General features: G+C 38.2%; 8 protein-coding genes across 11 annotated transcripts; 5 read left to right on the forward strand and 3 right to left on the reverse strand.

Annotated features, from left to right (window-relative positions):
* The first annotated feature begins 6,512 nt into the window (after positions 1 to 6,512).
* Positions 6,513 to 48,236, forward strand: LOC127974533 (rho guanine nucleotide exchange factor 2). The gene is made up of 21 exons (XM_052577878.1): positions 6,513 to 6,756; positions 15,689 to 15,848; positions 23,882 to 23,949; positions 24,296 to 24,359; positions 24,625 to 24,757; positions 25,769 to 25,878; positions 25,960 to 26,103; positions 28,525 to 28,775; positions 30,168 to 30,293; positions 35,399 to 35,516; positions 36,015 to 36,266; positions 36,361 to 36,437; positions 38,932 to 39,104; positions 39,218 to 39,285; positions 39,376 to 39,564; positions 39,647 to 39,751; positions 41,609 to 41,664; positions 41,766 to 41,807; positions 42,006 to 42,056; positions 42,141 to 42,492; positions 45,674 to 48,236. The coding sequence occupies exons 1-21, from the start codon at positions 6,691 to 6,693 to the stop codon at positions 45,724 to 45,726; spliced, it is 2,658 nt and encodes an 885-aa protein (XP_052433838.1). The 5' UTR covers positions 6,513 to 6,690; the 3' UTR covers positions 45,727 to 48,236.
* Positions 48,237 to 52,284: 4,048 nt separating this feature from the next.
* LOC127974552 (phosphomevalonate kinase) lies at positions 52,285 to 55,441 on the reverse strand. Its single transcript, XM_052577914.1, has 5 exons — positions 55,081 to 55,441; positions 54,938 to 55,001; positions 53,592 to 53,744; positions 53,151 to 53,280; positions 52,285 to 52,824 (listed from the first exon to the last, which is right to left on the reverse strand). The coding sequence occupies exons 1-5, from the start codon at positions 55,191 to 55,193 to the stop codon at positions 52,649 to 52,651; spliced, it is 636 nt and encodes a 211-aa protein (XP_052433874.1). The 5' UTR covers positions 55,194 to 55,441; the 3' UTR covers positions 52,285 to 52,648.
* A 26-nt stretch (positions 55,442 to 55,467) lies between these two features.
* eaf1 (ELL associated factor 1) lies at positions 55,468 to 62,120 on the forward strand. Of its 2 annotated transcripts, XM_052577913.1 has the most exons (7): positions 55,468 to 55,496; positions 56,057 to 56,187; positions 56,545 to 56,639; positions 56,723 to 56,859; positions 58,634 to 58,800; positions 60,182 to 60,373; positions 61,439 to 62,120. In XM_052577913.1, the coding sequence occupies exons 2-7, from the start codon at positions 56,085 to 56,087 to the stop codon at positions 61,486 to 61,488; spliced, it is 744 nt and encodes a 247-aa protein (XP_052433873.1). In that variant the 5' UTR covers positions 55,468 to 55,496; positions 56,057 to 56,084; the 3' UTR covers positions 61,489 to 62,120. The 2 variants fall into 2 exon arrangements, with proteins under 2 accessions (XP_052433873.1, XP_052433872.1); XM_052577912.1 differs by lacking the exon at positions 55,468 to 55,496 and having other exon boundaries at positions 55,851 to 56,187.
* A 4,012-nt stretch (positions 62,121 to 66,132) lies between these two features.
* LOC127974532 (protein PTHB1) lies at positions 66,133 to 172,119 on the forward strand. 2 transcript variants are annotated; one of them, XM_052577876.1, is made up of 23 exons: positions 66,133 to 66,278; positions 68,591 to 68,703; positions 70,456 to 70,606; positions 72,676 to 72,740; positions 73,174 to 73,287; positions 75,092 to 75,266; positions 76,592 to 76,676; positions 76,761 to 76,940; positions 81,892 to 82,025; positions 84,905 to 85,086; positions 85,597 to 85,673; positions 85,922 to 85,975; positions 86,105 to 86,207; positions 97,550 to 97,654; positions 101,886 to 101,900; positions 103,078 to 103,218; positions 106,148 to 106,243; positions 107,858 to 108,030; positions 108,753 to 108,905; positions 120,911 to 121,093; positions 127,225 to 127,450; positions 131,732 to 131,851; positions 170,806 to 172,119. In XM_052577876.1, exons 2-23 carry the CDS (start codon positions 68,592 to 68,594, stop codon positions 171,072 to 171,074), a joined length of 2,913 nt encoding a protein of 970 aa, XP_052433836.1. In that variant the 5' UTR covers positions 66,133 to 66,278; position 68,591; the 3' UTR covers positions 171,075 to 172,119. The 2 variants fall into 2 exon arrangements, with proteins under 2 accessions (XP_052433836.1, XP_052433837.1); XM_052577877.1 differs by lacking the exon at positions 101,886 to 101,900.
* A 3,846-nt stretch (positions 172,120 to 175,965) lies between these two features.
* LOC127974535 (BMP-binding endothelial regulator protein-like) lies at positions 175,966 to 190,619 on the forward strand. The gene is made up of 14 exons (XM_052577882.1): positions 175,966 to 176,635; positions 177,483 to 177,568; positions 178,533 to 178,632; positions 179,128 to 179,210; positions 179,493 to 179,583; positions 179,891 to 179,973; positions 182,732 to 182,831; positions 184,243 to 184,487; positions 184,594 to 184,698; positions 184,970 to 185,015; positions 185,290 to 185,616; positions 187,428 to 187,764; positions 188,034 to 188,164; positions 189,122 to 190,619. Exons 1-14 carry the CDS (start codon positions 176,545 to 176,547, stop codon positions 189,301 to 189,303), a joined length of 2,007 nt encoding a protein of 668 aa, XP_052433842.1. The 5' UTR covers positions 175,966 to 176,544; the 3' UTR covers positions 189,304 to 190,619.
* Positions 190,620 to 192,991: 2,372 nt separating this feature from the next.
* Positions 192,992 to 200,475, reverse strand: LOC127974548 (cytosolic 5'-nucleotidase 3). 2 transcript variants are annotated; one of them, XM_052577909.1, is made up of 9 exons: positions 200,186 to 200,475; positions 195,443 to 195,541; positions 195,146 to 195,215; positions 194,764 to 194,810; positions 194,597 to 194,682; positions 194,424 to 194,513; positions 194,088 to 194,250; positions 193,794 to 193,994; positions 192,992 to 193,711 (listed from the first exon to the last, which is right to left on the reverse strand). In XM_052577909.1, exons 1-9 carry the CDS (start codon positions 200,321 to 200,323, stop codon positions 193,610 to 193,612), a joined length of 996 nt encoding a protein of 331 aa, XP_052433869.1. In that variant the 5' UTR covers positions 200,324 to 200,475; the 3' UTR covers positions 192,992 to 193,609. The 2 variants fall into 2 exon arrangements, with proteins under 2 accessions (XP_052433869.1, XP_052433868.1); XM_052577908.1 differs by lacking the exon at positions 200,186 to 200,475 and adding an exon at positions 196,435 to 196,487.
* An 891-nt stretch (positions 200,476 to 201,366) lies between these two features.
* Positions 201,367 to 208,074, forward strand: sri (sorcin). Its single transcript, XM_052577916.1, has 8 exons — positions 201,367 to 201,715; positions 205,076 to 205,144; positions 205,342 to 205,411; positions 205,513 to 205,556; positions 205,704 to 205,851; positions 206,552 to 206,665; positions 206,886 to 206,944; positions 207,249 to 208,074. The coding sequence occupies exons 1-8, from the start codon at positions 201,677 to 201,679 to the stop codon at positions 207,273 to 207,275; spliced, it is 570 nt and encodes a 189-aa protein (XP_052433876.1). The 5' UTR covers positions 201,367 to 201,676; the 3' UTR covers positions 207,276 to 208,074.
* Positions 208,075 to 248,012: 39,938 nt separating this feature from the next.
* On the reverse strand, positions 248,013 to 274,112 carry foxo6a (forkhead box O6 a). The gene is made up of 2 exons (XM_052577844.1): positions 273,454 to 274,112; positions 248,013 to 250,592 (listed from the first exon to the last, which is right to left on the reverse strand). Exons 1-2 carry the CDS (start codon positions 273,880 to 273,882, stop codon positions 249,159 to 249,161), a joined length of 1,863 nt encoding a protein of 620 aa, XP_052433804.1. The 5' UTR covers positions 273,883 to 274,112; the 3' UTR covers positions 248,013 to 249,158.
* Positions 274,113 to 284,189: the final 10,077 nt, after the last annotated feature.

A 284,189-nucleotide genomic window follows, 5' to 3' on the forward strand; every position in this document is an offset into this window, starting at 1 on the left:
CAGCTCCTTCAGCTGCCTCGCCGCATGCAACAGTGCCTACGGGCGCGAATTTCCAACCTCCACTGCTTTCTACTTTACCTTCGGCTGCAAAGACTAGCGCGAGGCTGCCTCCGCTAGCCGCTCAAGCTCAGCCTCCTTACTTTTACCCCTCCACTTTTTCTTTTCCCCACCAATGGCCAGCAGCCCCAGTTGCAGACACCCAAGCTGGGAATCCTCAGCTAGCAACACAAGCAGGCTGGCCTCCTTCCTCCTTCCCCAAGCACCGGGGTTCAATCCATGCGTGAGGATGCCTCCGCAAACGGGTGCAACCCCTCCCTCATTTCCGCCTTTCTCCTTCTATCCTTTTCCCTACGGGCCGACCCCAGCTCCAGGGGATAATCCGTGCGTGAGGATGCCTCCGCAAACGGTTATGGCCCCTCCTCATCTTCCTTCCAACTCCTCTACCCAAGCTAAACCGCAGTATACTCTATTCACAGCGACCCCTCTACATACTCCACCTAATGCCGCCGCTATGGAACCACCCCCGTGCCTAGTTCCATCAAATCACAGATTCTCGCAGGTGCGGATGTTGATCTCTCCTCTCTTCTCTCTCTGCTCCCTCCAGCTGATTCCTACCGACAAATAGATTGCGGAGATTTCTCAGTAACTTTAAAAAATTCGACTCCCAGTTCATCCCGCCCCCTTTCTTTTTCCGAATTCACGATCGCATTTAGCCGCTATACGGAGGTAATCTGCTCTGCTTTTCCCTATAGACGGCGCGAGCTCAATGACTATCTGGCTATAGTCGCGGAACTCGCGCTGTCTTATGGCGGAACCCATTTTTATACTTACCACAAGCTATTTTCAGCCAAATGTGCAGTACGCGTAGCCCAGTGGAATCAATGCCCCTATTGGGGCGCCCTGGATGCTGATCTTCACAGCCGCGTATTTTTTAGCTGTCGCAACATATCATGCACAGTCTGCAGGTCAGTTGCTCACTCGACCATCTCATGCCCTCAAATCAATCCAGCTATTATTCCTTAATAAATAAATAAATAAATACAGTATTATAAAATATGTTATATAGATATAAATAAATAAATAATTATAAAAAAAAAAAAAAAAATTAATCGAGTTACAAAATGTGTTTTTGCTTAATTATACTGATGTGCGCATGCACAGTAAATCCGATGGGTAGGATAAAATGTCAGGACCCCGGACCTTTATTTAGTCGGGTTGACGTACCTTTTCAGTTCTGTGTATGTGATGTGAAGCTAGTTTTACTTAAAGTCAAATGCTCATGAACTGACTGTCAGAGCAGTTCTGGAGATGTTGTTCATGTGTTCAAGTCCTTATTTAGTGAGACAGCAGACGCAGAAATTACCGTGAGCGTAATGTGCGCTTCAGTGTGTGTGTGAAAAAGGAAGTCGCGCTCCTGCTCCATTCATTAACAGAGACGCACAGAACATGCAGGATTTACATTTAAACACTGTTCCGTCTTAATATTTAGAGCTATTAATTCGTGAATCGGATGTAAGTGCAATTACTTATTTTGATTAATTCATTCAAAAAAAAATAAAAATAAAAAAAAAATCATTGCGAAAGAACCTGACGTGAGATTTAGAATAAATTAAAAGAAGCTTCGAAGCAGAGGAATTTGCCTACATCATTTTTTGTAATCGCGTTACTCGAGGAATCGTTTCAGCCCTAATCTTAAGCAGCTCAAAAGGGGCCTCTCACATAATCCGATAGATGCCCTCGGTTGTTGTTCATCAGACATTAAAAAAAAAAAAAAAAAAAAAAAAAAAAAAAAAAACTATTCCTCCTTAAATCATGTTGTGTACTTGATTAATAGAAGCCTCTCAGTTATCGTTTCTTCGGCCAAAGTAAGGGCCCTCCAGCCATCGTTACAATCTCCTTGCCTATTTCAGCATCGGACAGGGCTCTCCCTTCCGGTGCAGCTGGGCAGTGGCTCCCTTCGGTCGCAGTGTGAGCCTTTCATCTGTCATTGAGTTGCGCTGCGCGCTCAGCGGCAGATGGGGGTATCCCTCCCGGTGCAGCAGAGCCACAGGCCCCCTTCGGTCGTTGTGACAGCCCTCCATCCGATGCATCAAATTAAGCCGCTTATACAGTCGCAAGGGGGACTCTCCCTTCCGGTGCAGCAGAGCCGCAGCTCCCTTCGGAAGCAGCGAGAGTCCCTCCATCAGTCGCGTTTTCTTGCCTACTCCGTATCGGACGGGGCTCCCCTACCGGTGCAGCAGACCCACGGCTCCCTTCGGTCGCAGGGTGAACCCCCCGTCTGAGTTATGTTGCATGCTCAAGGGCGGACTGGGATCTCCCTCCCGGGGGAACACAGCCGCTGGCTCCCTTCGGTCGCAGCAGGAGCCCTCCATCCGATGCATCAAACCGTTCCTCGAATCTTCTTGCCTATTCTGCATCTGATGGGGCTCTCCCTTCCGGTGCAGCAGACCCACGGCTCCCTTCGGTCGCAGGGTGAACCCCCCGTCTGAGTTATGTTGCATGCTCAAGGGCGGATAGGGTTCTCCCTCCCGGGGGAATAGAGCTGCTGGCTCCCTTCGGTCGCAGTGAGAGCCCTCCATCAGACGCATCAAGCCATGCCTCGCATCGCAAGGGGGACTCGCCTTTCCGGTGCAGCAGAGCCGCAGCTCCCTTCGGACGCAGCAAAAGTCCCTCCAACAGTCGTATTCTAGTTAGCGTCAATCAGGGCTCTCCCCTCCGGGGCAGCACTCCTGCTGCAGAGTTGCGAACCCCCTACGGAGGCTGGGAGAACCCTCAGAGGCAAAAAACCGTGCCTCCATAAACCCGCAATGGGGGACTCCCCCTTCCGGTGCAGCAGAGCCGCAGCTCCCTTCGGATGCAGCGGGAGTCCCTCCAACAGTCGCGTCTCTTTGCCTTCTCAGCATCGGACTAGGGCTCCTCTTCCGGTGCAGCAGACCCACAGCTCCCTTCGGTCGCAGTGTGAACCCCCCATCTGAGTTATGTTGCATGCTCCACGATGGCTAGGGATCTCCCTCCCGATGGGGTACAGCCGCTGGCTCCCTTCGGTTGCATTAGGAGCCCTTCATCCGACGCGCCAAACCGCGGCTCGAATCTCATTGCCTATTTAGCATCTGACGGGGCTCTCCCTTCTGGTGCAGCAGACCCACGGCTCCCTTCGGTCGCAGTGTGAACCCCCCGTCCGAGTTATGTTGCATACTCTATGGCGGCCAGGGATCTCCCTCCCGATGGGATACAGTCACTGGCTCCCTTCAGTCGCAGTGAGAGCCCTCCATCAGATGCAACAAACCGCGCCTCGTACTCAGCCGCAAGAGGGACTCTCCCTTCCGGTGCAGCAGAGCCGCAGCTCCCTTCGGAGGCAGCAAGAGTCCCTCATTTCTTGATATCTGGCATTGTGCTCCTCCCATAAGCGGCATGGAGGGCTCGCTGGTAAGACGTTGCGAGCCGCAGCTCTCGTCGAACACTGCACGGGCTCTCCCGGTCGCTCTGCATTTTCTTCCCAACACGCATATTTTGGGGGGCAACTAAATTTTATCTCTCTGGCTGCTGTCCTATGGCTTTAAGCTTCTTTTGGGGAGTTATTTGGGTTCGGGCTATGCTCCGGGCCCGGACCCCTCCCCCAGGACAGCACGCCAAAATATGCCTACTATTTGCCTTCAGATTAGATGTAAGGGTGAACTCGTGAAATGTGGTTTTATTAACAAAGTTCGGGAGAAGCACGATCAGATAATCATCCAATTTGGTACAGGTGCATCTCGTTTAGCTAATCATCTTATAGCACGCACGCGTATATATATCCAGTCTTCCTACCTCCTGTCCCACGACAGTTTTTCGGCAACCATCCTCCACCCCAACTCCTCACTTCTAATCTATTTATCCCAAATTGGGATAGGGGGAGTTATTTGGGTTCGGGCTATGCTCCGGGCCCGGACCCCTCCCCCAGGACAGCACGCCAAAATATGCCTACTATTTGCCTTCAGATTAGATGTAAGGGTGAACTCGTGAATAGGACAGTGGAGTATCTTGGAGCACATTGAGGAATACACAGTGAGTCATTAAGCATAGCATAGTCTGATAACACATGTATATACTTCAAAATTTTATTCTAAAATAATAGCATTATGACAAATACAAATACTTTTTGTAGTTAAAATGTATATGTATATACTCACCTAAAGGATTATTAGGAAGACCATACTAATACTGTGTTTGACCCCCTTTCGCCTTCAGAACTGCCTTAATTCTACGTGGCATTGATTCAAAAAGATGCTGAAAGCATTCTTTAGAAATGTTGGCCTATATTGATAGGGTAGCATCTTGCAGTTGATGGAGATTTGTGGGATGCACATCCAGGGCACGAAGCTCCCGTTCCACCACATACCAAAGATGCTCTATTGGGTTGAGATCTGGTGACTGTGGGGGCCATTTTAGTACAGTGAACTCATTGTCATGTTCAAGAAACCAATTTGAAATGATAAGAGCTTTGCGACATGTGCATTATCCTGCTGGAAGTAGCCATCGGAAGATGGGTACATGGTAGTCATAAAGGGATGGACATGGTCAGAAACAATGCTCAGGTAGGCCGTGGCATTTAAAAGATGCCCAATTGACACTAAGGGGCCTAAAGTGTGCCAAGAAAACATCCCCACACCATTACACCACCAGCAGCAGCCTGCACATTGGTAACAAGCATGATGGATCCATGTTCTCATTCGGTTTACGCCAAATTTTGACTCTAACATCTGAATGTCTCAACAGAAATCGAGACTCATCAGACCAGGCAACATTTTTCCAGTCTTCAACTGTCCAATTTTGGTGAGCTCGTGCAAATTGTAGCCTCCTTTTCCTAATTGTAGTGGAGATGAGTGGTACCCGGTGGGGTCTTCTGCTGTTGTAGCCCATCCGCCTCAAGGTTGTGCGTGTTGTGGCTCCACAAATGCTTTGCTGCATACCTCGTTTGTAACGAGTGGTTATTTCAGTCAAAGTTGCTCTTCTATCAGCTTGAATCAGTCAGCGCATTCTCCTCAAGTCATTTTCGCCCACAGGACTGCCACATACTGGATGTTTTTCCCTTTTCACACCATTCTTTGTAAACCCCAAAAATGGTTGTGCATGAAAATATGAAATACTCAGACCGGCCCGTCTGGCACCAACAACCATGCCATGCTCAAAATTGCTTAAATCACCTTTCTTTCCCATTTTGACATTCAGTTTGGAGTTCAGGAGATTGTCTTGACCAGAACCACACCCCTAAATGTATTGAAGCACCTGCCATGTGATTGGTTGATTAGATAATTGCATTAGGAACAGGTGTTCCTAATAATCCTTTAGGTGAGTGTATACTGTACCCTTATAGTTTAAGAGTAATGAAAGTAAGGTGAAAACAGGCAGATGTTTACAGGGTGGGTTTATGGTAAATGTGAGAGCAGAAAATGCTGACACATCTGTACACCACTGCAGACTGCTGCACACTTTCACATGTTCAGCGCTAATATAATAATATAAGGTACTGTGAGAAACATGGGTGAATACAGTCGAATCAATAATGACAAAATTACAAATAAAGGTACAAAAGGGAAAATGTAGTGTGATGAATGATGGGAATTATGGGAAGTGAAGGTGATCGTAGACTGCTTCGGACCATTTGTAACTAAAGCAGAAAGCAGTCGTTGATAAACGACAGAAGATGATACAGAAGACAACAGATCATTAAGAATAAAACTAAATAACCTATATATGCTATTAATTTCTTAACAAGTAGATCATGACTGCATACATGTAATCAAATTTACAAAGTTGTCTTTTAAAGCCTTTTACTACTTCCAGATTTCCAAGGGATATATTAGTCAGTTCACTGAAGTAAACCAAAGCAGGTAATTTACCAAACAGCGGATATTAAGACCAACATTATCAGCATTATATGTGCAATAAAACTACACAAATAACGGCTGAACAAATTTACCCAAGTTTATTACTTAAAATCTCATATATACCATGATTGTCACACAGTTACTCTTCTTACACCTGTAAGCCGTTTGCAATTTTTCATACATAGTTTAATTATTCACTAAACCTCTAGTGTCAACTTTTAGTGTTTAGGTACTTGCTTAACAGCTTGACTGTAAACGCTTTATACCAAACAAAGTGAAAATGTGTTAGGACTATTTGTATACCACAATTTTTTGTTTGAGATGGATCCAAATGTAGGTCGAATTACTAATAGACAGCGTTTTTACATGATTAAAAATATATTTTTTTAAGTCTCAGATATTTATCTAAAATATTTTTTTTAAATATTCAAACTACTTTTGAGTGTTTGTTCAGGATTTCCCTTCGCACGAGCGCGCACACACACCCATGTGGCGCGTCCTGCTGTAGTCTTTACTGTGGCAGCTGTGAAGGGCGGAGTCGATCATATGTTGCAAATTTGATTGGTCAAGCGGCTATCAGTCAGAGAAATACACGACTGCTATTGGTTGAAAGTCTGCAGGCTGTAGAGTTTCCTGTGAAAGAAGAAAAAAAAACCTTGTGTGTCTTATTAAACACAGTTCACGTGAGACTTAATGGAGCTTTAATGCACATGTATATTTTCCATATTGCTTCACGCACTGGATGCTTATTTTCAGAACAAGATTGAAACATCTGGATTTTATATAAACCGACTGCTGTTGGTAAAGTTTTCATTTTCTCGCGATGTCCCGTGTCTCGGACCCGTTACAGAAAGCACGCCAGGAAAAAATGAAAGACGTTAATGTTAAGGTGAGTAATAAATGAATTATAACGCATTTAACGCTCTATCTTATATCTGAATTACATTACTCTTTAAGTTTTCATTTAAAGAATGCATAAGCATTGTTGTTAAAGCACGAAGGATATATATAACAACATGGTAACATATTGTTGAATAGCTCTCTCCAGTGGTGTGTGCTGAAGGTTTTTTCTGCTGTGTGATGGAGGCTGCTGCTACTCTTCTTCTTTCTCATTTGATCTAATTAACAACATATGTTACAATAAGGTTCACATGTATTATTGTTCTTTTTATCTCTCTATGGGTGTTTCTATTATGTATGTGTATTCTTAAGATGTTAGTAACGTGAGTATTTAGTCCATTGTGCGGCAGTATGAACACGTTGTCTATGGCACTGAAGGGAACCAATGGGGGAGGGCCATACAAAGACTGCAGCATGTTACAGAGCATTCATTGCTGCACTTACTGGTGCTTCATTACGCACGCTTTCTGTAGTACGTACGTTCACAAAACACAAAAGTTACAACTTGAGCGTGTTTGACTGCAGCACGGTTACGCTTTATTGATTTTTTTATACCGTGTCGCACGCTCCCTCCATCTCCCGTACTCTATATATCGTGTCTTTGTTCTTATATGTGCTGTGTAAGGTCCTTACGCCATAAATTTGCTTGTGAACCAGTTTATATGATCTGTTTTCCCCCAAAGTTTTTGTATTATTTTAAACAAATGTTAAGTGACGCAATTACTTCCCTTTTTCTATAGCCTGTACAGGGATGATTCATTGTCATGTTGCGCATCGCTATAATATTTAATTTTGGTGTATTAAATTAGAATTCACCTCTTAAGATATGTGTATTGTATACGTGGTTTTGCCAAGACCTTATCTTGTAGATGCTTTGTGATGATTTTTGGACCTGGATCTGTGTTCCCTGTGATGCTGTGATACATTATCAGTAACAAGATGTAGCAGAGAATATGAGGCACATGCACATATGTTGCAGTTAAGCTGGGATTTTATCATTGAGAGTTCTTTTTTGAGCGATTAGCCGAAGTGGTGTAATCATCTGGGTGCATAATTCCCTGCAAGGACACTATGGAAGGTGCTTATGGTCAAGAAGTGAATGAATGGACTCCGACACAGTTAAAGATGACAATCAGTCGAGGTCAGTGTAATGCATCAGTAAATGGTCAAGGGCGAAAAAGGTGAAGAAGCAGTTTGGTCCCATTTGTAAGCAGGAGCTGAACTCTGCATATGGATTGGATTGCCGGATTGCTGCATTTGCCTTTGCTTTTGCCACTCTACCGTGGGAGTGTTCTTCTGATTGCTTTTGCTAGGCTTGACTTGCTCATGAATCGTAGGCTCACCTCCCAACACTGTCACCAACACCACTCTGATCTCATCAAAAATTCCAACCCAGGATCACTGGAAAAATGTGCTTCTACCCACATTAGTTTTTTTTTAGTGCAAAATTTAAAGAATGTACTTCTACATACAATTTACCTCAGTTTCCAGCTCGAATAAACAGCAAAATGCCAACAATGTTTATTCCTTTTAAAACTAATTTACTACAGGGACAGATAATCAATTACCAAAAAAAAAAAAAAAGACTCATGACCTCAAAATGCATTTACCACAACACATGATTTGTAAACTTATACATTTTAATGAAATGTAATATTCAAGATAAAATAATGATAATATACAAGAAGCAATGTGATATCATTTTGCAGAAATGTCACTGCAAGAATGTATTTTCAGTGAACCTGGTTAAGAAACTGATATTGTTGTACATGTCTAATCGGATACATATCTATGTGTGGGAAACTTAAAAACCATCACTTCCAGCATAAATGTATTTGTATGTCCATGAGTTCACCCTTGATGTAAATGCAGACATTATGAAATTTGCATTAGTGAAAATTCTCTGTGCTCACATATGACTTTTCATGCAGAGGTCGAAGCATACATGCTTACAATCTACAATCATGAAGAATGCATGCCTGTAAGCACTCACACAAAAATTTAAAGCATCTCTTGTTGGAGTAGGTAATTGTGAAATGTGTGGACATGGTCCCACCACTTCCTACCTTCTAGGTCGTAAAACAGTTCTCGTCTAAACAATGATTTGAGCTTCAGCTGATCATATTTGAAGTGATCCATGTATGTGCATTGATAAATGTTTATAGCCTATGTGAATAAAAGGCTATCAGATTCATCATGAAGTTCCAGGCAGGTCTTCTTGACTACATTACAGTTCCATTCCATATCATTTAAACAAATTATGACATTTTGCCAAATTATTTTGATTATTTAAAAGGTCCCTCCCTAAAATCTACAAAAGTACAAGAACCAAAATATTATAATAATAATAATACAAAAATATTATAATAATAAAAATAATAAAAAAAATTGTAACAAACCAAAGGATGAAAAATAAGTGTTGTAGATATACATTCCTTCACTAAACTATTTAAAACAAATGATGGTATGGAATCAGTTTTACAAAAAGAGTTGGGGACATGTCTCACCCGCATATGTTTTCTATGCCTTTTTTCCATGTTTGTTTCTGTTAAAGCTATTGTCTGGGTTTAATTTCCTGAGGGCATGGGGCATATGTTCTCCACTGAGGAATTGGAGACAGGGCCCAAGGCTCAGAACAAGAACAGGCCACACTTTATTCCTAGAGCATTTAACACACATTTGTGTTCAGTGTATCATGAGCTGACTGAGCTGACACACTGACCCATTTAACTGTCAGTTAAAGTGATCCGAATTGGATATAAAAATAACTAAATCCTCCTGATACAATGCGTCTGTGTCACTGAGCAGGAATAAGGGCACTTTTATGTCGGCGTTGAGTTGATATTAATTGAAACTATCAAATAAAATACAAACTTCTGTTTGTCATATAATTGCCAAGAGGTAAACAAAACATAGACGTTTAACAAATCTCATTATAACAAAGTCTGACAAAGAATTAAAAACCCTGAGATGTTTTTGACATGCAATATTAATATTAATATAAGCAACCCTGTTAAGTCCAAATCCATGTTTGCTTGTTTGATTCCTCATATGCTGCATTTTCAGTGTGCTTCAGTTCTGGAATATTGACATAAAGCTGTCAGAGATTTTTTTGTGTAAATGCAAACTTGTGCAACTACAGGTGCTGTTCATATTAGTGGAATATCATCTAAAAGTTGATTTCACTAATTCCATTCAATAAGTGTAACTTGTATATTATATTCATTCATCACACACAGACTGATATATTTCAAATGTTTATTCTTTTAATTTTGATGTTTATGACTGACAACTAAGGAAAATCCCAAATTCAGAATCTCAGAAAATTGGAATATTGTGAAAAGATTCAATATTGAAGACACCTGGTGCCACACTCTAATCAGCTAATTAACTCAAAACACCTGCAAAGACTTTTAAATGGTCTCTCAGTCTAGTTCTGTAGGATACACAATCATGGGGAAGACTGTTGAATTGAAAGTTGTCCAAAAGACGACCATTGGCACATTGCACAAGGAGGGCAAGACACAAAAGGTCATTGCAAAAACCGCTGGCTAGAACCACTACGCACAGACATAGCAAGAAATGGGTTTCAGCTGTCGCATTCCTTGTGTCAAGCCACTCTTGAACAACAGACAGCGTCAGAAAAAGGACTGGACTGCTGCTGAGTGGTCCAAAGTTATGCTCTCTAATGAAAGTACATTTTGCAATTCCTTTGGATATCAGTGTCCCAGAGTCTGAAGCAAGAGAGGAGATGCACACAATCCACGTTGCTTGAGGTCCAGTGTAAAGTTTCCACAGTAAGTGATGGTTTGCGGTGCCATGTCATCTGCTGGCGTTGGTCCACTGTGTTTTCTGAGGTCCAAGGTCCAGGAAGTTTTAGAGCACTTCATGCTTCCTGCTGCTGACCAACTTTATGAAGATGCAGATTTAATTTTCCAACAGGACTTGGCACCTGCTCACAGGGCCAAAGCTACCAGTACCTGGTTTAAGGACCATGGTATCCCTGTTCTTAATTGGCCAGCAAATTCACCTGACCTTAACCCCATAGAACATCTATGGGGTATTGTGAAGACGAAGATGCGATATCCCAGACCCAACAATCAGATCAACCTGGGCTCTCATAACACCGGAGCAGTGCCACAGACTGATCGACTCCATGCCACGCTGCATTGCTAATTTTAATTTTCTGAGATACTGAATTTGGTTTTGTTTCAGTTATAATCATCAAAAATAAAAGAAATAAACATTTGAAATATATCAGTCTGTGTGTAATGAATGAATATAATATACAAGTTTCACATTTTGAATGGAATTAGTGAAATAAATCAACTTTTTGATGATATTCTAATTATATGATCAGCACCTGTATGTACAACAGCACAACTGAGAGGTAAATGCTGATGCAGATCGAGCTCACTAGGTGGTACTGCGTATATGTCAATCTTGTACATTGGTGCTCATTTAGAGGTTGAATAATATACTTCACAAGCTGTGCGGACACGAAAGATAAGTAGAACGCGAGACTGTATCAGGACCTCCTGGACAAGACCACAGGAAACAGATGATTCTTCTGCACAATCTGACTTTGCTGCAGCCTGGAATTGAACTACTGGTTTCGTCTGGTCAGAGGAGAACTGGCCCCCCAACTGAGCCTGGTTTCTCCCAAGGTTTTTTTCTCCATTCTGTCACCGATGGAGTTTCGGTTCCTTGCCGCTGTCTCCTCTGGCTTGCTTAGTTGGGGTCACTTCATCTACAGCGATATCGTTGACTTGATTGCAAATAAATGCACAGACACTTTTAACTGAACAGAGATGACATCACTGAATTCAATGATGAACTGCCATTAACTATCATTTTGCATTATTGAGACACTGTTTTCCTAATTAATGTTGTTCCGTTGCTTTGACGCAATGTATTTTGTTTAAAGCACTATATAAAAAAAGGTGACTTGACTTGTATCTGACAAACTTAGTTCAATTCTTGGAGCTCTGTGCTATTGAGCTTATGCTCTGAATCATGTGTGTTAAATAAGGACGACTTACAAAATGTTGAGAGTTGAGAACCACTCACTTAGTAAGCTTATATTGAACACACACACAGTATGTGGTAAAATTCTACATTTACTGTATATTCAGTTACACACATGGTTTCATTTTGTCAGTGGATGCAAACATAACATTGTGAATGATATGCAGAATGCTGTTCACCTATCTATATTCCAGAACATTTTTACTCTGGAAATGCCTTATTTTGTTGATTCATTCTTCCTCCGCCAAACAGTTGTATCAAATTCATTACTACAATTTAGGGGTGGACCATCTTTCTAAAATATCATATTAAATAAATATTAAACAAATGTGCAGTGTCTTGTCAAAGCGACTTGAGATCTATTTTTTTACAACCCTTTTGTTGAGAACAGCCTCTGATGCATTTGCACATTGCATGATTTTAGATTTGAGTTTCTAAGATTTAAAACGCTGAGAAAATTCTTCAAAATATGTCTTTCTGAGCTTGCAAAGGGTGACTAAATGATTACTTAAAAAAAGGGGGTCATATAATGCGATTTCAAGTTTTACTTTTTCTTTTGAGTGTAACAAGCTGTTAGCCGTGAATAGATAAGATCCCTAAAGTTGCAAAGAACAGAGTCTCAAACCCAAAGAGATATTCTTTATAAAATTTAAGTCAACCAAACCCCCCTAAAACAGCTTTTTCTAACTGTATAAAAACATGGACGTAGTGTCCGTGACGTCACCCATAGGTTTCCAAATAGAGTTTTTGAAACCAAAAGTGGGCAGAGAGGGCCGTCTCCATCTTGGTAGCGCATAACCACGCGTCACTCTTGGGTAATCTAAAATAGGCAAAAAGGCGGGAGCTGGTTGCTGAAGCCACGCCGACCTAGAGCAACGGCGGTGAAAGCAGCAGCAATCCACCTGTCACTCTAGTGGCCACGCCCTTAATTATGCAGAACTTTAAGGCTAAATATAATTTAAACGGATGAGTAATAAAAAAATTCACCACCCTCACAGTTGTCATGAAGGGTAAAATTTGCTATATAGACCAAAATTATTTTTTGCACCAGGATGAAATTTTTTTTTTTCTGCTGTAAAGTTGGGCATTTTAACATGGGGAGTCTATGGGATTGACTTTTGCAGCCAGCCTCAAGCGGCCAGTCGATGAATTGCAGTTTTAGTCACTTCCTTGTTGGTTTCAAGAGAGGGAGCAGGAGATGTCCACACATGTCTACATCACTGTGTGGGCAGATTTGCAAACTCGAGTTTTGAGCAGTGTAGATCAGCGATTCTCAATTCCAGTCCTCAGGCCCTCCAAACACAAATGCAGATATGGTTTTATGTTTACGCGGACGGGATGAGATGCAACTCAACACGTTAAAAGACCGTATAAGTCATTATAATTCGGAATTATGTCCCCACTTGATGCAGCAAATGGCTCGTTTGTAATGGGTTTTATTGTTTTGTCTTGTCCCGCCGATGTTCTGACCGGGACACACCATCACAATATGGTGATGGGCATAACATTTCTGTCACACAGTTGGGGCATAGAGGAGAATAATAATTTACAGCATGTGGAAAATAATATGTTTTTTTTTTTTATCTTAAACCACATAAACACAATATACCAAATACACAGACTACATTTTTAGCAACATCATATGACCCCTTTAAAATCGTGTTGTCTGGGAAATTCACTTTCAGCAATTCAGAGTTGTAGGTGAATTTTTGTTTTTCTTTCTGGTTTGGTTTATTGTTGGTTTATCAATGCCAGAGTCTCTTGGCTCTTTGTTGCTTAACTGAAGGCTCCTGTCTCACTGTCTGTGTGTGTGTCAGGTATTATCTTACATTCATCTCATTGGGTGCCTTTGTTCCTTTCAGTCTGTTTTTCCCTTTGTTTCTCAGTCTGAATAGTGAAGTAACCCCCATATCTTTTCTACTACCTGTCCTCTATGAAATATTATCTTTAAATAACACAGGTTTTCATTTCACTTGCTGATATATGTTTACTTACTGCCTTTAAAGCTTATTACAGAGAGAAGGACAGTAAAATGACAACAGTGCAATCTACTTCGTACTATGCAAAAAAAAAACACATTTTATTAGTCAATGCATGGAGATAAATCTCACAGACCCCTGTTGTGTTGCTTGAGGTGCACACTCTTATGTTAAAAATGAGATACATTGGGTTTTAGTGGGTTTTTAAATTCCAAAGTATACTTGACATACAGGTGTGGCCAAAATGATTAAAACACTAGAATTGTGAGCAGCTAAAAATGATTTTAAATCAGTTGTTTCTATCTTTTCCAGTGTGACACACTACAGCAAAAGATAGAAATAACTGATTTAAAATCATTTTAGCTGGTGAAAATACTTGTGTTCTAATAACATTTGGCCACCTTTGTAGATTTTGTCATCAGCATGTACATGCTGTGCCCACTTCCAACTCTGTATGATCAGTTTGGACATGAGTCTTGAATATGTTTTGCACTAACTGATCAACTAGGGAAGCATTATAGCATATCATACAATGCGTTCATTATTATTTTCACGCTTTCTATTGAAAATAACAGTCTAAATATAGCCTGAACAATTCTCTTTAACATCCTCTTATATCAACATCATGTCTTGTGAAATTTCTCACACGTTTAAGGCGAAGAATATAAAAACAGCTCAGTGTATTTCCTGTTTGATGATGTCACATGCTAAACAACCATTTTGCAAACATATATTTTAAAATGCTTCATTTTTCCTTATCTGATATCATGTATTTGTGTATTAAATATTTGTGAATATCTTCTGATGGTGCATTATCTGTATAGGATAGGTTGTTGTCATAATTCTAAAAAAGAATAGTATATCTAATAATAATATCTAAAAAAAGTATCAAACTAAAAATAGCTGCAAAACACATCTTTTGGCGGAAACCACGTGACAGATACTGTCTTGCTTCATGTCACTCATATAACACCGAGGACTCGAGGACTCGTTTCCTTCAGATGCAGCTGTTGCTATCTTGCATCTCACTTATCAACTGTTTTGAAAATGACATCCGAGGATTAGCAGTGATATAATATTTTGTAGTGTTTGTCTTGTTGCCAAGATGATTGTTTTGTACATTTTAACATATTTTAACATTTAAAACAAATGAGATATTAAAACAAACTCAATTGTAATGTTCACATAGTTAGTTATTTGGGGAAAAGTGATTAAAAAAAGTGTTTTGACTGTACACTATCACTTAAAATGTTGTCTTTTTAAATTTGTTTGTTCATCTTGACCCATATACAAAAAATATTTAGTGGAAACTTTGAGTTGTGAGCTAATAAAATATTTCTACTCACATATTTTGTGTCCATCGATTTATAGTATTACATAGTAATAAGTAGGAGAATTTTATCATAGAATGAACCTCTTAAGGGTGATACAAGACCCCTTTGTTTTACGATGACAACTAGCTGGATGACTTACATTTTATAACCTAATACACAACCCCATCAAGTTAACATGGGGAAAAAAGAAGACAAATGCATACATAACCAAACAACACACCCAAGTCAAATCTAACAATACACGTGGGAAACAACATAATACAGTCAAGTCAGAATTCACTCAGTACTGCTTAAACCAAGTTTCTGTTCAACTTGAGTTGTGCATCCTTGTAAATCATCTTATACTTGTAATCCACTTATTGTTACTTTTTTATTAACTAGTTGACTTTTAATAATTTCTTGTTTACATCATTTGACGTGCAGTGTCTAAATAGAATTAACAGCAGTGAGAGTTCACTGATTTTTGGTCCCACACAACGTGACTTTCATTATGTAGTGAATGCTGTGATTGTAGTAAATGGTGATATGCTATGATGCGATTCTTGCTCAACACATCTTTTTTTAACTCTTCTGTGTGCAGAACAAAGAGAAGGAGCGGAAGGCACGGGAGAAAGAGACAAAGGAGCGTGAGTCGCGTTACAGCAACGGTCACCTGTTTACTTCTCTCAGTGTTTCTGCCACCACACTCTGCTCGGCATGCAACAAGAGCATCACTGCAAAAGAAGCCCTCAGCTGCCCCAGTGAGTAACTTGCATTATAAAACATGATGTTTAATAAGCCTATGTTAAACTCTGATATACTGTTGAACACAAACACTTGGGAGGAGGAAAAACCAGAAGATTGTACTGAATCAGACAAGGGTGCTGCAAGTTAAGAAAGTGGGGCTAGAAGCTAAAGAGCAAAAAAAAAAGTTTTAAGGTCAAGGGAAAGAGAGAGAGGAATGGGTAAGAGACACAAAGCTTCAGATCAAACAGGCTTGCCATATGAAAGCAATCAAATGGAAGCTTCTGAAAAATTGCAACAGACATAACCAGGGCCTTCGCAAGAGGGTGTGAGGTCCGCTGAATATGTTCTTACACATAAGAATGTTTCATTTCACATAGTACTCTCCATCTTGTTTCTTTGGCAGGTAATGCTAGTTCTCTAAGACCAGGCAGGAAACTTTGTGACATAGACACTGCTCAGAGTTTAATGATTGTATTATCAGCAAGTTTACCTGAAACAGTAAACGGTACATTTTATCGAGCAGTTAAAAGGTAAAAAAAGCAGTTCCTTATTGATATAAGATATTGAAAAAAGTATAAATTAAAATCAATTAATTAAATGTAGCAAACAGCTAAATTTGGGTCCAAACTTATGCTGGACACAAAAGAAGATATTTACTATTTTTGTCAATGCATTCATAGGAAATGGAGTCCAGAAGCTACAAGCTCTGAAAAGTACATACAGCAGGGCCTTGTGATTTTTCATAATGCAGGAAATGCTGAATAAATGTGGATTCCAGTGATACTGTTAAAATGGAATTTACTGTATAATGTGGAATGTCATAGAATTTGGCAAACTTTGAATTGATAAATCTAAAGGAAGGCTGTATATTTAATCAAATTGCAATATGGACTAGTGTCTGTGAATACTGAACTGCAAAATGACATCTGCATCTGCCACACATGAATTTTGTCTCTAGAGCTGCTTAGTCACTTCACCAGCATTTCACTATTTAATTTCATGAAACTGTCACACAAAAATTCAAAGGTCTTCATTACAAAATTTGGTTTAAAATGAAGTAAAATTTGGTTAACTCTTTATATATATATCCATCGTCGTGCACCTCGTTTTACACACCAGCACGCGTGTGACAGAATAGCAGACCCAAAAGTGAGTTTAGCTGCGTTTTTCTTTGTTTTTTTTTGTTTTGTTTTCCCCGCTCCCGGTATGAATATCCCAGCTGTTCAGGTCCAATGCCTGGAGCAGTTAGACAGTTCCCTGGAGGACCACACTAGGGACTTTATCGATCTGGCGTGCCTTAACAACTTCCCAGACCGCTCGCTTTGTACTTTTATTACACCGTACTTTATTACACCGGCCTGAGCGAAGGGTGTAAAATGGTTTTCCATTCATCGTCGGCCCTGCTGAAGAGGGTATTTCAAATCCGCTATTCTGTCACATGTGTGCTGGGGTGTAAAATGAGGCACACGATAATGGAGATAAGATATAAAGAGTTCTTTAATGATCACAGGAGAATAAGGGCACATCCAACACAAATCTTCCAACATTAGAACATAACATCAATACATCATTAATAGCGGACAATGAGGAACTAAACGAACAGGTTTTTTAAACACAAGGAAAATAATCAAGGGAATGGAAACAGGTGGGGAACAAAATGAGTAAAGGAACATGACCAAAGTAGGAAAACACAAAGGAACAGAAAGTCCATGACTGTGACAGGTATGCGCTATGTTTATGGAAAAACTGTACTTTCTATACTTTTATATTTTCTATACTTTCTAAAAAAAATCTAACTACAAGCAACAGCACAAATAAATAAAACAGAGTAAAGAGACAAATAAAATACACAGCGATTTTCAGTTTTTTTAGGTAGTTCTAGCATTAGTTTTTTGGTACAGAAATTGAATAAAGTAATTAAACGTAAAACAGAATTGCATATTCAACTGTATTGTTACAAAAGTTACAAAAGCGTTTCAATCAAGAACAGTGAATGATTTCTTTGATGTTGCTGTTCGATTAATATAAAGACTGTCACTTAAAGAGAATGCACTGATACAATGCAGTGATACAGTACGCCTAAGTTCAGCCGGCTATGTCTGCTATAGGATACTTACCAAGATGGCCATCTTGACAATTTTTGTGTGAATTTGTCCATTTAAACACAATACTTCAGAGAGAGCTTAATATTCATCCCACTGTATTTCCTTTAGCTATTAAATGTTTAAACTGGCAAAGCTTAAATGAGTTTGTTTGTTTGTTTTACGTGTCAGATTTAAATTGTACCATGGTCCCAGCGCGTGCTGAACCATGTGTGGAGAACCTAACCGTCCCACCCCTAGTTACCATGGTTACTCATTAGTTCCCCAGTTTGTAACACCAGTCAACCTTGCTTTCACTCACTATGTATCTGCCTGTGTTTCAGTTTTGGTTTGCCGTTTTCTGTAACGTTTACATTTAGTTTAGTGAAAATGGATACTGCAGCAAAATGCCCTGCTATGGCATTATGTGCATTATGGCCAACTTCTTGTTCTCCTCTGACCTCCCACACTCTGTTGTACCATCATACCGAGGTCCAGCCTAGTTATGCTATTTCTTGTTTTCATTCTCATTGTGTTTAGTACTTGTTTTATCTGCCATGATTTATTTGTTCCATTTTCATTCCACTCATCACTTACAATGGTTCTCACTAGTTCCCTTTTTTGTAACACCTGCTTTTCCAATCATTCTTGATTTACTCTGCCTGTGTTTCAGTTGTGGATTGTTGGATCTCGTTAACATTTGCATTTAGTTTGGTGATGTTATCCTTTTTTTAATAAAGTCTGTTTTACATTTATTCTTCCTCTTCGTAACCTGTATACGCCATGCTCAGCCAAAGTGTGACACACAAAAACCAGTGAGGTTTGATGTTGGTAAAACATAATCATGTTTCATTTGGGAATTGAATATAGATAAACTGATCAGTGATTTGATTTGTTCATTATATAATATGATCATTATATTTCAGGAGACAGCTCACGTGAGTTGAGTAAATAATTGATGAATTGTTTAACACAAACTGGTTGATATTGGTTTGAAAGAGACCTTGAAGGGTTGTATTTGTCCAGAGGGTTGGGAAAGGATCTCTTCATTAGTACGGCACAGAGAGCTTCAGTTTTTGCATTGAGCAGATGCATTTATTAAAATACAGGTGAATAATTGTAGTCGCAAGGAGTGAAGGATTGTGGGGGTTTGAATAAATCCTCACTGCTGATAACATGGTGGAGGTGAAATGGAGGAGGGGAACTGAGAGACTGACACTCACACTTATTGTGGACAATGAAGGTTTTGGATTGGTTTTATATCCCCTGTGTTGACAATCCAGATAATTTACCATGTTCATATTGGAGTGGTTTTATGCTAAATTTCATAAATGCTTGGTTGCTCTGGGTTATCTTTTTTCAATTTGCCAGAATTACATCAACCTACATTAAAAGGAAGACATAACTGTAGATAATATGTTGTTTAATCTGATGTAAGACCTTAGTGCATGAATGCAGACAGATAATACATAGATTTATTCTGCATGGCTTTCTTCTGAAGTCTGTTATTGTTGTACAGAATGGAGGTCTTTTGTTATCTTTATGTACAAAGCCCCCCTTTTGCCTTGTGCACAGCTGCTACCCAAAATCTTCCCTCCTGTGAAACACCCATAATCTGGAGTCTGAGCATCAGGGGATCGAGGCGTTAGAAAGATTAACACACAGTCTGTCACACACACACACAACACACGCACACACTCTCACACAAATGATAATCATAACTAGAACCAAATATATATATATATATATATATATATATATATATATATATATATATATATATATATATATATATATATATATATATATATTATCTGGGAAGATTTTGGGTAGCAGCTGTGCACAAGGCAAAAGGGGGGCTTTGTAATGTAGGTTAATTATGATTATTAATGATTATTTTAGGTTCAAGTGTCTGTAAGGATTTGGAAACCAGTAGAGTACGGGTGTTTCTAAACCATGCAGAGCCATCTGCTGTTCGAAACTGAGCTCAGAATCGATTCAAGAAAGAATTGCGATGCATTCAGAAAATCTCAGAATCGACGTGGAATCATTTCACGATTCGCAATGCATCGATTTATTTCCTCAGCCCTAATGGCTACCTTTTTCACAGAAATATAAAGAGGAGGGAAGACAAAGCCCAAATCCCTTAATCATCCATCACAATGAGAAAAACCAAAGAATATATTTCTGATGTGCAGCAAAAGATAATTGAGCTACACAAATTGGTGGAGTGGCTTTAAGAAAAGAGCTAGAGCAGTGAGAATTCCAATTTCCATCATCAGGACAATAATTAAGAATTTCCAATCAACAGAAAATGTTAGAAAACTGCCTGGAAGAGGACGTGTCTATATCATCCTAATGCATGGTGAGAAGGAGAGTTTGAGTGGCTAAAGACTCTCCAAAGATCACAGCTGGAGAATTGCAGAAAATATAAAAAAAAAAAACAACATCTACATTCACTTATCAGACATGACTGGAACTTCAAATAGGACTGGCTTCTATGGTGAGAAGAAACAAAAAAAATGAGCTTTTTAGCAGTAAACACTCAAGATGGGTTTGGTGAACAGAGATAAAAAGTACCCCATGTGTACAATGAAATATACAGCTGTATATTTTAATGTTGTGGGCCTGTATTGGAGGTCCTGGATATCTTGTTTAGACACATCGCATCATGGATTCTATCAAATACCAACAGATAAAAAAACAGTAAGTGACTGACTCTGTTAGAAATCTTATAATGGACCATGTTTGGATCTTCCAACTGTATAATAATCCAAACACAAACCTTAAAAACAACACAGTGGATCACTGAGCTCAAAACCAATCTTCTGCTATAGCCACTCCAGTCCTCTGACCTGCACCCAATAGAAAATGAGAGGAGTGACGTGAAGAGAAGAAGCACCAACATGGAGCTGGGTATCTAAAGGGTCTGGAGTGATTCTGGATGAAGGAATGGTCTCTGATCTCTTGTGAGGTGTTCTCTAACCTCATCAGGCATTACAGGAGAGAACTCAAGAGTTGTTAAACTCTTAAGATGGACTTTTCCAAAAGTATTGAATAAAAGGGTGCCACTAATTGTGGTCAATGTGTATTAGAGAAAAAACATTTATTTCATAATGATATTTCCCCTCATTTGAAATTCTTATTATCCAATGAAAGGATACATTTGTGTGATTTTTTTAAAGAAAAAATCAAAAGGATTAACAATGCAGATGAGTTTTCACAGCCTTGTTTGATCATATTTACCAAGGGGGCTGATATTTTTTGGCCATGACTGTATGTGTGTGTGTAAATATATATATATATATATATATATATATATATATATATATATATATATATATATACATATGCTTGTTTTATGGAATATGGGTTAATAGTCAAGACACGTTTAGTGCTGTACACTATACATATTATTTTAAAGCGGCTATATTAATAAATAGAATAAATAATAGTGTTATTGGTGTAAAATCAGTTAGTTACAAAATGCCTTACAAAAGTTAATAGTGTCATTTATTATCCAGCTTAATTTAGTTCAGATTTTGTTGTCAGTGAAGTTAAATTTATAATATAACTGACTATTAATTGTCTTTTCAAATCCAGCTAAGCAAGACATATTTGACAGTGGCAAAACCATTAGTTGACAGTAATGAAGAAAAAAGAAAGCAGGCTCATTCGGAAGCCAGTTCTCCCCTGGACAGCAGCAGTAGTCATAGCAAACTAGGCAGATATATCATCCAGGTTTATTAATCAGCAAATATTAGGCCAGTTATAAGATTATCAGCATGATAAAAGCCAATAAACCTCCAGTGATTTAGAAGAGTGCTAGGTCCTTTTTTGTCTGCTCCACAATCTGCTGACAATCTTGGCAATGAATAATGAACATTTGACTATTTTCAAATCCTTTGAGTTGCATAAAAAAGTTAAATGACATGTATTTCTTGTAGTGTTTTAAATGGTTAAATTTTCCTGTGGTTCAAAAAAACTGAGCATGCCGCTATAGAGACACCTAAGGTAATGGGATTCCCAGAGGATGCTTGAACTGAATGTCCACATTAAATGCAATGTAAGTCAGTTTGTAAATAAAAATTAATAATTTTGTAAAGTGAATGAGCTTGTTAAGTTTTAAGAACCTTCAGACAATACTGTTACTGGGTTTGGGTTTGGGTCTGGGTCTACTTCCTTTCACCTGGGAATACAATCTCTGCATGAGCATTATTCATTTATACTAAATGAAGTGTTTTGTTGATAATCGCTTCTCACATTAGAAGTCTGGGAAAATGGTAGGTGCATGTTTTGTTCCCAGATGCATGTTGCACTCTCAAACTTACAGCAGAATTATTTATATAATTAAATCACAGCCCAAATTAGCAATTTGGTAATCTTACTAAGCCATTACACAATTTTGTATTTCTTTTGATTAATCACGCAGCTTTGCTGTCTGGCCAGGTTTTGGTATTCATTTTAGTATTCATACATTTTGGTAAAGATCATGAGGATGATTTTATTCAGTAGACCTACAGAACACAGAGAGTGTATGTTAGCACTGCTTGGACATCAGACATACCAACCAGTTAGTCAAAAAGAACATACTAGTGTAACTGACCTATAGTGTGACTGACAAATCTCTACCACTAATAAATGGACTGACATCCTGTCTGCAATGTGTAAACACAGACAAGCGAAGTGATTTAAAAAAGGAAAAGATTCAGTGTTGCTGGATAAATATGAATACTTTAAATTCTGTTTGTTGTAATATATAATGTAATATTGTTGTAATCTTGACTAAAATGGCTACAAATTGGATTAATTCCTGACTCAAGTCAAGAGGGAGTTAAATAACATATTGATGCGACTGGAAGGTCAGATGGTTGTCTAGATAGCTCCAAACCACTTTAACTCTAGTCAAGGAGTGTGTGACCTTGTCAACTTTCAATAACACTGTCTGGCTAGAGCGACTGATTTTTATTTTCGTTTTAATGCTTTCTAGCTTTGTTTAAGTTCAGAATGAGTGGCTTGTTTCACAGAATATGTGACATTCACAGACCATTTTTTTTCCAGATTTTTTTGTAATATGTTTATTGCATGAATTGGGAATAGAAGCATTGTGGGGAAAAGGACATAAATAGGATTTGGTTAATATAATTTGTGTATGTACGTGAGAGTTTGTATGCCTGGTTTATACTGTATGTACACCATTTTGGTCGGTTTAGGGGTAGGGGATAGAAAAGGCAAGTATGTGTGTGTGTGTGTGTGTGTGTGTGTGATTATATGCATTTGCTTGTCCAGTGAATCTGATATAGAGTTCAGAGATGCTGCCCTTGAGCTGCTGTTGACCAGAACAAAGATATGTCTGTTCACAGGAGAGATGGCACTGACTCCCACTGACACCCAATGCATATACACACACATCCCAGAAGAGATAAGAAACCCTCTCTGTGCTGCATGTCCCTAATTAAACTCTCTGACATTTGTGTGCAGATAAAACGTCTGATCTCTATGAACGTGAGATCAGTATTTAAACTTGATTTAATAAGTCACCCATGTTTCACCCATGCATATCAGTGTGGCATTTGAATGAACTAATTTCATTTATTTAATATTTTTATTTTCATGTAGTAATTATTCCATTATTTCATTAATAAAACATAGTTAAGTGGAAAAGAGGCTTTGTTACACCAATCAAATATTCCCTGAAAACATCGGTGTAAGAATAAGAAATAATCTGACAAGTGGATCAGGACTCTGATGCAAGATTGTCTCAAGACTGATTTGAGTTTAAATTATTTTAACATAACTCATAACTATAGTTTTATTTTGTGGGAAAGGTAACAGGTAGTGATACAAATGACAAGAAACTATCTCAGTTATGTTAGAAATCAGTTGGAAATCATTAACTACAGTCAAAAAGATGAATCAAATACTATTAATCAGCGATGTTCTTTCTTGCTGCTTTGTCTTCGCAGCTTGCAGTGTGACCATTCACAACCGCTGTCGTGACACACTGGCCAACTGCGCCAAAATGAAACAGAAGGTAAGAGTCAATAGAGGGGGAATAATTAAACACTGAGCTCCTGACCAAATGTTTTCTGTTTGGCATGTAAAATTTAAAATTACAGATTCACGTTGGATAAAATGTAATGATAATTTTGTATCAAAGGAAACAGTGTGATCAGATATTCAATGAGCTAGTTTTTTTATGAAATCCAATAATACAGACTGATAAATGCCATCTAATTGTCTGTAATAACTAATAGTTAATGGAGTAGACATTCCATAACATACTGACACCTAGAGGTAGTAGAGAAAACCCTAGATAAAGGTGTGAATATTTAATTGCATTCATTCATATGAAATCATAACATATTAATGAATTGTAGCAACAGAGGCTGGCTCTGGTCAGGAACACCGCAACTTTACATAATGTGGCCCTACGCAGCAAAAGTGAGTTTCTCTTTCATATTTCACATCTTTTTATCTAATAATTCTAGCTTCTTTTTTAATTCTCATGACTGATTCCTCTCACCAATTCATAATAATAATAACACAGCTTATTTAAACCATTATCTTGTTAGTGAGCAGTTGCAGTTCAGGCTGTAGTGTCATTTGATGTGGAATTTTGATAGTTACAGTATGTTGCAGTGGTGGTTAAACAGTATCTTCCCATTAAAGAAAAGAATTTATTCAGGAACGTGTTTTCCTTTGCCAGATCCAATACTGAAGGAGAGGCCGAGTTCAGCCATTTACCCATCAGAGACACTGAGACAGTCTTTCCTCGGTTCCCGCAAAGGACTCTCCACACTGTCACTCAACAAGAGTGTTTCCACCAATAACATCGCAGGGTAAAGAATCTGATCACTGCTCACAGACAAGAACAAACTGTGTTAATTATGTTCACTTTTGTGTGTTGTATTAAGAGGAAAGATTAGTTCTCTATTAGTGTGTTTGAATGAAATATCATGTTAGTCATATTCATAAAGTGTATGTAATGACAGAGTGACGTCATGTGAGTTAACTTAAAGAATGAACCGATGAAATGTCGCTTAACAGAAAGTATTTGTGGCTCAACAGTGTTCGACAGCAGCATCTCTGTAGCAAACATGTAGGTTTTTATTTTTCAAAAACACCATTGTTACCACCTTGCACCCACTGAAATGTCACTTAGCTTTTCAGTTGCAATCAAATTTTTGACAAAAGATAGTACATCCAAAAATAATTCCGTCATTAATTACTCACCCACATGTCGTTCCAAACCCGTTAAGACCTTGGCTCATCTTCGGAACAAAAGTAAGCAACACAACTACCACGTTCAGTGCCCATTGCGATATCTTCAAATATACCACAAAGAATTTTAAGACTCCCTATGTGCTACCTTTCCTGTTTGGCCACGAATTTTCTGAAATATTATTGTTACATGAAAGTTATGTTTTTATAGCTACCGTATTTTTCGGACTATAAGTCGCACATGAGTTTAAGTCGCATCAGTCCAAAAATACGTCATGATGAGGAAAAAAAACATATTTAAGTTGCACTGGACTATAAGTCGCATTTATTTAGAACCAAGAACCAAGAGAAAACATTACCGTCTACAGCCTCAAGAGGGCGCTCTATGTTTTCAGTGTAGACTACAGGAGCATTGAGCAGCATAGAGCGCCCTCTGGCGGCTGTAGACAGTAATGTTTTCTCTTGGTTCATTTCTCTCGGTTCATGTCAAATTAATTTTGATAAATAAGTCGCACCTGACTATAAGTCGCAGGACCAGCCAAACTATGAAAAAAAGTGCGACTTATAGGCCGGAAAATACTGTACTCTACAAAGTCCTCATACTTGCTTGTTTTTGATTTTTCTAACAGAAGTCTAAATGATGTTTCTCCTGTCGGGCTGAGGAGGATTCTGTCTCATTCCACAGACTCTCTGAACTTCAGGAACAGAACCATGTCCATGGAATCCCTTAACGATGAAGGTACAACTTAAGACATTCACAAAACAGAATGAAAATGGTATGGCATATATAAAGTTTGCTGTTTTCACAAACATTCTACAGGAGAAATGTATTATGCATCAATGTTGGAGGAACTGGAGAAGGATGGGAAGGATTTTAAGGCAGATTCCTGGAGTCTGGCTGTGGACTCTTCTTATCTACAGTCTCAACGCAAAGACATCATCAAGAGACAAGACGTCATATATGGTGAGACTTCTTTTATTTTTCAGACCTTTTTAAAGTCATGGACCTTTAGACACATTTATACTGTCAGCTAGTTCTGGAATGGATCTTATGTTGTTATATGCATGCAAACCTCAAAAACACTTAAAAGAATAGATGTTGGATAACTGATTTGGGTAGCATATCTTAATGCAATCCACACCTGATTAAATCTTAAACACTTATATCTGATTCTCCTCTAACATTTCTCTGCATTTCACAACACATTTGATGATTGCATGGAAATTTCTACATGTGAATAATGAAGGGTGTATGCATGTGTCATAATGGGCAAGTGAGCAATAAGTGTGTGGGCGATTAATATTAGTTGATTTGATGTAGTTATTTATTACATCAATTTCATAAGGTTGCACAGTTGCACAACATGTGAAGTGATACTTTTAGAAGTTTTCATTTAGCAGACACTTTTATCAAAAGCGACTTACAACTGTGGAATACATAAAGAGATTCAACTTAAAGAGGCATATAGACACAGTAAGTGCTAGTCATACCAAGTTTCAAGCATTGTTCAAGTAATTAAAAGCTAGACAGAGATGAAGTCAAATAGTGAAAAAAGAGGTATGTCGCTTGAAACCTGTCAGGGAATCAGCATTCCGGATAGGGGTTGGAAGATTATTCCACCAGCCAGGAATGGTAAATGAAAATGTTCTGGAAAGTGATTTTATGCCTCTTTGTGATGGTAAAACAAGGAGTCGCTCACTAGTGGATCTCAGACTTCTGGAGGAAATGTAGATTCATAAGAGTGAGTGGAAGCAGGCAGGTGCTTAGTCTGAGGTTGTTCTATATGCAAGCACCAGTGTCTTGAACTGGCTGTAACTGTAAGCTCTTCTGGGCTCATTAAAGACCAGCTGTGCCGCTGCATTCTGAATCATTTGTAATGGTTTGACTGTGCATGATGGAAGTCCAGCCAGAAGAGCATTGCAGTAGTCCAGCCTAGAAATGACAAGGGCCTGGACAAGAAGTTGTGCAGCATGCTTGATTGGGAAGGGCCTGATCTTTTTGATGTTGTGCAATACAAACCAGTAAAATCTAGCAGTTTTGAAATATGGTCTTTGAGAGTCAGCTGGTAATCAAAAATTAAACCAACATTTCTGACCGAACTTGATGGGGTAATTGTTGATGAACCTAACTAGACAGTGAAGACATGCTGTTGATTTGGAGTGGCTGGAAGACAAGAAGCTCCGTCTTTGCCAATTTAAGCTGTAGGTGATGTTCTGTCATTCATGCCAAGATGTCCACCAGGCAGCCTGAGATCCGTTCAGCTGCTGGAATCCTTGTGATGCCCAGTGATGTGGTGGACAGGAGGATCTGATCATTCACTGTGTCAAAAGCAGCCGATAGGTCCAGCAAAATAAGAGCTGATGATTTGGAATCAGCTTTTGCAATCCGCAGGGCTTCAGTGACTGACAGTAGCGCAGTATCAGGTTTTAGGAAAATGTTGTCTGCAGTGTAAATTAAGTCAAGTTAATTGCCTGATTTGTGAGTGCTTGTAGTGTAAGGCCTTTGAAATCAAATGAAGCTAAAAAAAAAAAAAAAAAGTCTGAAAGAGAAGTTGTTAGACAGAGGAGCTGGGGTTGCTGAGTCTTCTGGACAAATCCAGGTCTCATTCAAGCCCAAAATGCTAAGAAAAAGCAGAAATTAAGAATCAAACTCCAGCCTGCTCTGCTGACTGATCCTTCTCCCAAAGTTTGAGAGTTAACAAGCAGTGAAAATTGGCTACGGTCACTGTGGTCACCTTGTTAAATTAGCACACTCAAAAGCCTTTGGCAGGGGAATTGCTCAATATAAGTAACAAAAGATCTTAGTCGACGGCTATTACTCTAATTACAAATTAAGTGCAATCAAACATACAAATTTCAACAAAAAATTGCAGTAGAAATAGCAAGAGAACAAAATAAACCTTCTTAGCAGCAAGTAACAATTTAAACAACAGATGTAAAAACAATGTATTAAGCAAACTAATGCCTGCTCTGCTGAATGATCGCCTCTCCTGATCTACTGGGCAAATAAGTTTTGGCTTTGGTGAGGTGTTAAGGTCTATTCACATTTAATGTAAAATAAAAATGCTGGAAGAATTGAATCAGAAAGGTGAGAGAACACTGTTGATTGCTCTCCATGTCAGTGTTTCCCAACCTTGGTCCTGGGTTTACCCAACTAAATACCATCTCTCTTATCTGACACATTCAAGATATTTAAGGTCTCTGTTTATAAGCTGAAGTAACAAGTTAAATCTTGTTAGACTAGAAAAAGACAAGACAAAAAACATATTCTCAAAATATTGGACCTGTGCATAATCCTTAGTGTAGATGCATCCTTAGTACTGTCAGGTATTTTGTACTGTAATGTCTTTGATTTTCGATAAATCAATGCATCTGTGTTTTTCAGAGCTGATTCAGACGGAGCTGAACCACATGCGTACGCTGCGGATCATGGAAGGGGTGTTTCGCAGAGGAATGCTGGAAGAGGTGTTGATGGAGTTGGGTGTAGTTCACGCCATCTTTCCCTGCTTAGATCAGCTGCTGTCTATTCACTCCAGTTTCCTGAGCCAACTGCTGCAGAGAAGAAACAATAGCCTGGCACCCAGCAGCACCCGCAACTTTACCATTCAAAAGCTGGGAGATATTCTGGTGGAGCAGGTGAACTTCTGACATATAGCTCACATAAGAATAGTTGGTACTTGCTATAATCAATTACAGTTATTAATGCAAAATTTCTAGCAACTAACCATAAACCAAACCCTTATCCTATAGTTGTTAATAATTATTTGTCCAAAAAAGCACATCGCTCCAGCACTTTTTGAGGATTGTCGAATAGAACTGTCAATGTTAAACTGACTAGTTCAAATTAAAGAACAGATGTCGTTAACCTGGAATTTCCTGCCAAATGCCAACCAACAATTCAAAATGTACAAACCCCGATACCAAAAAAGTTGGGACACTGTAAATACTGTATTGTGAATATAAACAGAATGCAATGATGTGGAAGTTTTAAATTTCAATATTTTTTTTCATAAAACAACATAGATGAATGTATCATTTTAAGTTTAAATAACTTGATTTTAAATTTCATGGCATCAACATATCTCAAAAAAGTTGGGACAAGGCCATGTTACCACTGTGTGGCATGCCCTCTTCTTTTATAACAGTCTATAAACGTCTGGGAACTGAGGAGACAAGTTGCTCAAGTTTAGGAATAGGAATGTTGTCCCATTCTTGTGTAATACAGGCATCTAGTTGCTCAACTGTCTTAGGTCTTCTTTGTCGCATCTTCCTCTTTATGATGCGTCAAATATTTTCTTTGGGTGAAAAATCTGGACTGCAGGCTGGCCATTTCTTCTAGGCAGCCATGATGTTTTAATTGATGCAGTATGTGGTCTGGCATTGTCATTTTGGAAAATGCAAGATTTTCCCCTAAAGAGACGACGTCTGGATAGGAGCATATGTTGTTCTAGAACTTGGATATACCTTTCAGCATTGATGGTGCTTATCCAAATGTGTAAGCTTCCCATGCCACATGCACTCATGCAACCCCATACCATCAGGGATGCAGGCTTCTGAACTGAGCACTGATAACAACTTGGGTTGTCCTTGTCGTCTTTAGTCCGGATGACATGACGTTTCAGTTTTCCAAAAAGAACTTCAAATTTTGATTCGTCTTACCACAGAACACTTTTCCACAGTCCATTTTAAATGAGCCTTGGCCCAGAAAAAAATGCCTGTGCTTCTGGATCATGTTTAGATATGGATTATTTTTTTACCTATAGAGTTTTAGCCAGCAACGAAGAATGGCACAGTGGATTGTGTTTACCATTTTCTGGAAGTATTCCTGAGCCCATGTTGTGATTTCCATTACAGTAGCATTCCTGTATGTGATGCAGTGCCCAAAGATCTGTTGTGAATAAAATATAAGTTTATGAGATTTGTAATTTATTCCATTCTTTTTTACTCACAATTTGTACAGTGTCACAACTTTTTTGGAATCGGGTTTGTAAATAAATATTGCAAACTTGTAGATTTTCTTTGATTCAGTTCTCAGGTCAGAATGCAGAGGAGATGAGGAAATGCTATGTTGAATTCTGCAGTCGACACCTGAAAGCTGTGAAACTCTATAAGGAGCTGTTGGCCCGTGATAAGAGGTTCCAGCAGTTCATACGGGTGAGGGTACAGCCAGAAAAAGACATGTTTAGCCCACTGATCTATAATAAAGAACTGGATTGCTCATGACGTCATTAAAGTGAAAGCGCCGCGCCGCCATATTGGTAATCCCTAGTGTGTGAAAACGTTCCATTGAATTAATAGGAATTTGTATGATTTTAATGAGAAAACATCACCTAACAAGTCAGCGTTTATAAATATGAAGTATCTCTGTACATTATTACAATGCAAACACCCTAGGCATGTAAACTGTTATTTTTTAAATGTCGGGAATTTTCCCTACTTTTTGAAAAGCTACGTTCATTACAGTAGTGAGCATCATGAACATGATAAACATCAGACGGACATGACCTCAACATATAAAACAAACGACAAAGTGTTCGTTCTGAAATCTGAATTTATTCAGAGAAATAACTGACTTCATACAGTACGGATTTAAAGACATAAAGCTTTATTTCCCAGATAGTAAGTTAAGCTTTTTAATTTCACTATAGAGCAATTTAAACAACATAATTGTATTATTCATTGTAATATATTAAAATTCATTTTTGATACTAATACGTTCATGTTTAATAATTCCTGAATAATTATGTACATAAACAAATAAGGTATATTTAGTGTTTGATCATTACCTGTGTCATCAGTGCCCAGCAGACACACCCACCTAAACCATTTAAATCTATGCTCATACTACCGCAAAAGACCATAAACACTGCAGATAACATCTGAAGTAAACATTAATTTATTACACATAACATAAAAACGAGTCCTGTTTGACCGATTTGCTTCAAATCGAGTTATTTTAGGACAGCAGTTTGAATGTAACTGTAATGGTGCTGCTGGTAGGGATTAGTAAGATGGTGGATTGAACACTTCCGGTGGCTTCACTGCCTGTTGGTAGTTTAGAATGCGATGAGCGATCCAGTCATATATAGATCAGTTGTTTAGCCGCGTTTCCACCACTGGAACTTTACCCAGGAATAAGGGACTTTGGGCTGGTACTCTGTGTGTTTCCACCATATGAACCAGGAGCTAAATAAAGTTCTGGGTAAAAAATGCCCCTCAGAAAGTTCTGGAACTTTCAGGGGCGGGACTTAGGTGATAAACATGCAGGATTGGTTGAGTTCACGCATCACTGTGATTTCATTTATTCGGATCATTTTCAAAATATTACTGTTAGGGCCATTTCATAGTCAATGCATCTGTACGCATACGCTTCCCCGAGGCTACGCATCGTTACGCTTCGGCCGCCATTATGCGTCGGTGCGTAGCCAAATGTGTCATCTTAGTTTTTGATACGCGACGCACCGATTCACGCAATACTATGAGTTGTCAGTGGGGGCGACATTGCAAGTATTGTACATTAATTAAAGTATATTGTGTTTACAGAAGAAGAAGGTTTGAATACAATGGCGGGCAAAGAGGAAAAATTCTGCGAACTTATACGTATTCATCCACATTTATACGATAGTTCATCAGCAACAGAATACACTCCTCTTCAGTTGCCATTGTGATCTGAATATCACGCGACCCGACTCTACTAATATCACCCGACTCTACTACCCCCTGTTGCGTGAGCGGTGTATTGCGTACACGCATCACCCGTGATGCTTGCGTTCACTGTTTAGATTATGAAAGGGAGCTCGTCGCTCGCGTTGCTTGCTCGCGTTTCTCGCGTTGACTATGAAACGGCCCTTATTGTTTCATGAAATTTATTTATAAAGACAGCGCCTATTTAAAAATGTGTTTCGTCGATTTCGGAGACTGTCTGTCATGATTCTGCCCTCGTGTCCTTGATTTTTCCTAGTCTTGAGGCAGGATCATGACAGACCCATGTTTTGTGTACAAGCACATGGCCTTGCCTTTGGGCCATGTGCTTGTGTTGTCTCGTTCCCTTGCCCCGCCCCCCTTGTTAACCTAGTCGTGTCTTGATTGTTCCCTCTATTTAGCTTTCCTAGTGTGCTCTGTCTTGCGTCGGTTCATTGAGATTTGCTCATCACTTGTGATTGTACCTGTTCCTGAAGAAGTGTTTTGTATTTCTGTGAGTGTTTGTTTATAGTTAGTGTTCCCGTGCTTTGAGTCTGTTTATCCCGTTAACTCAGTCCTGTTCAGTTATTTTGTATTTCCCTAGTCAGTGTTTTCCCCCTCGTGGGTTTTTGTTTTCCCTTTTTGTTAAATAAATCCTGTGTTTAGTCACTTCCTGTCTGCACCTGAGTTCCTCCCTTACCAAGATCCTGACAGAATGAACCGACCACCAAGGAACTCAGCAGGCAGGAGGGCCTCTGAGCTTCAGCGTCAGGCGGAGTTCCGGAGGCTGTGCTGGACGTCGTCCCCCACCGACAGGAAGGGGGTCACCCTCCCATACTCGCCTGAGGGGGAATGGGTCCTCCGTAATTATGCCCGGCTGTGGGAAAGCATCTCCCAGGAGGAGCCACAGAGGTCCCCTCCACCTACCCAGCTGCCAACGATCCCTGAGGGTCGTGTCCTGGCTGTGGCAACCCTGGGGGATCAGGCAAGCCCCTCCCAGAGTCCTGAGGTGCCCTCCACAGCCAGCAGTCTCCCCATGAAACGAGGGAGACGGTTTTCATGGGAGTCAACTTCTGAGTCTTCGGCGTCCGAGACTGCCCTGCCCGAGACCAAACTCCCCCAACCCGCCTCTGACCCAGCTGTGGCCTCTGCACCGCGCCCAAGGAGGAAGAGGAGGAAGAGGGGGCCTGCCGGTCCTGTGACCCTGTCTCCTCCCGTGCCAGCAGCGGAGAGCGCTGGCGTGCCCGTGCCAGCAGCGGAGAGCGCTGGCGTGCCCGTGCCAGCAGCGGAGAGCGCTGGCGTGCCCGTGCCAGCAGCGGAGAGCGATGGCGTGCCCGTGCCAGCAGCGGAGAGCGCTGGCGTGCCCGTGCCAGCAGCGGAGAGCGCTGGCGTGCCCGAGCCAGCAGCGGAGAGCGCTGGCGTGCCCGAGCCAGCAGCGGTGAGCGCTGGCGTGCCCGAGCCAGCAGCGGTGAGCGCTGGCGTGCCCGAGCCGGCAAAGAAGAGGGCAGTATGCAAGTCGGCAGTCGTGAGAGCGCAGGAGAGTGCCGCGGCCGACTCTGCAGCAAGGACTTTAGTACAGTGTGTCTCATCTCGTAAGGAGATGCCAATTGTCTTAGCGGCTAAAGCCTTTTCAGATTATTTGTCTAGTCTTGTCCGTATCCTAGAAGTCCCCGTCAGTCCTGTCTTGTCCCCAGACCCTGTCCCTAGAAGTCCCGAGTGTCCAGCCGTTGTCTCCCCGTGTCCTGTTGTCCCCCCGAGCCCCGTAGATGTCGTCTCCCCGTGTCCCGTCAGTGTTGCCCCGTGTCCTGCTGATGTAGTCATGTGTCCCGTTGATGTGGCCCCGTGTCCCGTTAATGTTGTCCCCCCGTGTCCAGTAGATGTTGTCCCCCCGTGTCCAGTAGATGTTGTCCCCCCGTGTCCAGCTGTCGTCTCCCCGCGTCCCGTAAGTCTTGCCCCGCGTCCCGTAGGTGTTGCCCCGCGTCCCTTGTCTGCTCCTGTCATGTCCCCTGTCAGTTGTCCCGAGACCCCTCCCCGCCCCTCACCACCCAGACCTGCCCGTACCCCCCGTCGTCAGCCTTCGTCCTGTCCTCCTAAAACTCCTGCACCACCCACCCACCCTGGTCTGTCCCCCATGAACTTTGTGGTCCCGCCTCCTCCCCTTCCCTGTTTGTTTTTTTTGATTTGTCACCCTAACCCTGCCGTCGTGTATTCATGTCTGCCTTTGTTGTTATTTGTCATGTCTTGTTGGTTTGTGTCGGTGTCCCAGTCTGTCATGTCAGTCATGTCCCGTGTTTGATGTTCCCTTGAGGAGCGTCTGGAAGCCGCTCCTTAAGGGAGGGGTTCTGTCATGATTCTGCCCTCGTGTCCTTGATTTTTCCTAGTCTTGAGGCAGGATCATGACAGACCCATGTTTTGTGTACAAGCACATGGCCTTGCCTTTGGGCCATGTGCTTGTGTTGTCTCGTTCCCTTGCCCCGCCCCCCTTGTTAACCTAGTCGTGTCTTGATTGTTCCCTCTATTTAGCTTTCCTAGTGTGCTCTGTCTTGCGTCGGTTCATTGAGATTTGCTCATCACTTGTGATTGTACCTGTTCCTGAAGAAGTGTTTTGTATTTCTGTGAGTGTTTGTTTATAGTTAGTGTTCCCGTGCTTTGAGTCTGTTTATCCCGTTAACTCAGTCCTGTTCAGTTATTTTGTATTTCCCTAGTCAGTGTTTTCCCCCTCGTGGGTTTTTGTTTTCCCTTTTTGTTAAATAAATCCTGTGTTTAGTCACTTCCTGTCTGCACCTGAGTTCCTCCCTTACCAAGATCCTGACACTGTCAGCTCCATGCGATCAGCGGTAGCTCAGTGATCATCTATCCGCCGAGAAGTAGCCTCACCTCGCTAGACCTTCTGATGTGTGCCGCTGGCTCTGATGTCTCTTTAGTGGTTAAACGTAAAATAGAATTCGTTTTGGGTAAATCTAACAGGTAATCTTTGGCCTGTATTGAATATGTCTATATGTTAAAATGAAAATAAAAAGAGGCAGCTGATATAATATTTCGTTTCATTGTAATGGCTGTAAATAAATACACATTTCCTTGAACTAAGTACATTTCTGCAGCTGTTATTATGTTCAAATGAAAACAAAAGGAGGCAGTGGTATTTGATATCCTATTTTGTTTTATTGCAAATATACAGAGAGGAAAATTGCTGTAGCCAAGATGAGCTGACTGAAATTATCAAGTATGCTGCTGTTTGCAGAATTACAGGATTTGCGTCATAGCGTACATCACACTCCAGAGTCGAATGCACAAAGTCTGAACTACCGATGATGCAAGTCCGAAATTTGCATTGTTTATATGAAGAAACACGCGCAGACCTACGTCACCAGACTATTTGCCTAATCTTCACGGTACTTTAGAAAGCAACAGGTATGGGGGGAAAATAGTTCCTGGGGAAAAAAGTTCCTGGTACAATTGTTCGGGGTAATTTCGGTGGAAACGCGGCACTTGTCAGCATAAGGTTTCAGTTATTTTTTTTTTATTGCTTAGAATGTTTTTAATAAAATATCGTTTTTTATATTTGTTTTACTGTCAAGCGGGTAAGCAGAGGTTCCTTACTGCGTCGCCATGGTGTCCAAGAGTGTATCTTACTCGTCACTCAACGCATCACTAAATATCCTGTACTTATCAAGCGCATACTAGACAACACAAAAGGTGAGACTATACTCTGACATGTACTCCAATATTACAGCCAGTCCTTGTTTGATCATGTAAAACTATATTCTGGCCAAACTGAATTCTTATTTTGTACTGCATGGTTTGTTTAATGTGCAATTATGGGCAGCTTTATCATACTTTTTTAATTATTATTATTATGAACTTAAACCACACCATGTTAACCCGTTTGGCCAGTTAATTCACCTTTCCCCACACTGTTGCCTCTGGCTTTCTTAGTTGGGTACACTTAATATTTAGCAATATTGTTGAATTGACTATGCAGATGATGCGGAACTGAATATTTGTAATAATTAATTAATTACATTTCATATCTTTATTATTATTTAATTATAACTAATCACACAGTAGAAACATGTACATTTACATGCACTCAAATAATCTGATGTTAATTGAATTGATGGCTCATTCAGGAGACTGAATATTTAGTCAATGTTAGCTATTAAAAGCTTTCATGACATTTGTCAACTTTCACAGGCAATGAAGAAGAGAGTAAATCTCTGGCTGACTCTCTGACGCTGATCCGGGAGCTGCTGTGTTCCGTGGACCAGCAGGTTCAAGAGTTAGAGCGAGCACAGCGTTTGCAGGAGATCCAGTCTCGTCTGGACCCACGAGCTGAAACGAAAATTAAGGGTGGAGGAGTGTTTGGTGGAGGAGAGCTGCTGCGCCGGAGACTCATTCATGAGGGAGCACTGCTCTGGAAGACTGCTCAAGGCTCCAGACTCAAAGGTGCCATTAGTGCTTATGTTTGTGAGTGAGTAAGTGAAATAGTTGGTATATTAGTAGATTTATCAGGACCTTTGTGTTTTTTTTCTCTGTACAGATGTGCATGTTTTGTTGATGACAGACATCCTGGTGTTCATGCAGGAAAAAGACCAGAAGTATATTTTTCCCTGTCTGGTGAGTCAAAGCGTTCTGTTTGCTGACAATCAGTGGATTCATCCTACATCAAAATCAAACTGCCTAGACTGGGAAAGTTATAGTTTGGGTGATAAAACAATAATACTAATTATCGAGATATAATTCTTCTTGATAAAATAATAACAAGATTTTGATAAATGTTCGCTATTATGTGTATTATATTATTAATGTATCATTAATACAACAATTAACATATTATACATATTAAAGGAGTAATGGAACATAATTAAAGTATTTTGTAACCTATAGAAGTTATTATCATTTATATTAAATGTATTTAGACATTACAGTACAAATAACTAGAAAACATGTGGATACATTTTTACCAGGTATTGAAGTTTAATGGAATGATGTTACTATGGAAGACCAATTTTTTATTTCAGTAAAAATCAAACTGAATAATTAAAATTCACCATATAAAAATGAGATTGATACAATTTTTCCAGATGATACTATTTGTAATAATGAACATTTACATCTGCATCCTAACTACTACTGCCATCAACTCAAACTATTGTCAAAAAAATTGTGCTGAACATTTAGATCATTGAAATCAGACAAAACAAACCTGTTTTATGATTTGAAAGCATATCAGTGCAGGAACTAAGAAATATTTTTTTTTTCTATTAAGAGGTTTATTTTGTTAAAGTACCCCTATTGTGGGTTATGAAAGGATCATAATTTGGTTTTGGGAGTCCCCAACAACAGGTTGACATGCATACAAGGTCAATAAATGCTTTCATTGTCTTATATTATGCATTTATTTTTACCTTATTTGCTCAATTACTCCAAAATGATTCGCTCAACAATTAATTTTTTTCCAAACCCTTTCCTTTCCCTCTCTTTTTTTTCGTGACACTACTCTGCAGTGATTAGTCAATTTCATTTTCATTTCATTTTGCCTCTAATGAAACCAGACGTGAAGCGAATATGCACATTGCTTCACATCGCTTCACTCACTCTAGAATACTTGCTGGATGTTTTTCGTGTCACTTGCGCAAATAAAAACAGCACGATCAACCATGGAGATAACTACAATCGCTGTTTTGTACCTGTTGTCAAAAAGTCCCAAATACAATGGAAAGCCAAACTAGTTCATAGCACCATCCAGAGGAGGATGAATAGCGTTAGGAACCTGTATTAATGTGTGTGTTACATTTTACTTCTATATATATATATATATATATACACTGATATTACTATTACTTTTATTACTGGTAGCAGCATCTCTGTAGCCATGCTAATAAAATACAACTGCCACTACAACTGATTTTTATAGTTTTCTGTGCTCCAGACCTATATAATAAGATGGCTACAATAATGCTCTCTTCTGTTGTCTGATTCAACTAGATGTGTGAAGAAGCACGTCGTTGATTGGCTTGCGTGAAAACGTGTCATGCGAATTTTCTGCTCCAGTTTAAAATTTAGTAAATTGCGCGGAAGATGTGATTGCGGCGAATATCGTGCTTTTTTCACTGGGGAAACAGCTATTTTACGCTCCAAAAGCATCACCTAGTGGCAAAGAATGTATTTGCATTTTCTTTTAGACCAGGGGTGGCGAACATCAGGTCTGGAGAGCCACAGCATTGCAGAGTTTTGCTTCAACCCTAATCAAACACACATGAACAAGCTGATCAAGGTCTGAAGGGTTACTAGAAAGCTACAGGCAGGTGAGTTTTAATTAGGGTTGGATGAACTCTGCTGGGCTGTGGCTGCGGCAGTTGTCCACCCCTGATTCAGACCAACGCAAAAATAGACTAATTTTCAGATTTTCCCTGTGGGAGGGAAATATGCTAATGTTTGCTTGGGATTCATTTAAAACATGACTCATTTAAATGATTAAGAGTCAACTATTACTTTTGAAAGACAATAACTTTGTACACGGTGTACTTTCAGATTTAAAACTTAGCAGGAAGTTTCCATTCACTTAGCTGTTAGCTTTTACACAATGCATGAAAGGCAATTTTCAAAAGTCCATAATGGGGCACTTAAAGGAAAAATGACAAACAATTCAAAAAGTTATGAAGTGTTTGTCATGTTCTGACAATAAAGAGTTAACAATCAATGGCCTGGTTTCTACAACTTTCACTTGGGAGCAAAAATCTGCCTTGTAACTTGAAAGAAATAAAAAGATTTGAAAAATATGATCAATATTGACTGATATAAAACAATTTATTATGATAAAAAATTTTGCCCTACTTTGGGCCAACTTTAAACCTTTTATTTTCCCACGGACAAAAATGTTTATACAAAGTAAAAATATTATTTATTATAATGACCAAAGGCCATACTCAGTCAATATATTTTCTTTAGACATGTGCCAAAATGTTACTTTATGTAATATAGTTTACCTTAAAGACAACTTTTAAAGACCTTAATGTTCAGTGTGATGTGTATTTAAAATATGCATCATATTTTTTTAGGAACTACTATGAACTCAGTATTTTCAGTGCATATCTTTCTCTTTTCACAGGACAAACCGGCAGTATTGTGCCTTCAGAATTTGATTGTGAGAGATATAGCCAATCAGCAGCGAGGAATGTTCCTCATCAGTCACTCCACACCTCCAGAGATGTACGAGCTCCACGCTGCCTCCAAAGACGAGAGAAACACTTGGATGAAACTGATTCAGCAGACAGTGAGCAAGTCAGAGTCGATTCACAATTCTTTGCCCCAACATCTCAATGCACCGCTAAAATATCTCTGCACAAGCAACACCAAACACTTCATCGCTTCATCTCTGTATTTCCCTTATGCAGCTGTCCATCAAGAGAGGATTTCCCTCTGATTGAAACTGAGGACAAAGCTTTGCTACGCAGACTCAGAGGTATGTATCAAAATCTGTTGTCAGTCAACATAGTTTTTTGTTGTGTTTTTTTTTTTTTTTCATTTTTGTTTCGTATCTTTCTCTCTCTAGCTGATATCCAGCAGAAGGATCGTGAAGTTTTGGAGCTGTTACAGGAGCGTGTGACATTGTTCTCTGATTTGGCCGAGGCCACAGGAGGTCAGAATGTTAACGTTCCCACAAACTGCAGAAATATATTCAGAGCAGATACGCCCTACGCTCCCCAGGCGGAAAAGCTGTTGAATGACGCCATTGTTGAGGGTAGGCAGAGAAGTGTACAGCATTACAAGAGAATACTTAAGAAGGAAATTAACACTGCTTTCTTATTTATTTCAAAATGAAGTGGACAGACTGAGTGAAGTGCTGTTGGGTTCCTGCATTGAGCAATCACAGTCCTTCAGATTGAACGGTGAATCGACAGAGGTACAATTCACCTCTAAAACAACAGGTAACATATTTGTCATGTGGCATACATTGTGATCTATGTTAAAATATTTGTATTTTTAATGATACAAAGTACACTATTATTTATATTATAAAATACAAAAAATAGTTAATATAAAAAATGTAATAAATTAAAAGTATATAAAAATATACAGATACTAACATTTAAGCATTAATGAAACCAGGTAAATAAAACTATATTAAGAGTAGTTTCAGAGACTCGTTATTAAATTTATTGTTCTTACAGCAGAGGTGATTAGTTCTTAAAGGGGTCAAATGATGCTTTTTTAAAGATCCATATTTTGTGTATTTGGTGTAACAGAATATGTTGACATGCTTTAATGTAAAAAAAACACATTATTTTTCAAATACTGTACATGATTGTTGGTCCTCTATGCCCCGCCTCTCACAAGCGAGTCGTTTTCTACACAGTCCCTCCTTCTGACATGCACAGTCTGCTCTGATTGGCCAACTGACCCAGTGCATTGTGATTTGCCCAGTGTTGGGAAAGTTCACTTTCTACACGAACTAGTTCAAAGTTCATTTCACACACACTGTGAAGACACACCTGAGGACCAGTTGGGGGTTCGGAGCCTTGCTCAATGGCACCTCAGTCGTGATATTGCTGGCCCGATATTCGAACCCACAACCCTAGGTTTAGGAGTCAAACTCTTTATCGACTAGGCCACGACTTACCCCAATAGCAAACACTTAAACTAATAACATACAGTAGCTGATTCAGAAGCCCAGATTGTCATAGTAAAGTCAGAATAACCTCCTCTCCTATGTTCATGAAACGGTCATCCATAAAATGTGTTGCTGTTCTGTTGTAAGTAAACTTAAAGATTCCTAAATGCATCTATTTTCAGAAGGCCAGATAAAGTGCTTTTGCTTTCACCTAGAAACACACAGTATCTCCCTGACATGACTGCTTCAACCCTAACTGTGGTTACTGAAATCATGGCTTCTTTCTTTGCGTGAACATTTGGGCAGCATTACGCAAATATTTCCACATAGATATGAAGATATGTGGGGGTGACTTAGGGGGGCCTGGCAGAGTCATAACTTTGTTAAAGAATATCTCTTTGGGTTTGAGACTTTAGTCTTTGCATCTTTACAGATCTTCTTCATGCACCAAGAGCTCGAAACACTCCAAAGAGAAAAGAAAAAATGTAAATCGCATCATATGACCCGTTTCAGGCTAAATCTAACATCTAACAAAAGTGTAGTGAAATTAAAACTAGAAAAAAAAACATCAACAACTATTTGCCACATTCTTTGAAAACAAATTTTGGTTGCATTTTATTTTACAGTATATGTACTTACCTAAGAAAGTACTGGTAACATGAATCAACTACATGGGGTAGGTTCAGGATTAGTACCTAGTTATTACCTAGTTATTGTAATTAATATAATAAGTACATAGAATGTACATGTGGAACAGGACTGTAAAATAAAGTGCTACCCAGATTTTATAAACTGTTGCTTAAAGTAAATAGTAAATATATCATGTTTTAAGAATATTCAGATAATTTATACTGGGAAATAATGCATACATGTATTAGGACTGATGATTTATTAAAAAGCAGTAAATAATTTATTGTGGGGGCTTCTGTACTTAATCCTGATTAATCCCACCTTTAAAATTTGTCATAAATATATGCGTCACATTTGTGACAGTAAAAGACAGTATTAACTGGGCATTGTAGTTTGTCATATACACTTATACATGAATATAAGCTTATATTGTATTATGTTGTCCCCATGGCGTTATGGTATTTTTAAAGGGATTGAATATAATAATGCTATGAAATAAAACTCCTACGTTTCCTCATCTCTCATATTTCTTTCCTTGAAATAGATAAAGGAACGATATCAGTTAACGGAACCCATGAAATAAACAGTCCATCTAACAAGGTAAAGGTCTGATATTACATACAAATGTTCCTCTGCTGACAGTACAATACATATTGGATTGAGGATTCATTATAATTATTATTATTTATTACATTTCACAGGACAGAAATGGGAACCAGCTGCAGGACAAGATGTTGAATGAGGTACACCTTAATTAAGGAATCTTTAAAAAAAAAGTATATATATATATATATATAAAAGATAAAGACAAAATAAAATTAAATTTAAATTTATGCATTTAGCAGACGCTTTTATTCAAAGCGACTTACAGTGCATTCAGGCTATCAATTTTTACCTATCATGTTTGACAAAGATAACTGTCTGAACTGTTTGTGTTGTAGGAGGTGTGCCAAAGACTTGTGAACCTCAGTACTCAGCTTCATGCACTACAGGTGAGATTTAGACAGAGAGGTGTGCTAAATGCTGTGATTTCAGACAAGCGTGTGCTAAGTGACTCGTTGTTGCTGTGTCTGTAGGCTGCAGTGATCAAGCAGGACTCAATCCTGGAGGTGTACATGCAGAAGGACTTGTGTCCCACCACAACAGTAGTGCCCGAGACAGGTGGTCCTGAGGAGACTCAAGGAGATCTGGCAGAATTACAGCACAGATACAACCTGCTGCAGGGAGAAGTGATTCGACTACAGGCTGCCCAGGACAAGACGGGCGATACAGCACCAATTCAGCTTGAAAAACAACTCCAAGAGCGGCGGCCTAAAGACACAGTGGACACGCGTGACACGTTGATCTCACAAGAAACAGTAGTTCAGGTGGATGGCTTGCAAGAAGATGGCAAGATGGCGATGTTTCCTCGAGCTGACAGTCCAAGAGGTGAGTCCTCTTAAAAATATTCTCAGTTGTGCAGCATTCCTTTCCCTTTTCCCCCTTTAACTGCTGTATCTCCTGCACACTATTTATTACTCTGGGAGCATGTAATGTCTTGCCTCTCTTTCTTGGTTTTAGTCCTTGTCTTTGTAGTGCAGGAGTTCTGTTAATGAAAGTGTTACTATTAAAAGTTATGAATGGCTAAATTTTATGCAAATTTTGGGATATCAAGAGGTGGATATTTTTTTTTAATGTGACAAGAAAACTTGCATAAAATAAACTCGACTTAGCCTCAAACGTGCAGCGTGTTGCATTCATATTCTGGGCTATTCTATTAAGTGTAGGGTAAATGTACACAAGATATTGGTTTCACTACAAAACATTATGTTAAAATAAAATATTAATCCCTCACACAAAAATATTAAATTTTATTTTAAATGATAAAAGTAATTGAATTAAGATCCTCATTAAATTCAAAAAGTCTGGCTGAGCTTAATGGGTACATGTTTATACTCATTAAGCACACCCCTTTTCCATCATGTTTTATTAAAAATTATTGTTTATTTTAAGGGGAAAAAAATTCAAGAATAATTGTAGAAATATATTTTTATAGTTGCAAAGTCAATCACAAAACAACAACACAAAAATCAAGCAACAAGGCATTCAGATTTACAGTCTGGAGAAGTCGATGCTAGTTGCTGAAAGATCAGCTGTTGACGGAATCCATAGAAAATCCATTAACTTAACTTAAAGTGACAAGCATCAGTTAATATTTAAAGTCTGTTTATAAAGTAGTTACATAGACGTTCAATGTGGAAGAGCTTAAAGAGCAACTGGAGCAGCAAAAATTTTCAATAAATTTCATGTAATATTTATTAAAATGACAGGATTTTGCTAAATTCATAGTCTAGGTCATGTATTAGGTTCATATATATTTTATTATTTTTAACAATATTTATGAAATTATACTTTTTTTTACTGATGCCACACTGAAGCTGTGTGATTTTCATAGTAGTGTACCCTTTAAGCTCACCTTAAAATAATATGAAATCTTTAAAATGTACAGCACTGTAAAATGACAGATCAGCAATTAAATGTAATGCCTGTGAAGTAATATGTTAGCGTAGCACACAATCTTATACAGCTAGTCAGCTAACTGTTTTTAACTGTGCTAAAACTATATTTTGGATCTAATGCAATTATTTCCCACATCCAAGTTCTTGGTTATAATATGCAATAGTCTGAACATTAATCTCTTAATTTTACACTAAGTAGTGAAACTTACCCAAAATAAAGGCTTAAATATAAAACAAAATGCAAATTTAAGTAGCTACTCTTTTGGTGAAAGTTTTTAGACACCTTTCAGTAGGCCGTCAGACAGTGTGAACACATGGAGATTCATATCTCAGTGTGCAATGATCTTATTGATTATAGGAGGTACATAGAAACAAACATATCAGCTGGTTAAGACAAGTAGGATAATAAATAATTAATAATTTATTTATAATCTGATCTCAAAAATGGAAGTGTGCTTAATGGGTACGTGAGATTATTATGTTTATTAATAATTATAATTATAATAATAATTATAATATGATTAATAAAGTTTTTAATATTAGCCGAAATAATGTTATCATTATTTATTATTATTATTGAATTTTGTCCTCCAGTGTCACGGTTTTAAAACATTAAGCCACATTAAGCGTTTTAGAATGTCCCAAAACCGTGCCTTGAACCAAACACTGACTGTATTTCTTTATACTTGATTCCAAGTTTAAAATAAAACTCTATGAACAGCAGCACCATTGTGGACATATGGAGCAATGAATCACTGCAAGCTGTAAAGTAAACAGAAAGTGTTTGTCCGAACTCAACTGGTTTTGCGAGAGAACACAAAAAACATTTTTTAAACATTTTTCCTCCCACCCCAAATTTTTCCCACCACCATGTCTGTAGTTGTCAGATTGAGTTCAAACTGCTGATAGACACAATAATCCACAAGTAATACACATGACTCCAGTCCATCAATTCACATTTTGTGAAGTGAAAAGCAGCGTGTTTGTAATAAACCAATCATTAAAGTGTTTTTAGCTTCAAAGCTGTTACTTCCAGTCGTTAATCCATAATGTTGATTTCTCCAGTGAAAAAGTCATCTTGTCTGAATCAGGTGAGAAATAAGAAAAGATCATTATTATGGATTATGGACAAGTGACGGTTTTACATTTAAGATACTTTAATGATTTGTTTCTTAAAAACAACACATTTTCAATTAATTTTTTTTTTCTATAATTTTATGATACTTTGTGGCAGTTTCCCAGTAAATAATTGGTTCCCTTTAACAAATAGGATGAAGTCTTTATTGCTTTAGATAATGTTTAGGGCTGCTCCGATCACGATCGGCCGATCGCTATGCGCATTTCGTCAGTAAAGCCGGTTTTCTAATCAGCTGTAAATTCCCTCAGGTGCATGATTTCACATAGAGCAGCTGTTACTACACAGAGCCGTTGTTAATTGAGAAGATGCACAAATCCACTTCTTTTTCAGCGTTTATTTGCGCATCTTCTCAGTTAACAACGGCTCTGTTTAGTAACGGCTGCTCTATGTGAAAACCGGCTTTACTGACGAGATGCGCATAACGATCGGCCGATCGTGATCGGAGCAGCCTTAGTAATGTTTTTTGTGATATTCCACATTTTTGCTCAAGCTTAATTCACAACTTTGGACATAAACATAGCAAATGAGAACTATAAACTTTAAAAATAAAATTGCTTAATTTTATCATATTGAACAAAATGTTTAAATAAGATTCATCCTAATATTTAACCATAAATTTTTTTCTATGTTCTCCATCATACAGTGGTCGCCGTGATTTTGCCAAATAAGACATGTTCCTGGATCAACATCTTTTGTTGGTCCTGGATAACTTTACTTTCCAAAACTATAGCCTAAACCCAATCCCAACCCCTAAACCTAAACCTACCCATAATTTATTCCTAAAATCAGTGGGAAATGATAGCTCATTAACTAGGGTATAGAGGCACCTAACCCTAATTGTAAGCCTAAAACAGATATTATCCCAGATGTTATCCCTCAATTCTGATTGGTTAATTAGAATGTTGTACTTGGTAAAATCACGGTCACAATCATAAAGCATCTAGAATCAGACTGGTTCTTTTTCTGGTTTCAGATCTGCAGGATATTCCAGAGGAGAGTGAGTGTGGGACTGAAGCTCACAGTTAACATCAGCTCAACTGGAAGATCGTACCTTAGGGGCCATTTACACAAAGTTTTCAGCCAAAAACTGGAAACTTTTTATGCATTTTGCCTGTTCGTTTACACGACAACAGCATTTAGGGACTGAAAATTCATTTAAAGTGCAAGTTTTTGAAAACGCCACTTTTATTGTTTCCGTGTAAATGCCCAATACGTGAACGGTGATATCATGCGCGTGCGTAGTATGTGTTAGGTATGTAGACATGCGTAGGACATGACGATTGTAAAGGCAAGCGTGTACAAACATACACAATAGTGGTGGAGAACATGGTACTGTTGTTGCCGTTTAAGAGTTCGTTAACGCTTCTTCAGCAAAATGTGGATTTACTTCAGCAATATTACAATCAACAGCGGAGATGCATCATTTACATCATATAATCTAACAAGGTAACAGCGCCAACTACTGGCCTGGCATACGTAATACAGTTTTTTTGGCCATTTCGTGGAGATGTGTAAATGCGAATCATTTTTAAAAAGTTTACATGTATACGTGAACATTTTAAAAAATGCAAAGGAAAAACTTTTCTGTTTTTGTCTACATCGTTGTCGTGTAAACGTAGCCTTAAGGGGGTCGCACACCGGACGAGAAGTGCCGCGTCGCGCCACGTCTTTAAAATTCGAACACATTATTCTCTATGAATGTACACACACCGGCGCCGCCATTCGGTGTCTGACCGCGGCGCCCAGCTACGACTCTACGAAATTTCTGCCGCGCCACAGAGCGCCATCTGCATAGTTTTATATAAAAAAATAACCAGATGTTAGAAACTGAAACTGAAACTATAATACAGTACATTTGTTTCATTGAAATAAAACATTACAAAGTGTTTGGTTACGTTTTCACTCAGGCTGCATAGTTGCCTAGACAACAGAAACAACAAAACAATAACAGACTTATTATAACACAGATTATTTTCATTAATTAACGTCCAAAACTCAGCTTTTATCAATTAAAATATATTTAAAATAATAATAATAGGTAAAGTTAAAACACCCGTCTTGTTGCGACATTGAGCTCGCGCATATAGGATGTGCGCGTCCGGTGTGCGATACCTCAAGTTGTCCTACATGTGGCGCGACGCGACGCAGCGCTTCTCGTCCGGTGTGCGACCACCTTTAACCTCCTCCAAAACTCTAGATCTCACCTCAGGAGTCAGCTATGACTCAAGGCCTGTTCACACCATGCCAAATATATGCTGGCTATGTGACAAATATTTGTTTTTGTTTTTTTATGAATACGGAATGTTATTCTCTATTCTAGCTGCACATAACGCTGGTGGTGCTCATGAACAGACTGTTTTATTAAACAACAGTGAATAGCAGAGGAAGAATTCTAAATCTCTTTATCGTCTTGTATATGGTGATGCTTGATAATCACCATAGTGAGGGCTATTTGAAAACATGTAAATACTGTTTTGATTCCTTTTCTTCTCTGTAAAAAACAGGTTTTTCAAAAGACACAACACTTTGTGTACTGGAGTAACCAGGGTAATTCAGTTTTTTCTATAAGCGCCACCTTCTCTCAGAGAGTGATTTAGCATTTTCGTTCAGCCTTTTTTACACATTGGTTTCAAACAACAGAATGCAAAAATTTGTCCAGTTTTGTGTTGGTGTGTACAGGCCTTTACTCTGTAGAATAATGTTGTTGCATTTTATATTAAACATAGAATAGAACAATTTAGTCTTTTTAATCAAGATTTTCAATGTTTTTGCAAACATTGTCTACATTATTTTACAGTGGTTATTTAAATGGTTAATGGTGTATTTTTTTAATGAAAGGACTAAATACTGAGTTGGAACTGAAGGAAACATTAGAAGATATTCTGTGTTCGTGCTGACTTCCAGTTTAATATATTGATTGTCAAATTTAGCTGTTTTGTCCATGTTTATATTATTGGAAGGATGTGTCATTGGATATGATTTTCTTCTGCTGAAAATCAGTGATATTATTGTAAAGATGAAATGTATGAACTGTAGCACATTGAATGCCCTGCTCATTTGGCAGCATCTTAAAAAAGACTTTGAATGCAGTTGTAACTACTGTTTGTCTCCTATAAATGATAATAAATGTTACGAACAGAGGAGGTTTTCTCTTGTACTAATAAAAAAAGTTATTGATATTGACAATGGAATGAATACAGTTTGCCTCCTATAAATGATAATAAATGTTATGAACAGTGGAGGTTTTCTCTTGTACTGATAAAAATTATTGACATTGACAATGGAATGAAGTAGGAAAAGATTGTAAATTATTTTCTGGCCAATTGAAATCACACTAAAGCTTTGTTTAATATCAAACTGTTGATATTGTCTATGTATAAATATTTGAATGTTCGAGGAGGAACAGCACCCTTTAAACATAGCTGTTAAATCAGTGTTTATATATTGCATTTTTTATTCATTTTTCATTGTACTGTGTGTTTAAATATATGGCTGTAATCATGTAATTTGTCATCTATATAAATGCATTGATAACTGCTTTATTGTATTTCTTTAACTACACAACACATTAACATCTGAACATTTTCCAGTTAAATGAAGCACAAATGTTCTGCCATCTCAGTATATATTTGGATTTCTGGATTTGATCTAGGCTTGTTTGACATGCCAAAAGCCTCATTTTAAAAATGAAGATGACAGAACAGAGAAGGCGGCTGTATTTGGAAAAGGATTAAAAAAAAAGAACTGTCTGGCTGTTTCAACTTCTCATTGCAGACGTTAATCTATGTAAGCAAAGGGAGATAGCACAATCCATCTTTAGTTTAATATGATTTCTGTAATATGATTAAATGACATTTTGTAAAAAAATATTGCACTGTCAGTTAAACTATTTAAAAGGAGATAAATGAAAAGATCATCACTTGAATTGAAGCTAAATGGGAGGCTGACTAATAATCAAGTTGATGTGGCCGAAGTTCTTAATTATTGCCTTGTTTACTTGGTAGTCACAATTACGCAATATTTCTCTACTAAGTATACAGACGTTTGTCTGGTTAATAAAGTGGAACATGCTCTTACTTTAAGGGCAGTCTCTGGATTAGATGTCAGAAAATGTCTTTTAAACCATTCAGTGTGAAGGAAATATTTGGTATGAATGTACAAGTAGTAATGCTTAAAGAGCTTAGTGAGTCACTGGTTAAAGGGATAGTTCACCCAAATAGCAAAATTATGTCATTAATAACTTACCCTCATGTCGTTCCAAACCCGTAAGACCTTAAGACCGTTAGTTTATCTTTGGAACACGGTTTAAGATATTTTAGATTTAGTCCGAGAGCTCCCAGTCCCTCCATTGAAGCTGTGTGTACGGTATACTGTCCATGTCCAGAAAGGTAAGAAAAACATCATCAAAGTAGTCCATGTGACATCAGAGGGTCAGTCAGAATTTTTTTTAAGCATCGAAAATACATTTTGGTCCAAAAATAGCAAAAACTACGACTTTATTCAGCATTGTCTTCTCTTCTGCGTCTGTTGTGAGAGAGTTAAAAAATAAACCGTTTGTGATATCCGGTTCACGAATGAATCATTCGATGTAACGGGATGTTTTTGAACCTGTTCACCTAATCGAACAGAATCGTTTTAAACGGTTCGCATCTCCAATACGCATTAATCCACAAATTACTTAAGCTGTTTACTTTTTTAATGTGGCTGGCACTCCCTCGGAGTTAAAAAAAAAGCGAATATAAGTATTTTTGATGCTTCAAAAAATTCTAACTGAACCTCTGATGTCACATGGACTACTCTGATTATGTTTTTCTTACCTTTCTGGAAATGGAAAGTATACCGTACACACAGCTTCAATGGAGGGACTGAGAGCTCTCGGACTAAATCTAAAATATCTTAAACTGTGTTCCGGAGATAAACGGAGGTCTTACGGGTTTGGAACAACATGAGGGTGAGTTATTAATTACATAATTTTGCTATTTTGGTGAACTATCCCTTTAATTCTATCACTATCATCATCAACCTTTCAGTTACTCAGGGGATGTTCCCATGTGCTTGGAAGTCATCTGTTATTGTGCCTATATTCGAAGGTGGCACTTTTATCTATATACATGGAAGCAGTGTGTCTCAAGTTGCAAATTAATTTACAGAATCCTTGGATCATTTCACAGCTAGGCTAGAACAATGCTGTTTACAGTTGAACGTCTCTAAAACAGTGTGTATGTTCTTCACCAAAACTAATAATTCAAGTGTAAGTACCAGATGTTTTTGTATCAGGGGAAAGACTACAAGTTGTATCTGAAAATAAGTACCTCAGTGTTTTGATTCCAGACTTTCATTAAAGACTTTGATTAAAAAAGTCTGTAACCAGGTCAGATTTAGTCTGTCAATTTATTAAATTTTTTATTTGTTATTATATGTTGTCTGAGGCTGCTTTGGTGTATGTGCATTCCATGATTATTTCTCATATCACTTATTGTTTAACTACTTAGCTAGTAGTTGCAAGCTAGTATATAATAACTACTCTGAAACCACTGGAGTCTTTGTATAAACAATCACTAAAAACTCTTGATAAGAAATCAGTTCAGTTTCATAATTGCTCACAAAAAATATATATAATTTGCTAAGCTGGGAAACCGGATCAAATATGTACATACAGGTGCTGGTCATATAATTAGAATATCATCTAAAAGTTTATATATTTCACTAATTCCATTCAAAAAGTTCAACTTGTATATTATATTCATTCATTACACACAGACGGATATATTTCAAATGTTTATTTCTTTTAATTTTGATGATTATAACCGACAACTAAGGAAAATCCCAAACACAGTATCTCAGAAAATTAGAATATTACTTAAGACCAATACAAAAAAAGGTTTTTAGAAATCTTGGCCAACTGAAAAGTTTGAACATGAAAAGTATGAGCATGTACAGCACTCAATACTTAGTTGGGGCTCCTTTTTCCCAAATTACTGCAGTAATGTGGCGTGGCATGGAGTCGATCAGTCTGTGGCACTGCTCCGGTGTTATGAGAGCCCAGGTTGCTCTGATAGTGGCCTTCAGCTCTTCTGCATTCTTGGGTCTGGCTCTGGCATATCGCATCTTCGTCTTCACAATATGGGGTTATGGTCAGGCGAGTTTGCTGGCCAATTAAGAACAGGGATGGTCCTTAAAACAGGTACTGTATGCAGGTGCCAAGTCCTGTTGGAAAATGAAATCTGCAACTCCATAAATATGGTCAGCAGCAGGAAGCATGAAATGCTATAAACTTCCTGGTATACGGCTGTGTTGACCTTGGACCTCAGAAAACACAGTGGACCAACACCAGCAGATGACATGGCACCCCAAACCATCACTGACTGTGGAAACTTTACACTGGACCTCAAGCAACGTGGATTGTGTGCCTCTCCTCTCTTCCTCAAGACTCTGGGACAGATTTCCAAATGAAATGCAAAATTTACTTTAATCAGAGAACATAACTTTGCACCACTCAGCATTAGTCCAGTCCTTTTTGTCTTTAGCCCAGGTGAGACGCTTCTGACGCTGTCTGTTGTTCAAGAGTGGCTTGACACAAGGAATGCGACAGCTGAAACCCATGTCTTGCATTAGTCTGTGCGTGGTGGTTCTTGAAGCACTGACTCCAGCTGCAGTCCACTCTTTGTGAATCTCCCCCACATTTTTGAATGGGTTTTGTTTCACAATCCTCTCAAAGCTAACCACCTTTGATGAGGGTGTTTAGTATTGAAACACCCCATGATTCAAAGGCATACTACTGATGATGTGTCCCAAAATGTACATCTTTCCCATATCTGAGGTACAGCTCCCAAGCCACTCTTAACATCAAGGCAAACCTCATGTGCATACCATCCATTGGCACAATGGACAGTTTAACATCACGTCCCGTGTTTTTTTTTTTTTTTATTCAGGGTGCGGTTATCCCTATTGCTTGTAAAAAAAAAATTCTACCACATCTTTTCCTTCCCTTCACCTCTCTATTATTGTGCTTGGACAAAGAGCTCTGTGAACAGCCATCCTTTTTTGCAAAGACCCTTTTGTGTCTTATCCTCCTTGTGCAAGGTGTCAGTGGTCTTCCCCATGATTCTGTATCCTACAGAACTAGACTGAGAGACCATTTAAAGGCCTTTGCAGGTGTTTTGAGTTAATTAGCTGATTAGAGTGTGGCACCAGGTGTCTTCAATATTGAACCTTTCCACAATATTCACATTTTCTGAGATACTGAATTTGGGATTTTCCTTAGTTGTCAGTTAAAATCATCAAAATTAAAAGAAATACACATTTGAATGAGTATAATACAAGGTTCACTTTTTGATGGGAATTAGTGAAATAAATCAACTTTTTGATGATATTCTAATTATATGACCAGCACCTGTATCTGTCTACTGTTTAAGACAATACATAGCCTGACTTCACCATTAAAACATTTTGTGAATATTAGAACAACTGCTCACCAGTTTACAAGGGGTGGGGAAAGAGGGGACTGTATTATTCCTCTCTTGCACATATTCAAACAAAGCACCTTGATGTACCGTCCCAGTTTTGGAAAAAACACACACAAACCATATGGACTACTTTTATGTGTTTTTAACAAGAACAGTCACAGTTCTTTCAGCAATTTGAGGATGAAATTGGAATTTGTTATTTGTATAATTAAATACATTAATATTGTACACAGAAAGCACCGAAAATAATGGTACTTTTTAATCATCATACATCAAAAATAAAGTATATACAAAATTATATATATGTTTATAACATATAGGCAACGAATGATCCTTTTTGTTACAAAAAGAGAATAACAAGAGACGTTTAGCAATGCCAAGAAGGTGAGTAAATTATGATGAGAGCCATCCATTGAAATACAGAAGATTTAGCAAGTTCTTCAATGAGCATGATAAATGAACTGATAGCAAAAAAGCTGCTTTTATTTTTCTGGTTTAATTTTATTCTGTGTGTTTGATTCCTCCTTCGGTGACTTGATCAAAGACAGTAGATCCTCCAGCTGTTTTTCCAGAACGTCTTCAGCTCCATCGTTCCTAATGATAAAGTCAAACTTCACACCCTCATCCAAACCACACTCGGACTCGGCGTCATCTATACCTGGACAGGCACATAATGACATGATCACATCATTACCACAATTCAATTCAAGTTTATTTGTACAGCGCTTTTTACGATACAAATCATTGCAAAGCAACTTTACAGAAAATTACGTTTCTACAATATTTAGTAGTAGCTTATCTGCGACGACTGTCAGTTTATGTGCATATGACAGAAATTTTCAGAAAAATTATTACAAGTCGTAGTCAAACGGTGAACACTATTAACAGCAATTATTATATGATGCAATCACACTTATAGCAAAATTGGGTAGTTCTGTATGTTGTTTCAGAGTTAACAACACTGTTTTTCTTCAGCATTTCTACCTGTGGTGTATCTCCAGCCTCTCTGTGATCTCGTCTGCTCAGAAGCCTCCACCCGAACACAGATACATCTCTCAGGAAACTCTTCATGGAACCATTGCACGTCTGACATCCTTCTGCAATCACTGATTATCTGAGCGAGGGATAGTATGTGATACATGTCAGCCATCATTTCTTTAAGTTATACCACTCTTTTATTTTTCAGGGTTGTAGCGAAGACGTTTGAGTTTTTCTGTGTATCTTATGACAGTTTTCCTCAAATGAAATGTTGAGAGAGCAGCTCTGGAGATGAAGTTCATGTCCTCATATACAGTAGTGAGTCAAGCTTGCTTTATTATGTGTAGTAGACTAAAGCTGCGCTCCTCATTCACACACTCTTTGATAATCTTAAGACTTGTAGACCACCTCCAGCTCGCAGGTTGTTGAGGGTGAGAGAGCTCATACCCAGATGGGCTGCGTGGCATGTTTGATGGCCAGTCTACAGAAGAAACCGGAGTCCTGGTGTCTCTTCATCTCACCCCAGCGGATCATGTCAGCACGATAACTCTCCTTATACTGACCAGAACCCAACAGCTCCTCGTAGTCAAGACTATGATCCTGATATTCAGAAATAAAGTTTTCACATAGAATTAGAACAATTTCCATTTCACAACACAAACAGAATGATATTTCAGAGAATTCACCTCAACATTTAAATGCATGTCACTCCCAAATGTTTGCTAAATATCTTCAAGGAACATGAGCTTTATTTAATATCCTAATGATTTTTGGCATAAAAAGAAAAATCTAACATTTTTACCCATTTCTTATTGTTGGCTATTGCTATTTATGACTTCTGTGTTCACACAGTATTATACAGTGATAAGAAAAAGTATGTGAGCCCATTGGAATTTGTTTTTCAGCATTAATTGGTCAAAAAATTTGATTAAAATCAGATGACATATTAAGACCATTTAATGCAGAAAACGAACCAATTCTAAACCTTTTCTTGCCACTGTATAATCTATATTATAGGAGTAACCGGTGTCAAACTGTATTAACCAGTAAATGTTAATAAGCTGGCTGAACGACATGCTTTATGTAAGGAATAAACATTTGAGAAAACTGTGTAAATCTAGCGTAAAACAAGGTCACATTATTCTCCTCACCCCTCAGCTATAGAAAAACATGAGACTTAAGCCACTATTTAAATAATCGTATTGGCATTATATATCAAAATAGTAAAATATGGTGTCATAAAAAAAATCTAGCACATGCCCTGACAAAACATCTTAGTTATGTATACAATGATAAACATATATATTTCAAAACATTATACACTATAAATATATTGTTCAAATATATTGTATAAATATATTGTTCAGACTTTGTGGAACATGATTTTTGTTAATGTGGTGGAACTATACAATACACCTGTGTAAGCTTGACAGGAAATGACTTCATACATTGACAGTAAAATGAAAAAAAAAAACAAAAATGCATTTGTTACAAATAATTGCAAAGTGGCTCAAAAAACGTACATATACATATATCACATATACATATATCATATATATATATATATATATATATATATATATATATATATATATATATATACAGAAAATCAGCAGATTTATGTGGGCTATTAAAGACAGAACTATCATAAATGATACAAAACATAAAACCCATTTGCAAACTTTTTATTTTGATGTTTTAATATGTAAAACTAAACTATTCCATTTAAACAAATCTGGCTATTATTTCAGAACGTATGTCAGGCTTTTCATGGTTAAAGATGTGTGCTGTACCTTAGCATACTGCTGTTTGAGAGGAGCAGACAGTCTGAGTATGCAGCACATCTCTGCTGTCAGTCTGTCATTCAGAAGAGCATGTATTTATTCATGAATTTCATCTATTCACTCAACAGTGTTAAATCAACTCGAGATCTCACCTTTTCTGTATTAAATCTGTCACATAGTCCTTCCCTGACTTTCGCTTCCCACTGAATAAAAGAATGATCCTCGGTTGTGTAGATGTCATGGTTGTGAACTGCTCTACATACATACTCGAAACTGACACATGTTTAGTATGAATAAAACAGGAACGGCTTTAGGTCTGTTTACCGTAATGAACCGAGATAACGCAGCATTGAAATAATACAAACACGCTTTGATCCTGCTGTCTTAGCTGTCCTTTAGAAGATATGTTTTTTAACTTTAAGTTATTAACACAGTATGTGATTTTAAATTTATCATTTAAAGAAAGTGTAAGTGGACGTGTGTCGAACGTCAAAACACGTAATGCTTGGTGTTTTGTGTATTTACGGTAATCGGACGAGTGTCACGCCATCAACTCACAGGGCTCTGGGTACGTGATAAACAATTTTACTTTTTTTGTCTTTTTTTTTTTTGTGAAGCTGAAGCGTTTTATTATTGAATATTATTTAGATATCACCAGTGATAAAAAAAAAAAAAAAAAAAAGATGGTAATACTATTTTGCTCACCTTTTTTCACTGATATCACTGAACCGGAAGTCAAACGACAGAAGCGTTTTTTTTGTTCTCTCTGAATTTCGTTCTTTTTTATCCCCTTACTTCTGTGAAGAAAACAAACTTGCAAATTATTTACATGCAGGTGTGCTAACACGCAATCGTACTGTATGATTTTTTTTTCTCATAATACGTTTATTTCAATCATTATTATTTATTTTTTTCATTGTCATTTTGAGCTTTCGCTAACTTTGAAATAAGAACAGCTCAGCTGATAATTTTTTTTCTGCATTATGTTTTAAATACTAATTGACTTCCAAACCATAATAACATAACATCTCTGGCAAAGGCGTTATTTTTGTTTTCGTGACCCGGAAGTTTTGGATCAATCTTTGTTTACATGAGACATTCACCGAACACTTTGTTATTTCGTGCAAGCCTGGTGAACTCGATGTGACGCGCAGTGATGAACGGCAGCTCGAACCCGCCTCTGGATAAAGAAGAGCATGTGTTAAAGCTCGGGGACAGTTTCGAGAAGAGGCCAAAATCATCTTTTCACACCATCAGATGTGAGTCCATCAAGAATGACGTAACTGAATAAACTGAATGGCATACAAACCCACCTCTAATCTTACCAGTATACGGAAACTGAAAATGATATACGTCCCTCAGACCTGACAGTAGATTTGGTGTTATAAATGTGTGGATTATGAAAATCATTGACCGTATTAACATTATGACTTGTTCCACACATACGGCGCCTTTAGACTCTTAACGAATGAATGAAAAAATGCATAAATAAATGCAATCAAATGGGCAAAAACACTGTTTATAACTTACATTGAGCCTGCAGTAAAAATATGCATGGGTTTATTATTATAAGTAAAGAATAAATTGCCATACCGTGTGTTCACTTTATTCCACAGATGATTTTAAACCAGCATCCATCGATACATCCTGTGAAGGAGAATTACAAGTAGGAAAAGGAGATGAGGTTACCATCACATTACCACACATACCAGTAAGAGTCTCTATCCATAAGATCTGTGGCTGATTCATGTATGAAACCCTCTCTACGGACCACTCACAGTCATTTCTCTTAAGGGCTCCACTCCACCAATGACAGTGTTTAAGGGCAACAAAAGGCCGTATCAGAAAGACTGTGTTCTTATCATCAACCACGACACGGGAGAGTTCATGCTGGAAAAGCTCAGCAGCAGCATACAAGTCAAGAAGACGAGGTGAGCAGCCAAATGAACTGTAAAGATTTGATTGTGAGGAGATGTCAGGTGAAGTGTCACCTAGTCACCAGGGCCCGTATTCATAAAGAATCTTAATGCAAAAAGTAGCTCCTAGTGACTAAATTCTTAGAAATGTGGGCGTTTACTCTTAATATTAAAAAGAAAAAATCCTAGTAAAGAAAAAAGTAATTCAGAAAGCATCTTAACCCTTAAAAGAGGTCTTAAGGTCAAACTGGTTAGGAGCACAGACGAGGACTTTTAAGAGGCTTAAGAGTTTCTTTAGCAGAGGAGAAAATGGCAGAAGAAATGTGTTGCAAACAATGGATGACAGGGAGTTAATTAGATGCTATAGATTAGATAGTGTCTATCACATTTTCTAACTGTTTTTAAATTCGTTTTAAGTAAATGTTTTAATCATTTTAAAAGTTTTAAAATTGCTTGTTTTATTTGTGTTATTATTTTTCTTCATTATTACTTTACTTTCTTTTATGTAAAGCACTTTGCATAACCATTGTGTGCGAAATGTGCTATATAAATAAACGCTCCTGCTTTTTGTCCCTTGCTGTGACACCCTGCCCGAATTATCCTTTAAGAATGGCCTTCTGTTCATCCACTAACTGGGCTAATAGTAAACACTGTTTGGCTTTCTCGTCCTTCTTGGTTTTGATCCCATGTTTGATGCATTAAAACCAACAAACCGCCACTTCAATCACTGTAATTGGAAAGAGTGAAACAATTTTTATCATTCTAAGCCAATCAAATACCTTATAGGAAATTAAAAGCATGGTAAATAAAAAAAATGATTTGTATACACACATATAATGTGTGTGTGGGTGTGTAAGAGAGAGAGAGAGAGAGAGAACGGTCAAATAGGAAAAATTACACATGTAAATTCAAAGTGAGAATTAGAATAGACCCTATACTTAAAATCACTCCTTTTTCCTTCTTGGACAACCAACCAATCACAGTCTTCAAAAGATTGTATCATACATAGCAACGGGGTCAACCCCGCCTCCTCACTAAGATGAAAGTTTTTGTCTTTTCCTTACTCAGAGTTGCTCTCAGATCGATCCCGAATCGCTCTTAAGCTAAGACTCCTACATAAAAGTTTTTAAGCTAAATTAATCTTAGAATCTTTATGAATATGGGCCCAGGTCTTTTTGACCGAAAATATATGGACATTGATTAGTCTCTCTCTCTTTTTTAAATTAATAATAGTGTTCCTGTAGTTCAGATGAACTAGTAAACTCATTATAATGATATGCTGCTTAAAACCGAGTGCTGAATCCAGTGTTTCTGAATTAAATCCAGTGTTCCTGAGGTTCAGGGTTAGTACCTAGTTATTACATTGTTATTGTAATTACTATAATAAGTACATAGTATGTACATGGGGAACAGGACTGTAAAATAAAGTGCTACCAAGAAAACTTTGCCATATGTGCTTATAAATGTTAGTGCATGCAATATTATTTATTCATTCAAAAGCTACATAAAAGCTGTAATAATATTCTACATGAGACATAGAATATTCCCATTAACATCACATGCCACCAGCATTACTGGTATTACGCAGAATATGGTTTGAAGACCACTGAGCTACTCAGTTTAATGTGAATGTGAGCGTGTGTGCAAACCGCTGATTTATAATCGATCATACATAGATCAGTGGTGTAAACAGACAGAAATCTCCCTGGTTCAGATTGTGCTGTATTTTGACTTTCACTGTCGGTGGTCAGTGTGTGTGATGCTGCAGATGTCTGTTTGTGTCGGTCAGAGCTGAGGGCAGCAGTAAGATCCAGGCTCGTATAGAGCAGCAGTCAGTGAGAGCCAACCAGCTGACGCCACAGTCCCGTCCCCCCATCAAGCCCGGAGCGGGGGCTAAGACCTCCCCATCCAAAGACAACCCTTCACCTGAGCCTCAGCTGGATGACATCAAACGAGGTCAGACCGCATGCTTGCGATTACACACTTATACTCAGTTATCAATGATAGACTACTGGACTGTTGTCTTTTTTATTAAACATTAAATACATATATTTAATGAAAATAACAATCAGCTGGACGTCTGTACGCACTGTGTGTACCAATGTCTTCTGTGGGAATGTTTAAACCGTTATTAGGGATGTCCTGTATTTCTGTCAACTGAACCAGCAATTCCAATCATTTGGGAATTTTATATCATTCTTTTGAGTCTGTTTGTTTTCTTCTCGGTGAATGTTTGCGAAAAGGTCTACATCGTGTGGCATTCGTTCAGAGCACTCTCAGAATCGTCTGAAGTCAGCATAACACCAAAGACCAAATAGCCCTGTTTTTCTCCTATGTGCTGAATGTCTCAACAATGTTGAAACCGTAAGCTACATTTGTTCTGCTTGATAGTTTGGTCTGAAGAATCAGTAACTGCGTAATTGACCACAGTTGAATTATTAACATGATGATATATTGATTTTTACATTTTGTAGTGATGTTTGTGATTAAAAAAAGCCTCTTATCTGTGTGTTTAAAAATGTTTTATGATATGATGAAACTTACAACAGCAGCAACAACAAAAGCTTATTTTAACAGGAAACTGAAGAAATTAAAACAGATAAAACAAAGCTTTTTGATAGAAAAAGGTAAAATTCAATTTAAGAATACAAATATGTGGATTCTGTAAAACTTAGTATTGAAGGACTTTGTTGCTAAAAAAAATATTAATTTGGCAATGTATACAAAGCTTTGAAAAGGGTTTTGAAAAGTTAGGTTATTTAGATCATTCAAAATACATACATAGTTTATCTTGATTCAAAAAATTGGATTCTACCCCATTACATTTTTGCGTTATTATCAAAAATATGAAATAACTTTTTTCTTTTTTAAAGAACTTTACCCAGTCCAGCTGTGGCTTGTGTGTGTATTCATGCATGAATTGTATGTAATATCACCAAGTTTTGTGTATCTGCAATTTAATGTGACTTTACACTGATATTTAAGATTTTGTAACAGCTTTTCAGCTTTGCTTTTTAACCAACAAAAATATTTTTTAATATTAATATAATTAATGTTTGGCACTTTTCCTTAAAAAAACAAACAAACAAACAAAACGGTGATACCATCTTTTAAATTCTTATGATTATGTTTTAGGGATTTGTGACCCTATCTATATATAGTTTTTAAATATGTTACTTATATGATTACTCTTCATTGTTTTACATGTTTTAAATTCAAAAAGTGATTTCCAGGGTTAAGTATTTGTGTGCCCTAGCAGGAGATAAAATTGTGCTGTGTTTGGTTCAGGTCTAAAATGTTTTTTGGGCTAAATCTCTCTGGTTTGCTCTTGTCTCAGAGCTGCGGGCCGAGGTGGATGTGATCGAGCAGATGAGCAGCAGCGGCAGCAGCAGTTCGTCGGACTCGGGCAGTGGTGATGACAGCTCCTGCAGTGACCGAGAACAGGACACCCATCTGTCCCCCAGCAGGAACAACATGGCCAACGGAATCAACCAATCACAAGGCAGCAATCAGCTGATGAACACACTCCGTAAGATCATTTTATTCACTGCTAACAAAAAATCAACAACAACAAAAAAAAAAATAAGACTAAAGCATGATGCAGTATGAAAAGGCAGTAGAAAAACACTGACAGATTTGGTGGTCAACATTTTTACATTTTAGGGTACATTTACATAACTATGTACTAAAAATGGACAAATTTTTTAGTTTTTCATATACAGACAACAATACTGTCAAAATGATCCCTATGAGGCATGTTTCCATAACAAATCATACTTAAATTGTGAATTAATAATATGCCTAATGGAAACGCGTCAATTTCGCAAAAACGCCCATATATCTTAAAAAAGTCTTTATGCTTTTTATGCTTTTCAGGCAATGCAAAAAAGGAATTATTTGCAAAACTGCAATGGAAACTTTTTATTTTTCACATTTACAGGTCACAAGGCATATGCAAAAATTCATATGATCATTCTTCAATGTAGTATAACCTAAGAAACTGTTCATACATGCATTTCATAATGCTGTTTTCATGTAAATGAACGGCCAATGACAAATATAATGTTTTCCATTTTTAGCTGACAATGGTGTCACATAAATGGTCCCTAAAGGCCCGTTCACACCAAGTACGATTACTATACAGATAACGATAAAGATATAGTTCTAAAAATCATTCTCAATATTAAAGAATAGCAGTCAATACCATAGTTGTAACGATAAAGGCACAGAGAAACAACATTTTTGGAACCACTTTCAGAACAATTTTATTTCAGCTGATAAACGATAACATCATTGACAGCCAATCAGAATCAATCCTGCTGTAACAAGCGCGAGAATTTAAAGCAGCAGACAATATCGTTCACTGGTGTGGATGCTAATAGTGTTATCTTTATAGTTATCATTCTTGGTGTGAATGGGGCTTAACACTTGGAGAGGTACTGTTAAAATAATCTTATTTCAACTTTTTTCATTATATGTAATTTAATGAAAAAAAGAAAACTGAGTTGCTGGGACATTAAAGTACCTGTATTTAAAGGAACACCTTACTCTGTTTTATATGGTAAACTGTTTTGTTGGTGTGTTTTTCCTTCAGGAAATGATCTTCAGCTAAGTGAATCTGGCAGTGACAGTGACATCGATTGACCTCCTAGCTGATGTTACAAACATAGATTGTGTTTCTCTGCGTTACGTGCTTTCATAGATGATATCGGTCTTTTTGCAGTGGTTTCATAGATATCAGTGCTTTTGCAGTTTTATCTTGAGCTTTTAATGGCTTCATGTTAACATGAAAGTGTTGACGAATGTAAAATAGTTTTAATAGATTTTATTTTTATTGCGAAAGGAAATGTCTGAACAGATAATGTTGTTTAAATCATTAAAACTGAATATTGTACCGATGGTTCAGTATTTTTATGAAGCTAAAAATCATCAGTCAACATGGCTTGTTAATTTCCCCTCCTGTTCAGTGTTGCATAAACCAAATTAATTGCGTGATCTTTATTCTGACTACTTTTCACATTGAAGTTCAGCCAAAATGTGTTACACAGTTTAGAATTCAGTGGCAACCGACAAGTACAAATGATTTTGTCACATTTTTTGTTCACATAAAACATGTTGAAATAATGTCAATATTCAGTGTCTCAAAATATGTGTATGTGGTTATCTATAGAAGTGTATACTGTTGGTTTAACCAAAAATAACTTGTTTTATTGCACTGTAAACAATATTAATGTTGTAAACACTGAACTTGTATTAAACCTGGAACAGTTGTTTCATTCTTCGTGGTTGTGTAATTCAGATCTGCATTATCATACAGAAAGGAAGAAGAAGAAAAGAAAACACATTTAAAGGCTTGCCTCAGTATGCCTTGTGTTATGTATGAGATTGTCATACAAATAATTTGATGAATTACATAAAGTCCTAGAGTGTTTTGCTTGACTGTTTCTCAAATCCAGAATTAGGAGTCAATATAATGTTTTATTAACTTCAATAATAAAAAAGAATAAGTAAAAAAAAAATGGCTTTCCCTGGGCCCATTTTTGTTTATGCTTATGAAATAACCTTTAATCAAACAAACATGAACAACTAAAGCCATATTTTGTGATAATCTTTGTCTATCAACATAAAAATAAAAAGTCAATCCAAAACATTCAGCTATAAGCTCAGTTTATAGTTATAAATGCAAAAAACAATAATAATAATAATAAACGGACAACATTTTCCATTTCTAATCCACCAAAGTCTATATCAGTGTTTAAAATGTACTATTCTTACCTTATTAGTTCTACAATATATTTTTAGGCAGCATCCATGCACATTTCACACAGTGCACTGAAATTTTGATTGGCAAAATGTTTTTAAAGAAACTGAGTCATATCCTTTCAGTAAATGGGGGGGGGGGGGGGGTTCCTGGTCATTTCAAGGGGGTCTCATGAAAACCAAAACCAAAAACAGTGGACACGGCTAATAAGTAAATATATTACTGCTACTAAACAACAAAAACAACACAGCATATCAACTAACTTAATTTGTTTTTAATTGATAAATCAATTGCAGTTTTCAAACAAAATGCTCAAACTTTAAAGAGTTAGTTCACCCAAAAATGAAAATTGTCATTAATAACTCACCCTCATGTCGTTCCAAACCCGTAAGACCTCCGTTTATCTTCAGAACACAGTTTAAGATATTTTAGATTTAGTCCGAGAGCTCCCAGTCCCTCCATTGAAGCTGTGTGTACGGTATACTGTTCATGTCCTGAAAGGTAAGAAAAACATCATCAAGGTAGTCCATGTGACATCAGAGGGTCCGTTAGAATTTGTTGAAGCATTTTGGTCCAAAAATAGCAAAAACTACAACTTTATTCAGCATTGTCTTCTCTTCCGGGATCTTCTTGAACCAGTTCACCAAATCGAACTGAATGAGTTTGAAACGGTTCTCGTCTCCAATAAGCATTAATAACCACAAATGACTTAAGCTGTTAACTTTTTTAATTTGGCTGACACTCCCTCTGAGTTAAAACAAACCAAATATCCCGGAGTACTTAATTTACTCAAATGGTACACTGACTGAACTGCTGTGAAGAGAGAACTGAAGATGAACACCGAGCCATATAACAAAGAAAGATTGACTCGTTCTCAAGTCAAGATCCGGTTGCATTGATTTTCGGATCACCAGAAACCGTTTCTCCCTGGCGCCGCAGGTGCCCGTCTGTAATATTAACTCCTTAACTGGGAATTACATTACAGTAGTTCCCTTATCGAGTCGGTCTCTCGACATTACGTATGGGGAAATCCATTTCCTCGAAATTATGAAGTCTGATTAAATAACTGTGCGCCCTCGCCCTCACCTGATTGGCTGACAGCCATAAATATAGGTGACGGCGGGCGCCAAAAACCTCAGAATCTTTTTTCTTCACTTGAGTCTGGTTTCGCCGTGGATTCACGCATACAGAGCGGAAAATTGTGGAAAATTATCCCCTCTCGCGTTCTGGTGATTTTACTCTTAAAATGTCTCTGCAGCATGTGTGGTGGACCCATTGATTTCCCGGATGCACACGAGCAGTGTGTGCTGTGCCTGGGTCGGGCTCACGCAGAGGCGGCATTCGAAGGATCGGGATGTCGTGCCTGTGAGGAGCTTCCCATCAAGATCCTTCGTGCAAGGCTGGCCGTTACCCGTAACAGTGGCCCTGTATCTCCTGCCTCTCCCCTGTCTGAAGCCACCCCCGCCTCGCTGGATGCCGAGATTATGGCGATCCTCACGGAGGCGGTGGCAGATATGGAATTGGAGTGGACAGCCCCCAAGGAGCTGCCGTCTAAGAGATGGATGGACGGTTCCTTCCTCGGCACGGGTCGCCAGGCTGAAGCCCCGCAGAGACCCGCGCCTTTCTTCTCTGAGGTCCATGAGGAACTCACCCGGTCATGGCGCTCCCCTTATTCAGCCCGAGCCCATGCACAGGGGACCCAGCTGCTGACGACGGTGGAAGGGGCAGAGAAATTAGGATACGCACGAACGCCTCCCGTCGAGGATGCTATCGCGGCCCACCTGGCGTCTTCTCCCGGCTGGAAAACCGCCTCTTTGCCTTCTGTCAAGCTACTGCTCACATCGCCGAAAAGGCGTACATATCTGCTGGACATGCAGCATCTGCTCTCCACACGATGGCAATCCTGCAGGTCTTCCAAACTCGGCTCCTTGGGTCCCTGGATGAGGGAACCCCGGACCCAGAGTCGCTCAGGAAGCTGCGCACGGCGGCGGATCTCGCTCTCGCGGCGTCGAAAAAGGTAGCGCAGGGAATCGGCCACAATATGAGCAGCCTTGTGGTCCTGCATCGCCATCTGTGGCTGACGCTGTCCGGCATGCGTGATGCCGAAAAGAGGCAGTTCCTGGATGCACCAGTGAGCCCCACCGGTCTTTTCACTATCTAATGTGGTCCCTTTATTATGCCCGCATTATAAGCCGGCAGTGTATTCCCAAGCACCAACATATTGCTGCATTTTCCCCATATCACACCAGTGTTGCTTATCTGGGTGCACTGGATTACGATGGTGTAAGAGCTGATTTGGCTTTGGTTCCGGTACCCGACCTAGAGCTAATGCGCTATAATAATGCGAACTAGGCCGGACAGTATTTCCCACATGGCGGGGGTTTTATTGTTCCCCATACGTAATGTCGAGAGACCGACTCGATAAGGGAACGTCTACGGTTACTCACGTAAACTTAGTTCCCTGAGAGGAGGGAACAAGACATTACGTAACCTGTCGTGTGGAAAACCTTCCAGCCTCATAACTCTTGTTCAGTCGAAGATTCTGAGGTTTTTGGAGCCCACCCTCACCTATATTGATGGCTGTCAGCCAATCAGGTGAGGGCGAGGGTGCCATTGGCTATTTGCAAGCAAAAGAGTTATTCAATCAGACTTCATAATTTAGAGGAAATGGATTTCCCCCCATACGTAATGTCTCGTTCCCTCCTCTCAGGGAACTAAGGTTACGTGAGTAACCGGAGACGTTTTGAACTTGAACATGCCCCTGGGCTCATAACACAAGCACAGAATCAGTTCAGAATCAATCACCGAAAAGAACCAGTTCGGTTCAGACGCACGATGGGTCAGTCTGCTTCACACTGAATCACACATGCGCAGTATCATCAGCTCCTCGGTTCTCGAATCAGACGTGTCTGACAGAAACGGTTCTCGTTTCAGTGTACGAATAAATGTCGAATAAATTATTATTTATTGTTCTGCGTAGTTTGAAGAGAAACATTGTTTAATCTTTATCCCATATATATATTAATCAGTAATCATGACCAACTGACCAACCAGCTAAAACCAGCTTAACCAGCCTGGCCAAGCTGGAGACCAGCTAAAACCAGCTATTTCCAGCTAAAACCAGCCAACCAGCTTACGCTGGTTTAAGCTGTTTTTTTTCAGCAGGGCAGGAAGAGGGTGGGGGGTCAAGGCGTTTTTGATTCGTCACCACGGAGATGTATAGTGCTCGCGCCATTTGACAGAATTCTTCTGGATTAGCTAATTCACTTATCACCATAAACAACAAATTGCATAAATGATTTTAGTAAGAGATTTATTTTACAGTGTAAACAGCTTCCCTGATTTTAGTTTGTGAAAGTAACGTACATGACTGCTAGCAATAACTCATACTCTTTGCTAGCTTTCTTTATATATTTTATTCCAAGTTTAAACAATAGTTTAGTTTTCATGCTACTAAATAACCGGTGTGACTTCACAAACTGACTTGCTCGCTGGGGAGTGAGGAAGGATCCGGGACTTTTATTTTGATAACACGCTGTGACGTCACTCGGTTCCGGCTTCAGCGTCGGCGTCAGCACCATGACAACAGCAGCAGGTCGAGTGTGAGAAGCTGGGATGTCTTGAGCTTTCTTGTTTTACCACACATTACTGGAGAAAATATCACTGCATCCAGGTAGAACATAATAACTTTATATATTTAACCTTTACCAATACCAACAGCGGCACTTTGTACGAAATATTAACGAGAGTGGGGCAGTTTGTGCAAGCAAGCGAAGAACAAACAAATCTGAGTAACGTTAGCGGATTTAGTAGATCATTCTGTCATTCACTGGAAATATTATTTATTTTCCCAATAACTGCTATGTTTGCACGAATGTAAAGTCTCTCGTGTCGGGTGAAGTCGACAGACTGTTAACAGGTTGCCCTGGATTCTCTGATCTTCAAGTGTGCTTGTGACGTTCCTGCACATTAAATACATGTTGCTTTTCTAGAGCCTCTTGAGTCTTGTTAAAAGTCATATTGTTCATATTTATATATTGGACTAATCCTTTATGGGGCTCCCATCATATGTTGTTTAAATAACGCTCTTGTGCTGAAACTTTGATATATGTCAATGCACCGAAATCTGTCCGTCTGTTTGGACTGGTCTACTTCCTCGCGTGTCCTGTTCTCTGTGTCTCTGGTGTGTGTGTGTGTGTGTGGATTAGCTCTGTTAAGCAGTCAGGAAAGCCGCTTGAGCTGCAGCCAGTGAAGTCTTCAGTCATGTGACCCATCGCTCATGTTCTACACTCAGTCATATGTCTGCAGACCCAGTGGCTCAGTCAGCATCAAACACCATGTGCACTTACAAACAAAGACAGAAAGATTTGATCTGGTCTTTATGCTTGCATTAAATACAGGAGTATAATGAGATCCAGCAGAACTTATTCTGCAGCGGTTGCTCTTCTATTTGAACATCTGTGTATTAAGTCCACACATATGTGAAATCATTATCTCGGCTGCATGTCCTGATCTTTGCCTTGCATGTCCTGAGCTTTGTGCACTTAAAAATGCACCTGATGGGAATTATTTATTTTAATAAAGTGTATTTATATAAGTATATAGGCCTATAAAAATAATGTTTAGTTCTAAATTTTCTATTCTTTTCTACTGCCTATGTTCAATTCAAGTTTAGTTTATTTGTGTAGCGCTTTTTACAATACAAATTATTACAAAGCAACTTTACAGAAAATTAAGTTTCTACAATATTTAGTAGTAGCAGCTTATAAGTGGTGACTGAAAAATTAATACAAGACGTAGTCAGCCAGACGATGAACATTATTAACAGCAATTATTATATGATGCAGTCACACTTGTAGCAATATTTGTTACATGTATTATGTAGATAACTGTAAATACCCCAAGAGTGAACTTGACAGTCTTGATTAATAACAAACCCTGATCAAAACCCTATTATCCGTTAGGATTTTTCTTTTTTTTAATAGTTGCTAATATTCTAAGGAGTAGCTGGTATGCTGAAATCTACCCAAGAACATGTTGCTAAAATATCCACAAACGCACAAAAGAGCCTTAAAGAATATCAAAAATGAGATGAGTTTTGTTTCTCTATCTCGAGAAATTTGTAGCATTACACCACATGCTCAACAATAGTGCAGTGAATGGGTGCCATCAGAATGAGAGTTCAGTTTCAGTTGAAATGCATCTTTTTGCTGAAGTCCTATATCCATATGCACAGAACAAGCACTGTTTACAAGTGAAAACAATCCAAAATGGTTGTAATCTGCAGGTAGACAACAGCAAGGAAACATTGTTATGGATTATATACTCGTATTTTGATCAAAAGCCATGGTTTAAAGTTAAAATGCCTTAATGATGGATTTTGTTTCTTAAAAACATGATGCTTTTCACTAGACTAGAGTCATGTGAATTACTTATGGATTATTGTGGTGTTTTTTTGTCAGCTTATTCTGATGGCACCCATTCGCTGCTGAGGATTGGTGAGCAAGTGATACAATATTAAATTCCTCCAAATTATGTTCAGTGAAACTTAAAGCATGGGAAGCCTGTATCATAACAGTCAAGTCAGGTGGTAGAAGTAAAAAATGTCTCAAAAATGAACAGGAACTTAAATGTGCAGTTCATGCCTGAAAGCATATTAATGTCACTGAAGCAGTTCTGCAAGAAAGATTGAGCTAAAATTGTTCCAAAGTGTGTAAAACCCATAAATGGGTTCCTACAGGAAATTGTTTTGGTTATGATTATTGATGCTGTTGGGTTATGCCCAGTTATTGATTCAGTCACTGTTTCACACAGGGGCACTAGATATAATTATTTCTTAAATGCTCTTTAAAGTGCTGACAAGCCGTGAAAAAATGCAGAAAATCAGACGCAGGTCAAACACTTCACAGCTCTCAAGGATTTGAAAGTGTTTGGCAGATGTTTGGTTCTAATATGTAATTAAATATCACTCTTGTGTCTTTACAGGATGTCTTTATTTAAGGCTCGTGATTGGTGGGCTTCAGTGCTGGGGGAGGGGGAGGAGTTTGACCAGGGATGTCTGTGTGTTGGGGATGTGGATAACAGCGCAAGTGGATATGGTGAGTTAAAGTACTTTAAGGACTAGTTCACTTCCAGAACAAAAATGTACAGATAATGTAAAGTGAAGTGAAAGTGAAGTGACATTCAGCCAAGTATGGTGACCCATACTCAGAATTTGTGCTCTGCATTTAACCCATCCGAAATGCACACACACACAGAGCAGTGAACACACACACACACACACACTGTGAGCACACACCCGGAGCAGTGGGCAGCCATTTATGCTGCGGCGCCCGGGGAGCAGTTGGGGTTCGATGCCTTGCTCAAGGGCACCTAAGTCGTGGTATTGAAGGTGGAGAGAGAACTGTACATGCACTCCCCCCACCCACAATTCCGTCCGGCCCAAGACTAGAACCCACAACCCTTCGATTGGGAGTCCAACCCTCTAACCATTAGGCCACCACTTCCCCTTGTCACCCAAGATGTTCATGTCTTTCTTTCTTCAGTTGTAAAGAAATTAGTTTTTTTTGAGCGAACCATTTCAGGATTTCTCTGTGGTGCCCCTGAGTCTGAACTTCCAAAATGCAGTGTAAATGCAGCTTCAAAGGGCTTTAAATGACCCCAGCCAAGGAAGAAGGGTCTTATCTAGTGAAATGATCGCTTATTTTATGTATTTAAAAAAAAAATGCTCATCTTTGTCTAGCTCTGTGTGAATTTTTATTTCTGGTACATGTTGAAAAAGTCCCATCTCATTTTCTCCTCCAACTTCAAAATCACCCTACGTCGCTTTTGTGCCGTGTTTTTTTTTTTTTTTGTAAAGGGCATTTGATCTTCTTAGCATATTCACTTTGTAAACACTGAGTCAGTACTTCTGCAGCGATGAAGGATGATTTTGAAGTTGGAGGAGAAAATGAGATGGGACTTTTTAGACCTACTCTAACTGCCATGAACTGTAAAAAAACAGAGTTCATGCAGAGCTAGACAAGGTTAAAAATGTATATAAACTGTACCCTATTTTTTTTTTTTAAAGAAAATAATTGATCGTTTCACTAGATAAGACCCTTCTTCCTCAGCTGGGATCATTTACAGCCATTTGAAGCTGCATTTAAACTGCATTTTGGAAGTTCAGACTCAGGGGCACCATAGAAGTCCATTATATATAGAGAAATCCTGAAATATTTTCCTCAAAAAACCTAATTATTTTACGACTGAAGAAAGAAAAACATGAACATCTTGGATGAGAAGGGGGTGACTACATTATATGTAAGTTTTTGTTCTTGAAGTGAACTACTCCTTTAATACACAGCCTTTTTAAGTAGTTTCCCAAAAGTTTTGTTGTTACCAACATAACTCATTGATTGGTTAACGTGATAAAAATGTCTTTCTTTTGTTCCATGTTAATAAACTATAGTAATATGACATTATTTGTGATCTTGAAGTGATTTATTTTGCAGAATTTATTACTTCAGCACTTAGGCATTACGTCATTAAAGCCTGTCCAATAATGTTTCATCAGCATGGTTCAAACTACAGAAATGTGCTACGAATTTGGGAAACAGTCATGAATTTTTGTCTACGGAGAGATTTTTGTTTTCGTTATGACTGGGAAGATTTTAAAACGAGCTGTTCTTTAATAAATTAGTACGACCTTATCTTCACACTGTGGAAATACAAGCGCAGTACTAAAAAGGGGCGGAGCTACATAAGGATGCTCAACTTTATTCATTATCTGTAAAGAAAAAAAGTCCAAATGTAAAGAATTAGATCAGTATACTGTTAACAGTCTGTCTCTGTCTCATTCTCTAAACCAGATAAGATTGTAGTGGGCAGTTTTATGGGGATGTTACGCATTTTCTCACCTCACCCTGCTAAAGCAGAGGAGCCGATGGAAGCTGACACCCAGCTGCTGGAGGTTCAGTTCCCCGACCCCATCATTCAAGTGGAGATGGGGAAGTTTGTCTCGTAAGTCTCACATGTGCTGTGTTTCAGCCGTTCACATCACTACCAACTCAAACACATCTCTACACAATCACAATCAGCTATTTTATCAAGCTGCCACATGTACCAATTATCAACACGAATCATATTTGTATGGCACTTTCCATGAATAGGATACAGCTGTTGTCCTTTTATTTGTTTTAAGCAATAAAGGCACAAATCCCATATTCTTTAGGAAACAAAAACAGACAAAAACTTTGGAAACCAAAATTTTTTTTTCCTCTAAATCCTCTGTTACCCTCCTCTTGCTTTAGTTGATGTATTTATTTAGTTTAGGCGTTTATTAAAAAAATGATTTTTCTAAGAGTTAACAATTTCACTGATACTTGGTTCAAAGTCGAAAAAGTGTATAAGCATAAAAAAAGTCCAATACTGCTTTAAGCTGTTGTAGCCCCCCCCCCCCAAAAAAAAGCAAAACGTTTGCTGTTTTATTTAATTGCAATTTTGTTTTTGTTTTCCTGAGCAAAAAATAAATATCATACATTTTCCCCTGATTTACAGAAGACACCCTGTAAAATGTCATTCAGTGTAACAATCTTGTCAGGCATATTTACTAGGGGTGCTCCGATCACGATCGGCCGATCGTTATGCACATCTCGTCAGTAAAGCCGGTTTTCTTATGAGCTGTTAATTCCATCAGGTGCATGATTTCACATAGAGCAGCTGCTACTACACAGAGCCGTTGTTAATGGAGAAGATGCACAAATCCACTTCATTTTCAGCGTTTTTTGGTGCATCTTCTCTATTAACAACGGCTCTGTGTAGTAACAGCTGCTCTATGTGAAATCATGCACCTGATGCAATTAACCGCTGATTAGAAAACCGGCTTTACTGACGAGATGCGCATTAACGATCGGCCGATCGTGATCGGAGCACCCCTAATATTTACAACAAAAATCAATTTATGACATATTAAAAGACTAATTACATTCACCCCAAATACTAATGAGTTGTAATTTTACATTTTTAACATTTGCCACTATCCTAGGTTTTGCCCATTTGTCAGTAAGACGAATTATTCTTTTAGATATTTTAAAATGTACACGTTAGAATAAGCATGTTGTTTGATTTTTTGCATAATTATTGTGTTACACCCAATGACAATGTAACATTATTTCAACCAAATCTTGACATTTTATTCTCCCAAAACTTATTTAAAACCTTAAAAGTAGACATTTTACTTACATTTAATGTTCTTTCTATGGACACAAAATCACGTTTGTACCTTTCATTTGATGCGGACATCTTAACGTCTTTGACCCACTTCACTGACCTTTTCTATTTTGTAAGTGCAGCCCAGGGCTTCTGTGGTCTTTATTATATGCATAATTCCAAACACAGATAGCCAGTTATATATCTACTACGTTTATTATAATTATAACTCTGTTAGGTTCTCTTATACTTTCTTTATATTACGTTTGCTGATTGTGACGTTATGAGCAACAAATGCAGTGAGACAGAAATACACTGTTACTTCTGATTCTGTCTGAAAAGTTTTTATCATTTGTAAATAATCGATAAGTTCATAAAAAGTCATTACTCAAATATTATCAAACAAGAATTATCTTCAGTGTAAGTTGTACTGTGTAGTTGCTGGTTAGGCCTTTAGACATCTGTTGCCAGGTTTAATACAAAATACTTTTAATATGATGGAATGAACTTTTTGAAAATCTACAGGAAGTTTTGGGGCTGTGTGTATCGAAGTACCATGCTAATAAAGCTGATATAGTAGCTTATACCACAGTACTTCTAGAATGTTGAGATATAGAAGTATACTTTTCATTTCTTTTTATTATTGCTCATTTATTTTGTTTCTAAAGGATCTGCCACGTGAAAGAGCGGTTCAAATAAGTAGTTTTTTTTCACCATCAGTCATTGAATATAATGCGCTTGCAGTGATGATCACAGCAGAGAGGTCTGATAAAAGACATTTATCGTTCTATTGACTCCTGGTCACCGTCTGATGCTTAACCTGAAAGCAGCATCTCACAATATTAAGAAGCTCCTTGTTCTTTCTTTGTCATGTGTTTTAGGTGTTCAGAGCTGCTCCATCTGGCAGTGCTTCACCCCAGGAAGCTGTCTGTCTATGCTGTGTCAGGTCGGTTTTCCACAGATTCTTCCTTTCAATCACTGCCATTAATCTATGCATATCAGTTTTTATTCTGAAAAACTGTTACCTCTTAAACAGAACTATACTCATGCACTGGTTATTTTTATTCTTTCTGTATTGGCTTTAGACTGATATTATAATTGTAGACCAGGGGTTCCCAAAGTAGGATCTGGCGTCAGCAACCCACAGCCATGGAGTACATACAGTAAATTCATTTTAAAGCCCTATGATTTCTACAATTTGCAGGAAACCATTCTTAAAAACTGAATTTATTGTATGTATTTATTGACAACCTGTCGAGAAGTGCAGTTAAACATAAAAAGTCAGTCTGAGCTAATAGTTATTGTCAATCTGTCATATGTTGTGCACCAAATGCACGTGCTCTTTCAGATGTGGTGTTTTCTGGTGTGGGTTTTCTCAGGTACTGCTGGGAATGTTGAACATGGTGACCAGTATCAGCTGCGACTGGTGTATGAACACAACCTGCAGAGAACAGCTTGCAACATGACGTATGGTCCCTTCGGGGGTGTCACAGGTAATTGTTATTATTAATATTCCACACATTAGGGCTGCACGATATTGGGAAAAAATGCAATATTTTATTTTTCTGCGATATATATTGCGATATGAAATCTAATCTAATTCTTTCTTACAAACAAAAATGGGGTGAGCACACTTACATTCTCATTTTAAATGATTTAAACATCGACACCATCGTGTCAATTGATTAATATGCACGAGGGAGAGAGAGCAAGATAGTGCTCATGTTGTTTGAAGACGGCTCTCTTTCACTCCTCTCTCTCTCTCTCTCTCTCTCTCTCTCTCGCTCTCTCTCTCTTTCACTCTATGATGCTTAAGCTGTGCAATTAATCCGCGAATCACATTCATTAAGGGCCGGGGAGCAGCTAGCCCGTACAGTTAATGAATAACGGATCAACTACGACAGCCTACATCACACATCCTGCGATGTGACTACCGTGGATTCGTAGATCGCGATATCGATGCTTAAACGACACATCGTGCAGCCCTACCACACTTAATATTAACATCTCATTCTAAATTTATCAGTGGGCAATAGGGTTGAATTTAGCTACATATTGTTTTCTTTCTGTGAGAAAAATTAGTGTGATGGAATAGTTTAGGTCTCTCAAAACCCTTTTCAGTCGCACTTTGCAGTATGGTGGCATTAGCTGATATTAATCAATAGAGTAACTAACAATGAGCAGTACAATTGTTACAGTATTTAATATTCTTTATTAACATCGGTTAATAAAAATACAACAGTTCAGTCATTCAAATAGAATGTTTCTCATGCGTTAATTCTCATTCACATCACTCTCAAAATAAATAGCTGAAACCTAACTTCAGTCTCAGTGAACATCTGCTTGTAAATTCTGGAAACTGAGATTTCTTCGGTTTGTGTGAAGAAAGCCGATTAAAGTCGACCCACTATAAATAAAATAGTAGCACATGTTCGTTTAATAGGATTTTAGACTTAGAGGAGGAGCAGTTCTCTTATCAAGCACACGAGGGCAGCACAGTCTCGATGATGGAGGTCATCAACCAGTCGTCTCATGTCATTTACACATGAGAGAAGACAAAACAGAAATATTGTAATAATAAATTGTGTTACCTAAAATGGTGGCTGCAGATATTGGTCTTTATTCCATTCAAGTAGATAGCAGCAATACTTGTAAAAATAAAAATATATGGATGATGTGTAAACTGACCTATATTAATGGGACTTCATACACAGCTAATCATCTTACCATCTTTATAACACACTGTAATTTGACTTCTAATACAGATGAGAGTGAATAATTATCATAACAGTTACATAAAAGCATAGATTAGTCTAAGTTAAATCCAAAAATGATACTGATTTCTTTTTGGCTAACTGCTAATTGGTCAAACTCTTAATATAGAGGCTAAGTTTGGCTAAGGCTTACATTTGACAAACTTGGTAGACAAATAAGCACTAGTTTTATGTTAGCTTGGGCCGTGGCTATTCTCTTGGATGTTTCTTTCCTATTATCACAAGGACAGATCTGACTCTGAATTCTGTTTTGAGCTTCTTCGAAGCCATTGCAAAATGCAGACAAACAAAACTAGCGCACATTCTGCATTAGTTCATTTGCTACATTATTCAGAACCATGAGCAACCTACTCTATATTAGTTAGGAGGAAGAAGTGTTTAATAATAAATATAACTATTTAACATTGGTGTGAAAATCTGTGCTATGCAATCTTATAGCTGCACAAAAAAAGCTGCATAATACTACTGAACATGTCCTTCTGTTCTGATGTCTCAACTGAATATTTCCTGTGCTGTTGTGCAGGTCATCATTTCATCTGTATCCAGTCCATGGATGGGATGCTGATGTTTTTTGAGCAGGAAACGTATGCTTTTGGTCGCTTCCTGCCTGGCTTCCTGTTGCCCGGCCCACTGAGCTACTGCATCCGCACGGACTCCTTCATCACGGTCTCCTCCACACGGCAGGTGGAGTGCTACAGGTGAGACCAATCACTCCCTGACCAACTGTCTATACGGTCACTGGCCATATCCTTCCATACGGACACTCATTCTAATTAAAAATACAGGATATGTGGGTATTCTCTACATTTACTTTTTTAGTATTCCATGGCCATATCTATAAATATGACTTTATGAGCCATATTACATTGGCTCTTGCATGTCAGACAAGTTTCAGATTACCGTATTTGATGTGGTCGTGCAGTGTTCTATATATGAAAAATGGTTAACTTAAATCTGTTTGTTATATCAAGTGATCGTGTTTCTTCAGACACATGGATTATGTTTACAATGTTCTCTTGAACAACAAAGTTTTGGGTGAATGGACTTTCACTAGAGGTACTGAAATCTCTCAGCTCTCCTTAAAGATATCTTCAGATGTGTGTTGAAGATGAATGAAAGGCATATGGGTTTGGAACGACATAAGGGTAAAATGATGATAGAATTTTCATATTAGGCAAACCTTTAAGAAGGCAATTTGATCTTTCTTCACAATCTGGCTAAAGCTGTTGAAAATGGAGATCTGAGCTGAGGTGAGACAGCAGAGCCTTTGGTTCTCATAATACTGCTCATGACCTGCTGATAGCTTTGGAGGACTGTCAGTGATTTCTGAATGCAGCGTTTGATCTGTTACAGACATGTGCGTACACACACACACACACACACACACACACACTCTAAACACCAGTACCGAACATGCTCTCAAAGCTGAATAATCACTGCTGTGTCTCATTGCTATAAACGTTTGCCCAAACCCACCCAACATTCCTAGAGGAATTCAGTAGACATTTCGGGTCATATTGCAAATTCAAAACAGGATTTTCTTGTTCTTTTGAAACAAAACACTTTCCAAGAATAGGGTATTAAACTGACCTAGAAACTCCATCGAGGAGGTCCATCATCGACTTCATGGAGTCAAACTAAATATTATATGAATGGTTTTGTTTTACGTTTGTTTTATATAAGGTTTTTCAACCTTTGCAACCCTTAAGCAAATCCTTGGACATGTCTGAATAAAAAAAAAAGTAATAATGGTTCAAAAATAAAGAATTAATTACAAAAACGTTTTATAATTTCAACAGATTGTGTCACTTTTGTATGATTTTATTTTATGTGATCTTTTCTTTAGAAAAAGTCAAGTTAAAGTAATGGGAAATGGTCGTGAAAAACTAAACTATGATTGCTTGTGGTACAAGAAACCTTCAGTGCATCAGTGTCATGATGAAGTGAATATCGACGCATTGAGCAATCCCCAATGTCTCCGTTTTTTGATAATTGGTGCAATTAACATCTCTTTTAAACGCAGGTACGAGACACTGGCTGTAGCCACAGATGCAGACACCAGACAAGACTCTGATCAGCAGAGCAAGAGCTCAGGGAAGAGACTGACGGTGCGTTTCCTGAAGATTGAGAGTGCTGCTGTTTCCAGTGGGGATATTCACTTTGGATATGACTGTGTGTATGTTTGTCCTCAGGCGGACTGGACGCTGGTGTTAGGAGAAGAGGCTTTAGATATCTGTGTTCCCAACACATCGTCAGCGATGTCCTCCATCTTTGTGCTGGGGGAGAGAAATTTCTTTTGTCTCAAGGATAATGGTCAGATCCGCTTCATGAAGAAACTGGAGTTCAACCCCAGTTGTTTCTTGCCCTACGGATCAGTGACCCATACTGCCTTTAACTCTTCATGCTGTGCTGTTTAGACTTCTGTAGCACATGGAAACCTCCTGTTTATGCTTAAAGCAAGAAAAACTATTTACCAATGGAGTAAGAAAAATGTATGCTTAATTTAAAGGGGGGGTGAAATGCTATTTCATGCATACTGAGTTTTTTACACTGTTAAAGAGTTGGATTCCCATGCTAAACATGGACAAAGTTAAAAAAATTAAGTTGTACTTTTGAAGGAGTATTTCTGTTCCAAAAATACTCCTTCCGGTTTGTCACAAGTTTCGGAAAGTTTTTTTCGAGTATGGCTCTGTGTGACGTTAGATGGAGCGGAATTTCCTTATATGGGTCTTAAGGGCATTTCTCCCGGAAGAGCGCGCGCTCCCGAATAGCAGAGCAATGAGAGGCTGTGCACAGACAATCACTGATCAGAGCGAGAGCGTCGCAAAATGTCACAAAAGGAGTGTGTTTTTGGTTGCCAGGGCAAGACAACCCTGCACAGATTACCAAAGAAAAAACAGCATTAAGGGACCAGTGGATGGAGTTTATTTTTACAGAGCATCAACAGAGTTGCGCAAGTGTTTGTGTTTGTTCCCTGCATTTCGAAAATGCTTGTTTTACAAACAAGGCCCAATTTGACGACGGATTTGCGTATTGTATATTTCTTAAGGATGTTGCAATCCCAACGAAAAAGGGTCACGATCGTGTGTTGGAACCGCAGGCGGTGAGTAAAACTGCTTAAAATATCTCTGTCTCCTTGTTAGTGCATCCGCCTCCCATCGGAGACCCGGGTTCGAGCCCCGCTCGGAGTGAGTCCTTGCTGCTGCTGCTCTCGTTCAGTTTCAGCCTCAGGATCTGATTCTGGATATATTTGATTCTGCATAAATAAACGGCTGAATCTGACTGTTATCCATGGTTTGTTTTGGGTGATGGTTTTTTCCTCAAGGTAATGTCAGCTTCCAAACGCTCTCTACGCAAAAGCCTACTCGCGCTCGTGATTCTTTAGCTCCGCCCACACGTCACGCCTCCAGTCGGTCGTGTTTTTCCGGGAAAAATCGGTACAGACCATCTTTCTCTTATGAATATAATAAAACTAAAGACTTTTTGGAGTTATGAAGGATGCAGTACTACTCTATAGGTACTCAAGATTAACAGGATATTGAGTGAAAACGAGCATTTCACCCCCCCTTTAAAGTGCCCCTATTAAAGGTTCATATTTTGGTTTTGGGAGTCCCCAACAACAGGTTGAGATGCATTCAAGGTAAAAAAAAAAAAAAACCTTTCATTGTCTTATAATATTCATTTATTTTGTACCTTTTTAGCTCAATGACTCCCAAACGATTCATTTTTCCAAACTCCTCCATTGTGTGACACTAGTCTGCTGTGATTGGTCGATTGATCTTATTTTCATTTAATTTTTCAGGTTTCGGGAGTGCACTGCCGCTTTGTTTACAGCTGGGGGAAACAGCTATTTTACCGCTCCAAAGCATTTGACATTTTATTTTATTCTACAATTAGCATTTTCATTCAGACAAGGGATGTCAATTTTACATTTTCAAATTTCAAGGGATTTCATTTAAATTAATGATCAATAAATTGTTTAATTGTTAACCTTAAAGCTGCAAAATGCGTTTATTGCAGTGGCACGCAGTCAACGGCATGACAGGATGTGCATAACCCACTCAAAAAAAAAAAAACCCTTCTCACCCGAATTAAAGGGGTTTTAGTCTGAATAAAATGCTAGTAGCAAGATTATAAAATGAATAGATGTGATTATTATGATCATTTGATAAAATGAAGGGAGCGTGCCGTAAGTTTGCGACCATTTTACTTTGTTGACTGTTTCAGTCCCATCACGGAGAACGCTGACCGCGACTCTTTAAATGGTATCGTGGTGCTCGTTGTTGTATTTTAAAACACAATTTAAATGTTTTCAACTGAAATTATGGCATTTAAAATAATATTATCCCAAACATAACCTGTGCGTGTGGCTGCGTTTCGCCGTCAGTAAACCGCTTCCATCGGCGCTTTTGCAAAACAAACTGTTGCTCACATAAAAGATTTTTATGTGAGAATTATAACCAGTACTTAATTTGATCCTGCTGGATTCTGTTCTGGAAAATGTCAGATTTGGAATTTTCGCATTCTAGTAGGCCTTTTTGTTTTAAAAAATCTGGCATCTACAGTGCATTAGATCGTGACGTGTGCATACGAGACGGAGCGAGCGCAAGTAGATGTATTTAAAGGTTATTGCTCACATCTCATTCGACACAAATCCAAATGTTTCCCTATTCGCAATGTATTTGAATCTTGAACTATTATTTAAAATGTAAACTAGGCTTTTACTTTACATGCATTCACATATAGATGGAAAATATCATCCTCTTCACATTAGCAAAAACATCCTTGGCATAACAGCAGAGTGGACCAGTTGTCCTGACATTTTATTCTAACTGTCAGATTTTCCTACCCGAGTTTACTCCTTTAATGAACAACAATATTTAATGTATCTGCATTACAGTAAGGGTAGGTTTAGGGTTGGGGTAGGTATAGACTTTAATAAAAACACAGTCTAATTGGTAGAAAATTATATTTATTGTTGGTTTCCTGTAGCTCTATCCCTTCTAGCTACAACCGTGAATATAACACATAATTACTGTATTTGCTGTACTGTAAGGGCAGGATTAGGGTTGTGGTAGGTGTAGACGTTAATAAACCATAACTTTACAGTAGCATTTTTCGTTGTCGAATTGTACTACCCACTGTTTTAGTGGGAGGTAGGAAAATCTGACAGCGTAGGACAAATCGACAGAACACTTGTCTACTACTGTCTATTTAAACTGACCAGTTTAACCTTTTATATGATTGATTGACTGTATTTTATTTTTGATAATGAACAGACTGTGTTGTAAGTTTGAATTTCTAGAACATGTGGGGTGTGCGCGCGCGAGGCATAAAAAATAAATAAAAAACCTTTAATTTTTACAGTAAGATATAATCCGCAAAAGTGTTTACTTTAATTTTTGCACACTCACGATAAAAAACTGAGGATTTGTGCTCTTTTTAAAATAAAGCAAACAAACAGAATGCGCGATGTCACCTTTTCCTTTCCGTGAACTTGTTTATAGCTTACTTTTAGCTTATTTATTTAATTCTGTTATATTTTGCATAATTTTTTTTAAATGAAAACAAATAATAATTTTTATTTTAGGCGTATTACTTACATAGGCTATAGATTTTCCTTTAAGCATCCCATTTTGTCCCAGGGCTTGAAAACCTGTGCCCAATGCTAGTTAGGTCCTTGCAGAAACTAAAAGCTTTGTTTATTAGAGGAATATTTGGTTAGCTGGTTACCATGCTTTTGGATGCCATTCGAGTCCAGCCTACACTTACGCAGTTTTGTTCTGCTTTGCGTGTTGGTCACAAATTTCCACAAATTCAATAACATTTAGGCATTGTTTCTTTTCCTTAATCCTCACCGACTAACTCCCTCTAATTTCGCAGGTTTATTTTATTGTCATTCACTTTCTATAACTGTTTTCACAGCCCTTACTGTGGTGAACATAAGGGAAGGGAAATTAAAGATTTTATGGAAATGAATTAAGAATCTCACAGCTGCTCGCACGTATTTTGTGCACAAGCTGCACGCAGCCCAAAATGAAATATCTAAATTGACCATCGTTATCGATTGCAACTCTTAACAATACAATTCATGTGACAAATCTTTTAAGCTTCAAAAAGTATGTCCATATGATGTCCATATGAATGATGCAAAAGAGAGATCAAAGCACTATATGATAAACAGATTTAATTTGGGCTTTTATCCCATGATTCTGAAAAAAACAAACAACTAACAATGAATGAAGGAGTCAAAAGACTTGTTTCTTTATTGGCTTAACCCACGTTTGTGAATGAATCTCTTGAATGAATGATTCAGTGATAAATGCTTTTTTTTCAGTCAGTTTAGTCAGTTGCCCATGGTGTTCATATCGTAAAAGTGATAGCAGAATCTTTCATCCATTAATATGAGCAGTGACAAAATAGAGGCTGCTCATGCTCCATTACGATAGAAACAGGCATAATATACATAACTGAATCTTTGTTATTTAGGGAAATGATCGCATTGGTATTTGAATTGAGATTGCAATCGTTTAACTCTTAATTGTGCAACTCTAATCAGCATATAAGTCAAATACGGACATCAGAAATGGTAAACAGAAGTACTTGCTTGACACAAGAACAAACTTCATTGGTTCTTTCCCATCAAGAACCAATTTTGACAAAACCTGAGAGATTGCTTTCTCTCCATTTAAAAAATCATTCCACCGAAAACTGTGATGCTTCAGAAAGTAATCCAAATGAATCAGACAGCTTCCGCAGAGACACCGATCCTGGAAGGACAGAAATCTCTCAGGTTGCATAAAAAAAAATCTTCATTTGTTTTCCGAAGATGAATTAAAAAGGTTTGGAATGATATGAGGGTGAGTAAATGATGGGTGAACCTTTATTTTTGGCTGAACTGTCCATAGGAAAGTTTTCCTAGATATTTTTACTGGAACAAAAGACAAAAATACCAATTAAGAAATTGTTTGAACTGTGTGCTGTAGAAACACACATACACACACACAATCATGAAGACCATCTCATGAGTTAAATTACTGTTGTCTTTGTCTGCTACATAGAGAGAGAGAGATAATTGGGTGTTTGGGCACAGAGCAGAGATGTGTATATATATATATGTGTGTGTGTGTGTGTGTGTGTGTGTTGGTGAGAGCGGTGTTGGTTTATAGGAAGGTGAGAGATGGACATCTTCTGGTGGTTTGGAAGTGGATGCAGTCTATGATTTAACCGCTGCATTGACTCTCCATGTGAGGCCCAGAGACCACAGACCATCTGAACACACTTCCTCCTTCAAACTCAGCTGTCTTCTCTCTGGCTTTGTCTTCAGTTTCCGAGGGTTCCACCAACATCCTGATGTGTAACCATAACAACATGCTGCTGGTGTACCAGGATGTGACGCTGAAGTGGGCGGCCCAGCTGTCCTGTGTGCCTGTGGCTGTACGTGTCGCTAACTTCCCGTAAGTGAGCGCTGCCCAAATGAATCTTTCCTTAACCTCCATACTTCATAGAAACACCGGACAACCCCGTTGGTCCAGTCTATCTCACGTTAGACTGAATGTGAGATGTTGTGTGTGGTATATGCTCTCGTTCTCTTTGAAGCATTCAGTGTTTGTGGGACTGTTAGTTTAGAGTGGTTCTCATATGCAGAGGTAACAGATACGTCTGTAGAGAGAGTGTTTAACTGCACTGGTCTTTCTGGCCGTCCTGCACGGGTCACTCACTCTACCATTGTCCGTCCTGTCTCTCTTCTGCTGGCCTCACATTAAAAGAGCGTCTGTCAGCACCACCTAAATGAGCTGCCGTGCTTGTCTCAGTTACCATCTCTAGCGCACACACACACACACACACACACACACATATAACCACTCACACCTTCACTTTTTCTAAATGTTATTATATTAAAGATAAAAAATAAAATGCAACTAACCATGCACTCATACATAGTGAGAATTGCCTAACAAATGAGCTTTTCAAGGCAGGAGATCTTTTAGTGTTAAACCTTTGAGTTAAATCCCATGTGTCCAATCAAACAAATGGTATTTTGGTGCAAATTCATCTGTCAGTAGAAGCAGTCCAAATTAGATACATGCCAGTATGCAACTTTTCCAAAACAAGTCTACTTGAAATTATGCTTGGCAGTTTGGAGAACTCTCAAAATGACTGAAACAAATCATTTCAAATAAATGGTAGTTCTACTAATATTCCTTATCCATCAGTTTGAGTCAATAAGCCATTATTTACTGTCAGGCTCTATTTTTATCTGTCAGGAAAATATTGTAATGCCTGGTTTTTTAATGTGACATATACACGATATTCACAAGAATATCGTTTCAGTCTGCTCTGTTCAGTTCCTCCTGATTTTTACTAATTTGCTGTAAAAAAAAATAGGGAAAACATAACAGATCCTGTATTCTCCCGTTTTAATGAACATATGCCTCGAATAAATTACTGGAATGCAGTGAGAATATCTAATTTTCTTCACAAATCCACAGTCATGTCTTTTTCCTGGCCTGTTTTTACATGAATGCTTTAAAACATAATTTTTTCATTTTCCCATATCAGCAGTTTTTATAGGAAAGCATGGAAATATGACTTGTTATCTGTCAAAATGATTAAAAGCGCTTTGAAATATCCATTAGTCTTCCAAATAATGAGGAGAACATTTTTCATCCGTGCAGCATTTCGTTTGAAATTTAAACACGTTGAAAAATAAATCTAAACTCATGTTGTGTCAGTCATGTTTACACACTGCCTCCAAAATTTTCATCTATCATAAAAAAAATTGGATCAGGTACAATTTTCTGCATAGCATGCATTTTGACAGGAAAGGATGGTGAATACGAAAATGAGGAAAAATGCATGTGAAAATTTCGGACTCGGTGTGCAAAGACCTTAAGATGTTTTTTTATTTTACATTTATTTTTTCATTAATTGCTGATGCAGACTTTTTACACCACAGACTAATCAAAATTAAGCATTGCTTGGTAATTAATTGACCTAAATTGGTATTATCTAATTGTATACATAGATTTAACAGCTGAATAATTTTTGGTTGATTATAGTCCATTACAAACATTACTTAAGTTATCTGACATTTTCTATTAAGATGAATTTGTTCTGACAGTTTAACTCTGGGTTCTTGTCATATTTTATTAGCATTTTCTAAACTATAGTAAATAAACTGATAATGTGAGAAATGTTGAAGGTGTCTGAATAAAATTTGGTTTGACACACACACACACACACACACACACACACACACACGCACACAAGCGCACACACACACACACACACACACACAAGCACACACACACACAAGCGCACACACACACACACACACACACACACACAGAGAGAGAGAGAGAGAGAGATACTATAAATGTAAATGTGATATAGATTTGCATATATTACTACAGTAATAATTAACACTTTGGGGTTATTCATGGACTGCTGAAAGTTATTTAGTAATACTTACTTTTACACTTTTTAAGTTTCCATTTGTTATTTTGATGGTTGAGGGGTGAGGAGGATGATGTCACCTTATTGGATCCAGTCTATATTCTTATATTGCATTAATAGATCAAAACTTTAATTTTGTTTGCACTATCTGAATGTACAGTTTAACTGAGGTTACTCCCATAATTCAAGTAACTATGGAGAAAATCTATTTAGAATGCAAGGAAAACTTTCCCATTAAGTTTTGCTTATATGTGTGTTCAGTATAAGGGAATTGAAAACAATTAATCTAACTATTTGTTGTGTCTAGGTGACACACTGTATTTAGAACCATTTTAAACTGCATGTTTCTGACATGAGAATTAAAATCTGACATGCACAAGGTCATAATTAACCAAAGCACAGGATCGCTGGGATAAATAAAAATAAATTAATTAAATCATGGAAAAACTAGTGATCAGCTTCTATAATATACACTTTCCTTTATAGAGTACTGTAAATTAAGCTTATATTATATTTATCATTAAAAAGTATTATAAAGCATTAAAAAGTTACATTGTCATCTTTAGAGAAGTACAATCTAATAGTAACAAAGCAACAGTAGAAAAAGTGGAAAGTAATCAGTCACACCGCACTGTTTAATAATATTCAATATATTGATTTCATATTGGGACTTTTTTTGTACAGTGTATCTAGAGTACAATAAATGGCCTTCAGTCTTTTCTTATCAAAGCATTATAATAAAAGCTTAAAATACCAGTTAACTAACCCTGATCAATCATAAAGTAAGACACCTTCAGTCGTCTAAGCAAAAAATAAAATACAAAAGACAGACAGAAAGAAAGACAGGCATGCATTGAAGTGTGTTCTGTGTTTTCAGGGATTTGAAAGGGCTGGTGGTGACTCTGAGCTCTGATGGTCATCTCCAGTGCTCTTACATGGGCACTGACCCCTCCTTCTTCACTGCACCTAAAGTGGATGCCCGAGAGGTCAACTATGATGAGGTCGACACAGAGATGAAAATGTTGCAGAAGGTTATTCGCGGGGCTACCAAAACCCAAGGTATGACCCAAAGAGTTTAGAAAACAAATACACTCTGTGTATGTTAATAGATGTTAACAGTTAAAAGCTTCTTGCAAAGCCCAGATTTATGCCAAATTGAATACCAGACCAGTACCTGATCTGTTTTTAAATGAACCAAGCCTTTGGGCTTTTAAACCGCTCCTTCCATTTAACATAATATTTTATCTAAATGTAGTAATGTTTTCCAATCAGTGTATCTTTACTGCTAATGTAACTATGTCTGAGAGTCTGAGAAAAAAAGATGTTGATGATCATTAGGTTGTAAATGTCAAATTTGTTCTGTGTGTGCATGCATATTTGTGTGAGCTTTGCATGGTTGATGCTAATTCCACTATAAGTAACATTGCAATTTAAGTTGCAGGACATTTCAGATTTAAAGAAATATGACTTCTATTTCTGAAAATACTTTAATAAAATCAAGTCTTTTTCTACAGCATAAAGTTCTGTTGCACAAAAATATTTGGCTGTTGGTGTGTGATCTTTCTCCAGACATTCTTCCGAGGGCAGAGACTGAGGAAGAGCTTACTCTGACCGCCATAGTCTCATCTAACCTGGACGAAGTCTCGGTACAAATACTAACACGCATGTTTATTTCATCAACATGAGAACATATAATGTAATTCTGTTGTTTCTATATTAAGCTCGTTATAATGACTGCAGGAAACAAAAACACTTTTAGTTAATTAAATGAGGCCATATCACAAATATAAAATACAAAATGATTGTATATAAAATTCACTTTAATGACTACAGACTAACTCAAACCCTAACTCTAAAACATGATGTGATTGTGTTGTGATGATTTCTCTCACAGTGCGCTGTCATATCTGAGATGAATGGGATGCCTGTCCCCTCTGTCACAGTCAAGGTGAGTGCAGCTCATTTAACACTGATGTCTATGAAGTATATTAGGTTTTTTTCTTGTGTAATAGAAGCCTGTAGTGCTTTTTAATGCTGAGGTGATACAGTGTGTCCTGAATGTGTGCTTTATTCTCAGGTTAAAATAAAGAGTCGTTCTGCAGTGCAGAGCCCAAAGATGACGGTGTGTGTTCAGCCTCCTCTAGCAGTAACACAGGACCAGTTTGTGTTGGACTCTATGGGTATGGCTGTCTTTCCTTTTTTGACATACTTTTGTCCCAATCATACCTAAGCGGTAATCTACCCACAAACATAACGTTTCTAGTGGTTTTCAACATTAGGGCTTTTCATGCTTAAAATTATATATATATATATAAAAAAGATATACCATAATTCCTCAAATAAAAAAACGGTAGTCAAATAAACATCAGGCCTCTTATAGTGGCCCGGGGGCATGGTCAACATTGACAAATAAAGGCCAGTCTTAAATAAAGGCCGGGTGAAAATTTGTGCAGCAGAGCCAGATACCGAACGTACACACCCACTGCCGGAGCGTTTCTTGTTCTCGAGTCAAGAACCGGTTGCATCGGTTTTCGGATCACTAGTACACTGAACTGAGAACTTTTTCTGTTGGACGTGTCCGATTCGAGAACCGAGGAGCTGATGATACTGCACATGTGTGATTAAGCGTGAAGCAGAATGACACGGAGTGCGTCTGAACCGAACTGGTTCTTTTGGTGATTGATTCTGAACTGATTCTGTGCTAATGTTATGATCTCTGTCCAGTGGAACGCTATCGCTTGTAATTTAAAACGGGTTATTTAAAACAATTACTTATCATACAAATGGAATTCGAAATAAAGGCCTGCTTTTAATAAAAGCCTGTTACCTTCTGCAGTTCAGGTAAATAAAGGCCCCGGCTTTTATTTGTGTAATTACCGTATTATACAGCATATTCCTGACTGTACCATTAAGTTTGTCTTGAATATACTTTTCAGAACATAACCGAGTTACCTGGTTGTTTTTCACTCTAGATAACATGTTTTCCATGTTACCTGGAGTGAAGAACACAGTAAACGATTGTTTCTGTATCAAGTGAATGAAAATTTAATAAACTCTGTCTCACTGAATGTTGATATCAAACAAACCAGAGACTGACCATTGGCCTCATCCAATTTTAAAATATGTGTTTTGTGGAGTGATTGATTGAAAGGTGAATGAACAGTCCTTTTGACATTGTCCAGGATGGATAGGAGATTACATTATAAAAAATCTCTCCAAGTTTTGTAAATAATCAGGGCCTGGGTTTTATTTTATGTTTTGATTTTGTTTGTGGGCGGCAGTCGTCTGTGAGGGGCTGCCGTGCTGTTATGTCTTTATTTTATTATTAAAGTCTTATTTGTTTGTCCGCCGGTTCCCACTTCCTTCTTCTCGTGATCATGGAGTTTTAACATTGTTACATTGGACTTCATAATCATCGGGAAGAAGGAGGCGGGAACCGGCGGACAATTAAATCACATTTTAATAATCAAAATAAAGACAAAACAAAATCAATTTTTTGCACAGTTGCTTGAGAAATACTATATTATATACTCAAAACACTTTTATCATAGTGCATAATTTGCAAATTATACATTTTTGTTTTTGCCTTACATAGCCACCCTCATATGTGCAGCTTTTCTGGCATCGTAAACTTACTCAGTAGCTCACCTGGTACACCTGGTACCGCAGTGTAATTGAGATGCATAGCGCTCATATACAGTATGTGGCCTAAGAAACACAATTCACAATAAAACAGCATAAAGACTTAAAGCTAAAATGGCATGTCACCTCAGCATATTTTTCTTTTTTATATATATTTTATTATGTATGCTTTTATTAGCACTGTCGGTTAGGTTCAGTGTTTTACTGTCTTTCTTTTGAGAAAACCAGAGTGATTTGTTTATCTGAGAGCTTTGTCAAATAATTTCTGCTTCTTGTATAACAGCTGCACTTGACTAAATGAACATTTACCAAACAAATATCACCCTTTAGTGTGGGATCTTACACATCATCTACCTGAGGCCATTTCCAGGGTGGGTCCATGATTACTGTCACTGCAGGACCAAAATCTGATTTTCTTGTGTGTGGCCCACAAAATATGTCTGAGAAATTGTTGGCCAACCAGAAGCCAGTGTTATATCACTTTAATGTTGAAGAGATGCCAAACCCTGACAAGCTCTTTACTTAGACATTCTACTGAAAGACCTCTGTCTCATGTTTCACCATACTTCCACATGTCATCCAGTCCAGCAATACAACTGCCTTAGCCATTAGAGCTTGGCAATGTGTAATGTATACTCACACATCACACACACACTCCCTATGAAACACAGTAGAGAAGAATCACTTGTTTCACTCATTCTTTTCTCACTGCTTTTGCTATGGTTTGACCCATTTAACTTACACACACACACTGAATACTTTGACAGACAAAGGGAGCTATCAGAACACATTGTGTCTGAAATAGGCAATACTATTTATCTGAAACTATAAGAGAAATGTACTTTATATTTTGTTATAGTCTCAGAGAGTCTAGCTGATTAAGTCAGCAATTCATAAAACTCTAAATTACCGACCCACTTCTTTAACCACTAAACCACATCTCAAGAAAATTAGTGGCATGTGTTTTGGGCATGAAATGATCAGGCCTTGTAAAATTTATTGCTGTTTCTTTGACATGATGTTGCCATGGAACTGCCACAAGGATTTCAGTTCTTCCTACTGAAGAAAAAGAAGAAGAAAGAAAATACTAATTCTACCACCATACTAAAGATGATGACAAAGATGGTGTTGTCAAAGAGAGTATTGGCCAAAATACTGTCCTCTACTTAGCCAATAGATAAACCGTCTTAAGGTTACGTATGTAACCCTATTTCTTAATATTGTCCGAATCGTGTGTGTAATCAGACCAATGGATGGGCGAGGCGTCACAGACGGGATGACGTGTGACCAGGAAGCTATAAAACTAGGTGAAGTGGAGACGGTGGCAGCATCTGGAGAATGAGGGAAGTGCTCGCAGGGATGCCAGAAGTATGGCAGGAGATGCAGCGTCTCGTTTCTCAGAGTTACATATATCCTACATAGAACTGAAAATAATTCAGACTTGAAGGCAGACTTGAAAATAAAAGAGACTTGACTTGACATAGCCACACCCAATAGGAAGGCCTTGGAGGCTCCCACATTTCAGGTGGTGTGAGCCTTGACCATTAAAGGTGAGGGGAGGCCAGAGGAATCATATGACATACAAATGGCATCAATTATCCACTGACTGAGGGTCTGCTTAGTGGCAGGCAGACCCCTCTTGGAAGGACCATAACCGACAAACAACTGGTCAGACTTCCTCCACATGGCAGTTCTGTGGACAAATGTGCAATTTAGCTTCTGCTGGTCAGGCTCCCGAAAAGAAAAGGACAGGAAGTCTGAAATACGATGGGCCATGGTACTGAGGAGGGCACTTTAGGGACGTATCCTGGCCTAGGGTACAAAAAATCTTTGGCCAAGCCGAGCGTAAAGTCTAAACAGGAGGGGGCCACTGACAAGGACTTTAAGATACGATGCCGCACCTGGAGACAGATTACCCGAGAGTGTCTGTTCAACCTGGGGCATTGCTCTATAACCACGCTCATTTAGTCCTGTGACATTGCTGTAATCAGTAGGAGAGGGACTAAAGAGGCAGGCTGAATATGGTTTTGATCACGATTTCGACACCTCAGTGTGGAGATTGGCAAAAAACGGCAAGCCTCGGCATGGTGGCTTAGACCTCAAAAAATGCTCATCTTACTTGCTTTTTGAGGGTTCAGTCATCTTCACAGCCGGCCATTCAAGATTTAACTTGGCCACCGGTCGAGTTATCACCTCCACAAGCTCCTCGAATTGTGCAAAACTGTGGTGGTTCATTGGCGCTCTCGCCATCGCCATCGCCCTCCTTGGAAACCGACAGATTAAGTGCCAAGGGACTGATGCTGCTGAACATACAAGTGCCACAGCAAAAAATATATATACTGACTAGGCTCAATATATATTTTAACTTGATTCATACTTGTTAATTGTGTATTATGTAGAAGATACAAATACTGTACTGTGGGTAAAGAGTCAACACAAGCTTCTTTTAAGTTGTCCTTGTTTAAATCAATAAATGTTGCAACATGGTTGCAGGGGGTTGCGCCCATTCAGGAAATATAATTGGTGAGGTCAGGCCCTGATGTTGGCGATGGGTCCTGGTTCACAGGTCACATTCCTGTTCATCTCAAATATGTTCAGTGGCCTTCAAGTCTGGCGTTTGTGCACGCTAGTCAAGTTCTTCCATAGTGTATCATTTTTATAGAGATCTCATTTTATGCACAGTGGTGCTGTCATAAAAAGTAAAAAATGGGCCCACCTCAAACTATTGACACAAAGTTGGAATCACACAATTCTCTAGAATGTGATTGTATGCTGTAGAATCAAGCATTGGTTTGTATTCACTGAAATTAAAGGGGCCTAGCCAAAGCTGTTAAAAGTGTCCTCTGATGTGATATCAAGTTTTTCTTTGTCTTTGGAGTGTTACAAGCTGTTCATGCATATATAAGATCCATAAAGTTGCAAAGACTAAAGTCTCAAACTGGCCAAATAGAGATCCTTTTCAGAATGATGGACTTTGTAAAAATCAACGCATTTCAGAAAGCTGGGACAGAGAGGAGCAACAGTAATATACGGTTTGTGGAAAATAAAAACAGTTTTTGAGTGTATGCACACTAACTGTTCAAAATCCCGCCACACCACAGACTACCACGCACACAATTTTACACTCAATTACTTTATATATGTCCCAAATTTATATTAATGTATGAATTGAGTTTCATAAGAATGCCTGTTTGAATTTTAACATTAAAGTTGTAGTCTGTAAATTAATCTCTTTGTTGCCATCTATGTTTGAAACCTGCAATTGCAATTACTTGCAGAATTATTTTCATTATGTGGGTTGTGCTCCGGCATGGCTCCAGTGCGGATGAATCTAATGTTTTGAGGTGAATGTGTGGCTGCCAGTCACCGCACCCATGTGGATATTTAATGTAATCTTTTAATCCAAAAAGCTAATTATTCTTTATTCGAACTGGTTTCTCTTTAAAACACAAATCCCGTGTAATCCCAGGCTGTCTGTATTCAGATGCACATTCCAGATGGTGTGAGAAAATGTTAAAGATCCACCACCTGCAGGATCCTCACATGTGATAGCCTAGTAGCCAGGACTCAATCTTTATGTTTACAGATGTAATGACTCAGGAGCATTTTTGGTGTGAATTGGCCTGAAAATTCTCAGAATAGTATGGTTTTGTGATTTTATTTCAATACAAGTTTGACAAATTTTCCATGGAGATCATGAAAGGAAGTAGGCACAACTTTGTTGCATTTGTAAGTTGTTGATGGAAATATCCTGGAGGAAGTGTTTTTAGGGGTTCCACCTAACAAACTCTTTTCAGTCAGTTCAGGAATGTAAATACAGGAGACCACAAGGGTTGCTGAAGCAGAGAATGTTTCCTACACTCCCCGTCTCTTTGCATTTACATCCATGTGCTTTTGTTGTGATGGGCAGGTCTTTGTCAGTCCCAGATGAGCCAACTCGTTTAGCTTAAGTTCTGTACTGTTTCCAAACCCTGCACAGTCAATATTTAAAGAAGGTTTAACCGTAAAGTAAGTGGTTTCCTTTTTGTGTTGTTGTTTTCTTCACAAATTACTGCTAGCTTTATTCCATAACTTATTGCAACCACAGAATACTCTAAATACAAAAATGCATAGCACTCACTAATAACGGGAGAAATACTTTAATATTTGAATATTTTTAAATACATTAATATTTTTTTCTCCCCTAGTCTGCCATATGCCCTCTTTTTTTGAGCAAGGCAAAAAATAAATTTTTTTGAGAGCAAGCATGTGATGCCATAAAATACTACTTTCGGAATTTTGATGAAGATGGAAGTTTATGAAGATGTATTAGCAATGTGTTAAATATTATTAGTCTTAAAATAGAAGAGAATGGGAGTGGGATATGGTATAAAGAGAATGGGCTATAATGCATAAATAACAGAATTGCCCAAAGTAACTGGTAAGCGTTGGCTTAATAAGCAGTGTTTGTTTCTTAGATCGCCAGAATATTACTGCATCTCTCTTTTTTTTTTTGAGTGGAGTTCAGTTTGGAAACTTATCAGCTGTGACTGACAGATCTCTAACCTCATCAGCTGTGATGGACAGTTCAGGTGGAGGTGAGACCTGAGAAGTGGATGGATGGAGAACATGTGTGACATCCCTCACTCCTATTGATCCCTTTTAACAGTACCTTTTCTAAAACATAATTCTTCTTGAATATGAATAGGCTATTAATTTTCCAACTTTTTTACATTTGAATCTGGACTACAGCATGCCCTAGATATTGTTTGAAACTGTTTTGATTCTTTATTGTTCGTTCACACTATACATTAAGGCTTCATTAGTTAACACTAGTTAATTCATTAATAACTGCCAGTGAAAAATTCTTCTGAACATTCATAAATCTTAGGTGTTCCAATATTTAATTACACATATTTAAAATCGAACATTGCAAGGTGTTATTTAATGAGCTAACATGAACTAAGACTTGTATTTTTTAACACAGATTAATAATTTATGTAGTTAATGTAGCTATTGTTCATTGTGAATGTTAATGCATTAATTAAGGTTAACTAATGATATATCATTGTAAAGTGATACCTATTGGTCTTTACATTTATATTTTTACATTTAATCAATTAGCAGACACATTTATCCAAAGCCACTTACAAATGAGAACAATAGAAGCAATCAGACCAACAAGAGAACAACAACAGTATAGAAGTGCCATGACAAATCTCAGTTAGTCTAGTACAGAACGCATAGCCAGTTCATTAGATGTTTTTTTGAAAATGAGTAAAGACTCAATTGTTCGAATTGAGATTGGGAGGTCATTCCACCAGCTGGGCATAGTCCAGGAAAAGGTCTGTGAGAGTGATTTTTAACTTCTTTGGGATGGCACCACAAGGCGTCGTTCACTTGCTGAGCGCAAACTTCTGGAGGGCACATAAGATTGAACTTATGAGTTTAGGTATGTTGGTGCCTTGCCAGTGGTCGTCTTGTAGGCAAGCATCAGTACCTTGAATTTGATGTGAGCGGCTACTGGTAGGAGAGGAGAAGGGAGAGGAGAGGAGTAACATGAGCTTTTTTTGGCTCATTGAAGACAACCCTCGCTGCTGCATTCTGGATTATTTGCAGAGGCTTGATATTACATACAGGAAGGCCCGCCAGGAGAGCATTACAATAGTCCTGTCTGGAGAGAACAAGAGCTTGGACAAGAAGTTGGGTGGCTTGCTCTGACAGGAAGGGTCTAGTCTTCCAAATGTTGTATAAGGCAAATCTGCAGGACCGGGTCGTTGTAGCAATATGGTCTGTGAAGCTTAACTGATGATCCATCACAACTCCTAGGATCCTTGCTGTCCTGGAAGGAGTTATGGTTGACGAACCCAGCTGTATAGAGAAGTTGTAACGAAACGATGGGTTAGCTGGAACCACCAGCAGGTCTGTCTTTGTAAGGTTGAGGTGATGGTCATTCATCCAGCTAGAAATGTCACTCAGACAGGCTGAAATGTGAGCAACTACCGTCGGGTCATCTGGTTGGAATGAGAAGTAGAGTGGGGTGTCATCAGCGTAGCAGTGATAAGAAAAGCTATGCTTCTGAACGACAGATCCTAATGACGTCCATAGACCAGTTTTTTTTGTTTTTTTTAATCTAGATGAGGGTGTTTGCGCACAGTTGATTGCATATAATGAGCTCAGACACGGGAAAGACTGTACCTCGCCTTAGTTTCATACGGATTACATAATCAGAGAATATTCGTTTTCGAATTTCGATTTGAATTTGTTCATTTAAAAGTACACACAAGCTTTCTATAGACATATTTCTCATGTCTCTGTGTCAAATATTTGCTGAGTTTGTGACTTGTAGAAAGTTGCTCATGGAGATATAGACGGCAGAAAGTGCACCCTGTTTGTTTTGTTTATTTTGCAAAAGCACAATGTTTCATTGTTATTATCAGTGTACACAAATAAAAGTAGGCTTTTTTAGATTCGATTGATTTTAGTCTTATCTCTATCTAAATATTTAAGTTTTCTCTTTGTATCAGGAAAAACTTGAAGTGAACGCATTGGCGCGTTAAATATGCTGCATTTAATTTTATCCTTCGATAGTAGATTTCCAATTCAATATTGATTAACTGTTTAAATTATTTACTGTATATAACACAAGTACATTATAAGTAACTTTAACTAAATTACCTAAAAATGATCATTAACCCTTACTTTACTTTTTCATTGGATAAGTAATTGAATTAGTTACTTAGTAACAAGTTAGACCCAACACTGCACATTGTAACAAAATGACAGTTGTGACAGTTGATCGGTGTGGAATTTGCCCCGCCCCTCTTGCACTCTGATTGGTTAGCTGACTAGAATGTGACCGTGATGAGAGCAGCGTTTTATCCAAAGTTGAACGTTCTTCAACTCTCTGCGCAAAAAAAAAAAAACACCCGAATGCTCAGCGCGAAAAAGGCGCTCAGCGCTTGGAACGCTCCTGGCATTTTAAAAAATGCAGTGCTTCCATTGAGAAGAACTGAAAAAATATGCTAGCCATGGGGAAAAATGCTTTGGTGGACCCAGGGCCTTATTGTCATGCTACGGTGGAATGAAGCACATGAGGAAGACTATGAGCAATGCAAATAGTGTTTAATTAATCCAATCAAGAGTAAATCCAGGACAGAACAAGTAGGTGACACACGTAGGGACGGTTAAGATCGGACAACAAACCGTAAACTTGAACACAACTTAAATAGGAGGGCTGATGAGGGTAATTAATGATACATCACAGCAGAACCAAAATGAGAATAATCAGACATGAGGGAAAATTAGGCCTATTAGATCACATTGGGAAGGAAACACAACAAAAACAGTCCAAAGGTGTGACAGTTGCAAATTACCATATTTAAATTGTAAAAATGTTAATAAATTGTAAAATAAAATAAAAAAAAAGTTTTATTTTTAAAAAAAGTATTTTTTAGACTCTAAAAAAGTTTTGTATTGTCACATATTTACCATTTAAATACTAATTTAAATGGTAAATATGTGACAATACAAGACTTTTTAGGACTATAGTTACCTTTGACAATTGCATCCAAGTTGTGAAGTTTCAGCTGGTTAGTGTGAACAGTTAGCATTGCCAATACCTTAATCCAGCCATTACACTGTTTTGTTTCAAAAATTATGTTTTTGAATTGCCTTTCTAATTAATGCAGAACTATTCAGAAGGTCTGAAAACGATTCGCGATGTACACCTCTTTGGTCAGTTTATGTTGTGATAATGCATTAAGACATAAACCTAACACTCAATTATGACCATGACCTCCGCTTACCAGATCAAAAGTGAGTGTAAGTGCTAAAAGGGCAGAACTCATACATGCCCTTAAGGTCAAAGACCCTTAGAAAACCCCCTATAATCCTCAAAACAGACACTCACAGTGCATCTAACTGCTTTTGTCAAAGGAATTCTTATCTAAGTGCTTTTGTGCTGTGTGTGTTCTGCATGCTGTGTTTCTAATGCATGTCATGAATTCCAGGGGTGGGCTACTGTCAGCGTAGGTCAAGAGAGGTCAGCACAAATGGCCTTAATTTAACCACCTAGATTTTACACAGTTTAAAAGAGGGGTGTCACACTTTCTGCCTGCTCAAACTGACGCCAACAGCGTGGCTGAGCTTGTGCGTCGTGCACAGGACAAGAGAGCCTGATGGTCTACTGTTTGCCCATGGCAGTGAGATGGAAAGGTTAAAAGCCTGCCCTCCCAGAGAGAGAGCTTTTAAAGCACATAGAAAGTGCTGTCGCCCGATGAGCTGATAGGAGTACAGACAGAGAGAGTGTGTGAGTGACAGTCAGATGTAGTGTGTGTGTGTATTGGGGGGCCAGACACTTAATCTAAGTGCTCGGCAATCAAGCATTACTGCGGGTCAGTCACCTGTGTGAATGCAGCTCACTGTGGACACCCAAAACACTAAACTTGACACAGATCAAGTTACTAAAGACAAAGATACTACACAAACCAAATGAAGAAGTGATAAAGCCACAGGCGCTGCATTAAGGAGCCTTGTTAACTATGGGAAAATCAGTCTAATGCACAGCCTTGAGTGGATTTTTGGTAAGGCTGCCTGATTAATCTAAATAAAATCAATATGGATCAGTGCTATTATCAAATCAGAAAGGCTGTGATTTGATTAAGTACATGCTGCATATTTGAGAGTGAAGTGCAGAAGTGTTTATTTACACATGAACTGCTCATGATCCGGTGTTTTCAGTGTCTCACAGCAGCTCTGTTCACAGTAAATTTCGGGTCCACACAAGCTCCATCTCTACATCTGCTCTGAGTTTGGGTCGCTTATAACATGCATTTGGAAAAGCAACGTGGGCCAACCATCTTCCACTTCAGCTTATAATGAGAAGCGCTTATAAACCAGCTGTTGTTAACGAAAGAAGACTTTAAGGTTTCCCTGTGGTTTTCCACTAATGTAAATGTTTTAAAGGTTTTGGAAAAAAAGGAATTAAAACATCCAGAAATATTAGTTTCATAATTTATTAAGTGTACTATAAAATACAAACTAAATTGTAATTATTATTCATCTTGAATAGTTTTTTATACAAATTTAACACTGAATATTACAACTATTATTATCTGGGTTTTTTTTTTTTTTAGAAAAAAAAAACCTAAATAAATTTAGCCATAATTCATACTTTTCAAAAAACTGCAGCAGGAGCAATAATAATGATATGAATGTTCAATAAATTAAAGTGTTCCTGTAGCTCAATTGGTAGAGCATTTCGTTATCAAGCGCAAGGTTGGGGGTTCGATTTCCCGGATACAAATGATAGGTAAAAATTGATAGCCTGAATGCACTTTAAGTCGCTTTGGATAAAAGCGTCTGCTAAATGCATAAATTTAATTTAATTTTTAATTTTAAAGATCTAAGCTTCGAAAGGCTCTTTGTTACAGTGATTATACCACAGACGATGAGTGCTCTTTAAGTATTGTAGTTCATTTGTGTTAAGTGTATTTTATTTACAGGTTGCAATGAAACAAGCTGTTTCATTAAAGAATTAATATAATGTGTAGAATTTTTTGAGTCATAACTATCTTCTACAGCAAACTTAATTGAAATTTAATTGAAAACCAGATAATTCTCATCAGCAAGGTGGAATGTATTTGTATTTAAATCCAAAATAAAAATTGAGAAATATCATGTATGAAAACAACTGAGTATGTTTTAGGATAATTTTTTTTTTTTTTCATTTTGTTACTTATTTGCGTGATTTTGATTTAGGTGTGAAATAATCCATTCTTCTGCCAATATAGTCCATTACAGGTCAGCTGTTCACAGTTGTTGTAATGGTTTGTACACCTCCTGGCATGCCTTAATACCAAATGACAGGTTATGTTTCTTGTTGTTGTTTGTTTGACAGGCAGTGGCTGCGAGTTAGTGCTGAGATTCTCAGCCTTTCTGAACGGCCACTATCCTCCAGCGGATTTGTGTGGAGATATCGCCGTGTCCTACAGCTCAGCTACAGGTATGAGCTCCTCATGAACACTCCCACGCTCTGTTTGTCTGACTCCATCTCTAAGCTCTGGAACACATTACCCTCTTTCCTCACTTCTTTAAGCCCTTTTACTCATTTCAAGATGTCTGGAGGTTTGCCAAAGCAGAAAAAGCAGCAGAAAGGCTGCGTTTGTCCTGGCGTTTCTCTTGGATGGTGTCTGTGTTGGCAGAGACTGCTGGAAAACTTCCTGAAAATATCCGGGAGTTTCCCTTTTCTCTGGCTCGCTTTTTCTTTCTGTCCTTCTGAAAATAGTGGGTCTGTTTTACACATTAGATGGCAGGTACATAGACCTGCACACACACACACACACACATATGCTTGTCTAGCTTTCTGAATCATTGGCTTCTATTGTTTTTAGATGAACTAATACGAATGAGTAAAGACTAACCCAAACCCTAACACTAAGAAACGTCTGAAAGTTTCCAAAGGGAGGTTTTGTCTAAACTTTAGCAACAAAGTCAATGCACTGTAAAATATACAGTACTATATACAATACTGTTGACACTGTGTGTGTTTAATGTTCATTATAATATTCAGCATAGTATAAAGCTAATTATAATGACTTTTTAAAAAATTAACATACACTTAAAGCTGGGGAAACCCCACTTACTCTGTTGGGTGTAATTTTGTTATTTTTTATTATTCTTTCTGTTCACCTCTTTCTCACACACCCACACACAGAGCACACTCTATGCTGGGAATTTGTTTCCACAGATGTGGGTCCGGATTCATGAAAATCTTATTAAAAATCAATAAGATAAATTCTGAGACGTTTGGAAGAATGTTTATAAGGGATCCTTGCAATTCCTGAAAAAAATTATTATAACATATTGGCATAGTTAAAAGCCTATTATTAACATATTGGCATAGTAAGCAGCAAATCAGGAGGTTGAGGCAAAAGTCGTAGTTACTAGTTTGTTAATAGTGAGAATTGGACCTTAAAATACAGTTTGTGAAGAAAATGATCAGCTCATTGAAAAATATCTTAAAGGCTTTATAGTATTTGCACAATGCACTCTAGTGTTATTACCGTATTTGCGCACTATATTTTGGACTATAAGTCACACTTTTTTTCATAGTTTGGCTGGTCCTGCGACTTACAGTCAGGTGCGACTTATTTATCAAAATTAATTTGACATGAACCGAGAGAAATGAACCAATAGAAAACATTACCGTCTACAGCCACGAGAGGGCGCTCTATGCTGCTCACTGCTCCTGTAGTCTACACTGAAGACATAGAGCGCCCTCTCGAGGCTGTAGACGGTAATGTTTTCTCTTGGTTCTAAATAAATGCGACTTATAGTCCAGTGCAACTTAAATATGTTTTTTTTCCTCATCATGACGTATTTTTGGACTGATGCGACTTATACTCAGGTGCGACTTATAGTATCGTTTGGGGATTTAAGACAAGATGTAGGATATTCTTAACTTTAAGAGGTTATTTATAATTATCTTTAAGAACATTCTCCTCAGAAATTCAAATTCCCGTTTTTTTGGGAACTCAAAATATTCTCAACATTTTTCTTCAGTCCCTCCAGAAAAACGCGATTATGCGATTGCGTGATTTAATGCATAATCAGCCAAGGGCCGCATATTTCTGCGGGAGTCGCATTTTTTCAAATACGCCACACTTTCGCCGCATACATTGCAGATTTCAGGAAGCAAAATATGCAGAGGTAGCATGATTTCATAATAATAATAATTTTCGTTGCAAAAAAGTCACATATATCTTAGCAGAAAGTTGAAAAATGTTGCGTTTACTTCACACAAGTAAATCACCATTATTTTCCAATGGGAACCTTATGAAGTGACATAATTGTGCGACGTGAACATCATCTATGAAGCCCGCGGTGAAACCAGGGTGAAGGACGCAATCACGCAAATCATTCTCATCTGCCAACAAAAATAAGCGCCAAAGACCGCGCGAAGCAGTTACCTGGTGTGTTACATGACATTGGGGGCAAATTATTTTGAGAGAGGGATGAGGATGAGGATGGCGAATGATAGGCCAGTGTTAAAGGCTACGCAGTTAGTTTTCAATTTCACAGTGGACTGTTGTAGTTTCATTCAGAAGTTGATGCACCTATACAGTTGTAAGATTGTACTTTTTTGTTACAGAATAGTACCAAAACCTTACAGTTGTAAGTATATTAGTAGTATGTAAAATAGTTTACTTTGCAGTAAGAGATTGCACTTTGCAGTTCCTGTAAAACAGCATTTGTATATTTGTGTATATTTTATTTGTATTCATTTTTACAGAAGTTGTTGAATATTCATTTTGTAAAGCTAGAGAACTTGTTTGACTCAATGTTTTGTAAGTTTGAGCCATGTGTTAATTAAGGTCTAAAATAAAACAGAATGAGAACTTAAATATTCTGTGATTTAGTATGCTTGCTTATCATAGGAAGTCATAAGAAATGACTCATTACAGTAAGGTAGTAGCCTAGTGAGAACAGGGTGTTGGGGGGGGGGGGGGGTCACCTTTTTTTCTCTTTTTTATCAAATCGCAGTTTTTGCAAGTTCCTGCAATTTCATCGCATAAGACTGCAAAAATATCCCGCATATTCCATCGCATTTTTTAAGAAAACCTGCCGCAAAATCAAGGATTTTTGCCCGCAACAATCACAAAAATAATCAGCGTTTTTTTGGAGGGACATATATAAGTAAATGTGTGTGTATTGAGCAGTGGAGTAGTTCTACACTGGAGATGGTTATGTGGAATGGGAAGAATGTGTGTGTGTGTGTGTGTGTGTGTGTGTGTGTTGCCCATGCAAGCCTTTAATTACTGTCCTAATCACTTGCTCCTTCCACACTTCAAAACCCACACGTGCACACAAAAGTTAATTGTAGCATTTTAATCCAGCTTTCATTTTGCTTTCATGTTCAGACCCTCACCGACAATAAACACATTTCCCCAAAATAGTCGAAATGTGTTTAAAGCACTCAAATCTGGATCGAGACATAGTGAGGATGTTTTCCGAACAGTGTGTTTCCATCCTCCAGAAGTAATATCATCCACAACATTTTGTTGCCTTACATATTTGATTGGATTTACTGTTCAGTTGCACTATTGTTAAACTAAAGTATAAGGTTGTGTGGAGTCGACCTGCTTGAAACCTGCGACTGCAGAAATCTCCAGTGAGCTTGCCGCAGTATCATTCAGTTGTTTTTAATATGTATTTCTTGTTAAGTACCAATGAAGTGTAGATTTCTAGCACAGAAGAGTGCTAAAAGTGCACCGACTCTCTCTGTGGCGTAGATGGAGCAGTATTTGTGTAGGAACAGCAGGAATAGCTCTTGAGAACATGTGGAATGCAGAGTGTGTTTTTGTGAGTGTGGTTTAGATGACTGATGTAGCCACCGCTTAAAGGGCCTTTTCTGGGCAGTAATAGCTGCTCCTCGCTTTAAGTAAACAGAGCCGTCGCTGCTGACATGGAAGATGAGGTTAGCTGGTTATGGTGAGTTTTTGTCCGAGGCTTGGTGGTGTTTACACAGAGATAACTTGAGCTTTACGCAAATGGAGCGGGAACTCTGAGGGGAGACTAATGCTACATTTAGACCTGGAAGCAGAGGTGTATCTCAAACACTTCCAGCTCATAGGTCATGTTTCATAAAGTGCGCTGCCGGTCAGAAGTATTCAGTTCAAAAGCTACCATTCACTTCAGTAAAAGCTTTTTGGTTGAACCTCACGAAAACAGGCCCAGGTCAGATTTCACTCTAAAACAAGAGAGAAAAAAAGAGGATATTTTTGAAATGTAATATTTTAAAATACAGTTTTTCTCTTTAAATAAAATGCAGGTTGTTATTTCTTCCTAGGAGGGCAAAGCTATATTTTCAGACATTAGGATACTGATGAATAGAACTTCCTTAAAGAACCTAGAACAAAATTGATTTGAAATAGAAATTTGAAGTAAACATCTTTACTGTCACTTTAGATCAATTTAATTTATCCTTGCTCAATAAATGTATTATTTTTATTCGATTCTTTCCCTATTTTGTAGATTTCTTTGTAGTAATTTTTTTTATTAACATTAAATGTGTACCTTTTAATGGATGTTTCTTTTGGTTTTGAATGTTTATATAATATAAAAGTAAGGTATCAGTTGTTTTTCTGCCTGCTCCTCTGAGGTATGAGTCTTGTGTTAGTGTGAATGTGTAACTCCGATATTCTGCTCTTCTTTCTTGCCGTCACCCATACCAGAGCTCAACCCTGCAGGTGAGTGACAGAAAGGTCCTAAGAACAGGATATATTTTCCTATCATCAGATACAGTGACTGCATATGTTCAGCTGTAGGCAAACATGTTCATATAAATATACACACAAAGCACAGGGCATTTCAAATAGACATTCACTGCAGTAGTTGATGTGTCCAGTAGGGGGTAGGGGTGATAGCATCATACAGGTGAATATATTCCCAGTCTGAAGTCATGTCCTTCTTTGCTCTAAAGCAGCAGTTGCAGTATTTTTTTTTGTCAGTCAAATCCCTTAGACATAAACTATGTATCTTCGGAGATTTTAAGTTGGTATTTCCATAATGTAACAACACATTCGTATGTTCAAAGTTTTCTGATGTCGGTTAATGGTCAAAACATGCAAGTAAATAGTTTTTATAGCATTGTTAATAATTGTTTTTATTGTAAAATTATTATTTTTTATATACTGTATAGAGATGAGTACATGACTTGGCGAGAAAATCATATGTTGTCAGATATTGCTATATGAAGTGCAATATAATAAACATTGTGATAGTGTCTCAGTCCACATTGCATTTACACTATTGTTTTTAAGAACCCAATTAAATTTAATAATAACAATACTTTCTTCATTTATTTTGAATCGAGCTGAAACACTGAAAACATCAGATCATGAGCTGCTCTCATGAACACAGTGATGCTCTTCACTTTGGCTCTACTGACTACATATTTAAATTGCAGTATTTATTCCATAATCTCACTATTTCTCAATTCTACTACTATTTTTATTATTTCTCAAACCCCGTTTGGGAAACCCTCCTCTCAAGTATGACATTAGCTCAGTGGCGTATGGCTCTACAGTTCAGGTTACCTTAACAGACATAACAGGAAAGCATTACTGAAACCTCAGATGCACTGATCTACTCAACAAATACTGATCCCATGTGTTTGTGAACAGTACATAAGTACTTGTCTGTTTTTCCAGCATCACTGATCTTACATTCTTTTCTTCAAACTCTTAGAGAGTCTCCTCTGCCTCATCATTTCTTATTTTTTAAGACTTGTTCAGCCGTGCTAATTTTGACTAAAATGATTGAAGACTAGTCTGTAGGTGAGGCTTTTTACAGTTCAGTGTGTGTTTGAGTGTTTCTTGTCTTTACCTGAATGATTTTGTAATGACTTGTCTTTGTGTTTGTCAGGAATCCCTCGAGTATCTCAGTGTAAATTCAACTTGCCTCTTCGGTTAGTGTGCTACCCCTCCTCAGCTATCAAAAATGCCAAGTACAAGATCACTGTGGACACCAACAAACCTCCTGTCAACCTCAATGAAGTCTTCCCAGGTACCACAGCCAAATCTTTTGTAACTCTTAATTTCAGTCCAGCCATCGCTGGAAATTATGGATGAATGATACAAAAACATATTGCATCATATGCAAGCCTCCCTGCCAAAAAAGTAACCATCAACCATAATCTTGTCTATTACCAACACTACTATGATAGTAATAATAGTTTAACTTAGGCAAATTCAAATTTTGCAAGATTCATTAGTTTGCCACTGTGGATGTACAACAGCAACAGTTGTAAAAGTTTGCAAACATTGGGTCTCACTTCAACAAATTACTAATTGCATTTAAAGAGCATTTGCCCATTGAATACTTGGACAACGGTTTCTGAATTCTAGTTAATACAGCCTAGGTGTCAGATTCACAAAACATTCCTAAGAATAATATTCTTTTTTACTGCCATTTGCTAACTTCCTTGTATTTCCAAAAGTTTTCTTAAAGGTGCTTTATGTAAGTTTTTGACTCTTCTAAAGCATAAAAATACCATAATATTCCATAATATTTGTAGATATTTAAGAAAGATGCCAAGTTAACATACTTGTTTATCTGAAAAACCATGCTTAAAGGTATAGTTCCCCCCAAAAATCTAAATTATGTCATTAATAACTCCCCTTATGTCTTTAAAACGATTCAGTTCGATTTGGTGAACTGGTTCAAAACAGATCCAGTTACATCGAATGATTCGTTCACGAACCGGATATTACTAAACTGCAGTGTTTTGAACGCGCTCACAACAGACACGGAAGAGAAGACAATTCTGAATAAAGTCGTAGTTTTTGCTATTTTTGGACCATAATGTATTTTGGATGCTAACTGAACCTCTGATGTCACTTGGATTACTTTGATGATGTTTTTCTTACCTTTCTGGAAATGGTCAGTATACCGTACACACAGCTTCAATGGAGGCACTGGGAGCTCTCGGACTAAATCTAAAATATTTTAAACTGTGTTCCGAAGATAAATGGAGGTCTTACTGGTTTGGAACGACATGAGGGTGAGTTATTAAGGATATAATTTACATTTTTGGGTCCTATCCCTTTAAGTCAGTTATCAAAAAATTTGCGTTCCAGGCCGGATTGTCTGTAGTTGTTATGGTTTGTTTGGTTTCGGCGTCCTGGGTTGCCAGAGTATTTCATTTAATTCATTGTCAAGTGCGCTCGTTCCTGTTTGCGTTGTCAATCTGGCAACCTGCGTATGTGTTTAGTCTGAGGAGGAGGACTGGGTGAAAAAAACTCTCTCCAATATTTTAAATTTGGGCTGCAATACCTAGTTCAACCACTCTGTGTCAATTCTACATACAGCACCTTTAAGAAAGTCCTTATCTTTTTTCTTAAGATTGTTCTAAACTCAACACATTAGAAGATTTTAGGAGTAGGGATAACCTCCAACTGTCTTTTTTGGGTTGGTGTCAAATATTCAGTACTATAACGTAACCCTAGCTACATATATTACATATTACTAAGGATGTGTAAGATTTCTATTAAATGACATACATGATCACTGATGTAAGCAATGATTGGTAATGATTGTGTGTGTGACAAGACTTGAATTACCAACTACAAAAACATAGGGAACCAAATTTATTTTTATTTTTTTTACATATAATTATGCCAATTTTTTTTTTTGTAAAACATTTAAGTGAAATACTAGGGCTACAATTTAACACATTGATTTTATACAACAGTTCAATAAATTAGAACTTGAGTTTTAGCTTGTTTTTGCAGATATTTCCTGCACATGTTGGCAAAATCGCTTCATGAGATATTACCTGCGCCACAGTGGAACTGTTGTGAATCATTGAACAACACACAGTGGTCATTCCTTTCTGAATGAGTCCGTGTTTTGAATGAAGCGAGTGAACCAATGTTTCAATGGCCCATTCATAAAGAGTGGCATTTACTTAATTTCTAAATGAATCAAATTAAACAAATGAATGGCTCAATGACTTAATAAGACAATTACTGCCGTACACTGGCATTTTTAGTTTTGTATTTAGAGTATCATTTCATTAAATATTAATTTAATATTAATAAAAAATCTGAAAATTAAGAAAACAAAATTGCTATTCATAAAATGTTAATAAAAGGATTAGTTCAACCACAAATTAAAAATGGGGAAAAAAATGTTTAACACAATAATGTCTTTAAATTATGTTTGGAGGTCATTTCCCAGCTAAATTAACTTTATTAATTAATTGCCACGTAGTGTAATGAATTAATTAGATTATTTATAAATAATATATATTTATAGGAATTTAAATTAACATAAATTTGGTTAATTCTGAAAAAATATGTAATATAAGTATAAATTAAATTAATTCCTAGATTTTCATGTTACTGGTGAGTAGTGGAGTCAGTGTTCTGTTATCTGGGTGAGTGCTGTAGACGGGGCTTGGAAAAGCATTTTTCTGAGATAATGTGAGGCCTGAGCTTTGGTCAGATAAGGAACAATCCGCTGTGCTCCGGCGTCCTGCGTGCTGATAAGCGACTATCTCTGTCTGACATCCGTTCAGCCACTCTGCATGAGAATCAGAAGCCATCAGGAGGGACAGACAGACGGCAGCATGAGACAGAGACGGCAACATGCGCCTGTGTTCTTGGGGGAAAGGACACTAAAAACTATTTTTTGGGGGGATATGTACTACCACTAGCATTGTATTTTGAAAATCATTCAGTAATCCCAAAGAGCAAGAAGTTTTGGTAGCAAAAACTATTATTGAGCAAATTGGCAAACTTAAACGCCTCTGTTTGTCATTGTGTTCACATGCTCGACTGCAAAAACAAAATAGAAACCCTTGACATTTTTCACGGAGCATGCACACAAATACGAACAGAAGCATTTGAAAGCATCTCTGTAATACTGCAGAAAGGCTGGTTTGGTTCCATTTTACTGGTGCTTTTGACTTCACTATGCTTTTGGGTTTCAGATTTCTCTGAGAAGTTGGAAAATAATGAGAGCAGTGCTTTGGGCTTCCAACTCATCACAGGCTCGAGGGTCATTGTCCTTGCCTCCAAAACATCCCGTGAGTTCTCCCACACCAGCACACACATGCCCAACCTATGTCAATGACTTTCTGCCATTTTAAGGTTTCTGAAAAAAAATACCTTTTTAAACTCCTCCTACAGTGTTCATTAAATCTTTACCTAATTTTAATGGATAATCTTATCCAAAATGTGTGTAACAGATGTTCTCATATATTCAATGAAAAAAATTAATATAGAGTTTTAAAATGTTTGAAACGTTCATTTTATGACAGTAAACTTAAACTGACTTGAATGACCTAAATGGGTGGTTGATTGCGATTTCACTTTTTTAGCGTTAGTGTGTAATGTTGCTGTTTGAGCATAAAGAATATCTGCAAAGTTACGTTGCTGAAAGTTCACTTTTAAAATTATGGCAGTTCAATGTGTACAAATCCAGCTGGTAGGGACTACAACGAGCTACTTCCTGGGTTTGTGATGTCATAAACCCTGATAAACCCCGCCCCCATGAACATGCAACAAAGGGTGCGGGGACATCTTGCTCTGTTTTAGAGAAGAGGAAGAGTTATTGCCATGCCATCAAAACTAGGAGTGCACAAAAAATCTGTTGTAATGTGTGTGTTAATGAATTCCAATCAGTCGTAAATGGGACGCGCGTGCACGCTCACTCTCAATTACCATAAATTCCGCCTATTAAATCCGACTGACAACTATATATGAGCATCATATTATAACACCAAACAAAGGATTTCAACATGTCTTCTCAAAAGCGACTCAAAAAGAAACATTTCTCAGCTGCAGAAATTGAAGTTTTATTATCAGAAGTTCATTCAAAAGGCCACATTTTATTTTCAAGCGTACTAGTGGCGTATCAGGTCCTAAAAAAGGAAGTTTGGCAGCATATTACAGATCCTATTACTGGCTCTCATAATAAAAGTTAAAAGAAAAACCGTATGTAATTAATATAATATTTTTTTCAAAATGCTGTGTAAATATGTACCCGATTAAGGTGAATTAAAATGCAGCCGTATTAATGAGCAAAACGTTCAGACGTTAAACGCACTATTTACGCGTGGCTGGGAGCAGGTGTAGATTTATTTCGTACCAACTAACATTTGGAAAATACGAACGTTTTAATGAATCCGAAAATTTACGCCAAAACCACTTTACACGCGATTTACACAAAAAAACATATAGAGAAATCTCAGAAAGAAAATCCATCCTTTGTACATCATTGATATTTATTCAAAATATGTTGAAGAATGACAGTGTTGACTGAAAATTAGTTCAATCTACGTCGATATTTTAGAATCAGGTACAGTATTAGGTGAAAGAGCCATCATGTTTGTGTATTTCCACAACAAAAGGGTCAGTCAAATCCTGTAATGAAAGTTGTGCTGCCAGTGTGGCTCGACATCTTGCGCTCTCTCTACCTTTCTTCTGTCTGTCTTTTGTGAACACACATAAATGCACACTTTCACCCCCCCCCCCCCCTACACACACACACACGCTTCACTAACTCTCGCATCCATCATGTGTGGAAGCCCTGTGATCTGTTTCAGGTTGTCATGAGCTAATTACAGGTGCTGCAGACGGAAGGCTGATAGCACTGCTCTGTCTCTCTCTTTATGTGAGTGTGTGTTGACTCTCTGCAGAGCGTTACAGGATCCAGAGCGAGAGCTTTGAGGATATCTGGCTGGTAGCCAAGGAGCTGGTGCATCGTTTCGACCAGCACTTTGCCTCCCTTGGAGTCAAAGACTTTCAGAACAGCTTCACTGGACCAATTCCACTGCCTGAGTACTTTGAGACAGTGGACCACCACTTTGAGGTGTGCAGTTTCTCACATGGTCACACATATTTAAATCAGATTCTTGGCTCTCTATACATATGGAAGCATAAGCCCCTTTCACACTGCACGTTGGACCTGGAAAATCGCCAGAACATTGCTGGATTGCCTTCTGTTTGAATGCAAACTCGTCCCGGGATTGATTCCGGGATCGATCCCGGATTGGGGACCTACTGTAGTAACATTGTCAGGTTCAGTCCCAGAACAATCGCTGTGTGAACAAAATCCAGAACTAATGGCGTGTTGTAGTGAAGAAGCACGTTATTGTGCAACTCTTTTACCATGTGTTTTTGATGGCAGATCAATGTCTGTGACGTAAAAATATGTGCAAACTGTAATGAAGCAGGGATCAGATAGTTCCTCACTATCCGAGCTGAAGCTGAGAATGTTCTCCAGTTCAAAGGAACTTTAACGTGCCTAGTGTTTTTGACTCGTTGATTATACGTCACATCCTGATGTCACGTGTCATTACAGGACCTTTATGGGTTGTGTGTGAACGCATGCACATATTCCGGGTAATCACGGGCAGTGTGAAAAGGGCAAAATCTAGCGACTCGGGAACAACTGCCAGGACACATTACCCATGTGTTCTCCAGAATCGCAGTGTGAAAGGGGCTATATAGTGGCATCCTAAATAAGTTCTGCATGACATCAAAACTTAACCCTCTGAGTAATGTTTTCTGATTTTGTGGGAATATTTGTAGCTTCGTGTGAATGTGCAGAAGTATCAGGATTTGCTGTCAGAGAGAGCCGTCCAGTTCAGGGCCATCCAGCGCCGTCTGCTGACCCGCTTTAAAGACAAAACCCCAGGGCCACTTCAAAACCTGGACACACTGATGGAGGGAACCTACCGCCAAGTAAGCACAATTACGTAAAGACTTTCTAGAGATGAAAGGGATAGTTCACACAATAATAAAATAAATTGCTATTAATTTACTCACCCTCAGGCCATTCAAGATGTAGGTGCCTTTTTAAAAAAAAAAAAAGTAGAACAGAAAAGAAGATTGTTAGCTGCAACTGTGGTCTTGCAAGCAAGTCTGCAGCTGCTCGTTTTTGAGAATAAAAAAAAGCATATTAATGACATAATTTTCATTTTTGGGCGAACTAACCCTTTAACATGGGTGCATTAAAAATATGCAACGCATACGCACTGCAGACGGAGTATGTGTGAAACAGGCGTAAGGTTGTTTGCACCTTGTGCAATGTGGAATTAGTTTACAGCTTTTTCAAGCAGTTTGTGATGTATTTAGGAAACAGGAGATGAGCCCCTTTTCTAATGCACCACTTAGCTTGATAAACCCCTTCTCAAAGACTTACTGTTTGTCAATTTAATTTGGGTAACACACATATTCTGAATGCCTTTGACAGAATTCGAATGAGCCATTTTAATCTAGATTAATCTAGATTAACTTCAGTATCACAGTGAGATTAATCTATATTAAAAAAATTAATCTATGCCCACCACTAGTTATAATATTTCACCAATACCAAATGGTATGGTATGGTATGGTATGATACCAAATTCATTTTCAACAATAGTGTACGTTCTGTGCCATTAGATTTGTTTCTGACTGATATTTAGAACAAGGCACTGAATGTCTGTTACCAGGTTCAGCATTGCACGGTTGCTTTGAAAATGTTCAGGATTCAGAGATGAATACACTGTGGAGTTGTTGACATGCTTTTCTGATGACATGTTCTTTGTTACACGTCATGTTCATGTCACTCATAGAAAGTAGATGCGTCTCCATCATAACACATTAACAGACTGTGGGTTGTCATCTGCCATTTGTCTGATGCTCTGGATGCTTGTGGGCAGATAAGATTTCACTTGCTCATTCCTTCTTAACCCCACTCTCATTCCTATGATCATTTATTTGTGGGGATAAATCTCTTTACTTCTAAATCCGGGATCAACAAGAATTCTCGAGGAAAAGAGTACCGACCGTCTGTGTTTCCCACAAATATTTTTCCTCGGAAGAGAGCTTTAAAAAGGCTACTGTGTGTGTGTGCGTTTCACTGTGAGCTGTGTGGCTCCCTGTAATTAGCAGTTGAAAGGTGAAGGTGGCTGGCCAGTGAATGACAGCTCACTGCGGGGCCCCTGCTCTCATAATGGAGGCCTCTCTCCAACAGCCTTGATTTATTTGAGCCCAAATGGAGTGCTAAACAGGGCTAAATGCTGCTCAACACTGATCCTCCTGTCTACATGAGCTCTGCCATTAATGGCCAATGGTCTGAGATCTGGAGGCATGTGCTTCCATGTACATGTGTCTGTTTGATGCCAGGTTCAAAAGGGACTCTCAGGTACTGCTTCTGTTTGTGTAACCTATGAAAGGCCTTAGGGAGTTCCTGTTTTTCTTCTCCTGCTCTTTTCCTTTTTTCCTCTCTTCATCAGCACATATACACCTCATTCATAGTCAAGGGCACAGGCACAAAGAAACATTGATGGAGGCTGCTCAGATTTGATCTGATTTCCAAGGGTTCGAAGCTCAAATCGTGGTGTGACTCCCAAAACATATCATAATCATGCAAATAAAAATTCTGGATTTATTTATTTTTTTGTTTTATCAAATTCAGTACAAAAATGTGTTTGAAGTCTAAGGCCCACTAAGAAGGATAACGGTGACTAAATTAGTATTCCAAAGCAACACAAGTATCAATCTGTTTATTACAAGCATGTGCTGCAGGTACAATATATCATCTGATGCTTTAAATCCTCAAGCTCAATGTTTTTATAGTTCAACAGCTGGAAAAATAATAGTTCTGAAATTGAATCAACCGATATTGTTACACTGTTACAATATTATTATAGTTGTTGTGTAGACATCCCTGTTGTATTAGAATTAGAGCATTTATTATTATAGTTATCATCCTTGGTGTAAACAGCTGATCATTTTTGGGTGGAAGTCTGTATACAGGGCCACAAATGCAGTCCCATAGGGAGCGATAGAGTTATCATCAAATGTCTGTATATTTACACCAGATTTGTTGTTATTCAGGTTGCTAGCCATAACAGGCTGAGCAGTGTGAGTTTGTATTATTTTGTGTAAAACACTAGATGTAAATACAGTTTTTGACAAGTTAATACATTAAAGAAACAATGCCTGAATAAGAAAATACTGTGCAGGAAATGCTTGATGTTAAAAAGAGTTCTTAATCTGCAGCAATCTGCGTTTATAAGATTTGGTCATATCACCCAGCCCCATATAACTTTAAAAGAAACTGCTCGGACTTTATAGTAATTGACCTGACTGAATAAGCTGCTAATCGGACAAGACAGTTGTGCTAATAATTGTTATAGCACCCCTTGTGGCACGGCTGAGAATGTGCTGCACACTTTTGAATTGTGTTCTGACAAATGTACAAACGATACAGTGTGTGAAATCAAGTTTGCATAGCTACTAGTGCAGTCTGACATAGAACATTCAAGCCTTGCATAATATTTGTAAAAGGTTTAAGAATTAAGCAGTCTACAAAAAGTCAAGTGTAGTTCAGGTTGTCTTCAGAAGACTTTCCTTTAAAGGTTTGACACCACACACACAGATGTTTTTCATCTCAGGTGTTTGCCCAAAGGCAGCCAATCTCAGTGGGGGAGCTACTGAAAATACATACAGGTGCATTCTCATTTGTGTTTCATTCTGCATGTGAGCGTTTGATCGTTAGCTATTAATTACATTGATTCAGAGGTGGACAGTACTTTTACCCCATATTTCTCATATTTATACCCTCTTCATGTTGGGGAACTTTTACATTATTAATTTTGAAGCATACTTTTTACTGCTCGACAAGCTACAAAATAAACAATAATGAGGTTTGAGACATGAGTAAATTTGTCTTTCAGTCTCAGCTCAAATGAGGCAGAAATGAAATGAACAGCATTACATGAGCAGGAGCGTGATATGGCTCTGTATTCCATTTGTTCATGTGTGAAAATGTCTTATGGGGCTAAAGTGTTGAGTAATATACATAAAATAGACATAATGGATAACAAAACAGCACGTTTGTGTGGTATACTTGAAAACATAGGGGAGGGATTTAGGCTGTACACTTAATTTGCATTTTATTTTTTAGATGGTTGCACATATTTTGATAATCCACTTCAGACGTTTTACTAACTATAAGTAACTTTGCAACTACATGTCAACTAACTCTCATTAGAGTATAAGGTAAGGGTTAGTGGAATAAAGGTGCGGTCACACTAGCCTTTGAACGTGCAAAATTATTTAGGACGCCACTGCAGATATGGGCGGGAGCAAGATATAACGGTTTCCCTTCAGTTATCACAACATGGATTAATCTGTGCATGTACTGTGTCTTTTGCGACGGCGTCAAAAGCTTCTTATTATATTGTACTCTCTCTCTCTCTCTATAAATATATACACACTTAACAATAAAAAATGATAGAACGTGTCCTCATTCAAATGTACCATCTGTTCCTGTTTCCATTGACACTGCGAACCATGCGGCTTCTTTTTTTTATTATCTTTTAAATATGTATTATATAAAACAGGATGCTGCGCTACGGCTAAAATTAGCACTTCCTGAATTTTTTTATTTCTGTACAGAGAGGTCACGCAGTGACGTATCGATCATCTATTGGTCACACGACTTCACGTGATGCCAATTCGCAGGTCAGAGTTCACCAAACTTGAACTTTCGAACGCAGCAAAATGCGAAAATTTTCGCATGAGCCTGAGTTTCCAATCTGACGCATTCGCATGTGTATGAATGGAAGTCAGTGGAACTAAAAGTGCAGTGTGACCGCCCCTTAAGTTGACATGCTCTTGCTAAGTTACATGAAGTAAGGAGAAAAGCTGTTGGGTGACCATCAAAATAAAGTGATACAGTACTACACATTAACATTCAGTTACTGATAGGTAGTAAAATGTCTAAAGTGGATTAGCAAAATAAAATGTTACCGAGATTGCTTTGTTTACATATTATAAATGCTTGTGTTGTTTCTGGTTGTGCTGTGCTGTGCTGTCTTTGATTCTGTGACCTTAGCCTTTTTCCAAGCATTTCTATGTGTACCCAGTGTGGACGTAACTTTATCTGGTAAGAGCTTTATTGACACCAACAGTTTGACTCACAAAGAAAATTCTAATGGAGAAGTGATAACATTATAGGGGCCAGGAGAGTTCAGCAGGTGGATGCAGACATAACCAGACAGGGTCAAGGTAGAATTGTGGTCAGACAGAGCAGAGATCGTAGTAACACAAATGATAATCTGAGTAAGTGAGAAAGGCGGGAATTAGAGTCAGGGTAGGTCAAAGCCAGGGGCCAGTATGCACTCTTAAAAATAAAGTTGTTTCACTAGGTCTAAATGGTTCCATTAAGAACCTTGAACATCTGAAGAACTTTTCTGTTTCACAAAAGGTTCTTTGTGGTGAAAGAAGCTTCTTAAGATTATTAAAAGAAAAGAAAGAGATGGTTCTTTTAAAGAACCTTTTGACCGAATGGTTATTTGTGGAACCAAAAATGGTTCTTCAATGGCATCGCTGCGAAGAACCTTTTAAGCTTCTTTAGTTTTAAGAATGTGGCCTGGCAGACAAGGCGGATTGATTCAGAAAGGAGCTGACTTGAAGCCCAGCTGAGTGGGCTAAGTAAAAGGAACTGGCAGAAACCAGAAAACCAACAAGAACAAGACTGATTCTCAGGACAAAACGGGGGAATAGGGTGAAATGGTGCAAGCACGAAGACAAACAACAATCTGGCACAAGACAGAAGGGCAATAAATAGAGCAAACCGCTAAAGTGAGGGGAAGAACAGGTGTTGAAGATTGTGCTGATAAGCTGCTGCCTTTAAAGTCTGCACGAAATGAAAATACACTGCATTTTTATTTAGTTTATTTTACTCTCACATATTAGCTCAGTGTGAAATGTATACTCTTGACTGTGTGGGAGGCGTTCAGTAGGACCACCTGTAGCCTTTGGCACACAGTCAGTCATGACAGCTGCTTGGGATTTTGGTTTTATTCACCATTAAGCAAGGCTCCGGTTTGGGTCGAAGCAGTTAGCAGAAGACTTGAGTGCCTGCCAGATTTTCAGTCCTCTAACAGGAGGTGCTGGCAAAGCAGAGCAGGCATTTATGCACCTCAGTTTTTTCAGTGGACTCTGTACTTTCACATTGTGTCTCAGGAAGTGCACTTGCATCTGGCAAGGTGCCAGTATAAATGTATTTCTGTGTTGTCAGGGTGACTTGGGGAAATTACTTTTTACTTAAATTGTTTGTGGGAGTTACTGTGGATAATAGTGAACAACATCTAGTTTACTGTTGCTTCGAGTTCATTGGTATCACTGATCAATTGTCCTGCCTGCACAATTTATTTTATCTTCTGATACACCTAAGCCAGTAAAAGCCAGTGAATCAGGGGCGGATGTTCAGCTTGTCAGACCTTTTAATTTAAATATGGCTGCTTCTAAACTTCTGTAAGGGTCTGAAGTGGACATTAGTCAATAGCTGGGTTTCCATCAACCTGCTTATATGCTTTTATTTTATTGAATATCGCATAAGAATTGAATGATTTCGAATAAAAATGCCTTTATTGGCTTCCTTGAGGTGCTTTTTGACTTGTGTGAAAAAGGGTTAATTGGAATAATGGGGGATGGAAATGCATTTTGTGAATAAATTCCTCCAAGCACATCAGAAAAGTAATATGACTGCGCTATGGGATGGTAAATCCTGACTAACCTGCGGAACGATTTCATTCCGCAGCATCTTAAATTTTATTATGGTGATTCGGAAATGCCAGAGCAAAGTTTGTCATCAAAGTATTTCTGTATAATTGCCTCTGTTTTGTGTTTATTTTGTAATTAAAGTTTCGTTTTGATTGTCCGCCGGTTCCCGCCTCCTCCTTCCCGTAGTTATGGAGTTTTTATTATTACAGATGTCTACTCAAAACAAACGACCATCAAATTACTTTCATAAAAACCAAAAATATTAAGTTAATGTGCTCCTGATCTTAAACTTAAAAGTAGAAGATAGCAGAATTCTTCAGGCTGAATCTAATCCCAAAATCAGAAGCTTTCTACAACATACGTGACCCCATTGTCTTTGGCTACTGTTGATTCTGACTTAAAAGCTTGTGTTATCTCACCTCCAAGCAGTTGTTTGACTTCTTTGAGCCAAGAAAAAAGGAAAAAAAAGAAAAGCAAATGCACAGTGTACAGAGGACACAAACAAACAATTTATCTTCATCTCTGCACAAAGCCAAACCTTTATGGGAACAATTGATTTATCTTTCACTTTCTATTTGCTGCTTGTATGTGACAGAGTTAAGACATAGAATAAGAATTATTTGTGCATTCTTTGATGCACTGAATCTGGATGTAGGATAAAATATAATTTGAGAGTATAGGTAACATATTTGCATATTTTAAAAGTCAAATGTGGTCTCTATGACAGGTGGTTGGAAGGAATAGGCAGAAAAAAATTTGTCTTGGGAATTAATCATGAATCAAATAAAATTAGACTAGATAAGATGTATTAGCAAATTAAATAGGTTCATTTTGATTTCATATTGACTTGGTTTCTTTTAAACACACACACACACAGACATACATATAGAATCTGATCATCAAAAAAATAATAATAATCTGAGAACAGCTTATACAACAGCAAATTGCACTGGTCTTCAAGATGAAACAGTATTAAACATATTGGGCCATTATAGCAACCCAGCATTGGGTAAAAAATAAAATAAAATAAAAATTACAGATAAAAAGTGCTTGTTTTTATTTTTATGTTTTACCCAGCTGGGTTGGTTTATTGTTTGCCACAATGATTGTTGATATATAAATAATGTGAACAAAGTACTAATGTGGAGACTTATTACTTTTTCTGGATTGACTGGCTGTAACTTCCAAACACATTGACTAGTCTTGAGGTATATATGACTGATGTACCAGCATTATAATCTCTAGCTATTTGACTTGAGAACTCGTTGCCCCAAGTTGCATTGAAAACTTAAACATATTGTCTTCACAGTCATAATTCTTTTAGCACTGATGAAAGCAAATATCTATACATTTTATGCAACTAATCTTTGCAGCTGCATTTTTATTTGTTATTGTAATTGTAAAGTATTGCAATAACAGTAATGTTTTCATGAAGTCTCTTGATTCAGCTCCAGTGTTTCCATTATTTCGTCCACAGCCTGCATATAGTTCATCTTTCTCCTGGTTTTATATTCGTGAGTATAAATGACAGGTTGTCATTACTTCAGGGGGGTCAGTGTATGGAGGTGGGCTGGTTTCTGCCTGGGAGGTGAGGTTTAACTGTTGATTATAGACTGTTGGATTGTGTCTGCTGAAATGACTAGAGAAAGCTCGCAATAATTAAAGGGCTGTTTGTAGACTCATGGCTTCTATATATGGAACCGCGAGTAACCTAGCCATGAATACACAAACAACCGTGCCATCTATCCCTGAAATCTTGCCCAAATGTTGGTCTTCTTTCTTCAATTGCTTGATAGAAGTTGAATAAGTTGAAGTACCTAATTCTAAATTTTATTGTTAAGGTTTTAATGTCACTTCCTTTTAACTACATACTCCGTTATGTGGTGGCAGGTTTTTTATGGCATTAAGACCAGTCAAGATCTCCTTTATCTGTTTTGGTATGAACCAAACATCATAGATGTTGCATGGCTGTGTGTGTACCAATCTATCTGCCTAAAACAAGTGAAAAAAACAACTATAAAAGGCATTGTATTTTTGTACAATAAGGGTCAAAAATCACACTGCAAGCCTGTCATGTTGTGCTGGAATGTGAAGGGTCCCAAAGCAGAGCCCTGGGGTACTCAAGAACTCATTAATTCAAACCATGAAAATGTGTTGTTTTCCGCTCGCACAGCATTAATGTTTTATTTATTTATTTTACCTTTAATTCCTTTTCACACACATTTAAATTACAAAATTATAGCTCAGCATTATAACTTATCTATCTATCTATCTATCTGTCTATCTGTCTATCTATCTATATATATATATATATATATATATATATATATATATATATATATATATATATATATATATATATATATATATATATATATATATATATGTTGTGACCTCAAATAATAGTGCATAATTTGTAACTAGCTTCATTTGTAAGCATAGGTTGCTGATGTGGGAAACTCGCTTGGTAGCTCACCTGGTACAATGTTGCACCTGAGTTCTTTGAAACAAAAGTCAAGCTAAAAGAGTTCAAAGACTCGTAGAAGCTGGCTCAAATGTGGAAAATGTATTTTTATCTCACCTTTGCTTTTTTTTAACACTATTGGTTAGGATTCAAGTAGGGTTTAGTGTAGGTGGTACTTTATATTCCACATGCATTAGATTTTTCAGTTTACAAAATACCTCAATCCATACATCAACAAATATTAAAGAATTTCCAGATTTATGTTTATCTGTTTCACAAAAAAAAAAAAAAAAAGGAGAATTGTTTTGCACCACTTGACCATTTCACTTTGAAGGTGTTGCAAAATGTGCAAGAAGCAACATTTGTCTGTTTTAATTAATTGAAATGTATTGTGTTTCAAATTGAATATGCAACTCATAAAGTGTTTTGAGCGGTTCGGTTCCCAATAAACAATTTCCAGCTGCCCTGAGTTTGAATAGCTTATTAAGTGCACATTTGAGACATTTTTGTGGACCGAAAGTTACAGCATTACAATGGGAAATGTATTAAAACCGTTTTTATCAGCTAGGCTAAGATTTCTTCCATTTCCTGACTAAAAGCTGTCTGGTTTATTCTTTACTAAATGGAAGTGTGGAGCATTCTACAGGAAGTCTCTCTCACGGCAGTGGTTTCACCCATGAAGAAGTGAGGGAAAATGTGGATAATGAACAATTTTCTCAGGAAGACAGAACACAAGAGACCATAGAGTGGCATATTTATCAGATCTGAGCCAGCTGATAAGTCATCTTAGTTGTCTCTATGGGTTGCCAGATACTATCATACCTTAGTCTTACTTAACTCTCTTCAGTGGACAAGTTTATAAACAAGAATTGTCTTTGCCAGCATGTCTTTATCCATCTCAATGCAATCTCTGCGCCATGACTAAAAACAACAATGGTAACTGTCTAGGATCGCTTGCTGGTACAGATGCATATCTCATTTTCATCAACCTCCCATATTTCCTTCCACACAGGAGCCATTCTTACACACACACACACACACACATTCAGTAACCAGCTATAGCATATTTTGGTTTAGTTTTAATATTAAAATTTTTGATTGTTTCATTTTGTTAAAAAGAAAAAAAAAATTCTAAGTAAAATTTAGTTTTATACCTACTTTTGGTTAATTATTTATGTTTGGTCATTCATTGGTATAAATGTGTTCAAATACACAGTGTCTTCATTGTGAAAATTTTAGATATGGCAGGTTGTTTATCGAAAAAAAAAATGGCTTCATGATTTTCAACATTGATATTAAGAAAAAAATTATTGAGAAGCAAATAAGCATATAAGATTTCTGAAGGATTATGTGACACTGAAGACTGGAATAATGGCAGCTGAAAATTCAGATTTGCCATCACAGATATAAAATATATACAATTTTTATTATATATTAGTTATAATAAAATTGTTGTAATATTTCATTATTAATTCATTGTGTTTAGAGTTTGAAATATAAATTCAAGTCTCAGTGATTCAATTCATGTCAGCTGTTGGTGTGTGTCATTTGCATAAAATCCCACTATATTAATGACAAAAGTCATATATTTCCCAATTTGTCATGAAAATAATGCCACTGTGCAAATTTTTTTTTTAATTTAATCTTGAAAAGTAGAATTTTAGATATTTGGATATTTACACTTTAAATCAGCAGTATTCATGGCATAATAATGTTTATGTTATGCTAATAATGTAAATATTCATCACATGCAAAATAATGACATTCTTAAGATTGCACCCGTGGAAAATTATGCTAAAGGATCGCACTTCCATTCAAACAGAGAGGCACTTGCCCTTTGAGATGTTAGAGACAACTTTAAAAAAAAAAAACATTCAAAAAATCTTTCTTTGAAAATTAATTATGCATGATTGTGGTTTTTCATTATAGTGTCAGTAATTATAAATCTAAATTTGGTAGCACCAGATGATTTACATCCAAAGGAAAAGGCATTGTGCTCTTTAAAAAAAAAAAAAAAATTTGTATCCTCCTTTTGTCATATCTTGTCCTGCCCAGGACACCAAAGTGGCTTTCGCTAGTGGCCTCTCAAAGCTGCACGATGCCCCTCATCTTCACCACTATCAGACAAATGGGCTCCATGGCTCCAGACCATGTTGCTGATGCTTTTTCAATAAATGTATTTTATTTTGGAACTCAAGTTTGATAATGACAGATTCAGTAGTCAAGTGCTGTATTTCAACAGCTCTGGTTCTTCTGAAGGTGTGAAAAAGACCACTGACTACTGACATCCCACGAAGAACTTATTTAAATTCTTTTTATTCTGACCGCACAGATATTTCTGTCTCTCCGTTTTTGGCTGCATCCCTCAGGGAATAAAGTATTTTCTTGCTTGTCTTTGGCATTGGCTGAGGTTTGTTTTAGGCTTGAAATGTTGTATTTCAAAATGGTTTGGGGTATTTTTAGAGTATATAATTTTCGTAGAATGTGTCCATGGGTAAGTGGTGACCACACTGATGGGTCTAACAGTCTGCAAGCTGTTTCATGTCTGTTCTTTTCTAACCAACAGCAAATTTTAGCTCTTCAAGATAGTGGTTTCTAATCTAACTCATCTTAAGTGATACTTAACATTGTACATAATGAAAACCCACTTCCTGTTTCTAAATTTGTTCAATTTCTGATTTTAATAAGGTTCCTAAATAAAAAGAGAAGGAAGTTTATATTATTGTCTTCCTGAGGCATATAGTGTGCCTAAATACATTCAGCCAAAACTCAGTTTTTGAATACACTGTTCTCCACTGAGCAAGTTCAAGATCTGCCTTACATCTTTTCTCAAGGGTGTTTTACCTATTCTGGACTTTCTCTTCTTTGTGTAGCTCTTAAATGTGCTTTTGTTTTTGCTCAGCTGGCATCAATCAACTCTTGTACTCTCACTCACAAAAGCTCCTTCACTGAAGGTCTATTTATATTGGCTGCTGAGACTTTTTTATCAATACACACTGATCTTTAATAGCAGATGTCTCTCTCAGACACTGTTTCAGTGTGTTTTTATGCTCTGTGGTTTCAGATCGACTCTACAGGTGTGGTGTGCTCTCAAAGAGCATAACTTTATCAGGCATGTATGATGGGCTATTTTTTATGTTTATGTTTTTTTGCTAACTTTCTTCCAACAGCCTCTCATGTCCCACTTTTCATTCAACTGTTTTGTTTTTACTAATGGTTAATTCTACCCCCAATCAAGACTTGCTTAATTTGCTCATGATGAGACCGCTTAGGGTGAATTTTACAGACTATATCCAGGACATATTTAGCTCCGCAATCTTTTTTTTTTTTCATTAAGACATTATGCATTATGACAACATTTTTGCATATTCTCATTCTCGTGACTTCTAAATAGTGCTCAATACTGCTACAATAATGATAATCTAATGAGAATTACCTCTGAGAATAAAGGCAATTTCAAAGTAAATTTTGCAAACTCTTTTTTTTTTTTATTAAAGATAGGAAATGGAGCATCGTGTACATACTCTAATTGTCATCAAAATAATACAGCAATGTATCTTAAAAGCCCTAAAAATAAGATTAATTTTATTTTTGCTAAATATATTTTTTATATATAGTTTTTTTTTTGTAAGATGTTAATCCTGAAGTTTGTAAAATTAGGACATCTGTGCAGTTATTTTGAGACCCTCTCTTTCTGTCTGTCTGTCTGTCTCTGTGTCAGGTTATAGCATTAGCAGATGCAGCAGAAGACAACCGGGAGCGTTTGATCCAAGCTTTTACACGTTTGCAGAGCGCCACTCACCTCCTCATCCTGCTGTTGTCACTGTGGCAAGGGCTCAGCTCAGAGCAGACTGCCATCCTGGAGGCCACACTCCTACCGCTGCTGCAGGACACACCACAGCTTGTGAGAGAACACACACACACACACACACTAGCCTTTGACATTAGACACCCCTTTGAATTAGCAGCCTGTGTCTGGCTGACCTGGAGAATCTGTCTCCAGGTGTTAGGTGACATGGGTGTTGAAGCACAAAAACCTGTAATACAAATGTGTCACATAAACACACAGTGAGCAATACTGTGACCCCATTACACATTTTACTCTACACAATTTTCTCCAACTTCGTTCCCCTCTGTGTTTTTAAGTTTCTAACATTTGAATACATTTAATTGAATTTGTTAATTTAAATACAATAAAATAACATTTTGAAACTTAAATACAATAAAATATAACTATTAGAATAAAAACTACTGCCAAAAATTTTTTTATGCATGTATATATATATATATATATATATATATATATATATATATATATATATATATATATAGAGAGAGAGAGAGAGAGAGAGAGAGAGAGAGAGAGAGAGAGAGAGAGAGAACCATACATGAATGTGCACAAATACATGAGTGTCACCCTGATGGAGCCAGGCTTGACTCAGCCCTGCTTAAAGCTTGTTTCTTTCAAGCAAAATTGTCTCTCTCAGCCAGTGGAATTCCTTCAGTGCTTTATCTTTCTTTCAAAGGCTCCAGTAATGTAGGATGTGTCTTCTGATATGGTGAAGACAGACTCCAGTAGCATTGCGTTGTTTGTGATATCAGAATATTTGTAAATGAATCCGTGCTGTGGACATACGTGATAGAAAAGATGTGCTAGTACTGTTTTATTTTTTAACTTGAGTCCACACCACTTTTAGTTATTGATATTGAAAGTTACTGATAGCTTGTAATAGCACATAAATCAGATAAGCACCTCTATCTATCTGTCATGCTTCATAATTTTATTTATATATGTAACACACCCACACACATACGCGCACACACACAATTTAGTTTTACACCAGACAATAAGGGATTGATATATAAATGTTGCTACACACATAATAGAAAGTGTTAAAAAAGTTAAACTGTGTTATGTGCACAGTCCACACACTGCAGTGCATTCACACTCTTTTATAAAAGTGATGAGGTTAACAGTGCTTTCAATTTACAAACATTTCAAATATGCTACTATATATATTACAACAATATTTGAGAGAAATTTTATGTACATAGAAAAAGTCTTAGATCTTTGAGCGCAGCTCATGAAAAATAGGGGAGAGGGAACAAAAGTGTTGTGTTTATAATTTTTTGAGTGTGTGTGTATACATACATATATATATATATATATATATATATATATATATATATATATATATATAACTCACAATTGCAAAGGAATGCAGAAACGTTCAAAAGAGGTTGGGCCACTTTTCCTAAAACAGTTATAACTTTTCAGCAGAATGGAAAAACAGAGGAAAAACTAAACTGAATGACACGTAGCACGTTAGTAACTAGTACATCCCAGTAACTGAGCAGATTGTGAAATACTCAGATCGGCCAGTCTGGCACCAACAACCATACCACGCTCAAAATTGCTTAAATCAGCTTTCTTTCCCATCCTGACATTCACTTTGGAGTTCAAGAGATTGTCTTGACCAGAACCACACCCCTAAATGCATGTGATTGGTGGATTAGATAATTGCATTAATGAGAAATTAAACAAGTGTTCCTAATAATCCTTTTGGTGAGTGTACATCACATTTAGAAATAATTATAATTTCTATATTTTTATAAAAGCTCCCAAACAAAAAACATATAATTATATTTTTATGACATAGGCTACGTGGCGTTAAACTCTCGAGATGAGACTTATGACGGATGCAATATGTCACTAGATAAATGCATGATTGTGATACAGAATAAGAAGCTGATGTCTGATTTCTTCAAGTGGTCTCATTTACCATGTTTACTATGGTAACGTTAATGCCTAGCGTGTATAATCTTTTGTATCACTTAAAAATATTTCTGCCTTTTATGGTGATTATTATTCACATCGGATCAAGTTATTTGAAACACTCTCTGCTGACTGGAAGTGAGTTTTGAGCTCAACTTATTTAAAAAAGTTTTTAATGCTGGTGTTATAGCTCTTAGCTTTATGAAATGATCCATGGCGCTGACACTCTCCAGCACGGAGAAACTCCGCTTTTATTCATAACGCTACTCTAGCCCCAGCTGGCCCGCTTTGGCCCAAGGTTTTCGTCAGGTCAAAAACCCGGACAGTTGGCCCAGAGGAAGCACTGTCGAGGCACAATCAAGCACCAGAAGTGACAGTTAAAATGCGACTGGCCCTGGCACACACTAGCACGCCTGTTTTTGGCCCGACAGTGGAAACACGGCACAAGTTTCCTAGTTTTGCCTGGCCTTGCCTCAGTGTTTTGATCATGGACTGTTTCCTTGACTCTGATTGTTTTCTACCTGCATTTACCTTTGCCTGTTCTATGGATTACTCTTTTGCCATTGCCTTGGCTGTGATTGTTTCCCGATGTTTGACCCTGCCTGTTTCAACCACATTCTTCTAATAAAGCCTGCAATTGGATCCCCACTCCATTGTCACCTCCATTGTTACAGTTATCCACAATTTGAAAGGGCAGAGAACTCAAAAATGGAGCATCTAAACCATCTCCCAGAGGCATAAACACACTTTTCTCCCAGTTGACCAAGTGGCCAGAGAAGGAGCCAAAGATATTAAATATTTCCATTAGACATGGCATGGCAGTGGAAGGATCTTTAAAAAAAATAATATTAAGTCATCTGCATACATAGACAGCTTAACCTCAACTTTGCCACAAAGCATACCTCAGATATCAGAATGGATATGTAAATAAATAGCCTGGGGTTCTAAGGTTAGGCTAAACATCAACAGGCTTAAACAGCATACCTGTCGCATTCCCCACTGTAAATTAATAAAAGTGGACTGATCTGAATTTGTAAGAATTGACGAGCCAAATCGCTCTAACACAGACAACATATAGCTCCATTCAATTGGTTCAAAAAATGTTCTCCGCATTTAGGGAGAGGATTGCTGCTTTAGATTTTTTGGACTGATTATTATATAAAATGTTTAATAGGCACCGTGAATTACAAAAGAAGAACCTCCCTGGAATGAAACCCGTTTGGTCGGAATGAATTCGTGAGTCTCTATGTTTATTTAAACAAATAGTCAAAATCTTCGCAATCACCTTCTGATCACAATTAAAAAGACTTATTGGTCTATAATTCGTGGGCACAGTATTATCTTTTTTTTTTCTCAAAAGACACACATATGCTTCATATTAAGAATCAGAGAACTTGTCCAACAGAGTAGAGTGATTTAACATACGAAGTAGCAGAGGGGCCAATACAGAAGCATTTGTTTTGTAGAATTCCACTCTATACCCTTCTGGACCTGTAGCTTTCCCCTTAGCAAGGGAGTTCATTGTTTCTAAAACTTCGCAAAGACTAAATGGTTCCTCCTGATTCCTTTTTAGCACTATTTGGAAAATTTACTTTATGGAGAAAGCTATGTCCCACCTTACTCATCTCTGAACAATTCAAAGAATATAGCTGCCTGTAAAAATTCTGCAAAACGGTCATTAATCTCTGTAGGATGCGTTACCAAATCCAAAATTTGTTACAAAATTGAACCTTTGGTAAGGATAAACTTAATCTCAGCAAAACCGGGCTATGATCCAAAATTAAAATGTTATATTTTGAATGGACAATCCTTTGAATAAGTTCAATAAGTCAATAATGAAGTAGTCGATACAAGAGTAGGATTTGTGAACATGAGAAAAAAAAGAGTAATCCCGACCACTGGGGTTCAATAGCCTCCACACATCCACAAAATTCATGGATTTAATTAGACTGTTTAAAACAGATTTATTAGTGGAAAGAACTTAAGATGAAAAGCGGTCAAGATAAGAATCAAAATAGCAATTAAAATCCCCTGTGATTATAACCAGTGTTAATGGGTTAGCATGCACATACGCAAAAATGCTTAACATATTTAAACATTCTCATTACTCAGTAATCCATTATACTGGGTGTTAGTTTTTTCTAGAGTAACCTAGGCTATACTCCGTTCGATGGTGCGTTTGATGAAGTCACTACATAAAATGTATCTTGCAAAGTGAAATGCATGCAATTACCAAACAACAGGCCTAAACACATTCTTTCTATGAGGGTTGTGCTTCTTTAAATAAAATTATTTTATAAACCTGTTTACAAAAAGCACTTATTCGTGTGTACACAGAACAAAGTTTGAGTTACAAGTAATATCTGAGGGAGTGCAGAGCCACTATATATAATGGAGAGCAAAAACTGCCTCAAATGAACTATGAATACGTGAATAAAGTTATTAAAGCTGCAATCCATTTGTTATTGGTTAAAATGAACGAAGACTATGCATGGGATGGGCATCTATGGTTTAAAATAAATATTGTTTTTTAATGATCGGTACTATAATTATTATTTTTTATATAAATATATTCATTTATTTTTCTTGTTCTGTTTCTGTTCTGCACACAATTTTAATGATTTGGAGTCAGGGGAAGTAAAATTCATTTTAGTGTTTACATTGTTTTTTTTGTTTTTTTGTTTTTTTTCTAACATTCATTTTATTTAGAACTATTCAGTATTTAAAATATTTCTGAAAGTGATAGTAAAATGCGACTTACACACCAATACAACTTTTTTTTTTCTTTTTTTTTTTTTTTGTCTTACCTGGTGCAGCTTTCTGGAAAATGTGGTAAATTTAATTATATTATGCTGTAGTATTAAAAATTACATATAGAATGGGGACCATTTGCATCAATAAAACATTCATATTGTGTTCATTCCTCCTAATCACATTGAACTTTAGCCTTAAATACTGTTATAATTATGGGGGAGTCCAGCAGGTTTAAATGTAACTCTGATGGCACAATACTGTACAAGTATTGCTGCACACAATTGTGATATTTGAGTCGTGCACAAGAATTTGCTCATCCCATCCGATTTAAGACCTAGTTGCCCCAGTCTCTGCTTACTCTACATACAAAAAATAGCTTGAATCAGCCTAACCACCCATCATGCCACTGTTCCCAACATTTTTTATGACAAAGCTACGCCACTGCACATAGCAACCAATGCCTTAGCAACTAACCATAACATTTTGGCAACCACATAGCAATGCCCTGGCATCCACAACATCCCTGTATTCTGTGCCATCAAGCAACACTGCCATCAGCTGTACAGTCACATATAGAAATATTCTTATATCTGGAGAGAGTCTGCTACTCAGGAACGTTAACGATATTTGGATCTCTAAACTCTCTGTAGATAATTCATAGAGAGTGTGATTCAGTATGCCAAAACATACAAGACTCATGTGTCTTGAGTGTCTTTTATTACTCAGGCTGGTGTAATCTGCTAATTTCCTCCATTGGAGACTTTTATCTGATTTATCAATGTCTTCCTCTTTCTGTCTCTCTGTTTCTTCTTTATCCTTTGTAGTCAGTGAAGGGCTCGCCCCTGTCATCAGCGTAACAAGGCTGATTACCTGCTATTAGATCTCATTAAAGGCTGTCTGTATGGCGACACAGTCGTCCCACATTCCACCTGCCTGTCAACACCCCAGCCCATCTCTCAGCCTCTCTAGCCTGCCTGACGGCAAAAGGGTGGGCGGGAGATGCTGCAGGCCAGACTTAAAGACGCACACGCAAATAAAAAACTCTGTTCACAGGGAGTAACTTTCCATTCATGAGGCATGTGGCAAAATGCACTTCACAACCCATGCAACAACAAAAAAAGAAAAAAGCATATACTCAAACAGAAATTCCATTTAAATGTTTATGGCTTGTTTGTATGTAGATAGAGTTTTAGATGTGGCTAGAAAAATAAAGTGTATAGTAGGGAGTGTTTGTGGCTAATTCAGTAAAAACTTCAGATGATTGCAAACAAAGGATTAGAAAGTATTTAAAATAAATAAGACAATATACTAAGGTAAATATAAATGAATAAAAATGAATTTTAAACATTTCTTGTTGCTTTGTACTCTAGCCAATAGTGTGAATTGTGAAAATCATAAACTTCACATCAACCACAACACAAAACTCTCAAGCAGGAACTTTGTTTATTCACTTTCAACTGGTGAATTCTTATATTTGCACGGCTCAGTTTGTATATGTTTTTCAGGGCTGGGAGGAAAGCGTGGATGCAGCCGTCTCCCACCTCTTAAAAACGTGTCTGTCACGCAGCCCCAAAGATCAGGCCATCAGCTTGAGCACCGGCCCATTAACCATCCCAAAAGACACATCACGCCTGAAGAAACACATCACGCTGCTCTGTGACCGCTTGGGCAAGGGTGGCCGTCTCTCTCTCAGCTCAGAAGCCAATGTCCCTACAACCGTCATGATGCCAGGTCAGAAATATCTTACTTTGGAAACATTCATGCATAGAGGGGTCATTTTGGGGGCTTTGTTGTAAAACTTAAACCATTATGTTTAAAAGTAATAGAGCAGAAGCTAATGGCATTATTTATAGCCCAATATAGAACCTTGGGGTACTCCATAGGGGATGCACACAGAGATAAAAGAAGAGTTCCCACTATTTAGCACCCATAGTTCTATATTTAAGACCACTTTAAAGCTTTGCTACTCATGCCATACCAAGGTATTAATAATACGTCCTATGTTGCAGCCGTACAGCTTGCCCTCTGACTCCCACAATTTTTGGATAACCGCTTTGATAAATAAGATTTTAACAAGGTTACAGCTCCCGATATGAAGATGTTAACAAGCTTTCATTCATCTTGTATGATAAATTACATTTGTATTATAAAAGAGCTGTCTGAATTATTATTATTATTCTATGGTGATTAACCAACTTTGATGTGTTTTTTATTTAAAAAAAAAAAAAAAAAAAATTATAATAATCAGCATATTCAAAATACTTTTTTTAATGTAACAGCTCACACTTTTATGTGCACACTCACATTCAGAGCTGCTGGATTGTGTGAATGTACTTAAGTTTATGTAGCTAAAAGACTCTCCAGATGTCCAGAACAAAATCTGAAGATTGGATAAAGACAAGTTTAAAATTACGGTTTCATTCTGTTGACATTAGAATCAACATCTTTTTTTCTTTTTCTTTTTTTTTTTTACAAAGGAGATATTGGATATCTCTTTTTGTATCACTCCTTAAATTAACAAATATTATCAACAGTCAATTTCACCATATAATAATAAAATAAACTCTTATATAATTCAGATTAATGATATATGAACAAACCTTCAGAATATATATTGGAACAAAACAGGACATTCTTGTGTACGTGGGTTCTACTGAAGTGGAGATTTCTGGCTCGGTGCATGAGAAAAACTCATTCAGAGCAAGCTGCCTTTAAAAAACATGTATTTTAATTGAAAACGACAGACACAAATTAATAATGTGTATTTAAATAATCAATTAATGTGTATTCTGGATGTTCTCCTTTCACTAGCCTGAAAGAAGTCATGCTATGGAAGCATAAAAAAAAAAAAAAACTTGACCAGTGCTGTGAAAAACAGCCTTTTACCAAAGTGTAAAAATGTAAAGTTCTTGTTTTGTCTTTCATTTTGGTAGTAAACTAAATATGAAGACTTCTAATGTTACTTAAATGCTATTGTAGTGAAATGCAGGGGCGATAAGGTTAGAAAGAATAGAACTTTACTTCAGAGGACACATAAAACGCCAGAGATCTCTGAGGAATGTGTGAATGATTAACTCGATGGGTTCTGTTATCAGACGCCTGTCCTCCCTGAAGTCTCAGACTGTCTCTCGCTCTCTCTCTCTCTGTTGTTTGGACACTGGGTGTGTAGATATTATCCTCCCCTCATATGGCAGAATGTCTGAGCACACAGCGTTTGGTCAGTTGCCAGTCGTGTGGAGGAGAATGAGTGACTAATCTCAGAGAATCCTGTTTAAATTGCTTTTGTCTGATGGAATATGGCTGCAGGACGCGTCGCTCCATTCCTTCAAGTTTAAAGTCAAGCTCTTGATACTCTCTCATACACACACTTGTGACCTGGCTGTTTTATCTGTCTGATTTGTGTCTTCCTGTCTGCCTTCTCCTCTGTGAGTCCCTCACCTGACCTTGTGTTGAAGTGATGACATCACACAGAAGGATTGCCCCACTCCCTGAGCACCTGCCTCTGAGCTAATGCATCAGCATTCGTAATTTTCATATCAGAGAGACCTTGTGTTTTTGTTTCATTGTTCTGTCTTTCTGTATTTGAGGTCTTCTTTTGAATGAACCACTGGAGGTCACGGTTCGTTCATGGAGGAGTCCGTGTTTGGCTCACTTGTTAAAGTCAAGCCATATTTTAAGGAAGGTTTATGGAATTTTTTTTTTTTCTTGACAAAATTAAAATGATAAATCAAATACTAGTAACACTTTATTTTAAGGTGTCCTTGTTACACATATTACATGTACTTACTATTATAATAACAATAAATGAAGCATAATTACATGCAAATAACCCTAAGCCAAACCCTATCTATATAGTAAGTACATTCAGGTAATTAATATTACTCAGTCCTTAAATGTATAATAACACTGTAACAAGGGCACCTTAAAATAAAGTGTAAACCAAAACCTCAAATTAAATACAGTTTGTGTTTTTGATATTTCATTTTGTTATCACTTCATTATACTCGTCCCTTAATTAAAACTGTATTTATAGGTTCAAATGATAATTTACACATTTTTAGCCATGCATCAATCAATAGCTATGAGCAGATCTTATGGGCAGACCAGCCAGTGCAATGGAGCAACAAATCATTAAGGCATGTTTAATAAGCGTTATTATAAACCTATTCATTGTAATGATTTTGTATCTCATATTGTACTTGCATCTCGTCTAATTGGTTGATTGAAATATTCCAGGCACATCAATCGCTAACGTTCTGTAAATATAATCCCTGGTAAAAATTCAAATTGATTTATATTTACTGCAATTCACTCAAAGATTTCAGCTGATTTCTTTTCTAAAGCAGTGACCAGCTGTAAATGCTGTTAATGTGAAGTGGAAACATCTAGAAGAAACAACATACGTAGTTGTTGATAGGAGGTGCTGAACTGCTGAGTGTTGCGGAAAGTAGCACATTAACATGGGTTTTACCTGCTTTCAACGCTCGCTACAATATCCTGACTATTTCTGGAGGAAATGTCATCACAAGAACTATTCAATGACAAACTCATTTCTAATCATCCTTTTCCCTGAACAGGTCTCCATTCTCAAATATAAAACCCAGTGGCACAAGTGAGAGGAGAGAATAAGGCAGGCCTAGGCTTTTTTTTATAGTGATTCTTTTAGCTAAAACAAGTCTACTTTTTATGTTTTTTGCTTCTCTCATGAACTAAAACAATACATGCAGCCACGGTTAGTTAGAAGCTGAGACCAGACACTACTGTGTTGCTTGTCAGCATATATCTGGTTTTGTTTTTGCAACATTTGAAAGCATTCTACTTGTTTAGTTGTCGGTGTAGTTACAGGTGTCGATCACACAAATACTGTACTGATCTGAAATATTACTCCTAAACGAACAGCCTGTAGAAGTCTATGTAAATATCAGAGGAGGATTATGATAAGCTTTTCTTTAGGAAAGTAAGCAGTCAAACTAGATTTGTCTATTTGTTAAAGAAGAGGAAAAGGATTGTGGGTAAGAAGGCTGGACCGAGAGACATAAGAGGCTGATTCATCAGTCCCCTTCTAAACTCCTAATTCTGGCTGATCCTCAGCAGAGAGTGTCAAATCCATCTGATGGAGTGCAGCAGGTGTACTCGGACCTGCCAGCAGTTTGGAGAAATGTTAAATATGTCAACAGTGTGTCAACTTTACACAAAGCACAAAGTATAATTTTACGTAACTGGTCAATGTGTAGAATGGAACCCTGTAAAGCCTGACTTGTGAAATAATAGTCCAAAAATCATTTTATTTTATTTTTTATTAATTTTAATAAAACCTTTAATTGAACCAACAATATTAAAAAAATGCATGTGTTTTATGTTACATATACATATATTATGTTACATATATACATATAAATTTGATAAATAGGGCGTTTATCGTATAGTGAGAATATGGAGCTCATAGTTGAAGAGGAAAAAAAACCACCTCAATTTTATTCAGAAGTCCAAACCGAGCAAAATAAACAATTTGGTGCATATATTGTTATTTATATGGCCAAAAGTAAGATGGATTTCTGATTGTTTGTAAAGTAAATGCGTGTAATGTAAGTCAATAAAAATTTTTAAACCGTATAGTAGACTGCTTGCATTAAATGCATATAAATATCAGTAGTTACTGTATATCTCTCAATAAAATGATCAGTTTATGAGTAGTTTTCCCATGTAATATGACTAGGAGATGTACAATACATGCTCCTCAAAAGTTTGATTTATCATATTTGATTCTTAGATTTAAAGAAAATCTTTTAAGATTTTAGAGCAAAAACACATACCACCACCTAAAGGTGGACAGTTTTAGAATTATACTAAACTTTTGTTCACTGAAACATTCAGCAAAGTTATGATCATGCTGATCATTTCAAATTCATGCATCAAACAGGATACAGTAGGCTTTATTGGGTGAAGTGGAGTACAGAGTTATACTCTAACCGGTTACTTATTATTAATGAATATTTGTGTGTTGTTTCGCAGCTGGATGTGAGTCCATTCCTGAGCCGATAGTTGAGCAGGAGGAGGAACCACTGCTGCAGCAGGACGCCACCAAGTACATTAAAAAGAAACAGCCATCCAAGAGAGTCAAGAGCAAGTCAGGTAAGACATCTGCAGAAAGCCTCACTACTGCACTGATTTAACAAGGATGCAAAGTGAAATGCTGCAAATTGACAGAAAATCTCTAGATAACCGAGTAGCTGTGTAAAGATTGCGAAGAGGTACATTGAGTGTCAGGTTTGGTGGTATGCGAGGACACACTGTTTTGTGTTTGTGTTCATACATGTTTAAGCAGGTCTGCAGCACATGCCTCAATTTGTATAATCCAGAACTGCAGACATAGTTAATGAGCTGAAAATCTGTGAAATATACACAGAGAAGAACAATAAACTCTCAAAAGGAACAATTGCCAAAATCCACAAACTCCGGTTTATGTAAAAATGAAAGAAGGAAAAGACATCATTCGAAACAAGTAGGCTGCATGTCCTCTGGTAAGCTTAAAAACAGAAATCTTATTAGTGTTAGAATGTGTGAAATGGATAGTAATTATTGACTAGTTCTTCATAATTACTTTGAGCTGTTTAAAGTGCTGATGGGCTTTACTAAGATGTTAATCCCATCAGCGTCCCAAAGAAACAGTGTTCTACATGTCTGACAGCATACAAATACCAACCGAATAAAACATTACCAGATTTACTTTCAATAATAGTTTTGAATAAAACAATACAATCTTTTAGTGGTACTCAATGGACATTTCATTTCACAAGAAGCAATGTAATATTGTTTCGTAGAAATGTCATCACAGGCATATTTTTGTGACGAGTCTGTGTTGTTAATTTTAGTTAACACAGTTACTGTAACGCATTTCCCAGATATTTAATATGTTTAGATTTCCTTGGATCCTCAGTAGTGCACCCCAAATATTGGAGAAAGCCTGAATGCTCATTAGTTGGTTGTTGTTTTGGTCTTTGAAGAGGAAGATCTGCTCAGACATGTACCTCAGTCGCCAGCTTTCTTCTGTCTGAGTTATTAAACGTACCATTTCCCCTAACAACACAGAAATATTTAGACAGAGGAAGCCATTAAACAGGAACAGTGAGGAAGGATATCTGATACAGTTGAAAGGATTCAAACATTGTGTGTGATGTTAATTGAAACAGAAGCCAGTCTTTCATGTGTCTCTCATCTCTTTTAAAACACATTCAGAGTTCACATGTCCTCTGTGTATCTCACATCAGATCAGCAGCTAGACTCTGAAGTAACACTATATATTTATCAACATGGATCGTTGGCTGTTAAACACCCTAAATTCAGATCCATGTAATTCTAGCAGTGGCTTAAGGGCCGGCAATACAGTCGAGGTAACCGCACTGGGGCCCTTCAATATTTTTTTAGTTTTATTGCAATAACAGATAAAACAGCATACATCGCTGTTTTATGCACAAACTTAACAAAATGTATTGTAATTATAGTTTTTTATTGTAATTCTTATACTTTGTGCATTCAGTTAACTCACTTTTTTGAAATTACAACACCCCTAGAGTTAAACAGTTGAGTTTTACCGTTTTCGAATCCATTCAGCCGATCTCCGGGTCTGGCGGTAGCACTTTAGCTTAGCTTAGCAAAGATCATTGAATCTGATTAGACTGGTAGCAACTCGCTCAAAAATGACCAAAGAAAAATAAAATAAAAAGTTGCTTGGCCGATATGAATAGGAACTATACTCTTATTCTGGCGTAATAATCAAGGAACTTTGCTGCTGGACAATGGGTGCAGCAGGCGCAATGATACTCTGCTATCGCTGCAACTACACAAACTAGCTGGGGACTATTTTCAGACACTGTGTAATATAATTGTGCCTGCTGCACCCATGGTTTTTTACATCAAAACCAAAAAATTAACAAATAACTGCGAAAAACATTGCCATACATCATGATTATTAGTAAATTCCCCCCTCCCTACCCAAGTCATTAACAGAGTTGTTTACCGTATATGAATTTCTCTTACAAACAAACTGTTATTGGTCACACTATAATCATATTTTCGACAGACATTTATTCCCTATCAGAGTGTGCAGTATTTTTCCATAACCAACTTCGGAGTGAAATGACTCCATGCCAGCAGTTGTCATGTCATTCTGTACTCAAATTTCAGGTGGTAGTCCAAAAGAGTCAAAAAATCTATGTTATAGTTTTTCTCTAGATGACTTTATTCAAACCACAAAAAGACAAACTGAATACTGAAAAATGCATCTTCCAACCTGGGTGAAGTCATTACGTACATAAGGAAGAGTTTGAGGTAATTTGTAATTTAATGGAATACTATGATTTTTGAATGGTCTCCAAAGTCCAAAGCTTCTTGTTCATCACAAAGATCATTAATTCTCCATCTGTGAACATGTCCCACTAGGCCATCAAAGCCTCACAATTTTGCCCTATAACAACAGAAATCCTAGATGGCAAAACCCTGGCCAAAATTGTACAGTGTGCACCAGGCTTTAATAGCGGACACTTAGATTACTCAGTGTATGGAGAGTTTATGATGAGAGCCAGTAATAAATGGCCTTTCACATGCTGACATGTGTCATGATTAAGGCTTGATTGGCTCTATATTTAGCAGATTGTCATATGGTTTCCATTACAATGCTGGTGCTCTATCAGATAGTGCTGAAACCTATAGATAGCAGAGATGAGAGGGAAGCTGATGCCCATATATGAGTTCCCACTAAACAGGCCTCATTAATCTCTCATTATGTTAATGTTCTCAGAGAAGCAGGGTAAATTTGCACAATTTACTCAAGACAAAATAGATTTACTCACGTGAAGCACACAAGAGACGATACTTCGTGTTAATTTCAATAGAGTTTAAAACTAAACTAACAAAAACATACTCTAACAAGCATAAAAACACAAGACATGCAAATCTTAGTTGAAAATGGTTTGTTTTTAATATTTTAGTCTGTCACATCTCAACTTGCACAATCTTGGTTGCATTTTTTTAAGCTTGCTGCAGTGTGTACACTGTACACTTTTTCAGTGACCTTCCTGAAGGGATTTTGTCTTTGTTAAAGTGTTGTGCCGTGAACCACACCAACCAGCAACAAAGTAAAACACAACATTACAAACTTTGTGATCGATGTGATCTAGTGTGATCGATTTTTCTTTTATGCCAAAAATCATTAGGATATTAAGTAAAGATCACATTCCATGAAGATATCTTCATGGATATCTTCCATGAATTTTACTTGAACAGACTTGACAAACTCACCAACAGAGGGTTACAAAAACAAAGCTAGGCATACGACTAAGGAAATATGAGTACTATATATACACTCATGGGCCAATGATTAAACAAGACACACCTGAAACTTATCATGAGAACATAACACATGAAGATAAAGAAAGACATGAAAATATCAACATTTTTGTTGTTGATCATATTTGTATGTTTTATTATGAGATTTCTCAAAGTTATGTTATGTTGATCTTGTCATGTGCTTCTTTATCTACATGTGTTATGTTCTCATGATTAGTTGTGATCAAATACTTATAGAAGTATGTTTCTTTCCTTCCATTCTCTTCATTTTTCTCAGTTTAATGCAGAAGTGTACATTACTGTGCATGTGCAACTTTGGGTGAGTGCCATCCACAGTCATGTGATGTGAGCCATGTATAAAGGTGTGCTCATGCCATATCGGAATTGCCATAATTAGGAGATTCCGACTCGTAAAAAGTGGTCACGTCCACGTAGAACTAGTAATTACAGCTTGTGGACTGGGAGTTTTCTGAGAGCTACGATTTGTACCAGTGACCGCTGTACCACCTGACCACCACAGGCTCTGTTTAGGCGTTGATAGTCTTGCCGTAGAAAAGTATAAGTCCGAGACCAAGGACATGAGAACGTAGAACGTCATGTGTTGTCATCTCGAAATTACGGTAATTACGATATGGTAGGAACGCAGAATAATGTCATCTGTGTTTTAACACAAACATTAAACAAAATTACTGAAAACATTTAAAATGATAAACTTAATACCAAATATGTAGCTAGCGAGAATTGATATATATGTGCCCTTTCATAATTTCTATCATATTTTCCCTTTCAAAACTAGTTTATACTTCTTTTAATTCTTCTTTCAGCTCTTTGCAAAATATTGCTGTTTCTTTGAGCTTCCTGCCCAACACAGAAACATTAAATCTCCTAATACTATGTATTTCATATCAATTTAAATATCAGCTATATGTGAAAATAAAAAAAAATTATCAACCAAGGTGATTGCAGATCACAGGCACAACACGTATGAAGAACAGAGAGCATCTGAGGCAACATTTGAGTTAATTTGCAGTTTTGCTTTGTTAATTCTATAATTTTTATTATACAGTATCAGAGTTTGAACCCAGACATTTTACTTTACAAAATTGCACCATAGGCTATCATGACTCCATCTTAGTGCCAGAACTGTCACTGATGGCGACTAGGTGCATAATGCCCCTGGTCCTGAATGCTTTCTAATTAATTGATTTACCAAATGCTCAAAGTGTAAAGACCTCCACACTCCCACATGCTCATGAATTCTCAATATTACTGGTGGCATTGTGGTTTTACTGCAGTAAGAAAGAAAAAAAACACACTTCTGATTAGGTTGTGAATCTGGCATTGAACAAAAGTGGCTTTTGTGTCGTTTTTAACAATATACCTTTAAGTTTGTTAAAAGGAAGCAGTGAACTGTAAACTATACTTTTCCAGATCCCAGCTGTCCAGTGGGCTGTAAACCGCACTGCATGTGCTATCAGAGCATCGATGACTAACGTATGTTCCTCATCACGGTCCCCAACAGCTCATTGAAACACTCTGCTCAGGCTGTGCACAATCTGTGTATGTTGTTGAAGTTCTTGGCCAGTGGCTAAAGTTTTTATTACGTGTGTCTGAGTTGATTTTGTTTAGGCCATATGGTAATCTCCTAGTTTAATCAGATAGTCAGTAGTTTTCCAGAAAAGAAGGATCCTAAAACAAAAATCTTCTTTCTCTCTTTCTCTCGTTCACATGTAGTTAGTTCCCTCCAATTACGCCGTAAAAACTGGGATATGTTCCATCCTAAATATTGAGGGATGGAAATTAGATACATTTCCAGGTAGCGCTTGTTAAAAAAGACAAGAAAATGCTAAGCAAAAATGTGTTGATGGCAAAGCTGTCGACAGATGTGTTTAATTGCATTAATTAATTAGCTCTGCTTCATGGCAACAGCACAGCAGGGAAAGTGTAAGGAGATTACACAAGCTGATCTGTTTGGAGTTAGTTGGCAGGACAGTCGGTGTGGTTTTAGTGGCGGGCGGCCAGCCATCACTGCGGACAGAGAACTCAGTAAGAAACCGCCCGCAAACACTCGCACATTCCACATCTCCCGCAAGCTCTGAAATGAGAATCTCCTCTAAATCACTGTCCACTCCCTGACTCCTACAAGAGATTCACAACCTCCTAAAAACTGACTCCTGCTCCTATGTATATACAGTATATGTTGGAGGCAATAGACTAATTCAACAAATCATCAAAGGACTTAATTATATATATTTTTTTTAATTTTAAATATATTTTTCGAGGGAAACCCATTCTTCCAAAAATATTATCCCATTTAAAGCCAGAAGTTGGAAATACCTTAACTAAGCTGCTGTGTTTATTTTCTAATGTTAGCATGGCCACACAAGCAAGCTAGTTTCAACATTAGTCACATGATGCACTGCAGATGTGAAAATCTGGTCTGGTGAGTTCCAACAGACACGTACACAATAAATACAGTATCACCATTTAAGTATATTTTAGTGTATATTTTTATTATTTATTAAGTGTCAGTTCACCCAAAAATATAAATATTTTACTTAACCTGTAAAGGCCCGTTCACACCAAGCACGATAACTAAAAAGATAACGATAAAGATATAGTTTTAAAAATCGTTCTCAAAATTAAAGAATAGCGGAATCCACACCACATCTATAACGATAAAGACAAAGAGAAACGATATCATTGGAATCACTTTCAGAACTATTTTTTTTTTTCTGATGAACGATAAAATCATTGCCAACCAATCAGAATCAATCCTGCTGTAATAAACTCGAGAATTTAAAGCAGCAGACCCACGTCCGCTTAGAATACACAGACAATAACATTCGCCATTGTGGATGCTAATAACGTTATCTTTAAAGTTATCGTGCTTGGTGTGAACGGGCCTTAAGATCTGTATGCATCCTCAGAACAAAAGCTAAGATTTTATTGTTTTTTATTAGATTTTTTAATTAAAATTCAGGTTTAATATTCTATCATATCCATCCATTATCTGTCCAAGTTTAGGCAATCAACATTTTCAGGCTTCAAAAAGTCCATAAAGACACGATAAAATGAAAACCAAGTCTGCTGAAGAGATGCAAATATTTTATATGATGAATAGATCCACATTTAGGCTTTTACATAGATATAATATTTATCACCACACATTCATGAAGAGTCAACATCAGTGTTTGGAAGCTCAAACGGGATGGCTTGACGTGTTTCTAGATGTAAACACAATTTAATTGTGTTTCGAAGATGATTGAAAGTCTTTTAGTAAAAGATGAAAAGTAAAAGGGTTTGCATAAAAGATTTCAGTTTTTTTTTTTACTTTGTACCATACAAATGCAATATGCACTTGTTTAGATAGCAGGAAGCCCCTGTTTTTACTTAAACAGAGCAGTGTTTTGAGAACGTCATAGATCCATATTGTTTAAACTCTTCAGGAAGTCAGCATAGCAATGGCTTACTTATAGTTGTCTCTACATATTAACGTGGCATTGAAGTATTTAAACACAAAACAAGTACACATTACATCCTTCAATTAAGAATGAGGCTCTGGATTAAACCTGTGAGTCCCTTCTCTTCGGATCTATGGCTGCTTTGTCTGTTAAATCCACTTGCTGCTCTGTCCTGCTGACCACTGCAGAAGCGGCGTGTGAGTCAGCACATCTGATTAACCCCTTCACCCTCACTGCAGGGGATTCGTGATTAACCATGACATTTGACATAGAACTCATAGAATTGTAAGATGTTTGTTTACACTGTGTAGGTATGGATATACTATATGCAGATTATCTCAGATGATTTTCTCCTCCTCCTGCATGAATGTCTGCATTTGACAGCTTTTTGTCTTTGTTCTCTCAGATGGTCACAGAAGCAACACACTTTTTGGTTGGCACTATGGTTTTCCCACTTGATAAAATAAGAAGCACTTGACAGCATTTAAAGATTTATAGATCTTATTTATTCTGATTAAGCATGTTCTTTGTTCAGATCAGTGAACAGATATATACTAAAAATCTGGCAATATGTTTGTATGTGAAACTTCTCGCATTGTCACAGCCAGACAGTATGTTTACAAGCTCTGAAGATTTAATTTACTGTTGTTAACTTTAGGGCTTTCTTTTTGTTTTTACTTTCTTTGGAACGTTTTAATTTAATTACAAATGATGAACTAAACATTCCCTGAAAACAGCAGGTACTTGAATAAAGAAAAAAATTAAATACAATAAAAAGAGTAGAAACAAAACACATACAGTGTTATGTGAAAATCAAACAATAGAATATGGAATCCTAACTAATCACTTCATTGTCATTCCGTAAAGATACATCAAGACAGCTGTCAACCGTTGTATGAAAATATCCTGTTTCAGTTCGAGTTGGGCAGTCATATATTGAATTTAGTAAACAGATTTAAGTACTGGAATATTTATGGTGGGTGTGGCTTCATCCAGTTTTCTGTTATGAGATCTATTCTGCATTTACTCTTATTAAGTACACAATAAAGCCCCTTTCACACTGCACGTCGGACCCGGCATATTGCTGGAACATTGCCGGGTCGCCTTCTGTGTGAAAGCAACCACGTCCCGGGATTGATTTTGGCATTGAACCCGTGTCGGGGACCTAGTAACTAGGGGTGTGACGGTTAGTATATAACCGGCGGTTATAGTTGAACACCAACTCTATAACCGCCAAAACCGTGTCATTAAAATATTTTTTACAAACATTTTTCATCAAAAATTATTTTCATTTTTTAGATAGGATCATAAGATGCGCAATATATCGGGAGACATGGTTTTTACCACTTAATGAAGTTTTGTAAATCGTCAGACATGATATTTACCACTTCATTAAATTTTGGTTTGTAGGAAACCTTTCTTAAAAACGAATTTCGTTTTGTACAAATTTTATCTTAATTTTAATAAATGTTTCATCAACCAATTGCATGTATTTTAATAAATAAAAAGCAAATATAGCAGACAATGATAACCGTGACATGGAAGCACCAGCGCGCCGCGTTCACTTGCATTGCACTGTGAAGTAGAGCGCATCTCATCGTAATGAAACTCAGCGTAGGCCTATGCCTCATACATTAGCATTTAATATCTTTGCTGCATCCTTTCTACAACAGACAATGGCTTTTTTTTGTGGCTCGCATCAGTAAATTATTGCATCGTCCATTGACCGCAAAACAATCAGCGGATGGCGGGCGGGTGCGGATTTGAAATTTTCTCAAAAAACTTTGGCGCGGATGATGAGTTTTGTGACAGATCTCCTTAATAAACGGAGGTCTGAAATCTCTGCCCCTATACCGATCAGAGCGCGCGCTGACACGGAGTTAACCCGCTATCTCCAAGAACAACCAATTGACTCTACGGCAGATCCACTAGCATGGTGGCGAGACAATGAAACACGCTATCTGACGGTTAGGTTATAAACCGCTGTATTTGCCGGAATGGCAGTGTGAAAGGGACTTAAGAGTACATGCAGAATGTATCTCTGGTTTTTACTGCACAAATCCTGGGGTATGCCTTCAAGCAAAACTTATGTTTGGTTTTGTTAACACTGTTGATTAAGTTTAGGGTAGGGTTTAATGTAGGTGATACTTTATTTTCAAATGTAATTAAGCATTAATATTTAGTGCCTCTTACTAAGCTGCCAGATACGTACAACTAACGTGGATTCACGTTCATCTATTTTGGATGAAAGTGAATACACTTACAGTGGCATTTACTGTACATGTCACATTGTCACAAAACGTCCAAGAAGCAATGTCATATTTTGCAGAAATGTCACCACATGCTTGTTACACGGGAGGTGGGGGGGTGGGGTGGGTTACTTGGACATCCATCAAAAAATGAATTTTTTCACTGTCGCCCTCTTTGATAAACTGCATTATTTTGATGGAGCGCTTCAGGATCAGATGGTGTGTTGGGTATTTTGGGCTGTTTAAGGTTGTCTGAGGTCAGGTCTCATGGTGATACTTCCTGAAGCTGTGACAGAAACACTGATCCAGGTTGAGCTCGCAGCCTATTTTTAGCCTCAGCTGTTGTAATTAACCTCACCTATTAACTGCAAACTATAAAATTGCTCTCTGATCAGCAGAAGGGCATCGTGCTGAAAGAATGACCTCACTGCTTTGCTGCGACATCCATCCGCCTCCAACAGTTGCTCAGGCCCTAATCCTGCTCCGATTGTACCTTCCAAGGATTAGAGAGCATTTTAATTTAGCCAATCAGTTCATCTTAAATCAACAAGGCTCTAAGTCCAGTCTGCCATGTCAAACACAAACAGCCACATGCCCTTGACCTCAAACACAAACATAAACCCTACTTGTGCAGCCACAGAGTGCAGTCATGAAGCTGGTGACACATTTCCTTTAAGTGGCGTGTAGTCTTTAAGTAGAACAATTCTAAGTATTATATTAACTGTTAGTTTTTAATTTGTTAAAAGACAGGGACTATTTTCTACTGTATTTCCTCAGTGGTTTTCTCACTTCCAACTGTGGAAAGAGCATTTTATCCATGTTAGTGCTCCCTGACAGTTTGGAAGAGAGTGATTTAATCACAGCTGGTTACATTTCACAGCCGAGGAGAGTGTAAAATCCCAACTATAATTAAGTGTGCAAAATTAACAGCCTGAGTAAGCCCTCGTTTCTTTTCTTTCCTTTTTTCACTTTCATCTGCATATCTCAATTCTTTTGGATCACTGCAGTTTGTATATGAAAGCACTTTTGACGATGCCTTGTCACAGCCACAAGTTTATAACCTCTAAATATAAAACCATGAATTAGAAATAATGAAATTATGAAATAAATGTTGTTAGACTAGTCTGTGTGTAACTGCCCTCTTTTCTATGTTAAAACTTAGTTAGATCACCAAAAATTAAATTTTTTATATATAAAAAAATAAAATAAATGTAGTTTCATAACAAGGTTCGGGAGAAGTACAAAATACCATACAAATATCATAAAGCAACATTAAGCGAATTCATTTTATGTGACAAAAAGACTCAAATTTAAACCATTAATCATTTAACAAAAATCATTCTCTACTGTATTTCAGTTAAATTATAATTTGTTATAAATTGTACAAAATCTTAGAGATTAATAATCTGAAAAGGACTACTATAAGTATATTCAATTTGATCTGCATACATACATCAATAATTATACAATAGCAAAACAAGCTGCGTCAAGACCAGGGGTGTCCAGTTTTTCTCCTAGAGTCCCACTGTCGTGAGTTTAGCTTTAGTTCTAATTAAACGCATCTGAACAAGCCAGTCAAGGTCTTCAAGTTTACTAACTTTCAAGCAACTCTGTTGTGACATATTAAAGCATTGGTCCTCCAGAAGCAAGATTGGACACCTCTAGTCAAGTATACAAAGATGTTGTCTTAGATTTGATATCATTGTTTGCAATAAACACAAGGACCAATGACAGTCCATGTCACTGATGTCAAACTTTACCAGCCATCTTTGAATCTAAGTTTTCCTTTTGACCAAATTCTTACTTGAGAACTCGAGGTAAAAAAAAAAAAAAAAAAAATGGCACAATTGTACTTTTTTTGGTGAAACGTTCCATTAATCATTTTTATTCTTCAGTCTGGACCTTGTAACACAGATGTTGAGAAGTGCCAGGACGTGGACGTGTCTTGTCTCATGTTCAGAGCTTGTAAGGATAATGAGAGTGGACTTTCCCAGGATTCAGTGCTGGAATGTTTCATTAGTGTGCTGTTAGCTGCTCCATGGGCTCTCGGGACACTACAACAATGTTTAGAATAAATGATTTCCCCATGTATACCTACAGGAAGACAGTGATTTATTCATATCCTGCTCTTGGTTGCTACCAGTAACATGGGCTCAAAGTAAAACATCAAGATCTCATACCTGTGGCCTCCCTCCCTCAGAGCACATTCAAATCTGTAGTCACAATCACTGCAGGCTCATTGTTGCATGTGGGGGGAAAAAGAGCTCATGTGTCTGGGTGGATGTACTCATCATGACTTGCACAATGTAGACAGAGGTTGTGGTTTTCGGCACTCACCCCAGACTTACAAAAATCTAAGGCCTTAAAATAGAGCTCTGTCAGACGTACTCAAAACCGATTCCATTCACCAAAGCCATACACATTTAAATGCCTGTTAATAAAGCGATCGCCACCATATCATGATAATGATTGTTGGAATCACTTTCGGAACGATGATTAACGATGAAAACATTGTAATTATATTGATAAAGTGTGTTAGCATTTAAAGTGACAAAGGACATAACTGCAGTCTGTTGGTGTCTACACTAATATATTTACCATTATTGTTATCGTTCCAGCCCAAAAATGTTTTAAAACTTATAATAATAATTAAACTAGGTTTCTGTTCACGTTTTCAACTGTAAATTCGGTGCATCTACATTGAATTTGAATTAAATTGAGGTTGACAAATAGGATGAACGATAATAATTAATATACTAATTTAATGCAAATAAGGCTTATGATTAACAACCACACATCCATGTTGCTGTGTTGTAAATATGAAGGCACAACATAATCACTAACTAATAATCACTCAGTAGAGCTCTGTAGAATTCTGCTTCTTGAATGTAGACTCGGTGTTCCCAGGAAGATAATCTCACACTCTTTCTCCCCGTCTCGAGTTTTCTTTTTCTACGCTACACTGAGCTGAGTTGTTTGTCTTCCCAGCGTTAATGTAGCTCATCTCCATCTGTTTGTGCGACAGGAAGTCCATTTTCACAAACACAGATTCAGACTGCTGTGAGGCTCGATAGGTGGCCACTACTATGATTTAGTTCGGTTCCAATATAAACAGTCTCGTTGTTAAAAAATACAGCTTTCTAGTCCGTTACAGCTTCAAAAAAAAAAAAAGTAGTGAAAATAATAAGAACAGAAAACAGAACATTTTGTGATCTCTGTCCTTCACTTGTCCATACATCATTTTAAGGCATTTTTGGAGAACTATTGTATGTATGCAGATGCTGTTCCAAAAAGTAGTTAGCAGAACATTGTTACTCTCTTTAAGATGATTCTAAAGCATTGCAAGTGTCCTTCAAAGGCTACAAATACTACGGCAAAGTGTGCTCTAAGTTAGGTTTTTATTTAATATTGAAAAAAGTGACAATAAATATTGGCAAAATTTCAATCAATGTTTCTTTGATATACTCTTTCGCACTTATAATAATTTTTAGGATTATTTAAGTACAACATGACTATTGAAACCAGCTTTGACTTGAATCTTCCATACGCTTGCAGTCACTTATAAGTTTCCATTTTGATGATATTTTCTTTTCACATCTGTGTTATGCTTACTTTGTAAAGCAATGTTTATGAGTGTGACACCGCGTTGTTTACAAGGGTAACCGCTGATTTTCAAGAAGTGGCACCTACCACCAGTGAGTGAATTTGCATTTTTAATTCAGCCCATCTGCCATTTTTTTTATATAGAACACGCGCAATCATTTATTAAGCTGCAATATGACACTTATTGTTTAAGAAAACTTTTTGGGTCAAAATACTGTTTTATCAGTCCAGAGTTTGCAGGTATGATGAAGGCAGCTACCTATACTTCCCTAAACAATGCTTGCTTCACAACCGCTGTGTGCTCTATCTGGCTATCTTTCTGAATATAAAACAGACTTCTCATATCCCTAGCACAGAACAAAGTCTAGTATTGCCTTTTTAATGCACAGCCAGAGCCTCCGCATATGATTGCAGAAACCAAATCCCCAATCGAGCCTCATTTTCACTCATGTTTAACCTGTCTCCCATATTCTTCTGCATTCTCCCTATACCTCTCTGCAGTTAGTGTGGTCATTCATCTACTTTTTGGCAGTGGAGATGTGTTTTCCACTGTAATCTGCTCTACTGAAGTGAGTTTGTATATGTACATATGTTTTTTGTGTTGTGAAGATAATAGTCTTTGAATACAAGCATTGTTCTGGATCAGTCATAGTGCTGCTTACTCAAGTGCTCCAGCCTTTTTACAGCAGCCAAGACATTAACCCGCTCTAAATCCACATGTTTTCATCCCTTCATCCTCTCATTTATACTGTAATTAGTGCTGGCTATCCCCTGGACAATGCACTCTTCTCTCTGAAAAATGTCTGTCACCATCCTGTCTTCATTCACCCCAGTGTGTACACTTGTTTGATCTGCGCCTTAATACAGAGACTAAACAGGAATATTTCTCTCTGATAAATGATGTCTTCAAATCCACAAAAATTCCACCCAAGTAGGTCTATAATAGCTGTAGAGAGTTATTTATTAGCATTCCTATTCATCTCAACAGCAGTTGCTCATCTACAACATTTACATGGCACTGATCTTGCTCGTACTTTACATTTATGCATTTGTCAAATTTATCCGGAGAAACGTTTGGTGTGACCTAAGTCTGTTTGTCAGTTAGTTGCGGTTCGTTTGGTTGGTATGACAGCATTCTTCTTACCTCATGGGCACACCAGCCAATCGCTTGAGGGATCTTGTGAACTCCAGTATGGTTGCTGTCAGTATGAACATGACCTTTCCTTAATTGTAAACCAGTGTTGGCATATACTTTGCATGTTTGCATGCTCCTGGTCACAATTTTGAGAGCTGTTTCTAAAGGCTGGAATACACTACACAGTTTTTACCTAGATTTTTGAGGCGATATACATAGCTGCCAAAGTCAGGGACTCTCTGCAGATTTGAGTTGACAGATTTCACAGTAAATCATATAGTGTATGATGGGAACAGACTCAACATTTTTCAGCTTCGAACTATGGGCCAGATTTACTTACAGATTGTACCAGAGTAAACAGAGTTTTGCCGTAACCTGCGCCAGCGCAAACCCTCTTCTGTCAGGAGAGACATGCAGTGACAAAGCAGTGATGAAAAGGTGTGGACACCGTTAATTTCGCCGCTGACGTACTGCTTATGCATTTGTAGGAGATTCCCTGTCAGACGCAGTGTTTATGGGAGAAGAGAATTTGAATGAATCACACAAGGTGATTTACTAAGATTTTCAGTAGTCCGTTTATTGGTGCTAATATTTAAAATATATAAATAAATGGTGGAAAAAACAGGTCTTAACCTATTTTGCACCTGTTTTTTTTTTTTTTTTTTTACATTCTATTTCTAATTTTAATTTCTAATTTGCACTACTCTTGGTAGATTGCATTGGTCATTATAGAAATGATCTGTTCTTTACTTTGCCCATCTTTAGTAAATGTGGCCCTACAGTTCCATCTAGTTGGAGAATATCAAACACGTTTGATATTTTGAGGCGATTTTCGAACACATTGTTTTAATTTGTCATGCATCTTGTGGCAACAAGGTGCACATTTCTTTTGAGAGTTTGTTGTGTTCGGAGCAAGCAAAACAAAAATATGCATTCTTAGCATCTGTTGTATAAAAGGCAAGTGCCTTTCTTGGTGTGTATACAGATTTGTTGGTGAATCAAACATGTCAAAAATATGAATGAAATGTTTGTCCTGAGTCGTTACCTAGTTACAGTGATAAACAGTGGAGCTGCATGAAAGTGATGTTCTGGCAACGCTGCCTGTCTTTTCAAGCCCAAAGTATGGATATGCATGTAACATGAATTTCTTTATCTGTATAATATTCATGTTACTGAATGTGTACAGCCCAATTTTTTAACCACACCTGCTATTATTTTGCAGTCAAAAAAGACAAACATTACAATCAACTTCTGGACACTGCAACAAGAATAAACGCCTGCACTGATGACTACTTGTTTGAGGGAGTTATGTGATAGCTGCAGCTTTAGTTTTTATTAGTCTTAACTTCCGGAGAGATATAACATAGACACTGGACAAAGATGAAACTTTGATGTGTTTGACTGCCTTTGTTCATGCAATTAAATGGATTATTGAATGGCTAGATGGTCTAATGTACACGTACCATAAGCACTCTAATCAACACCGAAGTAACACTTTAGGCGTCACTAGAGACAATAAGCAGTGGCACCAACAGCACCAGCCTGGGAATACTGTTCAAGCTTTACAGTTACTTGCAATCAATCAGTCAATAAATAAATTGAATAAACATAGCAACATGGAAGAAAGATCTGTCACTATCGTGACTTTAACCTCACCAATGCTGCATTCAATCATCCACTGATCCTGCATTCGAATTCTTAGCTCATAATTAGTACTAGATGAAATTTTGTGGACTGCTGGGGATGAAAAGCAATGTAAAATTTAATTAAAAGGAGCTGAGAATATTATGATTCCATGTGGTCCCACTCATAGCTCACTAAATTTATCAGCAGAAAAAAATCAGCGTTCTCTTTCTTTCTAAGGTTCCACACTGAAGTTATAAAAAATGTCCTTAAATGCACACACACACACACACACACACACTCAAGTCTTAACAATCCGCAGGCCCGCCGGCCACTGAAGCACTCAAGCATTCCATCCCAGACATAGAGCATCCTTTGTTTCCATGTTAGTGAATAAATGCATGTTAAATATTTACTTTACTCCAATGAGCACTGCAATCTGATCGAGGTTTATGCCCCACACATAACCTCAAATAGGCCTCGTTCAAATCAGCACATGCCAGTTGAGGCAAACTTTCGCATACTCATATTTCTTTTTTTTTTTTTTCCCTTTCTGGGATAGAGGAAGTCGAACATTCCTGTTTAATCCCAGCAATCCTTCTGTTTTTTTTTAAATCTTTTACAGAGTTTGTTTTGTACAACGTACCCTTGCAGGTCATTTATTATTGTTATTATTATTGGTGTTTAATGTAAAAAAAAAAACCTGCTTCTATAGCTAGGTAAATCTTCCCACACACCTCACTCCATCTTCCTTTGTTTAATCAAGAGTCTTTCCATCCTAGTTGTCTTCTTAGTGAAATGGTGTGGTGCTCTTCAGAGAGCATTTATTGTATATGTTGAAGTTAAAATAGTGTGTGAGAGATTCTGACCCTCTCACGCACACAATGTGTAAAGCTTTGTCACCACTGTCCTCTCGCATGTTATGTATAAACACAATGTCTCTCCCACAGATGCTAAGAAGAGAGCGAGTGTGTGTGTGTGTGTGTGTGTGTGTAGGTGTTCCTGTCTGCTCTCAGCAGGATTAACTCATATTTGCTACGTGTGGTTTTTGGAGGGCTCCTGAAAAGGCTAAGTAAACAGTCTATGATGAATGGTTTGGCTGTGTCCCCCTGTGCTGATGCACACAATCACCTCACTATCCCTCACTGGGTGTGGCCCACACAGCTGACCACAATGAGCTCTGTACGCCAGACAATGGTCCACGTGAAACCCAATCCGGGTAAGGAAGCATCTCTTCCACCCCCCCAAACACCCCCTTAACCCCAACTTTAGAAATAACCATAGATCTTTTCCTACTATAATCAAATATATTTTCTAGTTTTTTTACAGAGCCAGAGAGAGGAATATTTAGTTGTGTGATGGGAGATTTATCTTTTAAATCTGCACACTCAACTCAGAACACGTGTACATAATTTTTTTTTTGCAGAAGCTGCATCAAAGCAGCTTACGATTCAGTGAAAAAAAAAAAAAAAAAAAACTTTTTAGCAGAAGGTTTCCCATTAAATAGATTTTGGCAACCCTCAACAGTTTCATAATGAACCAGAAAGAAGAAGAATTTTTTTATTTTTTTATTTATATATTAGTGGTGGGCCGTTATCGGCGTTAACATGCTGCGTTAACGTGAGACTCTTATCGGCCGATAAAAAAAATATCGCCGTTAATCTATTTTCAAAGTTGGGTTGAGAGCTGGGTCTATACTAGTTATGATGACTTTCACCTTGATATTTTAGCGCGGCTGTATACCTATCCAAATTGCACTGTAGGGGGCGAGAACGAGTCTTTCGAACCTGTGTATGCCTACTGTGAAATTACCACATCAAACGTGATGTGCTAACATGGATGCAGCTAAGATGCCGCCGGGTTTGCTTCAGGGAATTTTTTTATTTTTTTTAAGCAGCTTCACAATGGAAACCTCGACAAGATGCACGCCTGTTTCACAAATAATCCATATGCAGTCCGTGTGCGTTTCGTATGTGGTGCAGAAGCAGCACGGACTCATACTCATTGTGCTTTCACACAGGACGCGTTTACAGTCCGCTATTTGGTACGTGAACGTTTGCTGCACTGCAGCAGACGCAACGCTCCTGGAATGCACTGACAGACCGCAACCGCATGAACGCTGGAATCTGTTAACATGGGTGCGTAAAAAAATATGAAACACATATGCACTGCAGACGGAGTATGTGTGAAACAGGCGTAAGGTTGTTTGCACCTTGTGCAATGTTGAATTAGTTTACAGCTTTCTCAAGCAGTTTGTGATGCATTTTGGAAACAGGCGATGAGCCCCTGGTCAAAATGCACCACCTGGTTTGAGAAACCCTTTCTCAAAGACTTACTTTTAGTCATTATTTTATTTGGGTAGCACACATATTCTGAATGTCTTTGGCAGAATTCAAATGAGCCATTTTAATCTAGATTAATCTAGATTAATCCAAGATTACAGTGAGATTAATCTAGATTAAAAAATATTAATCTATGCCCACCACTGATATATATATATATATATACACTTTTTATCATAACATTAAAGAGATAAAACAGTGTATCTTTACACAGTCACGTGGTATTTCGTAACTATTTTATGTTTTTGTGAAATGGTGGCTAATTCATATATGAGTATACATGATCTCATTTGGACGTTTTTGATTCACATCATACAAATTGTTTAAAAAAAACTGCTACCATGTAAATTAGTTAATCATGAGATCGGGTTTGGCGAAATCACAAAAGTTTGTGATTTATTTAAATATGTTAAGCAAGATTTATTAAATGGCAAATTTGCCTTAGAGCGCAATTAACCGTTGTAATGATAAAAACTTCCTATTCATCGGGAAGAAGGAGGGGGGAACCGGCGGACAATCAAAACATTTTAATAATTTAAAAATAAACACAAAACAGCGCACCAGCCCCTCACGGACGACTGGTGCAGACAAAATAAAAAGCAAACATAAAATATTGTCCAGGCCTGGTCCTCTCTCGTCCTTCACTATAGTCGCTCCAGTTTTATATCCTTCCATGTCCTACGTGGGACTCGATACCAGCGATCTCCAATCACTACACCTGGCCTCACTCCTCGTTCCCACGCCTCTCGGCCCCGCCCCACTCGCCACAACCATTTGCAGAGACCCGCCCTCCTTAGTTACTGTTGCTTTCCCCGAAAAACAATGCCACTCTCACACTAAAAATCATGTTCTCATGCAATGAAAAATACATCGCAGAGTAAAGAGGAAACTGACAACATGCAGACTGACAATAAAGAGCAGGTTACTTCTGATATGAACCAAGGTTTCAGGACTCTCAGCTTTCAATTTTTTTTCATTTTTAAAGAAATTCAAACAACATATAACATGGCTCTTCAATGTGTCATTTCCATAGCCAGATGATTTCCATAATGATCAGCACAATCTCCCAAGAGCAGCGCAAATAACGCCTGCTTTAAGACATGCTTTTTTTGGAGGTTAAATAATGGCGCAAATACAGTTTTTTTGACGAGCACATTGCGTCACATTGCGTGATTCATTTTAATACTCTTTCCTCCCACGTCTGAATGGGAAACTCCACTTTTTTTTCCATTATAATTTTTCACTGTGTGTCTTGACAGTCCCAGACTCCTGACAGTAATATTTTAATGCCAAAAAACAGTTTGCGCCGGTGCAAACTGTTAGTAAATCTGGCCTGTAGTCTTGCACTGCATATTTTAGAGTGAAGCGCAACACTGTTAATTTACACGCGAGTAGCTTATGATGCTGTGTTTTCAGCATTTTGGTTTACATTAAAGGCAGTGAACTCCCTCTTTGCATGAGCTGCAATTTTAACATATATTTGGGAATTTGGTAACTCTTGCAAGTGAGTGAAATGAGACACAATATTGTAATTTTAACCAATATAATATACAATTAATATTTAAATAATCATTCATATTATTTTCACTTAATTTCCTAAACGTGTTAAAAACCTAGGTTGAATTTGTCTGTACATATACCAGATCTTAGTATACTGCATACACACCTAGAATAAGAAAAGGGTGGTGTGTTAGTGGTGAGTGTGTGTGAATGTCTAGAAGAGCTAAATCTCAAAGCTTTGTTTGAATGTGTCAAATAGTTGAAACCCTTTATGTAAAGTTAAGAAGGAGCTAATTAATCAGAAGTTACTTGTTGTGGTTGCCGGTTGGGTTGTACTGTTTGATAGATGATGAATTTATGTCATTGGCAGTATTGTACAACAGGAACAACAGGTCTTCAGTTGAATTTTAGCAGGACCTGGTATCAGGGTTTCTACTCGTCCCTATTGTCTGTATTTTTAACGGTGGTAGAATAACATAATAGTGAACAAAACAAATTAGTTTTACAAAAAGTAGCAGCAAATCTCAAACATGCTGGCATAGGGCAGGTAATTTCCCAGAGCATGTTATGATTTAAATTGGGTATATTAAAGTGTGTGTGTTGTGAATGCTAATGGGAAATGTTAAATATTGTTATTTTCAGGTAAAGGACAACATATAGTTCTGTTTGTCTTTGGTTAATTACATGACTCTATATAAATTATAGTTTTTGATTTAGTGTTGCCTTTGCGTTTTACTAAAAACACATGTAGTTACTAATAGGTAGTTAAAAGAAACACCATTTGTCAGGGTTCGGGTAGAGGGATGAGGCAAGGACTCAGTACTGCAGAGAGAAGGGCTCTTTATTAATAATAAAACGAAATAAACAAACTAAAACTATCCCGTAAGGGAAACAAAAAGGAACTTGACTGGCAAGGCAGGACATGAGGAGCACAAACAAACATTCAACAATGAACTCTCATAAGACTGCAAACACAAGGAGTATAAATAGGGAGCTAATGAGGGTAACAAGGGAACACAAGTGGGGCAAATTAAATCAATAATAATGTAACAAGATGGGTGTGGTCAAGTCAATTGACATGAGAGCACATGGCACACAGGAACTAAGACAAAAACACACACACATGGCCAGCAAACCAATCACAAGCCACGTGCTTGAACAAGACACAAACGGACAAGTGAACTCAAGACCGCACGCTCCCAGAACAAGACAGAACATGGAGCACAAGTGTCCAGACCCCAACACGAAACCGAAACTCAGACATGAGTGCCAGGATCCGAACACCATGCTCCAACATGAAACAGGACATGCAGATGAGAGCGCATGGCTCGAGCAGTTTCGAAGCCGCGCGCTAACATGAAAACAACGACATGACACGAGTGTCAGAGCTCTGTCACAAAAAGATGAATAACACTAGACTGAAGTGAAAGATCCCTGACATTAGTCCTCCTGAAAAGGGACGCCACCTGGCAGAGAAATAAAAAAACAGAGACTAATAGGGGAGGGAGGGAGGGGGTATGGTAGCCAAGCCAGCCAACAGGAAAACCCAAGCATTTATTAAAGGGACCATGGAGGGGGCAGGAGTGCTGAACCAAGGAGGCTCAGGCAGTCCAGGAGTCCCGGAAGGGGGACAGGGCAGAGCCGGTGAACCAGCAAGGCTATGGCCTAACAGGAACCCCAGCAGACCACCAGGGTGGAACCGGCAATGCACTCATCAAGGGCGGTGTTGACAGGGCAAGGAGCTTAGGCAGAGCTAGCATCAGGGCAAGGAGCTTGGGTTGCGGCGCCGGGAGGGCAAGGAGCTTGGGAGTGTCTGGGACAGCCCCCAGGCCTGCAGCAGGCTCCTGGATGGCCTCTGGGCCATGTGGGATGGAGGTAGCCTTTCTCCTCCTCCTCCATTTCTGAGACCGGGGCATTGCAACGTCATTGACCACCGATGGGAGCACTGCAGCTTCATCAGCCATCTGTGGTGGTGCAGCAGCCTCTTCGGCCACCACTGCAGGTGCTACCGCCTCTTTGGCCACTCCTGCTGGTACTGCAGCCTCTTCAGGCACCGCTGGTGGCTCATCGGCCACCTCTAGAGGAGCTAAAGCCTCTTCAGAAAATTTTAGGGGCGGCGGGGCGGACCCATTTTTCCTCCTCCCTCTCCTCCATCTACGAGAGCCAGGTGCCACAGTCTCTTCCACCACCTCTAGAGGTTCTGCAGTGTCACCATTCACCTCTGAGGGCGCTTCAGCTTCTTTAGCCACCAGCAGGGATGCTGCAGCTTTGACGGGCACCACAGGCAGCACTGAAAAAGAGCGCATGGACGAGCGAACACGAGACCATACACTCCCACAACAAGACAGAACATGGAGCGTGAGTGTCCGGACCCCGACACAAGACTGAAACTCAGCAAGACATGAGTGCCGGGATCCGAACACCACGATCCAACATGAAACAGGATACGCAGACAAGAGCGCACTGCTCGAGCAGTGTCGAAGCTGAGTGCTAACATGAAAACAACGACATGACGAGAGTGTCAGGTCTCTGTCACAAAACCATGAATAACACTAGACTGAAGTGACAGAACCCTGACACCATTAGGCAACACTAAGGGGAAGTCGTGGCCTAATGGTTAGAGGGTTGGACTCCCAATCGAAGGGTTGTGGGTTCTAGTCTCGGGCCGGACGGAATTGTGGGTGGGGGTAGTGCATGAACAGCTCTCTCTCCACCCTCAATACCACGAGTGAGGTGCCCTTGAGCAAGGCATTGAACCCCCAACTGCTCCCCGGGCGCCGCAGCATAAATGGCTGCCCACTGCTCCGGGTGTGTGCTCACAGTGTGTGTGTGTATGTGTGTGTGTGTGTGTGTTCACTGCTCTGTGTGTGTGCATTTCGGATGGGTTAAATGCAGAGCACAAATTCTGAGTATGGGTCACCATACTTGGCTGAATGTCACTTCACTCACTTCACTTCACTAAAAACTTGTGTGAGTGCTAGAATTTAAAGTTGTGTTGTGTTTGTGAGTGGCTTATTCTGTTGTAAATATTTTTACAGTTTGATTTCTGAATGTAATGTACATGGAAAAGTGTGTTATGTTGCATAAGCATTAGGGGATTTGGTTGTCTTCTGGTTTCCCCTCTCTGCTTCCCGTTACTTATCCTTGTCCTGTTCAAGAGAGTGTTCGGATGAAAACTACATGGCAGAGGCTATTGAGTGTTGAGTAGAGGGATTCAGAGTGAAAATAAAAGGATCTACAGAAATGTCAGATGAAGGCAAGTCAGGCAGGAATTAAAAAAAAAGGTGACTGGTGGGTGTGAAGAGGTCTAAACTTTCCCCTTGAACTGAGGATCCGAGGAAGTGGAGGTACCAGTGAGAGCAGGAACAGATTGACAAAGTTGGACACACGAAGGGAAGTGACTGAAATAAGAAGCTCTTTGCATTTCTGGCCTGTGAATTGCAGAGGAATTGCAGTTTCTATATACTCTAAATATGAAAATTGAATGTGAAATTGTTTCGTAAAATCTTGAAAGACACCTCATAACATTTTAATACATCTAATGCTGTGTTTTTCTACAGAAATTGTGATCGAGGTTAGTGTGTGTATTCTATTGTGCAACATATATATTATATTTTGATTTACAAACACACATCTCATGATCTGGTGCTTTCAGTGTTTCAAAGTGGCTCAATTCACAGTTAAAACCTCAGTCTCTGCATGTGCTATGTGTTTAGCATGCAATGAATAGGCAACTTGCACCAGTTGTACTTCATTTTCACATTCACTCAATTTCCAATATTCTTGTAGATTTGCCCTCAGAGGGTACCAGACTGATGAAATTATCTTTAAAAAGAACAAAATAGAGTTAAATGCCTCTGGTCCCTCATAGATGTCCACCCGCCTTAGTCTTTCAGAATGCTGTGAGAAACACTGTAATATTATTATTAATGAAGCTTATTGTGTCTTGGCTGTATTTGGAGTGGACAACATTGTAATGGACTTGCCGTCAGCCTCAATTTATCCTTCCTCAGTGGATCCCCACACACAGACTACTTTGTCTTTGTTAGTCATGAATGAGACTCTAATGCTGCTAATGGTCCCATTTTGCAGAGATGTACAGGTAATAGAAACAGCTCCGTTGGACATGCAAACAAATGATTTCAAAAGTGAATAACTGGATGTGAAGATTAAATTTTAATTAGACAATTAAATTCAGTTAGTCATAGTTCAACTTCTAAAGCAGCTTCACAAACAACTTCGCCTTACAACTCCCAGTGAACAGTCCAATGGCAAAAGTGGGATAAGAAACTCCTAAAAAAATAAAAATAATACCCTGTATGGCCTGCATCTGTGGCCTGTTGTTTAAAGATGAATAGCAGAACTTTTCTTTCCATATTCTCTCTCTACATGCTTTGAACCTGTTTTGAAACTAAGTGTATTATTTATGAGTTTGTCTTCCATAAACTTCCGAATCAGCCTCACAATCCCTGCCTTATGTCCTTGGGTAACTTGCACACACACACACACACACACACACACACACATTATCCACTCAGAGCCTGTGGAGAAGAGAGGAAGGATAAGTTACATCCAAATATATGCTTTGCATATCTCCCATGACCAGTATGTATGTGTATATTTGAGGAAGTATGAGCTCGAGGGATCCATCAATACATCTCAACTGTAGTGGCTCTGAGTGTGAGTGGAGAAACACTTCCAGATGTGATCCAGATAAGGGTTTTAAGGCTGGAAGGGAGTTTGACCATTCGTCCAGAGCTCTGCTTATCGAAGTGATTTAAGAAATCTGTTTAACACAGATCTCATCCTCTATTGTCTGCTCCATACTCAATGGCCCTCACATAATCAGAGACAGAGAAATATCCTGCTGCAGATGTAGAAAAGCCATCCCACTCTACGCCAATGCCTCAGTTGTTTCCAAATGTGTCTGTAATGCTTGTAGTAGTAATGCGAGTTTTGTAGATTTTCCCAAGGTTTTGTAACAGTTTTGAATACTACAGGTTTTCTGAGCACTATGGCTGTTGTAAGTCATTGTGTCATTACCAGGATGATCCAAAACTATTTTTAATAACACTGATCGCACATGTAACCTCTTGTGGATTATTGATTTGATTTTTACTTTATTGTTTAAATATGAATGTAATTTTTTTGACTGTACATAATCAGTGATTTCACTCTTCTCTGTTTTTGGTGTTCTTGATAAACTGCAGATGTCTTATTCAGATGCAAACATGGCTTTTTCAACCACACACTCCATGTGACTTGTCTAAACTTTTCCAGCACCATCTATAGTCTGTTCTGTTGATGTACTGTGGTGTGTGGATGCCTTTGTGTTACGCACCAGATACCATATGATAAAAATAACTTAGAGAAAGTATGTTTTGTTTTGTTTTTCTCCACTGATGTCTGGAAGCACTACTGTGAAGGGTGTGATTTCAAAACATACTCGGTCAAATAACTAATGAATGAGGTGTGTGCGGTGGAAAACAGAAGACTCGCAACAATGTGGTCGACAGCTTGTGTGTGTGAGCGTGTGTTTTGTTGAGTATATCTGACTTTGTTGCTGTAAAGTATGAAAGTAGCATATTAGGTTGTGTTTTGTTTGTATTTGAGTGTTTGTAACTGCTGACAGAATTTTCATTTTTGTTCTTTTCTTTTTTTTTCTTCTTTAAATCGTAAAACCTATGGTCTTGCAAATTACTGTTTAAAATAAGCTGGGGAATGTAGGGTCAACACTAAAATTAATAGGATCCAGGACAAAATTCATTGTGACATCATTCTGTGGATGCGTCATCATTGAACCACCACCACACAGTAGCACATCATCACCTACTTGTACAGAAAGTAATTTTTAATTAAGTTTTTAACTGTTTTTAGGTTTTTAATTAGTTTCAGTGTGTGGTGCCACAAGCCGTACATTTTTTAAACCGCCATGTTAAGTTAAAATAGTTTGGTTCAAGGCGCGCATGAAGAACGTGCAAGAACGCGTCCTTAGTGGTTAATGTGGTTTTTCATGCATCTTTGGTATCTCTGAAAAGAGAAGACACATGTAGTTTTTTGACAGCATGCTCGGCATAGGTCGAAATAATGCACCGCAGACCCTGTGGATCAGACAGCCAGAGGATAGACCAGAGCGCTGTGCTAAAATAGTGCCCAGACTTCAGTCTCAGCAGAAAACACATGTGGAATATAAAATAGTTTTTGCAAAGACAAGTGGTTTTTTTTTTTTTTGTGGGTTGGTTGTTGATGGAGTGCTTATGTTGTTTGCAGATAGCAAAGCAGAGTCTAGTACTATACCATTATTTCTCTGGATTTGAGGCGTTCCTATTTTCTTCCCTCCATTGAACTGCCAGTCATAAACTGACAAATTTGGGATATACTTAATGTAAGGCCCTATGAAACCCTTTTTTTCTTTCCCAAATTGATTTTTATTTTTATTAAACCGAGTTTCCACGTTTTAATTGGTCACATAAAATTTCAATGATGGTAATCAAATGAATGCATAAAACTTTAATCATCCAGTTCATCTTTTAAGATGGAATTAGTTTGACTTTCTACACCCTTTTTTTGACGAACAAAGAAAAGGTTGCACAAAACAGGTTTACTTTTAAATAAAAAAATGGAATTTGAAAATTTTTGATATTCCTGAGAAAAAAAAAAACATGCTGTCACGCAGAAATAATATTAATAGGGTTAGGGTGGTATTTACCTCTATTTAATGTTTCCAACTTTTTTTGCACATAATTGCAAGTCATTTTGCAAATGCTGCAAATTATTCATCATGCAAGTAAAATACATTAAAACTGATAGACCAACCCAGCCTATAGAAGTACTATCCACAGTGTGTGTGTGTGTGTGTGTGTGTGTGTGTGTGTGTGCTGTATATATAAAGCATCTTTATAGCTCTCCGATTTTTTGGATCTTATTTATTTGTGCAAGTGCTCAGCTGTAGGGGAAAGGATTGTGTGTATGTGTGTGGTGCGCGTTATGGAGAGACCGAGGCCGACCACTCTAATTGCGTCTCTCAGATGTGGTTCGGCTGTACGTGGGCAGAGTGCAGACTTTGCAAGCAGTTCCAGACAGTAGACATACCAGTGTGTGTAAGAAGGATGTTTTGTGCTAGGGCGTGGACAAGTGGAGAGAAAATATCCCAACTGACCACGGGAATCCCACCCATACCACACCCTCTGAGGCCAAGAGCTGTCTCTCTTTCGGCCTCTTTCTTTCTGAAGATGTCTTACACTGCTGATAAGAGTTGTTACAGTTCTGTGCTGTAGTTTCACACGAGGGATACCTTTTAGATTTTAATGTAGTGTGAGAAATGTGATAAGCTAATTGCAACATAATGTTGTTAGTAGTGTTGGCAAATTCACTGTAAATAGTGAAATTAGCTATAAATAATTAACGTTGACATCATCTTTAAATAAAATGTCAAATGCTGCTCCTAAGGGAATGACAGCTGCCATCCATCAATCCAGTGAAAAAAAAGAGAGGAAACACAGGCCGTGCGGCTGCATACTGAAGGAGAGTTTATCTCTGCTGTAATTGTGCATAGTGAGAACACTGCATAAAAATGCAGATGCATGTACAGCTGGCTAATTAAAAGGTTTGTATTCTGGGTCTGTATTAAAGGTGTTTATTGAGTTTGAACTGGTTTTGAGAGTGGTACATTTGCCATTCATTGCTTGGGGATCTCTCTATGTATATCTCAGGCAAGAGCACATTTTAAGAGAGCATCATATGTTTGATGAGGGGTTGTGCGCAAAGGCCTTATATGGTCTGGCTGTATTTTTTGTGAAGGACTAATCTCAGTCATGCAGTAAGTTATTTGGGATACTCCAGATTCATTATTAACAAGAGGCTAAGAACGAATTAATTCACTTGTGAATTAGGCAGGTTTTTTTGTTGTTGTTTGTTGTTTTTCTATTTCGGCTGCCCTCAGCTAAAGATCATTCTGATGGACTAGTAGTCGACTAATCACATGTATATTAAGAAACCATTTTAATCATTATTTACTCCTAATTTACTACATTGCATGCGACTGCAGCCCGTTACAGCTCCAACGCGGCCACTCGAGTCAATGGTTGTGTTTACACCAGCGGCACGTTTCAGAAGAGGCTCCGAAGTGGCTCTCCACGCTGCTTTGCTAAAGATATGCGCCTAGCCTATATTTGACGGTAAGAGATTGCGCTCGAATATGCTCTAGAACCACTCTTGCGATACTTTGATGTGGTGGTGGTGTTGGGCACTAGGGAACAAATATCCTCCATACATCATTGATTTGAAATATCACTAATGTCACGATATTACACTTTTTTTTTAATCATGTTAAAATTTATACCGGTATTATCGTGGAGGGTATGATATGGCACACCACTGTAAACTACTGCTTTATTTGTTTTTGGCTTAAGAAATTAAATCGGCGACACTGGCTGGTCATCTCATGCAGTAGTGGATGCACCTGTATGCACGTTTCGTATAGATTACATAATCTGACAATATTTGTTTTCAATTTCAGTTGGTTAATTTAAAAGTGGAAATTTCACACACTATAGATATAGCTATTTTTCATGTCTGTAAGGCAAGTATGCATGGAGTTTCAGAGTTTCACACTCAAGTTGAGAGAGACTGAGACGGACGAAAGCACGTCCTTTTTGCTTTAATTATTTTTACCAAAAACGCAGTGTGTTGATGTTATTGTGTGTGCAGACAAATAAACATAGTCTTTACAGATTCAAAAAATGCATTAGTCTTATTTGTATGACCAAAATTGAGGAGTATTTTGAGGAGTACTTTTTAATTGAATATTAGAGAGCAGCAATGTAAAGTTGCTGCTATACTAACATATTTCAGATGATAAGCCATATTTGAGGTCAATGATAGGCATATTTGAGAATAATGATGAATGTCCTGCCCAATGTACTGTAATACCACATAGACCACAGGTTAACGATCTGTCCGTCATGGACTGCATGACCTCACCACTTCCTGTGGATTTTTTTTCATATGCATTTTGTTTTTGCAACTAATACATTTTTGGTCAACCAAGCCTCTTCTTGTCGACTAAAGATTAGTTGGCTATTAGGGGGCAGCCCTAATATGAATACCACACAAATAAGTTTGGCACCTTCCTACTGTAAGGCCAGGCATAATCGATGCAATTTTTCTTGTTAGATGAGCTTGTAAATCAGTTTTTTTCCATCGGGAGAAATCGTGTGGAAATCATTAATGCTTGTATGGTTGTGCTTTGCATCATGTGAGAGGAATCACGAGCCAAGCACCTGCCCAGCGCCTCCAGAGCAGCAACATTGAAAAGCTCCATATCTCTGTTTAGCACAAAAGGATTGCCATCAGCTCACAGTTCAGTCCATTTGTGCTGTGTACCAACTACTTTGGCACGTTTGTAAGGTTAACCGACTTGTTACGTGTGCAATTGCTCAGGGACTCCCAAGTGTCCAAACTCGCACTGTGTATGCCCGGCCTAATGCATTAGGTATGGATTTTATATTATATTTTGCTGTTCAAGCAAATCATAGCACTTTAATAAGATTTACTATGGTCTCCCATTTTACCTCTGTGGCTTACAAATCTTGTTTAAGTGTACAAAGACACATCAGTCTTAGAGATCTGTGGAAATCTGCACCATGGAGGCGATCAATAACCAGTCATGCTGATTGATTAATACAATGTGGGATATTTGTCTTAGAAAATTGCATCAGTATCGTCATAGCCACATTCATATATGTTGTTCTGTGAAATGTTTAGAGGAGATCATCTAAACATTTAGATTACAATGACTGGTTGACGGCATAGACAAATTGCCTGCCTTTAACAGCATACAATTCGCTCAAAGATTTATTCATGTCTTAGCACTCTAATATTTATGCTTATTCCCTTCCTGTTCCAATTTCCAGCTCAATTCTCCTGAGAGTTTTGATTGAAGGAAATCTTGGAATTAATCACACATTTCTGTATATTGTATTTCTTTTGTCACCTCGAGTCCTTTTTTAAATAAATGTATTTTTCTCTGAAGAAATAGATGCTCTTATTTTATTGACCACCATCTGAAAAAGAGCTTTTATAAACACGAGGAAAAATCTTTGGCTGACAGCAAGACTTTCTCTTTTGCACTGGATTTCATGGTTAGCATCCAAAAATTACATATATACAGATGTTAATGATAAACAATGTTTGTGTAATTTCCTTTCTGTTCTTTACAGACTTTGTTAATTTCCCTTCATTAATTTTAAGCACACCAGGCCCTTTTCTTCAGATGTGGATTACTGAGTTATCTCTAGAGTTAGCCGCTGATGATTTGACTTAATCCTGGGTTGTTCTCTTCTTTGAAACTCATCTCAAAGTTGTCATTGCAACAGGCTTGTGAATTCAACTCTGCTTGATAATATGTTTATTTCTAATAAAAAGGATTCATTTCAGATTTTTAAATGTAGGAGATACCGTGAGTCTGTTCCAGCCGCCATGTAGTTTGTATATTTTACTGGCTTTTGTAAAAGAACAAATAACCTTAAAACACACACACACATACACATAATTATAATACATCTTCATGTTTTTGATTGCCAGAGGACAGTTAATGCTAATAACCTTATCCATCTGAATTAAAGCAATACTGCAATCATTATAATTGGTCACTTTATCTTAGTAACTGGTATTTCTTTTGGGGCTTTCTCTGACTCAAGTCTGGGCGTCAACATAAACATTGCACTTGGCGTCAATGAATCGCATTGCCAGGTAACAAGTGAGAAGTGCACATTGAAGTGAATAGAACGATAAGGATTGGATGCTGCTTTAAGAGGTCAGCGGCAAAGAAGTCGAAGTTATTATTTGAACTTAGAAACTTCTTGTTACAACGTTCATCTTTCATGCAACACAGAGGTAGGACTACAGCTGACACTTTACTCCATAGTGATCAATCTTGCTAATCATGCTAACCACATTATAGTCACTTGTAAATCATGCTAGCGACATGATAGTCACTTGCTAATTATGCTAACAACATGCTAGTTACTTCCTAATCATGCTAGCAACATGATAGTAATATGCTAATCATTCCAGCAATATGCTAGTAACAGGCTAAACATGCTAAACACATGTTGATCATGCTAGAAACGTGTTATCAACATTTATCTAATCTATCTAAATGTTCAAACTTCAGGCTTTTAGGACTGCTTTAAACTTTTGGGCTAGGCTTTCTCGAGAAATTTGTCTCGACAAACTGTTTTATCTAGTGAGTTTTGATATCTCTCCATTCTTATTAGTTTGCCATTTTACTAATACATCAGCATTTACAAATAAACTTAAATGGTTACAATTCTAATTATGGTGTAAATAACTAAATAAAAAAGGGCCTCGCACAGCCTCATGCAAAACTCAAACATGCTTAAGCCCCTTTCACACTACGATTCCGGAAAATACATGGGTAATGTGTCCCGGCAATTGTTCCCGGATAGCTAGAGTTTGCACATTCACAATTCCAGTGATTACCCGGAGTATGTGCGTGCATTCACTCACAACTTGTAAAGGTCCCGTAAAGACATGTGACATCAGGATGTAACATGTAATTTACGAGTCGAAAATGCTAGGCAAGTTAACTTCTTTCTTAAACTGGTGAACAATCTAAGTGTCAATGCGGAAAGTGAGGAACTAACTGATCTCTGCTTCATTACAGTTTGCACATATTTTTTTTGTTGTGAACATTGATCTGCCTTCAAAACACCTGGTAAAAGAGTTGAACGATAACGTGCATCATCACTACGACACACCCTTTACGGCATTAGTTCTGGCTTTTGTTCACACAGCGCTCGTTCCGGGACTGAACCTGGCAATGTTTCTAGGTCCCCAACCCGGGAACAATCCCGGAATCAATCCTGGGATGTGTTTTCGTTCACACAGAAGGTGACACGACAATGTTCCAGCAATTTTACGGGTCCAACATGCACTTCGGATGGGTTAAATGCAGAGCACAAATTCTGGGTCACCATACTTGGCTGAATGTCACGTCACAAAAAAAAAAAGAAGCAAGAGTTTTATTAACACGGGGGTGACCTGTTCCAACTGAGGAATGTACCTGGGAGATCAGAGCCTTGCGATGATCCTCGGATACAAAACCTTCCCAGGTGGGTGGAATGGGCTCCTGTTGAGCTTGCTCGCGAAGCATTTCATCTAAGTCCCATTGAATAGGATTAACAAACAGCTTGGTGGGTAAGATTGGCTTCTAACGCCAGTTTTACGGCCAGGAGTTCTCGGTTGCCTATATTGCAGTTTCTCTCTGCAGGAGACAGCTTCCTGGAGAAAAAGGCACAGGGCATAGGTTTAGCTGTATTCTCTGAATATTGGGACAGGATGGCGCCGACACCCGTTGTGGAGGCATCCACCTCAACTATGAACTTTTTCTCGGGATCTTGATGTTGAAGCAGGGGTGCTGTGGTAAATGTGTTCTTCAGAGCTTGGAAGGCTTTTTCAGCTTCACGGGTCCATCTGAGAATTTTGGGTTTCCCCCTTTAAGAGAGAGGTAAGGGGTACTGGTGGTCCTTTTCATTTGGTGAGTAAATGAGGATTTTATCTTTATAAACAAGAGCAAAATGGTTCAGGTACTCACGGAGTACCTTGATCCTACTTCATCCTACTTCAACCATGAAGCTCTGGAAGACGGATGGGGTGTTTAGTAGACCATGCGGCATCACCAAGTATTCTTAGTGTCCAGCAGCGGTGATGAAAGCCGTTTTCCACTCATCTCCCTCTCTAATCCTGACCAGGTTTTATGCGCTCCGTAAGTCCAGTTTGGTGAAGATACGGGCATCTCGGAGCTGTTCGAGGGAAGATGGGATAAGTGGAAGAGGATATCTAACTTTACCATTATTTTATTTAAGGCTCTGTAGTCGATGCATGGTCTCAACCCTCCATCCTTCTTTGGAACAAAGAGGAAACTAGCCGCTGCTGGGACGTGGATGGCCGGATGTACCCTTGTCTTAGGGCTTCTTCCATGTATTCTTTCATTGCCTTCTGTTCAGGGATGGATAGGGAGTAAATTCACCCCTTAGGAATGGTCTCTCCTGGAACCAGATTGATAGCGCAATCCCATGGACGGTGTGGCGGAAGCTTGGAGGCTGCTAAGGGGTTGAAAACATCTGCAAAGGAGGCATAACAAGATGGAACATTGACAGACTGGTTTTACTTGGGACTTTCAATGGATGTTGAATTGACTGGCAAAGCAACAGGCAGGTTATCACCATAGGGCATGGGATGACTTACTTGGGCGTTTTGACAGTTACAACCCCACTTAAGTATTTTTCCTGTGGTCCAGTCTGTAAAGGGCTGGTGCTGAATCAGCCATGGGTGGCCTAGTATCAGTTCTGCATGGCTATTGGTAAGTATGAGCGGAGTGAATAATTCTTGGTGTTCAGGTTCAACACTGAGAGTGATTGGTGCAATCTGAGATGTAACGCGCCCCTTATTGATCACTTCCCCTGTGACTGCGTAGATGGAATAGGGTGTTGAAGTTCTAGTCCTTTGGAGCTGATGGGTTTTAACGAATTTCCCTGAAATGAAATTTCCAGCTGATCTGGAGTCAACAATGAAGGTAGCCTCGAAATTGAGACCTCTAAACTTCAAATTCACAGAGATGGGTAGTGGGGTTGAAACAGAGGATTGAGAAAGACCAAACTCACCACTAACCGTGGAGGACGAGATGGACAGGTGCATATGAAATGGTCTCCTTTCCCGCAGTACAGGCACAATCTTTGCTCTCTACAACATTTTCATTCCTCTGGAGATAATCGTTGGGAATCTACTTGCATCTTCTCTGGTGGTGGCTCATGAGTTTTCTCAGGTAAGTTTCGGCGAGGAACATTATCCACTGGGTGAGCTTCTTGATAGCAGGACTGTGACTTTAGGTGAACCTGAAGAGCTTGCTGCATGAATTTTTCCAATCCCAGATTGTCATCATATATGGCGAGCTGGAGTCGGAGTGCGGGATTTAGTCCTCGTCAATATACAAGTTAGTAGGGCTTTTTTACTCCATCCACTTGCTGCGGCCAAAGTGCGAAACTCAAGGGAATACTCTGAGACAGTCCTTTTTCTAAAAGCTGATCGTTGACCCAGGAATCCCCCACTGGATGTCCAAAAACTTCCTTGAAATGGCCGATGAAATTCTGTAAGGAGGAGGTGATTGTGGATTCTTGGAACTACAGTGCTTAGGCCCATCTCAGTACTGATCCAGACAATTGCTGTATGATAAACGAGATCTTTGATCTTTCCGTAGTGTATTGGTGTGCTAGCTGCTCGAGAGCAAATGAACATTGTAGCAGGAACCCATTGCAATCTTCCTCCCTACCGGGGAAGGGCACTAATCGGGATATCGAGCTTGCCATATACACCAACGTGGGAATGGGACTAGCGGAAGCGCTGTCCTCCGGCTGTGCTGAATTCATCCTTGTTATTGTTAGGTCAAGCCTTCTGTCAGGATGGACTCGGAACACAGATGGTTGGTGAATTCAGAACAGTGTTTATTTTAGAAGGTACAAGTGCTCTGTGATTTTTCAGTTCTTGAGTGCATGGTGAAACTCCGTTCTTCAAGTGCGGGCTGTATGGTAATCACATGGATCGGGATAACACATAGATGAGTCTGCTCGGAACATGGATGTCAAAGCCACAGTCACTGATCGCTCACTAATGTTCTTCCTTCTTAGAAGCCAAAGACAGTACCAGCTCGGGATAATCAGAGGAGACTACAGAGGAGACTTGACGTTCCACGGTGATCCGCGGTCCTGGGAACAGCAGAACAAGGACACAGGTTAGCGTAACACAAAGGTGAGTATACGTTATGTCTGGCTTGCAGGAGCTACAGAAGACAACTTCGAGGAGACTGTTCCTGTTTGAGGCTCGACAGGGAACTGAGGTACGGGTGAGTGTTTTTATAGTGTCGTTGATTGGCTCTGTGATGCGGGGCAGGAGTGGCTGGTTAATAATTAGGGGATTGTAAGCATTGTTGATTGGTAGAGACCGGGCTTGCCAGATCCCTGACAGTTTCACTGTAATGACTGTATATAAAGACATTTCCCTGAACTAAGTACATTTCTGCGGCTATTATCATGTTCAAATGACAACGAAAGGAGGCAGTGGTATTTGATATCCTAATTTCGTTTTATTGTACATATAGAGTGAGGAAAATTGCAGTAGCCAAAGTGAGCTGACTGATGTTATCAAGTACGCTGTTGTTTGCAGAATTACCGGATATGCGTCGTAGCAGATATCACACTACAGAGTCGAATGCGCAAAGTCTGAACTACACAGGATGCAAGACCAAAATCTGTGTTCTTTGTTTTGAGAAATGCGCACAGACCTATGTCACCAGTCTAGTTGCCTAATCTTCCTGGTACTTTAGACTGCAGTGGAAACGCAGAAAGCAACAGGTCTGCGGGGGAAATAGTTCCTGGGGAAAAAAGTTCCTGGGACAAATATTCCGGGTAATTTCGGTTCAAAATAAACGTTTTTGTACCTTCTTTAAGGGTGCATATTAGTACATCAGTGTACTAGTGACAGTGTATGGAGCACTGTGTACATCTGTGCACATTCTTAGTTTTAAACATGTATTGTGTGTATTTCTATATACATAAGTATACACAGTACATATAGCTATATTATGTAAAAAAAAAATGTATTCTGGATGAGATTAATCGTGAATAATCATTTGACAGCACTAAATATACATAATGAATGTACACAGTACACACAGATATAAGGTAAAAAAAATGTTTTAAAGAAATTGACTGCTCTAATATATATATATATATATATATATATATATATATTTACAGTGTGAGGTTTGAAAGACTCATTTATTGTATTTCCACTGATTTATGGGAGTGCGCAGTCACTGCAGGGTTTATTTTATTTTATTTATTTATTTATTTTTTGCTATTGCCATTCCCATATTAACAGAAACTCCTCTTGCTGTTGGATGTAAAAAATAAATAAATAAATAAAAAAAATGGTTTCAGAGCTGTCAAATTTACCATGTGAAGTTAACAGATTCATGAAATATGTAAAATAATCCAGATTTGCAGTTAACCTAATGAAAAAGTAAATATGTTCCATATAATAATTTAACATTATGCTTTGGTACAAATGACTAGTTTTTAAGGGTGTATTCACCTGTCATGCCAAGTTCTTTTCACCTCTTGGTGTGGATCTTTTGGGGAGGTCTGAATACAGCAGTCGCGATGGGGTGTGGACCAAACAACCCTTCCAAGACTCAGCTGAAGAGGTGGTCTCGTTCCGCTTTCAAACGCACTCTGGTACGGTTCATTTAAGATGTGAATATGATCCGACCCAATTGCAGAAATCACGCTCTGAAACAGACAGCTCAAGCTTATAGTGCTGTTGTTTGCATTTCAATGGCTTAAATCACTAGTTTTTAAACCAAAATGCTTAAAAACACATGCAAATGATGAGTTTTTGTGACCATGGCGCACAGCAACATGACATGAGCGTGCTAAATAGGCTAAAGTTTGCCGCATAAATTACCATGACTATGTTAGGGAAAAATAATGAGGAGATATTTAAATTATTTATTAACTAGTGTTTTATGAGTCAGTGTCACAAAAATGAAATTGATGATACTGACTCGCCATCTCATCCTTGGATAATAAGAGTTATGATAAGAGTTCTTGTTTTGGATTTGAATTATTTTTTGTAGTCATTTAAGCTTTCTACAGAAATATTCATCATGTCTGTAAGGAAAATAGTTGCTGAATTTCATTGAATTTTTTAAGCACTCCTGTTCAAGACCTATTTGTTTTCTTTATTTTAGAAAAGCTCAATGTTTTATTGATATTGTGAGTGCACACAAATAAAAATAGACCCTTTACAGTTCCTAATGATGTATTATTCTTACCATTATGAGCAATGAATGGATGACCTTAGTCCACGTGTGGTTTTGTTCACAATTTCTGGTTTATTTGCAAAAAAGGGCAGTGTGAAAGTGAACCACAACTAACAAAATAAAATAAAATTCTACATTGTGAACTCGTGGACTTTCCTGGTGTGAATACACCCTAATGTCTTCTGGAACAACTATTTTCCACACTTTTTTTCTCAAAATAGTTGAAAGTTTTAATTGAAATTTTTTATTATACATCAGACATATACATCTGCAGGGTGGGTATCATATTTGGGGGTCATTGGCAAAAAAGTGTAAAAACCCCAAGAGTTGGGCACTGCTGTACTCAGTCTGTGTAGTAAAATGTGTCAGGAAAGATATCTGCTGGCGATTCCTCGGGTGATGTGGGCTGTCTGTGGTTAAACATCAGATAACGGTCATGTGTAGGGGTGCAGCTCACATACACGTACTGTTGAGTCTTTGACTGTAGATTCACACTACACAGCCACATGCACACAATCACAGCTTCATCTGAGAGATGTAGAGTGTTGTGAGATTGTCTGTCTGTGAAGGGACGTCTGCAGTCTTGTCAGTGTCGTTAAGCCTGCGGCTGCTACGAAGCCCCTCAAGAAACGCCTTATTAAGCTGCTCCCTGCGGATACAGCCCTACAGGAGCTGTCTGTCTACCCAGCAGCCCCAGCGTGACTGCGGCTCACAGGCGTCTAGCACACAGGTGGAGGATTGAGACCAGCCCCCAGAGGATGCAAACGGCTGTGACTGTTTAAAGACTGTTTAGAGACGCACATATATCACTCCTTTAGTAGACATGTTATCTGTGTGTGTGTGTGCTGAGCTGACTGCCTGCTGTGACTGACACTGAGTGACAATGGCACCTGGTACACAACAAAAAGGTCTGCTCCCTACCCCCGAACACACACACACACATACATACAATGAATCTCCCTAAGGGCTGTCTGACTCTCATGCGCCTTTCCCACCAATATTGTGATGTTGTTGCATCAGTTGTATTCCTGGTGTGTGTCTGGATAAAATGATCTGCTAAATGAGTAAATGTACATTTGTGATCCTCTCTCAGAACTGACATATGTTTCCAAAGACTTTTGAACAAAAAAATGACTTAACTGAACCATATAGCAACGTAACCTACTTTAACTATATTTTCAGCAACAGAATTAAGAGATAACATATAAACATGTACTAAAATCCTCCTTAAATGGGTCAAAAAACACTTTTGAGTTTAACTAGTTTTAATTAACTTGCAATTAACTGTCTGTAAACACATTACATTCAGTATGGCCTTAGAATATCAAGTATATTATTTCCAAAATAAATACTCTTTTAAAAAGTATGCTAACATGTACTTATTTTACTACTACTATTACATAATTTCCAATCAGTGCCAGTCCTATTTGGCAATCTTTTTGCCTTTAGCCTTGTTAAGCGAATAATGTGATATTGTAATATACATAAAAAATATGTATTACATAAAAATATTCAGTATCAGCTGGATTTTTACTAGATGTTTTCCAGTGCACTATGATTTGTCTTATCTTTGAATAATCCATGTCATTCTGCTTTAAATTTTGGCCCAGTTAAGGTATCTCAGACGGTAGCACAATGCTACCTTTTAGATCAGGGTTCCTCAAATCTTGTTCTGGAGGGCCAATGCGCTGTTTAAATTTTAATTAAATTAAATTAAAATGAAAATAAATTTATGCATTTAGCAGACGCTTTTATCCAAAGCGACTTACAGTGCATTCAGGCTATCAGTTTTTACCTATCATGTGTTCCCGGGGAATCGGGCCCCTAACCTTGCGCTTGATCGCGCAATGCTCTACCAATTGAGCTACAGGAACACTAACACTTGGTTTACCTCCAACCTTGATCAAACTCATATACCTGTGATTTCCATATGATCCTGAAGACATTTATTAGCATGCTCAGTTGTGTTTGATTAGAGTTAGAGCTAAACTCTGCAGGAAAGTGGATCTCGTGGGACAGATTTCAGGATATATATAATGTTTTAGATCAACCTTCTCACAGGGCTCTCAAGTTTTGAAGACAGGCAAGAGTGACAACCCCCCCAAAATGGCAGAGGGGTGAATATATTGTTATTGGGATACCATACTTTTAGAAAGCATACAGGTTTATCTCCCTATGTGACTTCAAAGCATTACCTGGCAGTTGGTGCAGTGAGTCCTGTTGGCTAAGTAACAGACACTCATGAAAAACTGACGCTAATTATCTGGGAAACATTCTCTAACAGCAGTCAAGTTGTCATTGTTTGTGTCAAACAAGTTGTGAATTTGTTGTAACAGGAGATCATTACTTACTTTGTGCTCAAAGTGATGCTCGGAGCTCAGTGGTTTCCTCTGTGGGTGAACGAGGAAGATGGTGAACAATTCCAGGATGCTTTTTTTTTCATTGGTTGTTGCGTTAAATCTTACCCAGATACAATAGTGCTATTTTCTGATTGGCTTTTGTGTAGCCTATTTCTTCTTTTTTGATTGGCTGATAAGTGGCAGACTCGATTAAGAAATCCGGGGAGATGCGCTTGATTCCTGCCGGTTTCCATAGTGAGAGCGGCGCGACCAGATAACTTTTATTAACTATATATTATAAATAGTTTTTCTGCCTGAGAAATACAATGTGTGGCGGGAGTGCGTGACAAAAGACCGAAATGAGTGACTGTCACGCTCAATGCGTGACACTTGAGAGCCCTGTTCTCATGAGGATCATTCCTACAATGCCTAAAATTGCTGTCTAGATAAAACTCACTTGGTATTGCAACAAAGTGTAGCTATATCATAATATCTTGTTATATTCTATATATTTTTAGGAACAATGTCATAATATCTTGTTATATTGTATTTTTACAAAACAATGTCTGTTTTATTTTTACAGATTCATCTAAAGAGTCGTCCAGAGAGAAGAAGGAGAAAGACTCTGCTAAAGAGAAGGAGTCTAAGGTGTCGTCAAAAGAGTCTAAAAAAGAATCGTCCAAGGAATCCTCCAAAAGAGAGTCTACAAAAGAGTCAAAGGAACCCTCAAAGGACAAGGAGCCAACCAGAGAGAAAGAGTCATCAAAGGAGTCTGGGAAGGAGAAGACAAAGGTGTCCAGGAAGTCCTCAGTGAAGGTCAAAGAGAAGAAGTCAGATGCAGGAGACGGTTGAATACGTTGGCAGAATTCTTTGGCTTTTTATTAGTCTGTGTCTCTGTGGAAAGGTTAATACCTCATCCTGATGTTTTTGCTGTAATTGTAGAATTGATAGCATAGTGGCAGGAAAAAAAACAAATTAAAAAGTGCATGTTTTCACTCTCTTTGAGGGCAAGTGGACATATAGGAGGGGTTTATATTTAAACTCAGCTGTCTGCCACTGCAGCATGTAGTCTGTGTGTCCATCGTCTCCTATTGCTCAGAAAGCCACCTGCGCAGCCCGGCGTGACGTCTGATCACAGGCTAAGAATAACCACACCACCTTATCTCTGCTGTCTGTTGGTGTGACATTCAGAATTCAGAGAGCTTTTCCAATTCCAGTCCAATTTCTGAATTTGAGTTGATGTAGCAAGCAGGACGCAGAATTGGCATTCAAACTAATATAGAAAGAAATTCATATGGAAGTGTAGTTTTTCATTTCATTTAATTTTAGGCATGTTATCAAATCAACTCTAGAATGAATACATTTCTTTTTAAATTCTTAAATTCTGAATTTCATTCTTGTGGGTCTACGTTTGTCTCCTTTTCTTCATGATGTGGGAAAGTGAGACATGCAGTTTCTTATAAACACACAAACTTTATATAGAGAGTACGAGGCCATAGCAGTGGATAATCATGTACAGACTATTTTTGTAGTTTTCAGATATATGTGGTCTTAGAAAAAAGCAATATATGTAGATCATTCTGTCTCGTTTATGTTCCTTATCTGTAGAAATATGTTTGCATATGTCAGTAATCTACCTTTACATTGTAAATGTTATATTTTATATTAAGATTTGTGTTTGTTCCATTTGTTGAATCAATATTACATTCATACTAATAGATTTGAATGTGATCCTTTGGCATCAGCTGTGTATTCTGAGGATGCATTTCCCTTTAAAACTGCAACAGTAGAGAGATCCATCTCTCTCTTTAAATCAATTACACTGTCAAATGAGGCAATAAAAATGCCACTCAATAATACAACTTAAAAATATTAAAATGTACAAATGCTCCAGTGAGATGGTAAACTCTTTTGTGGGTGTGGGTTTGTGTGGACCAAGATTAGATGTTTAATGGAGTTTTTTGTGGTTTTACATGCATTGTTTCTGTATTATGTTGCCTCATTTTGGCAACTTGATAGGGCCATTTGTCTAGATAATAATATTTCCCTTCCGTACAAAATCATCAACTCCTTACAGTGCTGATCTGTGCGGCTATTAGTGGGAAGAAATGAGTCATATATCCCACATCTATACATAGTCAATGTAAATCATACTACAGACTAGAGCACTGAGTTTTAACTCGGGGTACTTTAAACGTTTTTAGTTTAGCTATTTTTAACATGTAAAACCAAAATTATAACTTTAAAAATTTGAATATTTTTTAGTTCTTGACTTCATAGTAATGATGAATGATAACCGGTTAAGGGTTCACATTGACTGCAAATTGACTACATTCCTTTTCGGTGAGAGTGGCGACATTCTGGCGACATAAGCAGCAGCGACTTCTATGTTGAGTTCTGCTTAAGTTTGTTGCATCGCTAACAGTGGCTGCTGCTTGTGTCACCAGAATGTATGGCAATTTACAAATACGATTGCAGAAAGTGATCTGTTCCCTGATACTGTGGCTGCATCCAAATATGCCTACTTCCCTACTGTATATGGGACATGAAAAGCACATATACAGGAGATGCAGTGAATTAACAATATGTCCAAAATTCACACTATTCATTAAACAGTAGGCGAAAAGTACCTAAATGACCTACTACAGGTGCATCTCGATAAATTAGAAAGTTGTGGAAAAGTTCATTTATTTCAGTAATTCAACTCAAATTGTGAAACTTGTGTATTAAATAAATTCAATGCACACAGACTGAAGTTGTTGAAGTCTTTGGTTCTTTTAATTGTGATGATTTTGGCTCACATTTAACAAGAACCCACCAAATCTCACAAATTAGAATATGTGATATCAATGCTAATCAACTCAAAACAGCTGCAAAGGTTTCCTGAGCCTTCAAAATGGTCTCTCAGTTTGGTTCATTAGGCTACACGATCATGTGGAAAACTGCTGATCTGACAGTTTTCCAGAAGACAATCATTGACAGCCTTCACATGGAGGGCAAGACACAAACATTCATTGCCAAAGAAGCTGGCTGTTCACAGAGTGCTGTATCCAAGCATGTTAACAGAAAGTTGAGTGGAAAGAAAAAGATGGACAACCAACCGAGAGAACCGCAACCTAATCAATATTGTCAAGCAAAATCCATTCAAGAATTTGAATGAACTTCACAAGGAATGGACCGATGCTGGGGTAAAGACATACGGACGTGTCAAGGAATTTGGCTACAGTTGTCGTAAGCCACTCCTGAACCACAAATAATGTCTGAGGTGTCTTTCCTGGGCTAAGGAGAAGAAGAACTGGACTGTTGCCCAGTGGTCCAAAGTCCTCTTTTCAGATGAGTGCAAGTTTTGTATTTCATTTGGATACCAAAGTCCTAGAGTCTGGAGGAAGGGTGGAGAAGCTCATAGCCCAAGATGCTTGAAGTCCAGTGTTAAGTTTCCACAGTCTGTGATGATTTGGGGTGCAATGTCATCTGCTGGTGTTGGTCTATTGTGTTTTTTGAAAACCAGAGTCATTGCAACCGTTTACCAAGACATTTTGGAACACTTCATGCTTCCTTCTGCTGACCAGTTGTTTGAAGATGCTGATTTAATTTTCCAGCAAGATTTGGCACCTGCTCAGACTGCCAAAAGCACCAAAAGTTGGTTAAATGACCATGGTGTTGGTGTGCCTGACTGGCCAGCAAACTCACCAGACCTGAACCCCAGAGAGAATCTATGGGATATTGTCGAGGAAAATGAGAAACAAGAGATTTCAAAGTTCTTGTGCATTGAATTTATTTAATACATGAGTTTCACAATTTTAGTTGAATTACTGAAATTAACTTTTCCACGACATTCTAATTTATTGAGATGCACCTGTAGTTTCAAATATATGAAACTATATTTTGGTACTAGTAAATTGTCCTCTAATGCCATTAAGTATCCATTTTAAGATGTTCAATTTGAGACATGCAAATAACTATTCAAACTTAAAATAAAAGAGAGACTGTGGAGTGTTTGAATAAAATAGAATTAAAGTTGAATAGTTAGTGGGTTTTTCAGATGATCGGCTAATTAAATAGAATTATGGCTCTTTCACACCAATAGAAATGTTCAACGTGAAAATATTGTGCAATTTTCATATTCAGTTTGTCTCTTTAATCATATCAACGCATTAACAGCAGATGGGCTTAGTGAAAATGCTGGTTTACTCTATGACAGTAGAGCCCCTTTCAACACTGCACGTCGGACCCGGCATATTGCCGGAACATTGCCGGGTCGCCTTAATGGTGAAAGCAAACACGTCCCGGGATTGATTCCGGCATTGAACCCAGGTCGGGGACCTAGTAACATTGCCGGGTTCAACCCGAAACGAGTGCTGTGTGAACAAAAGCCAGATCTAATGCCGTGTCGAAGTGATGACGCGCGACTCTTTTACCGGCTGTTTGAAGGAAGATCAACATTTGCGACGAAAAAATATGTGCAAACTGTAATGAAGCAGAAATCAGTTAGTTCCTCACTTTCCGCGCTGACGCCGAGACCGTGTGCTTGCTTCAGTGAAAGTATAACGTTCCTAATGTTTTCGACTCGTACATTACACGTCACGCCCTGATGTCACGTGTCGTTACGGGTTCTTTACGGGTTGTGTGTGAAAGCACGCACATATCCCGGGTCATCACTGGCAGTGTGAAAGTGCAAAATCTAGCGACCCGGGAACAATTGCCGGAAAACTTTACCCATGTATATACATACATAGTCCAAAGATAACTGCACCAAAAAAATGTGCTGCACTTTCAAAGATAATTCCTTCTCTACAAAAAGCTTTAATGGAAGTAGCGGTAGATGTTTTCTGAAACTGATTATCAAAAAAATAATAATAATAATTATAAATAAATATATATATATAGATTAGGTGGGGACTTCTCTTCATTGTTTGAAAGATTGGGGAAATACGACATACTGTACGTCACCAGATAAGTAATTTCACTAGAAAATAGGACAGTTTTGAATCATTCACAATAACGAAGATCAACAATTGTATGACAGAGGTACAGCAAGACATGACAGATGAATTGTCTTATGACAACACGCTGCAGAGCAGATGTCTCACCCATTCACTTTATATCTTTACAAACGTAAAAATAGTACCATCAGCATCTTACATCATATGCCAGCATCATCTTTGTCCTATCAAGTGACTGTGGATGGTTTATCACCCACTGTTGATAATTAAACCAATTAAAAGTAATTATTATAACTGGATCTAAATAAGAAGATTTGTCAAAACCACTGTAATTGCTTGGGCTTGGCCAAAGGGATTGTCACCAAGGTGAGTTTAATTTCCAAGACACTAGACACCAGGCTGCAAGGTCTCCAGTAAAAGTGCTCTTTGGCGCTATCTAGTGACTAATATTAAAGGAATAAATTGATTCTCTACCTTTCGAAGCAATTAATCTCAGGGCATATCATTCTTCAGATGTAACTAGACTTGGTCTGCTTCAGCTTCAGATCGTTAGTTATTAATCTGACCTTTGAAATGCAGATGGGACAATCTTTTGTGCACGCAGATACTTTGGATTTCTGAAGACAGTTAGCACCTACTTTGGATAATGGTCACTGAATGAAGTCATTGTTATTCTAAGATTGAGAATTACATGCAAAAGGCATGTTCCTATCCCGTGCCTTTCTAATAGGCTGAAATTCTTGTTTGGTGAGAAAGTTCCACGAGTGTGCCCATGCTGAATGCTGATATGTTGAGGTACAGATAGGGGCGGATCTCACTACACCTCAGCATACGGCAGATCTGCGGGATTATAAACCCACACGTGCGTTTAAATAGAGAGGGGCAGATATCTGCGTGGACTGGAGGATGGACCTGCACCGCGGGAATGTTTAACTGCTGCTCTGGAGCTGGAGGAGAAGCGGCGTCGCCAGAAATGTGCAGCAGTGTGCATCCGTGCGTCTGTCAGAGAGGAACCGGACACCGAACGACCAAAGACTGGACATCTCTGTTTGGATCATGGCAGTGTCATCTCTTCACGCGCTTGACTCCAGAAGACCTCTGGACCTTATCTCTGTTTTAAACTATTTGTGGAGTTTGTGACCTGCAAACCTGGATTGTCGGAAAGTTGCCTCGCTGTTGACCTGTTTTTGGACCGTTTTTGTCATTATGTTGAGCTGACTGGGCATCGCGCGCGTTTGCCGAAGGTTGCGGGTTTGACTCCCTCATGACACCCACGTCCCCCTCTCTCTGGATCCTAACGAAAACCATTTCTGCTGGCTTTGGATACTCTTCTTATTCATTTTTTCTCTTTCCCCCAATGCGTCTGGAGTGAATTTAGGATGCTGTGTCTGTCTCCTCCAGTAACCTACAACCTGTTATTCTGGTTTTTAATTCTCCAAACACCACATTTAACTGCACCTTTAATCACCGGTAAGAATTATAAATAAAAATCCATAAGAAATGTAATCATATAATTTTTTTTTGCATAAAACATTAAATATTAGACATACAATTACTTTAATTAAGATGTGTATTCGAGGAATGTGTGTTGTTTTGTCATGGTGGTCGTGTAAATTGGTTTTGATATTTTTATTTAAAAACTGTACGATTTAAAATATCAAAACGCTTTAATTGCGCATATATATATATATATATATATATATATATATATATATATATATATATATATATATATATATATATATATATATGTATATATATATATGTATATATATATATATATATGTATATATATATATGTATATATATATATATATATATATATATATATACATACATACATACATACATACATATATTATGTATGTACATATATTACATTACTTTGAATTTGGTTTTGAATAAGTGTTGTTTTAGCAGATTTGATATACTAAAAGTTAAAAATGAATACTAAAAGTTAAGTGAAAAGATCTTAGCTGTGTAGTCATGTATAGCCTATAAATAATTATTTTACTGTGTCTGTTGCATAAGACAAGTAATTGTTAATCAGCACAATAATAAGCAAACTTAAATAGCAAAAATAAAATAATTGGCAGTAAGTAGTATTGCTCGGCAGCAATCACTTAAATACAGAGTCACACTGTAAAATAAAGTGGCTTACATCTCCGGTTAAACTACACATGAGCAGTTTGGACACCCATTATTCACTAGTTTTTCAGGCTTTAATTGTTGTTTGTATGGTTAAATAAAATGTTTAGAGGACATATCTCATGTAAATGTTCATTTTATTTTGCCTTTTTGTTCGTTTTCCATTCAGGTACGGAGGCTAGCTGTGAGAACGAGGGAGAAGTGTTACACATCCCCAACATCACAGACAACCCCTGCATCTCCTGCGTCTGTCTGGTGAGAACTCAGTTTGAAATATGGTTAAAAATTTGTAGTGCAGTTTGCAGATTCACAATCATTTTAACAGTCATTTCTGTTCTGAGGCAGCAGTTGTGGCTGTGCTTTTCTGAACTATTATAGCAACTTTAACAGAATAGAAGAGATACAGATAATTATTAAGTATTATACAAGAGATAGCCTATTTGAAACATGTAAGGTAGTTACATTTAAAGGAACTTCTGTCACCATATGTAAAAAATAGGTTATGTGACCCTGAAGAAACCAGTCATAAGACACACAGGTGTATTTGTAGCAGTAGCCAACGATACATTGCATGGGTCAAAATTATCTATTTTTATATATATATATATATATATATATATATATATATATATATATATATATAGGCAATTCACATTGTTATTCACTCTGTGGTTACATTTTCAGTGCTGACTTTGTAGTGAGACCTGTAAATATTGCATGTATCCAACATAGTAAATTTAGATGGTAAAATATTAATCAATTGGAATTTCTGTAATCCACGTCCTGGTCACAAAAATCAGCATGGGTCTATGTTATGTGTCTGCTAGTCATTATAAAGAGAATGATATGAGAACATTATGTTAAGCACCAAGAGTCAAACAATGTGCCTTTCACAAGGTAAGTGCGTGTGAGCTGATACGATGGGTTGATGAATGTCTCGTATTGATTTTGTAGCATGTGTGTTGATGAATAGCGATCAATACAGGAAGTTTTATCTCTGGAAGATGATGCTACTCTTTATGTACATGCATTTGTCTGCTGTTGATGGGGATGTCATGAACTCAACGTGATTGAATTATGCTGATCTCTCAAGAAAGCAGATCACATCCCGTGCTAAATTTCACGGCTTTATCCTTGTCACATTGTCAGCAAGTTACATTATTATGCACAGTACTAAATGATAAGGGATTGTCCTTTAAAGATGTATTTGTATCAACAGAATCAGAAAGCAGACTGTAAGCAGGAGAAGTGTTCTCCGCTGGCAGAGGACTGTGCGCTAGTGGTCAAACAGACAGGAGCCTGCTGTGAAAGATGCAAAGGTCAGTTCAAACCTCCCGAAGATCTGATTTATGAGAAATAACTCAATAATGTCATCTGGTTATTATTAATTATGTGTGGGCAAACAAACTTCTTTGGTACTTTAGTCAAGATGGATAGGTTTGCTGTGTTTAACATTGCTGCCACCTTATGGTTGGGAGACGCCATGACTCCTTTCAGCATTTTCCCTCTTTCTCAAATGATTGATTTGAACAAGTTTCCTTAGAATATCTCACGTTCTTCTGAAAATTCACTTTAATCAATATAATAAACTTATAATCAGTTATAAATCGATCAATAATCTGCTGATTATCTTCAGCATGTTTTTAATATAAGTGCAAACTTACAATGGTGGCTACTGTGAAATTTTTTTTTTTTTTTTAAGTTGTAAATAAAAATCCTATTATTCTATCTATTAATATAAAATTACTATTATTATTGTTTCCATGTACATGGCTTAAAATCATTTTATTGGAACATTTCGGCTCTCTCTGCAGGTTGTCAGCTAAAGGGCACGTCCTACAACAGTTCGCATCACTGGATCAGCCCCGTGAAGCCCTGTGTCACATACAGCTGTCAGGTGGCTCAATCTCATCTGCGTCTTGGGAGTGGCTGGATGGATGGATGGATGGATTTAATATTTGTTAAAGTTAACAAGCTGTAAGACTTGGACATGTAGTCTGGGATAAACAGAATAAATAGTTTAAATGAGGATGTTTGGGGAAAATAACAGTAAATGTATTGTAGATGAAATAGTACTTGAGTACAATATGTGCATGTTTTATATTTATATGATATAGTTATAACAAGAAATCACATACCAATATATAAATCTGAAAAAAAATTTTTTTGCTTTGGACAGGAAGGTGTCCTCACTGAAGCAGAAGTGAGATGTGTCGTTCACTGTAAGAATCCCAAAAACCATCCGAAGAAATGCTGCCCAACTTGCCCTGGTCAGTCAATGTTGTTATGTGTGTGTGTGTGTGTGTGTGTGTGTGTTATTTTCTTACAGCCTACAGTGCTTTTCCCTTTAAAGATATAAGAGAGAAAGGGAAACTTACCAATTTAAAAACAAGTCAGAGTTTAATCAGAAAATTGTAAAGAGAATTCTAGATACTGATGTGCACAAGATTTTCTCAGTAACTTCATTTCATTAAACTATAGGCAGAAACGTAGTTGTTTGTGTAGGTGTATGTGAATATCTCTGCCAATCAGCCAGATTCTCATCCTAGTGTTTCTTCATATTTTGGATGTTCACAGGGTGTATTTTCGAGGGGAATTTATATAAAGAAGACGAAGAGTTTCATCCTGAAGGGAATCCCTGTATTAAATGCATCTGCACTGTGAGTTTATCTGCTAAACCCTTGCAAGTGTTACAAGTCACAACCAAAAGGTTCTGGGACCTCTACTGTGACCAAACAGTAGCACCGCATCTCTGATAATTTGAACATTCAATATAATAATTATAATACTATTAGGGTACAACGGGCTAAAGGAACTCCTTAAAGGGGTCATGACATGGATTTCCTTGAAGTTTACTTATAGCGTTAATTAAGAATTTTTGAACAAAAATAACTAAATAAATATGTGGATTTTTTTTCAACCCTCATTCTGACCCCCTGTCTAAAATGACCTGTTTTTTAAGGAAGGGGTCGTTTATAGGGATACTCCACCCCAAAATGAAAATATTGGCATTAATTACTTTCCCCCATGTTGTTCCAAACCCGTAAACGATTTATTTGTCTTCAGAACACAATTGAAGATATTTTGGATGAAAACCGGGAGGCTTGTGACTGTCCTATAGACTGCCAAGTAAGTTACACTGTCAAGGTCCAGAAAAGTATGAAGGACATCGTCAGAATCTGTAGTGCAACCGTAACGTTATGAAGTGACGAGAATACTTTAAGTACATGAAGAAAACAAAAATAATGACTTTATACAGCAATTCCTCTCCACATTACCATAGTACAATTTTGGAGAATATCCTCTGGACGCAGGCAGCTTACGCTCTTCTGTGTCAGCCGCGACACATGGATGCACTTTTTTCTTTCAAACCAAAGCTTAAAATATATGTAGAAAACACATCCGTGTGATACAGTTAAAACAGAAGAGCGTATGCTGCCTGTGTTCAGCTCACATGTCAGATGGACTATTCTGACGATGCTTTTTATACTTTTCTGGACTTTGACAGTGTAAGTTCATTGGCAGTCTATGGGACAGTCACAAGCCTCCTGGTTTTCATCCAAAATATCTTAAATTGTATTCCAAAGACGAATGAAGCCTTTACAGGTTTGGAACGAAATGGGTTTAAGTGATTAATGACAAAATGTTCATTTTGGGTTGCAGTATCCCTTTAAGGCTTCCGTTTGGCCACTGTTATGATTGGCTAACGTCATTACATAGGAAATAGTATCAACACCCTATTGCCTATTGCATGTGAGTGTTTTGACAACATGATCAAAATAAAACGGTAATTTCCAGACAAAACATTATGAAATCGTTTACTTACAGTTTGTGATACAGCTGCAGTCAGATCTTGTACCGCTTCATCTTTCAGCAAGCGTTTCTCTGTGAACTCTTCGTGACACTGACTCGTTTACAAAACAATGCTCCCATCAATCCTCTGCTACAGTCTGGGATGCCTTTAGAAATAAACTATCTGTTTATCCTTACGCTGGGATGCTTCTGATGTGAAGATGCAAATGAGCTGTTTAAACCAAACGCGTCAAAGCGAACTTTCTTTGACGACAGACTAGAACGCGTGAACATTGTCAGAGAGTGAATGCGCATCTGTATCCAGTGTAGACAAGATAGACAGAAGATAGAATAGAATTAGAATAGTGAGTGTTAAAGTTAGAGGGTCAAATAAAGATAGAAGAGTTGTGTTTTTAGCCGATTCTTGAAGATGGCTAAGGACTCAGCTGCTCGGATTGAGTTGGGGAAGTCATTCCACCAGGAGGGAACAGTTAATGTAAAAGTCTGTGAATGTGATTTTGTGCTTCTTTGGGATGGCGCAATCAAGCGACGTTCACTTGCAGAACACAAGCTTCTAGAGGCACATAAGTCTGAAGAAATGAATTTAGGTAAATGGGTGTAGAGCCAGCGGTGGTTTTGCAGGCAAACATCAATGCCTTGAATTTTATGCGAGCAGCTATTGGACAGAACAAGAGCTTGAACAAGGAGTTGTGCGGCATGTTCTGAAAGAAAGGGTCTGATGTTGAATAAAGCAAATCTGCAGGACCGGACAGTTTTAGCAATGTGATATGAGAAAGTCAGCTGATCATCAATCGTAACTCTGGCTGTTTTTGAAGGAGTTATGGTTGATGTACACTTTAGCTGAAGTAATGTTTGGCATATTATACTAGTTGTTCAATCACCTCAGCAAAGTTTCCTATAATATTTTCTGTTTATTTTGTATTATTAATATACTGTCATTAAAAATGTTAATAAAAAGTTCAGAAAACAATTAGCTTTAAGCTTTAAAGGAGACCTCATATCTTATTAATATCATACATTTGAACATTCCTATCATATTTTTTAAATACGATGGTTTCATAAAAAAATTGGTGATTATTTCTGAAGTGAACACCCAACTTAATAAATCAAATTAACCATCTATATCTAACCATGTCACGTCGTTAAATAGAAAAGTCAGCAAGTTGTTTATAAGTGTGTTAATTCTTGTGCCTTTAGGGCCACTTCTTACCCCTAATAATATACATATTCTACATTTTCTAATTTTCTTATAAATCTCTCACACACATTCTCATTTTCCTTGAACAAAACTGAAGAAGATTAACAAGACTTTTGCCTCAAAATATAATGGGTCATTTGATAGAATCTCATTTGCTATGTAATATGTAATTCGCTTCATATAGCATTTTGAAAAACATTAGATATTAGATTGAACAAGTGCAGAATTTCTTTTTTATCATATTATCAGAGAAGAAAGTCAAATGCGCTTTTAGCCCCATAGTACCCTAATACATGACATTTCAATACATTCATCAAACATTTGTTTTCTTCCTCTATATCAGCGTCACACAGAAGCACACATATATGTTTTGATATGCTTTGTATAATCATGTGTATGTTTTTCAGGGAGGGCAAAGCATGTGTCATAAAGTGGTGTGTCCCGTCCTGTCCTGCCCATCTCATCTCACACACACTCCACCGGGCCAGTGCTGTCCTAGATGCCGTGGTAAGTTATGTTCTTCTCAGTGTTTTGGGGTTAAAAGAAAACCATCAAGACACCTAAAGAAACTTTGATTCTTAGTACAGACTTGAGACTTTCTCAATGACAAATTTCATACACACTGTGTATTATAAAACTTCCAGATCACTTAGAATATTTGGTTTCCATGTTGCCACTGCTTTCTCCACAAAATTCTTTTTAAAGAGATTTAAAGTTTGTAGACAGAACAGGCCACTGAAGAACATTTACTGACAGCCTTAACCACGCCTGAGTAGATTCAGATTTATACTCTGAGATGATAATTCTGATCATCATCAAACTTCAACAAATGAAGGCCATGCTTGTTGAGGGTTCTTCTTATACTCTGCATTGAAAGGTTTTTTCCTCCTTTCGTCAGGTCATCTTGCATGTCTTTGGAAATAATTGAGGGGTTTTCTCAGTTGTTCTGATCAAACATTTTTCCCCTTGATGATACTGTTTTTTTTTTTTTTTTTTCATTGGCCTCAAAAATGTTCTGGTACAACACATTTGAAACATATGAGTAATGCTGCCAGATGTGTCTCAAGGAACTTTAAGTGCCCTCTTGTAGCCACGAACTTTAAAACTATTTATTACATAAAATTTTGTGAGAGCTCTTTTGACTCTTTGGCCATATTTGCTACTCAGATTTATGTATCTATAACAGCTTAAGCTAATTCAGATTTGTTTTGAATTTCCAAGGGCTCAAGTGTAATTAAATCACAATTTGCACCCTACCATACAAATAAGTCACTTACTGTAAAACAGCAGTGCTGCATAGGGGTTGTATAACAACAAAAAAACAAAAAAAACTTAACTTTATAGTTATAATTATATATATAGTTATATATATTATAATTAATATTAATAATATGTTCACATTATCACTTTTAGTATTCCATCATACATATATTGTATGTATTATACATACATACATACTTTGGCTGGTCCTGCGACTTATAGTCAGGTGTGACTTTAATCAAAATTAATTTGACATGAACAAAGAGAAATGAACCGAGAGAAAACATTTCCGTCTCCAGCCGCCAGAGGGCACTCTATGCTGCTCAGTGCTCCTGTAGTCTACACTGAAGACATAGAGCGCCCTCTCGTGGCTGTAGACGGTAATGTTTTCTCTCGGTTCTTGGTTCTAAATAAATGCGACTTATAGTCCAATGCGACTTATTTTTGTTTTTTCCCTCATCATGACGTATTTTTGGACTGATGCGACTTATATTCAGGTGCGACTTATAGTCCGAAAAATACGGTATATACAATATATATATAAAAAGCTGACGTTTGTAACCAGGTAGATGTAGTTTCTGGGGGGTTGAATAATTTTGATTGCAATTGGATCTAGTTTGCTTTCATGAAATGACAGGGTCTTATTTGTCTTCTCTAGGTCAGAGGAGGGTGTTTGACTTGTCGCCTGGCAGCTGTCTGTTCCACAGCGAGGTCTATGAGAACGGTACGTCCATTAGCCATGACAACTGCACCACTTGCACATGTGTGGACTCTACGGTGCTGTGCAGGAAGAGATGCTCAGCGCCTGGCAGCTGTCATGGCAGTGCGTGCTGTGAAGAGTGCCAGTCTCATCTGAAGATGGAAGATGTGAAGTACTGCAGGGTGAAGAGCAAAATCTATAGGGTGAGACGTCCAAAAACAGGGCCAAATGTGGACAGCTAGCTGGAAAATTTCTGCATGTATGTCAGAGGAGAATGAGTGTATATAACTTTGTCTCTTCCTGGTTTAGGATGGTGACAGATGGTCGTCTGCTAACTGTTCTCTGTGCACCTGTGTTAAGGGGAATATTGAATGCCAGCCCAAGATTTGTGTCCCTATTACCAGCTGTCCCTCAGTAAGTTTTGTTTTACAAAAATGTACATGCTGGTCTGATTATCCACGTCTGTACCAGGATGACATCCCTGGTCTACCACAATATTAATACAATTAATAACAAACATCTGGCTAAAACATCTTTTCATCTGGCTAACTCTTTGGTGGACACAAGGCCTAAATATTTAGTTTCTAGATAACACCCAGCAGTGCCTAACAAACCTGTTTGATGTTCTGTGTCTCCTACTGTATGAAAGTCTGTCTCTATACAAAGTTTTTCATTTGTTTTTCAGAACAAGATACTTAATCGAACTGGATGCTGTCCAGTTTGCACTGATAGTAAGTTGACTTCGTCACATGTTGTCCCAGCTGTGAATTTTAACAGAATAAATTAAGAGGTAGCCTATTTTATAAAATTACAAGCTTTTCTGTTATATCAATCACTACTAGGGTCAGCTCATCACACACTCAACAGTGAAACTTTAAAATATAAATGATAAGTTCCATGTGTGCCCTCAGTGTACATACAAATATGCATTCTCTATTTGATATACTGTACAAAGTCATAATTTCACTACAAATGTCCTCTCTATTGCTCTTTTCGTTACTCCAGAGCCAGGTGTGTGTACCGTATTTGGAGACCCTCACTATAACACTTTTGACGGCCGCACCTTTAACTTCCAGGGCACGTGTAAATACGTGCTCACTAAGGACTGCTCCCCAGCGGCCAGTTTCAAGGTGCTGGTGAAGAACGATGCCCGTCGCACACGCTCCTTCTCATGGACCAAATCAGTGGAGCTGCACACATCAGGCCTGAGCATCAGCCTTCACCAACACCTGACCGTCCGTCAAAACGGGACGCGCATCGCTCTTCCCTTCCATAGCACAGGGGTCCACATTGACCTGGATGGATACCTGCTCAAACTCACCACCATCGCCGGTAAGGCCAGCACTTGCTATGGGATTTTCTATCATAGATTTATTTACATAGATTTTGGAGAATCAGAGGGGTGCGATTGTGGCTGCATCTCTGCAAGCGGTTCTACAGTTCTATTTCTTATTAATTTTATTCTTGAAATTTAATTTAGTTCTGTGATGGAAACACTGTGTTTTCTGCAAAATTATGCCAGTGTCTCACATGAGCCTTCAGAAACCATTCTAACATGCTGAATTGTTGCTTAATATTTTAAGACATTGTGATTTACTACCATTGAGGTAATTTGAAAGTTAAGAAAGAAATCAATGCTTTTAATCAGCAAGGACTCTAAAAATTGATCAATAGTGGCATTTTAAATGCATTTCAAATGTGACAAAAGACTTTAATTTCAAATAAATGCTTTTGAGCTTTTTATTCATCAAAGAATGTCTGAGCGAAACTGATTTGTGTCAGCTTCTGGGATGCTGCTTTAGGGTTGCATTAACTGCATATTAACTAAAAAGATAACTTATCTGAAAACTTGTGCGTAAGAAAATGGTTTTTGCAGTGTTAGAATGAGCTAATGTAGTGGCTTGCACAATGTTGACCCTTTGACTGGCAAGTGTGATTTGATTAACTCTCCCATGTGTGTATGACATTTATCTGTAAGCAGCCTTTGTGCTCGCAGGTCAAATCAATCACTCCGACTTGCAGAGATAGTATAGGAGGGTTACAATTTGCCGCACCTTTCTTTTTCAAAAAAGCATGTTCGGCCTGTTTAAAATGATCACTTGACAATAACTTCCAAACTAGCTTCCAATTTAACATGTTGGTTTAACTCAAGTCAAGTCACATTTGCTTATATAGCGCCTTATGCAATGCAGATTGTTCAACGCTATCTCACGACCAATTCGTACGTATTTTACGAGGTGGCTTATTCGTACGAATTTGTACGACCTCACTCGTACGATTTTATACGACCCCAGTGACGGTTAGGTTTAGGGGCAGGGTTAGGTGTAGGTCATTCGTACAAATTCATACGTATTGTGCAAATCGTAAAATACGTACGATTTGGCAACAGTCGTATGAATTTGTACGAGTGTGGTCGTACGAATTTGTACGAATAAGCCACTTTGTGAAAAATGTACGAATTGCCGTGAGATCGGGTTGGATTGTTTCGATGCAGCTCGACATTAATATAAAGGAAAAAACATGATGTTAGCCATATTTTGAGTAATTTTAGCTGTAAAGCACCTCCACAGAAGATAATAGAGTCGTTATACTGCTCTATTTAGTTCAGTTCAATAACTGTCAATGTTGCAAACTTTAACAGTTCTTGAAAGAAAGTGTCGATATTCAGTTAAAGTCAGTTTAATATCTGTTGATTTTGCAAGGAAGATGTCATTATCCAGTTCAATTTGGTTCTCACCTGAACAAAAGCACAGATAAATTGATAATATTACTGAATATTAAGCACATTTTTTAATAGATAATAGAAAAATAGTTGCAATACAATAGATAAATGGGTTGCTGTGAAGAACATCTTCAGGATGGATCTTCAGGATCCAAATTGTAGGTCAAAATTGATTTGAATGTTCAAAGAAAACTGTATGTTAGAGGACTTGATTCTGGTCACCGTTTATTTAATCCTTTATTTGAAAAAAAAAACGTTTTGCCTTCACTGTAACAGTTGAGTTCTTAAAAGAAGAAAAACCGTAGTTTTAAATGAATTTGGTTGCTACATGACTTGATTCAAATGCTGTTTCATCTTCTCAAACACAGGCAAATGCAGCATGTTTCCTTTTCCTTATTCTTCATCTTGTCTGTGTCATCAGGACTGGAGATCACTTGGGACGGGGACAGTCTGGTGGAGGTGGTCGCAGCACCCCATCTGAAGGCACAGCTCTGTGGACTGTGTGGAAACTACAACGGTCAAAGGCGGGACGACTCTCTTGGAGGAGATGGCCAGATTAAGTTTGACGTGGATGAATTTGCGGAGTCTTGGCGTGTGGAGGACAATGAGGTGTGTCAGACACCGAACCGCAGGCCCACGTCCTTCATCTGTCCCGGAACAGTCAAAGTAAAGCTGCGTGCACACAGAACGTGCCAAAAACTCAAGTCCTGGGAGTTTCAGAAGTGCCATTCTGCTGTAGACTTTACCTCTTTCTACAAGTGAGTTTCCCATTATACAGTCATCATTATCAAATAGATAAATAAAAGATCAGCTCAGACGAACATCAAACTTAATGAGAGATCATGGATTCTGCATTCGCCATTTTATTGTACTGCTGTAGAATTAGCCTAGGGTCTTTTGCATTTCGATGCTGAATATTTAATACTAAAACAATAAACAAACTGTTTGTAGGGTAGAGAAGCATTAAACAGGTGCCAATTCTTCCACATTCAACACTGACACTAATTCTATCTCTGTCTCTGTTTAGGTCATGTGTAACAGACATGTGCGAGTGTCCAGTGCATAAGAACTGTTACTGTGAGTCATTTATAGCATACAGTCGAGCGTGCGAGAGAGAGGGCGTTCATGTGCACTGGAGACCGGAGCTCACCTGCATGAGTAAGTCAGACCTGACAAATTTATGAGTGCTTGTATTTGTGTTCAAAATACAAAACATGTTTTGTCTCTGGTTTTGGGATTTCTTGTTAAAAAGGTCATCGGATATTCATTTTCCACAAGTTGATATGATTCTTTTGGGTCTTAATGGAAGTCTATAACATACTTTGGTTAAAATTTCTTAACAGTAGTGTAAAACAACACCCTTTTTACCTCAAAAACAGCTCTGTTCACAGCAAGCCATTTTTTGCATTTCCCTTTAAATGCTAATGAGCTTGCTGACCCCGCCCCTCTCTACCATTGGGTGAAGAGCCGTTCTCATGAGACTGTAAACTTTAGCCACATTCGTCCTGGAACTTGCTAACTAGCACGTTATTAGAAAATGGAAAAAGATTCATTAAAAACCTTGTACTCACTTCGCGCAAACATAGAAGCATTTAGATAGATCGGGTGCACATTCCCTTCAAAAACAAAAGTAATCCATTACGTCTTCAGGGGCTCAGATGTCAGGAGTAAATGACGACTGCTATATTTATTATTGCATCCAACAACAAAATACCTCATCCGCTTAGGAGATATTCTTGTTTACACCTGCTCCAGTGATAAAACAATGGCCGACTGATGACAGCTCACTCAGGGCGGGTCTATGTTGAAACGGCAGTATCAATCAATGGTCATGGGAGGGGCCTCGGCCTGTGTGATGTCACACAGCAAAGAAAAAGAGATCGGCTTGATTTAAGACAGGGGTTATTATTTATGTGGATTAAAAAAAAAAACCTAAGTGGATTTTTATCATTATAGGTTGGTTGTGTACAAACACTGCCAACATACATTTATGTTCAAACAACATGTAAAAGTGCATTTTGAATCCAATGACCCCTTTAAGAAGCCGGCTTAATTATGTGGCAAAAGCTGACATGATATGTGATAGTGTTTTTCTATTTCACTGTTTCACTGTAGGCACTCATTGCAAACATGGCGCGGTTTATGACACATGTGGACCTGGCTGCACTAAAACCTGCAATAACTGGAACGAAATCAGACCTTGTCAAAGGCCCTGTGTCGCTGGCTGCCACTGTCCGGCCAGCCTGGTCATGTTTGAGGGTCACTGCGTTAAACCTACATCCTGCCCCGGGCGATGACCCACAGGACGCATATGAACTCAGAGGGCTGCGAGAGATCCAAACACACAGAGGGAAAGAGAACTGGGCATGCAATTTTCCAAACAGGACTGTACAATACTCAGATACTGAGAGAGACACACACTGCTTCCCTCAGCAGTGAGACTCACAACTAGTTCCTTCGGCTTCTCTGTGAGGACTCAGGATCTCACTGCTCATTGTAGGTGGTGAAAACCAAATCCTAAGTGCCTTACTGAATGAGCTCAGAGTTACCAAATTCCTGTTGCTTCAATCATAAAAAGGACCTGAACTGGACATTATGTGTGGGGTATATGGCATACAATAGTATTATACATTTATGGGGTCAGCCAGTATTTAATTCACAACAGCTTGACTGAAAGGGAAACTATTTATGTATTTGTTGTTTATTTTGTTAAGTCGGGGACTCAAATGTGACTGTTATAGCATTAAAGAGAAGTGTACTGTATTCGTTCAGCTAAGTGTTCATACACCGATGTGTGTATGTGTTATTATAAATGTACATTTTACTTGACCCATTAAGATACTATATATGACCAGTATAAAGCTTATATACTTTTAAAGAGAAACGTGCTTATTTCTGAAAAAGTGTTGTCTTCAGGAAGTGCAGTGATGTTTGTGAATACAACTCAGGTTCAGCGATGTCCTGTGGTGATTCAGGACTGGGACATAGAAGGAATTTGCAGCTATGGCAAAGGAGCCCATGAACTAAAGCCAAAAAAATATTATAATATTAGTCAGGAATTTTTCTGGTTAAATAAAAATGGACTTGTAGGGACTGTAAACTGATGTAAGTTTTACATTACTAACCTGAGTGTTAAGTGTGTTGTCCTGTAGTTCAGTCGTGATCATACAAGTGTTATTTGTTTGAGCTACATTAAATCTGACTAAACACACACACGGGCACAGCCCTAAAAGAAAACAACATTCTTTCCACAACTCTGAAAGACATCTGAGAGAAAGAGCGTTATCAATCAACGTAATGGAGTCGCTGACTCATGAACATTTTTTTTTTTTTCAACAAAGATTTTGTGAAATTTGATGTTTGTGTAGTTTTGGTTGTAGATTCTGTAGCTGATTATCATCAGTTTATACCTTCTTCAACAACTTTTGCCTTATCTATAGCAACAGAAAAATTATAAATATATTGCGTCCTCCATTTATATTGGCACCATTGGTAAATATGAACAAAACAGGCTGTGAATTCTTCCTTTCATTTAAAATTGTCAAAAATAAAATATCAACTTCAAGTCAAATTACATGAAACAATAAATGTGGAACAAATATGTCCATCCATTCTTGAAACCACTTTGTCCTACGTAGGGTGAATAAATGAAATGGTCAAGTCCCAAATATTTACTTACAAATTCTCAAGAGTAAACATCTTACTGAATCTAACCTTGGGAAAATTCACGTCATTCTAAACCTTGCCGATTTTCTTCTGTTTACAGGTGCCAGCTGGGTCTTGGGATCAGAAAGTTTCCAAAACTATGGTCAGACCTCAGATCTGTAAGCACAACTTGTTTGAGAAGATGGCCAGAAATAGCCTTTGGTGTCATCAAACAGACTTAAGTACAATTTGCCAAGTGTTAATGTTACTGGGTTCAAAACAATGGAAACATTGGAACATATGGAAACAAACCAATAGAGATGGGTTTGGCATAAACAGAAATAAGTCCCTCATCTCTATTAGGTATTCTCTAGGACCTTGAATGCTTACGCTGCTCATTTTCTACTAATCATTTGGATACATGGAATCACAAATTCCAATAAATGGCAGCAGATATTAAATCAACATCTGACTGACCTGTCAATAAGCTTAAGATGTGCTGTGTTTAGATCTTCCAGCAGGACAGGCTGGTCTATGCTTACTGAGGTCTTTCTTCGGTCATTATACTATTTACATCGAATAATGTTCCACTGACACAATCACATAATGGAAACTAAGCAGCTTTCCCTAAAATTACAATCTATCAGCAGATAATGGTATTTTTTAGTCCAGTGATACCGTTTTCGGATTTCTCCTTTCTATCCTTATCACCTCACTAATGCACCACTGGGTCAGGCCAAAGAGCTGAAGTAGCAGGCGTTGATAGAGTTTATGCAACAGCCTTTTGCTGATCTATTCATCTATATGACATTACACAGACAAGGATGTTTTAAAAAAAATGTGTTTTTGGACTTACAAGGAGGTTTGAGTTGAGTTAAGCTGACACCAATGCTGTCTTTGTTCACTGATATCAGTAGAATCAAAGATTTGAAGTGCCAGTTCATTATCCCAACCTGTCACTGGGCACCCATTTTTGGATCAACTGTTGGCTAGACAGATCCTCAAGTTGCGCTGCTTCATTTTCTTACTCCGCTTCGAGCAGGTTTTTGAAGAGCTGCTTCTTCATTTGATAGAGACCCCACTTTGCAATACTCTTGTGAAGGCATGATTTTCCCCCTTGTCACAAGGGCAGTTCCAAGTGTTTGTCTTGTCCATGAAATCCACCAAGACTCCTCCCAGTTTACTGCAATGTGACAGTTTTGGCTCATATATTGGGCCTCCAACGGTAACCAGGCTAGTAAATGTGGCAGCTAGGCTTAGCTTGATTTTAGCAGCTTAAGGCATTGTTTTTTCCTCATATCTCCAATCCATTTTCGCTCCTCCATCTCACTCAACACATGCTCTGATAAATCTTCACTCGGTGCAACAGCACAGCTACTGATCACAGACTGTACAACCAAAAGTCCTCTCCTTTGTGCCACTTCAACATTATTTGTTGAGATCGTGAATTGGTGGATTTTTGTTAAATGTGAGCCAAAATCATCAGAATTAAAAGAACCAAAGACTTAAACTACTTTAGTGTGTGTGAACTGAATTTATTTAATAAATTAATCTCTTGTCCTCCGCTTAGCTGTGATCTGTCACTCAAGAATTGGCTGAAGTGCATGTTTATTTTGGTTTGAGACGCAGTGCTTCTGTCCGATGTATCCCAATTACATGTGAAAATTACAGACTTGGCAGCCCTGGCTGGCATTACCCTCTTTATGTTTTTAAAACGAACACATGGAGTTCTCTTTGCAGCGGATTGTTGCATTTTCCCTAATGAATCTGTTTTATGCACAGTTCTGTAGGCATATAGATATGCTCTGGGTGTTGGAGAAAATATAAAAGATACACAAATGAAAACGTGTGCTAGAGATAAAATAAACTGTAACTACATTTTTGCTTATGATTTCTCGTCAAAACACCCTTTGCTCACATACAATTGGTTATATGACTGTAAAAGCCATTTTCCCACCTGCAAATAAAAAAGTAGCCAATATATTGTATATTTGAAAAATTTTCTAATTAGTTTAGTAGTCAAGGTGCAAGTAATGACTGGTCCAATCAGCCTGTACTATAATAGCTATTACAGTTAATGACATAACTGTGTCCTATTTATCATCTAAGATGTGAAGAGCTTATTCTGCTAATGGTTAAGAAATTCAAGCAAACCATCGTTAAAAGCACAACAGAAATATTTTTTATTTTATTTTTTTACTTTATATAGACCATGTGTCTAGCCTTCCCGCCAAACAGGTTGAGATTTCTCTTAGTAAAATAGTAAAAGTAAAATAGTCACCTGCACTTGTTGCCAAATCCTTCGTATTCATTTACACATAATTTCACAGAATCAAACACTCCAGAGAAACAAACTTTATTGCCTACCTCACAGGTAATCGGGAGGTTGTGTAAATGTTAACCTCGAAAGGTGGTTTATTTATGCTAAGACAATCTCACAGGACAAAACACACAACTCATGAAACATCACGGCTTTTGGAGCAATTTACAGTATTGCCTTAATGTTGATCTGTGCATGCAGCCTAAACAAAACTCGCCTCAAATACACATTCCCGTGAGAACTCAGACAGTTCTTCAGACTTTAAAAGTGCACATCATTTTAAGAATGATGATGAATGTGACATGTCCGTTGGGCTTTGTACTCTTCACAGTCCCAACTTTTATTGCAAACACCGAATACACACATTTCCATATCAAAAATACTACAAACAATAATCTTAGCAATATGCAAATGATGTATTTTTCTTTGATATTCATTTACACCGAGATCCCAGGTGTATGTGTTTATTAAAGTAGTTCATTATGATAAGAGAACACAACTTAAAAAAAAAGTCAAAGGAAGAAGGATGTATGGCTTGTGAGCATGCGAGGCTGGCTTCAGTGCTGGAGCTATCCAGGTGACTCTGAACATCCTCGAATTTGAGTCTTTCCTGTGGGCTGGTGGCTGTGTGGTGTCTATTATAAGATCTTCTGCAGGATGGAATTAGGCACTTCAAGTGTTTCATCCTTCACCAGAACTATATCATAACAGTCCATGTACTTTTCTAACCGTTCCTCTACCTGTCAAATACAACGAAACCTCATCAGTGAAATCAACTTAACAACATTCCCATTTGGAGCAATGAGAAAAGAAATCAGGTACCTTATCATTAAGAAAGCCGATTTTGAGGATGTTCTCTACGTTGGGCACACCGTCTGCCATGGTGAGATCACCGAGAGAGTCTCCGAGCAGAATGATGTTGCCATTGTCCTTCAGTTGTTTGAAATACTCGGTGTTCCTCAGGGCACCGTCGTGCTTGTTGTAAACATGGATCAGCTCCCCTTTAAAGCCTTTCAGAACCCCCTGGAAGACGATACAGAAGATCCGGATCATCACTGCGCTCAGTGTTTGAGAGTAACAGAAACCGGTGATATTTAGGAAAGCTTTGAGACTCACATTATCATCAAAGTCCATGAAGTTGGACACAACTTTGACGTTGGTGTGGTAGACGCCAGCTTGTCTGATAATTTCCTCCAGCACGTCTCCCAGACCGGCGGAAAAAATGAACATAGGAACGTTGTGCTGGTGCAGCCGGTCGAAGAACTGCTCGTACCCTTCCCTGTCATATGCGACCAAACACATGCTTAAAGATCAGATCCGGCAACATCTTTGAGAGATGAATTGTGCTTTCGGTGTAGTAAAAGGATAGCTGCTGCGATTCGAATACAAGTTGAATTGGTATTCAGAGTGAAAGTTATGAAAACCTCTTGATGCGAGTGGAAATGTTTGTACCTTAGACAGACATCCGACTCTCTCACCACCTCTGGAAGTTTGTCCTTCTGCAATCTCTGTTCTACCAAATACGTGTGAGACTTAAAATACCTGAGGAAAAAAAGACCACATTTATAATAAAGCAGTGTGAAAGATCATTTCATGTGTGTGTGTTTGCTTGTGTGGTCACTCACCACTCCACCATGAATGGATATTTCTCCTCCATGGTCAGATGAGGGTCTATCTCTATCGGATAATACGTCTCCTTCAGTTGAAGCAGCTGCAAAAATAACATTTTAGCATGTAAATCATTCAACTTTATGCACTCACGTTTTATTAAAAAAATTTTTTAACTATATACCTTCTTCCTACATTCTTCTGTCACTAGCTTGCAGTTGTCAATAATATCTGTAAAAGACAAGTGTACAGATCACAGGATATCAAAGATATATTAATTTGAGTGATTTTAAAAATTTATCAGTCATCAAAATGTAGATCCAGAAAGAACAGGTAATAGCAAAATTTGACATCCATAAATTGTAAAATTTTTTAAACAAAATACCCTCTTTTTATCAAACAGTATTTGTAACCCCTTGTAAGAGTTTTCTATGGTGTTTTACTTTTAAGACATGTTTTTTTACATGCATAGTAGCCCTCTTAGAATATTTTGTTCAGTGACTTGAATGTAGTGCTCTTTGTTTTGCAAAATAAAAAGATGATAAAAGGGGCAATTTTTTACTCACTATGACATGTTGGGCAACGTTTTCCATTGACAGCAAACTTGCTTAACGTCATATCAAAATCTGTGATGATCTGAAGAACAGAAGGAGAGTCAGCAGATCCAAGGTGGACAGCATGGGTCATTAGACCTAGTCACAATCTAATATACCAGCATTATAAAGCAACAGTGATGCCTGCTTTATTAAAGACTGCTAATGACCATGTTGACACTACAAGTGTGTTTTTACACTAGTAATGTGACAGCAGTTGTATGATAGACGGATGGGCTAATAGAGCACAGGGAGGTGACGTGTTTGTACCTGCAGTTTGGACGCTCCACCTTTAATGAGGCTGCAGATAACCTGCTCCACCCTCTCAGGGTCTCTGATGTGAACTGTGCTCTTCTCAAATTCTGGCATCTGCAGAAACACAAACACAGAAAGAACCAATCAGATCAAGTGGTTTATTGGCATGCTTAATTTCCCCTCCCCTTTCCTCAATGCTGTGCTGATGTCACCGCAGAGAGGGAGGAGCCAGACGACGGCAGAGTCAGACGCCGAAGTCTCTCACTAGTAAAGGAGAAAAAGATATAGCTCTAGTCTTATGGAAGAAATCCACTGAGATGGAAGAAAATGACTGTGATAGACCACAGGTAAACTTCAAAACAACTTACATCTTTGAGTTACAATTTTGTAATAACCAAATTATTACAGAATTAGGACTAAAATAATTATTTAATTGTTCTGTAATGCAATCTAAAGTTTCAAAACCATTTTCTGTATTAGAATTAATGTGCTCATGCTTATGACTGGAGAATAAATATATCTTAGAGACTGTATACTGGTTTAACATAGGTTTGCAACTGTAATTCTGACACTGCTGATATGTGATTTGTCTGTGTGAAGGATGAGTCCCTCCTCATCCCTATTCCAAAAATACAGGGGACAAGACAACACACCCTGAGTACACTGGATGTGCGTCAGATCTATCCCACCCTCCGTGGTAATCAGATCCCTCATATTTAAAGGGGTTGTACAGTTTTTTACAACTCTCCCAGAGAGATGATAAACAACCCATTCACGAAGTACTACAACAAACACGTATAGTCAACCACAATGGCCACTGTATGAGCTACTTTTGAGTAAAACATGCCAGTTTTGCAGCTCAGTTTGTTCTGATCCACATGACAAGCATGCAAGAAGATCCACACATCAAATAAATGCACATAGTGAAGTCAGACTTTTATCACATAATGCTGAGCTCATAAACATTTATCACATGATACATATGTATAAAAAGCATGTAAGCATACCTTTTCCTCTTTCAAGCGTTGTGTCAAACAGAGAAGAAAATGTTTCTTGTCTGACTCACATTTATAGAGCCCTGGCATAGGGGGGCGTTGCCACAAAATTGATAACACCCCATAATCTAAACCCCCACATGACACAAACAGCCATTTTAAGTACACACACAAACAAACAAACAACATATCCAAAAAATGTGGTAATGACAGATAAGGCACAGGGGCAGTTTGGAGAGTTTTTTAACACTGAACATTAACCTTAAAAAAGGAAGTCAAACAGTATATACATAAACTAGATTATGCTGACCGAAGGACTAATGTTATCTCTGAGTGTTTGTATGTGTGGCTCGATGAGGTCAGGGTTTGACAGCTCTACTCTGCATTGAGGTATTTCACAATGTCAAACATTATAAGCAGAACTTTAATGAAGCTTCAGAGTGAAACAGTCTGCACCCCTGGATTGATTATAGTTCATGTATTTGAGAGTACTGAATACGTTCTGTACCAGCTGTAACAGAGTCATGCTGTTACATGCCCAGTGTGTTTCTGACACAACACATTCCAGTGATGGGGAATGTCTTTAATCATCACACACTGATTGTTTCACTGTATGTATGCTCTCTGTGTGCATTGTACTTGTGTCCCCCACTCTATCAAAGGTCAAAACTGGAATAAGGTAACTGAATCAATCAATTGGCACTTATTAAACACACAGCAGTGATTAAGTCAAAGAACAGTGAGTGATTTTCTCTTTGTCTTTTGTTGCTTGATAAACATTAATGACACGGAAGCAAGCATACGCTTTTGTTAATGCATGGATTTAATATACGGAGTCCTACACACATCCAATTTTCACTGTTTGCATTAATCTGAAAGTCTATAAAAGCTACATTTCACAGAATGTAGTTTATCTGATAAAGATAGAAGATTAGTTACCACTTTTATAAAAAATCCTGTTCATCAGAGTACTGTACCATAGATATTTATGGCTCTTACCACAGGCTGGACTCTGCTGTTGCGTTTTCAATGAAAATTCATTGATTTGTCAGTGATGAGAAGTGCTGACTGTTCCAAGGTGGACTTGTTGACATTCATTGAGCGGTTGAATGAGATAGCATCATAGATATCTATGGTCACAGCACTGTTTATGAGTCTTAAAACCAGAAATGAATGAGCATTTTTTTAATTTTGATTCCACTGTCCCAAAGTCAGTGTTGTTGTTGTTGTTTTTTAATGGCTGCAGCATGGTCTGTGGTTAAATATTAAAATTCTGTGTTCCTGTAGCTCAATTGGTAGAGCTTTGCTTTATCAAGTGCAAGGTTGGGGGTTCGATTCCCCGGGAACATCAATAAAAATTGATAGCCTGAATGCACTGTAAGTCGCTTTGGGTTAAAGCGTCTGCTCAATGCATACATTTAGTTTTTACATTTTAAATACATCTTATAAATTAAATACATCTGTAAAACCCCACGTTTAATGTTTTAAGCATTGACTGTACGTGTCTTGAAAAAGGCTGATGGTTAAATAATACTATTAGAGCTTACTTTCTATAATGATCTCAAAAACAATGGAAAAATCCTATTGACTTCTTTTGCTGAGAAAACCAGGGTGATGCTGACCTAGGCTGATGACACAGGGCAACTTTGAGCAATGTTAAATGGTAAACCAGGTAAAACACAAGGCCCACGACCGATCTAAAGTATTTAGATAGAAAACTGTTACCCATTCTCAATGGGAAACTGCCCAAGCAACACTGATGAAAAAGGGTGTCCCGTGTTCACCAGCCCTAAAAATCATCCGTGCGACATTCTATAGTGCAGGGTCTATATTCTTTAGTGCAACATTTGAGTTCAGAAAGAAAATGTTTTCCATTTTCTCCATAACGCTATTGATTTTGAACAATAAGTTAACCATACAAAACAGGCCTACTGTGAGCTACTTGGTTGTTAATGGTATATGCTTTTGATTAAAACCATTTAAGTTAAGTGAAGTGACGTGACATACAGCCAAGTATGGTGACCCACACTCAGAATTCATGCTCTGCATTTAACCCATCCAAAGTGCACACACACACACAGTGAACACACACACACACACACACACACACGCAGTGAACACACACCTGGAGCAGTGGGCAGCCATTTATGCTGCGGCGCCCGGGGAATTATTACAACTTATCTTTTTAATCACTTTCAAAAGTGAAATGCCTAGTGATAAAGTAGCATGATTGATTCTGCGGATAAATCTCCACCAATCTGAAAACCAAAACAAAGCAAATCATGACCAAAATTTTTTTTTAAAAAAAACAAAAAAAAAAACGCCTCACTAAGTTCTGAAACTAATCTAATGTTTACGTAAAAAATTACTTTTCTATAAACAATAAACTTTGATTCTTTGAATCAACAATTGTTTATCCATCAATAAATTTTATTTAAATGTTATCATTTTGCATTCTGGGATCCCCTCATAGAAACCTTAAAAATTACACAGTGCACCTTTAAAGGTGCTGTAGGGAACTTTTGTAAAAAAATATTTTTTTACATATTTATTAAACCTGTCATTATGTCCTGACAGTAGAATATGAGACAGATAATCTGTGAAAAAAATCAAGCTCCTCTGGCTCCTCCCAGTGCTCCTATTGCCATTTGCAGAAACTCCATCTCTCCTGGTAAAAAATAACCAATCAGAGCTGCGGTCCGTAACTTTGTTTGTATTCAAAATGTAGAAAAATGTATATAATAAGCGAGTACACCATGAATCCATTTTCCAAACCGTGTTTTTGGCTTGTCCTGGATCACTAGGGTGCACCTATAATAAGTGTTTATATTCGGACTATTTTAGATTTCTTCGGGGATACCGCGGCGGAGTAACCCAGTACCTTTGTGATTCTTCATAGACATAAACAGAGAGAAGTAGATCCGGCTACGATGTTTTTCCTCAAGACGCAAGCAGTTCTGTTTATTAACCGCTAGAGCGTCAAAAGTTCCCTACTGCAGCTTTAAGGTAACCGTCTTTTTGTTCAAAGTGTTTAATGTTGCATTTTACCTCATAGCTGGTCTGGTTGGTTTGATTCATTATCTCTTCAGAAAAACAATATTTCTGGTCCCAGAGCCGCTGAAAACATGACTGAGAGGAGAGCGCTGTTGCACCAACGGTTACCATGACAACCAACTCCCTTCTAGCAAGATACATTTAAAGCAATACATTTACAAAATAGTGTAGTAACTACTGTACGCTTACCATACTAAAGGAACCTGTAAATATATATATATATATATATATATATATATATATAGTTTAAAGAATGGCATTAAACCTGTACTGAATAACATTGCTTTCTAATGTCATTCGATAACAGCCAAGTAATAATAATAATAAAAATAATGTCTTAAATGCCAATACAAATATTTTAGATATAGAGAACACTTGGGATGACTGAAAGTGGCATTATACAATACGTGAAGATGATATTGTATTTACTGTCTGAACATGATATTGTGCTTATTCTGAATAAAAGGGCTCGAGAGCACTGAATGACCTCTAACGTTACATCCCATAGGCCTACACGTTGACAGTGACGTAACAGTAATGTCGCGCGCCGGGGCCTTATTCAGCGCGAGCACTTTCGTTTTATTAATCGAAGACAGCTGTCAACTTCTGGAGCTTGACCGTCAGGAACGTTCATATTGTATGCGCTATACGCTCGCGGAGTGGACGGGGTGTGAAAGCCATTACAGATATAGGAAATGTGTGCGCTCACCATCTCTATTATCTTGGTTTTCTTTCCCGCTCTCTGTTTCTTGGTGAAGATGTACTGCGCGAACACGACTCCGCCGAACAGAGCGCACACAGTAACGCTCGCCATCGCGCCCACTTTAACCACAGCGTTTCTGTCCATGTCCGCTCTCCGGTTAAAAACCAAAAACAAACCTTGTCGCGCTGAGACTACGTTAACGGGGTGTGTCTGAACGGTACATAACCACCCTACGCCCTATCTTATATATGTCTGCGCTATGTAGTATGTATCATGTCCACTGTAAGAACTGTCTGCATAGATAGAGTTCCCGGATGATGCACTACTCTTGTGTGAAGTATGCAACCATGGAAGACTTCATAGCAGTCTATATACCACAATGCAATGCGCTCGAAGGACACCATTGCCTGCAGAGGGAGCTCTTTCTTTTTTTCTGTTTCTCTGGAAATCTTTTACTGCATGCTTATTATCCTAGAAATATTAGTACCTGATATACTAAACTCACCCCATTCGATATGAAACGATTAAATGAAAATAATATTAGTTTAGCCTCCTAATTCTGGGACATAGTCGTTTAGTTGTATTTGGGAGCTGTTGTAAATCTACAAGCAGAACAAAATTGTTTTTTGGATTAATATTCATGTAATAAAATGTTATCCAAAAAAAAAAAAAAAAAACATTAGGCCTACAAACAGTTCGTCCAGTTAATAGTGAATGGTGTTCCTTAATCTAAACTAAAAGCTTTTCTATTTTACGTTTAAACTCTTATAAATAAGTCATAATTTATTTAATTACATAAGTAGGCTATATCATTTTCAACGCCTATTTAATAAAGATAATATAATCAGCTAAATATGAAGTATTACCACTGATCAGTGAGTATTACACATTTTACAGAGATTCGCGTTACAGTTTATTTTAAGGTTCCCGTGTTACAGTGTAATTAAATATTTAAGTAGGCTACTGATTAATATTCATTAACTACTTTTATTTACGGTTAGGGTTAAGATTAGGTTTTGATTTAGGGTTATTGGCATGTAATGCATTATAAATTGATATTATAATAGTAAAAGTACATGTAACATGCGTAACAAGGACACTTTAAAATTACCCAGATGTGTTTATATCTCAGATATCTGTATTTTGTCGCAGGTGTAATACACTCATTTGACAGCAGGTGTCGCAGTATACTCTGAACAATCAACTATTTTCCAAAAGCAATATTTTCATTCGCTTCTAGGCTTTACAATCTATTTCACAGTTGAGTAAGGACAAAACAATGGATTTATTATTTAGTTCGTTGATCTAAGACCACAGTGCAAGCCAGATCATCTTACGATTTCGTAGGAAAAACAAACAAAGCTTCGAAGGTCGTTTTCAAACCTTCGTTTGTGTGCCACTACCATCCCGGAAGAGGGAGGAGATTACAAATACACAATTTAAGCGTCAGTTTATCCGGGTTTGGGCCACCTCCGAGAAAAAAATCGCTCTTTTACAATGAATTTCCAGGGATACGGTGCACCGGCTGCGGGCGGGGTAAGAATGTTCGGTTTTCTGTGAATTATATGAATTCAGTCGCTGTACATTAACATTTTAACAGTACGATTGGTAAAGCTTGATGTTAAAAAATCTTGTGCTTAGTCAAGCATAGCGTCGCCATGATCTTGTTTAATAGTTTCAAGTCTGGATGTCCTGTACAGAGCACATGCAGGGCTTTTCAGAGATAACTTAATTAATGTTTGGATGTTTACCATGAACCACTCCCTCTCCTTGGTCTTCAGAAATGTCTCATATTAATTTAGTGACACTCTTATGGGAAAAATATAATTTTTTTTTTTAATTCTCTTTTAAATCTGACAAATTTGTTTGTCATATATCAACATCTCAATACAATGTTATGGGGTTTCAAATCAAAATATGACAGGAAGTTGATTTAAGGCATGTCCTCATATGAGCACACCAGGACTAAAAGCATGTTTTTTACGCAATTTGGGAGACACAACAAATGAATAGGGAAATAAATTATATTACAATGTTCCTATGAGATATTAGATAATATTTTGAAAATCCTGTCAATTATTACTCCCATTATTACACTTTTTTTCATTACATGTTGCCCCCAAAACACATTGACATGCAAATTAGATTTAGTTTATAGATACATCATACATAATGAGAATTATGGCCATCTTACACACATTTTGCATAAAGAAAAATGGTATATCAAATCATTCTGTTATAATATAGTTGAGAATTGTATTTATATCCTCTACCTAGGACGTAACATAACATATGAATGAAATATCTTTCTTTTTTTGTATGCTCTAAAACAATGTAATGACAAGAAAAAAATACTATAAGTTTTTCCCCTCAAATGTTTTGTGGGGTCTCAAGAGGTTAAATTAATATGTCATATATTTGTTGCTGTTTTGCCTACCTCTGGTTTACGAAACACACCTGGTTTTATTCAGCAGATTATTACAATGACCCTTGACCAGAACTGGGTGTGTCATATTGACACTGGGTGTGTCTGTGTTTTTTTTTTTCCATACAAGTTCTGACCCACAGCATTGGAAATTTTATATGTTTATCTTATCTGAGGCACTCAGTCCATTTCCTGGAGTTCTCTCTTAAATGCAGTTCTCCTCTGGCCAGACGAAACCAGCAGTTCAATTCCAGGCTGCAGAGGAATCATTTGTTTCCTGGATCTGGTGGCTACAGTGACCTTGGAATAAGAGAGAAACATCCTTGTTGATCCTGGAACAACATTCCAATCAACCAATCAGAATTGAGATATAAAATATCTGTTTTAGGCTTAAAATCAGGGTTAAGTGCTTCTACGCCCTTGTTAATCAGCTATCATATCCAACTGATTTAAGGGATAAATTATGGGTATGGTTAGATTTAGGGGATAGGGATTGGGTTAAATCTATATTTTTGGACAATAATGTTGAACCAGGATCATCAAAAGATGTTTATCCAGGAACATGTCTTACTTGGCAAAATCACAGTGACCGGAGGACTATAATGTAACAAGCTCATTCAAATACTGAGGTGCTAAACCATTCAGGGCTTTATAATTAATAAGCAAGATTTTAAAATCTATACGATGTTTGATAGGGAGCCAGTGCAGTGTGGACAGGACCGGGCTAATATGGTCATACTTCCTGGTTCTAGTAAGAACTCTTGCTGCTGCATTTTGGACTAGCTGTAGTTTGTTTACTAAGCGTGCAGAACAACCACCCAATAAAACATTACAATAGTCTAACCTTGAAGTCATAAATGCAATAATTAACATCTCTGCATTTGACATTGACAGCATATATTGTAATTTTAGATATATTTTTGAGATGGAAAAATGCAGTTTTACAAATGCTAGAAACGTGGCTTTCTAAGGAAAGATTGCGATCAAATAGCACACCTAGGTTCCTAACTTATGACGAAGAATTGACAGAGCAACCATCAAGTCTTAGACAGTGTTCTAGGTTAATACATGCAGAGTTTCTCGGCCCTATAATTAAGACCTCTTGTTTTTTCAGAATTTAGCAGTAAGAAGTTACTCATCATCCTGGTTTGTATATCGACTGCATTCCATAAATTTTCAAATTGGTATGTTTCTCTGGGCCTTAAAGAAATCTAGAGATGAGTATCATCGGCATAACAGTAAAAGATACACCATGCTTCCTGATGATATCTCCCAAGGGTAACATGTAAACCATGAAAAGTAATGGCCCTATAGTACTGAGCCTTGAGGTACTCCATACTGTACTTGTTCTCGATATGATACCTCTTCATTCACTGCAATGAATTGATGGCAGTCAGATAAGTTCAATTTGAACCATGCGAATGCACTACCATTAATGCCAACAGAGTTTTCTAGTCTAATCAAGAAAATGTCAATTGTGTTGTTTTTAACTAGTGTCTTTTTGTTTTTAACTATATATATATATATATATATATATATATATATATATATATATATATACCCTGCGTAGACAAATACTAAACATATTGTGATGTACTGTTTTTTTTTTACATTATTATTTGCATGATGCAAACTCGGAGCTTGTCTTCAGTCTTAAAGGGATCGTTCACCCAAACATGAAAATTTTGTTGTCATTTACTCACCCTCAAGATGTTTCAAAAGTTTATTTAATCTTTCAACACAAAAGAAGATATTTTTAAAAATATTGGTAACCAAACCGTTGCTGGTTCTTGACTTCCATATTTTCTATACTTTAGGTTCATTGGGTTTCTGCCATGTTCAGGGTTATTTAAACACTACCATGAGAAGAAAAAATAAAGTTAAATAAATATTCCCTATATAAATGTGGTGACAGTGAACAGTGATTCAAGTATTACAGGATGGCATATCGATACTTTTTTCACATTACACCATTGCAATAAACATTAATTACAGAAAATGTAACAGAACACCCAACAGTTAACTCATTAAAAAATTTATATAAAAATCATATGTAATACATTACACATAGGGATATCTGGGAATGACCTTTAACCGTTTAACTTTTTGTAATACAATTATACAGTAAATCATTAATACTAGTACATAAATTGCTGTAACTTGCTAAAAACATATTTGACAGCATTTTACTGTAAAACTATATATAATGTGATTTTAAACCATTTACAGATTTTCACTGAGGTAAGGTAACTTAGTCAAACAATTAACAGGTTTTTACTGTACCAGTTTTGCAGTTTGTGTGTGTGTGTGTGTGTGTTTGTGTGTGTGTGTGTGTGTGTGTATACAGAATACAAATAGTATACAAATTAAACTTGTAGCAGAAATATGCATTTAAAATTAAGAAACGTGCCTCTCCTTATTCCCAACATTTATAATGGCACTTAATCATCTCCTTCCCTCTTCTTCTGTAGTATCCAGGTGGATTCCCTGGACAGCAGCAGGACCCTCTGTATGGATACTTCGCTGCCATCGCTGGTCAAGTAAGAGGGTGTTTCATTTGTTCTTCAAATGTTATTGCATAGAAGTTCTGCCATATGATTAGCCTATATACTTCAGTCTTTCTCATACAAAGTTTAAATTAATGCTACTTCTTGTTTCATTCTGCTGAATGAATGCATTTGTTTCTAATATGAATATAATAGAGTTATTGATAAATATAGGTATTTGTTTTGTCTAGGATGGCCAGGTATCTGCAGAGGAACTTCAGGCTTGTTTGACTCAGGCCAACTTCTCTGGTGGCTACAGACGTAAGATTGATTGTCTTAATTTACTACAGATAATTGTAAGCTGAACGTATTTGCAGATTTATAACTTTGCAGGTTTGTAACAATCATTCTTTGTCTTGCAGCTTTCAACATTGAGACATGTAGACTGATGATCAGCATGCTTGATGTATCCTTCTCACTCACACTGAACACATTTCAGACACACCGAATCATTTCAGGCCTATTATGATTTTCAACACTGAATCTATTCAACTTTACTACTATGCCAACCCTGGTTCTTGAACTGTTTTTCCCTAACTTAACCTTTCATCAGAGAGATATGTCTTGCTCAATGGGTTTCAATGAGTTTAAGGAGCTGTGGGCAGTGCTCAGTGGCTGGAAGCAGCACTTCATGAGCATCGACAGGGACAGGAGTGGCACAGTTGACCCACAGGAAATGAGCCAAGCTGTTTCCTCTATGGGTAAAACTTCTTATGAGATGTTATATGCAATTTCTTATGAGATGTGTATTTGGGGACCAATTTACACCATTAACTAACTATTAACTGCTACTTTTGCAGAAATAAACTCCCATTGCTGCATATTTATAGTTAGTAAGGTAGTTGTTAAGTTTAGGTATTGGGCAGGATTAAGGGAACTAAAATATGGTCATGTGGAATAAGACATTAATATGTGCTCCAAACAGCCAATATGCTAATAATTTGCATGCTAACAAGCAACTAGTAATAGTGAGAATTTGTCCCTAGAGTAAAGTGTTACCAATAATTTGACTTCAATCCATATTATTTGAGATGAACAGAAAGCATTTGAAAAGCAGCGACAATGCAGCCAAAGTCATGCTCTAAATAATCATATAGAAAATCCATGGTAACGGTATTTTACTAAAGACTTTAGTTAATGTGTGTTAAGGTTAGGATGTCTGAATACATCAGCCCAATTTTTTATTCATCTGCTAGTTCAGAGTTCTTCCTTTAGCAGGGATGTGGATAAATGAATAAAAAGACAGAATGGAATATCTGTAGGGATTTTTATATGTGCTTTCGACAAGAAAAAAGAAAAAACTGAATGGATGCAATTTGATTTCCATCTGGCTAATTGGTGACAAGCGGTTTTAAATGGAAAGTGAATGTTTTTGAAGGTCATGGTGTGTCATGTTCGCAGGGTACAGGCTGAGTCCCCAGGCCATGAACTGCATAATTAAGCGTTACAGCTCTAATGGGAAGATCTCATTTGATGATTATGTCGCTTGCTGTGTCAAACTGAGGAGCTTGACTGGTAAGTAGGAAAAATCGTAATGATTTCTTGTCTCCTTAAACTCTGATTGTAAATGGAGCTTTCTATTTAGTGAACTATTAGGTTGAATTATGCCTGTTCCACATACTGTGTGAGTTTTGTGTTTAACAGAGTGAATGGAAGTATTTACTCTGAATGTTTTCATAAAAAAAAAATTCTTTAGAAGGAAGTAATTGATTACTACAAACTGTCTCATGATCAGATCTGTTCAGAAAGAGGGACCAGGCTCAACAGGGAATGGCGACATTTCAATATGATGATGTAAGTCCTCAAAACATTACAGAACATAATATAATGAAGAAAATCTGTTACTTAGGGCAAGATAATGCAATTTTATTATTTTATTTTTTCAAAATAATTTCAGTACAATGAAATCTGTAAATCAACATGCGATAGTAAAAAAAAAAAAACTAAATAGTTAAATAATCATCTGAATCATTGGACAATTATTTTAAACCTTATAAAAAATGTATTACTTTTGATTATCTGCCATTGAGTAATGTAGTTGTGTAAAATTAGGTCTTACTGGTGTAGATTAATTTCTTTTTTGCTTCTCTTTTCACAGTTCATCCAGTGCACCATGAGCATCTGAGAGAAGCCTCTGGGTTCATGCAAAGATCCACAAATAGAAAAATGTATACTTTAGTTTTCATTTTCATAACTTTTATAAAAATTGACTTACATGTAAATGCCTTTCTGTCATACTTTGACAATGTTGTAGTACTTATGCAATATAAAACATACATTTAAACAATATTGTTTAATATAGCACATATTTCAACACTATTGCATTATTCATAAGACTAAGTACGCAATGCCTCCATACCAATAAAATTTATAGACTAACCACTCAAAATGTAACATATATTCTATATCTAGTTGTTTTATCAAACCAGCTATACAGAAATACTTGATTTTTTTTATTTTTATAATAATGCCTTACAGTCACAGAGTGGTAGTATATTATAGTAAAGCATCATAACCAGCATCTCACCTCTGGAGTCTTGTCAGCATATATATATATATATATATATATATATATATATATATATATATATATATATATATATATATATATATATATATATCCAATTAATTTGTCTTAATTTGACATGGTCAGTAATGAATACTTTGTCAATGTGAGGCGTGTTAAACTTAAGATCCACGTGTAAGTGCTGGAAGTAACTGGAAGTAAAAGGTTTTATTATATATCACCAAAGAATTCTTGACACTTGTGTCTGCTCTACTTTTTGACTCTGTGCAATGGCTGTTTGAAATGTTAGTGAGACCTGTTTGTGCATATTTTCATTTACACTCAATGAATTCGTTTTAAATAACACACCATTTAAGACATTCCCTGTTAGACTTAATAAATGATAACAGAACACTTATCTTCCAGTAGTTACATCTTGTGTTCTTTACACAGACTAAATGTGCACAGATATGAATGTGTGAGTTTTGCTCTGAGATATTTTTTTTTTCTTTTTTTTTCTGTGTAGCATATTACAATTGGTTATGTGCATTTCTTATACTGAGTGCACTTTTAGAAAACTCTAAACTAAATGTTTAACAACAATATTTAATGTATCTGCATTACTGTAAGGGTAGGGTTAGGGTAGGGTAGTTGTAGACCAGATTTGGGTATTGGTCAGACCAGTCCAAATCCGATATAGCCTAGTGCTTATACTATTCTGTATATACTATTATACTATTCACATGTTTAATACACTACGCATCCATATCTCTTCAATTTATGTTTTGAACTTCTCTATGTGGAGCGCTGTAACTCTGTGTTGCTTCAAATGCATTATTTTGCTCACTGGATAAACATAAACGCTAAATGTTGACTAATGTAGTATTTATTTATGTATAGATACATTACATTCATGTATTTTACAACAGTACAAAGAGCATATGTGTAGGCCTACCCAGGGTTTAAATTGGGCCGGGCAATCTGGGGCTGAGCCCCGGCACAGACTTCAGGACACGACATTAACATTTCATTAACACAAGACAAGTAACCTGATTAAAACATCAATAACCAAAAATAACTAGGCATTCACCATAACGCATGTGTTATTCTGATTTTACTACAGTTAGAGTAAGTGGCGAATAGTGGATATAGCTAGGCCTATATAATGCATCTATTGACGGAATAAAGTTGCGCTGATGAGGCGCAACACAAAGAAACAGCAGCAGCAGGTAAAAATTCTAAATAATTTTTTTTTTTTATATTTAAAATACACTCCGGTAACATAAAACAACATTTTTTATTATGACTGTTTATTAGTTCAATAAACAGTTCAGTAACCATGTACAATAATATTAGGTCACTTACATTTTAGGCAGCTGCAGATCACAGCGCATTGCACTGCAACCAGAGGATTTATCGCTGATTGATTCCGTGTTTTGAACGAATCGGTTGAGTTAAAGTTTCATTAGTGCAGTGGTTCCCAAACCTGTCCTGGAGTACCCCTGCCCTGTACATTTGGTATGTCTCCCTATCACACCTGATTCAACTCATCAGCTCATTAGTGGAGACTGCAAGACCTGAAGTGGCTGTGTCAGATATAGGGAGACATACAAAATATGCAGTTCTGGGGGTACTTCATGGAGAAGTTTGTGAACCCCTGCATTAGCCCATGCTAACATCTGATGAATCAGCTGTTTGAACAAATTATTTGAATGAAAAACTCAAATATATATGTTTAAAACAATCTCATAGCATTATTTAATCCAGTTGTGTGCGTGTTTTTTTAATTTGATAGATAAAGATATAGCCTAGATAAAAACACACATTTTAATAATTGAGTTTATCAACCAAACACAACACCAACATTGTCATGATTAATCTAATGGCCATGCAGGACTTAATAAAACAATGCAATATTCCTGACACAGAAGAGACAGACAAATGATCAGACTGCCCCTTAGCTCAGGCAGAAGAAGATGATGATGACATAACCAATACCCAAAACAATTGTGTTTGGAGATCTCCCTTCACGAATTCAAGAAGGTCTCGAAGGAAGTAGAGGAAGAGCTTGAAAAAGAGGATTCAGAGACTACACACAATGAAGAAAATACATACTTTTGCCCTGGCATTCTTGATGTCCTTTCTGACACTTCCAGTGGCATTTTTCCACTTTGGAATGGTTTGCTGTTGGGGGATTTGAAAAGGTATGCAAATGACAAAGAAAATTACAGTTTTCCTGCAAAGCAAAACAAGGGACACAAACTGCCATGTTGAGCGATGGTTTGGAATTCTGTAACACTCAATTCCGAGAAAACAAAGGCGACTGAGGCCAGGGACATTTGTAAGACAAATGTATGGCTCTCTACAGGGGAGGCACAGAAAACATGTAATGGCTCATAACTTTTCTGAACGGTTGGACATCACTCAATCTTAGGAAGGCTGGACAAAAAAGAGATTGATCAAAGCCTCAAAGTGCCAAATCCAAATTTTACACTGCTCCATTCACTGTTACATTTCCAAAGAAAGCAAAGTCCATCAAGAAAGACAGCAAAGTTTTCAATAACTGCACCACTGACCTCACACAAGAAGTGTTGAATCCTTAAGTGTTTGGTCCAGCTACATAAAAGATCAAGATGGCGGCGCGATCACATCGCGAGGCTCAGCGTCTTACCAGATTTCGGAAATTAGTGTTAATCTACCTGGTTATTTCACTCGTGTTCGCGCGATTCAGTTATGCGAACTACATCTATACTAAACAGTCACTTTTGGACATCAACAAACGGTGTTCCAACATAGTTTTAGATTATCCTTTCGACTTCAGCAAACTCCCGCCGGAGCTACTGAGATCACCGCGGACAAGCGGATCACTCGTACCGACCGGAAGTTCTCGGCGTCGGCGTCGAGACCGTAAACAAAGACGAGGAAAGCGTGGAGGGCTGCGTGCTAAGCTAAGGCTAAATCCACATCGACCAGCTCTGCCCAGCATCTTCCTTGCCAATGTACGGTCTCTGATGAACAAGATGGATGAACTAAAGATCTGGACCCTCACACAGAAATGGCTTATGGACTGTAATGTTATGTTTTTCACTGAAACATGGCTCTGCAACGATGTCCCAAGCAGCGTGGTACATATGGATGGACGCTCTTTCTTCAGGGCTGACAGAGTAGCAGCAACCTCTGGTAAAAACAAAGGTGGTGGAGTATGCATTTATGTTAACAAATCATGGTGTAAAGACTCTGTCATTGTTGATACCTACTGCTCTGCTGATCTGGAGTTCCTGATTATCAAGTGCAGGCCATTCTATCTACCACGTGAGTTTACTTGCATTGTTGCAGCTGCAGTTTATGTACCTCCGGACGCTAATGCTAACGTGGCTATGAAAGAACTTTGTGCTGCTATTAGCAAATTACAAACCCTGCACCCGGATGGAGCCTTTATTGTTGCTGGGGACTTCAATCACTGCACTTTAAGATGTTTTCTCCCTAAATTTCATCAAAATGTCTCCTGCACTACAAGGGGACATAAAACACTGGACCACGTTTATACTAATGTGACTGATGCCTACAAAGTCACACCCCTCCCCCATCTGGGTCAGTCAGACCACCTCTCTTTGTTCCTGCTCCCCAAGTATACCCCGGTCATCAAATGTGTGAAACCTACAATAAGGACTGTTAAAATCTGGCTGGAAGGTGCAGACTCCACTCTTCAACATCAGTTCCAGCACACAGACTGGAGTGAGTTTGCTGCCCAGGCCACCATAAACTCTAAGATTAACATTGACACTTACACAAATTCTGTCCTGGAGCACATCAACAGATGTGTAAGCAGAGTGACCACACTCAAAAAAATAAAAATTTTCCCCAATCAGAAGCCCTGGATGAACAGAGAGGTTCGCCTCCTGCTCAAAGCAAAGCCCCTTTCACACTGCACGTCGGACCCGCAATATTCCCGTAACATTGCCTGGTCGCCTTCTGTGTGAAAGCAACCACGTCCCGGAATTGATTACCGAATCGAACCCGGGTCGGGGACATAGTAACATTGCGGTAATCGATCCGGAACGAGCGCTGTGTGAACAAAAGCCAGATCGAATTCGGTATCGAAGTGATGACGCGCGTTATCGCGCGACTTTTTTACCGGCTGTTTTGAAGGAAGATCAACATTCGTGACGAAAACATATGTGCAAACTGTAATGAAGCAGAGATCAGTTAGTTCCTCACTTTCCGCGCTGACGCAGAGATCGTTTGCTTGCTTCAGTTAAAGTATAACATGCCAAGCGTTGTCGACTCGTACATTACACGTCACGCGCTGATGTCACGTGTCGTTACGGGATCTTTACGGGTTGTGTGTGAAAGCACGCACATATACCGGGTCATCACTGGCAGTGTGAAAGTGCCAAATCTAGCGACCAGGGAACAATTACAGGAACACTTTACCCCTGTATTTGCCGGAATGGCAGTGTGAAAGGGGCTCAAGAGATGCAGCCTTCAGGTCTGGAGACCAGGAGGCTTACAGCTCAGCCAGAGCCAACCTGAGGAAGGGTATCTGCCAGGCCAAACTCACACATAAACAAAGGATTGAAGAACACTTCAATTCTTCAGACCCCCGGCGTATGTGGCAAGGCATACAATCTATCACAGATTACAAACCACCTAACTCTGTGCCCCCCTCCAGCTCTGCCTCCCTCCCAGACGAGCTCAATCACTTTTATGCTCGCTTTGATAAAAATAATAAGGAGATCTCACTCAAAACTGAAAATCAACCCAGTGAACTGCCTCTCACACTCTCCACATCAGATGTTTACTCCACTCTGCGTAAAGTGAATGGACGGAAAGCAGCTGGCCCTGACGGAATACCTGGTCGTGTGCTTAAAGCCTGTGCGGAGCAGCTGGCTGAGGTCTTCACAGACATTTTCAATCTGTCCCTGGCCCAAACAACTGTCCCCACTTGCTTCAAAACCTCCACCATCGTGCCTGTACCGAAGCATTCCACTGCCTCGGTCCCTAACGACTTCCGTCCTGTTGCACTCACCCCCATCATTGCCAAGTGCTTTGAGAAACTGGTCGCATCCCACTTAAAATCCTGTCTCCCTGCTACATTAGACCCTTTCCAATTTGCCTATCGCAACAATAGATCAACAGAGGACGCCATCTCAACGGCACTTCACTCTGCCCTCACCCACCTGGACAGTCAGAACACACACGTGAGAATGCTGTTCATAGATTTCAGTTCTGCATTTAATACAGTAATCCCCTCCAAGCTGATCTCCAAGCTCAGCCATCTTGGAATCAGCACACCCATCTGCAACTTGATTCTAGATTTTCTGACTAACAGACCTCAGTCTGTTAAGTTAGATAACCTCTCCTCCTCCATCATAACCCTGAACACTGGAGTGCCACAAGGCTGCGTACTTAGCCCTCTCCTGTACTCCCTATTCACCAATGACTGTGTTCCTGTTTATGGCTCCAACACCATAATCAAATTCGCAGATGACACCACGGTGGTAGGTCTGATCAAGGATGACGACGAGTCAGCCTACAGGGATGAGGTGCAGCACCTGGCTGAGTGGTGTGCCACCAACAACCTGGAACTAAACACCCAGAAGACAAAGGAGATCATTGTGGACTTCAGGCGGACTAGGAATCATGCACACACACCCATCTACATCAACGGAGCTGTAGTGGAGCGTGTGTCGAGTTTCAAGTTCCTTGGCATCCACATCTCAGATGACCTCACCTGGTCCCTAAACACCTCCACCCTGGTCAAAAAGGCTCAGCAGCGCCTTTACTTCTTACGGAGCCTTAAAAAAGTTCACCTCAGTCCTAGGATCCTTTCTGAATTCTACCGCTGTACCATTGAGAGCATACTCACAAACTGCATCTCAGTGTGGTACAGCAATTGCTCCGCATCTGACCGCAAAGCACTCCAGCGGGTGGTGAAAACTGCTCAACGGATCACCGGCACCCAGTTAACATCCATCGAGAACATTTATCACAAACGCTGTCTGGGCAGGGCAAGAAACATCATCAAGGATGTCTCTCACCCAAACCATGGACTTTTCACCCTCCTTCCATCCGGCAGGCGTTACAGAAGCCTACGCTCTCGAACAAGTAGGCTCAGGAAGAGCTTCTTTCCTGAGGCTGTGACACTCCTGAACGCCACACCACCAATCTAACCTGCACCTTCTCTTTTACTGCACTGGTCACAGTACTTTACATACATGTATTTGCACTACTCATATTTTCCACAGACTGCACATGGTTAAATCCATTACACTATAAACTGTCTAAAGCTGTTACTGTACAAGCACAGTAAACTATTCTACAAAAAATATAATTGCACTACTGTTATTTTGCATATAATTGTTAAACAATACTTTTGCACACTCATTCAACTGTATTTATTATTACTGTTCTCAAGTTCCTGCTATTCATAATGTATATATAATCATTCTTTGCTCTGTTCATAATGTACATACAATCCCTACATTACATTAATATTTATATTCTGTATATACTCTGATCAATATTGTATATAGCAACTCCACTGTACATTCTGTATATCATAAGCTTTACTTACTCTGCACTTTTATGTATATATATAACACTATATTCTTGCACTTCTGGTTAGATGCTAACTGCATTTCATTAGCTCTGTACTTGTACTCTGCATAATGACAATAAAGTTGAATCTAATCTAATCTAATCTAATAAGTACATTTGCCAGGTGTCACGGCCCTGGACTCATTTTGTTGTGTTTTCCCTCCATGTATTCTTTGTCCCATGTTTGTGTCATTTTGTTCACGTGCGTCTTGTCATTAGCCTTATTAACGTTTGCCTTATAAGTTGCATTCAGTTCAGTGTTTGGTTGTCCAGTCTCGTAGATGTGTTTGTGTGTTTCAGCCTTCTCCTTATGTATTACCCCTATGTGGATTATTAAAGTCTTTGTATCATCATCTTTCTCATTACATGCTTCTCTCCCGCACCACACCGTGACACCAGGATAGACCTCAACTGTAGCCTCTACATTACCTGCCATTTCTACATTGGAGAAATCCTCTATTCCAAGGATACTGCTGGTCGTCTGTACCACTTTAAACACTACACAATGGGTGCAGTGTTACATGGCACAAGAGAACAAATGGCTACAAAAGGATTAATACATTTAGGAATCTCTCTAAAAATGTAATATATTGCTGTCAGAAAAGATTATTCATGACAGAATGTGACTTCATGAAATAAGAGCAATTTACTGAAATGTGTCTCATTAATGTTAGTAATTAGGACTTTCAAACAATTCAAATAATTAATTGTTATTAACTACAAACAACAAGATTAACTAATTCCATTTAATCATCAGACAGCCATATTTTAGTAATTTAACTAAATAAAATAACTGTTTCTGTACATTACTGATAACAAAGTAAAGTTCGACACTGACCCATCAAAACAATCTGAACAAAATCTAAGAAGAGACATGACTGAGGAAATTCGAAAGGGATCAAATATCATTATAAATATGAATTAATTCATGTGATGAGTACTTCTTACAAACCTAACAGTAATATATAACACATCAAACATCTATTATTATTATTATTATTTTCATAGATAAATTTTATTGTGTTTATTTATGTTTTATTTATTTATGTATATTTTCTTTTTCAGTTTCAAAGGATGATTTCGGCTCCTACTGTGAAAATGAGGACCTGCCAAAACCTGTGGATGCTGTTTTGGTGAGATTTATCGTTAACTGTATTTAACTACAGACAGTCTAGTGGATATTCTGTTAAACATCTGTAGTGCAATTCCAGGGAAAAGTAATTAATTATTCTATACATTATAGGATTCATAGAGTTATCACTTCCTTTATGTAATTAACAATTATCCCCGACCGTACAGATTCAGTGTGGAAATTTTGCAAGATGGTTCCACGCACAGTGCCTTGTATGACGGAAGCAATCCCTTGGTATTGTGTGTTGTGGGAAAGCCCCATATAAAGAGGCTCAGTGTGATTCTAATTTTTTGATTCTCATTACTATTATCTCTTGTTGATCTCTTTTAAAATGTCAAAGTGCAAAGTGCATTTCACTGTATAACAGTGGTTTTCATAAAACAGAGTCAATATAACGGTGAAGCCATTGTAATTTTTTTTAATCATATCAATTATGCAAAAGCAACCTAACCAACAGGAAAGCAGTGATGTGTGAACAGTATTTCAGGAAAGTAGAATGTGTTACAGTGAAGCTATTAACTTTTCTTTCTTTCTTTCTTTGATAACTATCTGTAATGAAGTAATGCAGCAGAAATGTAGCATAGCCCTTCTATTGTTTTAAATGTTTAGCAGTTCACTAGCAGTCTTTATTTTACATTATGCCTGAAGCAGTACATTGCCTTTAATACAACCTTTACACATATTGTGACAGATATAAAAACAGAATATTAAAGAAATTAGACAGCTCAGGGTGCTTTTTTGGTCTCTGCAGGCTTCCATTAACAAACCTGATTTGTTTACTTTGTTGGGTGTTATGGATTTTTAGGGGCTGTGTTTTGCCAATGTATTCTTTTTGCAACAGAACCTATTCAGAAATGCACATTTGAATCAGTCTGAGTCTGACTTTTCCGACTTTTCAAGTGGGATTTAATTAGAAGCCGGAGCTCACCATTTTAATGAGAGAAGGAGGAGTAGAAAGGGAGAGAGACAGAAAGAAAGACAGAGAAGGGGGTTTGATGGGGTTTTTTTTGGGGGGGGGGGGGGTTGTTTTGATCTGGTCCTTCTAGAGATCATATCTCATACATACTCAAACTTAAGTATAATTTAAATCATTTTCTTGTATGCATCTACATGCTTTTTGTTTAGTTTTGTTTATTTGTCTGTTAGAAAAAAAAAAGAATGTGTTATATTCAGACAAAGCTTGTTTCTCGAAGGAATTGGCGCTCCTGAATAGTCAACAGCCTTTAGTTTACATCACAGGGTTTGCATTTGCATAGCATTTTACAGATATTTGTATACGCAGGAACTATTGTCATCACCCCTTTTACCTGTACATATATATATATAACTTGTCATAGCACTTGCTGTCCTAATTTGTTAGTCGCTTTGGATAAAAGCGTCTGCTAAATGACTAATGTTTCTGTATGTGTGTGTGTGTGTATTTATATTTACATTTAATGTTATAATTTGGAGTACACTATGTGGAGAGAGAAGCTGAAGTTATCCACTAGGTGGCTTACTGGGAAAAGTGGCATTGGGATAACTGAGACGGTAGAGCCCAGTGATTTCATCCTTTTTGGCTTGAAGAAAGTCTCTCTTGTGCTGCAGTTGACTGACCTCTGGGTTTTATTACACATGTACACTGGGAGACGCTCTAAGTCAGGACAGGTGGATTTCCCTTCTACTGTTGACTTGTATCTGCCAGATACACAGCAAATCAGATCATGGTGAAATGACTCCAGTCTCACAAAAACTCCCGAGATTCTTCACAAATCTTTCTTTGCACCTGAGCATTTGGAACGAGGCTCAGAAGAAGATACTTAAAATTCAGTGAAGGAAGGCAGCTCGATAGAAAACAAAAAACAGGCAGCATGACTAAAAGAGGAGCAATTCCGTTTGTGAAATAATCATAACACCGCAGAGAAAACATCTCCATGACTTATTAATCCTTCCCTCAGCATTTGATAATTCATTCCAGGAGACGGAATCCAATTTGAGCGAAGCAAAAGCAGCCTCTGACAGTCATCAAACAATAGCGTAAACTGTCAGGTGCTCTCTGGTTTCCTCTTCGCTTGAAGTGTGTCAAAGCTGGCTTTTCAGCTGCTCGAACTGAAGGCAACAAGCCTGGCTAATTCAACATTTTGTTCATATCTCGGAAAGGAAGTGAACTGAAGTGAGGCTCAGACAGCATATCATTAAAGCGAAAGCAAATGCTTATCTTCAAAGACACATCTCCCTGCGAAAAGCTACCAAGGGGATAATAAAGAAATCACATTCGTAGCTGTCAATTAAACTTGGAATAGGGGAGCTCTTTGGATTGGTATGTGCCCATTTCAAACCCAGCTAATACTTGTTGGTTCTCACTACATTTTATTGTATGGCTGCAAGAAACAGAATATAAAGCATTAAGACTAAACACTGTACAATTGTTCCTCAAACAATATCCAAACAGCAACCGACATTAGGGGAAAATTCTGTGTTTGAAATAGCTGCACATGTTTTTTTATTTTTATTTTTTGTGCATAGCTGATCACAGAAATTGAGAATAGCTAAATTTGTCAGTAATCGAGTGCCACAGTGATGATGTAGATTGTACCCCAATTTTCCACAGGCTTTTAAGTGATTGCAGAAAATGAGCTCCCACAAACGTTTATGATTGTTTACATGATGTGTCCCCCATTTTTTTTTCCATCCAACAATGGATGTTGCCCCTTTAATAAAAGAAGAAGAATTCTACATGGAAATCTTTTTGTGTGTATAGGTCAGTGCAGGTGATGTTTCAACTGAGGGGTGTATGATGAGTTTAGTCTTTTATACATACATATATATATATATATATATATATATATATATATATATATATATATATATATATATATATATATATAAACGATTGTTTAAATTCTTATGTATTTTATGTATTTTTTTTACATTTTTGTACAGAACCTGATTTTACCAAGTGTGACATGTTCCATGGGACAACATCTTTGTTGACCTTGGAACAACATTGTGATTAACCAATCAGATTTGAAGAACTAGTTTATAGATTTTGTGAAGTTTACGTTTACAATCACTGTTTGGTGCTTGTATATCAGTGTCATTCATCTATAATTTCCTCAGATTTTAAAGGGGGGGGGTGAAATGCTCGTTTTCACTCAATATCCTGTTAATCTTGAGTACCTATAGAGTAGTACTGCATCCTTCATAACTCCAAAAACTCTTTAGTTTTATTATATTTATAAGAGAAAGATAGTCTGTACCGATTTTTCCCGGAAAAACACGACCGGCTGGAGGCGTGACGTGTGGGCGGAGCTAAAAAATCACGAGCGCCAGTAGGCTTTTGCGTTTAGAGTGTCTGTGACATTACCGTGAGGAAAAAAAACATCCAAAACAAACCATGGCTAACAGTCAGATTCAGCCGTTTATTTATGATCCAGAATCAGATCCCGAGGCTGAAACTGAATGAGAGCAGCAGCAGCAACGACTCGCTCCGAGCGGGGTTCGAACCCGGGTCACCGGCGTGGGAGGCGGACGCACTAACAAGGAGGCAGAGATATTTGAAGCAGTTTTACTCACCGCCTGCGGTTCCAACACACGATCGTGACCCTTTTTTCGTTGGGATTGCATCATCCTTAAGAAGTAAACGATACGCAAATCCAGCGACAAACTGGGCCTTGTTTGTAAAACAAGCATCTTCGAAATGCAGGGAACAAACACAAACACTTGCACAACTCCGTAGATGCTCTTTAAAAATAAACTCCATCCACTGGTCCCTTAATGCTGTTTTTTTTTTTGGTAATCTGTGCAGGGTTGTCTTGCCCTGGCAACCAAAAATACACTTCTTTTGTGACATTTGGCGACGCTCTCGCTCTGATCAGTGAAATGTCTGTGCTCAGCCTCGCTATACGGGAGCACGCGCTCTTCCGGGCAGGGGTGCCCTAGGACCCATATAAGGAAATTCCGCTCCATCTAACGTCACACAGAGCCATACTCGAAAAAAACTTTCTATATGGAAATCTTTTTGTGTGTATAGGTCAGTGCAGGTGATGTTTTAACTGAGGGGTGTATGATGAGTTTAGTCTTTTATATATATATATATATATATATATATATATATATATATATATATATATATATATATATAAATGATTGTTTAAATTCTTATGTATTTTTTTTTTAAACATTTTTGTGCAGAACCTGATTTTACCAAGTGTGACATGTTCCATGGGACAACATCTTTGTTGACCTTGGAACAACATTGTGATTAACCAATCAGATTTGAAGAACTAGTTTATAGATTTTGTGAATTTTACGTTTACAATCACTGTTTGGTGCTTGTACATCAGTGTCATTCATCATTTCCTCTGATTTTAAAGGGGGGGTGACATGCTCGTTTTCACTCAATATCCTGTTAATCTTGAGTACCTATAGAGTAGTAGTACTGCATCCTTCATAACTCCAAAAACTCTTTAGTTTTATTATATTTAATAAAACTTGTGACAAACCGGAAGGAGTATTTTTGGAACAGAAATACTCCTTCAAACGTACAACTTAATTTTTGAAACTTTGTCCATGTTTAGCATGGGAATCCAACTCTTTAACAGTGTAAAAAACTCAGTATGCATGAAATAGCATTTCACCCCCTCTTTAAGGATCACTCATGGTTAAGGTTAGGTTTAGGTTTAGGCATATGGTCAAGACTACATTTTTTTTTGTAAAATGTTGTTCCCGGGTCAACAAAATATGTTGACCTAGGAACACATCTAACTCAGCAATATCAGGACGTGCCATTTTTGTAACATGCAATATGCCTCATGTTTACCCCTTTTAAACTTAAAAACGACTCAAGTAATGCTATGCTGAAGGCATGCTATGTTTAAACATCACTTGACACAGAATCTAAGTTTGATTGGAAGTGAAAACATGTGGAAGTATGAAGGTTATAGAAACCGAGCTCAAAGAGCAAGAGCGTGATATGATCATGTGCTGCAGCAGTGCTGAATCCCGAGGCAGAAGCCTGCAAAGGATGAAGGTTTTGTGCTCTTCAGACCAAATGCCTGCTGTACTCCCTGTGAGCTAAGTGAGAAATCACTTCAAAAACCCTTCCCTGCTTACCCACAGGAACCTTCTGTGCTTTGGCTGCTGTACTTCAAGAGCACTGAGACCAGGGAAGAGGAAGTGAGAAGGGACAGCGAGACAAAAAGGAAAAGGGTCATAGAGTGATGGTGATTCAGATTTCATGTGTCTGCCACATAAACAGAATTGCGAAGAAGGGGAGACTAGATTGCTAGGTCCCAAACCACACAGCTGGAGGAATCACAAACTTTTTCAAAGAGTTTTGGAAGTATTGTAAGACCTAGTTAGCTAGTAAATTCAGAAAAAGGCAGGGAGTAGAGCCAAAGTTACTGAGTCCCCTTTCTCCTCAGACTGAAACTGTAAGAGAATATTAGTTTTTTATTAAACTGTAATGCCACTTTCCAAAAAAAAAAAAAAAAAATTTAAATCCATTTTGCACAACACTGCAGACAATGTTGTAAATTAACTGTATGTTTACAGGTTACCAGCAAACTTCAGGGGTTTTTACTCTTTTCTTCAGTACTTAAAGAGTTGAGCCACTTCATTATTTTTGTACTCTTTTGAAATCTGACTTACGTTTGAAATATGACTTACTTAATACCAGTCAATTAAAGCGGTCATATGATGCGATTAAAATTTTCCTTTCTCTTAGGGGTGTTACAAGCTTTTGCTGCATAAAAAGATCTGTAAAGTTGCAAAGACTTAAGTCTCAAGTCCAAAGAGATATTCTTTATAAAAGTTAAAACGGCTCATTCTAACCCACTGTGTGTTTCATTGTTAAAGTGAAGCTACTTTGTTTGGCCTTTCAAAAGAAGACACAACTAGAAATCAGTGGTTCAGTTGTATTTACAACACTGTTCCAGAACAGCTCAACCCAAATATTCAGAGGTGTGCAGCACATTTTACAGAGGATGAAGACTGTTTCCTGGACCAGTTGCCTACAATGCGTCTGTGGCACAAAGGCTGTTTCTATAAAATGGGGCAGTTCCAACTTTGCAAGGACAGTCTTTCGCTTCTGACTCGAAACCTGTATGTTTTTTATATTTAAATAATTTGATACTGAGTTTTAAGCAGTGTGGAATAGCATTTGTTATTTGACATTTCTCAGATCACAAATGCAGACATGGTTTTATGTTTAAGCAGTGCGATACGCAACACAAATGCGTAAAAACCCAGTATAAGTCATTATAATCAGTAATCATGTCCCCACTGGATGTGGCGATCGTTTGTAATGGATTTTATTGGTTTTGTCTCGTGCTGGGAGACAGCATCACAATGTGTTAAGGGGCTTAACATTTCTGTCAGAAGCTTGAGTCATTCAGCCAATCACAATGCACTGGATAACTGGCCAATCAGAGCACACCTCACTTTTTCAGACTGATGAGAATTGTGAAAATTTGACGCATTTCAGAAGGCGCGGCAAAGAGGAGCAACAATAATGTATATTATTTGGAAATTGTGTTTTTTTTTACCTTAAACCACATAAACACATTGCATTACACCAAATACACAAAATTATGTTCTTTTTAGCAACGTCATATGACCCCTTTAACTTATTTTAAATTTCCAACTTGCCATATTCAACTTGCCTTCATTTAACATTGAATGCTTCTTCGGTTTCTTGGTATTGTTAGCAGCAAAGTGCAAGAAAATATTATTTTCTTTAATATAATTTCATATATATATATATATATATATATATATATATATATATATATATATATATATATATAAACTTAAGGGTGATTATTTCTCTCACAGATTAAACATGCAATACGAACACATCTTTCAAAAATATTTCCTTTTTGTGTTCCACAGAAAAATATCTACAGTAAATCATGTAAGAGATTTCATTTTGGGGTGAACTAGGGCCCATATTAGGCAGTCTTTTTTACTCTGATGAAATTGGCATGTTGAAAGCAAACAGTAACGACACATATCAGCCTCCCAGTTTAATCATTCTGCTTGTTTCCTTTTGCCTCGTCTCTGATGCCTCTGTGTTTGAAGTTTCTTCACCAGCCTCTTTTCACTCTCTGGAGGATGTTTGAAGCTGCAGAGGAGCTTGGAAGATTCTTTTTATGCTCAGAGGAAGCATGAAGGGAGCACTCTGTTAAGGCAGTTAATTGAACAGAGTCAAAAGTATTAAATACTGCACGCTAAAATTAAATCTCTGTATTGCTGCACTGGTTTGAGACTGCAAGTGACACTGCTTTTACTCTTATTTTTATAACATAAAGTAAGAATGGTCTATAAATAAATAAATAATAATAATAATATTATGGCTGGTAATTTAACGCGTTAATTAGATTAATTATGGAGAAAAATAACCCCGCCCCAGACCTACTATGTGGATCATATGTCATTTCATTCAGTTGATTGATGACTAATATGAGGCAGAACAACAACTCACTGCGTGATGGAGCCTAGAGAATGTCAATATAATTCAAGATATGGTGCAAAATGCCTCTGTTTTAAATTTTGTCTAATATTTACATCAGATAGTTAAGAAATATCACACGAGCTGTAGGCTAAGTGCAATATCACACGAGTGCAAATGTGATACTCATCTTACAACAGTTCATTAAGAAGTTAATATTGTTTTATTTTAGACACAAAGTTGTCTGTTTTGCTTAATTTTGCCAACCAAAATATAAAGACAAATCAGAACTGTTCATCCCCCAACAACCCACAACGGCATTTCATTTCTTAATCCATGTTTGGAACGAATTTGGTGAACAATTTGGCTTGTTGAACCATTGGCCTTGAAGTGGCACTGCACACTGATCGGTGTATGACATCAAAGTACGGTGAGAGTGATTCTAAAGCACAAGGTCGTGTGCTCTCTTGCGGGTCTTTGATGTCACACACCGATTGGTCTGATGCTGATGACCCGCTTCAAGTTGAACAAGCCTAATGATTCAATGAACCATTCATAGAGAACCATTTACTTCACTCCTGAATGAATCAGCCATTTGAATGAATCAAATGAATGAATGAATGCCTCGATGACTTAATAATTAACATATTAACCACCACCTACTGGCAGTTTTAGATTATTTAGAGTATCATTTCATTAAAGAAATAACTTCATATTTTCATAGTAATAACACAATTAAGAAAATAAATTATTAAAGTATACTTCACCCAACCAAAAATGACAATTCTGTCATCATTTACTCACATGGTCCAAAAGAGTATATGTAATCATTTTTACAAACAAAATATTTATTGCGGAACCTACTTTTTGTAATCTCTGTTTGATGCTTAGCACAACAATGACTTTAAATGATCTTTTCAGAGTATTTTCTCCAAATTTGATGTGCGATTAATTAGATTAATTAATCACCACATCATGTAATTCATTAGATTAAAAATTTTAATCACTTACCAGCCCTAAATAATATATGTTGTCCAGTAACTGTTTTTAATGCTTGCTTTTACTGATTGTGTACCTACAGCTTTGTCGTTCTGTTTATACTGTGTGTGTGTGTGTGAGTGTGTGTGTGTGTGTGCGTGTGCATGTGTCATTCCTCTGTTTCCCCTCAGGATCTCATGTATAATGCATGTGGGTTCTCATGAATATGCTAATTTGGCAGAATGCAGGGTGAGGTGAGAGGGCTTCCCCTGTTCTCTGCTTGCATCCATCTGATGAGAAAGAAATGTGCACGAGAGAAAACGTGTTTCACATATACAGAGATGAGAAAAGGATATGAAAAAGGGAAATGTGAGGAAAGGTATAAAAGTGTAGATCGCTTCTTGGCATAAATAAATTAGAAAACAATATTCAACAATGAAAAGAAGTAAATTAATAAATTAGATATCTAAGGCAGTAAATATAGAATGCAGGTAAACGTCATGAAGTTGTCAGAAGGCATACAATACAATGTAGTGGTTTTCTAATAGTTCATAATCAAACAATGCATAAATTCTGATAGGATCATGGACAGCAGGGAAAAACAATACAGTCAGATACATTTAGGACAGAAAATTTTCAAAACAACTTTCAAACATCTAAAAGATAAATAAACAGAAATAAGCCAGTAATTATTGGTTAAGTGAGAGCATAGTAAATGTGTTTTAGGGTTACACTTAGATTTGATAGTTATTAAAGCGGGGGTGAAATGCTATTTCATGCATACTGAGTTTTTTACACTGTTAAAGAGTTGAATTCCCATGCTAAACATGGACAAAGTTTCAAAAATTAAGTTGTACGTTTGAAGGAGTATTTTTGTTCCAAAAATACTCCTTCCGGTTTGTCACAAGTTTTCGGAAAGTTTTTTTTCGAGTATGGGTCTGTGTGACGTTAGATGGAGCGGAATTTCCTTATATGGGTGCTAAGGGCACTTCTCCCGGAAGAGCGCGCGCTCCCGTATAGCAGAGCACTGAGAGCAGAGACATTCACTGATCAGAGCGAGAGACCGAAATGTCCCAAAAGTGTGTTTTTGGTTGCGAGGGCAAGACAACCCTGCACAAATTACAAAAAAAAAAAAAAAAAAAACATCAAGGGACCAGTGGACGGAGTTTATTTTTAAAGAGCATCGACGGAGTTGTGCAAGTGTTTTTGTTTGATCCCTGCATTTCAAAGATGCTTGTTTTACAAACAAGGCCCAGTTTGACGCTGGATTTGCACATCGTTTATTTCTTAAGGATAATGCAGTCCCAACGAAAAAGGGTCACGATCGTGTGTTGGAACCGCAGGCGGTGAGTAAAACTGCTTCAAATATCTCTGTGTTGTTAACTTAGCTATAGGCGCGTAAGCACATCAAGTAAACCTTGTACACCTTTAAAGAAAAAAAAAAGACGACAAAGTGGAACTTAGTCATTTTCCAAAACCGCTAAGTGTAGCGGAGGCCAGCGAGTAGTGCTGTGCAGGTAAACCTCCCTGATCTCAAGATACGCACTAGCAACAGACGCTAGTGGCTGTAGCCATTAGCCTCCTTGTTAGAGGAGACCCGGGTTCGAGCGAGGAGCGAGTGCGAGGAGCGAGTGCGAGGAGCGTCAGAAAGGCCCCGGGAGAGAGGGGTTACATAAGCAAATATATACAGTTTCAATACATACCACATAGAGACTGTTTTGGAGAATTAGGTAAGGACTTTATTTGTGCTGTCATAGGTTATTCTGTATCCGCACTGGTGTGTTTGTAAGAACACATAAGACTCAGTTGAATCAAAGTTAGGAGCTTACTGTTGATCAGGTAGAGTGGTAACAGTGAGTGGTCTGAAAATATCAAAGAATAATAAGAAATATTAGGTATACAGCAGATTAAATAGCATTCACACAGGCAATAATACAGGTTACATTATTAAAGTTGTTGCAGTACACAGTTGTCCACAAGGTGGTGTCGCGAGCTTACTCATTGCATTAGATATGACAGATGTCATTGCAACATGTCAGGGAAACTGCGTGTCATATAATATATACACAAATATAAACAGATAATACTATAAATCAACATTCAGATATGTTACTCATATTATAGTGGTACTCAGGCTTAGTTATACGTATTGTAAAAAACAAACTTTGGCGCTTAGGCGCTAACGCAGATTGCCGCGATAAAGTAAACAAGCTCTTAATGCAAAGACAGCAAAACTGCTTTCAAACACACTGAAATGATCATATGATAACTGGATATAAGCAACTTACTTTCTAGGTATTAACTCGCTCACATAACACCACTAATAAAGGCAAAGGAGAGATTAGTTAGGTGTAGAAGAATTCACAGTTCGTCTCTTGCTGAGTATTAGGCACTGATTGACGTCACTTAATAAACTGCACTCTGATTGGATGAATCCTTCGTGACATTTCCGCCCCCAAATATGCTTGCATATTTGCACTCTATAACATTAGTCAGTCTCAGGGAGCTAAGACTCTAGATCTGTGAATGCAGGAAGGCGGATCAGGCGAGTCACAGGTCGGATGTAAGTGTTGTCCTTAACCTGAATCTCTGCAGCTCTGATATGGCCATTAGAACCTGGGAATGTCTTTACAACTTTGCCTACTAACCATAATGCTCGTGGTAATTGTGGATCGATGAGCATTACAATAGTTCCAGTAGAAAGGTCACTGGTGTCTGTGTGCCATTTGTTACAGGTCTGCAGTGTAGGCAGGTAGTGACAGATGAAACTTAACCAGAACTGATCGACTAAAACTTGACTCTGTCTCCATCTCCGTCTGCCCATAAGTTCTGTAACAGGATAAACTACAAAGGGTATTGAGCTATCTGGCCGCCCCATGAGCAGATAATTTGGTGTGACAGGGTCGAGGTCAGCTACATCACTGGAAATGTAACCAAGGGGCTTGCTGTTAAGCATTCCCTCCACTTCAATGAGCACTGTTTGGAGTACTTCCTCTGTTACGACTTGGGAGCTAACTGTGACGCGAAGGGCAGTCTTGACAGACTTAATTTCTCTTTCCCAAGCACCTTCAAAGTGTGGGGCTCCAGGTGGGTTGAAGTGGATTGCAATTTTCTGTTTAGCTAGATGTAGCTGGATCTTGGGAGTGAGTGACACAAAGGCTTCTTGCAACTCTCTTTGTCCTCCATGGAAGTTAGTACCATGATCTGAATACAGCTCAGCAGGTGTGCCGCGACGGGCTACAAATCTTCTCAAGGCCATTAGGAAGGAATCCGTATCAATAGATGTAAGGAGGTCTAGGTGAACACTCCGTGTTGTGAGACATTTAAAAATGATCCCCCACCTCTTTTCACATCGTCTGCCAATCTTGACTTGAAATGGTCCAAAACAGTCCATGCCTGTACTATAGAATGGAGGTTTGAGTAGTCTGAGTCGAGCTGGTGGAAGATCTGCCATTTTAGGAATTACTGGTTAGTTTTTCCATTTCTGACAGTCTTTGCACAGATGTTGTTGTTTGCGGATAGCTTCCCGTCCTCTCAGTATCCAAAAGTTTCTCCTTATCTCTCCAAAGACTCTTTCAGGTCCAGGATGGCAGAGTTTACTATCGTAGTCTCGGATCAGTAACTTGGTAACCCAGTGATGTGGGTCAAGGACTATTGGGTGTATAACTGATAACTCTAGTCCTTCAGCTTGACGTAGACGGCCACCGACTCTGATAAGCTGGCAAGAGTCATCAAATTCTGGTGCAAGAGCGAGTAGTCAGCTAGTGGAAGGTATAGGTTTACCAGCTTTTAGCAGTTTGTACTCATCAGGAAAACTATCAATTTGAGATTTCAGCAGAATATGCCTTTCTGCAGTTCAGTAGTCCTCTGCTAATGGAGGTTCTGTATCCTTAAGCCCCTGAACTGTGGCCTCTACTAACTCGTTCCAAGTGCTGTGTGTGGTAAGGTCAGGAATATCAGGTACAGCAACTTCTGTCATAAGGCCATAGAAGATTCCTTTACGCTCTTCTGCCTTGATTTCTGGTGGCTGTATGAGGGGGGTGACAGGCCATGCTTATTCAGACTCAAGTAGGAATGATGGTCCTTGGCTCCATCTGTTGGGCATTGATAGTTCGGAACGAGTTTTACCTCGGGTGAGGTCGTCTGCAGGATTACTACTTGAATCTACATATCACCAGGTACAATCAGCTGTCAGCTCTTGAATTTCGGCTATCCTAGTGCCAACAAACACCTTGAATCTATATGATTCAGACTTGAGCCAGGCTAAAACGGAGGTGGAATCTGTCCATAATGTTACTGTATTGATCTGGAGGGTGAGCTCAGTATGCAAGAGTTTGGCTAATTGGGCACCAATCAGGGCAGCACACAGCTCTAGCCGGGGAATGGTCAGACATCGTTTTGGGGCAACCTTTGACCTTGCTAGTAGAAAGCCTAACTGAATATGACCATTGTCATCCTCCATACGCAAATAGGCGACAGATCCATACGCTTGCTCAGATGCATCACAAAAGATGTGAAACTGTTTGGTGTTGTGAGAATGATCCATACCTGAGGTTGTGACACAGCGTGGTAGTGAGATATTTGCCAACATAGGCAATTCTGCCTCCCATTCACTCCAGTATCTCAAAAGTTCAGCTGGTAGATTTGGGTCATCCCAGTCTCGTTGCTTGTCCCATAATCTCTGAACTAAAATCTTGGCTCGCATGGTGAATGGCAGTATGAATCCCAGGGGGTCGTATTGAGTTGCAAGTACTCTGTAAATGTGCCGAAGGGTACATGGTCCAGGCTTAACAGGACGGGTATTATACCAAAGGAGGTCTGATTTGCAGTGCCACCTTAAACCTAGTGCCGATTCTTGCAAATCGGTACGATCTTGGGATAGCCACAATTCTGTATTAGTGGATCTCGCTTCTATCGGTAGGTGGTCTACCACATTTGGGTCATTACTTGCCCACTGGCGAAGTTCAAACCCACCGCTGGCAAAAAGGGAACAGAGTTTGTCTACAAGCTGCCTTGCCTGTTGAGGTGATGTGAGGCTCTTCAAGCAATTGTCCACGTAGAAATTCCTTTCTACAGTGGTTCTGATACTGTCTTCAGGAGTGCTGTGGTCCATAACATGTCTTTGGATAGCATAAATGGCACAACAAGGACTACATGTAGTGCCGAAAGATAGCACTTGCCATTCATAAATGTCTGGTGGTCTAGTTTTGTCCAGATCTCACCATATAAAGCGGAGAAGATGACGGTCATCTGGTAGGAGACGAACCTGATGGAACATCCCTTTAATGTCGCCACTTATTGCCACTGGGTGTTCACGAAAGCGTAGGAATACACCTAACAGGGATGGACCCAAGGCTGGTCCTGGCAGCAAATAGTCATTCAGGTTATGGCCTTCAAAGTCAAACGAACAATTAAAAACCACTCTGTTTTTTTGACTATGCTGCACAAGGTGGTGAGGGATGAACCATGACTCGCTGTGTAAATGAATTGTTTCAGGTGGGAGTTTGACGACATAACCCAAAGTTTGTAGTTTCTACATCTCCTGTTGGTAGGCGGCCGCTTTGATGGGGTCTTTCTCAAGGCGTTTCTCTGTGTTCCTAAGGTTACAAAGCACTGCCTCCATTGGAGCTTGAAGAATGGGCATATCTTTCTTACGCAAGAGAGGAGTGGCATAGCGACTCACACCATCAATCATTACTCTGACAGTCTTCGACTGGAGCAAGGTAAGGGCTTCTTTGTCCTGCTTAGACCGAGTAACAGATTTCTCTGGTCTGTCGGGAATCACGTCTGCTTCCCAGAGTCTCTTAACATTCCGGAACAACTCTGTCATGGAGGGATTAACTGCAATGTGCAGACACTGATGGCATTATCTCCAAAGACTGTGGCAGGACCTTGTAAGGACCAACCTAGTCTGGTCCTGACTGCTGCTGGACCTCCAGGTGGCCCAAGTCGTACTGGCTCGATCGGAGTGATATAAGGTGAGGATGATCCGCTCCGATCAGTAACAGGGGACAGGCTTTGTGTACAGGCTGTAATGGTAAACCTCTCAGATGTCTGTAGCGTTGCTGAAGCTCTGCAACAGGGTAAGTATGTTCAGTCAAGCTCAGTTGTTCTGCAGTGAAGGCTCCTGTTATGTTGTAGCTCCTGCCTGGCTGGGATGGAGTTAAAATCTGAAAGGACACTGAGGCACCATGAAGCTTATTGATGTCTTGCTGTATAGTTCGCAAGGCTAAGTCCTCTGTCTGGCCTGTGAGTCCCAGCTTTCTGGCTGCCGTTGGTAATAGCATAGTTCATTCAGAACCATCATCAAGCACAGCGTAAGTATCCAGGCTCTGCCCCTTATGCTTCAGAATGACTCTGACCACTTTCAGAAGTACGCTACTGAATCCTTGAGGGCGGTCTAGGTATAGCCTTTTGCTAGTTGAACTAACTAAACAGGTCCCTTCATTTACTGGCTTAATGTTGACCTCATGGAGAATCTGGAAGTGTTTTCCATTACACAAATGGCAGAGTTTCTTAAGAGTGCACTGTGCAGCTCGATGATTGCGTCCACACTTCCAGCATCTGTTATTAGTCTTAATCCAGTCAACCACTTGGGATTTAGTTAGGGACTGGAATGTGGGGCACTGTCTCAGGTAATGTTCTTTACTGTCACAATATGGACAGAAGGCAGAGATCTTAACTTGACTTTTGGCTGACGCTGATGGAATTGAGGAAAATGGTTCATTTGAACCATGAAGGATTGTAGTCTGTCTAGTCTTGGCTTTAGTCTCCTTCTGTTGATCCACTCGGGAATGGGCTCGAGCTTTCTGGGGCTTAAATCCACCAAAGTTCTCTGAATCTTGGCACCAAGAATCGAACTTAAGCCATTTTGCTAGGTCAAGGAGAGTGTATACTGAGCCTGGTTCATAACTCATGTGTCTGCAGAAGGATGCTCTTTGTTCTGGAGGGAGTTTGGACAAAAGTCGAGCAACATGAGATCCACAGTGCAGCTCAACATCTCCTTCTTCCCCTACTGTCTTAAGGAATCCTACTAGTGCTTGTATCTGAAGAGCAAAACGTTCAAAGCCTACAGTGTCACCTGACTGAACATCTGATGCATCCATAATGGCAGCAATTTTGCTCAATGCAAGCTGGTGAGGTCGACCAAACCGTTCAGTAAGGGCTGCTAAGGTATCTGAGTAGGGAGTGGTTGAATTTAGAAAGGAATCAGCAATGAGGCGAGCATCTGCTAACTTCAGGTGATCTATCAAAACTTGGTACTTGAATAGCTCTGAAGCTTCGTCAGGTAGTAGGTTAGTCAAAGCAAGTTTGAGACGAGCAAATTCACCAGGGTCTCGGCGGGTAAAATCTGGAATGGTTGGCTGTGGACCTCTATAAATTATCTCTTGTCTTGCAGTATTAGCATGTGTTCTTGGAAAGTTAGCTGGTGCGATGTGTGGCTGACTGTAACATGAAGAAAGATGTGTGGATGTAACAGAAGCTCTCCTTCCTGTCGCTGGCTGCCTTGTGTCCTGAGTAACTCTATGAGCGTCAACAGTACCTGAGTAAATCTGAGCAGCTATGTTATCTGGAACAGAGACATTTGCGTAAGGCTGCACTGAAGGAGGCACATGTTGTGAATAGCTGATTAAAGATGCATAAGGATCTGGATTCTTAGGTGTAGAAAAGTGGCGCGGTGCAGGCACTGGAAAGCCTCTGGGGGCTGGTATAGGTGTGGGAGACTCTGACTGTTTGCTTGCAGTTCTAGGCAAAGGAATTGGAGGGGTTAGTACTTGGGGCTGTGGTTGAGGTGTAGGATCTGACTTTTTACTTTGCGACTGGTTAATCAGCATCTCCTGCATGCTTTTCTGAATCTCTATCAGTCGGCTGATCTCCTCCCTCATGGATGACTGATCGGCACGGTGGCATCTATTCTCTTGTTCTAAATCATGCACTGCACTTTGGACATCAGGAAGTGGTGAATGTGCAGTCCTGCGATGGTTGTGTTCTCCTCTCTCACTCAAATAATCTGTGGTAAGGTGCCAGGGCTCCAGTGTCAAGCGTGATGATTCTAAAGAATCAGGTGATCCAACAACCTCTTCTCTTTGATCGTGATGAATACTGGGGGCACGCAGATGTGCCATACGAAGATCTCTATCATAATCATTCTGTTGCATGTCATCTGACCCTTGTGGCAGGAGGACATTATCTCTAGGCAACCCAGCATAATGTAACTCAAAATCTTGTAAGTAGGTTGGTTGACGAACTGTGCGTCTAGGGCATGCTCCTTGAACTTGATACTCTGCATTCTGATCCTCTGACATCATTAGTCCAATGTAGATACAGCTATCCGGCTCGAAGGACCAAACTGTTTTGGAGAATTAGGTAAGGACTTTATTTGTGCTGTCATAGGTTATTCTGTATCTGCACTGGTGTGTTGGTAAGAACACATAAGACTCAGTTGAATCAAAGTTAGGAGTTTACTGTTGATCAGGTAGAGTGGTAACAGTGAGTGGTCTGAAAATATCAAAGAATAATAAGAAATATTAGGTATACAGCAGATTAAATAGCATTCACACAAGCAATAATACAGGTTACATTATTAAAGTTGTTGCAGTACACAGTTGTCCACAAGGTGGCGACGCGAGCTTACTCATTGCATTAGATATGACAGATGTCATTGCAACATGTCAGGGAAACTGCATGTCATATAATATATACACAAATATAAACAGATAATACTATAAATCACCATTCAGAGATGTTACTCATATTATAGTGGTACTCAGGCTTAGTTATACGTATTGTAAAAGACAAACTTTGGCGCTTTCGCGGATTGCCGCGATAAAGTAAACAAGCTCTTAATGCAAAGACAGCAACATTGCTTTCAAACACACTGAAATGATCATATGATAACTGGATATAAGCAACTTACTTTCTAGTCATTAACTCGCTCACATAACACCACTAATAAAGGCAAAGGAGAGATTAGTTAGGTGTAGTAAAATTCACAGTTAGTCTCTAGCTGAGTATGAGGCACTGACTGACGTCACTTAATAAACTGCACTCTGATTGGATGAATCCTTCGTGACAGAGACGCTGTTGTAGTCGTTGCTGCTGCTGCTCTCGTTCAGTTTCATTCTCGGGATCTGATTCTGGATCATAAATAAACGGCTGAATCTGACTGTTTTGGATGATGTTTTTATTTTCCTCACGGTAATGTCACAACTTCCAAATGCTCTCAACGCAAAAGCCTACTCGCGCTCGTGATTCTTTAGCTCCGCCCACACGTCACGCCTCCAGCGGCTCGTGTTTTTCCGGAAAAAATCGGCACAGACTATTGATCTCTTATAAATTAAACTAAAGACTTTTTGGAGATATGAAGGATGCAGTACTACTCTATAGGTACTTAAGATTAACAGGAGATTGAGTGAAACTGAGCATTTTACCCCCCCTTTAACTGTAAGTAACTTTACCCCAATATGTTAACTAACTTTATTATTTAGTATTAATAGACTGTTAGATTATGGTTATAGTTATAGTTAGGGTTATGTAGCCACCTTATCAATTTAACGCTGGACTGATAAGGGCCTGAGTTCGAAATTCTAATTAATCGTGTGTCTTCTGATGGAAAAGTATTACTAACTGATTACTTGTTGAATTATGTTCGCTTCACATACTCACTATACAATTCAGTCACGGAAATGGAACAAAAATACACACTACACAATTAAATGAGTTTTCCCATTAAAATCCAACCCCGTTGCAGGCCTGATTCGATGCTAGCAATCATTGTGGTTATTAAACAAACAAAGACCTCTTCGATCAGCCAAGCAAACAAAATGAAGTCTTATAATAATAATTAATAAAATAAATAATAATAATAAACTTTCAGTTCACTGTTACTATAATGGATTTTCAAAAAAATAAAGTCCTGAGTCAGAAGTGGATCACAGAACATAATTAGTCAACAGCTTAAAACAATCAGCGTACACATCATAAATCATACGAAATCTAATCTTTTTAATCTTTCTTACATCTTTTCTTTCTAGCAGCACGAATAGTACCTCTAGACCAGAGTTTCCCAAAGTTCAGAGGGGTAAAATCATAGCAAAAGCTCCACGAACTCCCACCTCTTTGTTAAAAAATATATAAATTAATAGTATTTAGATACATTGTATATTAGACATATTTAATAAAGCAGATTGTTTCTTTGAACAAAATTATCAATATTTATTAACCAGTTTGTAAGAATTTCATGTGAATTATGAGGACTACCATCAAATTTTATATTTTTATTTTCTGGTTAAAGCTGCAGTAGGGAACTTTTGACGCTCTAGCGGTTAATAAACAGAACTGCTTGCGTCTTGCGGAAGAACATCGTAGCCGTAACTACTTCTCTCTGTTTATGTCTATGAAGAATCACAAAGGTACTGGGTTACTCCGCCGCGGTACCCCCGAAGCAATCTAAAAAAGTCCGAATATAAAAACTTATTATAGGTGTACCCTAGTGATTCAGGACAAGCTAAAAACACGGTTTGGAAAATGGATTCATGGTGTACTCGCTTATTATGTTCATTTTTCTACATTTTGAACACAAACAAAGTTACGGACCGCAGCTCTGATTGGTTGTTTTTAACCGGGAGCACATGACTTTCTGCAAATGGCAATAGGACCACTGGGAGGAGCCAGAGGAGCTTGATTTTTTTCACAGATTATCTGTCTCATATTCTACTGTCAGGACATAATGACAGGTTTAATAAATATGTAAAAAATATTTCTTTACAAAATTTCCCTACAGCACCTTTAAAGTAAATGATGTAAACACTCTTTACGAATATATTTTAATCCACAACACTACATTCTTTCTGTTCTGGTCATGATCAGTTTTGGTTTAGTTTTCTGTGATTTTCTTTCTCCTGCCTTGTTTGTTTTTATGGTTTTTGATTAATTTGCTCATTAGTAATTATTAGTTAACTCCCTCCACCTGTTTTCCCCTCATCAGCTGCCTTATTCAAAGTCTTCTTCCTATTTGGTATTTTGTCTGTTCTTGTTGATGTTTATTAATTGCTCTCATGATGATTTATTGATCTGTCTGGATATTATCTCCTTCATCCTTGTGCATTTGTACCTCACCGGCCCGTAACAAAAGAATGGACCTACAGTTTTTTGCCCCCCAACAGACTTACATCAGACTCACACCAGTTATTTTTGGGAGTTGGCATGCCTAATGCACTAGTGGTCCAAGGCAGGCCTCTCTGGGAGCGGTCCTTGGGACAACTTTGCCGCATGTGCGAAGTGGTAGCTGGAGAATAATGGACTATACTTCTCCATCTGCCCCACTGGTGTGGACATCTCCAGCCCCACTCCCAAACCAATGACCAGCCAGCTTTCATCCTGCTGCACAGAGTTATTGCCAGAGCCCACCATGACACATGAGCCAGTGCACATCACCGCTACTGATCCTGTCGTCGCCCCGGAGCCTGAGCCTCTTGGATTGTCTTACTAAGTGCATTAGCCAGCAACATCATCTGTTCCTGAGGGAGTTTTGGTGGAGATCCAGGGCTTAGAGGGAAGCCCCACCCACACTCCTGCAGCTAAGGGTGAGCTGCAGCTGGTCTCTGGGAAGTTGAAGACAGGGTATCCTCACGCCAAGGCAAGATTGGAGACTTGAAGTCCCGAAGTGGATGAAGAGGAACTTATGGACATCTTCCAGATGGATTTAATAGACTAGTTTTGGGAGGCATTACCCAGTTCTCCTGTGTCTCTGCTGGTTCTGCCCAGTCCTGAATCTCCTGCGTCTCTCCTGGTTCTGCGCAGCTCAAGTCCTCCAGTGTTTCCCTCCCAGCCTCCCTCTCCTGCCTCCTCTTAAACCAGCCAGTTCCTCAGCCCTATCGCCGCTGGTGCCTGTCAGTCTCTCAGCTGACCCTCTGGGTGCTCTGATCCACCTCGGGGCTTAAAGTCTCCAACTTTGCCTTGGCGTGAGTGTCAGCAGCGGCAATCCACCTGTCATTCAAGTGGCCACACCCTTAATTATGCAGAAATTTCATTAAGTTAAATGGATAATAATATAATATAAATTAAATGGATGAGGGCAAAATTAGCTATGTAGACCAAAATTATTTTTTGAACCAGACTGTAAACATGTCTTTTTCTGCTGTAAAGTTGGGCATTTTAACATGGCGAGACTATGGAACTGTCTCCCTTTTTGCAGCCAGCCTCTAGCAGCCAGTTGATTAATTGCAGTTTTAGTCACTTCCTTGTTGGCTTTACCAGAGAGAACAGGAGGTTGGCGCTCGAATACAATACAAGCCCTTGCGCGCACTCGATCTTCTCTCCTCTGCAGCTTGCGTGAACACTTTTATTTTTGTCAGTCGTGGGCGGGGCTTGCAGTTTTAATTGTTACCTGTCAAATGTCAAATGTCATTGGTTATTCCCCTTTTCCTGAAGTCAGTATTGGACGCCTGTTATGATTAATAATTCACTTGACACATGGCTTCATCAGTGGACCAAATACATGTGACTCATCATTTAATTTGCTTGTTTTATTTACTTTTGTCTTTATTTAATGTAATTTAATGCATTGTTCATAGTGTAGATCTTTTCCAGATACTTCAGGAAGTCTTCTGATTACTATTGATTGCAGTCTTGTGATGAACCTTTGAACCCTTTTTACAGACTGTAATAATACACACACACACACACACACACACACACTCATTGATTTGTGAATGTTGAACAAATTGTGAATAAAAACAGAATGCAATGTTGTGGAAGTTTCAAATTTCAATTTTTTATTCACAATACAACAATGTTTAAACTGTGAAAATGTATCATTTTAAGGGAAAAATAAGTTGATTTTAAATTTCATGGCATCAATACATCTCAAAAAAGTTGGGACAAGGCCATGTTTACCACTGTGTGGCATCCCCTCTTCTTTTTATAACAGTCTGCAAACGTCTGGGGACTGAGGAGACAAGTTGCTCTAGTTTAGGAATAGGAATGTTGTCCCATTCTTGTCTAATACAGGCTTCTAGTTGCTCAACAATCTTAGGTCTTCTTTGTCACATCTTCTTCTTTATGATGCGTCAAATGTTTTCTATGGGTGAAAGATCTGGACTGCAGGCTGGCCATTTCAGTACCCAGATCCTTCTTCTACGCAGCCATGATGTTATTATTGATGCAGTATGTGGTCTGGAATTGTCATGTTGGAAAATGCAAGGTCTTCCCTGAAACAGACGTGTGGATGGGAGCATATGTTGTTCAAGAACTTGGATATACTTTTCAACATTGATGGTGCCTTTCCAGATGTGTAAGCTGTCATTTTAAATGAGCCTTGGCCCAGAGAAAACGCCTGCGCTTTTGGATCATGTGTAAATATGGCTTCTTTTTTGATCTTTAGAGTTTTAGCCAGCAACGGCAAATAGCACAGTGTATTTGCTTATGTTATATATATGTATTTGCAGGTTGTGTAAATGAATGCAGCAAATAACAACCGGGCCTCGACATCATACCAATTCTTATCAGAAGTCCAATCAAGTCAAGTCAAGTCACCTTTATTTATATAGTGCTTTAAACAAAATACATTGTGTCAAAGCAACTAAACAACATTCATTAGGAAAACAGTGTATCAATAATGCAAAATGACAGTTAAAGAAGCAATCTAGAAATTTGGCATACTGTCAAGGCAAGTACAGTAAAGAAAAAAGCATTTGAATTTTTTTTCTTTAAATCAGGGTCAAGGGAGACCAAGGACTGGGGGATGTACAGATTGCCAGATGCATGTTTTATTCAAGAGGCACGGACCAACATAGTTCATATTTGGTAAAAGTGTCCATAATCAAAGGTAATGTACAGTTGTCTGAAATTTAATTTAGGCCTAAATTTAGTAAAAGTCAAGAGGTGAAACGAACTTGACAAGACAGGTGTGAATACACTCTTAAAAACTGTAGTAATTTGTACCAAAGCATAATGTTAAATTATTATATGGAACATATTTTCTTTTTATTAGGTTAACTGCAAATCTGTTTGCAAATCTTTGTATTTGCAGGTCGTGTAGATGAATGCAGCAAATAACAACCGGGCCTCGACTTTAGTAACTAGTAATCTGTAGGTAGCTTTTAATGTCACTTTTATGTAACAAAATATCTTAAAATTATTAATAAATAACTGATCTGTTTTTAAACCTATACATTTATTTAAATCTTTACTGTTTCTTATAGGATTGAACGCATTTAGTGTGATGTCAGAATCATGGTGACATACTGCACTTGCTGGAGGCAGAAGGACTGCTCGATTTACTGAGGACCTGTTTAGTGTACACTTGGACACATTTGAAGAAGCCTGAACTCTTCATGCACTCTCTTCAGAAGGCTGTAGAAGTTCAGAGCAGCTGTGGCACATTGGACTGATAACAAAATGTTCTAATCTGAGAGATATGAGGTTCTGGAGGGCCACTATCCTGCAGAGTTTAGCTGTCAAAGATCATTTTCTACAAATATGGGGTAAAAAAAAAATCACAGCTATGTCCCAGTCTAGAGATGGCTCTTTGATGTCCCGAAGATTTAGATATATATATAACACAAGTAAATACACTGGGATTGTTGAATGTATTACAAGCTTCTTTTCAATAATGATAAATTAATAATTCAATAATGTAATGAATAATTACATGTCAGTTTCCTCTTTGCTCTGCAATGTATTTTTCACTGCATGAGAAGAACATAATGGCTGCATCTGAGAACTCCGGCAGCTGCCTCACTGCTATATGAGGCAGTGACTTTGCAGGCAACGTTTTTGCATAAAGGCACCTCATGAAACTGAGTTTGGACAGTTTTCTGAGACAGCATAACGGTTTAATGATCTACAACAAAATAGAATGAGTTTTGATGATTAAACGAATATTGAATTACTATAATACTGATTTCTTGCTAGAAATTACATTAAAAGTGCTTAAAGTTAATATAACTTACCACCAAATGCAACTTTCAGACACCATCTTTGTTTTTTTTTAATTTTGTATGTTTATTTTTTATTTTTGCTGACAGAATGGAATGCACAGGATTGTGGGATATCAAAGGAAGTTAAGGATACATCTATGCTACCTTCAAAAATTGTGCAGATAAAGGCATCTCAGGAGACAGGAAGTGAAACTAACATTGAATTTGGACGTGCCTTGATGCCTTCCTATCTTGTAATGCGTCCTCTGAAGGTGGCGTTTTTCTGTTTTCGGATGCAGCCTACCTGTAGTGTGAGTTGTTTGTAAGGGATAGCAACAGTAACTAAGAAGGACGGGTCTTTGCCAATGGTGAGTTGTACTTGAAAAGTTACTTAGTCTGTTTTACTCTTGTTCTTTTCCAGAGCAAAAAATAAATAAATATCTCAGACTACTACTATGTGTCTGTGACGACTCCACATTTACTGAGCAGCATTCAACTCAGTCACATCACTCAGTGTTTCTCCTAAAAAAGTCTGTGTTACAGCATGAGCCAAATAAGAATCACATTGTTTCACAGTTAGCAGAATGTTTAAAGTGGACTAATGAAAAACAGTGTCACCACTTCAGCCATTTAGCAACTTCTTTGATCTACCATGTATTAAGTACATTGAACAATATGAATTAGACATATTGACCCCTGTTATAAAGTGAAAAGTATATGCACATTAATTATTAATTAAAGAGAGAAACAAGGATCAATAAGACAGGAGTTCAGAGAGGGTAACAGGGGAAATAGATAGGGATAGGAGAGCAGATGAAGAAGGTAAGCAAGATATACATGTAGAAATGCATGTTCACAAATGTACACAAACCTCCAGGCAAACATCTGAGAGTCAGATTGTTCACTATCTCTGGCTAAAGCTTGTTGGTGGCTGGCAGGCACTGGGAGTGACCTGGTGTATGCTCACTGAGACACTGCTGATGGGATACAATGGAGGACAGGAGAGACTGGGTTGTGTGACCTTCAAACACGTGAGATCAGCAAAACTGGGCAAATGTAAAAAAAAAAAAATTCTAAGCCTGTTCACATTGTAAAACAAATACAATATATACACAAATGCATACTTTATTTCATCCGAACACAATTGATGTTTCCCAGTTTTGATGCATAATGCTAGATAAATTGAGAATAATATTTCAGCCCTGAAATCTGCAAACATCTGATGAACATGCCATACAACTTCGTTTACAAATCAGTTATTGGGCACAGCTACAGGTACCCTACAGTCACTGCATGTCTATTGGCTGGTAGTAAACGATGTGAAAGAAACATGTCATATATGTAAAATTTTATTATATGTCATGAAACTCTCATATAGCTTCTTTCTCTGCAGCACTTTTAAAGTCAAGGAAAATTAATCTTAATAAAGACTTTATTTTGGAATTATATGATATTTGTGACTTTTATAACCTTAAAAGCCTTATTCTGAGGAACATTATTCTGAATTCTTCAAAATGCAATTGCATTTTCATACAGCTTAAGTGCATGTTCTGCAAAAACATTTATCTTCTAAATTCATTTTATTAGCCTTATTAAACCACCAAATAAATGTAGGTTTAAACCCAGCAAACAATAAACTTGCAGTCACTGATATGTAAGAGAGACACACTGCCAAACCTCATCACATCTACTATCACACACTGCCCAACATATAACCAACAGATCTACACAGTATAGCAGAAGCCTTACACAAATATGCAATAATCATATTTTATACTTATGTTCTGCACACTGGTTGCAATTAAAATACAATTAATTGAACAATTGCTAACATCATCAGTCTATTTATTGCACAAATTGTACAATGGTAATATGACTTCTAAGTGGGATTGTTGTTTTGAAGAAGCAATCCTCATGTCATCAATTCCTCAAAAGACATGTAATAGATATTAAAAGCACCTGATTGGCACGGAAGGCAAAACTTCTGTGCCATCAGCAAAAGTTCAACCTCCCAAAAAATTGCTTTTATGACTATCAAATTTACATTATGTAGCTGCTAACAAATACTCCAAAGTCTTCAGACTGATATTCCTCAAAACAGTGCACATATTAGAATCAGAATTAAAAAGACGATTTGTTACATCTCTGTTGTGTCAATGTTAAGAATCATATTAGGCAGACCATTTTGTTTTCTTTTTTAGAACTTTTTTTCATGTAATTAATTACACATGAGACTTTTCTACTCATGTTTTACAGCACATATGATTTGGTAATTATCAGATGTCAAAGCTCTAAGATCTGAGAAAGGATAAATGTAACGTGGAGTCAGAGACATTCGGATCCAATTGCAGTCTTTATTAGAGAATGGTCAGACAGGCAGAAATCAACTAACAGCATCAAGTGTGTCAAGTGATATCCAGAATCAGAAACAATACCTGGCAGAGGTCGGGGCAGGTGGCAGAGAATCACAGGCGGTACAAACAATCCAAGATCTGACACGGCAGGAAAAACAATAACGACTTTGCAATAACGAAGAGTCCAAACACAGTATATATAGGGGAATGATAATGGGGAACACCTGGGGATTATTAACCCTAGGCATGGGATTATGTGAAATGGAGTTCAGATCCAAAATGCAATAATCCTGAGTGGAGCTGATGTTATACAGCTCATTCGGTGAATCGCTGGCTCACTCAGTGATCTGCAAAACAGTGACTCTGTCCAAATTCCCTATAAAATTTGCTGAGATAGAAGATACTTTTGTGGATAGTCCAAAGCATGACTCTAACTTCTTGTCTTTTCTACACTGTCTACACTATAAAAATAATGGCAAAACACCAAAAATAAATCTTAAAACAAATAAAAGCCTGACTCTAATAATAAGAGTTAAAACAGTGTTCGACTCAACCAGGTCCCAGTCTACTGTAACTATTGTCTCAACAATCATCATCGACTCTACCCAGCCACCAGCTATCACTTCCTAGAATTCCATCTTTCTCCACTAGCTGTGGGAACAAACACTGGCAGCTGTGTGGTGAAGGAGTCTAATGAGACGTCTATCGCCTCAGTCTAGACCGAAGCTTTCAGTTCAGGCCACTTACTGCAGGGGAGCACAGTCACACCTTGGGAATTTTTGAGAGCCTTAGCAATTGAAATGACAGTTGGGCTGGTGTGTGTGTGTCTGAAGATGGTGAGAGTGTTCTGTATGTATGTGTGTTCTCTAGGGTAGGGAGATATGAATAGAGTGTGTTAACATTGCTTAAGGACTCTGTCATAGATGCATTCACACCACAGCTGGATACTTACAGACTAATGGGCTCAGTTCCAAATCTTAGAAAACAGTCTTGTTGCTTACGGCCTGCATAGCTGGATATCTTTTAAAGCAGCATCACGAAATCTTATAAGTGACTGATGTGGAACACTCTTCAGGAACTCACAAAATGGCTCTACTTTATTTATTCACTGAGCTTGTCACAATGTATTCTGTATTCTTCTGTAAATTAGACATGTGAAGCTGCCTTAAAGTTTGGCCCAAGTATTCAGCTACTAAAGGAGATAGTGTGTTGCTGTATATTTATGTAGAACTGCTCAGTATTCGCAAGAGACATATTTACTGGTTATTTTCTTCCTTTAATCAGAATCTGTCATTCAAAGGCTTCTCTTCTAATCTACCAGCAGTGATTGTAAACACTCAAAGATGATTAAGGAGTCTGGAGGAATAAAGAATGAACCATAACCCATGGCAGAATAAACAATGAGGGGCTGATAAAAAGAAGACAAACCAAAAAGCACCCAAAATTACTGATTTGTATATATAATTGTATGTTTTTAAGTACTTTTAAGTAGCATACCATAAATACTATTGTATATATTATTTGTACTCATATACCATTACATAATATTATCTTAAGCTTGAAGCTATGGCTAGAGCAGTTTCATCCAAAATTAATTTCTTAACAAGCTTATATGTAAGGAAATACACACTTGAGTAAGTGATAACCAGAAACAAATGATTCTACAAACATCATTAGACAATTCCAATGGGACACCATGAGGTCTAAGATATGTCCCACTTTGAAGAGACTTTGTCTTTGCCTCATGTTCTTCTACTGAAGTTTGACATTGAGAACACACACACACACACACACACAAACACACACTGGTTTCCATGTTTTATGAGGACATTCAACAGACATAATGGTTTTTAAACTGTACAAATTGTATTTTCTATCTTATTACCTTATCCCTACCTCACACACAAAACTTTTTGCATTTTAACTCTATAACTATAACTTTAAAGCTTAATTCTGTATGCTTTATAAGCTGTTTCTCATAGGGATCAAAATGTTGGATAAAAAAAAAAATTCCATGCACTGGGAAGTCAGTTCCCAGTGAACTCAAAATTCCCTAAATTTTGCTTGTTACTTGTACTTGTCAGCAGGAACCACAAAGTGATAGTGTCTTCACTGAATCAGAGGAACTACCTTCACTTTTCTATCTATAGGGGGCTTTTCGGGAGGCAGACACACTCTTGCAGTTTAAATCTAGATTAAAGCCCCCTTAATGTCTCTTTAACCTGTATTACACATAACACACTAATATGCCTCTAAAATCCAAATCCGTTAAAGGATTTTTAGGTTGCATTAATTAGGTAAACCGGAACCAGGAACACTTCACATAACACCCTATGTACTTGCTACATCTTTAGAAGCATGGCATCTACGCTAATATTAGTCTGTTTCTCTCTTATTCCGAGGTCACAGTGGCCACCAGATCCAGTCTGTATCCAGATCAGAGGGTCACTGCAGTCACCCGGATCCAGTACGTATCCAGACATGATGGTGGATCAGCACCTAGAAAGGACCTCTACAGCCCTTAAAGGCAGCGGAGACCAGGACAACTAGAGCCCCAGATACAGATCCCCTGTAAAGACCTTGTCTCAGAGGACCACCAGGACAAGACCACAGGAAACAGATGATTCTTCTGCACAATCTGACTTTGCTGCAGCCTGGAATTGAACTACTGGTTTCGTCTGGTCAGAGGAGAACTGGCCCCCCAACTGAGCCTGGTTTCTCCCAAGGTTTTTCCTCATTTCTGTCACCGATGGAGTTTCGGTTCCTTGCCGCTGTCGCCTCTGGCTTGCTTAGTTGGGGTCATTTTACTTCATTTACATTTTCTTCATTTACATTGATATCGTTGACTTTGATTGCAAATGAATGCAGAGACACTATTTAACTGAACAGAGATGACATAACTGAATTCAACGATAAACTGCCATTAACTGTCATTTTGCATTATTGACACACTGTTTTCCTAATGAATGTTGTTCAGTTGCTTTGACGCAATGTATTTTGTTTAAAACGCTATATAAATAAAGGTGACTTTTAAATCTGGATAATAACAGAATAAGATTGACTGCTGTCTGGATAAAAGGACATGATTCCTCACAAACACACATACTTCGTTCCTTTTGTCCTCAACGTACATAGCTTGTTCAATTCTCTTGTTTGATATAAAAAACATATATTTTACAAAGACTGTGAAACAATGCTGTTTATCTAAATCATAAAAAACGAAATAATCAAAAGCATAATCCACATGACTTGTACACTAATGTTTGCCTCAATAAGTAAGCTAATAGGATAAATAAGCAGCTTCTTTTATATCTGTCTCTCAGCACGTCCCATTTTACCTTAAAATCTGAGTCTTCCTCTCCTTTATAGTGAAGGACTGAGAACACTGAGTCAATTAAAAGCAAGTCTCTTACAAAAAAAAAGGGAGGTTTTCTAGTTTTCCCTAGTGAGAAAACAATATGGCTGTACTGAGAGACACACTCCCTCTGTGACTTCCTCAGACGGGAGTATGACAGCTGTGACCAAACTCCAGCTTCAGAGGAGATAACAAGCCTTATTAGATGCTCACCACCCCACCCCCATCAGCAGCATCTCTCTCTCTCTCTCTCTCTCTCTCACACACACACACACATACACACACACATACACAAAATGCCTCATCTACTCCCTATCACATTGCATTCTATTTTATCCATTATACAAACCCGATTACGAAAAAGTTGGGACACTGTACAAATTGTGAATAAAAACAGAATGCAATGATGCGGAAGTTTCAAATTCTATATTTTATTCAGGATACAACATAGATGACATATACAATTTTTAAACTGAGAAAATGTATAATTTTAAGGGAAAAATAAGTTGATTTTAAATTTCATGGCATCAACAAATCTCAAAAAAGTTGGGACAAGGCCATGTTTACCACCATGTGGCATCCTCTCTTCCTTTATAACAGTCTGCAAACGTCTGGGGAGTGAGGAGACAAGTTGCTCTAGTTTAGGAATAGGAATGTTGTCCCATTCTTGTCTAATACAGGCTTCTAATTGCTCAACTGTCTTAGGTCTCCTTTGTCGCATCTTCCTCTTTATGATGCGTCAAATGTTTTATATGGGTGAAAGATCTGGACTGCAGGCTGGCCATTTCAGTACCCGGATCCTTCTTCTACGCAGCCATGATGTTGTAATTGATGCAGTATGTGTTCTGGAATTGTCATGTTGGAAAATGCAAGGTTTTCCCTGAAAGAGACGACGTCTGGATGGGAACATATGTTGTTCTAGAACTTGGATATACCTTTCAGCATTAATGGTGCCTTTCCAGATGTGTAAGCTGCCCATGCCACATGCACTCATGCAACCCCATACCATCAGAGATGCAGGCTTCTGAACTGAGCGCTGATAACAACTTGGGTTCTCCTTGTCCTCTTTAGTCCGGATGACATAGCATCCCAGTTTTCCAAAAATAACTTAAAAATTTTGATTCGTCTGACCACATAACAGTTTTCCACTTTGCCACAGTCCATTTTCAAATGAGCCTTGGCCCAGAAAAAATGCCTGTGCTTCTGGATCATGTTTAGATATGATTTTTTTTTTTTTACCTATAGAGTTTTAGCAAGCAACAGCGAATGGCATGGTGGATTGTGTTTACCATTTTCTGGAAGTATTCCTGAGCCCATGTTGTGATTTCCATTACAGTAGCATTCCTGTATGTGATGCAGTGCCGTCTAAGGGCCCGAAGATCACAAGCTGGTTTTCCGGCCTTGACCCTTCTGCACAGAGATTGTTCCAGATTCTCTGAATCTTTGGATGATGTTATGCACTGTAGATGATGATAACTTCAAACTCTTTGCAATTTTTCTCTGAGAAACTCCTTTCTGATATTGCTCCACTATTTTTCGCTGCAGCATTGGGGGAATTGGTGATCCTCTGCCCACCTTGACTTCTGAGAGACACTGCCACTCTGAGAGACTCTTTTTATACCCAATAATGTTACTAATTGACCTAATAAGTTGCAAATTGGTCCTCCAGCTGTTCCTTATACATACATTTAACTTTTCCGGCCTCTTACTGCTACCTGTCCCAACATTTTTGGAATGTGTAGCTCTCATGAAATCCAAAATGAGCCAATATTTGGCATGACATTTCAAAATGTCTCACTTTCAACATTTGATATGTTATCTATATTCTATTGTGAATAAAATATAAGTGTCTCAACTTTTTTGGAATCGGGTTTGTATATTGATCATATACATTTAAATGTGTAAAAATAACCTGTTTACAGTAACACTTCATAACATCCTAATCATGTGTCCTCAACGCATGCTGCCAAAGAATAAAATAATATTGTATTTTTTCTATCATGTCAGTTTCACACACTCTACTGTATGATCACACATACTTACCTATATATATATATATATATATATATATATATATATATATATATATAAACATACAACTTACTTATGAAGGTAAATCAAAGAGTATGTTTCTTGTCCAGAATCTCAAAGTTTTTGGACAAAAAAGCTATGCTAATTCTGCCTAATGCTCTAATTCAGCCATATTTTGATTATGCATGTTGCTGTTGGTATAATGGTGTCTTAAAGCACCTGAACCTTAGGCTTCAGATGGCTCAAAATAGGGCTATAAGGCTTGTTTTGAACCTCCCCATGAGAACTCATCTTGATATTTCTCATTTTGGGACTATTGGGTGGTTAAAGTAGAAAGTAGAGGATTGTGTCTCTCAGATTCATCTGTGCATGGTACATAGGACTGTGCATGGGGCTGTCCCCAAATATTTGAATAATTATTTAAGGGTGTACTCACACTAGGCACGGTTGCCATGAACCGGGCCCGAGTACGATTGTCCCCCCTCCTCACTCCCCCTCTGGCCTGCACTCACATATAGGGTTTCATTATTCGTGCCGGAGCACGCTTACGTCATTATGGTGCGACGGTTTCGGGATAAACAGGAAGAGCGGCGCTCTCTGAACACAATGGAGTGCATCGCTCTGTTTTCTTTGTGGATAATTTTGTGTTGTTTGGTCCACAGCCTGTTGTTAAACAGATGTGTCGCCTTAGTGGCGCGAAAATTTTCACGTAATCGCGCTGCTCGTATGAGGATGTTTGCAAGGTACCAGCTGAAGTGCAGCAAGGACTTTGCAGTTTTTAGTTTTTATGCATTTTTCACCTCTGCCGTAGACCAAAGTGACCCTTTCCCTGCCATGTTGGTTTTGGAGCGTCGCAAAACCGTGACGCAACGCGTCCTTTTCCGTGCTCCTGCACGGTTAGCGTTCACACTGCATGCGAACCGCGCCCGAGTCCAACTGAACCGTGCCCCGGCTAATCGAGCAGCCCCCGGGCACGATTCGGAGCACTCACACTAGTCAAACGAACCACGCTTTGGTGGTCAAACCCACTCGGGCACGGTTCAAACTGGCTAGTGTGAGTACACCCTAATAGAGTGAGAGATGTACACAGCTACTCTACCAGAGGCAGCTCTACTGATTTTGTACCTCCAAAAGTTAAGAGTAATTTAGGTAAAGAGTCCTTCATGTTTGTCGAAACAAGCTTGTGGAACAGGTTGCCAGGGAATTTAAAGACGACCAGAAGTTTAGGAGGTTTTAAGCTGGCATTGAAAAAATGGCTCAGATACCAATGTAAGTATGACAATATTTTATAGTTTTGTCTTGACGGTTTTTATCTTGTGTTGTATGGATGTGATGGTAGATGTTTAATTTATTGCCACTTGCTATGTCTACCTTTACTCAGGACCCCAATGAAAATAAGCCCTAGGGCTTTATGGTGTTATCCTGACTTTGTTTCTTTCACTGCATGATGCAAAGATGTATCATATTTTAAACAAAATGGTCAAATAAATCAAATTCAAATCAAATCAAAAGAAAAGAACAAACCAATCCAGCCAGATGGCAGCATTATCTTCTCATTTATTTAGCAAATGAACAAATTCAACAAATGATGAAAACATTCTCTTAAAAAAAAGAAATAAGCACTGGAATCAATAGACACCTTGTAATTTCTTAAAAACTGTAGTACAATATCCTCAATATATTGTTTTTACAAAATAAAAGTCAGGATAGAGAGACCAAACGATGATTCTATTTCAATCACAGTAAGCAACATGAAGTATCAGGACACAGACACAAAGAACCAGAAAGAGTCTCTGATGCATCAGTTTCTTAGACTGCTGTCATGTATTTATCATATGCCTGTATCAGCATACCAGTAGATTAGGAACCTAGTAGAGTTTCCTTTTATTATTTTGTAATGCAGTGAGCTATTAAGAGCAGCACTACAGTTATAAAGCATGAACAGGATAAGGTCTACGATTGTGGGTTTAAAATCACAAGGAGATAAACTGCTCAATGGATCACAAAAAAAAAGTAAATCAAATATAAAAATGTGTTAAAATGTCCTGCTGCCACAACACACACAGTTGTTGATGGAGTTAGATATAAATTTAGAGGAGTAAAATGGACTTTTTGACACAATGGCAGACCTCACTGAATGTCCACCTGCTTTATTCAAGAGGACAAAAGACATGTTTGGAGAGGAGAATGAGAATGAGTTATCACTGAGACTCCACATACAAATGGCAGCATGTAGCACCTATGTTCACTAAAATTGGTACGGTCCAGGCTTTTGCTACATTAGAGTCCCAAGCATTCCTCCTTTCTGAGGGAAAAATGATAAAGGTGGATTTGTTCAATGTAATTAAAGTGCATAAGATAACTTTGACTGAAGAACAAAACAATGTTGGATAACATAGCTTAGATTGTCATTATGGTTCAGTCAGCAAAACTAAAGGGGTTTACCTCACAACAAATGTAACATAAGGGAACAGAGCAGTTTTCAATACGTGGACACACAACATAGAACATAGACATACAAGCAGTAAGGTACAGACAACATAAAATCGGTTTTCAAAAAAAAGATTTCTATCTTCATTTGATTTCAGCGTCAGCACAGTGTATTCACCCTGAATTGTGGTGGAGTGTTGGGACCCCACTGCTGGCTGGCATGTAGGTAGTTATGTCTTAATAAAAATTATTTGATGATTCTGTAGCATTTATCCAGGCACCCAGCTCTGTTTGCTGTGGCTCTGCTGTGAGTTCGTAAACCCAAAACCCATGCCCATTCCTTGTGTCAGCGAGGAATCAAAATTGAAATCGTTCTCTTCTCCCGAGTCTATAATGTCATGTAAGAGTATAGACTCCATGTCACAGTCCAAGCTGCTGTAGAATACATCCATATCCAGGTCTGCTGGCAACCGCTCATGTGGGTAGAGCTGATGAGGGTGGTGGAAGTTGTGGTGGTAACCTGTCCCCGTCCCTGTCCCCTGAGGTTGGCGGTACAGTCCATATGCCATACTGTGCTGATGTGGATCTGTGTAAATGTAAGGATGGTGTTGTGGGTATGGAGCTGTAGCAAGGTGGCATGTGTCCTGTGAGATTCCCTGCATACCTGCAGGGATTGGGGGAAGCATAGTGGATGCTGGAAGATATGCATTGACTGGGGGACTATATAGATAAGGGGCTTTATGTATGTATGACTGCAGGTGTCCATCACTGGGCTGAGAGTGGACCAATGCAGGCTGATGTTCCTGGCTCAAGTTCCGAATGATGTTGTGGCCTTGAATTGGTTTAGAGGAAGGGTTAGTGGTAGGGTTATTATTCTCACTGTGATGCAGATCTCTGGATCCTTGAGCAACCACCATTGAGTGGACCACATTCTCTTTTCCAAGTATCATGTCTTTGACACTGAACTGGGGTCCTCCTATGGCCAGCAAACTCTGGAGAGTGCTTGTGCCCTTGTAGGCCTGCATACTACTGGAGTTCTCCTCTATAGTCTGAATGGAGGATTGGTGCTGAAGCAGGCCAATATCTGGCTGGCCATAAAGAGTTTCGCAGCTAGAGTCCTGCCCCTTCATGTCACTGGTGAATTGGTAAGAAGGCTGTTTATGACATGGGGATTGGTGCTGCTGATAGCTAATTGTTGCTCTGAGATCTGCAAGACAGTGGGAAGCAGGTGAGTGGGAACTAGAGGGACTGGGGTATAGGTGTGGAGATGCCGAACAGGAAATTCTCTCCACTTCAGGTTTCCCTAATTCCCCCTCGGCTAGTATAGGTGATAGACGACCACTAAGAGTTGAAGCTGAAGAGCTGCCAAATGAATGAAGATCTGTCCAGGTCTCAAACTCTTCCTTAACCACCACACCACCTGTTCCAGACTTCCTAGTAGGACTACAATGCTCTGGAGAGCTACTGAACCCCAACAATGTCTCTGTACCCTGCTCTGTTTTCATAGCCATTTTCTTACGGTTCACTCGACCTTTGCTCTTCAAGTGCTTGGTGCCATTGTCCAATGAGACAGCTCTACGGCGAGGAGCTTTCCCTGGCTTCCATCCATCAGGATTCAACATCCACCATGAACTCTTGCCAGTTCCCTCGTTCTGCACACGGATGAAACGTGTGTGCAGGGACAAATTGTGGCGGATGGAGTTCTAGAGAGAGAGAAAGAAGATGCAAGTTTTAGAAGAACATAGTTACAACAGAAAACCTGTAAAAAATATAATCACAAACTGTAATTAAAATGCAGCACAATGTTCAAATCTGCTTAGCAGTTTATGAAAATATTTTTTTTAGATACACAGAGCATCCCTCTGACATGGCTGCTTCAATACCAACTGCAGTTACTGAAACCACGCCTTCTTTCTTTCCACATAGTGACGTAGACGTGTGGGTGTTTTAGGGGGGCGTGGCAGAGTCTTAAAGGGATGGTTCACTTTGTAATTAAATTTTGATAAGTTTTACCTTACCTCAAGGGCATCCAAGATGTTGGTTTCTTTATTTCCGCAGTATTTCCCATTTTGATATATTTTTAGGTCAAACCGTTCTTGTCTGTGACTCATATAATGGAGGTCTATTGTCACCACCTCAAAGAGCATGCACAGAGGAGTCAAAATTAAACACTTCCCCATCATAAGTACACATTGATGACCTAAGACACGAAACGAGCTGGTTGTGTAAGAAAACAAACAGTATTTATATAGTTTTTACCTCTTGTACACATCCAACTGATCTGAGTACGCGAGTGCTACCTGATGTAATGTGCGCGCACGCTTTGGCTTAGTCTGCGCAAGCGTGGAAAGTGGCAAAATGATCTTTCGCGCATGAACATCACTCATTGTTTACACTTACTGTCTATGGTTTACACATAGATTTCGGAAGTGTTACCTTTCACTGTGAAGATTTAAACATATTTAGACGTACAGGAAATTGCAATGGAAGACGATTTCAATATATCCATAGACAACGTTTAATTTTTTTCACAACCATATTTATTTGAACCAGAATACACAGATCAAGTACTCAGGAGCGATCCGCTGCAGCAGCACGTCTTCAAGCCTCAGAGAGACAGAGATCTCTTCAAAATTGGTGATGTTTTAGTAGCAAGTGTTGTGAGATGCCAACAGAAGTGTAGTGCATATGTCATCATGAATGGAACATAGCAATGCCACAACTACAAGACGACGACGAGGACATTGACAATATCGCATCACACACCTGCCTGACTGAAGATCCTGAGTTTTCTCCGCTGTTGAGATACAGCGTTTTGTGTACGTGGTTGTGTACAAGAGGTAAAAACGATACAAATACTGTTCGTTTTCTTCCACAAACCGCTCGTTTCATGTCATAGGTCATCAATGTGTACTTACGATGGGGAATTTAATTTGGACTCCTCTGTGCATGCTCTTTGAGGTGGTGACCATAGACCTCCATTATATGAGTCACAGACAAGAACAGTTTGACCTAAAAATATCAAAATGGGAAATACTATGGAAACAAAGAAACCTGCATCTTGGATGTGCTTGATGTAAGCTAAAACATACCAAAATTTAATTTGAAAGGGAACTATCCCTTTAACTTTGTTAAAGAATACCTCTTTGGATTTGAGACTTTAGTCTTTGCAAGTTTACAGATCTTCTTCATGCACTAAGAGCTTGTAACAATCCAAAGATAACAATCCTAAAGCTTCTGACTCTGTCTCTTCCATACTCACATCTCTTAATCTCAAACATTAATTCAAATTTTCATTCATTGCGTTCTTTTTACCCCAAGGGTCAAATTGCATAGATAAGGCCTAATAGTCTTCTCAGACTTACCGTCAGTCAAGCATTAGGAATGTTTAGTGGAAAGCTTATATTATTAAATACTCTTAATAAGTCACACTGAATATACTGACATATTTTAAAGTAAAGTGTGTAATTTTGGGGCACTGGCAGCATCAAGCCAACTGGGAGGAAGCCAATATTATCTGTTGAGTTACTTAAACACAGAAAACAATGTTTTCAAAGTGCCACAGTGTTTGCGCCATTTAGTTAAATTCATCTACTAATCTAATATCATAAAATAATCATCATTGTTTAAAGCCAAGCTTGTCTAAGACAGTAGAAACAAACTATGATTGTTTTAAAGGAAAGAAAAAAAAGTGTTGGCAATACCGGAAAGGCCATTGGAAAAAGTCTGAGATTCCCAGGGGTTTCTGAACTGTTCATGATCTGCAGCTGGTTTGATAAATTGTGATAGAAATGCCAAAATAATGGATATATATGATTTAATAATTTTTTTATAAAATGTTTAAAATGAAAACAACGCAAATATACCACTTTAATCAGAATTGACAGGCAAGATGAAATGAATAAAATGTTTCATTCTTTACATTTAGAGCATAACCTTCTGGTTATTTCAAGTTAAGCTTTATGTCTCATAGAGGTGCATATCATACAAAAGGTTTCCTAAGCTAACAATACAAAGAGAGTAGCCATGGAAACGTGATGAAAATGAAAGAAGTCATCTGTGGTGGTTTTTGACAGACAAACAGGGATCCTTATTATTAAGCTGCAGTAAAACACGGCAGTTTTCAGCTGTTCGTGGGCATAACACCTCTAGAAACTAGACATAACTGCCATCAATATCTCTGAATGATACCCCAAATAATTCTTCTGGGTATTACACATAATTCAAGGTTAATCATTATTTAACAAATTGGGTGAATAACTCACTGCCAAGGCAGAGATTGCACTTATTAGAGGTGTACTACTCTGAAAATGACTTTGATTATGTGTTGGATAATTAATGGTGGTTAACAGATCGTTCAATAATAGGATATACTGAATGTTCATTTAGATGACATGGATGCAGCCCAGAGGTAAGATATCATGCAGTGTCTCTCGCTAAGGCATTTTATGTCTTGTATACTTTCCCCTGCTCCACCATTTTCCTGTCCAGTAGAAAGGAACTACTGGGAAAGCTAACCGGCATTGACACTGTGTCTGCTCCTGTTAAACAAGAGAAGAGAGGCTGTGTCAAAGGCTATAAAGTCAACTTTTCCACCTTCTGCATCTCACCTAGAACACTTCCAGGGTCTTTTTTTTAATTAACCACTGACTCCAGTCAACTCATGGAATGTCCTGACAGGACAAAAGAACAAAAACTTCCTCTTTTGAACATGTTATATTTATATGCCAACTTATTCTACTAACCCTAAACCTAACAGTCTACTCTGAGAATTAGTAGAAACGTAGATGCAAATTAATGAGAATTAGTTGACGTTGTAGAGTAGTTAGTAGAATGTCTAAAGTGGAGTATCAAAATAAAATGTAACTGTATTTTTTTTTTCTCAGTATGCAGGTATAGTCTTGGCCTTATGTTTCTCTCAGTGTCCTTCCCAATGCTTTCCAACAGCAACATGTCCTCATATTGATATACAGTAACCTCCAAAAACCTGGGTGACTTTTAGGGTAAGTTAACCACAGAAACTTACTCTCTGCTCCAGAATGTTCCAAGAATCATTTACTTCAGATGAACGTCTCTTAGCTTCAGAGGTATTCAGAACACGCATGCCATTCTGATGAGGATCCACAGGGCATGACATCACAGATCATGAACAATATTGAAGTGATTAATGAAAGCATTAATATGGCATACAGTTAATGTTTATTAAGAATTTTGCCTCACAAATGTTAAATCCAACACTTTCCCATCTCACACACCATGGATCTGCATTCCAAATGCTGCATTCAAAACAAAATCATTTCTTTTTTGTTCTTTGCACTGGGACGTTTTCAGTACAATATAATTTTTGTAATAGAAAATGCAAGACGTGTAATAAATATCACCTTATCACAGATGTGCAAGCCAAATGGCTAAACTTAAAACATTCAAAGCCATATTATCTTTGCAATGATAAAAACATTAAAACAGTTCTACATCACTAAAGTGTGGTATGCTTCATTTCTCTGTGATTCCTGTATTTGGGGCTCTGAGAATGTCTTTCTTTGCTCACTGTGGACAAGCATACACTGAACTAACTCCAAACTGTGTTTTTGGAACGAATAGCTGCGAGTAAGCAATGTGTGCTTAAATTAACACAGAGTTTAGAGTTAATGTCACGGTAAGTTGCTTTCTGCAATACCCTCTCTTTAATGAAGGAATGGTCCCTGAAATAAAATAAAAAAAACAACGAGCATCATGGGCCATGACATGTAAAAATGGGTTATTCTGAGGCAGAGATGACCTAATCAAAAACATGCATCTAAATATTAAGGCAAATTAAAAGAAAAACTTGTTGTATTGATAAGCAAAAAATGACTTTGGTTTGGTTTGCAGTCTTCACATGCATATGATACAAAAATTTTCTTTAACCAACCAAATATATAAAAAAAGATACTGTTGTAAAATGGATACATCCTGGAAGAAGAAATAACCAGAACCATTTTACAACCCTAAAACACAGTACAATTCAATGTGTAATTCATAGAATGGGTAAAAACAATTATACAAATATTAGTATAAATTCGGTTGTGTTTTTGTAAGTTCTAACACCTTACCCCTAACCCCACTTTCTCGCTGTGTTAAGTAGATTGCTATAGGACAGCTGGAGATCTTTTCCCCAGGCATGTTTGTGCATAATTGCTGTTGAATCTCTCTGCTCCTCCTCCGTTTGCTCTAGGGAATGTGTCCCAGAGGTGAGGTCCAGATACTTACGAGCACCACCATGAGACTCTACCATCCTGACACCATTTGCCACCCATCTGTCAGCTCCAGCCACACCCAGACTGCATGTTCATTATGCTGATCCCTTGATACTAGCAATCTTCTTTGACCCGCTCACTAGCCTTCTAAGCCACTGAGAGCTATGGTTATGTAAAGTATAGCCGCGTTTCCACCGCAGGAACTTTACCCAGGAACTAGTGATATTGGGCTGGTACTTGGTGTGTTTCCAGACTACAGTGTTCTGGGTAAAAAATTGCCTCTCAGAAAGTCCCTGCTGGCGAGGAAGTACTTTTTCAAAGTTCCAGAACTTTCGGGGGGCGGGACTTGGGCGCTAAACATGCTGATTGGTTGAGTTCACGCAGCATTGGTTGAGTTCAACCACCATTTATTCGGATCATTTTCAAAATATTACTGTTATTGTGTCATGAAATGTAATTCTAAAAGTATTTCAGGCCAGAATGTAGTTGTTTAACACTCAAATCTGCAGTTTATTTATAAAGAGAGCGCCTATTTAAATATTTAAAAATGTTTTTCGCCGATCTCGGAGACGGTAAGCTTCCACACGATCAGCGGGAGCTCAGTGATCATCTATCCGCCGAGAAGCACCCTCACCTCGGCTAGACCTTCTGATATGTGCCGCTGGCTCTGATGTCTCTTTAGTTGTTAAACATAAAAATATCATTCGTTTTGGGTAAATCTAACAGGCAATCTTTGGTCTAGATTCAATTTATCTATATGTTAAATTGATATAATATTTTGTTTAATTGTAATGGCTGAACTAAGTACATTTCTGCAGCTGTTATTATGTTCAAATGAAAACAAAAGGAGGCAGTGGCATTTGATATCCTATGTCGTTTTACTGTAAATATACAGTGAAAATTGCAGTAGCCAAGGTGAGCTGACTGATGTTATCAAGTACACTGCTGTTTGCAGATGTAAAAAAGTTCCTGGTACAAATGTTCTGGGTAATTTCGGTGGAAATGCGGCATATTTTTGTAGGCCACCTGGTTGTTGTTAAGAATCATCTTAAATAAATAAATAATAAACAAATAAAATTTAATTAATTAAATTAAATTAAATTAAAAAAACTAAAGAATGAATGATGAATATTGACCACACATTGGCTTTTAATTCAAGAAATCGAGATACATTTCCAATTTACTATTAAAAGGTTTTCAATAAATCACTGACCACATACAACTGACACTGAGATACTTTATGCATCATAATAGGGCTATACAAATATACAGTGTCCCTTTGCCATTAAAGACACTAATAAAAACATGTGGTTAAGATTTAAAACTGATTGCACACCAAACAGCCACATAATAGAAACCTTTAAAAATCAGTTTTTCCTGAATTGCATGGAACAATAATAACATTAACAGTCCTAGAAATGTGCTCACTCCATTGTCTGCTTGAGGGGCAACGGAAGTGGTGGGTGATTCTTGGCTTGTTGTGTGTTAATTGCCATGAGCAGGCTGTGTTTCCCGCAGGATCTGTGGGTGTGGGTGCTAGTCAGCATGGGTTAGGTAGTTATAAATAGTGCCACCATATTAGCCGAGCATCTGAGAAGCAGACAGGAGATCGGAAAATCCAGAATCTTGTGCCAGTTTGGCTCAGCCTTATGGGTGCGACCTGGGATCCCCCTGTCCACAGTCCACAAAAATCACCTCAAAATATAATACGTCACAGTCATGTTACCAGGACATCTCATCCACTTTACTGAAGAACATAAGCAGCTGTACACTTTCAGACAAAAGGAACAAAAGATGTCACTGGGGTGGTACCCTTTTCAAAAAGCACTAATATCAGTCATGTAGATACTAAAATAGACATTTTAGGTAAAAATATGTACCAATACGCATCTTTTAGGGTTAAATACGGTACACAGGTATACTAGCTTTTGTACATTTATTTCTGACTGTATAAGAACAAATGCAGGCAGCACTTTTCATCTTTGCATAATCTCATCACAGGAATAATAATCAGATTTTGTTTATTGCAAATGTCAGTGCATCTCTAATCACAATTTAATACACATAATTGGCTATTTAATTCTATAAAATCAAATATGTGAGGTGTGTGTTTAGCATTAAAAAAATTGAGAATTATCAGTGATGTGCACCGTTCTCTATGGCAATGCAAAAACCTTTTGATATTGTACACTTGCACATTTTTATATGTTTGGATAGACACTGAAATGTACAGTACATAAAACAATAATAATAATAATAATAATAATAATCGGTCCCACTACAGTATATATTAAGTGGCCTTAACTACTATGTACTTACTTCAAAAACAGAAGTACAATGTATTTATTGTGTTCATATTGTATTACGAAACACTTCTGCTGCTGTTGAGGTGGGATAAGGGTAAAGTTATAAAGACAGGTTTAAGGGTTTTAAGGGTTGTGTGGGTTAAGGTGTAAGGGATGGGTCAACAGTGTAACTATAAATGTAATTACAGAAATTACTAATTAAAGATGTAAGTACATGCAGGTATTTTTAAAATATAAGTACAATGTAAAAACTTGTAAATTATGTACACAATAAGTGCATTGTAACAAATCATTAATGTAAGAGCACTTGATCTAAAGTGGGACCAAATAATCTTTAAAGTAAAAAGAATCTTTATGAATAATGGAAGCTTTAAAGAATAAGGAATTGAGCATACTGAATTAATGAAACTGAACAAAGTTAACAGATCCCTACTATGACATTATACATGGTTTCATTCTGTTCTGTGATTTATTTATTGTTACTTTGATATTTTGCAGTCTTTGATGAAAATAATAAATAAATGATCCATGTTTCATCTACAGGTTTTGGGTAAATTGTAAGAATGCATGTGTCAAACTATTTACGCAGAAATTTAAAGGAAAGGAAAGAAAGAAAATAATTTTGCAATTAAAAAGACCATTCTCAGACGAGGTTTGAAAAAGAGATTGTGTCTGAGTCCTGAGCTTCTGGTGATCTCAGTTCTGAAGATTCATAAAGATTTATACATATCAAAAGTGTTCACATTTTAGATCCTGTCAGAATGCTGATGCTGCGTCTATTCAGACGTACAAAACTGCATGTGTACATCTCACATTTGAACACTGACTAATATAACCGAGGTCTCCCTGTCCATGTAGACATTGTCAGCTCTCATTTTAAAGTCAGCCATCCCATAAATAAATTAAGCTCAGACACTTTAAAGGCCAGGTTCAGGCTGTATGCCATGCCCCAGTCACGCTATGCAGAGTAATAACCCACACACATATGCACGCTTGGCACAATGGGCACACTTGGAGCAATACTACTAAGCGACCAGTTGCTAAGGAGACCCATGAGAAAGGCAGGGTTCTTGTTGCCATAGCAGCCTTTTTTCCTCCTAACCAGTCTCCCATCCCTGTGGAAGTGACATGGGTGAGTTTAGGGGGAGGGGCTGAGATTCACTCACGCATGATCGGAGAAAGCAAAAGATGCAGGTTGCTTGACTTGACTAATAGCTGAGAAAGGAATGATTTTGGGATTCATTTCAACTGGGTTAATTAGCATATTAGGGATTACAACAGGCGAAAACACAAGCAGGATAGACTAACTAACACTAGCTCTAAACTAATGAGCTGTAGACCTAAATAATGATCACAAATGTATTTTAAAGCCTGGATTGTAGGCAGCAATATTATTTGCATGCACTGCTGCGTTAGCTAAAACCAAAACGTGAACATTTAAACAGTAATGTTTTTTTGTTTCCCATGTGGAGCTGCTGCCTATGAAGTGCACTTCAAATCAGTCACTCCATTTCAGTTAGGATGCTGCCTTAAAAGTAACAATGGTGTGTGTTGGCCTTTTGAAATGAGAAGGCAAAGATCCCCTTTCTGTGAACTCTGGCCCTCAAGGTCCAACCTTGATCAAACTCACCTGCCTGTAACTTTCTAGTAATCCTGAAGACGTTGGTTTAGCTTGTTCAGTTGACTTTGATTAGCGTTGCTTTTAAAGTCTTTATAAATTAGGCTCAGATAAGCAGTGGCAAAAACAACAGCTATCACGATTTCAACTCAAATTTCAGAGATCTGTTGCTTTGCAAGAGTAGACAAAAAGTATCAAGAGAATATATTTGATAAATGAGGAGCAGAAACAACATGCGGCTTTCCTGATGTTAGTGGTAGGAAAGCTGGGTAATTACAAATGTTCATCTCCTTGATGAGCTGCCAGCTATTTCCCAAAACAAAAAAATCCAATTAAGTCACTCTGAATTAGAGTCTGATAGTAAATGTGCAGCAGAGAGAGAGAGAGAGAGAGCGAAGAAGGCAGAAGCTTTCAGAGATGGAGAAGAGAAACAAAAGAGATGCATTTCTGAGATCCTGGACACGAGATGCTAAAATATTAATGTGCATTTCAGCTCAGACTGCTGAGTCCAGTGTCTGCGGTAATAAGATGGAGCATGAACGGCGGATACATGTCTGGAGGAGATTTGGGCAGTGCGTGAATGTTGAATGAATGTTGGGAGAAATGTTGGGAGAGGTTGTGACCTTCTACGGATTCTCTCGAAAAGTAAAGTCAAATTTTATGTTACGGCATGAACCTTGCAAAATAAGGCAAACCCATTGATCCATTTTAATAATAATAATAATAATAATAAAGTAATTTTTGCTGAATATCTCTCAGAAGAAAGGCAATAATCTGATTAGGTTGGGATGTATGACTCATATGCAAGAATGAGAATTCTATAAAATTTCATTTCCAAAAATGAAAAAACTTTTAATCAATTATTTATTCACCCTGGTGTCATTCCAAACTGGCGAGACTTTGCTTTTTTGTGCATATGAAATTTAAACGTATGAAAACTGTGTGTATGTGTGCTTTTTTGAGATATTCAAGACAAACAGTGGTGTAATAGAAACAAGAGCGAGCAATGAGTAAGGAAAAAAGTATTTGGAAAAGGCAGAATCTTGAATATGCCGTTAAAAAAGAACAGCAGAGAAGTTTGGGAAAAAGAGACGAAGAGAACAAACGAAAAGAGTTGCATAATGGAAGAGATAAAGAGCATGGGTTCATGTGGGGCTATCTGCTGGCTCCCAGCTCAGAGTTTACATGGATGGAATAGCAAACATCCAGCCTTCAGACTGACCTACTTTCATCAAACAGCACATGGCCACATCTCAACCGTGTGTACCTCCCTCAGCACCTCCATTACCCCCGCTGAGTACACTGTGCACATCCAGTTCTTACTGCTGCTATTCTGAACACATCATCTCTAGTTCTGTGGTGTAATCATGTGGTTTTGGATTAGGTTTGACTTCATATTGAGTACTTGGTTATTAAACCATTTCCTGATTGATATTAGATGTTGCCTTTTGAATTCACACGGGCTCCTGTGTGCCACATTGCCTGTCTGTCTGTTTGTTGTACTACTCTACTCTACTGCTCAGCTCCTGACCACACTCATCTGGACAGCTCTGAGTCAGTGCACATTAAAGAAGCAGCACACACATGCTGCGTCAAAGTGAGTTTTACTCTGGCCTTGTCTCAAACGTCCCGATGACCACAGCACTTGCTGTCCTCACTGTCAGGTAATCGCTTGCTATAAAGACCCCCGGTGCAGGCTTTACAGCAGGCACTCGTGAGAGCACTTTTGTGTCATTAATTAACAAATAGGAAACTCTGCATTCATGTGTAGAGAAACACACAATACTAAATCAAGTGTACCATTGGCACTTTTACTTCCATATTTGTTACAGAGCATCAGCACTGCTTTCCAGGAATCATAAAAAGCCAGGACCTTGGATAACCCAAACTGTTTGAACAGTGTGTCAGCCTGTCAGCGGTAACTGTGAATGGTCTGAGATATAGCCTCTCCCAGACATCAATCACCACAGACAGATCATTACCCAGCAACACACTACCATGTGTCATAGACTCTAAATCTGGCTGTTGGCAGTGCAGTACACTTTCCAAACAGAACCACAACTCTCACTTTTATATACACTGGATACTGCAAATATTAACACACCAGTGGTACACACAAGTATTAACACACTGCAGTAGTCAAAGCAGAGAAACAACGCTACAGTGTGTTATTGGTGTAATGCAGACAATAGAACATTTGCAGCATACTGAAATTATTAAACTTTTTGGATTGGTTATATAATTAGATGGAGATATTTGCTTCCAAAGTATCTGTTGTAGAAAAATATAAAACTGTAAAAACACAATCTTTTACAGAAAATGAATCTGTAAAAATTCTACATTAAAAACACGTTAATTGGTTAAATGTCAGTTACCTTATTTTACCGTGTATTCGGTTTATAAATCATATCACCTTCTGTGAATAAATAATTGCATATTTTAAAGACAGGCCATTTCTGATTCATAAAGTGGCATGCATTTTTATGTTGGATATCAGTACTTTTTATCAAATTTTGGTAGTTCAAGTGGACTGTTTTATTAACAATATGAGCCAGATTTAGTAATAGCTTGCATCTGTGCAAACCCTCTTTAAGTGTGAAAAAAATATAAAAATAAAAAATCCTGTAAGTATTTACTAAAACCACAGTTTCAATTCAAGATACTTTTTTATGGGGAGGACAATAATAAAATAAATCATGCAATGTGATCACGCAATTATTTAACTGTGGTGTTGACTCTGCTGTTCTTAGAAATTAAGAATGATTTTAAAACTATATCGATATCAATAGTATACACGTTCCTGAAACGTCATCACCATATTTGTACAGTATTTATTTTTTCATATAATTGTATCCAAACAGGTTTCTCAAACACTCCTACCTCCTCATCTTCTAACTCTCAAGTCATGGCATGAATAAACTAGCACAATAAACAAGGAAAGGAGGAAGTATTTTAACATGCAGTGAATTTTATACGTGGTCTTTAAAGTGTGAAAATTACACTTCACCAAACTCTACAATGGCTTGTGACTTGTTAGACGTTTTTTTTAACAATTGACATCCATTTGTCACTGCGAGGGAGTTATTTTATACTGCCTCTGAAAGCTACTCGAAGATTAGGAGGCTGTTTCGTGTGTGTGCAGAGCTGAACATTTAGGCATCTATGCTTTCATGAGATACTGAGCATAACAGACTGCCTGCAATTAAGATGAAATCTGCATTTCCTTGATAATAAGCCACGTCTGAATTATTAACAAGAGCTGTTCCCTAAAGGACTCAGTCTCCAACTGAGTTCATCAGCACACACACAAACACCCAACACACCCTGTGCGTACATTCGTGCTCACATGAGATGAGACACACACACACAAAAAACACACAAACATCAGACACAAAGACAAGCATATATGTATGCATTAAACACAGGCATGGATATGTGTGATGGATTCACTTGCAAGATAACCACCAATCAACAGGTTGTGAGATGATGGGAACCCCCTTGACCAAGATAAATGCAATCAAATTGTATTTAGCTGGTTTACTCAAGGTATAAGTGCAAGTATCATGTTCGTATACAAAATGTTTACCCAAATAAATGGCAGTTGTCAGCGTAAGGCAGTTTAATATAAAAATATTAGCAATAAACATATTCTGTTGTTCATATTCCTATTCCAATTTGCTACATATTATGGAGGAGAATGGGGGGAAATTGTTTTAAACATTATTTGCAAGAGGACTCGGTATCACACTTATGTGTTTGTCTCATGGGTTTTATTAACGTCTTACACATGCATACCTGCTTCTGATGAATTAAGATAAATGAATGTGTCTTTCTACGAGCAATAGAAAGTTTTCAGTGCTATAATGTGTTTAAATCGTACGATAAGAAACGAATCAGATTTTAGCGAAGAAATCCTAAATTCTGTTGTTAGTAGAACGTAAACCTTTTCTGACAAAGAAATCTCAGATTAGCAGCCCATATAAATGGTAGCAGAATAAATTAATCTGTTATTGGATGAAGAAATGCCCACTTTCAGTTTTAAATGCATAAATCTTAAATCTGACAAAGAAATCTCAGATTAGCAGCATGAATTAAGCTGCCTGGCGAACAAATCCCACTGGCAGCTATATTTGAGCAATGTTTGTCATCTCCCTAAATTAGGGCCTTACTTTATTGTGTATCATTGTAGTCATTAAAGGTGCCATATGAAAAAATTGAGGTAAAAATATCCATAACATGACCTACACGCATCAAAAGAATGAGAAGAAATAAGGGCGATGATGTCATTAAAAAAATGTCAAGTTATAGTGCTGCAGAGATATCAACCTTAATTAGCATTAGCATTACTAGCCCCGGCCCGACAGGTGTCGTAATACCAGTTTCGGCCATGGGAGGCGGTATGCGGGCAACATAACCAACCTGCAATACACTAATAACTCGCACGGCTTGTGGGCGTGCCTGAACCTGATTTCAATCATGTGGAAAGTACAGCCCAGTACTTCATTTCAGTTCAGGGAAGAGAGAGAAATTATGGCTCAAGCCCTTGGCAAGAGACCACCGCCCGCTACAGGGAAACAACCGCGCTCGGAATCACAATTCAAATCCGATAAGAAAAGGAGCCGAACCAGAGTAAACATCGGCACTGTTTTTATTGCTGGAGACAACTGATGGACCTGAAAGAAATGAGGTTCGACTCCGAACTTGCAACATTTCTTTTGGATTGGTAAGTTAGATGCTGTTAGTATTTCGCTAGAAGTTTGTTTTATATGTTTGTGTATTTGTTTTCGGGAAGTTATAACATAGAAATGTATCGAAGGCTGTTCGATAAACGTGCTAATGTTAGCGATGGCTAACCGTAGCTGCGTTTGATAATTAACTAGCTATAACTTAACGTTACCCATTTTATTATATCATAACTAACCTGCTCTGTCTAGTCTGTTGGTCTCCGTGTCCTTTTTGCTTCGTGGTTTTTCTGTGCGTGAAAAAATTTCTGTGTGGCGTGAAAGCGTGCGAAAAGAGTCAATTGCGTGTGTTTCACGGTGAATGCTTGAGAGTTGGCACATTAGTTTCCAAGCAGAATAAAGGCCAGGTTGATTATTGCTGTTTAGCGTTTGTATTAAAGAGCCAGTAAGATGAAAATTCTAAGCTTCCTATAACTGTTTATAAGTCCTGTACATTAGGTTTAAATCCATCCAAGGTTAAAAGACATTGTCATTTTGTCAAAATATCATTTTAAAATTACCTCAATTCTCAGAGATCCCCAAACGGTTTGCGCGAAGCTGTTCAAAAGATTCAGTTTCCTTAAACCCCACCTTTCGGTAGCATACTGTGTTCTGATTGGTCAACTAACATAGTCAGTTTGGATTGGTTGTTCTGCACACACCTCCACGGTAAACTATGCGTTAGCATCTGTTTGGGGTGAATTATGTCTTATTCCTCTCATCGCGAAGCAAACAGTAAAATAAAAAAATTGAACAGTCTCGCTGCTTTTTCTTCTGTGTGGGTGTATTCAAGCCGCGTGCTTCAGTTTGAATCTGAATAGCGCGTTAAGTGCGGGGGCGTGGTCACATTGGATATAATGAAGGGAGACATGAAAAACAGACATCACGTTGTTTTCATATGGATTACTTTATCACAGAATATCTGTTAGCAGCACTTGTTTAGTTTTAAAGTAGACATGGCAAGCTTTCTATAGATATCTCTCTCATGTCTCTTCGATGAGTATTCACGGAGTTACACTTCATTTTAATGACGTGTTCGTACATGACGATCAGCACAAACAAAGGCTGCAGACAGCACACATACTGATAAGATGCTCGGTAGGAAACAAACACATTACTTCATAATCATACTTCGCGTTGTGATTCGGAGATGCTCGTTGTTCTAAATAAAGTTAGTAATGAACCATCTTTTATGGCCAAACGCTTTGAAAATCCCGCTGTACTCACCGAGATTAGAAAAGCAGTCATCAGTGAAATGTTGTGAACACAACAAAAGGGATTTGTTGTACTGCTCTGGTATTGTGGTGAAAATGAATTTTAGCCATTGGTTCTTCTGATCTTCATTCTTTGGCAGTGAAAATAAAACAAACGGTCTCCTCGACATGATGCTCTCACACCAAACAGAGCGTCTGTGTGTGGGGGTGGGGCAGGTCAGAGATCCGTTTCTCCCAACACGGTAGGCGGAGATTATTATGCAAAGTGTTCCTAGTGACGTACATAGAGATGGGCAAAAGATTTGAAATCTATAACGACTCGTTTCAGCGATTCAGAGTCGACTCCTTACTTTAGAAGCCAATAACTTTATAAATCGTGTACTTTTTGGTTTAATTATTTGCACATCACAGATGGACAGCTACATCATACACTGTAATACAGGTAATTTTTGATTTCCAATCTGTGCGGCTGTTTAATCTATGATGTGTCCCTGTTTGCGTACAGGGACATAAAAAATAAATTAAAAGTGATACGTGGACCAAGGTGTCTGAGATTGTTCATTTTAAGTAAAGGATCATAATATTTTGTCCACAACAATATTTAATAAAAGGTTAACTTATAACTCCTTGTGGTTAGTCTGCACGAGATCAACAAGATTGTTTGCTTTGCGGCCGCTTTAAATACAAAATAAGCATTCGATCTACGTTAGAGCGTCTGATCGCTCACAAATCTTTCTGCAGCGTCATGAGCAGAGCGGCAAGAGCGATTTTTGACGCTCTAGATGCCGGCGGTGTGAACGCACAGTTAGGCTTCAGCTATGGCTGTAGTGTTGTTGTGAAAGTAGGGGCGGAGCATAGAGACTATGCCGTTTTCTCGTTTGTTACTCTAGAGTAGACCAATTCACTTTATTGAGGCATACTGCCCCCATCTGGTATGGAATGTGTAGTATGACTTGCCAAAACATTACAGATGGCACCTTTAAGGTGATGCAATCGAATAACAAATTAATGGTGTAATGACGACTTTATTCAGCATTGTCTTCTCTTTCGGGTCGCAATTTTTTGCACCAAAATGTATTTTCGATGCTTCAAGAAATTATAACTGACCCTCAGATGTCACATGAACTACTCTGATGATGTTTTTCTTACCTTTCTGGACATGGACAGTATACTGTACACACAGTTTCAATGGAGGGACTGAGACCTCTCCAACTAAATCTAAAATATCTTAAACTGTGTTCCGAACTGTGTTCTCACAGGTTTGGAACAACATGAGGGTGAGTTATTAATGACATAATTTTAATATCTCACAGATCTCTGCATCAATGCGGAAAGTGAGGAACTAACTGATCTCTGCTTCATTACAGTTTGCACATATTTTTTCGTCGCAAACCTTGATCTTCCTTCAAAACAGCCGATAAAAGAGTCGTGTGTTAACGCGCGTCATCACTTCGACACGGAATTAGATCTGGCTTTTGTTCACACAGCGCTCGTCCCGGGTTGAATCTGGCAAAGTTACTAGGTCCCCAACCCGGGTTCAATGCGGGAATCAATCCCGGGACGTGGTTGCTTTCACACAGAAGGCAACCTGGCAATGTTCCGGCAATATGACGGGTCCGACGTGCAGTGTGAAAGGGGCTTAACAGTCTCCCTAGGTTAATGACCCTGCTGCATTTCTTTGAACAAGTGATATCTGCTTAGTCATTTCTCCTAGATTTAACTAGATAACACCCTACCTCACTAGCTGACCCTCAGCAACTATTCACATCTTACAGGGCCTATGCAGCTGTTCCCCATACAGATATCTTAACACCTCTGTACGTTCTTGCATTTGCATTCTGCCATTCTCTCTCGTGTTCCCACAAGTGTTCCAGTATGTCACAGAAGCCCTTTTCACACTGCACGTCGGAATTGCAATATTTCCGGAACATTGCCACTTCTGTGTGAAAGCAACCAAGTCCCGGGATTGAAAGTTAGTTCCTCACTTTCCGTGCTGACGCCAAGATCGTTTGCTTACTTCAGTGAAAGTATAACGTGCCTAGCGTTGTCTACTCGTACATTACATGTCACGCGCTGATGTCATTACGGGATCTTCAAGGGTTGTGTGTGAAAGCACGCACATATCCCGGGTCATCACTGGCAGTGTGAAAGTGCAAAATCTAACGACCAGGGAACAATTGCAGGAACACTTTACCCCTGTATTTGCCGGAATGGCAGTGTGAAAGGGTCTACACACTACACAGATATCCAGCCCTGCCAGCTCACCAGAACCACCTGGAAACCCAGCAGAGCACTGTGATGGACATCCTTCAGCCAGAGCCGAAGTCCAAACCCAGACTCTGCAATTCTGCATCATTAAAGAGGAGCTTGACGCAGTTCAGAAAGAACTGAAACAGTCCAACAGAGTGAGCATGGACTCAAGTGAAAGTCACCCCTGTACACCCACTCAAAGACATCAACCGAATGGGCAGAAACATCACTGCATTCACACCAGAACTTGCAGAAGACCACGACGTCCATGCCTACCTGTAAGACATTGACTTTTATCAGCAGTCTTGGACCAGTGTGAACCACCAAGACCGACTTGATCTGCTCTGGACCACCTCTAGCCCAGAGGTGTGATGCAACTTGGCTCAACAGCCAGGACACATCCAATCAGACTACTAGCAGCTTAAACAAGCCGTCATAAGAGAATTCTCAGACCCAGAGTCTTAACACGGACTAATCGCTGCGCTAGAAACCAAACAGGGCCAGCATGAAACTCCCCATGCTTACTACCACGGACTTCAATGAGCTTACTTCGGAGCTCGCAATGAACCTAGGATGGAGGAATACTCCTATTGTAAGTGATCATTTAAACGTTATGGCCTGCCGCACAATGCCTGTTCAACAGCTGCATGACCTAACACAGAAGGCCTTTAATAAGCTCAAGGCCTCCACTGAAGGTGTTTGTAATACCCCACTGATTCTAAACTTCACAACCCAGAATCCAAAGTGAACACCAGAAGGCACCCAGCATTGCCACAATGCAAACCCCTTCTACAGAAAGCCCCTAGCCGGCAGAGGACAGAGCAGTCACCATGATAAACGAGCTAGGTTCCAGAACAACCACTAGCAGAAGCCAGAAAGACTATCCTCACTTTTGCGAACCCCACAGTATGTCCAGCGACAGTCCCCCACATCATCCTCCTCCACATTCTTCACACAGGTGCAGAATGGAGGCTACACAAAGACAGCTGGGTTCTGAGTTACAGGAGCTGCTGACACTAGCAAAGAGCTCCTTGAACAAAACTCAACTGAGTAGCACTGGAAAGGACAAAGCGACATTGCAAACATCAGATTTCTAGTGACATTCGAGCTACACAGGGGGCTAACAACCACCTGCTTCCCTCCTGGCACCATCACTAAGTCAGTTTAAAACTCTCTTCACACTACAAAATCTCTGTAACAATTCCCTGCGACCCTGGAACTTCCTGCACTCTCACCAGTGAAAGTCCAACCCAACTGTTTCAAACCGCAGGTACCATGGATAGCCTACTGGCAAACAAAACCCAAAACAACCCTCTTAACCAAACCAACTCACTTTAGGATGACAGGTGACACAGCCTCGACACTGCTGCACAAGTTTGAGTACCTGCACCATGCTACAGCCTACATCCCCACAGAACACCACCTGACAGCATCCACCATGACACCACAACCACTCCTGGAGGCAACAACAGCCAGAGAGCCACCACTGTCTGCCAGCCATGAGTGGCAGGTGCATGTCTAATTGTTCTGCACCTTTGATGCCACTCGCTGTTCTCAAGGTTTTCATAGTTTAAGATGGTTTAAGACAAGGGTAAAGCCATAAAATCGCCATATAAAATGCATTTAAATTAGTAAAAATATTTATTTCTTTAATGACATTCATATAACATTGAGCAAGAAACTCGTTGAAATGTGCTCATTTAATAAATGATGGACTGACTGAATGAACGAATGAATGAATGAATGAAAAAAAGCAACATGTCATATACTAGTGGCAAGGACTACAAATCCTGTCCATTATATTAGTCATTCTTTACTATTGGGGAAATAACTAGAAATATCTATCAGACTGTGCTTTTTTAAAAGCACAAACACATTTGTGTGTGGTTTATTGCATTGCAACTAAAACATAATAACTTTGATGCTGACAAATATATCCAAGGACAATACACTATACTTGAAAAGTTTGAAGTGCAACCTTCTGCTGTATTTCTGTGGAAGTCATTTTAGATAATTACATACCTTACATTTTGCATTTGGTAAATGTTTTTATCCAAATATACACAACTGAAATGAAGCCATAACCTTGGTGTGGATAAGCAACCAGCCTCCAGCCCCTCTTCCCCATTAGTAAGGTTTTCCACATGATTTGTTTCCTCTATTCTTTTGCACTGTTGCAAAGAAGCCATTTTTGTTCACACTTAAAGAAGCAAACTGATCAGTAAATCAGAATTTCTCAGCAGAAATCTTTAGTGTCATGATATTAATCAAATACTTTGTGTCAGTAGTTTACAGTCTTTTACACAAATGCATGATGCATTTTAAAATCTATCTTAAATAAATATTAGACAACAGATGTAATAATTGTTTTTGTATTTATATATACAAAACGTGAACCTGCTTGCTCTCTCTTTATTTCAATGTCTGTTATCTCTCTTTCTCTCTCATTGGCTCCTGACTATTTGCCCTGCTGCCTTGAACCATTAAAGACCTTAAAGACATGTTATAAATAACACTCTAGTCACTTCACATTACAGTCTGACTGACTGCCTGGCACCCGTACTGACCCGCCTCACAACACCCTGGCAGCACATTACAAGCCATCACACACACACACACACACAAAATCAACATTACATTCTTTCAAATGGTGGATTAAAAATGCACACACCCACAAGGGCATTGAAAAAAAAAAAAAAAGAAGACAATAATGAAGAGAGAGTAATTTTCTGTTGTGACAGGCAATCACTTATGCATCCATCAGTAGACCAACATTTTGCCAAAGACAGTCTACTCTAGATCATGAAGCTTATTGGTATTTTTTACTTGTTTTTGTACAGAAATCATTTAGAGACTGGTTTCAGAGAGCATTTCCCTAGTCAAAAAAATGTATATATTTCAAATACATTTATTAAATATAGTGTCAATTTATTAACATATTTACTGACATATCGCTCAAGACTTACTGATATAAAATAATCATAATGAAACTTTATTTGGCATACTACTTTTTTAATATTAAGTCCAAAATATATTTTAATGTCACTATTGATAAGGATTGGATGATCTTTGAATAATATTGGTCTTTAAATGCAAAAAAGCACTACTTTAGCACAGGTATAGTGCATTATGTACAAAATTTGGCAGACTTTAATTATACCAGTTTAGTTCACCAAAAGTACGATTGCAGGATATTTATATTAAGTACATGAAGTTGTAATTGTAGTATACTTAGCATGAAAAATTCAGAATTTATTTGAAATACAAATCTTTTGTAACCTTATAAATGTCATTTTTGATCAGCTCATTGCATCTTTGCTCAATAAAAGTATTAATTTCTCATACTTCACACTTTCTCAAAAAAAAAAAAGAATAATAATAATAAAATAATAATTTATTAAATGGTACAATTTAATGGTTGTGTATCACAGTTTCCACAAAAATATTAAGGAGAAAATGTTGTGTGTTTTTGAACCAACTTATAGAAGAATCATTCGAGTCAGTAAAGCTGACTATACTGGACAAACGGCACACAATGAAAGCTTATAAATTTTATATATATATATATATATATATATATATATATATATATAGCCATTATTTTGTGGTACACTGTCTGTTTTATGTAATCACAGTGAAGCTTTCTGTTCCTCTCACAAGGTTGACAAAAAAATCAGTTTTCCTGGTACTTTTTACTATTTCAGCAGCAGTGAGATGATACCTGAGGCAAGACAGACTAAAAGAAGGTACAGACTCCATCTCTGTCATGTGGGGTTTGTTTAGTGCCACAGAGGGCGCTGCTTGCTATAGCAGCTTCAAGTCATGTTATTACTTCTCTTCATCTACTCATTTCAACCAGACCACAGACAGAGTGAATGACAGTCAAGAAAGAGTGAAAGAGCATCATTTACGAGCATTTGAAAGTTACACTGAGCAGTTTTCAAAGTTCACAACTGTGCTCATTATGTAGAAGTTATGAATGCATGACTGAGTGTTCATAACAATGCTATAAAATATTTAAAGGAATCTGGGTTGGTAACAACCTAATTTCTGTTTTATAAATGGACATTGTCACCAAAATGATTGTCATTTTGAATCACACTCATTCTGTCAGGAATAACAAAAGTAAAACGTTCAATGATATACTGCCAGCTAAACAAGAATTGTCCATGGATTTCATTTCAGAAATACCACATGGTCATAGTATGATAAAAAAAAAAAAAAAACGGATCTGATGAAATTTGAAGAACTATTGGAATACAATCTAATGTCTGCCCTTGATGCTTGTCTGTCCTCTTTAAAGTTTCCAGTTGTTTTCCGTCGTTTCAGACAGTAGGATATGCATTTTTCAACATCAGGACAGAGCTAAGGATCATCGGCTTCATTGTGTGGGTCAGGACACATCTCAACAGGTTTTTTTAGCGGCAGTGGCTGATACTAAGATATTGCAGCTAATTCCCTTTCAACACACCTCTGAAGAGCTCATTTTAATGACAGGGGCTTACATTTGCCCCGAACCTTGAGGGCTAAACAGACTGTGGGTCCGTTGTGAGGCTGCTAGCTCATTCTGTCCAAGTGGCAAACCATAGAATTGATGTTATTATAGCCAACAAACAATACTTTTGTCATAAGTGTAATATTTGCGGTTGATGTCTACTTATCTGTTTCACATGTAACAACACCAAGGTGCAAATTGTTCCTCCTCACAGTTAAGCCAAAACAAATAGTTTTAGGAATACAATAGGATTCAGTAAGATCCAATCCATCCGGGGTGTTTCCCTGACTATTGCCCAGGATTGTTGGGTGGGCTCTGTTGTTGGGAAACTGGATGAATGGATGTTTAAACTTACCTCCACAAAGGTTATATTCCTTCTTTTTTTTTACATAGAAACTCGTGAACAAAACTGAGTCGCATTTGTCTGAAGAGGTAACCACAGCAACAGTATGCCGCTCAAATATTGTGCCTGTTAAGATCATTATTGGATAAAATATTGACCAAATACAACAACTACTATTAAGAACTAGACTTTAGTACCATAGCTGACCATTTGGATTTAGTTACTACACCTTAATTATTATTATTTTTTAATTCTATTTGAAGTAGTGCCAAAAGACAATTTGGGCAGCAGAAAATGTAACCCAACAAACAGCTCTACAATTCTTAGAGGAAATTATTTATCATTGAAAATCCCAACTTGTATAATATGCATGCTTTTTGTCTGATTAGTCCGCAAGTCACATTTTTATTTGGATATTAACACTGAGCAAGACAACAAAATTAAGACAAATACATTTCATATATATATATACATACTACGTACTTGTTCTATCTTGTGAATAATGTGCATAGAACAAATAAGAGCTAAAATTATAGAATGCATTCTGAACTTTGAGACACCCCTGAACAAAGACTAGCTCTCTCCAAATAGAAAATAAAGGACCATTTAAAGGTGAGTTGTTTCAGAACTCTGGTGAAGTAAGTATTACTGGTTGTTACTGTTGTTCTTGAAATCTGATGCTTGTAACTGTAAATTAATAAAGTGTGAAGTTCAAATCAGAAATAAAAGAAAGTGACAAAGGTGTCCCAGTGAATCAAGTGTTTGGAATGAATCAGTCTGATTGCGGAGTATTGGAGCAGTGGGAAACTGATAACGCATGATTACATTATGCAGAGGTTTCCCTCCTAAAATGCTTTGTGCTCCATCATCATCCACTTAGAAATGCTCTAGCAATTTTATGTGTATTATGAAATACACATTGTATTATATTTATACATTTTGCATAAATACATTCTTTCTCACACCCACATTTTTCCTCTCTTTGCCTTTTTTTTCTCTTTATGAAATAACCAGAGGTTAAGAATGAGGCTCAGACTTTCCTAAATGGATCTGTCTCAGATTATTTAATAAGGTTCAGGAATAGGGTTGTAAATACAAATGAATGAACAATAATATTTTAAGAAAGATTTCATTTGCTCTCTTTACTCATTATGCACCCTGCATACATATTTTATATTGTGTACTGTATTATTATATAGTATTATGGATGTCTAGTATATATTGAATCCTGAATATATATTGAATTTAATGTAATGCTATGACAAATTACTGTGGAGTGATAACTATTTTTAGAGCAAATCACCAAGTCAAGCCTAAGTGTAACTTGACCAACAGACGTGAATTGTGATCGTGTGCACAGCACGCATGTATCATGTGTTACCTTCCAGCCTGCAGAGCTGTTGCTGTCTCCTTTATCTTTGAAATAGGGCACATATCGGACCATCCAGTCGTAGATCTGAGACAGGGTGAGTCTTTTCTCGGGTGTGCTCTCGATGGCTCGGGTGATGAGCTCCGCGTAGGACTGGTTTCCCCACGCGTTGCGCCGGGAGGATGCCTTGGTTTTGCGCAGCGCAGCTCCCGTGAAGTCGTGAAATCCTCCGGCATTCAGCATCATCATCCTCCTCCTGCACGCCGGTGGTGGAACATGATCCGAATCTACTTTAAATATGGAGAGGTTAAGCGACAGATCCGCGTTCACCTCGCATGAGAAGTCGTTCGTCCAGCCGCATGAGCGAGGTCTGCTGACCAAATCCGACTCCATATCCACCTGATGAGCCTCCGCTTCATCCTCCTCTATCATCATCATCATCTGTTCTTAATAAGCCGATGCCAGGTAGACGTCGTCAGGTGATACTGTATTCTCAGAAACGCCTCAATGAGCCCACCTCACAGAGGAGGAGAGAGAGGTGCTGTGGACGAGAGCGCATCGCGTTCAAGTGAGACTGCCTTGCAGAAATAATGGGTTTATGTGTTCAGACAGCGGCTCATATTCAATTTCCATCCCGGTTTTAACTCACTCTGACCGCAGCGGTATCCTCCTCCTCCTCTATACCGGTTATTACAAGCAAACGGGAGCAGCAACAGATGACAAATCTAAAAACTTCACAATGCATGTGGGTGTCGTAACACTGATGCATATTTGGTCCCAAACATATTCAGTTTTATTCATTTATATTGTAGGCTATTATTATAGTGTTTTCAAAACAATATAGAATGCAAAAAAAAAAAAAAAAAAAAAAAAAACGAAATACTGCGAAGACTCAGTTTTTCCCTCTACAGAGTGACCACGGAGTCATTAATCTGATTGTGTTTCTTTTCAGTAACGGATTCTTTTGTATTCTGTTCTATATATTCTGATTTTCTATTCATTTTCTGTGGAGCTTGTAATTCTCTTCCTGTCTGAATGCAATTTAAACTGCATAAATCCAGGTTTGTGTCATTACTATTAATAAACATAACGCATTTTTAGTTTGTGTGTATCTATCTATCATCTATCTATCTATCTATCTATCTATCTATCTATCTATCTATCTATCTATCTATCTCTCTCTATCTCTCTATCTCTCTATATATATATGTAAGAAAAATGTGATATTTTGTAACTAAAATAGTTTTCAAATTTGTCATACAAAAAAAACATCTTTTTTTTAATAAATAAAATGTAACTAATTTTGGATAGTTAAAATCAACGAGGACAAACAGATGAAGAACTCATTCACACATTCAGAAAAACATACACAGCTCTCAGAAGTGGAAACAAAAATAAGAGTTCTTCAAATTTCCACCCCACCCTAATTCTTATTTCTATATGGTGTATTCTATATTTTGTTAGTAGACCACAGACACATATTTTCAAATCATGGTCACTAATTTACCAGTCATTCTCTCATGCACTCGGATCATCATTTGTGTTTGGGAATAAGATCAGGGTTGCATAGACTGATATTGACACACACAAATCCACTCGTGACTATACAATGCAAGGCCAAATGACAGACTAATAATGATGTTCAAATGAGTTCACTGAGGAGAAACTGATTAAATGTGAACCAGTTTTCTTCTTTGCTTTGGCATGACAGTTGTGTTCATTCTAAATACAGTGTTTGCTAAAGACTTGTTCTACATTACAGATCAGCCATGCAAAAATGATATAGTTGAAGGACTAAAGGGTAGAATCACAATTAGACATTCCAAGAGTGACATAATTCACCACAATCCAAATCCTTAAATCCTCCACATACAAGTATTTTATTGTCTCCACCCAACACAGCCACATACACATTACACAATACACCCACAGAAACCAAGAAATGTGCATAAATAACTGTGATCTCACACTTATGATGTTATCATGACCAACACAGAGCTTAATGGACTCACTAGGGCATTGTATTGGTACTCACATGAGCGATGGCTGATGTTCTGATTTTTGGTTTATACTTCACTTAACTTAGAGCCTCTTAATACATTGTCAACACAAGGAGGTCACAAGTGTAATAACATAAAGGTTATTAACAAAAGATAAGCAAGAGTAATCAGTACAACTATTAAATTAATACTATGAATGATACAGAAATAAAATGCATAATTATAAACTGTTCTCTCTTATCTGAAAATAAGGTGAAGAACATTATGCGTCAAACAAATAAATTAAAGATTAATTGTTATTAACTGGCATCAGCTATGTGAAATAAATTAGAAAATGATATACTGATGATATACAACCATGCCAAGGTCTCTGGAAAGTTGCTGTTTATGTTCCAAGTAGTAGAGTGAGAAGTCTGCAGTGACTTTTTCCACTGTGTGTGTGGGTAGTGAAGAAAGAAGCAGGCATCTGTTTCAACAACCTTGAACTTGTGGTACTATGGAATGCTGATCTCCTGTTGCACTAAAATAGTGCCTTAAGCCTTCTACACACTGCATGATTTTAGTAATCCTGAGGTCATTACAGATCACACTGTACAACATTTATTCTGTGGGTATCTCAGATCTTTATTTAGTTTTGTGCAAACTTCATATAGCCAAAATTTTAAATTCTACTACTTGTTACAAGTATGGTAAAACCATCACTTCTACCACAAAAGACTGCTTTTTAAGTTATCTTCCTGATGTATCCGAATTCCTTAGCATATCCAAAACCTCAGAACAACTTGATGATGTAATAGAAACTATGGACTCTCTCTTTTCTAGCATTTTAAATACAGTTGCTCCTTTACGCTTACAGAAGGTTAAGGAAACCAGTATAACACCATGGTATAATGAAGCGCCGCTGGAGGAAAACAAAACTAGAGGTATTTCTTATTGCTTGGCAGTAGAGTAACCTATCCTAAAGAAAAGCATTAAAAATTGCTAGATCTGATCACTTTTCTTCTCTTTTAGAAGAAAACAAACATAACCCCAAGTATTTATTCAATACAGTGGTTAAATTAATGAAAAATAAAGCCTCAACAAGTGTTGACATTTCCCAAAATCACAGCAGTAATGACTTTATGAACTACTTTACTTTTAAAATCAATACTATTAGACATAAAATTGTAACTATTCAGCCATCAGCTACAGTATCGCATACAACAGTGCACTATAGACCCCCTGAGGAACAGTTCCACTCATTCTCTACTATAGGAGAGGAATAATTTTATAAACTTGTTAAATCATCTAAAGCAACAACATGTATGTTAGATCTTATACCATCTATGCTCCTAAAAGAGGTGCTTCCAGAGGTCATAGATCCCCTTCTGAGTATTATTAATTCCTCATTGTCATTAGGATATGTCCCCAAAACCTTCAAACTGGCTGTTATTAAGCCTCTTATCAAAAAACCACAACTTGACCCCAAAGAACTAGTTAATCATAGACCAATCTCGAATCTCCCTTTTCTGTCCAAGATACTAGAAAAGGTGGTATATTCACAATCATATTCCTTCTTAGAGAAAAATGGTATATGTGAGGATTTCCAGTCAGGATTTAGACCGTATCATAGTACTGAGACTGCTCTCCTTAGAGTTACAAATGACCTGCTCTTATCATCCGATCATGGTTGTATCTCTCTATTAGTTCTATTGGATCTTAGTGCTGAGTTTGACACAATTGACCACAACATTCTTTTGCATAGACTTGAACACTTTGTTGGCATTAATGGAAGTGCATTAGCATGGTTTAAATCGTACTTATATGACCGCCATAAGTTCGTAGCAGTGAATGAAGATGTATTATATCAATCACAAGTGCAGTATGGAGTACCTCAAGGCTCAGTACTAGGGCCACTACTCTTCACGCTTTATATGTTACCCTTGGGAGATATCATCAGGAAACATGGTGTTAGCTTTCACTGTTATGTTGATGATATTCAGCACTATATTTCTTCTCTATATTTTCTTTATTGGGTGGTTGTTCTGCATGCTTAGTAAACAAACTACAGCTAGTCCAAAATGCAGCAGCAAGAATTCTTACTAGAACCAGGAAGTATGACCATATTAGCCCGGTCCTGTCATCGCTGCACATCGTATAGATTTTAAAATATTGCTTATTACTTATAAAGCCCTGAATGGTTTAGTGTGACGATTGTGTGTTGGGAAAAATGGTTTATTGCACAAAAAAGGGAAATACAAAATAAACAGTCTTGGGAGACAAACAAAACCAAAAGAAGGAACCGGATGAAACGGAAACTCGGAGGAACGAGAAGGTAAGGGGAAGTCTCGGGAGACGAGAACATATGACACATTGGGTAAGGACTCCATCCAGACAACAGAGAAGGACAGCTATATATAGGGAGACTAATGACAAAGGGTTTGCAGCACCTGTGCGATTTAATTGGAGTGCAATTACTGTGAAGACAGGACCAGACTAGCGGTATTAAAGTGCCTATGGTGAAGTGTATAAGGAAAAGTGAGCTCACTAGGGAACACTCAGAGACTGACAGCGTGACATTTAGCACCTCAGTATTTGAATGAGCTCATTTTACATTATAATCCTCTACGTCTGCTACGTTCTCAAAACTCAGGCAATTTGATAATACCTAGAATATCAAAATCAACTGACTATTTGGTGCCTAAAGTCTGGAATAACCTACCTAACGTTGTTCGGGGGGTAGAAACACTTTTGCAGTTTAAATCGAGATTAAAGACCCATCTCTTTATAAATAATGTTTATACATAACATACTAATATGCTTTTAATATCCATATCCATTAAAGGATTTTTAGGCTGCATTAATTAGGTAAACCGGAACCTGGAACACTACCCATAACACCCGATGTACTTGCTACATCAATATAAGAATGGCATCTACGCTAATATTAGTCTGTTTCTCTCTTATTCTGAGGTCACTGTAGCCACAAGATCCAGTCTGAATCCAGATCAGAGGCTCACTGTAGTCTCCCGGATCCAGTACGTATCCAGACCAGATGGTGGATCAGCACCTAGAAAGGACCTCTACATCCCTGAAAGACAGCGGAGGACCAGGACAACTAAAGCCCCAGATACATGATCCCCTGTAAAGACCTTCCTTGTCTCAGACGACCATAAGGACAAGACCACAGGAAACAGATGATTCTTCTGCACAATCTGAATTCTGGATTTTCTGCCTGGAATTGAACTACTGGTTTCGTCTGGTCAGAGGAGAACTGGCCCCCTAACTGAGCCTGGTTCCTCCCAAGGTTTTTTTCTCCATTCTGTCACCGATGGAGTTTCGGTTCCTTGCCGTTGTCGCCTCTGGCTTGCTTAGTTGGGGTCACTTCATCTACAGTGATATCGTTGACTTTGATTGCAAATGATTGCACAGACACTATTTAAACTGAACAGAGATGACATTACTGAATTCAGTGATGAACTGCCATTAACTATCATTTTGCATTATTGACACACTGTTTCCCTAATGAATGTTGTTCAGTTGCTTTGACGCAATGTATTTTGCAAATAAAGGTGACTTGACTTGACAAAACGAACATGATAAAAGTGTCCGTTTGTTTGCATGCTTTGTTAAATATTTAAATTCAATGTTTTACTATAGAATAAGTTATACATTGATCATAATGAAGTAATTTATCAGGACTCGAAATTAGTCACACAAAAAATGTATTTCAATTTTATTTATTTATTTTTAATCATTATGAAAATAGCCTGCTTTTTTCAGTCAAATCTGTTCATTTGTAGCCTAGCCACAGTAGCCCATAAGTCACACTTAGAATGAATGATAATTTCTCTATTTTTATAAAAGCTCCCGAACAAAAAACATTATTATATTTTTATGACAGGCTATATGGAACTAAACTCTCAAGACGAGAATCATGACAGATAATATAAGTTACTAAATAAATACACGATTGTGATAGAGAATAAGAAGCTGACGTCTGATTTCTTCAAGTGGTCATATTTACCATGTTTACTGTGGTAATAATGCCTAGCATGCAGCGTCTTTTGCATCGTTTATAAATATTTCTGCCTTGTATGGTGATTATAATCCACATCAGATCGAGTTATTTAAAACACGAGCTGCTGACTGAAAGTGAGTTTTGAGCTGAACTTATTTAAAAAATATATATATTTAAATTCTTAATGCTGGTATTATAGCTGTTAGCTTTCTGAAATGATCCGCAGCGCAGACTCTCTTTTTTTATAAAAGCTCCCGAACAAAAAACATTATTATATTTTTATGACAGGCTACACGGAGCTAAACTCACGAGATGAGACTTATGACATATGTTACTAAATAAATTCACGATTAATAGAGAATAAGAAGCTGAACTCTGATTTCTCCAAGTGGTTGCATTTATCTTGTTTACTATGGTAACGTTAATGTTTAGCGTGCAAAGTCTTTTGCATCTGTTATAAATATTTCTGCCTTGTTTAGTGATTATAATCCACATCGGATCAAGTTATTTCGAACATTCGCTGATGACTGAAAGTGAGTTTCCAGGCCAACTTATTTTAATTTTAAGTCTTTAATCCTGGTGTTATAGCTTAACTTTCTGTTATGTTCCGCGGCACTGACGCTCTCCAGACGTGGAGAAATTCCGCTTTTGTTCATAACAACTCCTCTAGCCCCAGCTGGCCTGCTTTGGCCCAAGGTTTTCGTCGGGGCTTCCTTGAGGCCAACGGCCAGGGCACGATCAAGCCCTGGACGTGAAAGTGGAAATGCTACTGGCCCTGGCAAGCACTAGCATACCTGCTTTTAGCCCGACAGTGGAAACGCGGCTACAGAGATATAGAGTCGACTATCCAACGCGAGAAGTGCTGCTTTGAGACCGAAGACCCCTCTCAGGAAATGCACGAAGAAGGTATTTCTACCAACTGATTGGCCAGCGATAGGTGCATGGAATGCTGCGATGGCTGCTACGTACACCTTTGGCGTGGAAGGGGTGAGACCCTTGTCAAAACACTGCTGGAGAAATGACAGTATCGGAGATACGTCACACTCAACAGGGTCTTTGTTTCGTGCTGAGCACCAGTCAACAAAGACCGACCAATTCTTAGCGTAGAGGAATCTCGCAGACAGGGCTCTCGCCTGATCAATGGTGTGTAGCACGTCCCCGGGGAGGCTCGCATCGAGGGACCAAAGGTGCAGAGCCCAGAGTTCTGGCTGTGGATGCCAGATTGTCCTGTTCGTCTAAGAGAGGAGGTCCCGTCTCAGGGGGATCGGCTATGGGGCTTTCATGGAAAGCCTGAATAGCTCCGAGGACCAAACTTGGCTCCTCCAGAGTAGGGCCACCAGGACTCTGTGCTCTTCTTCCCTGACTTGTCTGATGACCTGAGGGATCAGAGCAGTCGGGGGAAAAGCGTAAAGAAGGAGGCTGGGCCAGAGGTCGACCTCTGCCTTCCCGAAGATCTCCCAGATTTTGAGAACCGCCTGGGGATGGAGCATCCACTCGTCCGAGGGGACACTGCTCCGAGATACCATATCTGCTCCCAGATTTGTCTTGCCAGGTATATGCGTCACTTTGAGTGATCGCAGCCTGGGTAGTGCCCATTCCAAGAGGCACTTTGCATGTGCACAGAGGCGGCTGGACGAAAGGCAGCCTTGGTGATTTATGTAGGACACCACTGTCATGCTGTCCGATTGGACTAGGACATGGTGTCCCTTCAGGATCACCAGAAAGGAGTGAAGGGCTCATTCCACTGCCAGCATCTCGAGGCAGTAGATATAAAGATGGCTCTCCTCGTGTGACCAGGAACCAAAGGCTGGTCTGCCCTCACACAAAGCACCCCAACCCAAGTTGGACGCATCTGTTGAGAACACCGTCCTTCTTGAAACCGCCTGCAGGGGTGCTCCACGACTGAACCAAACATGGTTCATCCAAGGTTTCAGGGCTGCCAGACAGGCCTGGTTGACCTTGATGCGAAAGCGGTCATGCCGCCAAGCGTAAGGTGGGACCCGGAGTTTCAGCCAGTATTGCAAGGGCTGCATTCGTAGGAGGCCGAGCTGTAAAACTGGGGAGGTGAAAGCCATCAGCCCTAGCATCCTCTGAAAGAACTTTAGAGGGAAACAGGCTTTGTTCCTGGCGAGCTGTTGCTACAACCCTCATATGGACTGAGTCGAAGACTGCACCCAGAAATGTGATACGTTGGCTGGGGAGCAGTGAGCTCTTGGCAAAATTGCCCGGAGTCCTAGGCACTAGTGGCTGAGGAGAACAGATTTGTGATGGTCTAACTTGGCCTGTCATTGGTTTAAAAAGTTTAACAGTTTAAACCAATGGCAGTCCAATTACACTACGCTATTGAAAAAAGGCTTCAGCATCGAGGAAAAAAATTGCTTTTCCCCATACGCAGCATGAGAAATATCGAAAGGGAACAGTTATTTTACCGCTCCAAATGCAGCACCTAGTGGCAAAGATTTAATTAGCATTTTCATTCAGACCAACAAGTGGGCGAGAAAATTAGTACCACAGCATTATTATTTGTTATGACAGCCATTGCGTTCTCTGTCAGAATACTTCAGAAACTCAAATAAATATTTAGGAGCAAAAACTGTTTCTTGAGCACCAAATCAGTGTAAGGGAAACAGGTCAGTTTAGCTCAAAGGGAATCATTTAATAATTTAAAGGGAATTTGAACAGAATCACTGTTTCACGGCTGATCACTGAGACACCCTGCGATTCACTGAACGAGCGGTTTAACATCAAATCTGCGCTGGATATTAGTATCCAAACTATAGTGAAAACACTATAAATTAGCACAGTAACAAGATCGGCAGTTTACGACATTAACTTGTAAGCACAAAACACAAGATACTTCTCTTTTCAATATGAATAAGGCTTTATTAGATAAATCTAAGACATATAAACTAATCTAACACATAAACGCACGCACTCACACATTCACACAAGTTGCAGCAAGATCGAAAGTCAGGGAAAGATGAGTTTAAAAAAATGGAAATATGGAATCCCAAGTTTACAGCAATACGTTAAATTGCATAGACATGAATAGCCATCAATCACTTAATTAACCCTCGCATTGAGTTCCTCAATGAGGTTAAAATTATATAAGATACACCAGCACGAATGTACATTGCCTGAAGGTGTCCCTTTGTTGTCGCTGATTGGCTGGAAGTTCAGTAGTCACTGAAGTGACGTCTTGGGGAGCCTGTGGTTGGACGTTGGCTGAAGATGGAGTTGTGTGGCTGGTTGAAGTTGAACGGGCACCCGAGGTCAGGCGTCGGAGGCTCGACGTTACAAAACTTAACTCAGAACACGAAACTCTCAAACGGAAAAGAAAATAAATAAAGTTTGACGAGACAAGGTGGTGTTTCTTCTCATCGTGGCTAAGTAGCAGCAGGCGTGCAGGCCGCAGCTCCCGCGCTCAAAGAACACTGATGACAAACAGCATGGCTAAAAGCTAAAGCTAAGAAGCAAAGCTAAAAGCTGGCATGACTGATAGCAAAAGCAAGGCTAGAACTAAAGCAGGCATGACTAGTAGCAGAAGCAAAGCTAACAGCTAAAAACAAGATTGTATGGTGTCCTAGGTATTTAAACTGGACTGTTGGCCATGCCTCAAATGTTGTCTTGACCAATCAGATATTATCTTGGCTCGGGGGCATCATAAATCATATGTTTATCTTACCAATCATGTGGTCCGAATTTTCCTGCTCTTGCAGGGACTAATTTTGGACATGATTCCTATAAAAAGAATATGATATATTTGACCAATAAATGATTGTCTGTACTAATTCAAGCAAGCAAATTCGATTATTTAGATACTAGACATGACTATGTATCCTTAAGCTATCCCATAGTTATTAAAAGACATACACAATAAGTGATTATAACATGATAGTCAAATGTGTGGGTTACACATAAATGAATATGGAGTTAAGCGATGGAATGATATTCATTTAGAAGTCATTTTGGTCCATATATATGTACAAATGACAGTTTCTTTGCCATTCTCTTGACAAATATTTCTGTGGAGACCAGAGGTTCAAAGCCCCCTTCCCCCCCTTAGGAATTTCAGTCTGGTTCTGCTGGGTGGGGGAAGTGTTTAAGGAAGTGTTTTAACTCTCATGGGTTTACATGTGATGTCCGACGTTGTCATCTCACTTACGAACAACAACTTTGACAGTCTCTTCTGCGAATTAAAATTGTCAATAATTGTTCTAGTGGTGTTAATGTTGAAAGCTGTTCTGTGAAAGCGTTGGTTGGTTAGCTTTCTTGGGACTTGTGGCACAGAATGTTTTATGACTTCCTGAGGAATTCGGCTCCGTGTTTCAAACACAGCCCTGATAGACTCTTTAATTTGTCTGGTTCGAGTAATTTCTGTTACATCAGCATATCAGAATGATTTCTGAAGGATCACGTGACAATGCATGTTGTGAAGGACTGTGATAACTTACAATGGCCAGTGAATGCTATTGGTGGGTTTTTAATTGACAGTTGGAACTACAAATCAGTACAGCTTTAGCGTCATCTGAAAGTAGTTCCACTAGAAGGAAAAAGAAGTGCTTTGCATCAGAAAGTTTAGCGCGGAGCTAATGCGTGTTCTCCACAAGTTTATTTCCAGTTTGTGTGTGCAACTAGAAAACCACACCTATACTTGCATCTACAGTGGAGAATAAATGTTTAATAAGAGACATCAGAGTCCTTGCATTCTAACCGGATGTGCCATAGTGATTTCAAAACTTTAATAA

This window comes from Carassius gibelio, chromosome B16 (genome assembly GCF_023724105.1).
Source record: "Carassius gibelio isolate Cgi1373 ecotype wild population from Czech Republic chromosome B16, carGib1.2-hapl.c, whole genome shotgun sequence".
Taxonomy (NCBI): Eukaryota; Metazoa; Chordata; class Actinopteri; order Cypriniformes; family Cyprinidae; genus Carassius; species Carassius gibelio.

What these genes read in the sequence shown, in the direction of transcription:
- LOC127974533 (XM_052577878.1), top strand. Translation starts at nt 6,691, where the DNA reads ATGTCCCGTGTCTCGGACCCGTTACAGAAAGCACGCCAGGAAAAAATG. An exon ending in TCCACCAATAACATCGCAGG is followed by an intron (nt 24,758 to 25,768) that starts GTAAAGAATCTG and finishes TTTTTCTAACAG; the next exon opens with AAGTCTAAATGATGTTTCTC. An exon ending in CTCAGCTTCATGCACTACAG is followed by an intron (nt 42,057 to 42,140) that starts GTGAGATTTAGA and finishes CTGTGTCTGTAG; the next exon opens with GCTGCAGTGATCAAGCAGGA.
- LOC127974552 (XM_052577914.1), bottom strand. Translation starts at nt 55,193, where the DNA reads ATGTATGTAGAGCAGTTCACAACCATGACATCTACACAACCGAGGATC. An exon ending in ACAGATTTAATACAGAAAAG is followed by an intron (nt 55,002 to 55,080) that starts GTGAGATCTCGA and finishes TCTGAATGACAG; the next exon opens with ACTGACAGCAGAGATGTGCT. An exon ending in AGGCTGGAGATACACCACAG is followed by an intron (nt 52,825 to 53,150) that starts GTAGAAATGCTG and finishes GTGCCTGTCCAG; the next exon opens with GTATAGATGACGCCGAGTCC.
- eaf1 (XM_052577913.1), top strand. Translation starts at nt 56,085, where the DNA reads ATGAACGGCAGCTCGAACCCGCCTCTGGATAAAGAAGAGCATGTGTTA. An exon ending in GCTGGATGACATCAAACGAG is followed by an intron (nt 58,801 to 60,181) that starts GTCAGACCGCAT and finishes CTCTTGTCTCAG; the next exon opens with AGCTGCGGGCCGAGGTGGAT. An exon ending in TCAGCTGATGAACACACTCC is followed by an intron (nt 60,374 to 61,438) that starts GTAAGATCATTT and finishes TTTTTCCTTCAG; the next exon opens with GAAATGATCTTCAGCTAAGT.
- LOC127974532 (XM_052577876.1), top strand. Translation starts at nt 68,592, where the DNA reads ATGTCTTTATTTAAGGCTCGTGATTGGTGGGCTTCAGTGCTGGGGGAG. An exon ending in GTACGTGTCGCTAACTTCCC is followed by an intron (nt 82,026 to 84,904) that starts GTAAGTGAGCGC and finishes CTGTGTTTTCAG; the next exon opens with GGATTTGAAAGGGCTGGTGG. An exon ending in GAGAGTCAAGAGCAAGTCAG is followed by an intron (nt 131,852 to 170,805) that starts GTAAGACATCTG and finishes TTATTTTTACAG; the next exon opens with ATTCATCTAAAGAGTCGTCC.
- LOC127974535 (XM_052577882.1), top strand. Translation starts at nt 176,545, where the DNA reads ATGCTGTGTCTGTCTCCTCCAGTAACCTACAACCTGTTATTCTGGTTT. An exon ending in GTGCTGTCCTAGATGCCGTG is followed by an intron (nt 182,832 to 184,242) that starts GTAAGTTATGTT and finishes TGTCTTCTCTAG; the next exon opens with GTCAGAGGAGGGTGTTTGAC. An exon ending in ACCGGAGCTCACCTGCATGA is followed by an intron (nt 188,165 to 189,121) that starts GTAAGTCAGACC and finishes GTTTCACTGTAG; the next exon opens with GCACTCATTGCAAACATGGC.
- LOC127974548 (XM_052577909.1), bottom strand. Translation starts at nt 200,323, where the DNA reads ATGGACAGAAACGCTGTGGTTAAAGTGGGCGCGATGGCGAGCGTTACT. An exon ending in CAGAAGAATGTAGGAAGAAG is followed by an intron (nt 194,683 to 194,763) that starts GTATATAGTTAA and finishes TTATTTTTGCAG; the next exon opens with CTGCTTCAACTGAAGGAGAC. An exon ending in GAGTCGGATGTCTGTCTAAG is followed by an intron (nt 194,251 to 194,423) that starts GTACAAACATTT and finishes CGCATATGACAG; the next exon opens with GGAAGGGTACGAGCAGTTCT.
- sri (XM_052577916.1), top strand. Translation starts at nt 201,677, where the DNA reads ATGAATTTCCAGGGATACGGTGCACCGGCTGCGGGCGGG. An exon ending in GTGCACCGGCTGCGGGCGGG is followed by an intron (nt 201,716 to 205,075) that starts GTAAGAATGTTC and finishes CTTCTTCTGTAG; the next exon opens with TATCCAGGTGGATTCCCTGG. An exon ending in CAAACTGAGGAGCTTGACTG is followed by an intron (nt 206,666 to 206,885) that starts GTAAGTAGGAAA and finishes TCTCATGATCAG; the next exon opens with ATCTGTTCAGAAAGAGGGAC.
- foxo6a (XM_052577844.1), bottom strand. Translation starts at nt 273,882, where the DNA reads ATGATGATGATGATAGAGGAGGATGAAGCGGAGGCTCATCAGGTGGAT. An exon ending in ACAGCTCTGCAGGCTGGAAG is followed by an intron (nt 250,593 to 273,453) that starts GTAACACATGAT and finishes CTCTCTCTCTAG; the next exon opens with AACTCCATCCGCCACAATTT.